Source organism: Colias eurytheme, chromosome 8 (genome assembly GCF_061535395.1).
Source record: "Colias eurytheme isolate Ceu_HAF_F1 chromosome 8, ilColEury1 Martin Lab GWU primary, whole genome shotgun sequence".
Classification (NCBI taxonomy): Eukaryota; Metazoa; Arthropoda; class Insecta; order Lepidoptera; family Pieridae; genus Colias; species Colias eurytheme.
The window spans coordinates 8631530-8919887 of NC_142987.1; the positions used below are offsets into that span (position 1 = coordinate 8631530).

The 288358-nt window shown below is 33.6% G+C and overlaps 10 protein-coding genes, 1 long non-coding RNA gene and 1 other non-coding gene across 18 annotated transcripts in view; 7 read left to right on the top strand and 5 right to left on the bottom strand.

The window, feature by feature from the left end:
• Nucleotides 1-4777: 4777 nt before the first annotated feature.
• On the top strand, nucleotides 4778-4857 carry TRNAL-UAG (transfer RNA leucine (anticodon UAG)). Its single transcript has one exon. It is a non-coding gene; the product is annotated as a tRNA-Leu (tRNA).
• Nucleotides 4858-17899: 13042 nt separating this feature from the next.
• On the top strand, nucleotides 17900-118368 carry LOC149906687 (uncharacterized). 4 transcript variants are annotated; one of them, XM_090104861.1, is made up of 11 exons: nucleotides 17900-18132; nucleotides 32333-32899; nucleotides 111829-112026; nucleotides 112449-112645; nucleotides 113028-113207; nucleotides 113669-113881; nucleotides 114472-114579; nucleotides 114971-115114; nucleotides 116202-116327; nucleotides 116769-117350; nucleotides 117681-118368. In XM_090104861.1, the coding sequence occupies exons 2-11, from the start codon at nucleotides 32362-32364 to the stop codon at nucleotides 117984-117986; spliced, it is 2592 nt and encodes an 863-aa protein (XP_089960987.1). In that variant the 5' UTR covers nucleotides 17900-18132; nucleotides 32333-32361; the 3' UTR covers nucleotides 117987-118368. The 4 variants fall into 4 exon arrangements, with proteins under 4 accessions (XP_089960987.1, XP_089960988.1, XP_089960989.1 ...); XM_090104862.1 differs by lacking the exon at nucleotides 116202-116327; XM_090104863.1 differs by lacking the exon at nucleotides 32333-32899 and having other exon boundaries at nucleotides 17901-18132.
• A 2799-nt stretch (nucleotides 118369-121167) lies between these two features.
• Syngr (synaptogyrin) lies at nucleotides 121168-127989 on the top strand. Its single transcript, XM_090104919.1, has 5 exons — nucleotides 121168-121406; nucleotides 122675-122912; nucleotides 126604-126740; nucleotides 127160-127334; nucleotides 127842-127989. Exons 1-5 carry the CDS (start codon nucleotides 121305-121307, stop codon nucleotides 127871-127873), a joined length of 684 nt encoding a protein of 227 aa, XP_089961045.1. The 5' UTR covers nucleotides 121168-121304; the 3' UTR covers nucleotides 127874-127989.
• Nucleotides 127990-137551: 9562 nt separating this feature from the next.
• Nucleotides 137552-139574, bottom strand: LOC149906689 (histone acetyltransferase KAT8-like). The gene has a single exon (XM_090104852.1). The coding sequence runs from the start codon at nucleotides 139503-139505 to the stop codon at nucleotides 138144-138146; it is 1362 nt and encodes a 453-aa protein (XP_089960978.1). The 5' UTR covers nucleotides 139506-139574; the 3' UTR covers nucleotides 137552-138143.
• A 1192-nt stretch (nucleotides 139575-140766) lies between these two features.
• Nucleotides 140767-181255, top strand: Rac1 (ras-related protein Rac1). The gene is made up of 6 exons (XM_090104873.1): nucleotides 140767-141089; nucleotides 169443-169514; nucleotides 174710-174890; nucleotides 175253-175387; nucleotides 175710-175876; nucleotides 178942-181255. The coding sequence occupies exons 1-5, from the start codon at nucleotides 141055-141057 to the stop codon at nucleotides 175863-175865; spliced, it is 579 nt and encodes a 192-aa protein (XP_089960999.1). The 5' UTR covers nucleotides 140767-141054; the 3' UTR covers nucleotides 175866-175876; nucleotides 178942-181255.
• A 1278-nt stretch (nucleotides 181256-182533) lies between these two features.
• On the top strand, nucleotides 182534-200340 carry su(r) (dihydropyrimidine dehydrogenase su(r)). The gene is made up of 22 exons (XM_090104855.1): nucleotides 182534-182671; nucleotides 183312-183425; nucleotides 183796-183966; nucleotides 184386-184547; nucleotides 184934-185121; nucleotides 186353-186479; nucleotides 190952-191102; nucleotides 191653-191822; nucleotides 192208-192285; nucleotides 192383-192515; nucleotides 192805-192992; nucleotides 193356-193562; nucleotides 194066-194230; nucleotides 194415-194567; nucleotides 194743-194863; nucleotides 194983-195066; nucleotides 195484-195662; nucleotides 196176-196352; nucleotides 196606-196839; nucleotides 198106-198170; nucleotides 198523-198615; nucleotides 200174-200340. The coding sequence occupies exons 1-22, from the start codon at nucleotides 182633-182635 to the stop codon at nucleotides 200262-200264; spliced, it is 3090 nt and encodes a 1029-aa protein (XP_089960981.1). The 5' UTR covers nucleotides 182534-182632; the 3' UTR covers nucleotides 200265-200340.
• On the bottom strand, nucleotides 200134-201623 carry FucTB (alpha-(1,3)-fucosyltransferase 10). The gene has a single exon (XM_090104857.1). It carries the CDS (start codon nucleotides 201609-201611, stop codon nucleotides 200331-200333), a length of 1281 nt encoding a protein of 426 aa, XP_089960983.1. The 5' UTR covers nucleotides 201612-201623; the 3' UTR covers nucleotides 200134-200330.
• Nucleotides 201624-202037: 414 nt separating this feature from the next.
• LOC149906693 (uncharacterized) lies at nucleotides 202038-203672 on the bottom strand. Of its 2 annotated transcripts, none has more exons than XM_090104957.1 (3): nucleotides 203504-203672; nucleotides 203318-203391; nucleotides 202038-202501 (listed from the first exon to the last, which is right to left on the bottom strand). In XM_090104957.1, the coding sequence occupies exons 1-3, from the start codon at nucleotides 203523-203525 to the stop codon at nucleotides 202187-202189; spliced, it is 411 nt and encodes a 136-aa protein (XP_089961083.1). In that variant the 5' UTR covers nucleotides 203526-203672; the 3' UTR covers nucleotides 202038-202186. The 2 variants fall into 2 exon arrangements, 1 of the variants encoding a protein (XP_089961083.1); XR_016457036.1 differs by lacking the exon at nucleotides 202038-202501 and adding an exon at nucleotides 202940-203219.
• Nucleotides 203673-203986: 314 nt separating this feature from the next.
• Nucleotides 203987-210480, top strand: Polr3E (RNA polymerase III subunit E). Its single transcript, XM_090104860.1, has 8 exons — nucleotides 203987-204123; nucleotides 204221-204439; nucleotides 204700-204856; nucleotides 205374-205489; nucleotides 205672-205812; nucleotides 206242-206410; nucleotides 206948-207138; nucleotides 209737-210480. The coding sequence occupies exons 1-8, from the start codon at nucleotides 204094-204096 to the stop codon at nucleotides 210163-210165; spliced, it is 1452 nt and encodes a 483-aa protein (XP_089960986.1). The 5' UTR covers nucleotides 203987-204093; the 3' UTR covers nucleotides 210166-210480.
• Nucleotides 210481-210823: 343 nt separating this feature from the next.
• Nucleotides 210824-234015, bottom strand: LOC149906695 (multiple inositol polyphosphate phosphatase 1-like). The gene is made up of 10 exons (XM_090104859.1): nucleotides 233857-234015; nucleotides 231270-231445; nucleotides 216633-216778; nucleotides 215519-215695; nucleotides 215054-215173; nucleotides 214588-214686; nucleotides 214357-214485; nucleotides 214007-214157; nucleotides 213046-213244; nucleotides 210824-212350 (listed from the first exon to the last, which is right to left on the bottom strand). Exons 2-10 carry the CDS (start codon nucleotides 231439-231441, stop codon nucleotides 212110-212112), a joined length of 1434 nt encoding a protein of 477 aa, XP_089960985.1. The 5' UTR covers nucleotides 231442-231445; nucleotides 233857-234015; the 3' UTR covers nucleotides 210824-212109.
• Nucleotides 234016-237446: 3431 nt separating this feature from the next.
• Nucleotides 237447-281148, bottom strand: Esp (Epidermal stripes and patches). Of its 3 annotated transcripts, none has more exons than XM_090104867.1 (9): nucleotides 280928-281148; nucleotides 252592-252674; nucleotides 246157-246259; nucleotides 245068-245590; nucleotides 244811-244991; nucleotides 244178-244507; nucleotides 243323-243463; nucleotides 241321-241466; nucleotides 237447-240999 (listed from the first exon to the last, which is right to left on the bottom strand). In XM_090104867.1, the coding sequence occupies exons 2-9, from the start codon at nucleotides 252671-252673 to the stop codon at nucleotides 240628-240630; spliced, it is 1878 nt and encodes a 625-aa protein (XP_089960993.1). In that variant the 5' UTR covers nucleotide 252674; nucleotides 280928-281148; the 3' UTR covers nucleotides 237447-240627. The 3 variants fall into 3 exon arrangements, with proteins under 3 accessions (XP_089960993.1, XP_089960991.1, XP_089960992.1); XM_090104865.1 differs by having other exon boundaries at nucleotides 280813-281148; XM_090104866.1 differs by having other exon boundaries at nucleotides 280809-281148.
• LOC149906697 (uncharacterized) overlaps nucleotides 267396-288358 on the top strand; it is a 32278-nt gene continuing 11315 nt past the window's right edge. Inside the window, exon 1 of the long non-coding RNA XR_016457023.1 lies at nucleotides 267396-267978. This is a non-coding gene — a long non-coding RNA (uncharacterized LOC149906697). The remainder of the gene's footprint in view (nucleotides 267979-288358) is intronic.

A 288358-nucleotide genomic window follows, 5' to 3' on the forward strand; every position in this document is an offset into this window, starting at 1 on the left:
AGAGGAAATTTGCGGAAAAAGCATTATTAATAGCCCATATTTAATTTAATGTTAGAAACTAGTAATTTTCAAAACTACCTCCGTGTTTACAATAATAACTATCTATTGCTTCAAAGTGACACTAATATGAAAACACCTCTAAGCTATAATAATTGACGGTTTTATGTCTGTAATTTTCTTCTGGAAATGATTTTTGTAAGAAAAACGACCGGTAATAGAATTATGTGGATAATTCTAGAAATTTCCACGATTTATGTCATAAATTATTTGAAATCGTGAGACAGTATTTAAATGCAATTCCAATAAACCAAGCTTGTAGTTGGTCTTTGAATATCGGAAACAGGTGTAATTGAATTTACAAATGTTAATATTGAAAAGTTGTATGGAATAAATAGTCGGGTTTGTACTAAAAAGTTATAGATTTCATTCCATCTGTAAATAGCGTAGTGAATATGGATTATGGATCCGGGCCAGAGGTGAAAGTTTTATGCAAATAACACAAAAAATATGTTACAAACCAGGAAAAATAGAAGATAAAAAAAATGTTGTGTGGTTTTATGAAACCACGGTAAAAGTGAAACTTAGGCACAAAATTATCGTATTTTTACGATAATTATCGTACGGTTCTGAACACTGCTTTATACCTACTCGGCAGCCGACCGTCACGCGACATGCGCTACACAGACCAAAAAGTTTGAGACGATGTAATAAAAGTTTCACTTTAATAATAGAGCACGACTGAGTATTCTTCATAAAAACCCGGGACGAAAGTTTATTGCACTTTTATGAAACTAATAATAGTTTCTCACACGGTTAAATAAAGTTTTCGACAAAGCCATTCTATGAATACTAATTGTTCTCCCTCGCTTTAAATTCAGTATCTACAAAACAGCAGAGACTATTCTTGTTTATAAAGAGAAGATTTCTCAGTTCCAACTTGATTCTTCTACGACATTGCCACTAGCTAACAAGCTAATGTCTAGGTCAACGATACCTTACCGAGGAAACTGCCAATTCAAAATTATTATGAAGGATCTCTAATTCCGAAGAAAGAGCCACGGGAATTTAATTCGTGGTCACTTCGAGATAAAACCCATATTCGTGTAACATGCGTCGCTTAGAAAGGTAGTGCAACCTATTGACATTATTCAGGGTCACGAACTCGCGACAATCGATCACGATTAGAGGCTGCTGTATTTTAAGCGACACAGCGCTGACAAAATAACTATTGTTTAGTCATGTTTGACGATAGATCGCCGCGGCCGCTGCGCTGACTGCAACGCTGGGAGCGTTCTAAAATCTTTGTTAAACGAAATATCCCATGTAATTTACTGGCTTGGATGGCATTTTCTGTTACCATTACCATACATATTACAAAAGGAACTTCTCAGCAGTATCTAATAGAATGTATTGAACATTTCCAATACTACTCTATCATGATATTTCAAATTTTGTCAATACAAAACTTTTACCTCGTAACTATCTCGTTAAAATCTTTAAAATTAAATAAATTTAAATTAAACTAAATTTAAGCTAAATTTTATAGCCTTATGAGCGCCATATTTTCTACACGTAGCAAAACCACGCTTTTCACAATAAGCAGTATCATTTAATTCCAAAAACATTATAACATAAACTGAAACGAACGTTTCAGAAGTAATATATTATATGACAGAGCTTTAAAAAATACCGTAATTACCTCAAAGGGATTCTCCGTTAAGCACACACGTGGCGGGGCGTGGGCCAGTCCCCATTAGGGGCCGCTCCCAAATCCGTACATTATTTTAATCACACTATACTGCCCGGCTTTTATCACGTAGCTGTGAGCACAAGCCAGTGAGAGCCTTAAAACCGACATTATTAGGTCCATGTTGTACTAAACTGCGTAATAAAAAAAGTTCAAAGTAATTGTGTGATGGAGAACAGTGCTTTTTCATTTCATAACAGTTTTTTGATTCACATTAAATCGACAAATTATCTTTTTGTTTTAGGGTTTTTGTCTTTATTATATTCTATGCATAAATGAATGTAACTTAATCATGCCAAAACTTCTGAAAGTATTAAATTGGGGATGATATTCTATGTCATTTCACCTTTTAGATTTTCAGCTTATAATGTACTTTCCTGATATTATGTTTTACAAAACCTATTACGAAGTAAAAACATAAAACACGGTAACTACATTTATGTTTATGTACGTTAACCTTTCATAAAACAACGTACAAGAGCAAGGGTGTCATAAATATGTGTGCCGCAAAAAAAGCCATGTAAAACTCCATGAATATGCAATATCCTTGCGAACTGAAAGTGGTGGCTAACCATTAGCCAGTCTAAATATTCGCCGCGGGTGGTAACGGCGTTTCTTTATGGGCTCCAAAACAAATGACCCACAAAAATCCACCCCTGCTGATTCAACTAATTTTTGTCCCTTGAAAGTTGCAGGGAATGTTTGTTTTAAAATTAGTCCTTTTTTCTCCATTTTTTCTACTGGACAAATTCCATAAGACTTGATCTTTTTTTGTTTTACATTCATAGCGATAAATGAGGCATTGTTTCTGCTTCGACTATCCACTACATTAATTAATAACAGATTGTGAGTTCGTTATAATCGTAATCCTTGGCAACTAAATTCGAGTCAGTCTCCGAAGCATTAAAAGTTTCGCAAATCTGAAATAAATCTTTAACAATGAGAGGGAAGGCGATATTTTTTCATAGCTCGAAGCGCCGAAGAGTAGGTAGTAATTTAAAACGTTGTCCTATAAATGCTGAACGTGCTGGTACCTGCATGTCAGTTATGCTGTTAACGAAACGGTGTAAAGGTTGCGATGATTGCACCTCTCGGCGTTATTCTTGTCCATCCTTACTCCAAAGCTCATATTATTCTTTCAGTGAAATAAGTTTGATGAGATTGCATGTTTATAGTGTCGTAAATCTGCTTACATGTAAGATTTATTGTTATAGGACGCAAGGGCCACAAATTATGTTCGACACAACTCCCTTTGTCTGATCGCCCGATTTTCTGTTTAATCTCGTGGATTTTCGGATGAATAGCTTTGGTTATATTATGTTCCTGTAAAACAATGGTGTCTGTGCTATTCTTGAAATTTGTTGCTTTAGGGATTATATTAATTTGAAGCTTATTAATAAAATTTATGGTAAACGCTTTTAAGCAGTTCTTGGAAGTTTCTGATTTATTAAAATTTTGTATATGAAACGTAATTCAAGTTAGCATTAGTTTAGTTGGTACCTAACTAAGTTTTAATCTACTTTATTCATATTAATTATTCTCCAATAGTACTATCCACTAAAATTTAAATTAGAAATATAGAGTTTGACTTTGTTAAATTCTTCAGAAAGGTAAAGACAGAAAACTTAATGTCTCTCAATATTACATATATCTATAAGAAACTACACCTCTTCGACACTATTGTCTATTTTTGCCTATGTTTTTTGTCAATAAACTCTATAGATCATTGCATCCAACTAATTAAATGCACAATCATTACCTCAAACTCGATCAGAGCCGTGGCCGTGGGCGTCCCTGTAATGTCGCCACTTTCACAGGACTGCAGCGTGTGGGCTCGCAATCAACTTGCTTGTGGGATGATTTGTTATTGCTATGACTCAGGCTGCAGTTGGATTTCTAATTCGATGAGATGGTTGCTATTTAATTGTATCATCATTATTGTTGCTTGGAATTACAATGGCTTTTTGATGTTCTAATGAGAATGTTACCTTACTGAATTCATATTGTATTTTTTGGACTCTGTCTATATGGAATTGCAAGAAGAAAATGTTATGTAGAATAGTTGATAGGCTTTTTTTGGAAAGAAAAGAAATGGACTCGGAATTCGTGTGACATGGCATTTTAAAAACAATTGACACAGTTAAATCGTAGATATTGATAACGTAAGTAAGTACTTTAGTAGCTATGAATATAACTTTATACCTTCATGGTACCTACATATCTTATTACTTTAATGATGATTTTATTGAGCAATATTAATTTGAACCAACAACTATAATCAGATACCCTCAATTTCGCAAACTTTTGTGCATTTCAGAACAGCATTAACAATTTCTCGGAAATGCAATGATGGAGTTATTGTAATAAGCGTTATTATAGGTTAGTTAGCGAGGTGGGTGTCACGTATCGAGCTATTATGGGGCATAAATCCCTGATTGCGTTGAGTACGCCAATCCTTGTAAGTGAGAAGGTTTTTGTAATCTCGTTTGCTTAATGGGTATGCTTCTTTTTTGTTTAGAGGCGCCAATCGCCAAGAAAAGACTTGCTTTTTGGCACATGATGTAGGATGATATTGATCTGTTGTGGTTACGTTAATTGGAAGCCTACAATTTATGAAATTTTTTTTGGTTTCAATATCAAAAGACAATTCATCAGATGTTTTTTGAATTATTAATTAATTTATTTTATTAAAAAATATTATTTCAATCAATTTCCTCTTAAAAATGATGTGTGGTTATTATTATTTATGTAGGTAGAAAATTTCCATAAATTTAACTATCCATTGGTGAAACCAGAGTGAAACTGTTGCAATAGTTTTTGAGTTTATTGCCAACAGACAAACAGACGCGACGAAAGAATTTGTATTATAATACTTATGTATAATAGTAATAGCGATAAATTGTCGAAGTATGCTGTGTATAAATGTATTGACTGAAAAAATGATGGAAAAAAAAAATTCTTTATGGAGGTATCCATTATATTGAATTGTTATAAAATGTATACGATTGATAATTTCAGCCTCATTGTACAGGCAGCGTGGCCGAGTGGTCTAAGGCGCTGGTTTTAGGCACCAGTCCGAAAGGGCGTGGGTTCGAATCCCACCGCTGTCAAATAATTTTTATACATTTTTTATTGTGACAATTTGTATTTATACTAAATATATTATTTTATTTTCAGGTAATTATCATCCCAGTGCACGCTGACTTCGAGTTTGGTAATTTTGGACTATTTCAACGCTTCGTATGTCTTTTTTTTACATTTACACGTTTTGTCAATTTGTAAGCAAAGTGCGAAGGAGTTCCTTTTGTGATTTTTTTTTAATTTACTCTACAATATTATAAATATATATGTTTTTCTTGTAACTTAAAGCTTTTTTATTAATATTGATTATAAAGCATCAGTTTCAAATTTAACTAGAGCAATCGCCTACATCAGTAATTTTGTTTACAGTGCCCATTACGAGTAAATGAAATTCTTGTAAGGAAACGCAATTCATTGCACTCTATATATAGAAGTGTTGTTCGTCTGTCGGTCACGTTCAGAGCCTATTAATACTTGTAAGCGAGAACGTGTTACCATACAATGAAACAAAAAGAAATTATGTATTCGTATTTTATAATGAAGGTTACAAACAAACATATGCCTAATTAGAATGTATTTTATTGTACTTAATTGTGTATTACTATTTATTTTTATGGACAACTAGCGGTACATGCTTACGTTTTCTCTCCATAAGAACCATCCTTGTACTTCAAGGAATATTATTAAAAAAAATTAACGAAATCGGTTAGGCCGTTCTCGAATTACGAACACATTTTGCGATTCATTTTTATAGTACAGGGTGTCCAGTGGCAGATTTCAATGTTTGAGGGCTTGTAAAAAAAGAAGTATTATTTCTAAACAAAATATTTTTATTAAAGTCAAAAGAAGACGAGTGCGGATTTTATCTCCTGAAAATTACATTTTCCAAATGCCGCCCTTCTACACTCACACACTCCTCAATCTATTCCGCATGTTGAGAAAAACTTGTTTGCAAAGGGAACTGGGAATTCTGTTTATTTCAGCCCGGATATTTTCCTTCAGTTGTCTTATGGTTGTTGGATTTGATTGGTAAACCACAGTTTTTAGATAGCCCTACAAGAAAAAGTCACATGGACTTAGGTCCGGTGACCTGGGTGGCCACGGGATGGTGCCGTTTCGGGATATGTGCTTTTCCGGAAATAACTGCCGCACTGAATTCATTGACACATTAGCAGTATGAGCCGTAGCAAATCTTGAATAATCTGAATTTAGTATGGATGGAGCTTAACCTTTTTTCACATAATGACCTGAAAAACGATTTAGGAATTCCCAATATCGACGAACGTGTGCGAAGTGATAAACGAGGATTTTCAATTACAGAATTCATAACAAGTTTAATGTTTTCTATCGTGGATACTGATGGTGCTGGTCCCGGCCTAGGGTTATTAATGACTGAACCTGTAGCCCTAAACCTTGCTAGCCACGACTGTATCAAATTTATCGAAGGTCCATCTCTTAAACGATGAATTTGATAATGGTTATTAAACCGACGGCGTGTTTTTGCCAGCGAAATCACCCGAAAAGTATGCCTCAATAGCATAAGCGCGATGCTCTGCGCTCCACTGCTCCATGGCGACTAAAAAATCCGCAGAACTCACGCGCTGAATGACACCCCCCGCGTCCCCCTCGCACGTCGCGTTTTAAAACTAGAAGCGTTCAAACATTGAAATCTGCTGCTGGACACCCTGTATTATGTATAAGATTATATTCATACTTATGCAAATGTTATAATAGTTATTAAAAAATACTATTAGTAATTTAATTAATAACCCACGATGATATATTTTGTGTTAGGAGCTAGTACCTTTATTAAGTACAGTACATTATAATATTTTGAAAGTTTTAGGAACGACTCTAGCGGCTTCTTTTAATTAATTTATGTTTGTTACATCTACGACATAGTTACATATTTTGGTTTTGTATTGATTAATTATTAACATGACGTTACCGTTACCTTATAATAATGTGTAAAATATCAACGAGTTAAACATAATTAATTAATGCAATAAATCAATTTTGTACATGAATTGTTTTTGGCGTCCATTGTCTAGCGATGCATTACATGAATATAATATCATTATGTATTTAAAATATAATTGTTGCTAGTTTTTCCATGTTAAATTCGTGTAAGTATGTACGTTTTAAAAATGAAATAGAGCGACGTTTACAAAATAACATAGAGCGACGATTGGTGAAGGTTGATGGCTTCTTTTACATCTTCTGGATCTGTCAATTAAAATAACAAATACAAGACAAATACATTGATATGTAAATACCATATGCAGATATATCTAATGCATCAAAGTTAACATGAAAATTCAAATTAGCTATCAGAGACAATATTATTAGCAGCTCTCTCTTCTCTTGTAATTTGTGCATACATTCGCTTTCAGTACATCTTTAATCTTGAAAACTGACCTTCATCCTATAGGACCTACCTACAAGGTATATCTATAGTACATACATGTGTTGTCGATCGTGTGAATTGTAATCAGAATCACGATATACACAGATGCGTCTCTGACCTTCGGGCACATGTGTTGATGTTATGTATTGATCGGATTTAGCCGTATACACTTTATATAACATGAATATTTATTACGCAGTCTCTAAACATTTTAGGATGATCACATGTCCGTGACATTGACATGTGTGAATGGGCCTTTATAGGGCAGTACGGAGGATGGATGTAGGGTCCTCTTAGTCCTTACTTGGGATAACTGCAAATGTTGACAATCTTCGACCCACACTTCAGACGAACAACAGCTTTTCAAGAACAAGGCAAAGCTTAGGACGATGTTCAATGATTATGAATGTTCCGCAAAATTATTCTTTTCTAACATACTACGTAATATATCTAACCACAATTGTGCCACAATACTACTTATGCAAATATTTTATGAGTTATATTATACAAAAGATTTTGGCCCAGTTTCGTATCTAAAAACTGGTAAATTCTTATATTTAATAGAATATCAAAAAAAGCGTAATTCTCAATAGTAGGTTAACCTCTCCAGAGGTCACGTAGACCATAACATTGACCACCGCATAAAACGCATGACGTTTATAATAAATTATTAACCGCGGTCACACCGTGTTTTCGGTTTTGCAATGAGCAATGATATTTGTGGTTTGTGGAATTAACTTGAATTTGGGTAAATATTTAAAAACTTTGGTTGGAGTGAAATCCGCATCAAGATTCCCGTTTCAGACTTGTTGCAGGTGAGATAGAGTTTCTCGAACATTGCAACTTATAAAGTTTAAATTTTAACGAACCTTATAACATCCTTATCCTTATATAGTCCTTTTCCACCAATGACAAATATTATATTTATGTATTTGTCATCATACAATGATACTAATAATAAAGCATGAAGAAAAAATCAAAATAATAATTTTCGACTCATGCTAGAGTTTTATCTGCAGTTCGGTAAAAGATTTTATGAAATATATAAAATGCTGTTTCTCGGATACTTCTATAACATCGGACGTCTTATCGAGTCTCGTTGAGTGTTAAATCCGGTTGACATAAAACCATTTCACAGAAAGGCACGACACGTGTGGCCGACACTAACCCAATTATATATAGCTAGCTGTGCCCCGCGGTTTCACCCGCATTGCTCCGCTCCTGTTGGTCTTAGGGTGATAATATATAGCCTATAACCTTCCTCGATAAGTGGGCTATCTAACACCGAAATAATTTTTCAAATCGGATCAGTAGTTCCTGAGATTAGCGCGTTCAAACAAACAAACAAACTTTTCAGCTTTATAATATTAGTATGCGTATTATTTTTACGACATATCCGACTATACTTCGAAATAGAAGTGGGAGTGACATTTTTCGTCGGATGACGTTGAATGAACGCAGCGGTAGTTAATTTACGAGTGTTACTCTAAATTAATAGTGATTGAACTATCCTGGATGTTGAAGAATAAATAATATCTAACACGCATCATTTGTTGTGAACTAAGGCAGGGTTGTGTTACGGAAACTGATAGTTGATACACATATATATTTTTTGTTTCTATCGTGATGGACTTGGCGCCTTATGATTGATTTTCTTCAGAAGTATGATGTTGCTTATGTGTTAGCTACATAGATTTGCCAGTAATTTGTGAATTAAAATGTTTTATATATTGAAGATAAATTTTATTTGTTTCATTCTTTGTGTTACCTTTTTTTTCGAAGTAGGTTTTTTTTTTGTTTTCATTAGTTTAGGTGCATTGTCAGGTTTACAAGTATAGACAGTTGTATTACAATATTCATATCAATTACAAAATCTTATCATCTACTACCACTTAGCTCGGTTCTTCACTCATATCTCCTTAATACGAAGAATTAAACTCTTAACAATTCAATGACACTGATAATAATTATTATTATCATTTTTTATAATGAATTCGACCGCCTCTTTCGTACACTGGTTAACGCGTAGGTACGCGTAGAACCGAAGGGTGCTGGGTTCGATTCCTGGTCGACGACGAAGAATGTCTCGGTCTGACCGTCTGGCAGCACACAGAAGGCTGATCATCTACTTGTCCTTAAGAAAATCGATCAGTGAAACACAGTGTATGAATAAAATATAAATACCTTTTCCCCATACCCCACTAGGGGACAGGGGACTTCTCGTAATAAATTAATATTAAAATTTAAAGTGTCACTTGTCCCGCTATCATATAGCTTATAGTATGATTATAATAAGTTCATGCGCATGCATTACATCAGGCCATTACCGAAATTGATCAGCCCCTATCAATCGAGCGTTAAAATATGTAAATAAAATTGACTAAAATACCCGTGCGATCGCGGTATGTCACGTAGCTGGGTGGCTATACGTTCAGATGTTGTGGGATATATGGGACCGTTTATATTTTCAAATGTAATGATCAAATTCAAAATTGAAGAGGGTTAAGTTTTTTGAAATTTTAAGTAATTTGTTATGATTTATAACAAGAAAAATTGTGAATTCTGAGTATAGGCATTGTTTCTAATACAAAGTTAACGTCGAACTCGATATAATATAAAAACTGCTAAAAACTGCCTATAGATTAAACTGCTCTTTAAATGAAAACCTATCTTAGCTGGAATTTTCTCAATTCCCCTTATTTAACTTTCAGTCAATAAAAATAGTACTTGTTCCATGTAAACAAACTGTTTACGTAAATAAACACTCAAGCCCGCACACGTCGACCGTTACCACTAATGCCGCGAACTGGAGTGACAGACGGAATATGCGTGCAAATCGTAAGCTGTCATCTTCTAAGCGATCCAAGTGATATGGAAAATAGCGCTGCATCACTGCTGTATGAAATATTATGAATGTTTGAATGGGAGTAACAAAACTGTTGGGTATTATTTTTATTCAAAGGCAGAGGAAACTTCTGAAGGAAGCCGTTAATTTGATATTATAATTTCATAAACGAAGACGAGAAGAAATCTCACAGTCTGGTAGGTCTTTAAAAGCTGGTCAAATCCTCGTTACGATCGGAGAATCCTTTACAATCCCGTAGCACCTTTTATAGCTTATGTATAATCACCTATGGGTCTATATTATTCTACCATAATATTTTTAAATCATGTATTGTTTTAGTTCAGGCACTGCTGTTATAGCCATAACAAATAATTAAAAGCACTTTCGTCAGTAATGTAACGTTCAATCCCAATTTAATTTCTCAATCTATATTCTACGCTGTAAACTAAGTAAACTACAAGTACTCTCGCAAACTTCCAACTAAGTTCCGTCCATAAGTGTTTGTGTATCCTAAATTATGTACCAATAAATTATTTGGACTTAGAAGTTGGAATTAATTACTTCTGAAATGACTTATTAATGACCATTAAATAGTGAAAAAAGGTAGCTTTTGTATTTTTATTCGTTAAGTTCTACATGATGCAGTTTTAATTCTCAAAGAGTGATAACCAAAGTTTTTAGATTAGGAAATCTGATGTTAAATCTTATATATAAAAATGAATCGCAAAATGTGTTGGTAAGCGCATAACTCGAGAACGGCTGAACCGATTTCGATAATTCTTTTTTTATTATATTCCTTGAAGTACGAGGATGGTTCTTATGTAGAGAAAACGTAAATTTTTTCCTGCATGAATAGATTATCAAAACCAAGACTAGTCTTATATATAAAAATGAATCGCAAAATGTGTTGGTAAGCGCATAACTCGAGAACGGCTGAACCGATTTCGATAATTCTTTTTTTATTATATTCCTTGAAGTACGAGGATGGTTTTTATGTAAAGAAAACGTAAATATGTACCACGGGCGAAGCCGGGGCGGACTGCTAGTGGCTAATATAATAAAGTAGCGGTTACTAACTGGCTAACTGTGGTCAAATATAAACTTATATTCATGGTCCGTTTACGCAGGCTTAGTACTACACTTAGTACTAAGCCTGCTTACACATAGCTTTTGCATATTATAAAACTGTACATTTTGTGTGAGTCACGCTAGAAAATAAAATAAATAAATTTCTCACATTAATAAATCGCTATTTCATCCGCTAGCTGCGAATAGCAAGACTAGAGCGGAAGGAAGGGAAAGGAAGTGGATGCGACGATTTCGATAAACGACAGGAGACGGGTTCTACTATATTTATATTTAATTTCCTACTGCGAGTCGAGTAAGTGTTGACGTGAATTGGGAATCGTTTGTAGTTAAGAGGACATCTTTATACTAGATGAGATTAAAGGTTAATAACAGTAACAGATATAGAGAAGTAACCATATTCTTGCATTTGAATCATTATTATAATTATATCTCTATAAATAATAAGAGATTGTTTCTGTTAATCTTTATCAAAAAATGTAGGTAAAGCTTTTATAGTCAAATGGTAAAAATCGAACAGCGCAGCGTTCAAAGTCTGGAAATGATACCTTAAAACTTTTTACAAGAAAAACTTCACTTCCTGAAACCAAACAATGAAAAGCAACACAATACATTTCCACGTTAAAACGTTACCATATTTCACATTAAAAAGAACGGTAAATATATCTCGTGACGTCTAAAAGCGTCGTCACCGCGTCGTAACCCTATCGGGGGAAGCGATGGCCAATTAGTTGTTAGCGCCGGGAAACGCTGGATCGAGTTACTCAGTTTTTGTATCAAACGGCTCAGTTAACTGGGATACTAATGTAGCTCGAGTTGTGCAGTTGTGCTAAACAATGGGCATCCGGATTTACGAAACTGGTACAATGTGCGTGGCGCATGTAGAAAATGCGAGAATGTGCTCGAAATGTCCACGCGGAAGATCGTTACGCTATCGGTGATGTCTTGCTTTCCGTAGTCATTTTTAGTGGTAGGTTATTTTTATTTTGCGTTCTATAAGCTCAAATCTGGCTACAGGTATCGTAGAAGTCAGAAAAGATGAAGGTAGTATTTTTTTCTTATCAGAAAAGTATTCTATACCTACTCGTGTACTACATACTACATAGTACATACATCGTCCTGTAGCAACATTTCTGTGTTTCTATGAATAAGGAATGTGACACCAGGGGTACTTATAAATTATAATTGAATATATAGTTTCCACAGAAGAGAAGCAACTTAACAATTAATTAAAATTTTACGATAAGAGAGACTTTTGAAACGCACTCAATAATATTTTGAAACTTAATAAAACAAAAGGATTCCGGACGGAGTCTAGACTGCGAAATATTTCAATATAACGTTTCAATTCACGGATCCCTTGTTTCAAAGTGTGCTTATATTAAATATGCATAGGAGTTACATAATATCATAGCTATAGCGGAAAAGAGATCTTTATGTATCGATATTGTTCAACATTTTATTAACACACATGTGAAACGATTTTTAATATAGGAGAAAAAGCGTTAGAATCAAATTCAAATAAATTAATTGTAAGCAAAGTTAATTAAACAATAAGAAAGATTTAATTGATAATGGTCTTTATTTGTTTAAATATAACTTTACTTAAATGAAGAATAAAATACGCTAAAAGAAACATATTAAAAAGTCTACCTGCTATTTGCTAATATCATCGATGAAGATGAATGTTAACATTTATATTAAAACTAGCTTTCCGCCCGCGGCTTCGCCCGCGTTTTCAAAGAAAAACCCGTTCTCGTGGGATTTCCGGGATAAAACCTATTCTATGTGTTAATCCAAGTTACCCTCTATATGTGTGCTTAATTTCATTGTAATCGGTTCAGTAGTATTTGCGTGAAAGAGTAACAAACATCCATACATACAAACTTTTGCCTTATATACATTACTTATATACATATTTTGTAAAGATTAGAACGTTTGCGGTCATAATAGAATTACAAGAAATAATCTAAATACATTTCTTCAATCTATATTTCAATTACGTATATTGCGAAATAGTAAATTAAATTCTTATCATGATAATATAATTTATACAAAACTAATTTTGTGAGGGTCTGAGGCATTTCGCATTTTCACTGTCTAACTTATTTTTCAGTCTCGTAGGCTCTGTACCCAGGGCATCTATATCGTCACATTATTTTAACTCCATTGGAGATAATCTACACGGGACATAATAGAATGCTTATAAATCGTGACAAATATGAAATATGTAACTAACTTCAAAATACATAGTAGGTAAGGGTGACTGGGTGAGTGCGAAGGTATTATAGCTTCACGAACCATTTCATAGTCGCTTGGGAACCATAACCAATGTCATATTATCTTTTTAAAGTCTTTTAAAATGGTCTAGATGCGCACTGAATGCAAATTGTCATCACACTCGCATAAATGTAACTTATCTAATTTCACACGTATTTAAAGAATCTATTGATTTTGTAATTTTGTAGAGGTATTATTTTTACCGATCAAGGAAATCATGACCGCAACCACAAAGCTAAAATTAAATTAGGGTTGACGGATTCTTAAACCTAAATTACCTAACCCTTAAAAGTGAGAGATAACGATCTAGCAAAAGAATATCGGACGAAGGTGACGTCACCGAACAACAATTTAAAAGAAGATGTAAAAAATTTGAGCTCCTGAATTTTATGCGACTATTTTCAGATGATGTTCAGCAGTGCAGGTGCAATTATTAAGAAATAATGTAAATACCGATTTATTCTTATAAATCTTAACATTATAATATGGGTAATAAATAAGCAGGAAAATACATAAAAAACCAGAAGTTTCGAATGATTACGTAATACTTATATTGTATGCGTATTTAATGATAAAATGCTTTGAAGATAACCTTTGATATTTTGGATATTAATTATTAAATAACGAATGTAGTTGAGATATGTCCACAGATATGTCGCTACTTAATATTTATTATTTTAAGATATTTGAGTAGAGTCATTTATGTTGGAATATTTATTAATAACTCAGGCCCCGGAATCACAGACACAATATAAAATCTATTGTGTCGTGGACCGATCGGGCCGTTCGGGGCTCAATGGGTTAATATGGAAAAAGTCTAAATTAGATGATAATTAAATTCATATTATAAGATTTTAAATAATTGTTGAGTTCTGTACGGACAAAGAAAACAAATAACCGTCCCTTACTAATTGCTTATTATTATAAACACCTCATTATTATAATATACGAAGTAAATAATAAATCATTTGTATTATTATCTGCATTCTTGAAGTGTGAATGTAATAAATTTCTGGATACAAATAAATAAATATAATCGATAATTTTGCCGCCACCATGTCTGCAAACGTTTTTGTTTAATATCGATATGGTTCCGTTAGTATCTTTCGTGTGATTGATCGTTTTCTTGGTATTTTGTTGATTATATCAAGGTGAATTCTTTTGGAGTAAACTGATACGCGATATGGAAACGTGTTTGATTAAAATTGTTTTTGCATTCGCTTCAAATGTTTTTATTATCTGACTTCGATACTTGTTTTTATTAATTTTACTTATCATTCTTTTTTTCAACCGTGTTTGGAGATAATAAATGAAATAAGTAATCATACTTACATATTTTTTTTCTTGACAATTTATCGTACATTCATTTTTAATTTGTATGGTGTAAAATGTACCTATGTTAATTAACATTGTTTAATTATTAAAGAGCATAAAATACAATCTCAATCACTAACTATTTAATAAAGTAAACTAATACGCTAAGCCCACGACCGAGTTCATTCATATCGCCAAATATGGTTCGGAGATTGCTTTACAGATTTACCTAACAGCAAATATCCTAGATTAGCATCTAAAACAATGTACCAAATGGTAAAGTTAATAAACGGTGCACCCAGCTGCATAATAAAGTTAGTCAGCAGATCGGAACGTAAACAAACGTACACAAACAGTGTTCGCTTACCAAAACCGCGCGAATGTGCACCAACTATGTTGTTAGAATTTGTGAGTACTTCATACATGTTAAGTTTTGTCTTTGCATACTGGATGTAATTTAAGTCTGTGTGGATTTTTGGATTCAGATTTTTTATTCTTGGTTATGTGCGTAGGATATGTGGCTCGGAGAATAACATGTACTGCGCGAGAGATACATCAGCTTATCCATCTTAAAGGATTGATTATTTAACTTAATGTTGGTCATAAATTACTCATTTTTCACCTCAATGATCCATCGCACACAAAGGACCAAAGAATTTTGTGGTCGACAAAAAAACTGTAAACATCATTATTCAGTTTTTGGTTTTATCGAAATGGGCCACCGAACGTAACTTTCTTTTTTGTTACCCACAAATTGAGATCTCGATAAGCGAACAATATGAGGCAAAACAAAAGTCGACAACCTTTAAATGTTGCAACAGCTAAGTACCTGCCATTAACTTCCTATCGGCTTAAATCAGTCCCTTAGGTAAAGTGTCCGTAGCTTACAGAAGATAAAGAGCACCATATGACGGAACAGGAATTATTTATAAGGGTAATATAGCCGCATCCTTGTGCAAGCGTTTTATTGGCTGTTCACAGAATATTTAAAACTCTGTGTATGTTTTTTTCTGCTCTCTCGGTGTTAGATATCACAAATTGGATTTTACTGAATTCACATCTCTGCAACTTAATAATTTTTACTATAAAGAGTCATGAATTGGAGATAAAAATAAATACATGAAAAAAGGAACCTTAGACCATAAAATGATCAGCGATCGATGATCATTTTAAGAATATTCTACCGCTAAATCTAATAACACGATGAAGCACACATAAACATGATAATATAGCACATGACAGATGTTAGGAAGTGTTCAGTGAATGTGTAGGCCCGACATGTGCGAGGCTCTCAACCGTGAACTGATAGTAGAGTCTAATCACTTTCCTCGAGTATTGGGATATGCGTAATATCGCACAGCCATAAAGATAAAACGTGTAAGGAAACAGTTGATAAGTCAGCTGAAGAATATGCCAAAAAATGCAGGTTTTGGTCCTTTTGTGGTTGGCGTGTGAAATGTAAAAAAATAGGATGTTTGTTTTTGTATTCTTTGTTAAATTATATCTGAAAAGCAAATATGTAGTTGAATTGTGATATTCATCAATCGGCCAGAGGTACTTATTATAATGTAAAAACTGCTATATCCATTAAATACCTGAATGTATGCTTCATATAATTCTGACATGAAGATAAAGACGATGCTAACTAGCTTGTTGATATAAATAATTAAAACTTTTAATAAGAAACAATTAGGATAATAACATGAAACTTTACTGAAGTCATAAAAAACTTGAAAGTGCTAATAAAATGAATTGAGCCTATTGATTTGCAGACGAAAGTTTTGATTATAAAACTTGAGTTTTATAACGAACATCGGTAATTCTTTCACTTGCCAAGTTAATGAGTGCATTGGACTCAATTGCTTGTTTTATTAACTTATAATTGCTTATCACGGGACAACTTTTAATTGTACACTAAAGAGGAAAACCGGTTCACTCGTTATAACTTCATTTGGATACTTACTTTTGAGCTACACGTTTACAAGTTTTACAGCTTTGCTGTATATTTATAATCAGCTTTTATTGAAAAACTTGATTAACTATGGTGTAATCTAGTTTAAACAATTTCTATTAAATTAATTTAACGCTAATGAATCATTTTCATCAACTAAACAGTACCTGTGACTACATCAATATAAAATTAAGTATAAATTATGAAATCATAAGAAGTAAAGACGCAGAAGTTACTCGCGTTTTGACCTGATTTAAATCGATAAAATTATCTCAATCCCGACTGGTCAGATGACCTTGCTTCCATCGAAAGACGACCTTCTTAGAACCTACACAAAAAATATAACCAAACCAAAATGGATGGGAATTCCGATTGGTTTGACACTTAATCATGCTGCGTTGGTTTTTGTTTTTATTATAAACCTCTTTAGCTGGCAACTTGCTAGGACCTTGAACAATAAAGTGTTAGAAATAAAAGTTATGGTCGAAGTGAATTATGTCCTTTTTTATTCGGAAATTTGTAGGCGTGAAGATGCCAGTTGAAATTACACGTCTATCAACCCGAAATTCATCTCTGGTAGGAGGAGATTCAGGACATCCGTTAAACACAGTAATTATTCAGATTTTTATAATATCTCCGTCCAACATCTTGATTGATTGTTAGGTGTCTGAATTGTGATTAATTATAAACTTCTCTCCAAATTTATTCTTCTGATGAATCGTATATGTAATGAATCCTGTAATACTTTAAAAGTAAATGCAGCACAAATTGATGTAGATATTCTAAATGTGTGGTTTTATAGCGATATCAAACCCTTGTCATTGTTGTCAATGCATTCGATGCGCTGAGAGCCGCACGCCAGATAACGGTGTCGCACCGTGGCGTAAATAAATTTTACAATCTCGGATTATTACATTATCGACCGGGCTATCGTAGGGTCGAGCTGCCAGCGCCCACACGAGCGTGTCGACGCGCCCGTCAAATCACGACCTGCTCAAACGAAACCTTCGCGTAAAAACGAGAAGAAATTTCATACAAAAGTGCCTTTAATCTATTGTCGAGTCACGACAATTCCATAGAGCCGTCGCGGTCGCCCCAATCTGTCGGATACAGCAGTGTGGAGGGGAGGGGTAGGCTACCGCGTCTCTCGGCAACGACGCCGCGGCCGGTCCCTCGCCCGTCGCCGGCTCTGCGCCCAAGCGCTCAGTCTGTTGTCATCGGGCAATCAGATCGCACGTGTATCGCGATTTGTTGTACAGTTGTGAACGAACTTTGTTGTGAAAAACTTGGTGTTTATCTTTGAGGATCGTGATATATGCAGTGTTTGTGACGTTCAATCATAACTCATGTGAATTGTTAGTGCTCATACATTGGGAAACAATATCTGATGGTTCTTTTCAATAATAACATGAAAATACATGGTAAAGATTTTTGCATGTGTTCAAGATTTGAATAAGTCCTGTCTTATTTGTATATCCTGATGATCTTGGCTTGCACGATGCACGACAGAAATCATACGTCTGACTATTAGAAATATAAAGTTTAAGAGGATTATAACTTCAGCGTGGGCTCATTTAAATATTCATAATATAAGCGTTGCATTTCATCCGGACCACCGAAATGGTCAAAACAATGGGAGACCTTGCGTCTCCGATGACATTGACTCTCCAAATGTTAATTCGAGTATGCGTGAACAATCGAACACGGTGGGCTTAGGAGAATAGAGGCTGTGTGTGACCCTGTTGCGCCTACGGGACCAGCCGCAGTGGGTGGACGGCATAGTTTTCGAACCGCCTAGAAAACGACAGTGGGTGTTTGAATGGAGCCAGTTAATAATAATGGTGAGATTTAATCACCACCATAGAGGTTACACAATAAAGCTACAAAAGCATGTCCGCGGTTCGAGTCGTAGAAATCCTTTGAATTAACCCATAAATAGTTACTAACATATTGCTTTTGAGCAATTCAATTTAGGTAGACTAGATACTAATCCTAATAATGACGATGCTTTATACTTTATAGTATTCGGAATGTTTTTACCTTGGCACGGTCTAGGAGCCGGAAAATGCCATGAATCCTTACAATCTCGTTCATCCTGTTAGTCAAATATTTTGCACATGTCGCTAGCAGACATCAGATGTCGCCTGACAAAAAACAGAACACTAGAGCGGCACATGTTGCGGATCAAATTCAGGGCAAAACTATCTCACAAGACACTCATAGGGCCGGTCAAGATCCACTCGACCGGGTTTAAAATAGACAAGACGCTACCCAAATGTTTACTTAAACTTCAAAGAAATGGACATAAAAATATAGGCCTAAATATAAATGAGCGTGGAATGGAATTTAATTAAATAATAATTACGTTAACCCTGTTATTACGGACGCATCTGGTGTGAATGATGAATGCGTTCGTCAAATAAAAAAGATTTATTCGAGAGATCTGCGCGGGCGCGGGCGGCACGTGGGTCGGCAGATGCGCATCGCACTGCAACAAAGGATGAACTTTTAATCTTACACAATCTCTTTTACCCGCAGCTGAATTTACAATTTCTTTACGCTACTTCAAGGAATTGGCAGCTGCGGATTTGAACATTGAGATAAAAACGCTTTGAACGTAATCAATAGTAAATATGAATTAGAATTTAAAATTCAATAGGTTTTTAGAAAACGTGGCACCCGTGCGTTGTAATATAAGAGGTCAAGTCCGGCATACGGAGTTTTTCTTAAGATTTTATCTCAAGAACCTGTAAATCGATACCTTTTAAGGTAGCTTGCTCCTGTACGGTATTGACTACTGCAGATTGCTTTACATCAATATATGTCTCCGATATCTATCCACTCTCTACAAGTTTTCCTTCAGTTTCTTAACTGCAACGGAATTCATTCATAAATTAAGTTAATTTATTTAAACTATATGTATAAGGTATATTAATGCAGATAAAAACAATACCCACGTTTTCAATAAAGTTGTTATTTCCTTATGCAGAACTTAAATATACTAAATAAGTTTCTTGACTTGAACATATTGACTAGTTTCATCATACCAGGAATTTTGCAACGAACAAAGAATCAATTTTCTAAATTATCGACAAACGCCTTTAGACACGTAGCTCATACAGTCTACCTTCTCGTTAATTTACGCGTGTACACTGCCCAATACATAGGAATAATTCAAAGTAAATAACTTATTTTATAAACTACAGTTATAAATACAGCTGCTTCGCAGAAGCAGTGAGCAATTTGATCATGTTTAATGATTGTAATAAGTCGATTTGTGAATAACAATGCACCAATTACGGGGAGAGATGTTTTAACAACCCCGTGATTATTTATAAAGCTCAAAAAATAACCCAATCACAAAGTGAGGCACGTTCCCGCCACCTGCCTGACAGCTGTGGGGATTTATAACTGACAGATACAAAATTTCCCCTCAAGGATACCATAAACGTGCAGCTGAGCTTAAGGAAATGGGTGGACAATTTGGGTAAACAACTCCGATTCGAGTGTAGATTGATTTTTTGCGACCGTGAACAATTTGTGTCGTATTGTTGTTCAGCTTGTTGAGGCGTTGAGCGGAAGTTTGAGAACTTTGTAGGTTTTATTATAGAATAGATAATTTATAACTAAATAACCGCTGACTACTGGTCTTAATTTATTTGTTTGAAGATAAGAATAAATAATCGTTTGTTGCATTTTTGTTGGAATGTCCATCATTTAAAATGATTATTATCGTGATAAATTTCTGAAATGGTATCTTATAGTAATAAAAAAACAAAAATAACATTTTCACACTGTTTGTAACGATATCGTATAATTTATTGTAATTCACGACCATTGGCTGTGATTTAACGGTCTCGACACAGCGTCTGAGAGGAAATATGGCTGAAAATATATCGCCCTTACTCTGAACTTGTACTAAAATAGTTAAGCTACGCCTTCCATTTCTCTAGGACCATTACGACATCCTGTGCGTACGGCGTTGGCTGAAATACGTGCCCATTATACTTTTTCGACGAAATAAATACATAATTTAAAAATTAACGTCGAAAATTAGGAATTATTAACACTTAAGGAAATAGCTTCAAAAACCCATGGATCTATTTAAAAGCTTTTGTGTAGTATTGACTAACGTATTGAAATTGTTTTAACTGCTTATCAATTATTACCAAATTGTTGGAATATGTATTTATTTTTAGCTTAGCTTTCGGGCTTACAAAACTTAGGATTATCATCGAGTACGTAACATCAACGTGTCTTATCTATCCGCCGTCATATCTGAAAGTTGTGCAATAATTGTATTTTGCCGCCAAAAGTAATTTAGTCCACAGATACAATATTGCTATTATATCGCATGACTCGCATTGTCGCTTGACGAGGGGCGCCCCTGGTGGCACTGCATCGTTAATCATTCTTTTCTTCACAAACAAATTTCCAATATTCAATTCCCGCGGCCACAATCATTAAAAAATCTGCCTGATAAATGGAACGGGTTAATTACCCCGTTCGTGACGTGACGTCCCGTGTTATATTGGAAACAGTTCAGCTTTACCTGTGATGTATCTCTCCTAATATCCTGCGAGCGGACGTGAAATATTTTTTTGCTTGAACTTCTCAACTTTCTCACCTATTTGCTGTTTTTGTTACACTATTTGTTAAGAGTTAATTAGCTTCTGGCGGAACATGTGGCGCAGATGTTGCGTTTTTTAATATCCGATTCTTCGTGTTTTATTTCTATGCTTTTTCCGCGCTTTGATCAAAAATAACTGTCCCACAAACACGTCACGTTTATCGTATGATGACAAGTTTTATCTCGTATCAGTTATCAATCTTGTAAGCAAATATAGTGTAAGCAAATAGATGTCCGTTACGCGCCACAAAATAACGATTTATTTTAAAAACATAACAGAAAGTTTGAGTTCAAATGTTATACAATCTTGGCTCAGGTTTCATTGCGTTGTTAGGTTTAATAGGTGTAAGATAACTTCTCGGGCATTATGCCAAATTCTATAACATCTTAAGCTCGGGTTACGTGAGCGAGATGCATGTGATACATGTCCTAGTGACTGCAAAGTATTACGCGAGCATTCATGTCAGCGAAGCATACGTTATGATAGTTTGTGTTCTATATAGTGTGTGTTGGAATTGTGATGCGCTAGACGGATATTGCAACAATGTGTCTATTATGGAATGCCGTATATTACTTATCTTAATCTTAATACATATTATAAAGGCGAAAGTTTGTTTGGATGTATGGATGTATGGATGTATGGATGTATGGATGTTTGTTACTCTTTCACGTAAAAACTACTGAACCGATTACAATGAAATTTAGCACACATATAGAGGGTAACTTGGATTAACACATAGGATAGGTTTTATCCCGGAAATCCCACGGGAACGGGAACTATGCGGGTTTTCCTTTGAAAACGCGGGCGAAGCCGCGGGCGGAAATCTAGTTATTCATAATGTCCTTTAACTTTTTGATGTGAAACTTCTTGAGGCGCGTTGGGAGTAATATTTCAAGGTCGTCCTGGCAATACCGTCACGTCATGGAGTAAGGCGACGATTTTGGTAACTTAGAATCTTGCCAAAGAAGATTCACTCTGACACGTGTGGTCGGCATACAGGCTGTTTTCACTGTGTAGAATCAAAATTGATTGAAAATTTACTCAAAATGGGTATCTGTCAGGTGGTGGTGTCCTTATTTAAAGATAAATTAATGTTGGAGATGATTGTAGGCTTCCTCGAAAGTTGGACGTTTTAGGTGAAGATAATGATCGGACTGTCAAATCACAACTCGATGTGTCACTGCCGCCATATTTATCAGGCGGATTCGTGTTGACAGTATTGACACATGTCAGAACGTTTCGGGCACGTGGATTTAACACGAATTATTTTGTATTTTTTGTATGGGTTTTAAACAGTTTTTCTATCACGTTAGTAATAATTAGGGAATCTGTTATAGCTGTTACTACAGCTATTACTTTAGTAGTTACGTAGTTAGGATGTAATAATTTTTATAAATTTAAATTCGAAATACCTTAAAAAGTAAAAAAATCATTTCAATGCTTTGTCACCTCAGTTGTAACTTATAACATTGTGCCGTGTGACTACAACATTATTGGAAGAATGTGTTAATTCTATACATGTTAAACTATCTTCTTATTTTGTTGCACGTATCAAGTTCGACCCATATAGCTAGACATTCGTCAAGGTTCCCATTTACGATAACTGGTACTCACTAATCTCGCCATATACGTTCACAATTAGCTGTCATACATTTTCTTTGTGCTGTGACTGTTTAATTGTACAGCTTTGCTTTCCTTTTGTTTGATAAACACATGGTCGTTGGACGCTTGACGGATTGAGGACTCGAGTTTTTGTTGCAAAGATGAATGCGGATGTGCTGAATGATTGTAATTATCTTGTTAAATGTTCGTGTTATCGTTAGTTTATTTCCTTATTCGTTAAATGATAGCGTAGAAGTACGCTACAAGGTTCAAAAGGCATCTTTATTAAGCCGGATTTGCGCTACATAATCTTAAGTAATAAAAAAAGAGAAAATTTCTAAAATACTCCCAACCCCTGAACCGCGAAATTGTTGATGCGCGTTATTTACGGTTTATTATGAAATTTAGATAAACTTCAGCCGTTTGTAAAGACCGCAGATTTCTGGGTATTTTAAAAAAAGCTTAGATGAAAGTATCCGATTGTCCTTAACTCGGACATTATCAGACAATAACTTCGCTCCAGGCTCGCCAAACCCGTTACACCAGGTGAGGCGAAATCCTCAGCGATTTGTCAGGCGAATAACAATAAATCAGAGGAATACTTAATTTAAATGAGAAAAACGTTTAAAAAAGTATCACCGGTAGGCACGGTAGCGATGCGCATCAGATAAAATATAAAATATTTTGTCATTAACGAGGATGTTTAAATGTGCATTAAGTTTCGTGAACGTCTTCGTCTTTGTAATTATGACGGTGGCGTTATTTATTTCATTAATTTATTATCGCGCTTATTTGAGTAACGGTTGCAAAAATTTTAATGGTTTTTATGGTAACCGTGTTCTGAAATCACCACGTTGAAATGTATTTTTGTTAAACGACCCACCGGTTCTTAATTTATATCACAAATTATGGTTTTGATCTAAATTCTTATATAGCCCACGCATGTAGACAAATAATAATAACCTATTTTTGAATAGTAATTACGCAATTAATTTATACGTCAGATAGTGTCAGGTTTGACCGCCGCTCACAGCAGCATGGTCACATCATGCTATCTATCATGCATGCCCCGATGCACGCGTTATTTCAATGAACGTATACACGTTACATGTTAAATTGAGATATTGTACACGAATATATCAGTTACCCGTGAATGATCAATCAATTAGCTATTAATAGTTCAATTAAGCTTTTATTCCATGGAATAAACGCTATCGGTTAGCTTGATGATAATTTACGCACAATGCATAATGAAACTTAGATACTATTTACAATAAATGAAATAGAAACGTGAATCACAACACTAAGTGATAGTATAATAAAGATAACAAATGCACAACATTAACATTACATTTTATTATAAGCCTTCGTTGTTACAATAAACATTTAGAAAGTAAATGTAAATAATATCACGTACCGCTAGCATAGAATATGAATTCTAGCAACTTTATTAATTCGAGTAGGCAATTTCGTATCCATAATTAGAAGTTATACGATCGCCGTATAATTTGTTTAAGAGAGGAAACCACATAATGACCGTTCACAAAATAAGAACGTCAAGAAAGATCGTTAAATGTTAACAAGAATATTAATTTAAACATGGCTATAATATTATTCACATAATAATCTATTTAAAATGGGATAGAAGTACAATAGAAGCCCGCCGCTGCCTATCCAATCAATCAAACGCGTGTACTATAGATACAGTTAACTAGCTGCCTCCGACCAATCAAGGTTTTTGTTTAATGTCAACGTCCGCTTGATAATCTGCTAAATCAGCTGATTGAATAGCCTCGCGCCGTAGACGCGCAATCAAAGCAAATAAAAATCATATTAATCACAACGTTGTACAATCGAATGTGTAAGCGAAAGTTTTTTGCCCGTCCGATCTTTTTGCATGATACGCAATTACGGCTAACGACTGTAATATGGGTCCAATACAATTTATACCAAGCGACTATTGAACATGGTCCGGATGTTAACGGTACAATAGTTTAGCTTTCTAAATCGATTCAACGTGAGATTTTTGGAGAATGCACACACGTTTTAATCGCTATCTGATCAAAGGAACAATAATGAATATAATGTTGCTAAAATCTGCAAATCATACCTACGTATAGAATTTCCAGACATCGACGCCCGAATGTTAAACAAACGAGTGCAAGTGGAATATGTACTATCTCGTGTAAAGTTTAAATTAGCGCTTCAATTTACTCGAAAGCGCTAACGAGTCAATATCGGAGGGAACGCGGACACGCAAAGATTGCCTCTTCGTTAGCGGAAAACACTCAGTCCGGGGCCTTTTTTTACTTTTTTTTAGGTTATAAAGATCTTGTCGAGTACGACCTCACGTACAACGCTCAATAAAACAAAGGAATCCTCGCCGAGAACAAGAGATTGTTTAAATAACTGTCAAAGCTATCATCCTTTTGTCAGTGAAAAATCTCGTTAAAATTGCGACGAATGCACAAAAAAGAATAACTGGCATTCATTTAAAACTGTCCGACTGAAGATAAAATAAAGGTTCTTTTCAACTCGCGCTCTCGAAATGCAAACGAGTCGGGTGAGATTGGCAAAATTCTGGCAACTGTGCCGCTCAATGTGCCCGATGAGTTGTTACAGAATTAAATCGAAAATATTCACGTATCGATTTCGCGCTGCGGCTTACAAGCCCGTGTGAACGGACCAGAATTTCAATCGTTCCAGTAATGTAATGTAAATTTTGAAACACTGATTAAGAAACAGAAGAAAACAAGTATCGATTTTTTATTTCAACTTTGTGTACTTGAAAGTGCATAATATTATGTCCTTTCGCGGCCTTCACTTAGTATGGCTATTCCAAAGAAAATGATGATATTTTGTAAAAGGCTGCCTATGAATATTGTATTGAGTAAACAATTTTTTACTACTGTGTCAATGTCAATTATTAAGACGGTCCAGGTCACTGGTAATTGTAACTGAATGGTTTGAATTTTCACATTCAGTTTGTTAATGAGCGTATATTTACAATTACGTCTACAACCTCAGGCTAAACTACTCAAAAGCTATCAGAAGTCCACGCTTTCACTGGTGATGAATGACCCTAGTTTCCATCCTTTGGCTCGTGACGTGACATCGACCCACACAAATCTTTTCCCTTTCATCACTCTCTCTGTCTTTATTTACATGAAATTTCATTTAAAACCCTCTCGTTAAGGTGTCAGAGTAATGGTGATCACGACGTGTCTGAATTTACGGCTCTCGGTTTTAACTCGGCAGAATCAATGTCAAGATTCATAGCCCGCAATTCTGGCGTCAGTTTATGATATAGCAGTTAAACAATTAGAGGCATTAGAATGATCTGTTATTATGGTTGGTATTTTACGAGCCTCGGGGATATGAAATTAATAAATCTTTTCATAGCCGCTTTCACTGGGGTCAGGCATTGTTTGGTCGTCAACATTGTGCTGCTGTTAATTTACGCTATCGACTGCAGATTTCTCAGTTGATATATGGCCGTCGATAGCGGTTGTCTCATTAGTGTTTGCCGATATCAGCTTTTTGTAATACATTTAATTGCTTGAACAAAAAGTTATCGTGTACCCTCGCAAGAACATGTTGTTTAAAGGTGACATTATCAGCTTACTTCGGTTTATTAATATTTTCTTGAGCTACGACGCTATACGCCTCTTTCTAGTCGATAATTTGTCTTTTTCATCCCATGTATTTAGTAAAGGCAGGCTGAATAATTTATTTACAACAGCAAACTAGGTAGAAATTTGTTACTACTCCCACAGATTGTAAATTAAAATTACTTAAATAATCAAGTACCTACTTTAAAAGCATGGAAAGTTGGTTTACTGTAAACAATAAAATTTTCAGTACACACATAAGTTTGTAACAATATTTTATATTTTATTTTACAACTAGCACATTCCTTATCTAAGTATTTTTGAGAGCTCATCTTTATCTTCAGATAGGGGTATTTGACCTGATTATCCAGCAATATCTTCTATTCATCTTGGTATCTAGAATATATTGAAAAATAAACGTTATTTTTATTTTTCTTGATGATAACTGAATTTGAACGCTTTAAACTGCCGTAGTATAATGTGTTATTTCATTTGTAAGCAAACTTTTAATTGGCTTTTAGATTCTCCACCGAGGCACGGTAATTAGCCGAGTGCATGAACTGTGACTTTTTGTTACTCTTTTTTTACCTTTTAGTCTGTCTACAATTATGTCCTTCAAAGCACTTTTAGTAGTATTGTTGAGAAATGCGTCTGCAATGACGGATGTACTGACACACTTATTTAGCAACCAAACCCACTTCGTTTCTTTAAAAAGTAACTATTTACCTAAAAATCATTTTATGACTAAACAAGCGAATGGACAGGCCTTTAAACTTAATGACACATCATGATTATTGGATTGCTAAACTCTATAGGATCCTATTTGAGTAGTCCTTATCTTTCAATCACTATCACTTGAATATTCCATATCACATTGCTTAAATTTTTAGGAATGCAGTTACAGGACAGTCGCTGTAGTAATTCTTAACTCGTATTCTAGAATTGTTTAATTTAAAATTAATGAGAATATTATATCATGTTTTAAACACACGTTCAGATTACATGTAATGATGCAAAATAATATGGTCAAGTGATGGTTGTTTCGATGATATTACGAGAACGGTACCTTATTTGGCTGCGTCGAGTTCAATGCATAACATATTTCTTCATTGCAACCATTACCACCGGACAACTTCGCAATTCGTCTTAATCATTTAAATCTTTTCTTTAAACTAAAAAAGCGTCACAATTTGTAAGAGTATAACTGTCTTGTTATTTAGATTTCTATGAGTATAACACATCCTCGCATATTATCGGTGGAAAAACACCATAAGCGGGACAACATTTCAGCTATTGCATATTTTTGACGTTAAACAATTCACCATTCCTTGATGTTCTAATTTTGATGTTTTAAAAATTTACCAAAATACGTTTAGTTATTTATTATCTTTATACATTAAATTAATACAATTGACTGCACCGTACACTAAACTAAAACAAACTCTGTTTTACTTTGTAATAACATAAAGTATATTTCTGTTATTGTTTTATTTAGCTTCAAGTTTAAACAGCATTACGATGATTGTTTGGTTTGATTGCTGTTTCTGTCGGCGTGTGAAAATAGTTTGTTCATTGGATTCAGTTTAACTGTTATTTGCTTAACTTGTTTGTGGCGCGGTGACGCGTATTGTTTGTTCTTTCATTTGACACGCGTTTACTAGGGTTGCCAAAAGTTTTTTTATTGGTTTTTTGTACTAAAAAAATTCTGCGTTGTAACTTGGCAGGTCAAAAATATATTTTTTTGAAATTTCTATCGGTATAGATTTATGTTTCTATTATTGTAAAATTTAGGTTTAATTTTTAGGTAGATAAATAGATTTTCACTTTTTTCAAATTGCAATGATCCCTACTGACGTATACGTTTTTTACATGCATTTTTATTGTTATAACTGTGTTTAAAAATAGTTTCAATAAACTGCATATACCTGACAGCCCTCATGTTTACACTAGAGCTAACGCATTCTGTATTCGATGTAAACATTCATAAAGATTTCCAAACCAATGCACTATGAATATGATTGGTAAAATAGCTTCCTGTTTCTTTAACTGTTGATCAAACAAGTCCTTCAATTTTGAATTGTTTAGTCTAGCCTCGAGTGCCACTCTCGTACTAATTTTAACTGCATGAGTGTTCTTTAAAATTTGGGATTTTGTGTACAAACCTTCGGCCATTATTAATGCAGTTAGTGTTATGAAATACCTTTGATTTATGGCACGATTTGTTTGTTTAGTGGAATGCGTTTTTGTTTTACAAAAGAGCACTTTGATTGCACTTATTAAGATTCTAAATTAATACACTATTTCAATATAGCGGTGTCATAATTTGCTTCACTGTAGGAATTATTTTAACATATTATGGTCTTGAACAAATCAGATAAGAATGTTGAGAAGATTACGTTATCGCCTTTAAAATATTACAATCAGTATCAAGAATACATATTATTATAAATTTTAAATTATTTCAAACCTTAAAACTTTATTTTATAGTAACTTCTATAGTAGACTATATGTCGTCAATTGTTTATTACCTAAGGGCAAAATAACGATACAACTATTACGATTTCCTGGTTAGTTTCTATGTATTATTGTTGCAATATTATTCACAATAATAGAAATACCAATGCATGGGTGTTATGTCAGCAAATCATCTGTTGAAATGCCACTTTCTTCATATTTTGTTTCTTGCCATTTACGTCGAAAATTGTTAAATATAAATAAGAAATCGTCGTATTATATACGCGAATTGCATTTAATATTTGTAAATGACGTATCCATTCGTATGAGTGACATGCAATTTAAGGGTAATTGTTTTCTTTAATTTCGTGTTGTCAATACATAATGCTGTGTAATTTAATGGCTATTAAATATTTCGTCTTTATCAAGCGAAAATCTTAACTAACAATATGCTCTAGCTTCTGTGCAATATATTATGCCAAATTATAATAAAAATTGAAGGAAGTATGCGGAAAAATACACATAAACCTATATCTAACTGTTACTTCCAAATTATTTTTGATTATATCCATAAAGGAATTGTTTTCAATACACTTTTACCGCTGACTCACAATTTAATATTCCAGAATACTAAAGGTAACACTAACAAGATATAAAATCTTTAACCCTGTTACGAGGTAGTTTGCTGTAAGTTGAGAAGGCTTTTATAGAAAATTAGCCCACAGCGGCAGGTGATTAGGGTCGCTCGGAAACATTACTCGAACAACGTATAACATATGGCCCGTAATCTTTTTATAATTAAAATGTACATGACGATCGTGCGGCTAAGTGATTTCACTCAGTTATTAAAATTATGAGTGAATAAATTAAGCATTTAACTTTGTAAGGAATTTCGCCGCGATACTGATTTTATGTTTTAAGTTTTGTGTTCATCTTTTCATATTTTTATATGTAGATGGGTATTATTGTAACGTTTGGTACAAAATTGCAATTCTAACAATTCAATTTTAAATGAAAACAAAATCCGAATCGACGGAAAAACGGATTGTGCTAATTGATTTGTCACGAATGGACAAAATTTTAAATTCAAATCAAGCTAACACACTAGTGTTAAATATGCAAAAAATATTCAAATTAGCGGGGTTATGTAATGTGTATATTTTAGTTTATGCTACGTAAAGGCTAATAGATTTTGACCAGGTTCGGTATTGCAGTTATTTTGTTTTGGTTTCCGTGAAATTTATCGTCACGAATTCTATTATAGTGGACCCATAAATTATCGTTAAGTGCAAATGGATAAATCATAACGTCACTAAATAGTGTTGTCGCAGTTATCTGACAAAGGTTTGGAAATGCTACAAATTTAGATTAATGATTTTATGGATATGAGGGTAATATTTCAAGAAATGTAACAACTTTGTGTGTTGGTGGCAAGTCATATATTTTACTTTGATGTGTTTTTTATCTGTGACTCGGCTTTAATTGATTCATTAGTGCCTTATAAGTCAGCTGAGTTGAGAAAAAATGTCAGAATGTATTGGAATTATGTATCTCAGATTTGGCTGTTTATTTTACTCTTAATGGAGTGTCAATTCTTAAAAAACTATCGTGTTTCCTTTGTTTTCTGTTAAATGTAAGAAATATATTTAAAAAAATTAGCCATGCTTTTTTATCTCGCAAGTTACGTCGAAGATATCAAGGAATTTAAAAAATACCAAATAAATTGTATTGTATAACAACTTAGTATCAGCTGAGGCAAATAATAACAAAATTTATTCACAAACACGTTAAAGGTCATCAATAAATAAATCGCGTTTTCACATTTCTCGTATATCGTAAGTGAAAATAACATGTAGTGTTTCTTGCACTTTGCACGTACCCTTTTCACTAAATTGAAGGTGGCATTTGGCACTTTTTATCGACAAAGTACGTACGTGGGGTCCGCAAAGTGATACGATTGTTATTCCAACGTTATCGGCTACTTATCAGTGAATACTGTTCCGTGTAGTTTCTTTCAATTGTTATCGGTAAGCGTTATATTTTTATTACCCAGAATTGTACCTAAATGAAAGTTAGTAGTAATTATGAAATGCAAATTGAATGGGTTTTGAAAAGTTGATTAAAATGTAGCGTAGAAATATTCTTGTCGATACACAATTTTATTCTTCCTGAATTCCTACTAAAAGTAAAAGTCTACACGTCTAGGTCTGTAAGTTCAATAGATATAATATGAACCTAATATTTATTACATTAGATTTTAGAAATTGAGAAATGTGCACAAAAACTGCACCACAATTAAGATGTAGATTGCGATATCCATTACAGGGATGTGCTTAAGCACCCCGTTGTAATTACCAACAGACAGACAGATGTGAATTAAGAATTACTCCCAAACGTACGAAATGTATTTCGGGGTTCACGGGTGAACCAACTTAATAGCTACTTTATTTGAGAACACTTTTAGGGTTTAGGTAATACAATGTTTTATCTAGTAGAACACATTGTTGGCAAGAGTGGTTAAAATGAACGTATGTTATATTATTAAATGTAACGGACGTGAAATGGTAAACGAGGAAAATGTATTTTGTGAAACTCGGCTCCCAATAGTAATAATAATCTATCAGCTATCCTATGGAAGGTATGTTTTCATAATACTTCAAGAATAATATTAATGTTCACCGTAAATCTTAGCCGTTATACAAACTAATACTTAGTAGAGAATTCTGTTTAACATTAATAACAGCGACGAAATGACTCTTGACCTTGTTTTCGTTTGCCAACCGCTTTGGACGATTTCCGATGGATAACTAAAAGCCAAACATCCAAACATTACTCGTTCGCTTTATACAAATACTCACTCGGTACCTAGCATCACTTGTTGTTTGTATAATCAACCGCAAGCAAAAGCAAACCGACAAAACACTCGTAGCACACCCTGCTTTGTTGCCTTGTTATTAAAATCCTTTAGTCAATCTTCGACAAACAATTATATCAGCAAATTCAAAACTTTGACAAGTCACGATACGGTTATGTTAAACGATCGTACTGCACGCAAATATAACAATAAGTTACAATAATAACTACTGTGCCGTCAAGGATAATCACCGATTGCCTTATAGGGAGACCGTAATTGGAACAAATTCTTAAGCACTCCCGTAAAAGACGTATTATAGCCAATGTTACAAACACATTTTCCTAATAAAGATTCTTTTAACAGCTTTATATTCAAACACACTTGCAATTAAACGATGCAAGCCAACACCATCAAGGGATATACAAACAAGGCAAGAAGAATTGTGCTAATATAATAATTTGTTCATCAGGTCGATGCTAAATCGGAAAGACATTAACAATGACGATTGACAGAGCTGGTCGGCCTCCAGCGCCGCGGCGGACATCTACGTATAGAAGCTACGATGAACTCGGCATAATCGATAGAGGGAAACCACTAAGGTACCGTCATGGAGGCATTGAAGACCTCTCTGGATTAGAATCGAATAGGGCCCATAGAACATATGACGTGCAAGATCTTGACGACATAACTGTTATTAGTTCTGAAGAAATACAAAGACCGAAAAGAAAAACAATGGAAGGACTTGCGATTGGGTTTAGAAGAACATTTTCAGTAAGGAGCAGAAGAGAAGAACCCGAAGGTATTCCAATGGATACATTCAAGGTTAACGGAGAAGAAAGTTTCGCAACTGTGAGAGGCGCACCATTTGGAAGGCGCAGATCTTTATCTAGAGATCGTGGATCGTCACTTTTAGGCAGAAGTTCTTCAGAAGGAGACGTAAGGGTGCCCTTGCCGCGAGCTCCACCAGCTAATCCTACTCCCCGACTGCATCGCTGCCTCCGCGCACTCGGCGGAAGCTGGAAAAATCTCCTACTATGTGAGTCTTCGAGACTTATCACTTTAGCTTATCTAATACGTAGCATCATTCATTGCTAGAGCACGATGATAGTGCGCTAATTAACAGCCTCTAAAAAAGTAACAAATGCGTAAACATAACACTTAACCTTTAGAAATCCGGTAACTCGTCTCATTATTCTCTAATTTAAACGGCTGTTAACCGTTTACCGCGGCGGTCTCGTCCGAGTTAATTATTATTAGTGCGACGGGTACAAATGACCAGAAGAGGTTGCTTTAATTCTGTGACTAACCGAGCAGCTTAAGTGAATTAAGCGTTTTCTTTCATTCAAATTATGCAATTGTTGGTATCTTAAATGTTGATTAATTAGTTTTTCTGATGCACGTGTTTGATTTATTACAAAGCTATAATTCCATCCGCTATAATGATAAAGTAATGGTGGTAAAGCTTCATTAATTTCTCCATAATTTGTTTTAAATTAGAAGTTATCTAGATCCATTAATGACGTTAACTAGTTTTGTTTCATAATTATGTATGCAAGTTCCTAAAGAAAACGCCATCTGTTTATATCAAGGCCGTGTCCACCTACAGGCTACAATAAAACTGTAAACTTGCAACCGTATCCTATCAACGCCAAGAGACCTTAGCCTTGATTATCTTAAATCATGTGTAGGTGTATCGTCGTGAAGGTATCATATTTTCCTTCGTATTACATAATTTGCCCGATTCGAATTACAGCTCTATTAAATGCCATAAATAGCGTGTAACACCTTCCTATATTAAATTTGTTCTCGAAACTTACATATTATTTTATCGTAGTGTTCTAGGCACGTATTTAGTTGTATCTATTTTATTACTTACAACGTTGTATGAACTTTATTGCAGTTCCCTCACAAAATTAGTAGATCGAACATAAACTGAGGGTGCAATACAAAGCTCATCTCCCGTGTGACGTGCGGAGTTTAACCCTGTACTGCGCTGGTCTCATTTAGAAAATTGCCTTTTTAATTTTCCGTTACAATGCTCTCAGCCTTCCAGCACAAAGCGGGACTCGTATAAAAGTTACCGGGTCTAGTTCCCGTGATGCAGCCTAAAGCGTCCTTTATGTTTTCATGTTCTCATGCTACGCGTAACATATTTGAAAATTGTTCCTATATTTCTAGTTACTACCCGTAATTGCTGTATGATCCACTTGTGTCAGATACTTTTCAAATAGTATTAACAAATAAAAAGTCATTCGTTACAATTCCTTTATTTTAGCTTTTAAAATTACGGTTGACAAAGTCAATACAAACCTAGAGTACAAGCATTGTATAAAATGGATATTAATTATTGATTATCGAATAAATCAACTCCATGGAGATTAAAGGCAAATGAACATGTGATCTAAAAATTATACTCCAGTAGTTACAGGACGATCTAATGAAATTCATTGAATTACTCCAGCTTTCTCTAATTCAATCCGTGTAGCTGACATAACACGTCCAATGTCCGAGGGTCGATGCGGTCTGTCAGCATTTATTCAACATTCGCCGACGATGGGATGACAACCGATCCTGTCTCTTAGCTAAATTGCTTTTGTTATTTAGATTTATTAAGCCTGACGTTATTCAGTTTTATTTTCAATTTGTCAGAGTAGATTGTGAGGTCTCATTCATTTTAGTTTGACCAACTCATCTAGATTAATACCTATATGTGATTGTTAATTAATCATGGAAAAGCGGTGAATCGCATTTCTTTAAAATTTTACACACACGAATGCTAAGTACCTAATACCTATATCAAAGATGTATTCAATAAAATAACCAAATACTAAAACGTTATAATAATAACATTGCCTAACATCTTAATGAAATCTTTGAATATAGAAAAACACGAAAAGCGATTAAGATGGACCTGCAGGGCACATTACATCAAAACATCAGCAAAAATGGCTGCGGTAGTTAGATATGATTATCGCTTAATAACAGGCACAGTTATAATGCTTATCAATTTTTGCACGAGTCGGGTCATTTCGGCCACCTCACGTAGACACGGGTTATCTAGCGGTTGCACGCATCACAAGAATATGAGGTATCAGACACATAGAAGGAATCTTAGAACCAGGCACGTTTGTATGTCCTAATGTTAGAAATTAGTCCCAATTTTTAGTTAACACTAATAACGGAGAGTATGATTGGTGCTGGATCTTTCTGTATATTGTTATCAAAATGTCGTCATTGTAACTGATGTAGTATTGTTGATACATTACAAAGTTTATTTGTCTGAATATAGATTCAAAGCGATGCACAAGGGCAACGTAGGTGAGAGTCTTGTTAAAATTAAAAGGTCTGTTACCAGTGAAAATACAATAATTATTATTAATCTTTTGTCGCTTTCCTCATATCCAATTTCAAAGTTTTGCCTTTTCCTTTCTCTTCTAAACTTATATAAAATTGACTTAAATCAAGCCCCTTTAAGTGTGGCAGAAAAAAATCACATCATCAAAAGTGTTCATATCACATACAATATTAACAATACATATTAAAGTCCTACCAAATATAATCCAATAACGCATAACTAATAGTGACAAAGCATCATTATAATGAACAGATTATACCCACAATCTGACAAAAGATAGCGAGACGCTAAGCCCGATCCAAATTAATTCTGCACAATAACAATTAAGGTGAACAATGGAGCCTTCAGAAGATCTCTGTAAGACCACTAATTCAGTATTAAGCTGGGATGATTATGTTCTGACGTATAATATATACCTATATATGTAGGTATCTGTGTTTTTATGGGATTCGTTGGGAACGTGATGGGACGTATTTTTCTTGTTTTTCGCTTTTCTGTAGCTGATAATGTTTATTCGTATTGATTTCTTGTTTCTTCAGGGGGTTTGTTTGCTGCCAATGATCCGTGAGTTTTTAAGGGTAAGAATCTTTCGTAAGATATAATTTAGTATGAAATTTCAAAGACTATAGGAGGTTTATATTAAAATTGCCTTGTTTCATAAATTACCATTTACAAGAAATGTGTTACCTTAGTAAATAATAGCATTTTCTAACGCGTAAAACGATTGTGGCTCTATTCATAATGATCTTTCCCATACCCCAAAAGAGTATACATTATATTACGGTTCAAACTCAGACTTCTCACATTAAACATCACAAATAAGTGATCAAAGCAGTAATATCAGAAGCAACTGCAAAATGTCAATGACACATAATTTACCGTAAAATGCAGGTAATCAAACATCATAGGCTTGTTAAAGTGTACTTAGTGAGAGCTCGTTGGATATCAGTGAAATAAACCCATATTTGTTTATATGAAAGCGCAAAAGTGGACTTTATGAAGGTTATTGAAGAAAGGCTATAAAATATGCCTTTTAAGCATTTGCATATGATATAACGATAGTCTGTAATATGTCGACACCATCCTTTTTTTAGCGATACCAAGCTAATATTAATTATTAAGGAAGGTAAAAAATATGAAGACTTTGGTTTGCATAAAGTATAATAATTTCAGAAATCGTTACCTATTTGTATGCCCTAGAACTTGTACAATATGCCCTAGAAGAAGTAAATCCCGTTGAGAACATAAATATTAGAACAAAAGAATTGTTACAACAAATTGTTGGAGGAACAGTCTAATATTTCTCTCGTATATTAGTAAAACGGACGGCCATTAACCGTCCACTTTTAACAAAATTCCCGTCTTTAAGTACGCATTGTTTCCGAAGATATTTATCGTGTTGTAAAATGGCACGTGTGACAAACACACGAATTTCAACCTTGACTTGCGCGAGTAAGGTTGCAAATTCGAAAATTACAACAGCTAAGTGCGGTATTGTCCGAAGTTATGTATAATTTTCAACTAATTGACACATACGCCTGTGAAAGTTAGTATAATGATATATAATGGGCATGAAAAGTGCTATCTACAGGGAATAAGAGAAGCGTGCGCATGGTTTTACGTATCAGCTTAAATCATGCATTTTGTTCGCATTATCGCATCATTATAATTAAGTATGTATTTTGGTCCTTATTCCTTACACCGTATGGCATCTTATTTTACTCTGTATTCTAATTAGAGTAAGCTAGATTTAAGATATTAACCTCCTTACGATGTTCATCAGCCTCCGCTTATTTTGCATGTTTCGCTATTTTGAAAATTTGTTAAAATTGTTGCAAAAAATATTTAAATATTTGACTGGAATTCTGTATATGTGACGCTTTAAAGAAGCCTGCACCTATAGAAATAAAATATTTTACATAGTAGAGCAGCCTTAGAGCAGTTATTTTGTATACAATTTTAAGCAATATTGAACATTTATTTGTTGTCCCTGTATAGTTAAAAATTTTAAGGAATGAAGAACAAAAAACTATGCACTTTCTGAAATACAGAAAAAATATATATCTAAGAAATGTTGACCCGTATGACAACGTACAAATTGTTATTGCAGTTGAAAATGATATTCTTTTGTTGCATAAGAAAAGCATTGTCTTTCTAAGATTACAAGGCTCGTCGCGAACACCTCAATTCAATGACGTCAGAAATCCTGTTTCATTCATCACAAAAACAATGGGACTAAATCTTAGTACATTACATACCTATACAATTATATTATACCGTATTATTCTGGAAGACATATTATTTACAGAATGTACTTATGACGAAAAGGTTTTGATATATACGTAATATGTATTAATTTGGAAGTATCTACAACTTTCTTTTATTCTCTGTAATTGATTACAATTTTCACGATACGCTTGGATAAATAATGAACCTTTAGGGCTTCTAATCTATCTTATTTCGGTGATAGCGTATTGCCATTTTTGAGAAAGGTGATTTATTGTAAGATGACATGAATATCTACAAACAATTCATCTTTTGTTTCTCATAATGCAAATAGTTGCCAGACGGTCGGTATTGGAAATTATAATTTATAATCTTTACTCATTACAAAGCCTGTATCGATGGTTTCTCTCTTTGTACTAACTTTCTAAACATGTAATAAATAGATCAAGTTTACATTTCCCTAACGAAGTACCAACAAAGTACATTCGAGTAGACACGGCGTCATATTATTCACTAGTTGTGCCCCGAGGTTTTACCCACAGTGCTACGCTCCTATTGATCTTAACCTGATGATATATAGCCTATAGCTTATCTCGATAAATTGGCTATCGAACACCGAAAAAAATTTTCAAATCGGACTAGTAGTTCCTGAGATTAGCGTGTTCAAACAAACAAACTCTTCAGCTTTATAATATTAAGTATAGATTTGAATTTTTATAAAGAAAAACGTCAGCTGTCGTCACGGATAGCGATCGGGTGCAATTCATAGCGAGGTCATATAATTGCGATCGTTCCCAGACAAATTGAAGACGACAAATAGCGTAAAAAGAGTCCCCCTCGAATTCTTGAGCTCAGGTTGGATCCTGTTGGCCATTATTGAAAGCACCATGTGCCCTTTGTGATACTTTCAATGCTGTATTGTTCGGGCCCGTACGGACCCATCTAGGGGTATAAAACATTTCGTCCGCCATTCTATCTAGACTTGGAAATTTCGTGAATCGAAATAGTTTAGCGGATGGCTTTGTACTGTAATTGGGGATTTGTTGTATTAGTTAGTTCGCTTGTTTGATTTGTGATAGAGTAGGTACTTTCTTTTGCAAGTTGCAGTTTTTTGTATGATTAATAACTTATATGTCTTGCGCTTGTAATATCTTGCACTTTATTTAATTTTAAACATGATCTATGCGTTCGAATTGACCAGTAACTCCTGTTAAATGGCCAAACTTCCGAATTTTCAACAACAATTGAATTTTTACTCAAATCATTACAATTTTCACATCAAAAACTTCACTCGGCTTAATAAATCATTGTAATATGACACGTTTTTGTATTCCACTGTATTAGCCAGCCCCCGAACACGTGTGCGGAGATTACAATGGATTAGGAAGTGCGTCGCTATTAATCAGTTTATATTGTTTGTATTGATTCGATGTATCCCCTCGGATCGGTCATTGTTTACGTTCTAAATATAGTGTTTGTTTTATATTCAGGTTTTAAATATTACGCAATGCAAAGAGCTATATTATGGTTATATGAGTCGTGTAAAGGTTAACAGTATTTTGTCCAAGTTTAATAATATGAGTCAAATATACAAAGATTAAAGGAATATGCAGTTCTTTTTTTGTAGGTACGCATTTGGAACATTCAGTATGTCGATTCAAAAGATCTACAGAGCTTTTGTGCAGAGATTCAATTACTTTAGACCGCCTATATATAAATAAGTTTACGAGAAAAAGTTTAAGACATGGCCTGGGTATGTCTTAAACGTTCTCATTGCTTTACCTAACACTATATTTTAATAACACTAAATGACTAAAAATAATATGCAAACCCTTCTCATAAGTGGATTTGCTGTTGCCGTATTATTATGAAATGTAGTAGGTACAAAATGCACATGCACAAAATAATTTCACATCAGCCATAGTTAAATATCACGTAGTCGTTAGTGATATCAATGACAATTATCAGTGGCGGTGCTATTCATTTATTGTATACACAGTACAAGTACATTAATAATAAAAAGCTGCTGCGTCCAGTTTTGAAAATAATCTCTAGACTAAAAAAGCTCTGAATGATCTGTATTTAATAATCTGTTAAATTAGTAAAACACACAGCATTCATAAAACGCGGCTGCATATGTACGCATGCATACAAACTGGTAGAGTTTTGAAAATTATCTCTACAATGAAAAAAAAACTCTAGAATTATCTCTATTTAACCTTTAATGTACTTAAAAAGCTCTATATGTTGATCTCTTTTTAATATTTATTGCATTGAGTGTAATATTGATATCTAATATTTATTTTTTTATTTGTTTCAGGTGAGTACCATTAACAAAATATTATCAGGATCGGAGTGAGTAATAGAGTAATTTATTGTTCTAACTACATAATATAATATTTTATGAGATATTTTAAGAATTAAGACGTTTATGACGAAAATAAATAAGTTACCATGAATAATTTCTATTTTTAATATTACAAGGTAGGTATTATGTAGGTATTTTACAAAAATTCACACAATATTTAAATATTGATCAAAATCAAAGAGTACTTGAAAGCTAAGCTAAGGTCCTATTACCATGCAAGCTTACATTCAGTCTAGGAATTGTAACATGGAATATATTATTAGAAGTAAATACACAATATTTGCTCCGACGAGACGTCGAGACGCTGCATCTCTGTTTGTTTTGTCTGATTGACATACAACATTGCGTACATGCATGTATTGTAAACACGAATTCAGCAAAATACATAGGAATGTACTAGTAAACTATTTTACCTAGAGCGCCATGTTTTTAAAACGCATATGAAGAAATATCATAATAAGGTAGGTTTTAAATGACAATTTATTTTAAACATTATATAGTTATTAATTTTTATTTGTGCTCTAGCCTTGAAATTACACTTTTTAGCAATGCGATAATGTTTTACCTTGAGACATTTTATAATTAAGTAATAAAATTACTTCTGCCAAAAAATAATTATTTGAACAATAAAAATATATTTAGCATAGTTATCATACCATTTTACATTATTTAAATACCAATTAACACAAAGTCTGCGTTTTTACGACCTTATATTATCTTCCCTTAATTGCTTCAATTTAAATTCAAAAGGAATTTGCAAAAGTAATTACAAGATAAACTCTTTCAAGTCAAACATGACAACGTTTTAATTAAAGTCGATATTAAGCTGTTACATGATGGCCGAAGATGGTAAATAACTAGTAAGAGAGAGTAAATTACAGCCTGTCATGGACCACACTGTGAAGGAGAGTTATGTCAATACGTGTTTTTGGTGTAATAAAACATTTTTGCCAAAAAATCTTAATTACAAGTGATTTTATTATTGTTTGTAATTCGAAATCGAAGTCGCGTAAATACTTTAATTTGAGACACTTTCGTGTGTGGGTTTTAAAAAACAATTGGGATAATACAAGAATTTTAGAATGTTATATTTTTCAATTCGTTTCTAGGCAACCAAAATAAAATGATTCAAGAGAAGATACGAAAACATCGTTCTTACAAATTTTATCCCAACAAAATATTTCGAATAATAGGCTGTTCACATGAATAGGGCAACCCAATTATATTCTGTACAATACAACAGTCAATACTAATTGACAATAATGCCAAATATATACCATAATAAAGGTTATATTATATATTTTTATTATATTATATTTATGTTATATTATATGTATTGTAATAAGTTCACAAATTGAAATGTCTCATTGAAATCTACCTACTTTAATATATCTATAGGTACTATATTTTTTAATATTATAAAGCTGAAGAGTTTGTTTCTTTGTTTGAACGCGCTAATCTCGGGAACTTCTGGTCTGATTTGAAAAATTCTTTCGGTGTTAGATAGCCCATTCATCGAGAAAGGGTATAAGCTATATGCTATCACGCCGAGACCAACAAGAGCGGAGCAATGCGGGTAAAACCGCGGGCACCGCTAGTTACGAAATATACGGCTCCATACAGTCTGCCAGAGTACGAAAACACTTATCTTTTGAATTACGATAATTTATACACACGTGAAACATATATCTATTATCTAATCAGTTAACAGCCGGATTTAATAAATGCTCTGATTAATAAAAATATCAGTGGCATTTTCAGGTGAAGGTGAGGAATTATGCTCGATTGTTATCTGTATGTACTAAGTACTTGTTAAATTCCATTTGAATCTGTAATACATTAGGTACATATCTGTTGACAATAAGCTATAATTGGAAGTACCTTGATAATTAATAATGTTTGTATTTCAGTAATTATTTCTCTATAAGGCCTTTTAATATTAGTAGAAGGTAGATGGGTCTATATCCCTACTAATATTATAAATGCGAAAGTAACTCTGTCTGTCTGTCTGTCTGTTACGCTTTCCCGCTTAAACCTCTCAACCGATTTTGATGAAATTTGGCACAGACAATCTTTAGACCCTGAGAAAAAACATAAGCTACCTTTTATCAAAACTGCACGTGGGCGAAGCCGCGGGCGGAAGCTAGTTATAATATAAATGATCAAGAATAAAATATTTATATGGTTACAAAGACAACAACTGCAGACATAATAAAAACACTCAGACATTTTAATAATGTATTTCATTCATCCTACAATATTTCAAGTTCAATTCGCTCCAACAGGATTGTGAGCTTTCAAAAAAGTAATATATTATTATATTACAAACCGTTGTCAATATTACATGTTACCAAGAAAACAGTCTTTGAATCAAATAAGGACGTAATATCTCGCCTGATATCTCATTAGAACGAGCCCTTTGTTATGTTTGCGGAGTATTAAATCCGTTCTCAGTCACGTATTTCGCTCATGACACACAAAATTTTCCCTTCACGTTCATATTACTCTAAAATCAAATAGGCAAATATCGAAGGCGAATGAACCGGCAGATGCCGATAAGGGTGCGGCCACATTAGCGTAATGCGTTTAAGCTGCGTTCACACTTACCGTCGTTGAGTGAGAATTCGTTTATAGTTATGGTTATTGTTATAGCAACGAATATGGGTCACCTGGAAACCGACTCATATGCAAATCAAGTAACAATTTGACAAATTTATTCCCATACTGAATAAAAGATATAGATTTATGGGGTATTTATATTCATTAGGTAATTAATAAATGGTTTATAAATCATTTTAAACAGACAATTAATGCGTGCATTTTTTTATCACGAAGCTTCAATGAACGCACCAATGTGTAAATACAATAACGCCATACGCACCCTTCCATATTATAATTTAATATCAGGGGATCCACAATGCTTATCGATTCCCGTGCCTTGGGGAAATCGCCTCTTTACCACCGTTTTTACACAGTTGCTGCAAAACAATTGCGTTGATACTGAATTCGAGTCGTTAAAAGCGCGATCATTCCAAACATTCGCCTTAATAGCTCAAACACGACTCTATTTGAATAACTATCGCTTTCAATTCCTTCGCTAATTGACTATATATGTAGATTTTATTTGCGATTTGATTGTTCCCATACAATGCAAGCCCAAATTCGGTCAGTAGGTACCATAGTCAGTACGCATTACGATTTAATAAATATACAAAGCATATTTATATAAGCAGATTTCAATTTGGATAACAACACAGTCCCTAGTTGATTACTCAAGGAAATACCGCGAAAATAAATCTAAGCAAAAGATTTGAATAAGAATTATCCTCAAAGAGTATTAGAAGGAGGATAATCAAAGAATTCCATAATTTTCATTCAATTCAGAAGGGACGGTGTCTCGAGGTTTGCTTTAACTGAAGATAGCCTCAGAATAAACAGGCCGGTGTAAATGTGCGACGTGCCTGAAATAAAAATTGAAATATTTCTTTTATTTTCTAAGGGATTTAAGAAATCTCTTCATTCTATATTGTAATACGTTAGTGTTGTTTATATCTAGCAAATGGATATCTTGAGCATATTACATTACTCTTATTGCACCCGATGCTAAGACAGTAATTGGTAAATTATATTATATTGAATAATAATTACTTACTTCACTTTTTACTTTACTTGTATTTATTTGACCTTTATAAGGTAAAAATAGCAAAGCAGTACTTTTAGAAATTAAAATCAAACACTAGAAAATACTAAAGCAGTATTTGCAAATATATTTAGTTAATAAATAACTCTGTAGTCGTTAGATAAATAATTTACTTGTTTTTAGGTGTGGGTTTTTCGAGCAGCAAACAAATACATGGTGTTCCTTCAATTAGTCTAATTGCCTGGAACCTGTATTTTTATGAGGATTATGTAGATTATTTTTAACTAATAACACTTGTAAAAATAGAACCCTACAAAAAAAATAATTAAATCCCCGTAAAACAATACAATTTCTTAAACAATATAAGTTATCTTTATATTATGTTAAAAGTTTTCTTACAAAACAAGGACGACGGCATTATGCTAATTAAATATTCGTGACAATGATCTCGCCATTATTTAGGAAATTCAAGAAAAATATTAAAATGAGAATTTCTGAGTCTTTTGTGCTTTCGTCGCTGGAAAATCGCTTATTTTATGCAAATCTGGCTCGCGAATATAAAAGGAGATTTCCCAATCAAGATTTTAAAATTGTTTTATAGGTTAATATTATCTATATTATTGTCTTAGATAATATAGATCCAAGCTGAAATGCTTCAATCATAGATAATTGTATTACGGTGTTCCGCAAGGTGCTCCTCTCGGTCCTTTGCTATTCATAATTCATATCGATGCAATTAAACTCGTATAAAACGTAGCTTTTAAAGGTAAAATGTATAATAGGAACAATAATGTATAATATGGACAAATGAACAAATTTCTTCACCAATGTCATGTTATTTCTCACATACGTAGAAGCACATCTCAGTCCAAATTTGAGGCATATTTGACCTACATATGTCACTAATGATTATATTGAATATCGCTCCCACGCCGAGTAATCGAATCCTCCGTACCTCAAAGATCTCCGCTGAATGGAGTTTTCGCTGTGGTGTGCATACAGTGAAATTTTTATAGAGGATCAAGTTACATCGGTTCAAATAATACCAGAAATGTATTGTTGCAGAACTATAAACGCCCACTCGTGATCACCGTGTATATGGCTTTATTGCGATTTCATTCACGAAATATTTTACTTTATGTGACACTTTTTATTGACACAAATATAGTTATTTATGTTAAAGGTGATAACAATGTTTGTGAATGTGCGAAATTTAAGTTTTATGAACACGAAAGTGGTATAATCCGGGTGGATGGGTTGTTAAAGGTACTTTCGTGAGATGATGCTAAAGCACAACGATTTTGTTGTGATATTGAGTTTATTGAGCGGTTAACACACTTTGAAGTTGTAAGAACTCGATGAAATATGTTTTTTACGGAAATCTTTCCTTTATTATCTTTCGTAAAAATCTATCGTTAAAATTTTCCAGTTTATGTTATCATCAAATTATAAATTTTAAACAATTTCTATTGCCAACATTAATATTAACAAAAATCTCGTATATTTTCTTCGAATTAAACGACAGTTTAAACATAAGTTATTTGTCTGCAAAATCTAATCTAAGTGCATACATTTACCGGCTAAAAGTTTAAAGCCGTGATTGCAGTATCGAATTATCGACGTTGATACGAATCGGTAAATTGAAAATCGATTTTCATTAATAGCTACAGAAGTGGTGATAACATCGATGTTTGTAATAAGAAGTTTGTAACACTTTTACGAGCGATTTACGCGTTTTATACTTCATTTAATAGTTTAATAATACTGTTAAATTGAAAATCTTAATAATACAACAGTTTCGTCTTATTAATAAATAGATAGAGACAAAAGCTCTCTTACCTATGTAGACACCAAGTACAAATTATACCTAGTTCCTATCGATCCTGAACATAAGTCTATTAGCGCAGGAATTCACATAATTCGCAAAAGAACAACGATTTACCGGAAAATCCACGGCCGTGTCGCGATAAAGATCCGCCTAATTGAATTACTACACAAAAACCATAGACACAATATAGTTTATACAGCGCTTTGTAGTTCGTGATTCTATCGAGCAATTCGTCATACATGAACTGCGAATTGTGACCAATCTATAGATAGGATTGGTGAAAAACTAAAGGTATGCGTATCGAATATTTCACGAACGTTTGGCGAAGGCCGGCCGTTGAACTTGTATGCGGATATCGCGTGATACTATAGTGTAGACGGATTGTAGACAAGATGCTACGCTGTTATGTGAGCCTGGTACTTTGGAAGGAATTTATAGGAAAATTTTAGTAAGGTTTTTTAATTCAAATAAAAGTAAATGTTAATTTTTTTTTTCATATTAAATTCCATGCAATTAAATACAAATAAATGTTCTGAAAGTTAATTAATTTATACCTTTCTACAATTTTTTATTCACTCGATTGGGATGGAAATAGAAGTTACATTTAAAATGATAAACAGTGCCATGTATATCAAAAACAAAATATTAACTACGAATTGAGAACCTCCGTATCCTTTAAGAAGTTCGGTAAAAAGTGTAATACATATAAACGCATTAAGCTTAAGTATTTCATGTTGTAAAAAATACATGTAGACAAAAAATACCAATCCAATTATTTTCTATATAAATCAATTTAACTTCAAAAGGATACTTTCACTTCCTTTGTTATATGAAGGTCACTCCCATTATGGTATTCAGACTTATTATTCATAATAATATAAAATAGTACATAAACTGCGGCGACGTCCGATTTAATAACTTCCTAGTTTTCAGTTAATATTGATAGTTGGACTAGAAACATATATACACATAAAAACAGATGAAAATATTCTGTACTAAATCGGGACTTACCCATTACTGTGAAAATTATTTTCAATTCTTTTTGTCTAATCGAAGAAAAGAAAAACCGACTAATCTTTAACATTTATTTGCATAACTAGCTGTTGCCCGCGACTTCGTCCGCGATTACGTCGTTTTAGGTCATTCGTCGTTTAAAAAAAATACGTGACACTTTATTTTTGAATGTTCTTAATTGTCTCTTATAAAATTTAACTACATTAAAATTGAACACTCTGAAAATCTTAAAATCGGAGAAAATTGAAAATCTGAGGAAAACATGAAGGAATGTGATTTAAATTCTACATTACTTAGTATTTCAAATAATAATCTAAATTAAATGTAGATTAACAGTTTGAGCGCACCGTTATAGAATATGTACCTAAGTATTAAATTACGTTAGTTTACATAGTAACAAAACAAAAACACGATGACTTTCTTTCGCGCTCGGTACCACAAACTAAGCATGTTAATGGTACGTGGCCCGCGTCACTTGACCCCCCGCGAGTTCCCCTCCTTTGCTATGCGAAAATACATTCGTCGCCCTGCTGTAGGAAAAATTGTAATACTGTGGCCTGGGCGTTATACACGCCCAGGGAGTTCCTGAGTGCCGATAGACATTTATAACAATCTTATATTAATATCACCATCTTGAGGAAAAGCTTCTAATGTCGATTTAAAACTGCATACATACGAATTAACCTGATGAAACATGTTCTAAAATTGTGAAATGAGTTCAGTTTTAAATTCGAGAAATATTGATAATTCTTGTATTCGACTATTCGTTGTAGTCGAATACAAAATATATTTAAAGAAACTTAGGTTGGCCTTCAGGCAAAAGGGATCCTATCAAATGGTAAACTTGACCTTGTATCTTAAAAGTAAGCATGAAAGGACCTTCTGATAATTGTTGAGCACCAAAGGATCATTTGAAACGCACTACTATAAGAGCGAATATTGTCTAAGAACTGTTTAGATTGCACGTCATGTTCCTCTAAAAGTAGTGATTTCAAAGGTTCCGGTGTATCTTCAAACGAAAGCCGACTCCTTACTCCACTTTAAAGCATTACAAAAATAACATACTACGTTAATATCGCCTATACAGAAGATGATCTGTAATCTATTGTGAGGTTATAAGAAAACCCACTTTTATATTTGTCGGACCCCACCACCGAATTCGTAGATTGATCTTCTATGTTTACCTCTAAGTCATTAAGACTATGCGAAATCTGTCTGCAGTAAGAGGGGCCTCTCGCTATTCGTCCGTTTCCAGAGACCGAATAGTTTCAATTCTTAATCTTTCATAATCGTTTTTGTCTCAATTAATTGTAATATTCGCGTCCCTACTCTAGTCATTGCTTATGCTCATGTTCATCTTCAAGAGATCGAATAATATTATGGTGCACCCTATCATTTGTCAAACGGTCTTCATATTGAGTAAAAGTTTCAGATTCTCGAGATAAAATGTGACGGCCGTGATCAGCTGTGAGACGTTATACCCTCTCAGTGAAGGTTTCGGTCTCACGGGATAGTACATGCCGTTCGCGGTCAGCTGTGAGCCGCAATTCTCGTTGTGAAGCGGTTTCAGGTTCTCGGCATAACACATGTTGTTTTCGGCCTAGAGCATACCTCTAACGATTCTTGAGAACTCTTATTTCTCATTTTCTTAGCTTTGCTCGAATTTCGAGATAAAGATTTTTTAGGTGGCACTGATGCATGAAAATAAAAATTGAGTTAAAACGGACTGAGAGTGTTATAGACAAATATAATCAGAAAGCTTCGAACTCCTAAGCTATCGGAAGTTACACGTGTTATTGTGAGTCAACCATAAAAGATAGACATTTATGATGTCGGGAGATATTTTTTATATAATAAGGAGAACATTTCTTTCTGAATACATGATTTCTGTGTAGCTTTAACCATTAAGGTTGCACACGCGACGAAAGCTTAAAAAATGGAGTTACTGCTCTGCTCAGGAATATGAAAAATAATTGTACCAAGTTTCGTTTAAATCCGTCGAGTAGTTTTTGTTTCTATACCGGTTATACGGACAAAAATTTTACTGTTTGCTTCTTTGGCATCAGTGTCGATCCCTAATCACCCCGTGATAGTTATTTAGGAAATATATTTCATGTACAGATTTAATATACCTAAGTATACATAATATATTTAGATTCCAATTTCCATGTAACGTTAAATTCGACTATACAATAACTAACAGACAACGCAGGTTACTCTCGTTTCCGTAAGTTGAGGCGGCTACATATTCGGTCCTCATAACATCACTTTTAGTGAACGAAACGACAGCGCGGTTTAATTCGATGCCAACACCATCAGAAAAAAGGAAATATTTTTAATTGTGAAAAAATATTATGATTTACACTATTTTAATATAAAATATATGGCTGTGAGTGTGTAAAAATAAATCCAGCTAGTTTCACATCACACTTATGTTTATAATTAGCTATACGACATGAAAATATACATATTAATTACCAAGCAATAATCATACAGGTAAATACTGAACAAAAGTATTAACAGTCAAAGTTTATTTTTACTAACATTTAACAACACCCATGTAAATGATGAAGAAATGATAATTATCAACGAACTAACCTTTTCTATAATACTTAACACAGCACATTTTTTAAATTATCTTGCTCAACTCTGCTCAAAAATTTGAGGGTTTTGTTGGAACTGTAATGTGTCAAAACTATGATATATCTAAACTACGATACAACTTGCATGCGGAAATGCTCATTACAATCAGTGAATTTAAAGAATAACTAACAACAACTATTCAATTTTATTGAGCTGATGAATATCTTTTGCCTGGAAGAGATCACCGCCGCCTAATAAATATACTGTGTTTTCTTATAAAATCGTAACATAATTTCTTTTATCTACTAAATTTTAATAAATAAGTTCTTTTTGTTATTTTTGTTAGTTACCTATTTTGGTAGGGTTGTCACACCCTACCAAAATAGGTAACAATTTTGCACGTTCTTAAGAAGCTTAGTCTCTGTTCCGTCTTTCTACTCATGTGGTCCCGCCTCGTGATTGAATTTTTTCTATTCTTTATAAATTTATAAAACACGAAGATTAAAAATGTAACCAATGAACACAATCAATATTAGATTAATTGTAATGGTGTCTAGTTTGACATTCCTCTGAGAGTTTGACTTAAAATAATAAACATCTACCCTCACTTTTAAAAATGTAGTATATTCACACGAAATATAAGCGCACCTTATAGGGAAGGGAAGATATGGGTTAAAGAGTTAAATAAATAACATGATTATATTTAAATTATTAATTTTCAACAGTTGTTCAGTAGTGATAACATGTAAATTGATTTGATTTTTACGAAATCTCATAGATGGCGCTGTTTCAAATTTGTCTTTATACTACTAAATTCATTAAACTGTTTCTCTGCCCAAATTACGTAAATGACATAGTTTTTATTTTGTAAAGCTAGATAATAGCATGGCTTACTCGAAACCAACATTTAAACATGAGTCTTTAGATTGTACGCTGTCGTAGTACACGGAATATGTAAGAAAAATAAAGGTTCACAGCTCCTCCCGCGAAGGTGATATCATGATAATATGTTTAAACTATCCTCACCCGACCTCTTAGGAATATTCATGCAAAATTTGAAGTAAATCTATGCAGTACTTTCTGAGATTAGCCCGGAAATACATACAGACAAACAGACAAACAGACAAACCGACAAACAGACAAAAATTCTAAAAACTATATTTTTGGCTTCTATATCGATTATAGATCATGGATCAAGTATTCTTTTAAAAAAATATTCAATGTACAGTTTTGACTTTCCTACGATTTTATTATATGTATAGATATAATATTGCAGGTATTCATTCGATCTAAAATGAGATAATATTACTAACTCTGACTTGGCATAATTTGTTAAGTTAAACGTCCATAAAAATATTCTATCACAGATTTTCCTATATGCAAGGAGTCCAGGTTCATTATGTCCTTTTTTTCTTATAATCAACAATCTATAGATATAGGATGCACAATCCGTTCACCAAATCTAATAGATGGGAAATATTACGCACTAAATTTATTTATACCTAGACTGTGAACTATAATGTGACTGTCTCTACTTTATTAAATACTAGTGGTCCGCCCCGGCTTCGCCCGTGGTACATATTTCGTAATAAAAGATAGCCTATGTTCTTTCTCAGGGTCTAAATATTATCTGTGCCAAATTTCATCAAAATCGGTCCAGTAGTTTATGTGTGAAAACCATACATACATACATACAAACCTTTCCTCTTTAAAATATTAATATAGATAACATATTAATTATTATCTAACATATACATATGCACTATATGCATACTAATTACACATTACAACAGTGATTTGAAACATGTCGCATCCCGCAATTTAATTACAATGAATATCATGAAGGTCTAAATACACCCATTTCACGATCAATTTTTATAGCCTCTAATAAATACAAGCGGGTTCCATTTATTGTTAAACAATTAAATTTTAATTTATTCCTAGTTTGCTTTCAAATCGTAATTGCAGCGCCTGAATGGCAGTTAATTATCGAATAGCAATGATTATTTTAGTATAATTAATAGTTTAATTTAAATATAATTTCAGGAAAGTCAGCAGGAATTGCCATAAATTGAAATGTAATGATTTTAAAACGTTGATTGCGTGTTACGCAGGGTTCTAGAAAATTGTAGAAAATGTTTGAATACATTTTAACGTTAAGGGTAAGATTACAGTTATAGAATATGCTGTAAAATGCCATCAATTTTATTCGTTTTATGGATAAATTACCTTGTCATACCGATCTACTTCTGAATAATATTGAATTACTTGCAATTTAAGGTATAAGATTATGATTTTGACCTTTTTTACATTCGATTTTTAAATCCTACTGTCCCGAAGCATTGTTAACACTTTCATTTTGTAACTTGTAAGTTGTAAATATACATTTTCCACATAATTCATACAAAGTTCAAAGGTTCTAAGGTCTTTGACTAGGTTGAATGCTTCACGTAACATATTTTAAAGTCAATTACTAATTTTTGGTTATACTGAACACGTAAAATATTATTAGCTGACGCGATAAACAATCGGCTGAGAAAAAGAGTTTTATGTTAAAGGTTGTTTAAAAAAAAGTCATACTTATTTTCAATCAAAACATGTTTAATTTTATCTGTGATATTAATCGTCCACATTTCACAGACTTATAAAAGTTTAAATTATTCGAAATATGAATTATTAATATCGTTAAAAAGTATCAAAGGAAATAAAGTAGCAACAATGCAACCAATTACATACAACATCGAATGATTCCCAAGCTTTCGTGGGATGTTCAACAATTTACGATCAACAGGTTTAATCTTATATATAAAATTCTCGTGTCACAATGTTAGTCTGCATACTCCTCCGAAACGGGTGGACCGATTCTCATGAAATTTTCTGTGCATATCGGGTAAGTCTGAGAATCGGCCAACATCTATTTTTCATATGTACCACGGGCGAAGCCGGGGCGGACCGCTAGTCTTATATATAAAATTCTCGTGTCACAATGTTAGTCTGCATACTCCTCCGAAACGGGTGGACCGATTCTCATGAAATTATCTGTGCATATCGGGTAAGTCTGAGAATCGGCCAACATCTATTTTTCATATGTACCACGGGCGAAGCCGGGGCGGACCGCTAGTATGTTGTATAAGAAAATTTCTTTCATTAAAATACTTCCCGCTTAAGGTAGCAACGTACATTGCTTCGAAATGGCACATTAATCATAGTGCATAGCCGATGACCAACCATCGTCGATAATTGTCCACCGAGGTTTTATAATTGACGCCTTTTTATGTAATAACATACTTCATAACGCTGTAACGACTGTACTGTCTCTTAATGAAGTTGACAGTAATCTGTGAATGGCAGCCATGATGGCAGCTTATTTGTTTGACAGATGATAATTTAATCTGTGGTAGCGTTAATGGCGCTCTTTATTTGGGAGAAATTCTTGTCTATGGTTCCGTAAACAAACTTAAGACCGTTAGATAATTACGTAAATTCAGTTAGATTGGTTTAAGTTATTCGTATTCATGTTTTGAAATACGCCTAGTAGATTCAATGTCTATTTGCAACATTACTTGAAAGAGTTTAACATTTTAATTACGAATGAAGTACGTACAATTGATTTTTGCGTAAATTTCTTCGATTCTACTGGCGAAAAATAATTATTATGAAAATGTCTCGTTCTTCTTCGAAATCTATAATTCTCATATACACATAAAATACAATGTACAGCTATCTACCACATGTATTATATCATGCCAGAACAGCCAAGGGCCGTAAATATAAAATGGACAGGAGTACAATAGGTATAATTTACACCGTTTTTATTTTACGAGTAACTATAAATATTTTCGTTGATGCAATAAAATAGTCGGTTTTTACGATACGCATGTGCTAGTGTTCCAAAGAAATTTACTAATAGTACATTAATTTTACAGATTGTAGGTAATTGAAAATTTACAGATTTCCTATCGAGATCTTTTTTATCGGTTTTAACAGTAAAATACAAGATTAAACTATTCATTATGTAATCTTTATAAGAATTTAAAATAAGAACTTGTAAACAATAAATGACAGATGTCATATGAAACCACAGACTCATGGCGACGGCTGAAGTGTCAAAGTAAATTTTAGAAACCGTAAAATAATAAAGTTCAAGAATTATTTTGCGCTAGAAGTCTAGAACGCTGCTTTTCTATCTTTGACGTATGCTTTGGCACTGGGCAGACGTGTACTTATAGTGCCACAAACTTATCTGACCCGGTGACAGTGTCACTGATGTCGCTTTCTTTTATATAAACAAAATATTTCGTATGAAAAGTCTGTGAAAATGTGACATTTCAAAATGGCGGCACGTAGTTCCAGTTTTTGCCACCGGGTCAGATAAGTTTGTGGCACTGTACTTATAAAATATTACCTTTTCATAATTTTGAATGTTGCCAAGTAAGTACGAGTGCTGTAAAAGTCGATGAAATTTCTCTATAATTCTATTATTCTAATATAGACTTTAAAAACTTTGATATCTTGTTGTAAAGTGTTACTGTTTTAAATAATTTCTCGTATTTTATAAACATATTTAAGATCACTAAATATGAAACAGATGAAGTATTTAATGGCTTAAGTATAAAAATTAAAAAATACATACGTATGATGTGGTCACATATTATGTAATTTATATCCAGAAAAACTTTTCAAGCTGTCATAAAACAATTCCAACATTAATATCTTAACACGTGCGTAAAAAACACGTACCAAATATCAAAGCATTCGAAATTTATATGACACAAATAAAACATTGTATCGGCGGTCATAAACACAGCGAGGCAGGTTCTATACAAGTCCCGGTATCACAATGACAATAGTCTCAAGATTGATGTTTGGAACATTGGCGTAGGTTGGATGACATTCCATTCTGTGTGGGCCAAACATTCGTGGAGTCGGCGTTAAAATGTACGGCGATACTTCCTTCAAGTGACGAAATTTGTGCTTTGGCGGTGTGACACTCGGTTGCAGATTGTCCGGTAGAATTAATGCAACTGTTGCGTAAAAGGTTCTTACGAGTGAGCGAAATTTAGGCGCAATGTAAGAAAATAGGGTTATAGAGAAAATAGAGCAATGTAAGAGAAAGTGTAGCATATGATGGGCTATGGTTATGCAGTTGATCGTTTGCAAATAAATCCTGTCAGTGAAATAAAACAAAGTGAAGTAGGAATATTGTAGATTGCTCTACGGTAGCCTCCACTTTTCGGGTGAAGACTTTTTAGTCGTAAGCGATTTTGATCGCTACAGTCTGGTGATTTTATCTCTGATTAAATAAAAAGTAAGAAAGATTTGTTAAATTTTCTTGTCTTTGAAGATTTAGATGTAGTATTTGCTATTGAGTATTCAGTAATACAATGGAATCAAATAAATGTCTCCATGTTACATTTGGCAAAGAAATGCTGGAAAAGATGATGATGCTGGAATCATAATAATTTAGTGTATTTATTGAAGGCTGAATACATTTTTGACATACATTGTTGACTCAATACATACATTGATCGCTGCCTAACGATAAAGAATTATCTATCTATCTATTGTTGACGTACTCTTCTTCTAACTGCTTGGTTAGAGAAGAAGAGTATGTCTTTGCCTACCAAAATAGAAGTCCATAGCAGAGAAACAACTTTCCTTGTAATTACTTCAGTACAAGATCCTCTTAGGCGCAACCAGGTCTCTATAGTCAGGATATATTAGAGGGAATACATGGCTCCTCAAACCGGCTATCTGCCGACATCACGGCGTCCGCGTCGGCTAAGCGATCATTGTATTCCAAACAAAGCCGCGCATTTTTGGTTTGCATTTTAGTCTGGATAATGGGATCGTCCCATTACAGATACAGTATAAATAGGGAAAGGTATTGTTTAATGATTGTTTGCTACATTGTAAGGATTAGCTAGGCAATGTTCTTATGGTAACTTGATGCGTGTTTCAGTTGGAACTTGGAAACTATTAAATAAACATTGCTCACAATGTATCTCATTAGGTATCTGCACTGGTAATACTGTGGTATCTGTTTGTAGTAGCTTTTGAGTTTCTCTGACTTATTACTTATTTATTATCTGCTATCTAGGAACAATTTAAATTGTTGCTTATTCTCTTTATATCGTTCATGAAAGTGAAGTTATATGTCATAATAAACCATTGATTTATAATAATTATAATATTGAATACTGACCATTTTCCTTTTTTGTTTCAGGTAAGTTTTGAAAGTCGACATCATCGGTAAAATTATCTATAAGATTCGACGTGTGTGTGAGTACTAAACAAAAAGGGGAAACTTTATTAATAAGCGTATCTAATTTCTCAATTTTACTACAATTACTTACGTAATTTGACCTTTTCTTACTGAAGTCTAGACTTAAAAGACATCAGGATGTCATGTAAAATTAAACACGTCTGCCACACGTTCACCATTTAATAGCTAATTTAAATTCAACCACAACACAACATTTCAGTAACGAGAACAAATTTCGCCCGTCTTCCCCGCGAGTCCATTCGCTGCGGTCCACTCGCGTCATATCTAATTGAAGTAAATTGTTCTGACATATTATCGCTTTGACCGGACCTGACCATGACGTGAAACATCTTTTATAATCACCAGTATATGTTGAACCGTGCTCTTGCAAGCTCTATGCCAATTTACTTACAATTTATAGGTATAAGGCACGTAGAGGTCTGTTTAAACTGGCCATGTGTCCTAGCTGAGTTGCACCAAGGTCGATGCTTGCTTACATCATTGAAAAATATACGAGTTGTGAATGGCATGTTTTTGTTCTATCATAGTAGTGTAACTGGTTTTTGTGCATACCTTGATCTTCTCATAGTAAATACTTCCTGCATTCGTATTTATTTTATTTTATTAACAACATTAAATTTTCTACAAACTTTTCTTATTATATTTTCTCATTGGTATGGACGATTGATTGTTCCACACAACACAATAAGTTCCAAAGAATAAGCGTCAAAAAACAAAACACTGTAAAAACTGCCAATTTAGCGGAATCATTAAAAATTTCACAGCATAAGTTAAAAATGACTGATATAAATTCACGCGAAGGCTGTGAGATCATTGCCATTACCGATTCCCCAACACGGCTGCATGGCTAATTTGTCTGCATAAAAATTTCATACACAACAAAGTGATCTCTATTTCCTATGCCATAAGGATTGGATTGAATTACAAGTTGAGTACATAACGGTGTCTGCATTCGTGCCAAAGAACATGACGGATACGTTGCCATATCTCGTTTTCATGGTGAAGGACATAATATTTTCGCCCATGTTCAGATTTTCAGATAACCTTTTTGAAACAAGCATCCAACATGGAGCACATATGGGGTATTAATATCGTTTAATACTTTATTTTAATAAGTTTTAATCAATTTTAGGGAGTTTAAAAAGTGTACATTCGCTTAAAAGAGCGTAAAATAATCCTGAAGCGAGAGCGAGCGAAATCGATCGTATTATAGGTTTATCCTTGTAAGCTCTCCTCTATTATAGGTTTATGCTGAACGAAGCCCGAAGGAACCTACAATACGATTAATGCAAGGAATGAAAGGAAATAGAAAGAAAAGAAACATATTCAATAATGGAGCACATCATAATAGTAATAATTGAAATTTGGATAGATAAATACAAAATGTAATTGCAGGAATTAGAAAAAAATGGAGTGCCCACGTTTTTCTTGAATTGTGTGAACTGCTATGTGCATGTGTACCATGTTGAATTTATATTTTTGGTTTTATGGCATTCAAATGCTTTATAAATATAAATTTATAAAGAATAGAAAAAATTCGATCACGAGACGGGACTCGAACCCGCATCGGAATGGTGCGAAAGGATGCGGGTTCGAGTCCCGCCTCGTGATCGAATTTTTTCTATTCTTTATAAATTTATATTTATAAAGCATTTGAATGCCATAAAACCAAAAATATCAATTTTTATTGAATTTTTTCTATTCTTTATAAATTTATATCATGTGTACCATGCTAATATTTATTTGATTAATATTAAAATTATATATAACTAGAGTGTTTCTATACGTTACACATGAGCAACATAAATGCAATATTTCTATTTTAGACACCGGTCATTGACTATCGACATTTTAAAAGATGAAGATTCTGCGCGGTCGTGGTGCACAGATATGGTGCTGCCTTTTAAAGAACCGACGCTTGTGGAAACCGGCTTGGGGTCTTCTTAGAAATGGTCTTGCTCGTTTTTGCATGCCTATTGCCATGTGAGGTGGAAGAAAAACGCGGACAATATGGACGGAGAGAGCACTAAAATGCTACCTGACCATGAGAGTACCAGAAATTGTTAGTAGAAAATGTTCTTGTGAAATGATGAATATGGTTTATAGGAAAAAGTAGAGAAAACTTTCATGACGTTTTCTTTTTTCCAAATATCAACGAGCTCAAAGTCTATATCTAGGTTTAAATGTAGAAACCACAGCTATTCCAAAAAAAATTTTGATACGAATTGATGAAGCTCATTTAATTTACCGACATCATATCAAATTCTAGTGTAGATTGTAAATTCAATTATATAGAAAATATATTCAGGAAACATACTTAAGTAGCGATTTAAATAATAATAGATGGACATAGTGTACCACAACGTTGTCCTTAAGTTGATATCAAAAAATCATATAAATAACAATTACACGTCTTCAACAAACATATTCTATCGCGATTCATTTCAACAAACGAAAAATGTTACGCAACCGCTCCATCGACCTTGTGAGCCTCGAAATTTTAATTGTCCAGAAATATTCTTCGCCGTAAAAACAATTACTAAATGCTCCAGCAGTATCATGCTTGTAGGTATTTAATTATACGATTATTTGTTTGCCGAGAATTTTAGACTGGTTTTTCGTGTATCTTTAAAGGAGAAAAAACTAAAATATATAGAATATTTCTGTTATAATACTGAAGATGTAGGCTGATTTCCCATCGTAAAGTTTTATATTACTGTGATTATTATACAGCATACGTTTATCACATAATAAGCAGGTCCAAGGCTATAAAACGATAAATAGGTTTATTAATTATTAATGTTTTTACTGTTTAGGACTTTCCTACGATAAATCTTGTAATGCATAAAATTATGCAGATATTAATAAAATATATTTTTTACAGCGCCAAAATACTCTCTCCTAATTATAAAGACAATGGCTTTAAACATAATATTCGATAAAACAAAAGAATAAAACATCTAGAACAAAGATTAAAAACTTCAATTAACGGTGTCGGTTGAATGTTATATTTAATTACAGAAAAATGGAGAGACATCAACCGGTTAATTGATTTGCTCTAAAATGCAAATTAAATGGCGGCATTTTTGCGTTTCATTCATTTAACGAAGCCATTCTAGTGCCGATCAATGGCCGATTATCAATCTAGACCGGAAAACTTACATCCATTATATAGAATAAGAAAAAAATGCAGTCATTTTAAATGTTCCGCCATTTTGTTATTGTTAATTTTGAACATAGAATTTGCAAATCGCTATTGTTATTGTTATACATATTTGAAAATGGAATCTGTCAATTAAAAAGAAAGAGTAAAAGGTAATTGGGTTCCTAACGGTTAACATATTATTTGCCGTTTAAAATACTTGTGCTTCGACACATCATTAATTATTCTAGTGAATGAAAAATGACATCGTTAATGTTAAGATTGGTTCATAAATAATAATATTTATACATGTCTGTGATTTATACTCTTCCATCTGACGTGTTAAAATATATTTAAACAAATATATTTGATTATCTGTGACCACTAGAAAACTATAGTGTATTAATTACAATTTTTTATCGTAAGATAAAAATGTCGTTTAGTGTTTGTTTTATAAGAACGTCCTGTAAATTTAAATTCCCAATTAGAAAACTTCTGTCTTTGACATCGAAGTGCACAGATAAAAAATTGTATCAATCGAGAATCGGAACACAAATCGATTTGAATCGAAAACGAATTAATTATCCGCACGGCTAAACGAAAAGCTTATATCTCTTTTCAATGCTCGTATTTAACATCGAGCATTGACATTGCAATTCAGATTTAGACGTTTGCGAGAATTATTGGTGTTAGCCGGCTTTGAATCGGCCGCGCTCTCGTGTACCACTGTATCGAGAATCGAGATGAATACAATTACCTAATCGATTGCTGTGTCGAATAGACAGAATTGTCTTTGAATGCCAACTAGATTGGCAGTGGCTTATTTAGTTGAGTGTAGTATTGTTCGCCTTTAACGTGTACGACTTTTCACTTGTTATGCAGGTTTTGAATACAACGCAATTTACATTTATATTTTCTATGGAACTGTCTGTATTTGACTAGGTTTTGCCTAATTCTCAGAAGATTTCAATGAGTCAATAGTCAATAAAAAGTATTGAGGAAAATTCAAGTCAAGATGATGCGTCATCTTGGAAATATGTCCGGTTGAAAGTTTGGGTGGTGTGACTGCAATGTACGAATAATATGCCTTCTTTGAGGATAGGGTAAATGAAGTGAATGTGATACATATAGATATAGTCAAGAATACATAAACGATAGACTTATTATATTTTTTATACATACGAACGATATATCAGATTAAATTAATTTACTTTTTTATAGAATTTATAGTTACAATATTTACAGAATTGTTGAATTATTTCCAGTTAGCTATTTGATTGGATTGGTTTTTTTTCTAACAAGCCTAACTGACATTGACTAATTTAACAACAATGGCCGATTTTCTACGCCCAGCAAAACAAATCATATTTCGTTTTACGATTAAAAGCTCTATTAAGTTTTAATAAGGTATACAAAAATCGACTTAGCTATAATTCAATTGATACAATACATAATAATAAAAGATTACATTGTACATCAACAACATTTTGAGTGCAAGTCGTTACTTTTCATATTTTATAATCCTGTTAACAATGTGAGCAGTACTTTGTCTTATGCTATAATAAAAACAATACAAATGTATCATAAGCCACAAACTCAATACACGAAGAACACGTTAATAAGTTTATTCATTTACCTACAAACAATATGAAGTTTGTATATTTGATAGCCAAGTTCAAATTGTACACTCAAACCAGAGCTCCCGAGTAACATTCATTGTGCTACAACAATTAGACAGCGCTCTTGACTTTACTATTGTATTTGTGTTTAATGTTCTTAACTCAACACAATTATTTCGTCGAGCACTCGCAACAAAGCGCGGTAATATTGAAGGAATAAGTGCGCGATGCTATCATTGAGAATGGGCGTAAGTTGTTACCTTTACCCGATATTATTTTCTACACATATATAGGTTATTTACTAATAGGTATGTTTGCCACTGTTTAAGATTCACTCATTTCGGTTACATTCTAGTTAAACCGAATAAAAACAAAGAAAATGCCGTACATATAAGTCAGAAATATTTAAATTTTCAATTGATGAAAGAATTTATCAAATAGGGTAAAGTCGGTCGGATCGATCATTAGTTTATCAGTCACAACTGAACTCTACATAATTAAAACTTGCGGCAAAGATGAAAAGTAACCCACACAACACTAAATCACTAAAGTTATCTATCACGGTTAAGTCCGCGACTCTGCAAGCCCATTTCGGTTAATTTATTTCGACAATTAGAACATTTATTCCCCATTGTGTTAGTTTAAGCGCGCAATTACTCCGCCATTGGTTTATGAAGTATTTGTATATTATTATATACATATTTGTCAGTAATGTAATATTCAGGTTATGCAGGAATTTTAAAATCTATTCCATTGTGGTTTTGGAATTATATCAATATTGCAATTCAAAGCCCAGTTAAAGTGGGAAAAATATAAAATTATGGTAAATGTTCCAGTTGTATGAACGAGACCTTTATTACCTAATTATCACAATATGCCATAAGTTTACAAGTAATACTAGTTAATTTTATTTATAAATATTATAAAGATGAATTTGTACACTCAATTTACAGTATCTATCGATACTCATATTTTAAATGCTAAAAAGTTTGTTTATGTAGGTAATACTGGAGACAAGTCATCAATCTTATTCAATTCTAAGAAACACTAAATTCACAATAAAACAAATCTTACACCACATATTTAATACTAAATCACGTTCAAAACTAGTTTGTACAATATCATTGGTTCAGAAGCCATCAAATGCGTACACAATGCTTCTATGATTGCAATAACAAACAAATCTCAAATATAGTTCAAGAAAACATAGTTTCCTTCGCCCACGTGATTTTGGAACAGTTTCAGGAAAGTGTAGGAGGGTATTCACAAACATTGGTATGCTAATCCGTATTTAACTTGTCTATAAAATTGTTGACGCGTATGTATGAGGCCATTTTGTGATTGAGATCTTGTGGAGTGGAGAACTTAAATTGTACTGCATGTTGTATATTGTGGTGATACTAGTCCTTTATTGAAGTTTTATTATCCCAGTATATAAGTGGTATCTAAACGTCATTTATATTTTGTACATAAATATATCTCTAAGGGCCGATTTTTCAATGCTTGGATAAAACTTATCCGTCCAATAAAGTATTACACGATAATATTAAAATGTCACGTAAACTGTCAAATACGGGCAATTAGAATACGTTTTTAAAATGGTAGTTTTATACATTATACGACGAATAAGTTTTATCCAAGCATTGAAAAATCGGCCCTAAAAGACATTCACTATTGTTAGCAGATCATGAAAACTTGAAAAGCTCCTTTACCTGCCAAATTAAACTTGCGATTATCTTCTTATTTGTTATTTATATTTTCTATATTTCATTTGAAGTATACATGCAAAGAAAATGAATGAATATAAAAGTTATCAGAAAATATTAATCGTATCTCAAATTTCATAAACCATTACAATTCGTATAAATGAAACACACATAAACATAACGTTAACACGGCTACTTTCTCTCTTTATTTCGATCCAATACATTTAAAGCAGTCGGTACTAAAGATTCCCATATGCGTTAAATATGAAATCATTCAGAAATATCATCACCCATGTATAAAAATATCGTTAACACGATAAAAATATCGTAAACACGATATATGTAACACCTACACGATCCGACAAAACGGTTCCCGCTGGCTTGGCCTATTATAAAACGGATTTAAAATGGAAATGTCAAATTAACTTAGGGTGCACTCACACACATCAGTCACCGTCACGGCACGTCACCGGACAGGATTAAAAAAAAATATGTATCAATAGTTCTAGTATGACTCTGTTCCCACACGACAGTCGCCGGCACGAAATCTATCAGTGACGTCACCGGTCAGGCACGTCAAATAATCTTTCCATACATGTATCATACTTTTATCCCCACTCACCCGGTGCCGTCACGTCTCAGTTCAGTCAGCGTCGTGCTACCGTCAATAATTGCTACATGTTCTCTAGCGTGACACACGTCTAATCACTGACTAACCTGATGTATGTGTTCAATGATTCAGTCAAACCGGCGACGTGACTGACGGACAACATGACGGTGACTGGTGTTTGTGGATACGTACACAAACCGTCACCGATCAGTCATCGGTGACTTGACGGTGACTGATGTGTGTGAGTGCACCCTTATGATCTTAATGTAATTTTCATGATTTTTAAAATATAGATTATAAATAATTTCTCTCGCTGGTAAGCATTTTTGAGAGGTGTAGATTTGATAACGCTTTTCAATTTGAAATTTTGTAATATTTTCTTTAAAATTCGAAAAGTATTGTAAGATGTATGTATGAGACTATAATTCTTTGTATACTAATGAGAATTTATTAAAATACCTAGTGAATCAAATAAAATTTAAATAACCAGTTGGAAGATAAGTGTGCATCATAAAATTGTTATGGTAATAATGAAATTCCGGTATTTGATGATCCATATTCAATTAGCCACTGCAGGGTTGCTATTTATAAAATTATTGCTTTAATTTTATAATTATAGCAACCCTATACTTTAATAACTAGCATCCTCTTATACGAGTAGTTAAATGCGCAAGTTTGTAAATATTAAAAGCATAAAAAACAAGTAAATACTTTTATTTCAAATTTTATAATTGCATTTGGTAAAGTAATATGTAATCAATGTTTTTGCGCACTAAAAACACATTATTAAGTATATTATCATGGATAAAATCTACACAACACCTATGTACAAATAAAGTTATTAAAATCCATACTAATATTATAAATGCGAAAGTAACTCTGTCTCTCTGTCTGTTACTCAATCACGCCTAAACTACTGAACCAATTTTCATGAAATTTGGTGTGGAGATATTTTGATACCCGAGAAAGGACATAGGCTACTTTTTATCCCGGGAAAATGACGCAATCCCGGAAATCCCACGGGAACCGGAACTATGCGGGTTTTTTCTTTGACTGCGCGGGCGAAGCCGCGGGCGGAAAGGTAGTAATTAATATAAAAATAAATAAAATAACATGGTACGAAGCAATATGCACTCCACATATCGGTACATTTTACAACCTGCCCAGTGCTCTCGGTATATTGTGATAAGATATGAAAATAATGCATGATCGTAAAAAGCGATCGTGCCCTTAAAAGTTCAGTAATTCTGATATATTTGCACCTTTTGGAATGCTGTTGTAAGGGAAAGTATGTATGTTTCATCGATTTAATATGATTAATTAAGTAGTTCTAAGGCTTCTGTACGACTGTTCTATACAACCATGTACAACTATTAAAGTGTTAAATAAATAAATAATAATAAAAAATAAAAATCAGTAGGTATATTGTAAAATTCTTTTATAAAAGTTCTTATATTATTTGTTTCAAAATTTCCATACCGATCCAATAATTACAAACTAGGTATATGCACGCCTCATAAGCGAAGCGTTGAGGTGGGATTTTTCAAACTTAAAATGTCTTTATGTATCATACATTGCACTTGTAAGATAATACATACACACACATATTAAGAAAAAACACTATTTTTAACGTTCATGATATTTTTGATGTCATTTTTGTTATTTAAACTAGTTAAAAAACAGTTTAAAAAAGTTCTGTCTTGGACGTCCGTGTGTCTGTATGTGCGGATCCTTTTTCTTGTTAACACGATAGCGACCGAAATACTTTACTAATCGAGTCTTTTTTTTTCTCTTACGCTTGAGTATGCTCAGGAATAGAACCCTTTCATTTTTCAGGGTCTGATTCGATGTGGTTTAATTGTTATTAAATAAACAAAAATAATAATTAATAAATATTTATTAAAAAAAAATTATGAGGCGTGCACTTTTGGATTTTCCAAATTATTTATAATTGCGCTTTTTTGAACGCTTTTGTTTGAAGCACAGATTGCGGTATTTTTTTAACCTGTGGAAGCTGTATTCTACAAATCATTAAATAATTAGGAGTTAGGAATAGGAATAATAATTCAAGTATTTAATGATATAAATGTTGTATTCATTTAATTTCTAAACTAATTTGTATTATAATGAAACTCTACCAACCAGAGAATTCTAATGCATTGTACATTTTAACAAAATTCTAACACATCTCTCGGTCACGGTCAGTTATGTTGAAATTATTGTTCAAAACCGTTACAACATGTATTTTTATCATAGGTGTAATTAAATATTTCTAATTATACTCAAAAACATAACTAGTACCTACAAGTAAGTTAGAGAAATAGCTGCTCGCAATTTGTATGAAAGAGAATGGCTCAAATATTTCTGGCCAACATGTATTGATCTTACATTTTGCAAGAGTAAATTATTTGCAACATAATAAGCAGTAACTATATTGTTATTATATATTATTGCATGTACGTGAAGACAGAAATGCATTTATTAAACAATATTTATCTTTACTTGCCCAAGAACTTAGTACGCAAGTTAAGAAATTTGTTTTGCTAAATACAAAGTATGTATATTTCTTGATACCTGGACTTCTGAGAAATACTAAAGCTCGTTATATTTGTACTATAATTATATATTGCTATATGCTATCTGTAATTTGTGAGTAAATAATAATTATACCACTGTGATGATGATTCTCTTTTTATTCATGTTTACATATGAAAACATATTGACATCGCGAATACATAGATAGCTTTTTAATTATTTTGTTCATTCGTGTGTAAATAAAACAATACATTTTTTTTGAATTTTCAAAAGCTTAGTAGATTTGAATAAGTTAAGAAATGTTTACCTGACGAATATATGAATCATATTTTAATGTACAAGATCTTTTTTGAAATCACAATTCTTCTACAGCCAGCGTAATTGACTTGATTGCTTTTGGCATCTCCCAATTACATCGATTATCCTATCACAGAGTTGTTTTTTAATGCAATACGACTTCAGCTATACATTTGTCTCAAAATAGCGTCACTATTATGTACCCAACGCTACCAAGCGGCAGTGTTAAAGAGAACCAGAGCAAACGGACCCTAAATCCATCGAGATAACACTATAGACCATAAACCCTGAAGATAACCGTCAGTTTCATAAGAACTATTCAAGTGGTACTTGATAACAGATAGCACTGAACTTTATCTTCCTTGGAATGATTTAAATCTCTCAATGAGGCTGGTCTAGACTGAATCAGTCTTAATTTTAATATGACGACAGAATTTTCTGCACATATTTCATTAGTCTTGAGAAATGAGAAATTAAAACACTTCATCCAAGTGATAAATAATGAAAAATGCAGCTGTATATGTACTGTTTTATGCAGATAAGCCGCCTTATCGTCAAATCTGGATAAATTTTAATAGGGACCAACTGAAATTTATTTACGGTACCTACTCGTTAAACAGTAAATAACTAAATGAACTAGATTTTAAACAAAAAAATAATGATCAAATCGTTATAAAAGACAATAATACTAAATAGAAAGCTTTTAGAAATAACATAAAATAAAAACATTAATAGCAAAGAAACCATTTCCTTTTATTCGTCTAACAGTAACATCCGCTTCCCCGCTGCGACGCACAGTTTTTATAATTTTACGATCCTTATGAATAATATTTATTGTTATTCGCCTAATTAAGTAATCGTGAATGGTGTTTTCTATGACTAGTAGGAATTTCTAACGATATTAATGGCATATGGTTTACTCGGTAGAGTCAAGTCATGCAGTGACATCGAAAGAATATAAAAAATAGTGTTGAGAAAGAAATACTCTTTATTTTTTTATTGGGAGATGGTATGTTTGTTAGGCGATAACACAAAACGATTTTCAATTAAATTTGGTAACATATTTGAAACTGAAAATAATGTAGTTATGTTTTTTTTGTTCTTCTGGTTCTTGTATGACTAGTTCTAAAAATATTTTTTATGAATCAAGAAGTCAAACAAAGTCAATTAGTGTTAATGGACCTGCAACAAAAATGCAACCCGATCATTTTGTTTCTTATACATTTGTAATACCTTTTTGATATAACATGATCGGTATAATAATTTTATATTATTTGTTTTGATATGATCTGATCAGTATTCCTGGTAACCTGGTGGTAAAAAATATCCACTTTGACATAGGTCCTTTTTTTATTATGTTTTAAAACTTGTATATTGATTTTTTGCACTGCATGATTTCAATATGTTATTTTATTAACATTTGATTGTATTCTTAGTACGTTATTAATAATATGTTTATCGCAAACTAAATCTTAGAAGTTATTTAAATAAACATTTGCTATCGGCTTCATATAAAGAGTTTTAATTATCAAAACAATTTCGCCTGATCAGCTTTTCTTTAACTGTACATACTGACATACGACGTGTCTTTAACTGGATCCTAATCTACGATAATTACACTGTACACAGTTCCCACATACAAACGTTGACCTTGCCCATATGTAACTTGCAACGGATGCGTCCACATACCTGGTTATTAGCAAAAGTATAAAAAACATGGAACCCGTTCGAACCCGCCTACGCTCTGCAATATATCATTACGGATTATGTTTCATAGTGTGAATATTGATAAAAAACCGGCCAAGTGCGAGTCGGGCTCGCGCACAAAGGGTTCCGTAGCAGCAAATATAATAAATTACAGTTAAATCAACCTATCTCAAAAACTATAAGAGATACTTTGATCAAACCAAAAATCGTTGAAAGAGTTAATTAGCATGCATCACCTCTATTTTTTTTAGAATTTTATACCCCGTAGTTATAAAAATAGAGGGGGGGGGACATACTTTTTACGACTTTGAGAGCTGATATCTCAAAAACCGTTCACTTTAAGAAAAATGTTTTTTAGAAAACTTTATATCATTTTAAAAGACCTTTCCATTGATACCCCACACGGGTATGTACATCGAAAAAAAAAATTTCATCCCTCAGTTACATGTATGGGGGGCCCCACCCCCAATTCTTTTTTTTACTATTTAGTGTCATATTTTTGTAGCGGTTCATACAACACATATTCCCATCAAATTTCATCACTGTAGTACTTATAGTTTCCGAGTAAATCGGCTGTGACAGACGGACAGACGGACAGACGGACAGACGGACATGACGAAACTATAAGGGTTCCGTTTTTGCCATTTTGGCTACGGAACCCTAAAAATACGCTACGAGAGCACTCAAGTAGTTTTAGAATAGGAAGCTTTTGTTAGTGTACGTAAATGACGATTAAATTTGAATTAGAAGCCTCTTTTGAGTAGTTTTACTAAGGGCTGAATAATCGGCCCTTAGATTAAGATAGATATTCAAGATATTAAATCGTGTGGTAGTTCAGTAAATGTAGAGATAGAAACTTAGTGTAATAACAAAACAATAGTTTAACAAATTGCTACTTCATATTACAGTAATATATTTAGTTTTAAACTTTTATTATAATTTATAACTGTATTATCTGATATCCAGCGGTGTGTACTGGCTTTATGAAGGGTCCTGCTGTGATCTAAGTAGTAAATATATCAACAGGTTTTAAAATACTATAGTCATCAAAATTCTACCGAATTGGAGCAATGTCAATTCGTATATATCTACCTCAATATATAGAGACATTTTTGGCTCTTGAATAAACATTTTAGTTCCTAAAGACTTATTTTCTGTTATTTAAATGGTATTTTATTATAGATTGCTGATGTTAAATTTATTTCTATATAACCTTTCTATGGCTGCATCTTCACTCATTTAATGATCGAATGTGATAAAAACTAAACCAGTTAAATACTGCAATCTGTAACTGTACATATATGGTCAAGAACTTGCTTTGATCAGCCGGCATAATTATAACATTAACAGTACTTATTTCACGCTTACAATTCAATTAAGGGACTACTAATTTATCGATGATAAAAAAAAGATAATAACTGTTACATCATCCTTGTAAATAATAAACTAGCTATGCCCCGCGGCTTTACCCTCATTGCTCCGTTCCTATTGGTCTTAGCCTGATGTTATATAGTCTATAGCTTTCCGCGATACATAAACTACCTATCTAATACATTGAGATTCTTTTCTAATCGGACCAGTGGTTCCTGAGATTAGCGTGAACAAGCAAACAAACTCTTCAGCTCTATAATATTACTACAGATTCATTTTAAATTTTAATATTGATTGGATTGAAATCAACTATCTCCTTCATATAGCCCTCATCGATGCTGACAACGGGAATATTAAATGGATATTTTACGATTGTTATGTAAGTGCTGGTAAGTGGTTTTATAACGTTAACCGGAATGATTAGCTCACATGTAAATATTTCTTATTGCATTGCGCGTTATCATGGCGTTCATTAGCAAGCGAAACGGGTACTACATGTTAACAATAAAAAATATTTATTTACCTTTAGATGAATAAGTTTAGTTGCAAAAGGTTTAAGATTATTATATCTCTCGATCAACTACGTGAGAAATTTTTACAAAACATAGAAGTCAATATCAAGTATAGTGTAGCGTGTACAGAATTTAGAATGCGTATTATGCGCCAAAATCGTCAACCATAGACACTCAAAGAACCACAGACAATAAAAAATAGAATTCAGAAGGCGAGTAAGGCGCCAAAATCGAAAGGTAACCATAGACACACGGAGAACCATAGACGATAAAAAATACAGATGTCATAACCGGCACCACAGATAATAATACATTATTTTATAGGAATATGGATAATTTCGCGATGCAACGTAACGCGGTGGCAGGCATACACACGACTGGATTATGTAAATGCTATGCAAATAGACTCATAGAGTATAGATGGACCCGGTGATAGCGACGGTGTTCTGATCACGATGTTAACTTTGTTTTGATTTTCAATAACTGTGTGATTCCATTTTACTACTTTAGTCTGATAAAAATACTTAGAAATTGTTGTAGTGATCGAAATTCTTCTTAGCATACAAATGGGGATATTACATTACAAACTGATAAATAAATGTTTTATCTGTTTCTCAGGGTTTTATAAATGTAAACAGATATTTAAAACTAGAATCTTAGCAATGTGAAAAATAATTACAGATGGTAAATATAAAATATAAACATTGAACGGTATGATTCGATCGATTACATCATACTCACGATGATGTTACGTTCTTATAATTCATGTCACATCCTTGTATGAATCCCTACATAAATAATGGATTTTTAATATTGTTTTTTTTTTTTTATAAAGGTATGAATGAATTCAAGCACGACTATGTCATATACGTATAAGTTAGATTTTTAAGGCTTTATTCACTTTGCTAATAACTTTATAAGTGATCCATATTAAAAGTAATCTCTTTTATAGCTTCAAATGCTACATAAGGAAATCTTTTCCCTTATTAATTTTGTGTGCCAAAGATTCGTTTTTTTTAAATTTCCTGATAACAATGACGACATCCACCTACATTTCATATTTGGGCGCGAAAGCCATGTCCACGACACCGTCGCAAACTCGCATGGTCATTAGTTCCGTTACACGTGGGTGGTCCGAAATGGACATAAGGCTTCCACAAACTGTCGCAGCTGTCAGTTTAGTGTCACCCGCGCCGTGTGTGTCTGGCTTAACTTCCTAGTTCTGTAAGACGTTTTGTCGGTGGTCTCACGCGTGACGACGGATTTGAGTGTTTGTACTAAAACTAGTACAAAATACTTAGATTGTAGGAGTAATGGAAGGTAGTAGTGTTTTCAAGGAAGGTTTTGTACCAATCAATTATTTGAGACAATAAATAAAGTGAAAATATATTGTTGTATTGCTATTATATAGCGAACTGTGATGTAAACATGCAATTCCTCATTTAATTTAATGAAGTTTCAACTAACTCTGACTCTGGGCTTCCCAAATGAAGCCATTCGCTCAACCAAACCCTTATTTTCCAAAATAGGAATGCAATAGTAAAAACGATCTCAAGAAAGCCATAGCTTTCCACATCCCAGTATGGTAACATCGCTATTCCTGCAAGCGTACATGGCAATTATGTGTGTTTGTCTGTCACACGCGCAGTCAGACGGCGACTTGCCGCTTCGGCCGCTCAGAGGTTTCTAGATGAATAAAACATAAGGCACAAGTTGTAAACTATAGCGAATTAGGAATACGGAAATGAGAGATTTTCAGAATGAGAGAAAGTATTCTCGTTTTATGCAACTACCCTACCATTTATAGAAGTGTTTGTTACAGCTACATAGGTATAGGTCCAGTTCTAGTCCATTGAAATTTGAAATGTAGTTCCCTTATATTGTTCCTTTACTTATTGAAAAATAATTTATCTATTTAATCTATACTAACGTTTATTTTAAAGTTTCTAAGTTCTACAACTTTCTACCCTACATCCTGAGTGAATGTACCTTAAAGTTCTAAAAGGGATTAAACTATAGTTCCAATATGTTCCATCAAATGATAATAGAACGGCATGTGTCGTATGAATGTGAGATGCTTTCATACCCATACCCTAGTTAATTACAGTCCCATAACAATTAAACGGCTTTAAGCTTAGTCTTGTATACGAAACGTTACGACATTGTAATGTTCCCACTTCCCACGTGATAGGAAACCTTTTTAATAATAAACTAGAGAACGTTTAGTCGCTATTGGGTATCTGTTAGCTATTTAGTCTGTGACGGTAAGAAATCTTTAGATTTCTTGTGATAAAGTTTGACTGTTGTAAAGCTGGATGTTTTTACTGTATTGTAAATTATTATTTTACTAAGCTTCTACAGCGCATAAAAAAACATCCATTTAATAATATCTAATATGATGTCTAAATATGTTAAAAATTGTTCTATACAAGTAAACAATTATAGTTTTTAATAATTATAAATAAATAGCAGTTGAACACAAAACCTAGTAAATAAAACGTAAATAAATTATACATATCTAACCTTTTATAAAATTAATGAGATACAACTCTAAATCACAAAAATCCTTCTCAACCGATGAAAGATCATGAATATGAACCCTCGTGACATAACTGTCGCATAGTTTAGTAATTTATTCCTTTGTTATTAATTCCCACACTATTTATTACGTAGATCAAATAGATTTCTAATATCAAATACCCTTCATATCACTAATCTACAGAGGATTATAACTTTAACAGATCATTTGAGTACATGCATGTTTAACTCGTTGATTCATAATTGTTTTATAATTTATGGTAAACATACAATCACATACTACACTCACATACTTATTTCTAATGTGTATAATTAACTCATTTATTATGTGACTATGCGACCTCTATGAACCTATTATGTTTTCATTCTTGTTATTTTCATTCTTAAACCATTATACGATATTTAATAGTTCAAAAAACAAAAAGCTTTCGAACTAGTGTCGAGCTTTTGCCATACAAAAGTATCTCATGATGAATAGTTTGTTGTAAGTACTTACCTTACTAATATTAATACTGGAAATACATTTTACATATTATATAATAGCTTAATTCGGTTCTAACTTCATCCCGAAGCTCTTCTTGCATACAACGACCTTTTGTACATATAAAATGTTTGCATGTATAAATGAAAATGAATGAAAATTATTTACACAATGCTATATTTTTCCCATCGATGATACATACTTTTATGTCAGTCTGTTATCAGTAAGATTTCAACCACGTGTATCAAGTATAAAAACCAAGATTGAATTGGTATGTCAGTGAACTAAAAGATCAAAGAGGAACTAATCACGGTGGATCATAAAAAGCTATCTATAGATTTTCATCTACTCACCATCTACGGTACGAATAAGATCACAGCATCTCAGATGCAGCGTTATGCATTATTCAATAGCGTCCATATAATTACGACGTCAAATATATTATATGAACCGTTGCTTGATAAATAATATATAAGTTCCTATGAGTGTTATTAGCGTGATCAAATGTATCATTGCGTCGTCATAGGTTGTCATTCGTTTTGTTCAAATGAAGCAAAAACGATGGCGTATAAGTGATGTACTTTTTACTTGATATATGTTTTTATGATTAGGTAAGCTTCGATATTATTTAAACAAAATACTATCTCGTTAAGTGTAGTGCAATGTTATCATAAATTGATCAAAATAATATTTGGTAAAGGTTTAATCGAAGTACAAGAAGTACGAGCACAAAAACAGGCAAAAAAATCACATTGAAAAATAATAACATTAAAGCATATCGAAAAGCATGTTTCCTTCGTTTATGCATACCCTTAATTTTCATGTATATCAGATCAAACTACTCATCACACAATTACCTATATTATTATAGGTTAGTCATGCCCCAACGTGACCTATTTAACTGACAAGTTTACCAACAATAGATCAATTACCTACAAAACTCATTAAAGTTCGCCTCAAATAAATTAAACCCCAAAGTATCGTACGCCTAGTTACGATCGTATGCTATGTTTGCAAATAAGTACATAATAACATATGCCGAATGACACGTTTATGCGATGTATATAAATTATTCATAGCATGTGTTAATGGTCGCTGAAATAGGCGCGGGACTATGTACAAATATATTTATGAGCTGAGCCGATATTTAAGCTTCGATTTTTGTGTAGCGCTCTATATTACTATATTTAGCGTAGGTGTTAGTTAGGGAAAAACATGGAATTTTTGCAGCGTTTATGGCCTTTGCAAAGATTGATATGGCATGCCATTATTAGCGAAATTACGTTGATGAAACTTGAAATGGACTTGTTCTTAACAATGGTGATTAATTTCGAACACATGTGTGCTTCATACATTACTTGTGTCTTTATTAAACTTAAATTTAATATTGTACTTTATTTAGTACACAAATGTCTGAAGTAATATAACTTAAATACATTATCGTATCATTTTGAAAGTTGCCGGGTTCCGATCTATATCCGAAGTGATTGTACTAGGATTCTAATTACTTATCTAATATCCAAAGGGTATAATTATGCATGACGTCACTCAGTGCAAAGTTCAGCCATTAATCTCTGGTTGTCCTTAGAAGGGCGGTGGCAGGTGAACGCTTTTCCGCAGATCCCTTCACTTACACCCACGGGATCGAACCGGCGCCAAGCTGGGCTGCATTCCGATGGTCAAGTATCGTTTAGACTTGAAGAAATAGGGTTAGGTAAATAGTAGAGATTGGTAATGTGGAACGTAGTTCTGTTCTTATTTTGGAGTTATTACTTTTTAAGTTTCAGGAGTTGTTTTTTGGCGCAATCTTTGGAAAGTTATAGAGAATCTGAAAAGTTGATATCCTACTTTTACATTTGTAAATGTGGGTTGATATCCTGATATGATAAATAAATATATTTTCTTATAAAGCTTTAATAATAAGTACAATCGACGTAACATAAAACTCGGTAAAAATTGCATTCGCGCAACAGTCATGTTTAGCTTATAACTTACTAGGTTTCCGCCCGCGGCTTCGCCCGCGCGAAAAACCCGCATTGTTCCCGTTCCTGTGGGATTTCCGGGCTTTCGTCATTTTCCCGGGATAAAAAATAGCCTATGTCCTTTCTCGGGTATCAAAATATCTCCATACCAAATTTCAAGAAAATTGGTTCAGTAGTGTAGGCGTGATTGAGTAACAGACAGACAGACAGAGTTACTTTCGCATTTATAATATTAGTATGGATAAGATAGATAAGTTTATTGGCATCAGACTGACTTACTGTCTGTAACCTTGAATAGATAATAGTTACATAAACTATCAATATGACAGTTATTAACGAATACATTGACGGGTCATGGCTTCCGCCTACGGTAGCGCGTGCGCTGTTGAACTGATAGAATACGAATTAATTCACATACCGAATTTGAAAATTTGTATGTTGGTTTGAGTTTTCGTTGCTAAAGGCTCCCGTTGCTACTTGCTAGTAAGATGGAAAAGGAAATATGAAATGTTTTAATAAATAAATAAATTTTGTGGAAAAAGCTCGAAAAACAAAAGTATATAATTAGAATACTGTTTCATTCATAAAAGAAATTGTAGAGACAATAGTTTATGTATTGTCAACCCAGCTTAGCCCAGCTGTTTGAATCTTACCTACTTCTTGTCCAAGCTCCATAAGTAATTTAACACGTTCAGTACGGCATCGGGTCGAAAACACCTGAAGTGAACTATTCGCGCGGGCCGGAGGGAGATTTCTATTGCTATCGCATGGGCCGGGGTAGTTTACTTTAGGATTTTTTGTAGTGAGAGTGTGACAGATATATTGACTGGTATTCTGCCACTAAATAGTACCCATAAAAGGAAAAATATTGTATCGGATCTTAAAGACCTGATACGGCCTGCAAAGAAATTTTGTCCTTGCAGGACGGATATCGGATCTAAAAGACCCGATGCCTGATAACCCGATAGCCGGCCCTTGGTGACAGGTCAGTTAATTAGTGATGTGCATAATAATTAGACGTTGCGATATTATATTGATATCTATTATTATATATCTAACAAAATTTTACGATTATGATGCGGCAATGGTAGCCGTGGTTGAGATTTTTGATAGTTAGAAAAAACATTTTTTACAAAGAGAAAAACAAATTTTGGAAAATAGATTTTACATTTTTATAGTGATTCCAAGAACTTTCTGATTCACCCTCGTATTGTCATAACTGTTATAATGAAGCGCATACTGTTTTTGAGGTAAAAATAAATTGATTTTTTTTAATTATATAGTCGATTCATTTGACATCACTAGCAATCATATTCACTAGTGCCGGGATCAGGTGTATAAGATCCTATAATTTTACTACTAATTTAACATCCTTTAATGATATTTTTTTCAAAAACGGGTCTAATGTTGTTATGCAGTGATTCAATAACAATACATTTCAAGAAAGAATATTCAAAAAAGTCTTCAACTGGATGACACATTTGATTTTAATGTCAAAAGGTGTAACAGGTCCTTTCCACCTGATGCCGGCCGTAAATGAAGTTCACCAACAGGTCTTGTAAGCCCTATGCCGGCCCAACGATAAGTAGCCAAAATCGGGCCCCGTCTTGAACGTGTTAAGACGAACGACCGTAATCTAATATGAAAATAGAATCAACTTTTGAAAGAACTGGTCCCGTCAAATTCGTCGAGAAGATGGCGTCCGTCGCATTCTGCAGCTTTACGGCCACTCACATGCAGGCTATTTCATTGGCAATTGCACTCGACTCCATATGGGACTGAACAATAGGCGGCGCTCAGATCATATCAGGTACGGAAAAGAGCAAAGGATCTGGTTTTATGTGGAGACGTGTGAGTGCGGATTAGCACCCAATAGCATCGTGATAAGATTGCTATTGCTACACATTTGGCTTTAAATTCTGTGCCACATAGGTTGTATACGCTATCGGTGCGACAAATGCGTTTCTTAAATGGTAGGTCTAACTATAATTTGTTGACAAGAATCAGTAGGTAGGAAGAGGACTAAGAAAACACTATGTAAAGATATCTGATTATAGGTATTTACATGCAAAGAAGCTTCAAGTACCTAAATAATTAAATCTCAAAGCACAAAGTACAGTACAGCAACCTACGTTGTAATTTTTAAGATTACACACTCTAATCTCATGTTAAATTATGATTGTAGATATGCTGAGCGCAATGTCCCTCAACAGTCAACTGTACAAACAAATTAGCGTTGCATGCTTTATTTTTCATAGAACCTGGGACCAGTTTATATCTCTTAGAATATGTTTAAAGCACATTATAGTAGTTTTATGCTATCGTAATGGGCTTCTCACTTACGTAACACCAGCATAACCATACAATTTATTTGAATTGCGTGCTTACAGAGAGTCAACTTTACTGCTGATTCCATTCCGCTAGAGACGGAAATTAGATATTTTACTTGCAGAGAAATACAGGTTTTACTTTAATGCTAAAGCTTCTAAAAGAACTGAGTTTTGTGTCCTTTAAATTACCTTAAAGATGTTGAAAAATATCGCGCACTATATACTTGAGGCTTCACATATATTTGATATTTCCACTAATATTCTACAAAATAAACTAAATAGGAACATATCGTATAAGTCCTAATAAATAGAAAATATTATGTTCGTCCTTATCGCAGTGAGATGGCAGTATCAGTGTCATAAAGACTAACTCTAAGGTAATAAGGGCTTTGCGGTAAACACCTGGGCTTCCAACTTCCAAGACATATAATTATCATTTAGTATTATATTGATAACAAAGTGGGATTTATCATATTAATATGGAATGTTTTTATCGTGTGATATGACCAAAGTCTGAAAGCACCGGCTACATACAGATGCAATTAATAAGTAGCAAAAATTGGGTGTGATTGTCCCGTCTTCGGATAAATACCTATACTAACTAGATGTTCTATATTAAAATCTGTAGACCCGTAATGAAGTAAGAAAATCAAACTTCTCTCATATATCAGCCTTACATAACACAAACTAAACAACCGATACGTTCATAACACATAAATAATGCAAAATTTATGTGTATACGACGCTCAAGTGGCGGGCCGGTCATCGAGTGTGTCAATTCTAGAGATAAGCTTATCTATGCAATTTATTTATCCAGCTTGATGTAAGACGTGTATTTATCGTCCTTTACGCACTGTTATAGAAACTGTTATAAATGTAGGACTATTTGAACAAAGACTCGTATATTAAATCGAAATTAAACGCAGCTATTGATTTCTTGAACTTCGATATGTTTATTGAAAAATTACAGAGAGATAGAGCTTTTTATCTATCATATAATTTTAAAGTAGTTAAATGCAATCCTTTAAAAATGTATATAATCTCAGCAGATTTTATTATGAGAACAAAACATGAATTGAGTAATCAAATGTGAAAATCTGAATATAAAACAGATTTTAACCCTGCTTCGCCCCAATTTTCACGCAAAAACCTACTAAAAATGAAATAAATTAAATTCCCACATTACAAAATGTACCAGGCGCACATAAACGATAAGTGCCTACCGCCTATCGTTCGTCAGTCGAATATCAAGCGCAAAACAGACACGCCGTGAAAATCAACCTGTCGCAACCCTGTCCTGAGGCTGTCCTGAACGCATTTAATGACCGTACAATATTATTATTGACAATCACTTATATTCACCTATAAATCGTGTGCCTTTTGTAACATTTGCTCACTAACTGTATTCAAATGTAGGTATACTTTGCTCTGGAATGTGAAGTTAGAAAACACTCAATTTGCAATTTCTAGTTATTAAATACCTGCAATGAATTTTAATGATTTAAAAGCGATTTGATAAGCAACGTCCCGTAGTTTGAATTTGAATAAGTATGTATTTATAAATTACATTGATTTGTTATAAAAGTACGACGTTAAAAATCAGGTGAAACATGTCAAGGAAAACACAATAAGTACTTCCTGTAGAAAAATATTATAAATCATAGCAATGATTGCACTTCAATAGTTTTTGCATGGTTTTGCGAAAAATTTTAATTACATCGATCTAGGATCGGTTGCGTGCAGCGCTTGCGCAAGAGCGTCTCACTGGCGCCATCTACCGTGATCTATAGGCGCCGGCACTCATTATAGCTAGGGCTGCCACTCGCGAGATGATGGGAAATTCATTTTTATCATAGACTCATATTATGATACAGATTAGATAGGTACATAAATAATACAACATACGTATGTTAGAAAGATTTAATCTCTCTTAAATATGCGTAAGTTATAAAAGTTTGATACATATTAATAGAAAAATATCACGAGTATTTAGCGCTATTAGAACACTGGTCAATAATTTTTACCTTTACATATTATGAACTTAACACCTTTAATATTGACAACATTTGAAAATCCGAAATCGAATGTACGTGTTAATAACGTATGTATTTAATTTCGAAATAAATGCACAAGAACTTTAACTAAATAATGGATGTCTGACGTGGATATATAACACTTGTTTGAGTGCCGCGTCCATCCATCATTATGTAAAGTTCAAATGCTCTCATCACCGCCAGGCGCCAGCCCTAACCGTCCAGAACTTATCGGCTCAATGCAAATCCAGCTGTTAATCTAAAAGTATGTTTTCGAGTAAATACTTCACTTGTTCTCGGGTAGGCGGTGTACCGATTGTGAAACCGAGCTTTTTACGCGTGGGACGGTAATTATAGGTCCAGCATTAGTCCACGTCGCTTTGATATAGACAAATAAACGAGCTTTGAATAGCTTGATGTGATTAATTATTGGTTATGTGGTAGCTGGATTTTTGAAAACATTTTGAGTGACGACGAAGTGTGGTGTTGATTTGTAACGATTGGAATTTGAAGGAGACTTTGATGTCTTTCTTAACTTGATGTTTGATAATGCTTTGACACACCATTATTCTAATATTTTGAGTATTCTCGTTCTGCCAGATTTCTGTCAAGTTCAAGGCAACAATTCGGAAGCCGTATTATGCAAATTGATCTCTATAAATATAGGTCGTGTTAATGATATGATAGGTGGATAATGAATTTAAAATTGTTGTTGTTTGCCCAACGTTTGCCCAACAATTAAAACTCTTCCAGAAGCATTTCGCATTATAAATGGCGTGCCATTATAAATTATAAGTTATAACTAATTACTGTATATAGTTGGTTTTATATCCTCGTCTACGTCGAATTGCGCCATCAGGCATGCGATCGAAACTACTATCTAACTGATAAGCACGCCAATGAAATTAATCTATTAAAATATAATATTTTATTAAACGCAACTGAAAGGGCCTCAGGCAAACGATATTACGCTCCTAATCCATATTGACACTCAACTAAATGGATATTTAGATTAATTTAAAACAGCTCGTTAATTAAATTTAATTAATAAGTAAGTACTAACTTGAAATGTCAATATGTGGGTAAAGTTAATTAGATTACATTAGATTGTACAATATTGTTCGACTTCTGAAACTTAACGCTAACGTCGCCTGGTTGGAATGATTTAATTATTAATGTTTTGTATTTAAGTTTGTATGTGTGTTCTCATTTGCCTATTGTAATTGTCTTTCGTATTGTTTTTATCCTTTTATATAAGTTTGTATGAGGCGTACACAATTTTACTTATAATTAAATTCTTTTGTTTCAGGTAAGTTCCAGACATTTCGAAAATCAACTATGTACATAAAAATAGGTAATAAAAGATTCGGATTGTTTTTTTTATGTTATAGTTACGCCCAAAATGGAAAATCAGGTAAATTCTTTTAGTTCTTTAAAATTACCTTTTTAAAAATTTAATATCTCTATTCAGATTACCTGACCCATAAAAAGTAAAACAATCAATTTGTATGCAATAATGCCGCAAAAACTCCGGTTATGTGTAGGCAGTATTAGATAATCTATTTGCTAATATTCTGAAATTTATAACTAAATCTGTCTGCGATGTTGCCAGCTCTACCTACTAGAATTAATTTCATCAATTCCGATGTAAAATTTAATAATTATCACACCTCAAACTTTACATCGTGGGAAAATGTACTCGAATGCAAAAGTAAAAGTTGTTATACTTTACGATAATTACAATATGCCAATTTATTTAATGTAATTCACGGACATAAAAAACAATATTCGCAAACGGCAACACTACCATAAAGGTTTTATTTGACATGCAACGATCAAAAATGCGTGGGCGTGCTAATAAGCGAAACGTTCGAGCTACAAGCTCGCTGTATTTTTTTTTCCTATTTAACAATATTTCATCTCGCGCCGGTACTTCTGAGAATAACGTGGGCTTAGGTTACAGGCGTTTTAAATTTTATGCCATTCTCGTAGAGCTAAGTGTGGATTGTGTAAGCTGTTACGTGGTATTAGCAAAAGTAGCAAGTTGTCAATAAGTCGCATAAATTTTAACATCGTATACATGTGAATTTACGCATACATCTGGAAGTTTTGAAGTAGGCAGTTGCTCTTGCAAATAATTTTTTATGAACTCGTAGTAACTATAGTTATAGCTAAATGCGGTAGAAATATCAGTTTTTTAGTACAATAATTGTTGCTTATTTTGCGACTCAAAGAGTAGGTCAATCTTACAATATCGCTTTAGCTTCCAGGCTGTCAAGTTTCAAAAATATTTTCTACCAGAGTCAGGGTAAAAACTAATAAATTTTAATTGAATATTGAATAACCGTTCTCGGATCGTGTGTAACATTCGCGACAAAATGTAATTTTTCGTTCACAAGCGACAAATAAATTATGAACATACCATACCAAATCTGGTACGATATTACGGCGTACCTCAGTTCATTGAAAATTGAAATCCTTTTCAATCCGGCCGCATTATATTACCGCCTTCCCGCTCATATATTATGTGTTGAAAAGGGAGGTGAATACCTTTCAGGCTCAATAAAAGCGTTTTGCGGAAAATCAACAAAACAGGCGCGGGTAATTCTTTTCGTTATATAAATTATGCAAAACCTCGGGCAGTTGTTTAGGGGCTAAACTCGTTTGGTGGCTTTCACGATTTTCTTCAAAATATTTCACCCGCCTTTAAGGGTAGGTACCGCGGCTAAGAATACTTTATGAAGTTGTGATGGATATCGAGGAAAGTTTGAATTGATAATGCCTATGTCAGAATCGTCTATAGTGGATTTGATAAATCGCAATGTTTGAGTAAGCGTTCGTTTATTGGGTATATGTACTTGAAATATGTACATCGTTGTTAAATATTATAAATCACCATCATGATCAAATTAGATACGTAAAATGTAATGTCAAAATCAAATGACATTATAAATAAATACGGAACCCACTGAAACTTGCTTTTTACCGATTTTTCTCCGTAACGAAAAACGTCCCGTGGGACTTCAGTAAAAATACCTAAATATTTATTTTTTGTTAACGGATTTTTATAAAATGTAAATCCCATCAACGTGCAATGTTATTTACTTGGAATGGATAAAATTCAATTTAAATTTAAAGCTTTGTAAATTTTATGTCAACATTAAAATAATAAAATCTCTTTTCGATAAATCATTTTATCCTGTTCATTGTTCATTGCTCATTGAACTCTATCGAGCTTTCAATATTATAACTTTTGGAAAACACGCTATTACTATACTAAATAAAAAGTAGTAAGTATTTAATTTTATGAAATTCGGCTAGTAAAAGTGTATTCGTGTTAGACCGGGAGATACTGACACAAAATTTCGAGTCATTTGTAACAGGATGGCGGTTCTACAGGGTTCTTAGTACGCAATGACAAAAAGAAAAACGATGGTGTGAACGCTGGTACCGGCGGCTTAGTCGCGTGGGCGTTAGTCGAACTCGTCGGAAAAATAGCGAAAGTCAAATGATTTGTAACACAAAAATTTTAGAATTTACCGATAGCCCATAAAAAAGAAGTAGGATGTAGTGTCATGCCATACTTTTCCGGTGTGACTTACAGCCCGCCATACCGACGCGAATGTGTTGATTTAAATAAAACAATTATTCAACCATTTGTATTAGGCTAACTTTTGCACAGGTAACCATCGTCGTGCAGCCATTGACGAAAATCGCCATGCCATACTTTTCGGACGATTCCAAATGGTCGCCATACCGCCGAAAATCTGCAAAAAATTTTTATTTCGCCAAACTTTTTGTACCAGTATTGCATTTGGATTTTTGGAGAGTATTTGATAAAATGTGACCATTATTATATTTGCCATACTTCTAGTAGGGGGAAAAAGTGCTGTCATACTTGAAAAATTAATTTAGTATTAATTTATATAAGTGAAGATTTCCAACACCTAGATCTTTGAAATTTTGTATTTATATTCGTTGATCCTCAAACTTACAGGAAAAATAAGTGCCATACTGTTACAAATCGTTTGACTTTCGCTATTTTCCGACGAGTTCGACTAACGCCCACGCGACTAAGCCGCCGGTACCAGCGTTCACACCATCATTTTTCTTTTTGTCATTGCGTACTAAGAACCCTGTAGAACCGCCATCCTGTTACAAATGACTCGAAATTTTGTGTCAGTATCTCCCGGTCTATGTAGTCCTTATTATTTAACAGGCTCAAATATAATATTTGCATCATTACATCTGCGCCAATTGAGGCGAAACGCCCGACCCGACTATTCAGTTTAAAAGACTCACATTAATTTACACAGAGTATTACATTTAAAATCTTATTAGAACATTCGAGAAAACGTTCCATTCGCCAGAGCATTTCTTAGCAATATCGTCTAAATTGCGAGAGGACGCCCCGGGAATAATCTCCTTCAACGTTGAATTGTTCTAAAACAATTTGTTTTTGTGATTGCGTTCCTATGACGACTTTATAGTCCCCAGAGAATATAAAGTCTACTATATATACTCACTCGTTTATTTCCTATTAACGAGGATAGGCGACTGTGCTTAATGACAATTAGAGCTTTGTAATTAAAGAGAATTGTTTAAACGTGAACTATAAATTATATCGATTCTGATAAGTAATTATTTGAAATTGATTACTCGTTTTATGTTACCTTGTTTTATATAATTTAAATGTTTGGTTTTGTTTCCTATACATAATTCATAATTAAGTAGGCAATCATTAAACATACGTGCTTCTCAATTCTCATCATTAAATAATGCAATAATTTTACACTAGTTTACTCGAAGTTATAGCAATAAGAAAACGCAATTGTACAAGATAACCACTGACGAAAGGAGTACTAATGCTCCCGCTATAAGTTAATTTCTTTAATTAAATTTCAACGCACCAAGGGTTAAAAACGTCAGGCACAAATCACGAATGCTCCACATTGGAATCCATAACGCCGCTTCGAGCCCCGGGAAAGTTAATTTAGCCGGAATGGTCGTCTCGATGGCTGTAACCCGGGCATTTTCTTCATCAAACGTCAAAAAATTCCCTGACAGAGTGGCTTTCATCAAGAATTCGCTCCAACGAAGTCAAACAGTGTATAACATTCATTTCGGAATGAACTTTTTCATGAAACTCTTTGTTCGTTCGTACCTAGAGGGCAGAAATGTAATCGTTATGAAACACTGGAATTTTTCCGTCTTTCTAGACGTTTCGACGGGTAAAAGGACGCTTGGAGATTGTCCGCGTGGTTACAGGTTGTTCGCTTGTAAGTGACATTTTTATCCTATTTTCTTATATAATAATAATAACATTTAATTGAATAAGGAAATATAAATAGACAATAATAATTATGCCAGTGGTCTATAGGTAATCAGAGTCCAGTTATCTGTTTCAAACTTAACATAAGCACGTGCTTATTGCTTATTAGAATTTTCTAACCACAGGAAATTGAAACAATAACTGTGAACTTTTATATACTAACCGCATGACTGAGCATTTATTATCCCATGACATTACGAAAAAATTTCATAGTTAATATCAATTAATTAAATACACCAAGCCTTAAAGAAGTACCAACACAAGTACTTCTAAATCACAGTGGTCATAATGGACATGATGTGTTCAGGCCCTCATTAGATCTCAATTAAGCTCAAATCGGAACTCATTTGAACGATAAAATATTTACGCATGTGTAGTAGTGACATGAAATTTAAAATTCCAATTTCAATAAAGTCTTAAATTTAATTTGTTGCTATAATAAAGTTATTAAATTTTGTGTATTTATACGTCATTAGCTAACTTATATTTTGGAGTTAAAGCGACATAAAATTAGTTATCCAAATTAGTTCTCAAAACATTAAAAAATGTAGGTTTTTAAATTTCGCGCTTTTACTACAAATGCTACCGCTATAGAACCTTTTATTATGGCGGACGATAATGACCAGAATACTCTAGAAGGTGTGAGAGAGAAAATATTTTTAAATTTTCTCGAATATTCTAGAGCCTAGCTCTCTGAAGTGTCTCTGAATATATATAAGAGCCCGGTGTCGCTCACCAGAGTTAGTTTAATTTGAACAGCGAAAAACTTCCCCACTGAATTTCTAAACGCTTTACAAGTACCAGGAATGCCATTACACTGCCTTCGTCTGAAAATTGGAACTCCAATCATACTACTCAGAAATCTCAACTCCCCAAAATTATGTAATGGAACTAGAATGATCGTAAAACAGCTATCGAATAATATCATTGAAGCTGAACTTATTTCTGGAAAGACCAAATGACAGACAGTATTTATACCTAGAATACCTACCTCTGATCTCTTCGGAATTGCCATTTCAATTTAAAAGACTGCAGTTTCCAATAAAATTAGCCTTTAGTTTTACAATTAACAAAGCGCAAGGACAAACTTTAAAATATTGTGGCATTAACCTCAAAGAATCCTGCTTCTCTCACGGTCAGCTAAATGTGTAGCTTACTCAAGAGTAGGAAATCCGAAAAATTTATGTCTACATATATACTCCGGACAATAAAATGAAAAATGTTGTTTATAAACAAGTATTGTAAATAATGAGAAAACGTTTTCAATAAACTTTTTTTTTACTTTTTACGTCATAGTTTATTTTTTTATTTCGACTCTACCACGTCATCTCATATCAACTTCCGGGCGAAGCCGGGTTTTTTAGCTAGTAATATAATATGTACTATATTATATGACACATTCGTCAAAGTTATGGGCCGATCAAGGGGCCGACGAAAAGGCGTAATTCTGCATTTTTATTACACTAATGGGACAGTTATGTTTGATTGTTATTATCTTGGTGGTTCATTTTGTGGTTGTTTAAATTATTCAGTTATGTTGTCTGTATCGTTTTTAACGCTTTTTCCTTATTTCTTGTTTTATGTTCTTGAAGAAAACTAATTTTTAAATCTGTATTTTGATGTTACAGTATTCTGAACATATTGAAATGTAACTAAAATAATACCGAGCGAAACTTCAACCTCTTACAAATATGTTCGTTAGACGTTTCTGTCTGAAAAGTAATCGGTCTGTAAAAATTGTATTAGTTATGATCGATGCATTAATTAGTTTTAATATTTCTCTTTTATTTACTACACAGCCAAAAGAAAGTACAAAACAACTTTAAATCAAACAAGTTTATATTGCTGAGATTCACGCAAGGATATCCGTGGGCGGTCGCTAGTACAATACTTGGGTATTAATAAGAGCGGGGGCGGCGGGTCAAGCCGGGTCGTGGGCCTTGTATTGTAAATTAGCACATGTTTATGCGTTTAAGTTACGGCTATGGTTCCGCTGATAGTTTTATTGGTGTTGCCGGACAATGCTTATGTTTTGATGATATTATGAGGCTTTTGTGTCTGTGTGTGCTTGAAGTATAAATGCGATATGACTAAATTTGTTTGACAGTTCTTGCGTCCGATTGTTGAGTGTTAAAATGTTGCCATTTTAATAAGGTTCCAAAGTCAATTTACCATGACAAAGGCGCGTATTTTAATCATATATTTCCTAAGACCTTATTGTTATTACCCGATTACTTGGATCATGAATCGACATTTTTTAAGTAATAATTATAGTTCTATAATAAATATTTTATTCAAAATATACAAGAAAGTCAATTAATATCGTAATAATAAATGAGAAATGAGTCGGAACGTTTGTATTTTATGTAGAGCTATTTCAATGTTTCGTTTTAATCAAGGCCTAATCAATTTAATATTTGCCGACGAAAATAATTATTCATACATATTTATAACCGATTCATAAGAATGCGTATTCGATTATTTAAAACGAGATTTACAAACATGTTTCTAAGATGTAGATATTTCGAATACGCATCAAAGGGCCGTAAGAAAATTTTCTTTTAGCCATCCGTAAGCCAAAACAAACATAAAAAGATCGTAACGGGCCGCGTTTATTTTTCGCGGTTACTTACCAACGGCCTAATTACCTATCTGGAACATCCATAAAACTACCATTTGACGTCCATCTAACCTTTATTATCTGGGACGCAGTGATTCCGTGTCAAAGTCATAACAGTTTAGTGTTATGATCGCAAATATTTGGCGTTACGTAAGAGATTTTTGCGTACGATTGAAACTGAGAATAGTTCGTGTTTTGTCGTATTTAATTACTCGTAAAATTGAAATGTCAATGTCTGTTTATCTTGGCTAGGTTTGAGGCAATAAATAGTGAATTAAAATAGTTAAAAACGAAAACTAACAATTTTCTGTATGTTTGTATGCTCATAAATAATTCGTAAACTTTATGCCTCCTTATTATACTGTTTTCGCTGTGCTTTACCTTTACCATCAGAACATTTCATTTCATTTTTTACCTGCGCATATTAGGAAAGTTGTACAATAAAACATTTATTTTAATTTAGCCAGCCATCGCTTGAATACGGTAAAAAATATCTAATCAAGTTTCCATCAACGTAATATTGTGTAACATCTGCCGGTAATCAGATCAGTATGAATTTCGTCGTCAAATTTATATTCAGTCATCGACCCCGCTGACCAGTGATATCTTATATCTTTGAAATAATAAAATTCACTTACACTCATATCTTGCGTGTGGTCTCACTTTTCGGAAATAGCCATGTACCTTCTTGTTTATCATAATTTATCATTTATATAACCTCAAAAGCCAAACGAAAATATTATACAATTTATAGCTTCCATTTAGACATGCCGCCACTGTTTTATGCCGTGATTTATTCGGTAATTTAGAATCTAATATAACTTAGGTGGTACGATAATACTCGGCATAATTTACAAACTATGAGTGTTTTGAAACTGTTGTACATTATCATTTCACTGTACGTTCATAAATTGCGTCGATATTCCGATACATTTTGACATCACGAATAGATTTATTGGTAAATGCACAGCTGACAACGAAATACCATTGTACGGGGTGATGGCTCAATCTATCAAAAGTAATGATTTCATTTTCAACACAATAAATGAAATATACAGAAATGAAAATGATATTTTTATTTACTGATAATTTGATATGATTTTACTCATGAACATTTATATCCTACTACATTTTTTTACTTTCATCGTTATCATCAGCATCATCATGTAAGTATAATTTTGTTTGATAGCTACGTGTCTCCTTATAAAACTTAATTTCTGTCCAAATTTACCTAATAAGTTACATATTTACAATTAAATTATGTATCTAAAGTGACAATATGGCATTAAAGGACAGTCCTTTCTCAGCCAAAACATAAACGATTCTTCATTATACTTTAATATAAAAATATTAACGTGTTGAAACAAATACAAAATGGGCTAATAAAATCCATCCTATATATTTTTGTATAATCGCCATAATAATTAGTAAGTGGTGTGTAAAGCTGTTAAGAAAGTTAATGTTGCTTCCAAAATAACGGTTTAACGTTAAAGGGAAGTCGTTTGAAACCGGTGACAAGTTTTATATAGCCGCTTAATTTGTCTAGCAGTTTTTAATTTAAATACTACTAAACACTTTTTGGTTTATTTTATTGTAGCGGAGTGAAAACTAGTTACCGTAGTTAATTGGTTAATGTTGAACATTAAAATCGTGGATAAGTTTCGTATGCCACTGTTTTTGAAGTGAAACTTCTTTATCGGGGTTGGAAAAAAATTTAGTGTAACATTTTTTCGTTACGCGTGACATTTTTGCGTTACGCGCCATCTTTTTCTTATCCCTACCACGCGTGATTTGACGTATGTTTCTGTAAAGTTGCTTAAAGTAAATTATTTTGTTGAAAAATAAGATCATTAAGAAGTTTCACTTCTTACGTGTGTACACTACGCACACATTTTTTTTAAAGGGAATAAAGGCATTCACGATATATTGCTATTCCTTGATAGGAAAAGAGTTTCTGACTATGCTATAAAATACATTTCTTTAAGCCTTTTCTGTAGCGTTTTCAATTACATATCATTCGATAGCTAAAAGGCTATATTTTGAAGATAATAAGACATCTCGTTTCAGATTCATATAATACTTGTACGATAAATCAATAATCACACGATCATGTCTCACAGAAAGTTCCAACAAAATAGTTTGCAAAGAGTTATAAAACTTGATTTAAACCTTCCTGCCGTCACCACAAAGTTTTTACATTCAAGCCAAGATTAGAGAACCCAAATCACGCAGCCCGAGCCATTCGTACATCGTGAAGATTAAAAAAATAAACATATCCAGCATCAGTTGGAAAGAATAAAACCTTACTGTATTTAAATCGTTTCGGTGCAAAGGTCCCGAAACAAAAAGGGACAAATGTAGAATATTGATGAGGATAAACAATGGTACAAAAATAACGTGAGGAAGACGCTTCCCCGTCGGCTTCTCTGTGTATTAACATTTTGTACGACGCTAAAAAGTTATTGACTGTTGAGCTTTATCTTACACGGGTACCTACGTGACGCTTTTAACTGTTTACAAAATTAATGATTACTTTCATAATTTTCACACAGAAACATATTTAGGAGCAGAAAAAATTTGTAGAATAATTGAGTGTTGAAATGTTTTACTACTTATTTTAAATAAAGGATAAATACATTGTGTTGTAGAGATGGCAGTTTTGTAGTCTTTTAGAAATTCGTCTAAGAACCCTGAAGTTTTTTATTTTTTATATGTTAACTACTAAATAGTAGTTACGTGTACAGTTCGAATATAAATTTTATACACTAGCCTCTATAAAATAGCTCACTGAAATAATTTAACATGTACAAACATAAATAATGATAAACTAAAAAGACAATAACCTTATCTCATATTTGGATGACATAATTATGTACATCATAAATATAAATGATACTTATACCATAAATAATGAATAGTCATCATTATATCGGAAAAAATCAATAATGCATCGAAATAATGCCTTATCTAAAATTCATAATTTTAAAACGACTAACGTTGGTTAATTTTATGACGTGTATAAATAAAAATGATGCCACGATAATTTTATATCGTTTAATATTCTACAGGAGAATTATATTCGTGTTTTGCGTCTCGTAATAAAAGTCACGATTAAGCAGAATCTGAACCTTTTGTATGATAATAAAGGGCGTATAATTTTTATATTGATAACGGGTCTTCATAACATTATTTATTTTAAAGTCGACAGTTTTTAAGGATAGATAACTGGATTGCGCAAATTTATAACGCTTTTAAATATATTGTACATTGGCATTGGTATAATCTATAAAAATAAAGTTTGGTTTCTATCGCGGAATCTTCATACCAATTCATTCATGCTTATAATGTATACCTAAAAGGATCGAGTAAATTCTGAGAATATGCAACCGAAACCTACCTAGTTGTGGCAGGCGTTGTTTTAAAATTTTATAAATGTTATGGTATAAGCAGTTGTATTCGTTTTGTTTTATTAAAATTTTACAGTTGTATATTTTTATTGGACCCCTTACAATACTATGTAAATGAATCTTATTCGTAAGGTATAGTTTCAGTCTAAATTCCAAATGATACATTATACCAGTCGCTATTAATACATTCCTCACTAATCATCAACGATGACATTGCCTAAAGCGATTTATCTTCTATTCACCTACATAATAGAGGCGTAGGTCGGAGTAATGGTTACCTTTTGTTTAATATATTCCCCAACTCATATACTTGGTCTTTTTATTTTTTTTGAAATTTACATCTATAGCAAAACATGTGTGAATTTAGAAAAAGATTACGTTCGACTATTGGGCGTAATTCTTTAAAAATTTACGACCCAGTGAATGCGTTCGGCTTAAAAATATAAACGTCAATGTAATATTTATGTAAAGACTCAATAAGATTGCATTACCGGCTTGTGGGGTCCGATTTATAACACTTTCCTTAAAGGGAGGTGAATACATTGAAGACGTAAAGATGCGTTTATGCCAAGGCAATTTTTAACGTGAGTTTCGTATATTAATGACGGGGAAGCACATAACGAATGCATTATGCGTATCGAATTTTGCCCCGTGTGCATGCATCATGCGCATGCATGTAAAATGTGTATAGAAATTTCGAGAGACATAAATTTGGAACGCCCACCGCAGGGTTGCCGGGTCTAAAAGGCGCGGCAGTATGGTTTATGCTTAGTATCATGAATATATTTAGTTGGTGATGGCAGGCGAACGATAATTTCGCTTATTAATACAGACGAACCCTTTACGCTTTTAAATGGTTATTTCTGTATAACTATAAATGGGTTGAAGATTTTAAGATTTCGTAATTTTATAGCCATGGCACGTGCCATGGAATATATCAAAGTTAATTGATCTTAAATTCATTACCGGTGTTCACATCTAACTTTTTCTATTGCTTTTAATAGTAAATGATTACCTACTATGTGATTTCGAGAAGATTTTCCTTCCAAGAATTGAACATATCAATCTCGTTCTTACGATCGCTTTTAGGTGAGTTTGGAATTGATGGCTATACTTCCAATGCATCAATATAACTTGGAGTTAAAATATCCCTTTATCGAAGGTTGTTAAAATATTTTCAAGGAATCCACATCTGCCCCGGGCTTTCTGACAACTTGATTTGCTCCCACCGTGATTTGTTACACTTTGTTATGGCTTTGTTCGCTTTTGGCAATTATTATATCCATAAATTGAAATTAAATAATGCTGTCGCGCCCAAGTTTTCCTTCAAATACGTCTTAAACACCATTTGTTTGAGCAATATCTGTATTAATTCCTATTGACTACAAAGCGATTAATATAGTTCAATTCAATGCCCAACTCCTAAGGAAAAACATGGACAAAGCAAATACATTTCTCTAACATTCAAAAGACGAAAGTCTACATGAAGACGATAGCTGTACAATGTAAACATTGACCAACCCTAGGGACAGAACTAAATGGCTGTGGTCCAATCAATTAAGATGCGTGGAACGTATCTGCATGTGCGCTCCGTAGCACCGGACTGCATTTGACATCACTATTAGAGCCCTGTTACTTATGTACCTCATATTTTGTCGATACTCAAATTGTTTATGGCTCGTTTAATAGTAGAGGTATATTGGTATATAGATTTAAAGTCTGTGGCTCTTTTTTAGGTCTATTTGCGAATAGCATTTGACGTTCGAATAGGTGGCGCATCCTCTAAATAACATACATACAAATTATTTTACAAATTTTTACAAATGTTATTAGCATTTACGTTGACACAAGATTTTGAATCGTATTTATGTTGTATTGGACCTTCTTTTTCATGTTTACATGTAATATATTATTACACGTACACATTGTCCAGTCAATTTGTACTCTGGATAATATATTTTCCTTCCGTATTCTCTGTTATTTTTCGTTCACTGTGCTAATTTCTTCTCAGTACATTTAAAATACTTAAATTATTATTCATTCGTTCTCCTTTATTGTTAAGTTTTCCGAAGACGAGTATAATGTGAAACTTTTATCAGCGATTACACTTGAATGCACCCTTTTATAGCTTTCAATGGTCACAGTTAATGTTACAATAGTTGCTGAACGTGAATTTAAAGTTTGTAAAGTAAATGATTTTCTTCTCTTTAGTTGTTCAGTGTTCTTGTGTTAATTGTTTCAATTGTTTCTGATTCATTTTTAAGCTGTTAGGAAGAAAACCTCCTTAAATAGATAGGATTCTTTGTATGTTTTATGCAGAATTCAGCATAGTTTTATAAATCATCTAGGTATGTATTGTTTTGAATCAACTAGAGCTAGGTACTTATTTATTTAGACATGTTCAACTCTTCTTTTCTTCATTTCTATTTTGTTTTAATATATCTAACGATATGAAATTTTATAAGCCCATAATCTCACCTATTTAAATCGCCCAAAAACCAACACTTTCAAATCCATCTTTAGGTGGAAACCGACATACAACTGGAAATTTGGAAAGTGGTATAAAGTTAGTAGTTAAACGGTCCCTCGTGGCGAGTTTACAGAATACCAAATGTTTTCGACAGTTCAGGTATAAAGCCGAACAACTCTTTATCCCTTTGAACCCGGTCATTACATCTGTAGCTATTCAACTTTCATATCCGCTTGTAATTTTCGTGTTTAATGATTCTATTCATAGCCTTTTTTTCTGAATAACTAATGACCCTTGTTATAGGGTGATTGGGAAATCGATTCATTGATAATTGTATAGTTAAATGGTGCGATTAAACGCGAATTTATTATCATTACAATGTTAGGGTTGAGATGTATTCTATGGTAAAAAATGTTGCGATTAATTCCTGTAATATTTTACTTTATGCCTTTTTATATTCATATTTGCATTCATGTTATTTAAACTTATGTTTTAAACACTTACAGTCTTTAATTTTATTGTTTTTCGCGTCAATATCTATCTGCAAACTAAATCACGATTTCCTTCCGCATCTGCTTGTTAGAACCTACACGAAGTCTATAAAACCAACATTTCTATACAACATTTGATTTGATTTCCTAGTATGATGTTTTATTTATCTTTCATACTCAATAAGCAGTGCAGCAGCGTACACTGCACTGATTGTAAATTATAGCTCCAATACTTTTGTTTTGTGTCCGAGGCTAATGGTTCGCTCGTATCTCGTCATAAGTGCTGAGAAATGTGCCCTTCGCTCGCTTTTTATTATTTTATTAAGGATTTATCGATGGTTCTAGAATTGTAATCGCGAAGTTGCTGGAAATACTTTCGAAATACTATTTTTTGATATTTTTTGTATTTTAAATTATAATTTGCTACGTTAACCTCATCTTTTAAAGGTATCTGCGGATGTACCTACATATTACGTACTCGTTCTTTTATATCTTTTTAATTTTAGTTATTATCTACCTATACCGGGAATTATTTAATTGTTACACTGTTATAAAGATCGTTGCTTATTTTTCCTGGAAGACTTATAATAATGATTCAATCGAAAACACTTTACTTTGAATTGGCAATTATAACAGCAATTGTATTTATATTTACATGGGTACACAATACACATCTATTGAATATTTCGATTATCTAGATATAAATCGAGATTTAATGAAGCGAAAATATTAATTATTAAGAATGATCACAGAAATGGAGCTCAATTTATTATTACTATTTGAGATAAGCCTAATTGTGCCGGTTTCATCTTTCTTCGTATTGTTATCTTCGCATCGTACTGAGATAATTGGATATCTGATACTGTAGCTTCTGTTGTTTTATTTTTTATATTATTTTTCGTGTGTAAGGGTTAATGATTAAGGTTGTAGCGGCTTATCATTAATAACAATGATTTTTCATAAACATTATATACATATTACGATCTCTTAAATAACTTTGTCATATCATTCATGTATCATTCAGACATTTTCAGTGTTAAAGAGATGCAAATCATTTGATTCTATTGTCCATAGTTTGTCTATATTTTACAATGCTATAATGATATGAAAGAAGTAATAGTTGATATGATTAAGATACTATATAAATATTATTTATCGGGGTGTATTTAAGGTATTTAGCGGACAAAATAAAAGTTCACGGTAACGAGATGTAGGTTAATCAATTCTAACACTATACACACAAGTGTTCTATCCTCTTTTGCATATTTTAATTAACAGGAGTAATTATAGAGATTTACTGATAGTGTCATATGGTACCGATTCGCGACATGTGATGTTTACATATACAGCGTTTCTCTTAATTATATTTCCCACATTTGGCTTGAAGTATTCAGAGATTCTAGTGCGTGCATGTGTTTAATTCTATAAAAAAATGCATACAATTATCACCATGTTATTTATCACCGAGTTGGTTTTATCGATAAAAAGTGAATGAATTCATTAAAGCATCAATGTAGGTATATTTATTTCAGACTTCAGTCGAATTTAATTGAATTCTTGCATAATCTGTGATACGCGCCCTTACTCCGATAAAGTGGGTATGATTGTACATATTTCATTTAGGGCCGATTTTTCAATGCTTGGATAAAACTTATCCGTCCAATAAAGTATTACACGATAATATTAAAATGTCACGTAAACTGTCAAATACGGGCAATTAGAATACGTTTTTAAAATGGTAGTTTTATAGATTATTCGACGAATAAGTTTTATCCAAGCATTGAAAAATCGGCCCTTAGTATATCTGTGACGTAATTACATTCCATTTTACTGCTTTGATGCTTTACTTTATTGTATTTTTTGTAAAGGGAAAGGATTTTATTTTATTAAAAATAAACACATTAATACTATTAGCCCGTTTATTTTTTTTGTGTGTGTTAACACATGTTTAAAATACATATTCAGAACATGCATATTTTTGTTGTTATTATTTTAATCTGCCTAGCGATCATTTTGAATTATAACTTAAAAATTTTAAACTAAACTTTTATATTCTTTAATATAAAAGTTAAAAATATTGCGTTAAATTCAAACGAATCCATCTTGAAATATAATACGACCAATCGTCGAGTCTGGTTCTAGTTAATTTTATTCGATTATCCGAAATAAAACTAAAACCTTATTTATAATGTCTATAAAGCTAAGTAACGAGATTCGAAGTGATCGTAAAAATCCTCTATCAGGTAAACGCATAGCGGTCAGCCTTATTCCTTCGATTAACTAATATCTTCATTCCAACACTATATATTCAAAACTCAATTAAACGTTCTCACGTAATAAAAGTTGTATAAATGCGTTCTGAGTAATTAGAGTCGAAGATCTCGTAATAGCAAGTATAAAGTATGGTAATAGTCACTATGGCTAATTAGTTGGCCGTCTTAAATATAGGAGGCGGGTCGCAGTCCAATTTGTACATTAAAGAGGTTAGGAAATGTCAAAAGGGCATTGAAAATAAATGCCTCGATTGACATTTTGTAGGTACGTGTCGGATTGGTAATAGTTTGCACTATTGCTGGACTAATTAAACGATTACATACACGTTTTATGTAGATTTTGCGATAATTCTAACATTACATTTGCATCTTGAAGTTTTTGTTGTATCTGTATATGTCTGACCACTTTTTCAACTTTGTAATATAATTAGCATGTAGGTAGGTATAACAGATTCTTTCGAAGAACAAACATTCCAATTTTGTCTTCTTTATCTAAATATCTAAGAGCTAATTTTTAATTCCAACCATATGTTGACTAAATTTATTTTCTACGCTTCATAATTATGAAAATTTATACATCGTTTAATTTAACGTGTACCTATAAAACCTTATAAACTTCACGTATACCAATTAAAAGAAATATATTAACATTCAGTGGTTCAAGTTTTATCTTCACACGCGCTCCTCTATATGGTGGTAATTGCCTAATAAATATGTCTTTAAAACAAGAGTTAAAAACAATAAATAAATAAGCTTAATAGTAAAGGCGGTGCCTATTATTCATTTGAGCAAAGCATTCGATTAACCTGTACAATGTACGAGTGAATGAAATTGAGGGCAAGTCGTAAATCGAGTCCATATTGGTTATTGAGTAGGTTGGCGCCAAAACATGGACGCCATTTTGTGAAAAGTGTAACGCATCGTTGATATTTTCTCTCGTTCGAACTATATTTTATTATTGTAATTAGGTGTTTAATGAGGTAGCTTTGTCAATTTATAGGTTTTTGATGGCAATTAAAATATAATAAACAAAAAAATATATTACGTCTTTAATTTATGCAAATAAGTAAAAGTACTGAATATGTACTTCAATTAGTAAATTGATAACGCATTGTAAGAGAAGAGCGTAATTATATTTCAAAAATATTATTTCCAAATACAACACTACCTACATTGAAGCTTCTTACAGCTTCCTGTATTATTTTTAAATCATAACGTTATTCCTTTTAATCCATGACTGACATTCAAGCTTCACAGATAAGATTACCAAAGATTACAAACTCTACCACAGAGCGGGAACTCACAAGTTTAGCATTAAATATAGTATATGTACTGTTTATTTATCTGTGCTATTATGCACTAAGAAGAAAATTGAAATTAGATTTCATTAGGATTTCTTGGTGTATTTCACGGTTCGTTAGCTCGGTTATGAATAGTACTTTGTATACGTGACAAATAGTTTAATTTGCATGAAATGTAAGCTAATCGCATTATAACGTTGTACTGTTATATCAAGTATACAATCAAATAATTTTTAGTTAACAACCGTTATAATGAACGGAATTTTGTGTTTTTATTTTATGGGTATTAATTTTTGAAAATGATTTTGGTAAGTGTTGTTTTGTAGCGATTTCTAACAGTAATAAAGATTATTCATAGACTGTTTATACCTTTATAAAAACTAATATTATTTTCGCCTTTTAATTGAGTATTTTATTCGTATATTTTTTGTTCGAATTACGCAGAATTTTCTAGACGGACTCTATCTAAATTAAAGTAATGTCATTAAGTGCGGTCTTGTCACAGCGACATTCTGTAACTTTAGTTAGTTACTGAGATCCAGTGACTGACTACTATTAGATTATTATCACATCTGGTAAAACTCATTAACGCTCTTGAAGTTATAATTATGTAGATTGTAGAGGACCGTTTTTCGGTGGAATCGCGGTGCACATAAAGCCCGTCATAAAACGAATATTAAATGGACAAAATATTAACTAATGAAAACTAAAAAGTGAGATAGTTTTAAATTGTTCGTATCAATCTAGTCAATGGGTAAGACACAAATTTAATTGTTGATATGCAGTTTTTTTTAAGCAAAGACTATTTACATTTGTAATTAAAAAATAAAATTTCTTAGTTGTTTAACTCACCTATAAATTATAATCGTTCGCATTTTCCAGACAATCAACACAATCGATACGCGAGTAATTGACCCGTGTTACGTGTAGTGTCGGAATCTAGATAGGTAATAGGTATAGGTAACAGTTACAGGTATAGTTTCAGGTATAGGTAATAGGACAATGCGGATGTTTTAAAATCGCGTGAACGATAATACGGCGGCGCGGCACGAACGGCGGATGAGTATCGCGTTACATTGTTGGTATTTAGCCTGCGATTGTTACGTGCTATTAGCCTGGGCTTGTACTTGTATGATTTGTTGTACATACTAGCTGTTTTCCCCGGCTCCACCCGCGCTTTTTGTAATATTTCATTAGAAGAATACTTCGAAGCACAAATCGTTACCTAATATCAAGTCAGTTAAGTTTTCGTTCACTTCTACCTTCTTCTAAGGCCTAAGCCAATCTAGACTTATAAGTAAGTAGTGCAAAGAGATTATCAGGACTCCGTAGATTATATTTTTCCATGGTTTTACATTTTGCATTTATCTCTACGTTAAGATTTTTCTCGATATTCCAATACATATTAAAAACGTCTAAAAAAATCCTTAAACCATTTGTTATAACAGCACGCACTTATAAGACGATAATGCAATTAAATGCTCTTTTATGGTTAGCTCCTAACGTCTAAATCACAAGAGATTTGTATGCTCGGCCACTTGGCACCGAGATCAAATAAATAGCTATTAGATTAACAAGCTCACTATTAAAGTCCTACAAAATATATCATTGGCTTATCGCAGCGTTTTCAATCCAATTAACGGTTTTATCGAGCCGGTCGCAGTATTCATACATCTAACTCGGGGTTCAGTGTAGTGTACAATAAGTTCTAATGTTACCAATTAGAAGGCTATTTCATTTCAGACGCACTTTTAATGAATTTCTTTTAGTAGGTGCAATAATATATGTCTTTGGAAATAAAACATTGAAAATCTCTGAAACTCAACTCTGTTTTTGAGGGTTTACAATCGTATCATGAATCATATGATGAATTAAAAATTCTTTATCAATTTCGAGAGAGTTTTAGTTACTTAGATACGATTAGAAATACATGAATGCCAATATAAAACAGAAAATTAAAATTTCCTACGTAAATATCACCAGTTCAACGTATTGACGTCATTAATTTAAATTAAGAACTTTGTCATTAAAAAAAATTGCATCTCCTTATAAACTGTTGCGAAAATGATATTAATAGTTTGTTATTACGCAATCTGATGAAAACTGATCTGCAAATAATCAGTATATTACAATGCATTTGTGGTGCAATAATATAAAGTTCAAATTTGAGCTGCAATCTCTCATCGAAGCGATCATTCAACGTCTACATTTCTAAGGATAACTAGGGTTGTAAATAGTTAATTAAAAATATTATAGCTTCTAGCATAGAATATAAATAGCTAGTGAGAGGTGTGCATAATTTTTATGTTATACTTCTTTACGATGATGATAGTTGATATGAGTATTTGCGATCTTATACGAAAACGGTTTCTTTTCTCCTTTAGGTATATATATAGGTATAAAAGATAATACGTATACTTTTAACAATTTACATACTTACATTACAATCTACATATTGAGAAAATATTAACAGTGATGGATATTGTTTCATGTAACGATTTAGTAAATATTTTGTGACACTCCAAGGTACCACATAAATTTTAGATTTAACCGTCAATAGAATGTTGAAGCTATACATATTATAATATTCAGTGGTCTAACCATTAATGGCAACCCTACAAATGCATTTAAGCGCCACATGGAGCCATCGTTTATTGGTAGGCATAAATAAATTATTAGCCTCTAAAGCCTGATATTGACTGTAAATCAAACCGATGGATTGATAGTGCTATGTCAAGCTATAACAATGGTTTCTATCATAAACTCGAAATAAACCTACCTCGTAGTAAATATGTTTATTAATTTTACTCTGAATAGCGTACCATCTTCAAAATATTTCAATTTGATAATGATCGAGTATAATCCAATATTTATGGTATTTTGTTTTTCGTATCGATAAAATATTTGTACAGAGAAACAATGATTTAAATTGCCAAGATTAAAATCTGCCACCAACAAATTGCCGCGATCAAAACCGTTTTAAAATGATATCTTATTACTATTGATTTATTTTACGATAAAATATTTATCTGCAGCATTTACTTTCTCGTATTATTATTCATTTTCGATGACAAACAAACGGAATTATTGTAATTGTAACTTGTTATAATAAATACGAAGAAGTAAAAACTGTGAGTAAAAATATGTATAAGAAAACTTTTTTATATTAATAGACGTCACTAAAGTATATTTTATTTGAAAAGTTCAACTGCCCAAAGTCAACATCCTTATTATACTAGATTAAGCAAAAGAGATGTCATGCCTATTTATTTGACGAGTATTGACACCAATCTCTAATGCCTCCGGCGATTAGATGGCACGCTTTCTCCATACATTAGGCGATAGACCACTGTTTGGCGCCAAAAATCCTAACCTATAATTTGACAGTTAAATAGCCTTTTCTCGTTATCTGTTGAAACTGGCACAGACTATACAACTTGGTACAGATTCGTAAATGTCGTTGGTAAATGTGCATTAAGTAGTGAATTTTCGTAAAATATAATTGTAATGGCTTGACACTTTGGATTTAGTGTTCTATTCATTCGTCTGTTCCGAACATGCATCAAAGACTTGTTAATCTCTTGATCTCCATGCTTCTTAGATTATTCAACAATCGTGTTAAGAACTTCAATAGTATTTAATAGGAACGTCTTGACCGACTTTGCTAGTCACGATTATTTGGCACTCATGCTTATCATATCTACATAACGAATCTTAATATGAGTTACATAGCCCTAGAGAGATATTTAAACGTAGGTAAGATATTTAATAAATTTTAGAGCAAATTGTAGACACTTGTAGATGTCATTTTAATCGACTGTGACATAATTGTATGTACTCTGTAAGAAGCCGTAAAAAGTTGAATTTTATGTGGTATAGCACCTACCTATAGTAGGTCCCTAAGTACGTTCCTATAAATATGGTAATCTTACATACTCACTTAGTAAATATTAAACTGTATTAAATATTATTTACAAGATAAATTATAGCGCGGCGCTTCACATGAATTTTAAAAGTCAAAATAAACATAATAAAATAATAAATGACCAAGTTTATTTGAATATTATACAATACTAGAGTATGCCTCCGCTATTTGTGTCAAGATTTGTGAGGCGCCATCTTTATGTAAATAACGTCTATGTAATTTTGCTCGGCTGTACCTATTTACTGTAATAAATGCGAACTCTGAATAGAAGAATGGATATAGCCTTCGCGTTCAATCAAATAATACTAAGCGATTTGTTTTTATTTAGGCTGTTATTGTTGATGATTTATTTATAATTTTTTTTTCTTTACAGGTAAGTTCCTGACTTAAAACATACTTCGATAAGACGAGAAAAGTACAGTAAGATACTAGAGGTTAAATTTTTATTTTTTTATGGCAGTGCAAAATTCAGAACTACATAATATGGATAATATTTTGTCATAACTACATAATCAAAATATTTTACGACACACCTTAATTATGCAAAATGCCTTATATGTAAAATATGTTTTTGAACCGCACACAATATTTGCTTAATAAAATGCTTGAAATTCATTCACGTCGGCGAAAGGACTGCGCGTCCCGGAACCGTTAAATAAACTCACTATAATACGGCAAAATTAAAAATGTAATTAACATCGGCCCGTGCCCGTGGGGCGATGCGACCTCATTAAACAGTCGGGTAATTAGCTACATATTTTGTAAGTGCCTTATTCATTAATTTACGGGAAATTAGCGGTGAAACAAAGGAGTGTTTTACATTCGGGTGTAGTTAGCACATAATTATTAATTCATGCCGCGAATTTGGTAACACTAATGAAATTACGATGAAATTGTGATTATTTTATGGGCTTATTTTACAGTTTGTCAAAATTTTCTGTTAGTATAAAGGTTATTTTTATTTAAAATATTTAGATTGTTTCCTTCCTGGACTATTCTATACGTACTAATTCTTTTACCATTCATTTATTGAAGGAAATTTAATAGGTATCAATGATAGAGTTCCATATTTCATAAAAAATTTTTTTAATCGACTGTCAACTTTATGCAGTAAGTGAAGCAAGTTAGAGTATCAAAGTCGACAAAAAATTAAACCGCAAGTTACATTACTGTAACAATGTTTTGATAAAAAGCGTTTACGAAAAAACCACGAAATTCAAAGAATACTTTCAAATACAAAGACTCAGGCGGCATACAAATTGCCCATAAGACTGTTCAGTTTTTATCTGTGGCCATCATTCGATTTCGCGCGTGAAAGTGACCAAAGAGCTTCATTACTTTTTTTTACGAAAGCAAAGGCCTCCACCATACTTACTGTCATTAGTGTAATTGTTTATTTGTTTTGCTCGTTTATAAATCATATTCGTAAAAAGAAGATTTATTTTATTAAAATTCGTTTGTATTCTGATTGGTTCGTTAGTAAGTTTACTTTAAAATAATTAGTTTGATCTAGATAGAAAATAAATAACAGTAAAAATTAGGGAATGAAAATAATTTATCGTTTAAACGTTACATACCAAAAATGTGGCCCTAATTCGAAATGGTATTAATACCTACTCCCTTGATATGAATTATCATGTCAGCGATTTAGAATATGAACATTGTACATTTGAATTAGTTTAATTAATTATTATACGGCTGACACACCCGAGCTGTACTTTAAAGGAAACTTGTTAATTTTACTGTTGAATGATCAAATAATTGTATTCAAACATCAATCAAATATTTTCATGAAGGTTTAATGAATAACTAGGTCTTTTTGGGACAATGTTTTTCCCTCCAACACCCTAAAATATTTCAATTAAGAGCGTTCTTCAAAAAAAATTTATGCGTGTACTAGTGTACACACGTAACAAGTGAAACTTCTTTAAGGCCTTATTTTTCAAAAAATAATTTACTATATGCAACTTTACAGAAATACGTCGAATCACGCGTGGTAGGGATAAGAAAAAGATGGCGCGTAACGGAAAAATGTCACGCGTAACGAAAAAATGTTACACTAAATTTTTTTCCAACCCCAATAAAGAAGTTTCACTTCAAAAACATAAACTCCGTTGATTACCCCATAATAACGTAGATTGATTGAAAATATATTTATGCCAGTTGTAGTCATTTTCTAAACGCTTAAATTTTTTTTTTCATACATTTTCTTATAGATCTTGAAAAGCTTTTAATCCATACTAATATTATAAATGCGAAAGTAACTCTGTCTGTCTGTCTGTTACTCAATCACGCCTGAACTACTGAACCAATTTGCATGAAATTTGGTATAGATATATTTTGATACCCGAGAAAGGACATAGGATAGGTTTTATCCCGGAAATCCTACGGGAACGGGTTTTTCTCTGAAAACGCGGGCGAAGCCGCGGGCGGAAAGCTAGTATAATATATGAACCACAGATAATATACAGTGCATCATTACACAAAACGTCACTGTCCCATTGTCTTCATTTGGCAAACGAAACCGCAACTTAAATTTACCTCCAATGTTTTGTTTCGAAGTTTCTAGAGAACAGTTAAAAAGTGTTTCGTCGTTAGCACGCTGAACGTGGATTTTTTATTTTATCATTGTTTTTTCGTAACAACAGAAACATGTAAATGATCAAAGTTGGATCGTTTCAATGTTTCTTTTTGATGTATGTTGTTTGTTAGTTATAATGCGAGCTTTTATGGGACAAATTATTATCTGACATGAAATTTTTTGTTTAACGGGTTACTTTTACTTTTACTGAATATTATGTACTTCTTTGAAATATTATTCAGTTTGATATGTATTTTGTGTGTATATCACGGAAGTAAAAGCTCCAGTAAAAGAGATGGAATTGCTAACTGTTATGACGCTTCAAAGTTCTTCTAGAAGAAGTCTAATTGAATAAATAAATGTTTACGTATGAGTAACATTCATAATATTTCAGTAGAGGCAAAACAGAAACTATAGAAAATACAAAAAAGCTTCCCAAAAACTCTATCAGAATGTTCTGAATTGATTTGGGTGGCTTCAAGAGGCGAGGATCTTTTCTATACAAAATTTACATATATACATATATTTATTATTTTCATTTATAGTATTATTTTCATATATAGTAGTTGATACTATGAAAAAAACAAAATCATAATGTTAACTAAATTTGTTTAGTAACAACTAATATTATTGTAGTTTGCTACAATAATATTTTTAAACCTAACATTATGTTCTACTTGCCTAATGATACGTTCATGATTAATTGTTTATCTTTATCCCAAATCGGATCAGCTAAAATACCATTATCAAATACCTCAACATAAACAAGGTTTAGTTATAAATTCGCATACTTAATGTATACAAAAACAATATTAGTTTAGGCATTCAACTATCAAGACCGTGCGAAAATTCCACTAACGATAAAATCTCTCCCAAATGGGATTTACAAAAATGTTAAACCTTTGTAGAAGGTGTAAATAACCTAAATTTTGTCCCGTAAGCGTTTAGATGTCATAAGAGATAAGGGAACTACTTTTATAACCATTTAATGAGCATGTTAGAGATTTTTATCGGACCTATCGTAACATCTCGCTATATTATAGTTCACTTTCGGATGGATATAGGAGCCGACTTATGTTTTTAGAAAGTAGGTGTCATATTTTATTGTATGTAAACTTTCAGATATCGTTCATGTTTTACAGATTCATCACTAAGATATTTTGTTGGTTGTTTATTCAAAAACAACCTTAGAAAGGTCAGTGAACGTATGCGTTTAATCACTATTAGGTAACTTCATTACATAATAAAAAAGTGTGTGCCAAGCACAAGTGTCAGAAATGAAACTTCTTTGGCAAGATTCAAAGATACCAAAATCATCGCTTTACTCCATGACGTGACGGTATTGCCATATGACGCGACCTAGAAATTTTACAAGGAAGTTTCATTACAAAAATATAAGTATCTATTTAAGTATTTAGCAATTCAAAATTATTGTGTTAAGTAAAATCAAAATGAGGCACTGAAACTAGTATTGAATAGCACAGTAAATTAAACATTCAACTACCTAGATTTATTTGTAAGTTTAAATTAGTCTAGACATTTGGATTTGCTAATAAAAGTTGTGATCTATTTTGCCAATAATTATTTTATATTAGAACTTTAACCTCATACCTACTTGTATAGACTTTGTAACCAGCCAATCATAAGCAAAACATAATTCATCTACACCAGTCTTTATCTATAGCTGATGAATTCTCTCAATACACAGAAATCGGCACGACGCGGACGGAACAAATCGAAGTTTAGTCTGTAGGGCATGGCTCTCTAGGCTGTAGGAGTACGACATAACTCAAAGCCCTTTCCTTTGTATGTGAATAAACTTATACCTTACTATAAAAAATTCCACAGTCTCTACCTCGTTAGCACATTTCAAATTCATATTTATGACAGTTACGCAAAGAGAAAGCAGTTAATATAATCCGAGTATCCTGCAAACTACGTGGGACTTCCTCCAGTTAGCTCCCACGGCTATCAGATCAGATAAACGTGTTGTGACTCGCGACATTACCCGTTAGAGGGCAACTTTCGATTGACCACACTCCAAACTAATAATTGTTCAAATCTCAATGTTTTGTTCAATTTAATTTCGCGATTTGATCAGCTTCGAGACTAGAGCTGGCTATTTTATTGGCCCGTAATCTAACATCGTTATTGCTAATTTTATGGATAACTAATTTAATAATGCCAATCCGTGTCATAATCTCTCTGTCTGCCAATAATTTATGAGCCAAAGGTTATAATTGCAAAGTTTAACTTCTGCTATTCGCATACCCACACAAACTAATAAAAATTATTTATTTCATAACGTATTTATAAGTAGGTATAAAACAAAGTGCACGTAACTTTCAGTCTGCTGAAAGCACAGGCTGAAAGTAAAATCGTTCATCATTCATTCAAAAGATGGCGCTGATGACAATAACCAGAATGTGTATTTATATTTCAAACTCGCTTCGAATGTACGCGTAGCACTGTTACAAGTATATTGGACTCAAAAGTCAAATTCGATACGACGTGGGTTCGAACCTCAGCGGTCTTACTCCCATTATATTCTGGTGTTGATGGCAACTAGTCACCTCACCCTGCATAGTGGGACAGAAAGAAAGGTGGTAGCAACAAGTCGTCCGTCATGTGATGTCTGCTTCTGTTAAGCCTCCGACATTTTTTTAACCATTTTTTTCTTATAAAATTAAGGGTAGTATCACAGATTGAATACTAGTATGTAATAGTAGTAGTAAGTTTAAATGTTTTTAGTTTTTTTTTTGCATTGTGATATATTAATAGTAGGATGAAAATCATTTTTAAGCTTGTTAATGAATAATTCTTAATTAAAATAAATGATTTATAAACAGCCGCTAAAGCATAAATTGTAAGCAAATAATGTCGAAGTTTTAAATTTCACTAAAGCGCTCTATAATGACGTAATCGGTACTCGCTACCATTATCGTTAATTTGACTCGTTCAGTAAATTTAATAACTTAATAAGTATAAATTACTAGTTAACGATGCTTGGTTTATGTATGGAATATTTTTTATTATAGCTTTTTCAAAACTACTTTAGTCATTACTCATTACCTAGTGGTTGTATTAACTTTGTATAAGGTACGTGAGAATTAAACTATGCAGTAAATTGGATGGTATTTAAATAATTATTGCTTGATGTAATTATTTGTTTAAATACATTAATCGGAATGTACGTATGTATGTGTATGTATGTGTATGTTTTTAGATAAAAATATTTCAGTTTTATTTATGTAAACTGTCTTCCTGCTTGCCAAGAAATTTTAATAATATTTATAATAATTTTATAAAATATTATTTTTAAAAGCCCAAGTAGGTTTGCGTGTGAAGAGCCGGTTTACCAGTAGGTCAAATGCTCTTTACAACTATCTATTACAATTTTATAATTTATAAAAGCTTCCTGACCTATTCTTTCTAGTTTTATGCAAAAGTTATAATAACAATGTATGTGTTTTAAATAGTTAATAGGTGACAAACAACGTTGAATATTTTGGCTGAAAATTTTATAATTAACTCTTAAATAGAAGAAAACATCGCTAGACAAAAAAATCTGTAGCTATTTTTAGTTTTAGCAAAACAAACAAATGTTTATCTTTTTTAATACTTACCTACTTATGTTTTAGTTCATAAATCGTAAGTTAAAACTCTATACCAACTCCATTCTATCCATTTAAACTTGTAAAACCTAAAAGTAACATCCGTTAGAAGCCCATGAAAAATTCTCACTCAACAAACTGCTAACATTAACAAGGTGAAAGCTATACTTCATAATCTACCCATTGTTACGAAGTTACAACAGTTCACCTGCAAATTTTCCTACCAAGAAACAGGCATAGGTACGGCCTTCGTAGAAAACGTCATTCGACTTCCATTTTAGTATTTCAGCGAACTGTAAATACTATTTTCTAAGCGGTTTCCTTGTTTGTCATTGGGTGAAATTTTAAACAATTGTTTTGTACTGCGAATATGGTGGGTACAGGGTACTGTTGCTTCGTATGTTTGTAATTGATATAAATTGCCTTTAAACAATTTGGAGTTTCGTTGAGTGACAGTTAAATGTATTAAATTTATTGCATATAAATTATTTCATTTCATTTCAGGAAGTTTTATTAACATTATTACATAAGTGTTTTTGGGCCTGTATGGAAAATTTTATGGTTTAATTGTGGGATATATTTCTTTAAAATTGTATTCTTATTCAAATTTGAAATGCTACCTACAGATTTTACACTGAATACTATCATATGAAATTGAATAAACTAAAGTATAATAATACTTATTAATAATATTTGATACACTAGATACGAATATTATGTAACTTAATTACCTACATAAAAAGAATATTAAAAAATCGCGTCGGTAACTAGGTACATCTTAGGGTTTCAAAATACTTTTAATAATTCCAATACCCAACCAGGATGTTTATTTTATCTTATCACAGCATAAATATACATATTTCTGTATACTATGTGAAGCAATAAACATTAATGTTTTATTACCTATATCTCTTTAACCTATATATAACCTAATGCAGATATTAAACAACGTGAAATAACGATTTGTCATATTTATCGATATAGTTTGTACCTGAATATTAATCTATTTATTATTTAGAATTTACATTCACTTGTGTTTTGACTTTTAGTAAAGTGACTGTATTAAATCAGAAGTGTAATTATCTGCTTTATCTACAATGTACATTATTTGTTTATGTTTTGGTATATTAAATATTTAAATCAATAACAATAGGTAGACATAGTTTAAGTATCATTCGAGGTTCTCTAGCGACTAGTCTTATATAAGAATACTAGCGACCCGCCCCGGCTTCGCACGGGTGCAATACTGATACTAAATACACTACAGAAAAACTGTGAACGTTGTATATTATATGTATAAAAATTAAAAACATAGCGGCCCGCTCCGACTTCGTACGGGTATATAAAATAGATAGCCGGGCGGCCGGCCGGTACCGCCGCAAACGCTACGTCCCGCAATTTTTAAATCTGTAATATCTTCGAAAATATTCACTTAAATCATACGGTGTAAAGGGCCATATAGATCTATATTAAATGAACAATGTATTCAAGGTATTTAATTGGTTAAGGATTAATGCTGTATTGGTTAAAATCGCATCGAAAATTAGCCATTATTTGTCGTAAAAAGTAAATGACAAAAAAAAGTTATTGTGGGTTATCCATAAGAGATAGACATATACCATCGCGGACTTTTCTGTAGACCTTTTCAATGTGTATAATACTTAGTACATTATTTTCATAAAACTCGTAGGGTTCAGCCTGCGTTTGCAATGTAAGCGGAAAAAATGTAATTTTTTACGACATCACATTAGAAACCTCAAAAATAACAGTACTTCTCCACTATTTAATTAATTTTATTATACATATAAACCTTCCTCTTGAATCACTCTACCTATTAAAAAAAACCGCATCAAAATCCGTTGCGTAGTTTCAAAGATTTAAGCGTACAAAGGGACATAGGGACAGGGAAAGTGACTTTGTTTTATACTATGTAGTGATGTAGTATAAAATAATGTATAAATAAATTATTAAATAATCATATACAGTATTATTGGATTAATTCACACATAGATTGTATTGACAAATTACTTACTAGTAGGTAGGTACCTAATATGCGGTACTCCGCATCCTCATAGACTAGGTATATTCAGGTACCTACTGTTTCTTAGTGTTCTTATATTAATTAGGTATAAATTATAATGTTAATATTAACCTATCTATCGGCAATAAAATTCGATTCTCAAGTTTATACAGTAAATTACTCAAATAATTTAACCAAGTAATTATAGGATATAAATGCAATATTTGACTAATGTACCTCATAACTTAGTTTAATATTGGATAATTAATATAACGTGTACTTTATGATTATTGTGTTTTATTTTGATATGTTCCCACGACATGCAGATATATTTTATTAATTTTAGTATCTTGTTCTCGAATAATTTACGCGCAAATTTTATTCAGTAAGGTAATATTTTTTTACCAAAATGACTAGCGTAAAGAATGTATTAAAAAATGAGGGGAAACTATATTGCTTACTAGTTTAAGGCCGTGTACGCGGTCCGTGCGCTGTTTGGCTCAAATATGTGATTTTTCAAACCAGATTGTCCATCAACCACTTATCTTACAAACATATGAATTACTAATAATTTTAGGAAATTTTATTGTCTATGTAGTTTGTTAAGAGTTTTTTTCAATTAATACAGTATTTGTGAAAACCATCAAGATAACTGTGCCGATGATTACTTGATTTCACTTTTAGTGTCAATTTCGAAGCTAAAAATATCTGAAATTGCTGACAGATCTCACACACAATTATTTTTAACTAACTGCAAAGATCCTTATTAAAATAGTTAGTTAAAAGATTTTTTTATTTTGGACTCCTAACTTACGAAATTAAAATCCGAACAATGTGAATTTTTTTATAAATTATAGTCGACAAAATGATTATTTTCACCAAGATATTTGACTTTATTGAATATAATTTATACATATTTCAATAAAAGAATGTCTTACTTATAAGATAAAATTTAAAAAATCTACTAAGGTACCTCTATTATTTTTCTACATGTTGCTCGGCGCTCTCCTGTGGACCTATGCTGTTCATAGTAAAAGGATAGCGCAAGCCGCGATCTATCGTAATAGATCGCGGAGATTTTGACTTGCGTTAAATTGAATATGCGCTCTTAAGGCCCAAACGGCAAACCTCAGAATATATAATAGTGCCCAAACATTTAAAATCTTGTAATCATCAGTCTTCTCACCAAAGTAGGTATAACTTGTATACGTAGTATATTATTATTAGTCTGTGGTATAACTTCGACACAGATAATCAAGCTTACATCAAAACAGCAAAAGCTTAGCATAACGACGTAGGACGTACAGAATGATAAAGATAAATTGTCCCCCGATAATAAATCGAGTTTGCAAATTAAGTAAGCACTAAAAATAACCGAGCAATAATGTTGGCGCCGCATAATTGTATTTTAATAAAGTCTGACGACGTAAAGAATGTGGTTAGATCTTACAGATTTATTTCTAATTGATTCACACAGCGGCGTCTAGTTGGCGCTAAACCTACAATTGTAATGCTGATTGAATTAATTACTGTGATTGTCATTTTTTTCTGTAAATAATTGTACCTTATTATGTCAATAACAAGGTTTGATACAATTCATATTATGTATCGTGTGGGAGGTTTTCCTATTGTGAAACAATTATGATTAATGATTTATTGAAATAAAAACGTTTAAAGACATGATTTTATGATATATGTATATGTTAGTCACGCTTCCTTATTTATATGTTTATACTATGTATTTAATTAAAATTCCATTGAAAATAAAAAATAAAAAATGCTTTAAAGTAGTGAAACGCATAATATCAACGAAATATTACACACATAAACAGTAAAAAATAACCACACAAAAACATAATTCGTTTCCCGCCACTTTCACATGCCACTGCTTACAAAAGTCTATCAATTGCGACAAACAAATCATGTTGAAAAGAAAATAAAAGAGCGACCAGCGTTGGTTAAAAAATAAATCAGGTTTAACAACGCCAGCGCGAAAGTATTCCGGATAAGTAACAAATTAATGTCATTATATCAACGGTAATCCTCCAAAATACCACTTTTATGGCTCCTTTCAAAGTCGTAAACCGTGCGAATGTAATGCCCGAGCTTGGAAGGAATCCATCAAACGTGGCCAATGAGGAACCTCGGATAATGAAGTTCGAAGTGGCCCGTTGTGGGTTTTAGGAGGTAAATGATAAATGAGCAAATTTTTAAGATCACTGATGGAATCTTTTGGAGTAGGTAAGCTTCTGTTGCAGAATTAGCTTAGATCATAGATGTGAGACGAAGTGATAAATCTTCAATGTTCAGTAGTCTTTCAGTAAACCGATAGCACTTGAAAAATGAATAGATCCACAAGGGGTGTATCTTAATATAGTCAGTAATAACATGGACCAATATAATCTCAAGGTTTAATCAACTTTTTATGACTAGTTAATGACTTTCCAAAATAATTTAATTTAATTCATCGCCAAATAATTTTATGAAAATCAACAAAGGCTTCTTTATTTTATTTTATATTTGTACAAGGAAAGTATAACCACTTACGAATATTAAAATCGATATAACTTGTAATAATTACCGTTTCTTAATGGCTGCAAATCGGCAATATCATAAATCTTCGATTTTACGAGAAATCGGTAAAGAATCTCGACAAAAACATCGATTTAGCGAGTATTGATGACTGTAATTATTGGCCTAAAATTTTAAGATAAAATGCACTTAAACATATTTTAAGCGTTCATAAACATACATAAACACATTATTTAAAATATTTGTTGATCTACATGGCATATAAATATGTTCAATGTTCTCAGGCATCATGCCTATACCTATGAACATTGAACATATTTATATTATATTTATTTAGTTTGAAATAGTTAGTTATACCTTATGCCATACATAATTGGTATCTTAAACTAATGACTACGCTTATAAATATATAGATCGAAGGAAACCTAAAAACAAACAACAAAAACGTTCCACAAAAATACTGCTACAAAATACCCATTAAAGAATCTTCATAAACACCGACCGTAATTAGCGCTCTATTCCAAGATTACTTTGTCAATTTTAACGGAGAAATTAGCGTCCTCCGTACACGATAGGATCTCCGTCGATCATGATTGATGATGGAGGGAGGATATACTATATAGCCGAATCTTTCGTTTATCAGCTGTAACTCATTTTGCTAATGCGGTCGACGCCCTTTGATAAGGTTTGACGGGATGACGTTAATGCCTTATTAGCTTTGTAAAAATATACGCTGAACCGTGATGAGGTTAAATGGTGAAGGGTTTGTTATCTTGGTGTAAATGTGGGAAGTAATTTGTTGGTGAGGTGGTGACCTATAACTTATCTTCAACAGATTCTTGTTACTGAATGTACGCATTACGTTTTCATTAAGTTTCTCTACTCTCTAGCTCTACATTTTATAAACTCGTAACTAGTAAACAAATGCAACACTAAAAACTGGTCATAACTAAGTTATTACTTATTATGTCTTCAGTTTTTAATAAATGCTGTTTATTCAACACATTGTTATAAAGCAAGATATACACTTATTCAAATAAACATTTGAAAAGAGCATTTTCATGAAAACAAAAAACTATTGTACTCATATTGGCTCCACTTGGTAAACATCACAATATAACATGCGTAACTGCAATTTTGACACTCCGAATTTTCCAAATAAGGAGCATATTCCAGTAACACCCCAGCCTATTACGACTGACATTTGGTTAACTTTTGTATGTTCTGTTTTTCCAGTGGGCGGAATGTCACGAGGTGGTGGCGGCGCCGGCAAGACGGCGACCGCGAAACGGGTGCCGCCCCCCGCGGTGCCCGGCGACGCGTTCGGGACCCCGCAGCACAGGCACTCGGGGTCCAGCTTCGGGTCGCAGGGGTACGCGTCGTGCGAGGAGCAGGCGTACCCCCAGCCGCCGGACACGCCGTCACATACGCGTGGTAAGTTTTAAATATATGAGGGATTTAAAGTTATATGATTTGTAAGAACAGCTGCAAGGCTCCTGTGTTTCCTGGCTTTGTTTGTAGAAACTAATACTTTACTCCCACAATATACTGTTCCGGTATTATGATAACTTCGTTCCCGCTGCTGGGACACGAGCCTCCTATGAGTGTATAATAAATGAAATGAAATGAAAATGAAAAAACGTTTATTTATACACACATTATAAATAGTTTCACAATAAAATATGTATAATAATTAAGCTTATTTTAGACTTCCGTTAGGTTTCATTTCAAATTGCTCGAAAATAATTTAAATATTCATTTTAATAACTCTACGTAATGTTAATTTCGCTTTACCAATCCATTTATTATTAAATATATCGAAGAGCCTATATCAACACCACTTCATAACATTCCAGATGACCACTCCGACTATGGGAGCACAGTATCAGGCGTGTCCGGGGTGTCCGGGGCGAGCGGGAGTCTCGGCAAGAGCCCTGCCGGAGGGGGCACGTTCACGTTCCCGCCCCCCTCGCAGCCGCTCACGCACAAGGCGGCGGTGTACTACCATCATCAACTCGCGCTGAGCGACGACCAGGGGATTGACATGACACAGGTATGATAAGTTCTTAGGTATATGAATGTAGTACAATATTGTGCCAAAGCGTTTGTAACGCTGGCTATGAAAGAAGAGTTACTAGCTTATAATTTGTACTAATTTTTAATTTAATAGCTTTTTGGTCATTAATCTTAACGCCATCTAGTTTCTTTCCTTGCAAACCTTGTACCATAGACACTAAAAAACAATGTTCACTGCAATTTATTTTGCAAATCGAATCTACAATAGTAATTGAATTGTTACGCTTATCAAGCAATTTACCTAGAATTTCTCAAGACTTTAAGTTGTCTTATTAGCCTCAACCTATTCACGCCACTCATCAGTTCCTTCATACACTAATTCTTTGGTTGAAAATAACACTTAATGTTCCTCTTTATAGAGCCCCGGGCGTGACAGTCCCGGCTCCTCATCCGGGTCAGCAGGATCAGGGTCGCGGCACTCGTCCGCTTCCCTGGACAGCGGACGTGCTTCTGGCCGCATGCCGCACCACCACCACGCGGCGTGCCACTGCGGTGACACTGTTGATAGAGTACGAGCTATGATCGCGCAGGGACTACCGGTGGGTACAGGGAGCTGTTAACTGAACCCGCTTATATTTTCGTTACTGTAATGATAGTGAGGATGTTAAGAGCAACAGATACTGGATGATATATGTTTACACAACTATGTAATACTAGTCACTTATACTAATACTAATAGATATTTTGTTACTAGCGTAATTAAAGTACACTATTGTATTGTTATTAGTAATTACTCTTCAATGTCACGCAATGTTTCCACGGTATCATTTTATTTGCAATAGAATTGTTGACTTACAGTTTATTCTGGAATCCGAAGAAATATGAAAAATAAAAGATAATCCCACCAACGCCATCTAGTTTCCTGTTAAGCAAATCTTATTGTTGGCTAGAGAACTTCCAACAGCACACATTCTTTTCATTTACATCACTCGTGCATTATCATAAAGTACAACTAAATACTGCCCTACAAAAAAAGCTAATAATAAATAATCCCCCACAGGACCCAGACATAATCCACGCATGGTTAGCTGATCTGCAAATGGAAGAATACGCCCGTCTCTTCATAGAAGCGGGCTATGACCTCGCTACAGTCACACGAATGACGCCAGAAGACCTAACGGCGGTGGGAATTAAGAAGCCCAACCATAGGAAGCGGTTAAAGGCGGAGTTGGCCAATCTGAACGTGCCAGATAATTTGCCAGATTATATACCGGTAAGGAACTTTTACTATTTTTAGTATAAAGTATTCTGAAAATTAAATAGATTGTAAATTTCCTATGTCTATTACTCTTCATTATGCACTTTTCTGATTAGTGCACTATTCAAAAGTCATTACAATTTTCAATAGTTTAATCAATATTTCTAAATCAATTAACTTCTTTTTGACAGCCTCATTAGCCTGCATTTAATAATAATTTAATGTATTATTGATGGTCTAGTCAAAAAGTCTCTGCAGCCGTGACGTGTGGCACTCGGGGACTGCCGCGGTAAAGCTATTGCATAGCATGCCTTCAAGCCACACCTCCGCGCCCGTCGGAGTGGGGAGCGTGAGGTTTTTTCGTTACGGGATTTCTCGATTCGGTCCCCGCGCTCAAGGCCCGCGATAGTATGCAATAGCTTAAAAATACTTCACTACAAATAACATGTACTACGTGTAAAGTCTCAATCTCATACCACCACTAGAACATCACCACATCCAAAACAATATACTTAACCGCAAAATTACAGGATCATATCCCACTAGAACACCACCAAAAAACTAAAAAATAAACTAACCAAACACTAATCATCCATTAATTCCAGGGCTCGCTCGAGGAATGGCTCCGTCTCCTCCGGCTGGAGGAGTACGGGCCGGCGCTCGTCGCGCAGGGGTACCGCACCGTGCATGACGTCACGCAACTCGCTTGGGAGGTTAGTATTTATAGTTACCAAGAAGCTTATATCTAATACACTGGAGATTTCAGTATGAACATTAACTTGTAACAAGAAAATATGACCTTGAATGACGCCTGTATGTTTTTTATCCCTTTCACACCTAACTTGGCAAATGGGTCCGACCGAGCTATAACTCTCAAGTCTCAACCTAAAACTTAACAAGTCGATGCTATTGCGCATGTTAAAATTCTAGTGATGTCAAACGGATACGATAGGATAAAACTCTGTTAATTTATTTTATGTTGATTATGAACATATTTCATAATAAGCACATCAACTAGCAACACTTTAACTTTTTTATAATAGTAATTTTCCCGTTTAATAGAAAAAAACCTTGATAAAAACATATAGTACAATCATTTTACAGGACTTAGAAGACATGGGTATAGTAAGGCTCGGCCACCAAAAGAAAATACTGTTGGCCATTAAAAGAGTTAAGGATATCAGAGCCGGCAAGCGAAGCATCAGCAGCCAAGGGTCATTGGACTTCACACGGCTACAGCCGGGACAGGTCAGTTTATAATATAGCAGTGTTGCCACTTAATGTGTTGTAGTCATGTCATAGGTCTAGCCATAGATTTAATTGTCTGTGATTTTTATGACGGCAACACTTTTTTGTATGGCAATAACAGTTTTCATATAGCATTGGAATTAAATAATTGTTTTAATCTATGCTTGCTGTTATAAAAGTTTGCAGTAATAAATAATAGTGATTAGAGTTTTATCTACTCTCAAGTTAAAAATAGTTCTCCAAAGCCTATCTTTCAAAATATATTAAATTCTACAAGATTTTATTTTATAATTTTATTTTATTTTTATAAGTTCACTCATTAACACCGATCATTTTTCATGTTCATTTTAGAATAGCAAATCTATTATCATTTATTTTGCCTTAACATTTCTAAAACTAAATAGAACTTTTAAATAATGTTTTCTTTCTTATATTCTTATATTTACCCAAATATTTACCTACTAAACTAACTACGCTTAATTAACTAAAGCGTTTTAGTACAGCTTCTGTTAACCAATAGCAAAGTAATCAAAATATAACATTATATACCTATTAATAATCGTCTATATAATGTGCAGCACATAATTATTTGCAAAAGATGTCGACACGTTATGGGAAAATGCGGTCCGTTTTTGGACGAATTGGTTTTGACAGTTTGGTGTTACCAGATGCGAAATTTCAAATTTTCCCGCTGCGTTCTTCGTTTTCATTTCGCTTAGACCTATAGACGTCTAAATGTCCATCGCCATTATCGATGCTGTTTCTACAGCCTTGCGACACTAAAAATAAATTTTATATTTTGTTATTGTTCCTTCAATTTATTATAACTACATTAAATCGTAAATGTCTCGAATTTTTAAACGAGATTTATAGAAATATGAAATACAAATAGACAGTGCTTCTAAAAGAAGTCCTTTTTAACTTAAAAATTATTGAGTTTCTGCTCAAACTCTATTGAGTCGCAAGGTTGTATCCCACATCACCAGTCGTTCGCTGCATCCACCTCATACCACTAGCCCGAAGCAGCATGTGAATGTTTTGTTTTCTTTTCTTTTTCCAAACACAAACCGCACATTGGACCTAAAAGGATTTATATCCGAGGGAGCAATACCAGCATTGGGAGAGACACGCAAGGAGTTACCATAAACCCCCCGATCTAAACTTTGACGCTCTGCAAACGCCCCTATGTGGCACTGACTTGGTCCCCATCCAGGTATGAGTCTTCCTTTGGCACAAGTCGTCAGTATGAACGCACCCTAAGCACCCGGCTTTTATGTGCACCAGTCTTGTATTGCAATGTTTTCGATGTGTGTGTGTGAAGTTTTACTCTTGACCTAGGTTAAGCCTGCACGGTAGTTATTAGATAGTCTAGTCATATCTATGTATTTATATGAACTTTCAATTAACACGTAACAAATTAGCATGGATTGATTCTTTAACAATTTTTAATTTTACCTAAAACTTTAACGAGTTAAAATGATTCACTGTCGTATTAATATTTTTTCGTATTCAGTATAATATGTAAATTTTGAAGAATAGCATGGTTTAAGTAATGTAAATAATACAGCTGCAATTTGTGTAATTTGATAACGATTGACTCGATAGCCACTCTAGAGCCTATCAAGCATTATTCTTACATATAAACCATTAACAGATACGCCATCCGCGCGGGAAATCGTTGGAAAGCTTAGAAGACCCGTCCGAGCGGACGTCGCATACAACATTCTCGCCAGAAGCGGGCTTCTACTACGGCGGGCAGTGGCGACGTTCATACGACGACGGGGACATAACACCGACAAACGACAGTTCTTACGAAGGTGGAGGAACATTACCCCGACCTAGAGGTTTAGTCAGACCTCGTCCTGTCGCCAAGATTCAAGCGACACCCGCATACAGAGACAAATCTCCAGACTACACATATGACGAGATTGCGTATTCTGCTCGGCTACAGCGTGTCGCGTATGGAGCAAGCCCGCACGTGGCCCGCAAGCCCCCACCAGAACCTCCAAAGCGGCAGAGCTCCCAGTACGCGCCGTTCACTCGCTTCGGCCAGACCACGGTGGAGATACACCCGGAGAAGAGTCTCCCGCTGAGTCTCCCCGCGTACCCGAGCTCGGACTCTCTCAGCGTATCTCTGGACAGTACGGGGTTATTACCACCGCCACCTGCACCGTCTTCGCCGCCGAGGCGGTATGAAGATGACAAGATGAGGACCGGCTCGGATGCTAGCTTTAAGGTAATTTTGTAATTAAATTATGTATCTTTTTTATGCAATGTCAATATAATTGTTAACTATGTTAGATTAAAGATTTCTGATAAAACTAGAATCTGTAGAAATTTTAAACAGTGTGTTCATATTCTATCATTTACATAATATAATCAATATCGCCAAAACTTTAATTCAGTTTACTTTACTGTTAAATCCGTATACTTATTACTTATGTCTTTATAAAAAATAAAAATATTGCATATCATCAATTATAGTTGTCCCAAAGAATAATTACTTACAAATTATAATAAGTTCTAAAATATTCAACTCTAACTAAAACTAAATATTCATTTCCAGTCGAGTTCCAGCACGGAGTCAGACAGCATTCCATTCGCGAACGAAAACGCGGGGACGATAAAGCAGAACCGCGGGCAAATCGCCGGTCGACCGCACACAGACTACGGCAGAACTACCATCGGACTCGCCAGTCTCCCTCCCAGACCGCCCACAGACAAACCAACACATTTACCAGAACATAAAGATGAAAAAAGCACAGAACCCGTAGATGTCCTAAACGACATCGGCAACATGCTAGCGAACCTCACAGACGAACTAGACGCCATGCTGGAAGAAGAGAAACGCCAAGGCCTGACTGATTCCTAAAATTTAGTGCGCTATAGTGAAACGTACTCGAATAAATTACTTATAAATTCCAAAGAGCTCTATGATCGGTACTCGTTTCGTTTGGCAGTAGTTGATGTTATCTTTTTTCGTGACAATGTTGCCAGTTACAATTCAAGTGAATTAAAAGCAATAAAAGTTAATTTCAAATCGCGCCGGGCTTATATGCTTTGTCATTTGCATTCAGCTTGCGTTTGGTTTGAAAGGTTGCGTAAACTATTTTGCGATCACTGCCTCCATCGCATGCTCTTTAAATAAGACTTAAATACCTTCAAGAGGTATAAAATATTTGTCTATGGACAAACTGTTTTATCATATCATGTTACATGCGCCATAAAACTTCCAACATTCAATTTATGTAATATTGTATTGTAACTATGTACACGTAGATTTGTGTATTTTTGTCAAAACGTTATTGCGTATTTATGTTTTGAATCGGTGTCTTATGTAATTAACATTAATGTGTTTTATTTATAAATGTTATGTAGTTCCTTATTTAAGCATTATCTGTGGTTTTCTTTTGTGTTTGGTGGAATAAAAATAATTGTAGTCGGGTTCAGAAGCAGATAAATGGCTATTTTTGTAAATAATTTTACTTAAATTATGTCATAGATAAAATATATCCAGTAGCTAGTTTTCCATGTACAATAAAATTGTAGAATACTTGATATAACGTACCTAGGTGATTAGTTAGAATTTATACAAAATGGTAGCTCTAGATTAGTGTGAAATGTAGAATTTCATCAGTGAATGTAAAATAGGACCTTCATCTGTACTACGTTATTATATTATATCATTGTATGTTATATAAATTCGTTTAAACAATCATTTAATTGGATATCTAACCGTATCCTTTGCTAATTAATGATAATCTGTGTGGGCACAGATAACGTACAAATATTAAAATGCTAAGAAAATAATTCACTGCTTTCGCGGTATTTTCGCTTGCTACAATTGATATTACCAATTACCATACCTAACATTTAATAAACAAAATTATTTTCTGTTATAATTATCATTTTTACATTCTGAATAATAATCATGATCTCTTATGTATAACAGATAATGGCTTAGCGTGATACTGAGATGCCATAAAATATTCTGTATGTACATTTGTGACTGTATTTCTAACCCTTTATAATGTAACGATAACCTAGATGTATATAATTCAAAGAATGTTTAGTTCAAAGATAAAAAAACAATATTTGTAATTTTATACGCATAGATGCCGGAAACAGAAAGAATGATCTACAGTTTATGGTATACATTGAGGCAGTGTTCATTTAATAATAATAATTATACACACATTAAATATTGACCTGTTTATTTGTTCATTGTCTCAGTGTATTGCCAGTTTTATAATTTAGCAATCGAATGTAGCGCATATTTTTATTAGCTTTGTACTGTAAATAATAGAATCAGTGTTTCTACATCCTTTGATACCTAACAATTCGTATTTAGAAATTTTGTATACCTATCTGTAATGAGCCGTCACTCATATTCATAGAAAGGTGCTAGACTTTTGGCAAATTTGAAATAAATTTAGGATCCCATGTATTTTTATTTAATGTTCATTGAACTTCCTAGTCAAAATTTACTGAGTGGCGGCCATATTATTTCATGTATAATAATTTACATTTTAGTTTTATATGATAATTAATTATTTGTTTACTGAACAGCTGTCTCTTATTTTATAATTCAATTATTAATTGAATAAATATTTGTAATATTCAAAGTTTGTTTTATTCAACATCGCATTCCCAAATTATTATTAAGCTGACAACAGCTAGCCGAAATAGCCGAAATTAGAAGTTGTAAGTATGTACCATTTAATTAAAGACTGAAAGTTGATCCTTCCATCCCGGAAGATTAGGTAATATTAGAGAATTTTCTTTAATCTACTCTATACTTTTGCTCTCTCGTTTATTAGATCTTGTCAGATTAATTACGGATTCCATGGTAAATTATATAAAAAAGAATATTTTAAATAATTGAGTGAGTACTTAAGAACCTACTTTTTACTATTGCACGCCTCATAAGCGAAGCGTTGAGGTGGGTACTACTGTCACTTCGCGCAAAACATCTGATTTTTCAAACTTAAAATGTCTTTATGTATCATACATTGCACTTGTAAGATAATACATACACACACATATTAAGAAAAAACACTATTTTTAACGTTCATGATTTTTTTGATGTCATTTTTGTTATTTAAACTAGTTAAAAAACAATTTAAAAAAGTTCTGTCTATGTGCGGATCCTTTTTCTTGTTAACACGATAGCGACCGAAATACTTTACTAATCGAGTCTTTTTTTTTCTCTTACGCTTGAGTATGCTCAGGAATAGAACCCTTTCATTTTTCAGGGTCTGATTCGATGTGGTTTAATTGTTATTAAATAAACAAAAATAATAATTAATAAATATTTATTAAAAAAAAATTATGAGGCGTGCACTTTTGGATTTTCCAAATTATTTCGGTATCTAATGCAATGATCACTGAACGAAAGAGCATGACGACCAAAAAAAGACGATGTAATATTCGATAAATGTGTGAAAATGTATGGTAAAAAGACAGTCGTGATAGAGGAAACAATTTCCTTACAAAAAATATTCCATTAAACCAATACCAACCGATAAAACTAATACTTGTATAGTAATAAATTATCTGTGATACCTAACTAATATTTTTTTTATTACACCTAGGATTATTAAGAATTAGGTACCTACTGAAAAACATTATTTCATGACCTCAAGTAATGGCAACTTTCGGAAGAAAATTGCCAAATACGTGATTTTAATTTCGCACTTGACATAATTTTAAGCCACTAGCGACATCTATTATTCTATGCAATAAAATGTTCATCTTGAAACATCTATATTATGAACTCATTATCATTTTGATAGTTTTACATTCCATCATTATATAATTAAAATCAATGAAATCAAATCAAATTTACTTTGAATTAACAACAACAGGTAATTGACCACTGGTGCCATTACCCTACTTTTAGTATAGTAAATCCAGTTAGTAAATCTATGACACAAGGAGATACAACTTACAAAAAAAGCTGCAATTTTAGTACACCGGCTATAACAACAGATGGCGCTGGCATATTTCCCCAGTCCATCGAAAATGAAGTCTCAAGTTTCCCCTGTTTATCGTGCGGCTCTGAGTCTGCGGCCTGCGCTGCGCGATCGATAACAATTCGTAGATAAAGATTCAGTTTGCGAGGTCATAGACGTTGATGAGCCGCAAGGTTGGAAAGTGCGCTTTGTAAAATTATTTTAAATTTGTAAAAATGGATACTTCGGGCGCTTATGGTGGTGGAAAGGCTGGAGGCGCCTTCGACCCTCAAGCTTTTGTCCAAAAGCCCACTGTAATCGTCAGGGCGGTGTGTTGGGTAAGAGATTACTCTCAATGTTACCGTAAATCCATACTATATCTAGTAGATGAACAATGATGTAGAGCTTAGAGATATTGAAACTGTTACAATTAATGCTAGCTGAAACAAGAATCTCTACATAAAATTGTAATTTTAAATTTTCTGCAAATATTTATTTTTACGGAAAAACGCATTTTAAATGTGTACTGTTTTATTATATTTATGTTGTAGCTAAATTTAAAGACATCGTTAAAACCTTATATCATGACATGCGAAGGTAATTAATTTGTGACATTGAAAATTCAATGCATAAAATAAACTAGGTAGATGATATAATTTAAATACACATTTGCTTAAAAAACAAATAAAATTTATTGAATGTCGAGTCTGAAAATTAAAGTTTGACCTGAGATAATTCTTGGCTTAAAATATTGATGCACCTGAAAGCTCTACATACCTACTACCTACTTAATTATTGTATCTTGTCTCCCAAAATCTAAATCATTTAAATATTTTTCTAGTAGTATGTATTTGTGTTCTAGTAATAGTTAATTCTGGGAAATGAATATTTTGAAATCAACATATATGAGATGTAAAAATTTAAGTGTGAATAATCTATGGTTTCAGTTAAAAGTTTACAGTTTCTTATAATAAAAGCATATGAGTAGTTTTTCAGTGGGTCCCAAGATGCAGTAATGCAATCTTGTTCACCATTAATAAACTTGATCCTATGTTAAGATACAAAAATACTTTCTTGCAACAAGGTCATTTCAAATTAAATTGTTATTGAGAAAGAATTTGAATGTTTTTCTACTGATAGAGTGCTCTTTAGTTTAGTGATTAAATGTTGAGATTTGGTTCTGAATTGATTTTTGTGGATATAAACGAAGAGAATTAGGTGTTGTAGACCAACTACAATAAAATGAATCAATGAAACAGAAGTTAAATGCAGCTGTTATAACCATTTCCATGTAGAGTCCTTGCTCTATCAATTGAAATTGTAGTATAATTTAACAACAATTATGACACTTTTATGCTATGCAAAGATATTCATAGAGATAGATTAATATGCTCTTAATATTTTTTATATAGCACTTTTAGGAGCATAATATTATAATGCATATAATGCATTTTCTAAAGGATAAAAGTGATTGTTAAATTTAATACTGGCATTTATAAAACAATTGAAGAAGTGTTTCTTCAGATTCTATTGTTTTTCCTGCAAGGAGTATCCAAGAAAATTTCTATTTAGACACTATAATAGTTGATATATTTCCTTCCTACAGCTATTCAGTGTGATTGTGATGGGCTGTATATCAGCCAAAGGCTGGTATGTCAGCAAAGCAGACAATCTGGAGTACTGTGTCTACAACAATGACACGAATGCTTGCAACTATGGAGTTGGAATCTCTGTGATTGCATTTATTGCATCTGTATTTTTCATAGCTGGAGAATATCTGTTTGAGCAGATGTCCTCCGTGAAAACCAGGAAGCATTATGTACTGGCTGATATGGGCTTCTCAGGTATGTATTTTGTCCGTTTTTCTTATTTTTTTATGTTGGTTATGCAATTTTTGAAGTGAAAATTCTTTAGGTGCGTCGAGAGTAAAATTTCAAGGTCGCGTCATGGAAAAACCGTCACCTCATGGAGTAGGGCGATGATCTTTAAATCTTGCCAAAGAAATTTCACTTCTGAGTTCTGATGCGTGTACTCGGCACACATGCTCTTTTTTATTGTATGTTGTAATCTTGAAGAAAATAGAGTTATTTTTATCTTTTGTATGGTCAGAGTTACGTATTTCTTGAATTAGGAACAATATTAAGCATTTACATTTGCTGGGTTATTAACACGAACAATGTTTTTATTTGGAACCATATAAGTCAGGAAATGATGTCACTTTTTATTTGCTCTACATTGCATTTATTTACATATTATACGAATATAATACAACTTATTTTTTTTATTTTATCATGGTGTTTTTAAAAGCTTAACTATTCATTAAGCTGTTATTAAAAGGATCCTCAAGTTTTAATTTATTCACTCTGCAATATAGAGAAACTTATGCTTACCAATAAATTTCTCTATATGATTATCAGTTGGAACCTTGTAACCATTAAACATTAAAGTAATATTAGTTTGTAATGTAATGATTATGTTTGTAATCACAAAATAACTCCTGACATCACACATACATAATTTAAGTTAAGTTAGTATAAGTCAAACCTCCTTCAATTACAGAAAGGGCAAATGTGAGGATATGTTGCTGGGCTTTAATTTATGTGGTCGTGTAGGACAGTCGTATTTTATTTACTTCGAACTTTATTTACTTTAGCACTCGACATTTATATAAGACTAGACATTTATAAAATACGCAACTTCGGTTGCTCTCAAAATTAATATTCTTTTATTGCTACTCCGCTCCTATTGGTCGTAGCGCCTAAGAACAATCCAAGACAAAAATAATATTTCAATTCTGCCTGTATTTCTTGAGTTGAATGAAGCGCGTTCAATGAAACACCTTTGTAATATGTATTAGTTACAGTTATAGGCTATAGGTACCTGAAGGAACAAAAGACCATACATATTTTGAAAACGTAATTTAATCTGTAAACGAATTTATGATAAAGTTAGGGTCATATCTCGTTTTGAATATTCTGCTATTCCATGCTGATTTGACCTGTCTTTTGACTTGGATCCAATATTAAATCAGGTCCCCCATTTCTGTGTCATGGTTCGCCAAGTCTGTATTTCCAACAGTTTGCCAAAATTGATAAGACTTTTTTTTAAATACAACTATTAAATTAAATCATGACACGGTAAAAAATTTCGAACTGCCAATGAATTCCTTGTAGCACCCAATGCTATGCCAACTTCCAGCCTCCAGGGATCTTCCATCTTCTAGACACTACAGATACTTTTGCTACTTATTTTTTCATTTCATTTCATTGAGTCATTTTTAATTTATGAGTTCATTAAAAAGCCATCAATTTGATTGCACCTGTATAGCTTTTTAGAGTTTAACATTTGGGTCATACAAGTGATAGTTCACATATGAGCTGGTTTCCTAAAACTCAATATTCACTGACCTTAATTCAATCATTGACGGCAGGTAATAAGACGCAATAGGGTCACGCCATTCATAAAAATAAATTGACAATCACGCATTATTTGTCCCCATTAGAGGTGTGATTATTGGTTTAGTTTTACATGGATTTTACATTATTATATGAAACGGAAAATCAATAGAATCCAACTATTTTTATGAACTTGTAGGTACAAATAAAATTCAGTTGAATTGGTACACTAGCCAAACTAGAGATAGACGTAGTTGTATCGTCATTAAATATTATTACCTTAGATTACAAATTATTACTTTGCCGGTGCTATTTCTATAATCTTATAATTTAAGACTTGGATATTTAAAATATAAATCTCGAACTGTGAACAGTTTCTCCCGAAATATTTTAATGGTGGAAGCTATTTTTATATATAAGCTATGTGTAAACTGAATATGTTTTTAAGATAAATGGAAATCTAATAGTCCAAGCAAGATGTACCTACATTATTTTAAATTAAAATGAAGCAAATACATGTAACGATACCTGATTGGCTGTTAAAATTATATTTCAATAATAGAAAATATGTATGTAAATCACGTAAGCGCATATTTCAAATCGTGATAACACATAATTAAGATTGTAATTTAAAACGAAATATTAAACCATTATATATGTATGTACAGTTCTCTGTAATTAGCATTTATTCAGACTAAATAAATTATAGTGGCTCTATATCTAATAATGCTACACATATAAAGAATACGACGAGCTAAATGTTTTTCTGTAGTAGGTAGGTATGTGAATACTGAAGCATGCTGCATGACATCATCAAACATTATGAATATCAATTAGATTAATTGATTTACTTAACTATGATACGTTGCTTTGAAATTGTATTGTCCTGTTATAGAGACATGTGTAGGTACTGAATTTAGTAAAAGAAGAACATCGAAGTTTAGAATCGTTAAATCACAGCTTATAAGCTAAACTTCTAATTGTATACAATTTCCGAACAATATCGCCTCGTTACGTTGGTTCAATTTTTCAGTATCTTTCGTGTTTTAATATTTAACGTCGTCGTTTTTATGTATATATTGTAGTTATAGGTGTAAGACAAACTGACAGGTTTATGTTCGTGTTCATCATTTGTAAAAATATCGTCATAAATAATAAAAATATTGACTTTGATTGGGTAACATTAATCATTTAGGTACTACAGTTACATATATTTTACCGATTCAATAAATCAAGTAAGCTTGATTGATCGAATTTGTAGACCTAATTGTACCCACAGGCCCAGTAAATACTAAGTATTTTATAGATCTAATGAAAAGAAAGTTATTCGTTATTCTCTAATACATGAACAAGGTGACATTTTCACAAAAATTCACCTTGACCCACTTCCGGCGTTATCGGTCTTAAAAACCATACGATAACGTTCTGAAACGATCGTTAAACAACTAGGTATAATATTAACTTCCTGAACGTTTACTTAGTTTACGATGTTGAATTTATATACCGTTTTATGTAACACGCATCGTAGTTTATTATGAATATAGATGCCACGGTTAATATACACCTATATCGATAGATACATATAGATAAAAGTTTTATCTGAAGAAAGCTCAACACACTATAGGCAAAAATGCAAAACAAACACAACAAAAGGTGTTTATTTAATTTTCAAAATTCTTATCGCCTACTACCTATGGAACAACGTAAAAATTAATCAAAATTTATTGATTCTAGAGTTCATGGTTTCACACCAATAACTTATATCAAGATTTTACCTAAGTAATTTTATTATTATTATTTTTTTCTCTCAGGCAAATATACTATAACTTGTATGTTCGAAGGTAGGTTTTTCCGCTCTACCGCGTATGCTTAACAAGATTTACACGTACTACACAATGTCAATAGTGTAAAATGTGTAGTAAAATGCAATAATATGTACTCTACGTAAAATGCAATATGTTCAAATCAATGTTTTTTGTCATAGAGCATCATTTTACACTTTCCTAGAGTAGAAACTTTCTATGAAAAATCATACAACATTTTTGTTTTGAACAGTTCCTTCTGCTACGATTGTAAATAATGATAAGACAATGAAAAGTAAAATTAGATAAAAATTGTAATGCTATTTATTATATTCCAGCGTTCTGGGCATTCCTGTACTTCGTTGGCTTCTGCTATCTATCCAACGCTTGGGGAAAGACCGAAAGCCCGCCAGTAGGAACCGCCAACAACATGCAGGGTGCTATCGCCTTTTGCTTCTTCTCTATTTTCGCCTGGGTAAGTTAACGTGATAAAATTGTGACTTTCTAGTGATTGTCCTTACTAATTTCTCTTAAATTCAAGGCTCCAAATGCTGCTAAAACACCAGATTCCAGAGTTCTTGGAACCGACTGAAAAAACGTGCATACAATATTGTCATATTTAACACTACTTATAATCTCTTAACATCTTAACTCTACTTCTTAAATTTGTATTTCCTACAGAAAAAAATACAACAATTTATATTACACCTCTGCTTCAGCATTCAATTCGGAATTAGGTGTTCGAGGGGTTATGCACACGTACACATCTAGACTCTAGTTGCAAATCATAACATTGCAGTGCAGTGTTATATGTTACCAGTTTATTAGTTATAAGTTACAGTTGCTAACTTACAAGTTGCTAACTTACGCAAACTATTACTAATTCTATTCCAGGTGGCCTGTGCATTCTTCGCGTTCCAGCGGTTCCGTATGGGCGCGGACGCGGCGTTCGCTCCCGCGTACGAGGTGGAGGGCGCGGTGGGCAGCCCGGGCTCGTTCCCCACATACCCGGGCGCGCCCGACCCGCAGCCCGCCTACAGCGACCCGCCGTTCTCGCACCAGCAGACCGGTGAGTGACACTTCTAGAACATTGTATGCAGTGTCCTTATTCTAGATCTTTCTATTAGGTACAGTGGCCCGCGCTTCGTACACAAGCAGACCGGTGAGTGACACTTCTAGAACATTCTATGCAGTATCCTTATTCTAGGTATTTCTATTGGGTACAGCGACCCGCTGTTCGCGCACCAAAAGACCGGTGAGTGGCACTATTCTAGAACTTTCTTTGCAGCTGATATGCAACGAACTGCGCTTTGTGCACTTGCTATTGATTTATCACACGCCCTTAGCACATCAACTGACAGGTGAGTGGCCTTATTCTGGATCATTCTGCAGTTAAAATTTCGTGCAGCAGCAGACAGGTGAGTAGTGCCCCTATTCTGGATCTTTATAAAGAGGGTTACATTAAAATCCTATGCAGTTGTCATACAGTGACCAGCAGACCGATGAGTGTCCGTATACAAGATCTTTGCAACTAGAAAAAAAAATAACTTCTAACATACTATTAAATCTGTTACAGGTAACGTCGACTACACAGCCCCAACCTACTAAAGAGAATTGCAAGTCGTATGATTCATCCGATTCGCCATCTTCTTTTATGTATATTTTTTGTCATTTTAAAATCAGTATTGAAACACACTGTTACTACATAGTTAGTTTAATTAGATCTCGAACAGTCAAATTGATATCTTTATTTTTATAATGTTGTGTTGAATTTAAGTGATTTTAAATATAGATCTTTATTTTTGTTATTTTGTGGTTGTTCTATTAATTATTTTTCATATTATGTTTAAAATTTTAATTAATTAAGAATTAAGTATAATTATAATATCAAGAATGGTTATTTTTTCTCCGAGTTTTCAGTTATTAATAAAGTCGTTTAGTTCATTAGGTGGTTTGTTAAAAAAAATAGCAAAAAACAATTTATAGGTATACCTACCGGTGGTTTATTTGCGATGTTTATATTTTATAATTATTTAACAATCTTTATTATATGGTAAATTAGTAATAATATAATAGACACCATTTTAATTTTATACGAAAAGAAACACTAGATCTCATGCTTTCTGTGTCTTTATCTTCGAGATAGACAGAGAAAGCATTAAATTGGTTTAGCATAACTATGTTTTAAATTAAAGATTGTTAAATTTATTATTTGACTATAATATAAGTGAGGGGTCATAACTAAATTACGTTATGTAAGTAATTACATGCACAGAAGGGGTCAGTCACATATTATGAAAAGGGGTTGATCACATTATTTGAGTGTTTATGACCCCTATAGTGTCAAACATACTACGTGACTTCGCGGTAAGTCAAAGTCATGAGACGTAATTTATTTTGGGCCCCTAATAGTTACCTTGTATGGCTTCATAGTACCTGCTTTAGGTAAATGTATATTCGACAATATCCCCCTATAAAGTGTTGTATTATAAATCCTATAAATGTAAATAAGAACATGGATGTTTTCAATGTTATATTTAGATACGGATGTCGGGAATATATTTGAGATATTCGTTTGAGTTATTGTTGTAAAATATCAAACGGTGTTCCTGAAATTTTACATTGACAGAATTGTCTTGGATGGGAATGAAATAATTCTTGGAATATAGTTTATTTCAACTTAAAAAGACAGTTTCTGTAGTATGTATAGTTTCTGTCATCTCTAAATCTAATAAGTTTTGCAAATTAACTACTTAATATCTCAAAATATTCTCGAATTGTCTAGCAAATTGTGTAATCGGAGAACCAACGAATAGCTGGAAAATATTGTATTAAATGTACCTAGTTATTCACAAATATATTTAATATATAATTTATATATCACTTATTAAATAATAGAGAAATAATTTCAAAAAGTTAATAAATCTGTCTCGAGTGTTTATAATAAAAGTTACCGACAATAGAGACATTTAACAATGGTAAAATGTTGCAATATAAATAATTATTAATACTGGTCTTTTAAATTAAGAATATTTTTATTTGTTTTTTTTTTTTTTTCTCATCGTGCCATTGTCACACTATTAAAGATGTACACGATCACTGTTGCCATACCTCATATTTAAATAAGATAGATATAAGAATACATCTCGATTAAATTGTTGTTGCTAAAATATTAATTTTCGCAGTATTTATCCTATGGCTATATGGAGAATTCAACCTAGTCATTTTAAGGCCAATGTTTCAAAGTTCATGTAAAAGTTATACAAAGAACATTTATCTTCTGTCATTCAAAACATAATGGAAGGTATAGAATGTGCCTTGTTTGTAACATTGCGTGAAAATTGAAAAATTGGTATGCTAATAGTCGTAAATTTAAATAAAATTAAATTTTATAGTAATCGTTGAATGGCATATCGAATAAGCTTAAATATATCTACTCGAATTTGAAGTTGTCTTTCGAAATAATATCAAGGAAAAATTGTAAAACATGTTTTATTATTTTGTTTTAAATATATTAAATTACAACATCTGATGTATGTATTAAAATGTGCATTTCAAACGTTAAATTTGTATTATTACGATCTGAATTTAATATAAATTTTCCCGTTTCATATATTGATTTTATATCCTGAAAACAGTGTTAGTTTACGACTTAAAATATTTAACTTGTATCCTAAGAAATGTAGTGTAAAAGGTTTATTCTAGCGAAGTAAGTATAATGTTGCAAGGTCTAAAATTTAAGTACAAAGCTTAAATCGTTGTGGTGATGTGCGTAATAGACAATGTTGGTGTTGCCAGCTTATATCGATGTTAACTTGGATTATCTGTAAATCTCCTGTGAAAAATATTTTTTAACTGGCCTATAGAACGTCTTTTTATTTTATTAACACTAAAAGGTTCTATAGCTATTTGTTATATTTTTATAATTAGACGGTAGTTGTTTTCACTTCCATAGCTTGCACTGTTATTCGTAAAAACTTTAGCAATAAAGTATTTATTATATTGGTTAGGAAATAACCAAAGATGAAGGATTTGATGCAATACGAATTCAAGTTTGGCTCTGTACTAGCAAATACATTTTTCGTATCGTAATCATTTCTCACTCTGTAGGAAAGAATCTTGTTAATATTATTGTTATTATTTAAATTTGAGTAGTATATCATATCAGTCGTGTATTTAGAGTGTAACCAGCTTCTAGGTGTAAAATAACAGTATTAATAATATTATTTATTTATATTTAGTGTAATTTTAGTGAAATTTGACATGAAACATATTATGCAATATGGCCATATTATATTTTTAATATATTATTTTTTCAATTCGCAGAGTTAAGTACCTACATAGACGTATATTATGGTAGTACCTAGCTCTAATATTTTAGAAACTGTTCTGGTGATAAAGAAAAAATACAAAAAAATAAATGTTGAATTTAATGCTAACAGTGTTTAGTGAAAGGGTTGTGCAGGTACAAATACGATGAAAATTTTCACATACAATATGTACGAAGAAGTGCTATTCTTGATTGGGTTTGATGCATTTTGTGGAAAAACTGTCGGAAAAACTAACGCGCATTGTATTCTATACCATATTATGTTCATGCATGTGATTTTTATCACTCGTATTTATCGTATCTGTATACACCCTTATATTTATGGCGTAAATCTTAGTAACGAGCTGTTAATAATTGTACTTAAATATCCGATTGTTCACTCGTGTGTGTATGGCTTAAAACTATTATCATGTTTAGGTATGGAGAGATTTCAAGTTGTACATCCTCTTGTATGTTACAAATGTAACCAAAGACAGTTATTTTTATTAGTAGAAATTGTAACTTGCGAAATATAATTATTACTTTGGAATGAGGCAATAAACGTCTAGAATTATTATAGAAACCATTCATGCATGAAATACGGAATAATGTGCTTTATTTTTTGAGTTCATTATTGAATTTAATTTTAAGACGCACAATAAGTATGATTCTAAAGAGAAGTAATAATTATATTCCGGAGCTTATGAATCTGTTGTATATCGCATTCCGTTATATTATGTAAATGTAAATGGAATAATGGAAATAAATTCAGTATAGGTATTGTCATATTGGTGTTTTATTTTTTAACAATCCTTATTATTTATACGAAACACGTAGTTACAGTTAGTAAAAAGTATATATATAAAGCAGTTTTTTTAATTACTTATACTATATCTAATATGTACTAGCACAGTACTAGTTTTGCTCCTGCCGCCTGACTCGTGTGGTCAAAGAAAATAATAATCATTAGTAATTCATTACCCTCCATGCGCCATATAGAAGTCGTATACATTGTAGATATAACATTTTTAATATTGCGCCATCTGTCGAGAATGTGATGTTTAGTGCTGTAAAGAGAAGCCTATTTAGCGATTTCACGCTTTTTACAGGCAATGAAAAATATTTTTGCTCTTGCAGCAAAAATATTTTTAATTGCCTGTACTTCATAAGCAACAGTGTTTCTTATGAAGTACAAGGCTCTGTTATAGCTGTACTATTATAGCGCCGCGTCGCGACAACTCCCCGGGAATTTATTCCGCCACGCGCCCCTCCGCTGCCACAGCCCACAACGCGCCTCTCCGCTACAGTGCCGCTATAGTGGGATTCCACCTGACTTTCGATTTACCGATTTGCCTGTTTTCCCCTGTAAACTCCACATAACGTAGTATTTATGCACATATATAGTTATTCACTAATCTGTGGTAGGTACTGTACTCTCAATGGAGTTTGAAACCAAAAATCGATTAGGGCTTGTCCAGAAAGGGCGAATTCGTCGCGATACTCTCATGCGAATCACGCAAGATTGCTGAGCATTTGGGGACGAATTCATTCCAGTTGCGCGCTTAACTGGACGCAACAAGTTACGCGCGTATTTTGAATTCGCGCGTTGCTTGTGGACGCCGTGCCTAATGTCTCACTAGCGCGCTGCGCGGGAATTTATTCTTGCGAAAAATTTTCGACGAATCAGCTTCTTCTGGACAAGGTCTTAGGCCCTTTAAATAAAGATTTAAAAAGGAGACTAATAAAATAACAATAAATATTATTTTCAACAGGGTTTATTCCACATTAACACATTATTCTTAAGCTAGGTTATCACAAAATCAATGATTCACAGAATCTAAAAAAAAAACATGAAAGATTTTTCACAACAATCTGACACATACAGTGACAAATTTAGAATAAGATTATAAAAATACACTTATTGAGAACTTAAAAATATAATTGTTCTTATTACATAATATGGAGGCATCTACATAAGCTTAGCTTGAACTGAATATTAATGTTTAAAACATTACAAAATATTTATAAGCCTAGTATTGATACTAAATCTAGGCATTAAATAATATCACTAATAACACAGGAACTGAATTGAATTTAAGTGAACTGATCTGAGTACGTACTTTAAAATAAACATGCAACAAATTTTAACCACATTCAGAAATCGAGTAGGTAAATAATAAAATATTACAGATTTAGTTAGGGTTGTTAGGTACTACAAGTTTTATTAATGTTAAATCTTATATATTTTTTATTATCTTAAGAGTAGTCTTGTTTTCTTATGTCTAGGTATAGTTTATTCATAGTTACAATAACAAATTAGCATGGATAGGAAAACACGATAGGTTTTATGGGAAATTTACACCGAAAAACACTTAAAATGTTTAAACTGACAATAAGGCCGGGACTCCACCAAAGCAGAGATGTGTGCGGTGTGCTGTGTGCTGTGCGAGAAGAGATGTTTTTCAGCTCGCGGGACTCCACCAAAGCGGAGATGTGTGCGGTGTGCTGTGTGCTGTGCTGTGTGGCCGGCCGGCGCGCGCGCGGGGTTCTGCGGGTTGCTAGCGGGCGAGAGGGGGGAGGGTGACATCGCTCACTGCACGCCGCTCACATCTCTCGTCTTCTCGTATAGGAGCTACCAACGTTGACAAGTGAGCATTTTAGTATAGTTGGTTCTTTGATATACTGTTCCTCTTGCTATTTCGGTTAGAGTCCGGGCTGTCTGGCTGGTCGCAGTGGTTGCGTTTTTTAGTGCGCATCTCATCTGCACAGGATAATTTCCTTAATTTAAAGTCATTTTTTAACGCGTAATTTTTAATATTTTACCTTTAGATAGATCCATTAGACATAATTTTTTTATTGCAAGACGTTTTTTTCGTTGTTAAATAGGTGCCAGACGCAATTTTTTATTTCGTTTTTATAAAAAATTAAAATTATTTTAGAATGTCTGTAAATTACATATTATGTTCTTCAAACATAATATAATCTAAAATTAATTAGCCAGACGCTAATTCGATTGTTAAGTATTAAATAATGTGTATAAATAAAAAAAAGTAATGAAGCATGCAGCTCATCAGCTAGTGTATTTTAACTATGCGACAGGAAATAATTGCAAGAATACAATATTATTTACACTTGTTCTTATAAATAAAAGCTAAAATGAAAATAGTTTGGAAAATCCAAAAGTGCACGCCTCATAATTTTTTTTTAATAATTATTTATTAATTATTATTTTTGTTTATTTAATAACAATTAAACCACATCGAATCAGACCCTGAAAAATGAAAGGGAACTATTCCTGAGCATACTCAAGCGTAAGAGAAAAAAGATGTAAAATTTTCGTCGGCGCCATATTGAATTTTAGTTTTGACCTCATATTGGTTAATAGATACCCCAATAACCATGAAAATGACACCCATGACGAAAATATGTAAAATTTTCGTCGGCGCCATCTTGGATTTTAGTTTTGACCTCATATTGGTTAATAGCTACCCCAATAACCATGAAAATGACACCCATGACGAAAAGATGTAAAATTTTCGTCGGCGCCATCTTGAATTTTAATTTTGACCTCATATTGTTTAATAGCTACCCCAAAAACCATGAAAATGACACCCATGACGAAAAGATGTAAATTTTTTGTCGGCGCCATCTTGGATTTTAGTTTTGACCTCATATTCGTTAATAGCTACCCCAAAAACCATGAAAATGACACCCATCACGAAAAAAAGTCAAATTTTCATCAGCGCCATCTTGGATTATAGTTTTGACCTCATATTCGTTAATAGCTACCCCAAAAACCATGAAATTGACACCCATGACGAAAAGATTTCAAATTTTCGTCGGCGCCATCTTGGATTTTAGTTTTGACCTCATATTGGTTAATAGCTACCCCAAAAACCACCCACATTTGCAAATGTGTTTGCTACTTAGGAAAAGTTCAGATTTAAAGATATAAGTAGGTAATGTGACGAATTTAATTTATTTCATTCCGACTGTTTCTCGGAATAACATACATTTACTAAGAATTGCATACAATGCCGGTTTTAATATATTGCCGGTAACATAATATTATGTATGATAATAATTCTTAAAAAAGTATTTTATACATTTCTTAAAAAGCTTCGATATTGTATACAATAATACAATTCATATTCAAATTGTTGTAAAATAGTCACACTTTTTTAAGTTGGTTGAATACACTAAAATACTTATAAGGATCGTACCTACTAATAAAAGTAACAAAATGAATTTTTAAAGTTCCCAGTAATCTTCTGGAATCAATTTCAATAAAAATATAAAAATTCACTTCAAAAAAAAAAAAAAAAAAAACAGCCGAGTTTTTTTTTGTTTATTTAATAACAATTAAACCACATCGAATCAGACCCTGAAAAATGAAAGGGTTCTATTCCTGAGCATACTCAAGCGTAAGAGAAAAAAAAAGATTCGATTAGTAAAGTATTTCGGTCGCTATCGTGTTAACAAGAAAAAGGATCCGCACATACAGACACACGGACGTCCAAGACAGAACTTTTTTAAACTGTTTTTTAACTAGTTTAAATAACAAAAATGACATCAAAAATATCATGAACGTTAAAAATAGTGTTTTTTCTTAATATGTGTGTGTATGTATTATCTTACAAGTGCAATGTATGATACATAAAGACATTTTAAGTTTGAAAAATCAGATGTTTTGCGCGAAGCGACAGTAGTACCCACCTCAACGCTTCGCTTATGAGGCGTGCAAAAAATAAACATAAAAGTGAAAAATAAATTAAAGTTACCATACATTGAAAAGAATGGAATAAAAACTTTATCAATGAAGGTTAAACAATTACATTGTTAAATTTAAAAAGCCATCTTCATAATCATCATCATCATCATCTTTCCTCACACTGTCAGAATTATTTATGAATATTTAGAAATATTTATGTTATCGTCTAAGGAATTGTTATTGTTTTCCAATATTCCATCATCTGTAAACAACTAGAAAGTTTGTTTCAATATTGATGTACACACATACACACACACAACACACACACACCACACCACACACGACACACACACGTGAACACACACACACTCGCATGTTTAAGTTTGTATTGAATTTAACTAAAGTAGTTAGCATGAATTTATATAGGTATACTAGCGGTCCGCCCCGGCTTCGCCCGTATGGTACCTACATGTATAAACTATCCTATCTCTCAAGTTGGATCGAACTGCACATGGTGTGCGAATTTTATTATAATCGGTTAAGTGGTTTAGGAGTCCATTGAGGACAAACATTATGACACGAGATTTATGTATATATATATTAAGAATTAAGATTAATGAATTAATATTGTTATCATCATCACTACATAGTATAAAACAAAGTCGCTTTCTCTGTCCCTATGTCTCTTTAAATCTTTGAAACTACGCAACGGATTTTGATGTGGTTTTTTTAAATAGATAGAGTGATTCAAGTGGGGGGTTTATATGTATAATAACATCCATTAAATAGTGGAGAAGTACTGTTATTTTTGAGGTTTCTAATGTGATTTCGTAAATAATTACATTTTTTCCACTTACAGTGCAAACGCAGGCACCCTACGAGTTTTATCAAAATAATGTACTAACTATAGTACACATTGAAAAGGTCTACAGAAAAGTCCGTGATGGTATATGTCTATCTCTTATGGATAACCCACAATAACTTTTTTGTCATTTACTTTTTACGACAAATAATGGCTAATTTTCGAAGCGATTTTAACCAATACAGCATTAATCCTTAACCAATTAAAGACCTTGAATACATTGTTCATTTAATATAGATCTATATGGCCTTTTACACCGTATGATTTAAGTGAATATTTTCGAAGATATTACAGATTTAAAAATTGCGGGACGTAGCGTTTGCGGCGGTACCAGCCGGCCGCCCGGCTATATATTTTATACCCGTGCGAAGCCGGAGCGGGCCGCTATGTTTTTATATTCAACGTTCACAGTTTTTCTGTAGTGTATTTAGCGATTATTGCACCCGTACGAAGCCAGGGCCGGGCGGGTCGCTAGTTAATATTAGATATATATTAGAAAATTTAACTTGTATTGGCAACACTGTATTTTGTTTGTGGTTCTTTTTCTTCTTGTACGCGGTGTGTAATGTGTGGTATTAGACAATGTGCTATTGGAAACAATATACATAAGTTTATGTACGTAATCGCTGTTTTCATTTAAACCCATAACTTAATAGATAAGTAATAAAAAAATTGTTTTGTATAGAAGATTGTTGATGTACCCTAATAGTTTATTTTTTAGCCTAAGGAATAAAATGTACCAATGGAAGGTACTTGTTCCCACAACACAGGGAATCCTAGAGCTGTAGGAACAATTCAATTTCTATGCATCTTAGGTATATTTTCGAAAAAAAGAAGTTATTTTTTATTGTTATTTAATTTTCGCGGCCGACCCTTTCTATCTCTCTTGCACTTTAAACTATCTCTCCATATACACAATCATCAAATTGTTATACTTACCTACTTTCACTACGTTTTTATTTGTACATATTTAATACTTAACAATCGAATTAGCGTCTGGCTAATTAATTTTAGATTATATTATGTTTGAAGAACATAATATGAAATTTACAGACATTCTAAAATAATTTGAATTTTTTATAAAAACGAAATTAAAAATTGCGTCTGGCACCTATTTAACAACGAAAAAAACGTCTTGCAATAAAAAAATTATGATTGATGGATCTATCTAAAGGCAAAAGTTTAAAAATTACGCGTTAAAAAATGACTTTAAATTAAGGATAATTTCCTGTGCAGATAAGATGCGCACTACTGAACGCAACCACTCCGGCCAGCCAGACTGCGCGGACTCTAACCGAAATAGCTAGAGGAACAATATATAAAAAAACCAGCTATACTAAAATGACTTCTTTTTCAACGTTAATAGCTCCCGTACCATTCACTGCGCGTCGTCCGCGCACAGCTCACATCTCCGCTTCCATCGCGACATACAAATATTACACATCTCCGCACAGCGATCTCCACTGAAGCTGAGCGGAGAGGAGACGTGTCAATAACTCAATTCTATTGGTTGTTTAAAAAACATCTCCTCTCCGCTCGTCTCGTCTCCGCTTTGGTGGAGTCCCGGCCTTAATGTTACCTAAAACACATCTGTGACACACTTCTTCATAAACTACTATGAAACACTTAGCCACGTAATTGAAGATTTTAACTTTTAAGTTATCATGTATAATGATGGACAATAACTACTTTCATTGATTATGTAGCCGCCTAAATCAATTTAAATTTAGATTCTGTGTTAAGACTTCTATGAAATATAACATCGACACATGTACCAGAAACAATTGCTTATTTAATAGTGTTATTCCTAATGTATTGAAGATAAAACAGAGAATTGCCTACTAATGTTCACTAAAATGTATAATACTTTTAATTAATCACACAAATGTTGAAAACACTATAGAGACAAAAGACGATGGTCTTCCGTTCTTTGTCAACTACTATTGATGATTGATTTCTTTTATTCTTAACATTAAAAATATGATATTGAGTATAATTACTTCTTAGACTTAGCAGCTGGACCTTGTTTGCTCGGTGGCGTCCAACGAATGGCTGTGGGATCCACCGTCAAACGAGGCTTCTTAAAATATGAACTGGCAAGTTGTTCGGTCACCATCTTTGGGGTAACGCAGACCACATGCTGACCTTTCCAATATTTCACCATATTCATAACCTGCAGAGTCGTTATAATGTCGGTAGGCGCAATACCAGTCATTTGGCTGAGGTCTTTTATACTCAAAATGCCTCTTGTTACACTCAAGACTTCCAAAATAACATAGGACCAATAGGACCTGTAGCTCAGCCTACCCAAATCCGATAAAGGCTTTTCCGGACTGCCCACCACTTTCTCTAATCTTGATAGCTCATAACTAAAAGCAATGAGTAGTTTCCCATATCCTTGGCGTTGGAACGGTGGCAGTGTCAATATACAGGCAACATTGTTTCCTTCTGGAGAATCCTTTTCCTTTGAGAAATAACCAACCAAGTGTGCCCCGTGTTTGTCAACCTCACAAAGAGTGTAGAACATAAACTGTTCAATGTCAAAGTACAGTGTCTTGTGGTCCAGAAACAGTTTTGCCAATAAACATAAGTTTTGACAATAGAGTTTGTGCTCTTTGCCATCTGCTTCAAATATGGCTAAAGTTCCCTTTCTGTATATCTCAGTCCCCTGTGGCTGCCGCTGCGGACAATCGCCTATATGATATCTGAATGTTTTCTCCAACCTCATATATTTCAAACAAAACTCGCAGATAAACAACTTTGACTGTTTACCATACTCCTCTGGGTAAGGACTAAAATACCAGGTATCGATCTCATATTTACCGAATTGAATCCTATCAATATACTTTACTTTAGTAATAGCTTCGTGCTCCTTCTCAAGCGCCGCTGTTGTCGGGTCCATTTCCGCATAGGTTTTCTGAACATGATTAATTTCATCATGTTTGCGTTTTTGATTGCGCGTTATTTTGCGCCCAGATTTGTCGGTCAATAAAAGATCAGCGTTATTACTCGATTGTTCACACCCATCAAATCTATCTGACATAATCCTGTGGCGAGGAACCCATTCATCCAATCTTCTATCACATCCGACATAATGCACATAATATTCGTAGCACGATTCCGAAGCATTGTAGCGCGTCTGAATTATCTCAGCCGGCCGCCATGAGTCATCGACACGCCTCACTAAATAGTGTTCACCGATATCGAGAAGTTGTTCCTGGTTAGATTCCCCATCCTCATTATCTGTACTTCTGGATTCAGGATTTGGTAAATCACCCCTTTCGATACTTTCTTTTTGACCTTTGGCCATTGCTTCAATAAATGAGTATGGGATCACGCTATACCGCGAATAGAACATCTGTACCCTATACCGCGCTATAAATACACAATAACGCCATGCGAGTCTCGCACAGACTAGCAATTTTTCAATAAATTATAGAGTAGCCAGTAAGTACAAAAAGAAAATACAAATATTGCCATAGAACAAAATTAAAGAAAATAGTTATACTTGGTTATATTTAATAAAATGCCTGAAATTATTGAAAAAAAAACTACTAGTTAGCATTTAAATTTTAATACGACTATTTTTACAAAATTTGCTTTTCGAATAACAGGTCTGACCATAAAAACAAAAAAAAGCGCTAAATTCACTACTGATCTAAGACTAATTATAATCACACATGAGAATTGGCTAGTGAACAAATGCGTCTTAGACATAATTAATTAAAAATTATAAAACTTTTAATTATAAAAATTATAAAAAAAAAAACACTAATTTGTGATTTAGTTTTTATATTATTAGGTTTTTAATGATTATCAAACTCGACATACCCGACCACTATCCGACAAATTACCCGTCATTTTATGATCTCCTTAATTAAATAATTATTGTACTTGTTAAATTTCAAATTGTGGCTCTGAAGCCACAAATCATAAATGCCACAGAGCAAGTAATGATAAATGCCAAAATGACACCACAAGGTTGTATGTTGAGTTGTGGTCCACAACAAAGACCTTGATGTTACTCAGAAGAATTATTTAGAAGAAAATAATAATCTATTCCTTCAGGCTTTCTTTCGGAAATATTTTTTGTTTTTCAGCATTATATTGAACAAACAAGTCACAGTATCCAAGAAAAAGTTATCGTACCCTTCGAGAGACAGTTGAATTCGAACAGCATCTATTGATTGTTGCCAGTTGAAGAAAATATTACCTAGTTTGAATAATTTTCCACGCAAATGGCACGGAAATATAGACATGCAAATGGTCAAATGGTCAGTCAATTTGTGGTTATTCTTTATATGTTTAAAATATATATTCTAGTCAGTGGGTTTCCATAATTTTATTTTAATTGCTATTTAATTTACTAAGTTTTTGGCGTATTGATTAAATAAAATTATTGTTTTTGAACTCAAAGACATTACGTAACAATATTGAAATAAACAATTTTAAATAAAGTCGTGCATCGTGTATGACCTTGGCGGGACGTACAGCAAGATAGACCGTGAATAAGGCGCTTTATTTTAGTGTTCACCAAAGAGAATATCAAACGTTTTTCTTTGTTCTACTGTCTGTGGTACTTAGTTGCCTACTCTGCGGACGTAACGTAATCGGTAATCGGCAAATGGCAATCGCCATCGGCGAATCTGTTGCTGTGTAGTGAACTTCAGTAATCATTTGTGAATTGTGTTTTAATTTGTTAACAGGATATATTATGAAAATTGAGTTGTTGTATAAGAACAGTTTTGTATCAAATAAGTGCTGATGATCAATGTTATGTATTTACATAGCTATTAAGACGTGATTGTGTAGTGAGTAACGATTTGAGATTGCTTCGAAGCCTTCTGTGTGATAATCGTGTTGTTTTATTATTGCTACGGATATACGATACGGATTTTTGAACAGAAATGCAGGCGATCAAGTGTGTCGTCGTTGGCGATGGGTATGTATAAAGAATAGTTTTTTATATTATGTTCTCGTTATTGTAACTGACGTCATGTTTATTGAAATCATCATATTAACCCTGTGCGACTATGGAGTTCAAGCAATTTATCACGTTGTATTTAAGCTGCCTCCAATATTTTAAAGCTGTTGAGAAGCGTGAGTGGTACGGCTCATAAATAACCTTGTTTTTGTTACGCTTTTTTCTTCAGATAAATTACGATATGAAATCTCTGACGATGACGAGTTGTAAAGAAAATATGTTTAAAACTCAGTATAATGTAGACTGTATTATAATTTGTTAAAGCTTATCAGTGATTGCGCTTATCTTACAGATAAGATTTGCTATGCTTTCATATGATAATCGACAAGACTTACAACATAACACATTAACCTGTTTTATAATAATTATAATAGTTACCTGTACGATTACACTTGTTAAGAATATAATTTATTTATGTTGTGAACAAACACAAATAATAATTTATATCTGGTAAAACTTATACAGTCTCCATTGCCAGCATTCTCTCTTAAATTAGATTATAATATTTACACAACATTAGATCTTGATATTTAGGAAATCAATATAAAAACTAGTCAGTAAAATTGTTGTGTCATGATAGAAAGCCATAAAGTATTTAAATTATTGAAAATGACCAATTATTGCAAATGTTGTTTGAGAAAATTTAATTAATTTTGCAGTTTCAAACATTTTTATTGTTTTAGTAACTAATTAGTCTTTTACAACCCACAATAATCATGTAGATTTGCATAAAATAACCTTCTTCATGAATAATTAAGAATAATATTTATAAATGCACTAGCTATCTTCCTTGACCTCATATCTGCAGGTAAACTGTTTTATTAAAGCTCCGTTTGTTAGTTATTAGATGATGTCATGCAACTTTGAACAATCTGTGTTTATTAGAACCCTTTATGCTTGAGAAATACAGAATTTAAAGTCTTCTCCAAGTTGATTTTTCATCACGGTTTAGTCTTTGCTCATGCAGAGTTAAATGGAGATTTATCTTAGTGAGGGACATAAAGTTATCAAGTATGCATTAATAATGATTTTGGAAATTCAACAAGTACCTAAATACCAATGTTTTAAATATCTAACATTTTTGTTGAGGCAGCAGTTTTTAGCGGTTTTTATGGAGATAAAACACGAAAACGGGGTAATAGGGCAGAACAACATCTACTGGGGGTTAAATACTGATAACTACATAACAAAAATCTGAAGTTAAAAATATGAGATCACCTGTATCCTTATTGCAAATAAAGCCCTATGTTTACACCATCATTGTTTTAGTCATAATTTCTAAATATTCTGTTGTAATTCATAATAGCCATGTGTTTAAATGGCGGGCAATAAAAATAATTGATTTGGTATGCTCCGCAACGCGAGTTAGAAAATACAAATAAAAGTTATTTTTGTGAGTCACAGACACTATCGTTTCTAGTGCAAGGTCTTCTATAAATATTTGTTTTGAATTAGGACAAACATTGTTTTCGATTACTCCTGCAAATATAAGGTTTCTTGTAATAGAAATCTTATGTTGATTATAGATATTGCTAATGTACAATTATCAAGCTGGTAAGTTTATTTGTTTATTTATTTGATGGAGCTAAACTTTTGGTATTTAGTTTGAATTGAAAAATTATTTTTATGTTAGACAGTGTATTTATCAAAGATAACTTTACTCTTTATACATAAACCTTTAACAATGTTATTTTGATACATACTTTCAAGATTTAGGTTTGTATCAGCTAAAACCGGTTGTATGATTTTTCTTTCGTGAAACTATCGCATTTGTTGAAAACAAAGAGCATACAAAAACTTATGCAATTGGCTTCAGCTTTGTTTTAACTAATTTAAATGTGCAATCTCCATTGAGATTATATTACTGCGTATGGAGGAGACACCACAAACAAAGTCTGTGCGCCATTTTTTTGCTCTAACTAAGTTTTAAAAATTATTATCTAGTTAGGTACTTGCCGATGAAAGTTATTCCTTTGCACTTTTCCGTATTATTTGTATTATTTGTGCAATATCGTAACACACACGAAGGCATATTTGATGCGTTTCACTTTAAAACCATTAAAAAAAACCAACAACGCCATATGGCGTATGTTGAGCGGAACATAAGTGATGTAGGCGGTATCGTCTCCATATGTATATCTCAATGGCAATCTCAAGTATTCTTAAATGGTAATTTACTTAAATTTCTGATATATGAATTGATTTCTGGTTGTAATGATGGATGGCGATGATGAACTTTTTATGATTAAATTTTTGTTTCTAGTTTTTAATTAAATATTTTTTTTCAACTCTTTAACACTACTTTCTCGTGTATTAAATTAAATTTTTATTTTTATTTTGTATCAACTTTGTGTTATACAGTTGGAGAGATTTTATAAGAAATTTCTAGTTAATTGAGTTATTAATGGTCACCAAATAGAGACTGGTCATGTCGATCGACATCAATCTTTGCACATAGAAAGTAATGTTTGGACGTGAGGAAAAGTGTCCTATAAGGGACAGGCTTAATTAGTTGTACTGGCGATAAGAGAAGCGATTATTAGTTTGAAAACTACGCAATTTTTTTAAAGCAGCGGTATTATACAATAATTATTTGATTTACAATAAGGGCAGGCGCATTTAAAATAATACATAAATGTAAAATAAAAAATTATTACAGACACTCCAACACAGTTTTCGTTTAGTTCATTTAACATAATGTTTAGTTCAAGTAACGTTGTAGGTATTCTTACGATATTCATGACGTAGAAACATTTGTATTCAGTTATCTTCAGTATTCTTATTCTAGATAGGAATCTCTTTTTCTCAAAACTTTCGTAAACCTCAACAAAATCCAATTCGTCTGTTTTTCTAGATGGTTCTATTGAATTAGAAATTGCTCAACGCTTATGTTTATGTGCTGTATAAATTAGCGGGTATCGGCTCTGAGCTTTTTATCACTGTCTGAGTGAAAGCGACTTGCTTGTTTAGTTTAGAACAAGATTGATAATGTGATAGATTACTTTGAAGTTATATTTGATTGTATAAGCCCATTGTTAAAAAACTATTATTCATTAAGATCAATAGACCTTTTTTTAGTATTGAATGCAAGAAATTTCGAAACTAAAAATGTAATACAAATTAAAGAGATTTTTTTTTTATAAGTATTATTATATTCACTGAAAAAAATTGAATTAACCCAAGAATAATCGTCAATTCATCATATATTTAGTTGTATGAAGCATTTAACACAAATTTCACTAGTGATAAGCTGCCAATGGTTACTCATTAAATAAAATGTCGATACTATTATCACGAATGGTTTATGGCTTCCGATAGCAATGTTCTTTCCGATCGTGTATATTTTTAATGTCATCTACACCAGACGTAATAATAGCAAACATATCTTTATAAGCAAAATGTTAAATATGTACGATTTTAACCAAAAATTTCTGACTATCTGTGAGCAGTTTTATAACTTCGGTTGTTTGGTAATGAAAGTTTATCTATCGGTGTAAAAGTAAATCAATTTCAATGAACTGATGGTACCCCATGTGTCAGATAAGGAGTGCAACGATTTCGCCACCCAGGAGATAGTTTACACTGGTCATTAGCATTCAATCACGCGCCCGCATCGGACCCGTATCGTCGAGTCGTGACGCTAAATGAGAGTAACGATTTCCCACGTACATGTAATTGTAAATATGTATATCGTAACACCAAAGTCAGCAAATTGGATAACGTTCAAAGTACGCTATTCAGACGAAGCAATTATAATATGGGCATGTTTATGTTGGCATTTCGTGTTGCCTACTGATCTTCGAGATCCAGATAAAGTGGCCAATTTACTTTTATACCTTATTGAAATACATTCCAAACGACAACCTACCCCTATCTGTATACGCTGTATTACTGAGCAAATTATGAAATTAATCTTTCATAAGTAAATTACGTATGTTCATTAGTATTATTGAAATCCAACAATATGTTTAAAAACCTTTATAGGATATAATAGCGTTGGTATTCTGCAAACGCATGGTCTACGAGGTAAAAAAACTTGGATAGCAATAATGCTAGTAGACACGCCCGCTTGTCTGAAAGCCGCTTTTATGGGTAATCACATTACTTGTTGTAATGCTAAACGAATTAGTGGGCTTATTGTGCCGATATCTTTCAATACACGGTGACGCTAGTGCCGAATATATTCTGATATTTATTATTTTAACAACCTGTTTATCATATTCAAGTACAATATTTAAAAGCGACACTTTAAATTCAGTTGCTACTCATAGAAACAGGACTCTTAAATTGGGTACGTTTCTATATTCTAAACTCAGCGGCCCCATTCTCAATTAAATAAAGTAGTCAGAAATATCTAGTATGGTTCACTATTTAGAATCATGAACAGCTTCTTCGAAACTAAATAATGTTCCAAATCCGTTTATATTATAAATGTTATTTAAACCTCTGACGTAGTCATATCTTTGATCTGATTAAGCAACGCATGCTGTTCCCCTTTTGGCTTGGCGGTAGTTATTAATTGATGCAACTGAATACTATGATTAAGTGGCTAACTTGTTATTCCAATTTATTTTTCCCTCTTACATGCCGATTATTATTATTCTAGTAAAATGTAGAAATAACTATACCACCTATATTTATTAGAATAGTCTTTACAGGCTTCAGATAGAATACTCAGATTTTGCATCTCTATTCAGTCAGTCATTATTTCATATTTAAATGAATGGAACTATACGCTTTGAACACTGATCCAAATTTCAAGGGCAAAGGCCACCCCGGTCCATACACACTGGTTGGATTGTCGCATTACAAAAAGGGTTTCTCGTTTTGCAGTCTTTTGAAATATCTCAAGACGTGGTCCTTTATTTTAGGTCTATTGTCGTAAATACGATATGGAATCGGAGTTTACAGAGAACTGGTAAGTCGTTTGCGTACATTCCGGTATGTTCTGGAACGACCGGTTCCGAGGGGAGCCCGGCAAGGTCATAACTTTACTGTGTGACAATAGAAATGGAATTTCTATGGTAAAGTGGTGAATTCAATACCAATTATAAGAAATACTCAACGGTTGTGATGCTTTTCTTGGATAATTACGTCAGACGTGCTTGAATTTATTATTCTTGGAACTTCTATCGTATTTTATTTTTGGTAAAACATGTAAGACGATTAATTAGCCCGAATACTTTAAACGCAAGTGCTGACTAACGTCCTTTGAGAATTCCTTAAGGATCGATTGTAAAAGCCGAAGGGCTCTTAAATTTCATTTGAACTCAAAGTTAAGAGTAATGTGGCTCTCTCAAAGGGTGATTTCCTGTGATGGAACGAGTACGTATGTACATACTGCCGGTTCTAATTCATTACTTGTGAATGGAATCTTTTTTGCCTCAGCCTTATCAGATAAACTTCGAATCACTTTGTACGGATGTTCGAATTTTATCATTATCGACATTTTCATCCCGGACATATTAATTAAGATATAATTAATTCGATTTCCGTTCACAATTATTTTAATTTACACTTGCACCTATTTGAATGGCGGGATTAATTTTTGCAGTCAACAGTATTTTATAATTACAGCGTCCTTATAAATTAAAACTGTAGTTGCAATTAAGAATCATCCAATTAGGAGGTAGGCCACAAAGCGTGGATCGCTGAGCGTAAAAGGGGGTTTCGGGAACAAGCGGTTTCAACCTGAATGGGAACATTTGCTGGGGACATTTAGCCGAGCGGTACATTTTCCGGTATTTCTTTTTCCCGGCTGCTTCGTTTCCGACCGTTTTGCATGTCATTACGATGCTCCATTATGACGAGTGACGGTCTCAGTTGAATTTGGGTCAACGTTTATGAAGTTTCATATCAGTTGGATCGTATGCATGTTGTGCTGATTTGTTTTAAACAACGGTAGCTCTGCAAGGTATTGTATCAATAGTATTTTCAATCAATTGTCCTCGACACCTTTGTCCTACCCAAAAAGTAAAATTCAAATTCAAATTCAAATTCAAATTCAAAAAAGTAGTTAATACGTGTAGTTGTAGCCTGTAGGTAATCCCACAGGCTACAACTACACGTAAATCCTAATAAAAGATCTAATAATAACCTCTATAAAATTTCTGCATAACCTTGCCAGCGCAACGCGGTGTTGAAACATTTTTAAAAATAAAAATAGACGAAGGACCCTTGCCACAATCCAGCGAGTAATAACTATTCTGCCCTAGTTCCTGGATACTCTGATGTCGACTACTCATCTGACCTGTTTGTGTCGCTCACAATGCGTCGAGGACCGCGAAGATGCAACTTGCGGATGTAGGCAGTTGATTCTTAGTCTGACACGTCCATTGTGTTCATGCTATCCTGGTATCTTGTTACTATTTACGTATTTGTTCACGTTGCACTGCAAGTTTGTTAATATTGCGAAAAGATGTGGTTTATCAAAATTTTATAATACTGCCAAATGACTATCTAATCTGATGTACAAATCTCGCCTTTTCATGCTTTGTTTGCTATTCTTACAATGGGGCCATGGATTGCGATCTTCAGCGGTCCTCAGTGTGACACTTCTATTGTGTTCGTGATATCCTGATACCGAGATACTATTCCCATCTCCATATCATTAAGTTTGTTCATAATAAAGTTTCTACGGAAAGTAAAGTTGGTGTTTTAGTTCGTAACTTGTTCTCTTTTAAACGTCTTGACCTAAAAACTATAAGGAACTTTACTAACTAGTTATTTGTTCATTGTGTGATAGGCATTCTTAATTTTATGTCATTTTGTTGTTTTGATTCAAAAAGTAAGTAATGTCATTAATAAAACCTGTTCAGCAGTGAACAGATGAATGCTGCTAATGATAAGATTTTATCTGCATTTAAAATGTTAGAGGAATATTGAATGATATTGATGCCGTATTTCTTCTCGTGATTTTCACTACAGCCACAATTCTCTATAACGGGCCTAACCACAGTAGGTATATATTATTTTCAATTTCCTGAAGCTACGTTGTTGCAAAAATGTTGCTTTACTTTACTCAGAGTGCTTATTTGATTCCGTTAGTACTGGTTAGGGTCTAATATTATCATACACTTTATATTATATTGGTCCGGGAGCCAGCAGCAGATTTTATGACCAAGTTCCTCTCAAGCGGTAATTAGTAAAATGCATCTAAGTATAGTATTATGAAGCCTCGTGAACGTCAGCTGGAGCTCGGTTGGGGGGAAGAGCGGTTGTAGCCTCCCGTATCAGCTGACGGTTTTTCCACCAAGATACAGCCAGCTGACATATATATTTATCCACAGTTACATATAAGCTATCATCAGGTAAATTTTTGTTTGAGAGGAAATAACGGAAAATAAATTTTTCTTTAAATTTAACTTTCATGTTCGAGACACCAGCTGACGTATAATACACCATGTTGTAACCAGCTGACTATTTTTTTTCGTTGAGATATTGGGTTAGCTACAATTTGACAAATTTTTAGCTGAGAGGAAATGAATGAATGAATGTATTTTTTTTCCTATGTGCGTGGGAGGCTACAACCGCTCACCCCCCCAACCGAGCGCCAGCTGACGTTCACGAGGCTTTATAATACTATACTCTCATGCGTCTGACGAATTATCTCTTGAGAGGAAATAGTTAACCAAATTTGCACCTGGCTCCCTAACCATAAATATTATATAAACTAGATCTTTGCAAATACATAGGTACTTACGTAAGTTATAGATCGTTGGCATGTCGGCCAATTATTTATTTATTTAACTATAATAATTATGATATGTACAATGTAAATGTAAATGTGTGTTTGGTACGATTTAAAATCAATATTACGAGTTGTTTATTTTTTTTATTAATACCTTCAGTTTATTAATACTATTATATTTTTTTAACAAAGTATACATAACGTTTCCTCCTTTCGAGACAATATAATAATGCGAATAAAACCGCATCTGACCTTCAAGCGATTCAAGTGTGAATGAATATAAATTCAGAAATGTAAGAAGTGTAGGAAAATTGTGTTTCACCTACGCGTGACCTTTTCTCAATTCGGCAGAACGTAATACACGGTTTGCATTCATAGGATAATTTGTGCAAATTCTCTGTGGCAAATTCACAAAAGGACAAGCATACCTTAAAGCCGGCGCCACACATGGGGATCAAAGTTTGAGCACACATTTTCAAAACTTCGATCAAACTTTATATGCACAAATGTATCCGGCTAGACTTGTATTTCAAATGATTTACGGGCACAGTTACCGCAAAGATGGCTCACAGAATAGACGACGATTTTGATGACTCCGTCAGACTGTTTTATTTGAGTGTCTTTAATTTTTTTGTTTGAAGTAGCTCAATAAATAATTCTATTACTGCGTCATTACCCCACTCCATTATTGACGCTCAAAATACCACTCACAGATTAACTAATTGCATACAACTGCTCCGTTCAGAGCGCACATGCAACAAGTGTGGCAGGGCGCACAAACTTTGAAGCAACTTTGAAGTTTGATTACTTTGATGTTCGCAGAAAAACCGACTCGACTCGGCAAACTTCAAATATGTGTTCAAACTTTGAACAAATAGGCAAATGTCAGTGCCACACTTCGCGACTTTGTAGGTATTTGCGTATTTGATCACATGTCTAGCGCCTGCATTACTGCCCACCATACACTAAAGTGCAGTAACAGCAAAATCACGATTTCGAGTAAAACGCATTTAAAGTTAAGAATTGATTTTAAAAAATCAACAGAATGATAAGCAAAAAAATTTGAATGCAGAAAGGTTGTAAAGGCATAGGTTCACACGTTAAAGCAATAAAAAAAAATATATCTTAATAACTGAATTTATTATGGCCATTTATTCTTTTTGGTGCCTATTACTGCATAGCCTTTTTTGTAAAAAATACCATTTTAAACTTAGTAAAATGCAGCAAAAAGCCCTATTACTGCGTTTGGATCAGTTATTTTGTCAAGAAACCCAACTAACATGCAGTAAGGTCAAAAAAATACTGCATTTTAGTTAGTTTTTTAAGAAAAAAGTGTTCAATTTACTAGTGCAGTAAGAAAAATAGCTAGTTCACAGTTGCAGTATTTAAAACATTAACTGCACTTTAGCTAGGAATAATCATATCTGTGTCATTATGCTATCCAAACTAATCTGCAGTAATGCTGTATTTTACTGCGTGTTAGTCAGTTTATAATGATAAAAGAATGTTAAGTATTCACAACTAAAATGCGACAAGCTTTGATTTTACTGCATTTTAGTTGGGAGTTCGTGACAATAAATTGTATTTTCTTAATTTGCAGTAAAAATAGCTTGTATGGCGGTAAATTTTACTGCGTATTAATTTTTTTTTAATTTTTTTCCAGAAATATAAAACTATCTAAAGAACTGTAAAATTATATTGCTTACTGCATTTTAGTTATGAAACCTTAATCCTTTAATCTGCAGTATAATTTATACTGTATTTTAGTTGGGAAATCACGCCAAATTGTTAATTTTTTTCGTTTGCAGTAAGTGAAAACTGTTAAATAAAAACCATTCTTATAGTCTTAGAAATAAGTAAGTTAATTCAATAGAAAGCTTAAGAAACCCGCTTTCAGAATCACTAATAAAACGAAAAATCACAAAAGGGCTGTTACTGCTCTTTAGTCTCTGGTGGGCAGATTAGGCGATGAACACACGGTGCCGCGTGCCGCCGCGGTTGGCGGTGAAGCGGTTCTCAAGTTGCATTGGCTTCTATTAAATCCGTTGATACCAAACACACATACACCGCCCGACCGCGCGGTCGAACGGTCCGTTCCTCGTAGGGCTTCACTGCCAACCGCCGCGGTGCGCGGTGCCGTGTGTTAATCGCCTAATATGTAAAGAAAAACTGTTTTTTTTTTTTTATTATAAAACATTCCTATGTTAAGGATTTAAAGTCTATATAAATTATATCTTTACTGGTAACGGTTTTCTTAAAATATGTAAGTAATGAAAAGTGCGCTTAAATCTAGTTTACATGCATACTTTAAAGCGTTAAAATTATGATAAAATATTCATTTTTTCGTAATCGTATCGTTTTAAATATACGAATTATACTTTTTATAGGAAATCGATAACATGTACATATATTTTGTAATGTGTATAATTTTAACAATGATGCCTTCAGCAATGTAAACTTGAAAACTTCGGAAATATCTAATTTATAAGTAAAATCTCGTCGGTTTTGGTGTACTTACCTATCGTGTTAAAAATTCTCAGCAAGGTAATTGAGTTAGCAACGGAATTGCTTGATTATTATCGTACTGAAGAGGAACCTTCTAGAGAATTTCGCTTTTTTACAATTTTTTTAGAGAATCGTTGATGCGTGGGTTATGAAATAATTTCGTATCAGCATATAACATCATGGGGGTTCAAATAATTAATCTTTTTAAATTGTATAAAAATTTCTAATTACTGAAAGCAATTACCAAATTACCACAGTCATAGTCGACTGGAAATGTTGGAGTAAACTTAAAATGTACATATTTAAAGACTTCGTTGATAAATGCGGGTGTCTGATAATTTAACAAAATAAAATAAATTAGACTGAACACACAGAACAATATTATTCTGTTGTTATGTAAATAGTTACTAAACGTAGGACTTTTATTTACATTTGTCTACGAGCTTACACCCGTAATGAGCTTCATTTGTTTTACTCCTACCATTTATCCTGCTAAGGAATCCCATGACCCATATTATAATTGTTCATAGACACTGAGTTTATTTTTGTATTCGATATAAAGATTAAAAAGAACATTCATTACATGCTGTTTAATATTACATTCTAATAATAGTAAATTTTAAGTGAATATCAATGTTTAATTCAAAGTTGTTTAAGACAGTCTAGATAAATTACCATTTCCTCCTTTATCGACAGTAGTATTATAAATGAAAGAGTGTGTTTATTTATTGCAATAGAACCTCCGGTTTACATACTTTTTTGTTCCTACTAGATATATTCATAGTAATAATAAGACCACGAAAGGTCGTGAGTAGTTAGTTAACTATTTAAATAGTAATTACTATCAACTTCAAGATTTATGAACTATATAATTATGTATATTTTAAACTAGCGTCAAGCTGCATACTATGTGTTAAAGTAAAAAGGATTAAGTTACAAGATAATTGTGTTTAATGTTACACTAAGTTATCACAAGTTAACTGGAGACGAGGGCTGATAATTGGCTTATCGTGTTGCACTCTCTGTGCTTATCTCCACTTAATATTCTAAAGTAACTTTAAATGTAAGTTGATGATGCTGCGATAAATTAAATGAACATTTGTTGGGGTTTCGAGAAATGTTTCTATCTAGCACTAAAAAAATGGGATTACTTTCCAGAGTTTCCACTATAATAGACTAGATTTCCGCCTTCCGCTTCACGCGCGTTTACAAAGGAAAACCCGCGTAGTTCCTGTTCCTGTGGGATTTCTGAGATAATATCCTATGTCTTATTCTGGGTCTTCAGCTACCTACATACCTAATTTCATTGTAATCGGTTCTATAGTTTTTACGTGAAAGAATAACAAACAATCATCCTCACAAACTTTCGCATTTATTATTTTTTTCGCATTAAGGGGGATGTTTACACATTGATTTAAATAAGGGTCACCTATTAAAAAGGTTGTAATAGTCTCTTACCTTATACGTTTATATCGTAACCTCATAGAAATATCTGAGTGAATCTCTATACCAGTATGTTTTCAACAGAAATGTTGCTCCTCGTAAAATAAACAAAGGGACCTGATGAGATGTTTTGGGCTCATTGGGGCGGTGTGTATACAACTTTATTTTATTTTACATGTTTATTTATTTCAGGCAAAGTATACATAAGATATCTTTATTACGTAAACTGTAATTTATTGGGTTGTTGTCTGGGATAATGAATAGGTAAATTAATGTTTTATAAGAATAAGAACGTCATTACAGAAAACTTTATATAATGTTATGTACCTAGTGATGAAGACATCCAATCGTAATCGTTTTCAAATAATTGTTAACGATGTGCTTACAATCTGGTGACTCATCTCATTTAAATCTCATCAGATTACACAAAAAAAAAACAAATTTGTTAACTCAGTTTTCATTTGATTATTATTTTATTGAGGATATGAATACGAATGTGTTTTATGAGGCGTAAAATGCGACAAAATTAGAGATATTATTAATAGAATGTTAAAATACATAATTATAAACAAATATCTTTATTATTACGTGAGTTAACAACATGTTAACAACCTTTTATCACTTAAGAATTTTATATGTTCTCATGTTCTAATATTTGCCTAAGTGTGCACAACGAAGAAAAGCCAAAATGAACAAGGGATTAAGGATTATTACTGTATATTCAAAAGCTTAATATATTATAATTTAAGCTTTTAATAATTTTCGCATAAGCATACCTCAAACCAATGAATTCCTGCGAGAAAAAATAGGTTACCCATTACACGTAAGTACTGAAGCTCATAGTTGATGATTTAATAGGCTATTTTACAGTTTTTGAAAAGAAATATAAAGTGGTATGCATTTTTTGTAAGTATCAGACTTACAGAGATCGTTTGAATGGCTAATTCGTATTAATTATGAACAGTTTGTGGTTGGTTGTTTCGTTCATAATGAATATCCAAGATATTATTGACATATCGTTTTCGCAATTGGAAATAAGAGTAGGTCCATTTACTTTCATATAGAAATCTATAAATTGAATGCAATATAGCACACTGTTGGGGATAAAAACAAATTAAATGTTAAGCACATTTATACAACGTTTTAAAAAACGTGTGCAAATTATATGCATGCATATAATTGTATGCATCTTAATTGTTTGCAAGTGTAACTCTCAAGTTTATTGATTGCAGCTAATTCGTTTTGTACAGTTTACAAGACAAAGGTAAATTAAAACTTCTATTCTCAAGTACAAATTGTAAAGTCACTTGATTGGTCATTAATATTAAAGTGCACTACAGCAATGAATTATGTACGACTAGCTTTCGCCCGCGTCTTCGCCCGCTTTGTCTAAAACCTAGTAAATTCAAAATTGTATACTAAAACTTTTCTCGATAATCTATGAAAAAAAAAAACGAATCAAAATACGTAGCATACTTTGAAAGATCTAAGCGTACAGAGTACAGACGCATAGACGGAAAACGACTTTTTTGAACTAACTATGTAGATTGTAGTGACTCACATAATTATCAAAATAATTATTCACAGAATCACAAATACTTTCCACTGAAACGTATACTTACGTTTTCGTGGTAACAATAGTGTTTATCTCAAACAATTGTATTCCATTCCAATCAATCACTACTATCAAGTGCGTCGGTTCTTTCCACACCGCGTTTCATAACACTACTGTCTAATAATAGTGCTACAGTGGTGCATTTACATCAAGCGAATTCTCATTCTAACCCCACTATGTCTAATTCTTTTGGTGTAAACAGGCGTAGAGAATTCTTTCGTTGATCTTAGTGCGTTCGAAAAGATTCTATGCAATGTTCTAATACTGAAAATCATTCAATACTAATTTTCGTTTACACTAAAAGACCGCGATAGATTGCTCTTGCTCTAGCTAGCTCTATGTTCGTTTAATGTAAATGCAGCATAAGATAGAAATATGCTTATCCCTCATCGCTGCAATGCGTTGGAATCTCTCCCACGTGAAGTTAACTGAAATATTAATAATGAGTGCGGTTGTACGCAGTTCCTAAATGTTACACAATGTGTCACCATATGGAGGATACAAATTATGAGGATAATTTGGTTGTTTACAACTGTAAATATAATAATAGCGGCAAACTCGAGTGTCGAATTTAGTTTATATAAAATTATAGTATGAAGAATGTATAGACGAACTAATTATTTTTTAAATTATAATATGGCGATGTAGAATTGCATTTTGCATCTATCGTATCAACCTGTCCTGATGTTTAATGCCTTCGTATACATGATAAAGTAAAATGAAACATATTTACCCAATACTTGTTTTAAATTATTGTAGACTACCTACAATAATTTTGCAATTGATGCTCCAAAGTTAACTATTGGAAACTTATCTCATCTTTATTGCAGGCCTGAAAACGTTAATGCGTTACCGTTAACTTTAACCGGCTCTAAACCATCACCCAACCAGCACGTCAAGGTAGTAAATTTTAATGAGAAAAGAGCTGAATTTTAATGTAAGCTACCCTCGTGAAACAATTGACCGTTTAATATTGTCGTGATAAATAATTTTATGGCGGAATAAAAGGTAAATTAAAATTAACTTAATAATCGAGATAAAGTTGTTTGTTTAGGATGATATTCAACTCTGTTATCTTCCTTTCTAGTGGTTTCAAGTTGTTGAAATCTATGGGTAGCAAGGTTTTCTACGAAAAGTTGACTAACTTTCCCTAAATAAAAATATGTACATAACAACAATAAAGCCCCATAAAAGATAAAGCGATGACTGACTAGGCAAAAGATATCGTGGCTTGTCTTAAGTGCTATCTAAACAATCGTGATTCTTATTTGTTCCTTATCAACTGCTGCATTTCGTGAACTGTATATAACCATCTGACTTGAACAAAATCAGCACACGTGGAAAATAGCTTTTATTATTAAAATTATGTGGTGTAAAATACACCACATAATTTTTTGGGCAAAATAAAACTTATGAACGCTCTTGACTCTCGAGGCAACGAAGGTGTAGCAAATTTCTGGGGGTAAAAGGGTGAACTAAAGTAAGCTATATTTCGTAATATGGCCAGACCTATATCTATGTGTTATATTGAAAGCAAATATATTCAGAACGTACCAAACTAAAAGTGAGCGTGACATAATAAAATTATGCCTACCTAAATGGAGTAAAACTTTTAGCGATGAAAGGTTCATTAATTATGTAATTTAAATGTAATTAATTTAAAAGACTTCTTTAACTATACTATTGAAATATAATGTTAACACCAATTTAATCGAGGACCTACAACGGTTGCAAGACAAATCGTTAGTAATTATTTATACCTGTCTCGTTTCGATGGCTTGTGACTAAATATTGATCTTAGTACGTTGTTAAAATGAATAAAAATTATATTTAATGAGGGAATAGTGCACCGTAGCCCGTAGGCCGTAGCCTCGCGATGTCATTAACGTACTGGGTAGAGATTCATTGAATTGCATATCATTATGCTGCGTCATGGCTGCATCAATTAAAACAACGCTTCCTATAACTATGACATAAATTGTATAAAGCAATTAATGCTTGGGTTTTGTACATATAAAATAATATGGATAGTAATTAGGTCGCTCTGTGGAAACGTGTGTGACAGATGTTTTGATAGTTTGGGAACGGTAATTTAATGCGACCTACCAGATTACAAATTTACTAGCGGTTTCGATTCCATGAATATTTTCAACCATATGAATTAAGCAAAATAGCCAACTCTCTTTAAGGTTTGTTAAATTCTTCTTTACGTATGTGGATTATTATATTCTTTAATAATGGAAATATCTCACGTTTCAAATGTCCTACATGTCTGAGAGTCACGTACATATAAATTAGAAGGCTCAACTTTAAAGATTTAGATCTACAAAGCATTTGTGGTCAAAGAAGATGGCAATGGTAACGGGAATGGTACGTTTAAGATCGCCAATATACCGCAAAGTTGCCCGTTCCTTTATGTTGTTAATCAGTCTACTCTATTATTTCGTTATAGTTCTTTCAATATTGACATAAAAGTTTTGAAATCAAAGACCTTGACTTTACATTTTGCTGAAAAACGATGACTCACAAAGATGAGCTTTTCATGAAATGTAAAACATAAACTATGCAGATTATTTCTAAGGAAACAGATTTCTAAACAATAAAACTGTATTAGAGCCTATACGCACTATGCGGGTAGCCGCATTGCGGGTAGCCGTCCGGCTGACCGCAAGCACAATTATGTACGTAACCGCAGACCGCACAGTGCGCATAGAAATGAATATTACGTACATAATTGTGCTTGCGGTCAGCCGGACGGCTACCCGCAATGCGGCTACCCGCATGGTGCGTATACGCTCTTAGTTATGTATGCGGCTAGAACTGTAAGGTTTAATGGTACAATTGTTCATTATGACCGATTCGGAACAATGGACACCAAAGATTGTTTCCAATAGCAACAATGAGTTAGAAATCGATTGTTAAACGATACCAACCAAATTTTGCTAATCAACTTTTAATTGTGGTACTTGCGCCGTCTTGGCCAATACCAGAAATATGTAATGCCGATGTTTTCATTAATGTTATATCATTTACATCTTATTGTAACAAGTTTATTATTTTTTCATCATTTTGATAGATAGAAAAGTTTAAATTTTATCACTGAATCATATTGTAAACAAACCTTCAAACACTTGTGATTGAATTAAAATGATTAACTTTTATTTATTTACGCTATCTTGCTGGTTTTCCCGACAAATATGTATACACGATACAAATTTAGAGCGAGCAAGTTTATAGTACATAATAATATTATGTTTTCTTGAAATGATATGAAATATACGTAATATTATGCGTAAATTAACCGCATTTCCTCATAATAGGCGCACGAGAAGTTCATGGGAATCGTCCGCATGACGTATTCGTTACTCACACACTTGACTGACATGAGACATCGTAATTATATGTGGCTATAGGAAGACATTCCTCATGGCGAGCTACAATGGATTCATTGCGATAACTGGGAATTCTTTCGTCTGTAACGTTATTTATAGCGTGAGGATGGTATGATGGATTCCATGTGAGATTTTGTTGAGCGCGAAAGTTCCTATCGCTCGGATATACTATAGAATGTCGAACAAATTCCTGAAGGTAGTTCCGTAGGTGTTTCAATCTGTGGAAATGAATCATTAGACATTGGATTTTAACCTACCTTAGTTATTATTCTATTATAAGGTAAAAATAACAACACAATGTTTATTTATACATTTTACGTGTGGAATGATTCACCAAGCAACGCGGTATGAATATGTTTTTTTTTATATTGCGTGTAAGTATTAAATCTAATTTTCTTCTCATTTGCGAAGAGAATAGAGATACTTGTTTATCTTACCTATGTGCACTAGGATAAACACTAATTAATGGCATTGTTTCCACCTGGCATCAATTACGTTCGACAAACAATGGAACAAGGGATTACGAATGCACATGCATACGGCCCATTCAGAGTCTGGCTTTATTTCGTACTCGCTGCAGCCAATAGCCATACGTCGGTCTTCAAGTCCAATTCAATCGATCTGTCTACTGGTGTAATTTTGTACAATGGATGTACCTATAGATACCGAAAATGTATGAGAACATGATATGTTGTTTGTAATAATTTATATGTGTATTTTTCTTTCTGGCATACATTTTTCGGGTAGAATTTCTAGAGGATGACGCAAATAGATATGCCTGGCTACGTCAGTGTAAGTACTGATATTATGGTTGATAAAAGCATGACACCCATTTCGTACAAATTCCACTTATTGAGATAAAGACAAGTAGGTGATGATAACATTCTGAGAAAGGGTCGGTGAGTGTTTTCTCTAAAATCAGTTTTTCGTCTCCGCAATATTGCAAAGAATTTCTTCTACTAGGGCTTACGAAATGTATGTAAAATATATAACTTTTTACTTTCATTTTTATAAATATCAACAGTTCACTAAGACATGTTCAACAAAGCATCAAGCTTTGTATTTAAATTATATAAATCTTGTTTAAAACTCAATTTTACCCTAAGCCCTAACGTATGCGGAGAAAGGTCGCATATATACCTCAATTTTATCCTGATAAATAAATATTAAAATATTAAATACATTTAAATTAATAGTGGAATATTTTTCCGTATAGATAACGTTCATGACAAAAGCTACAAGCATTATTGGGGTCATCGAACGCTTAACGCTTTAAACTAATTCATCCGATTAGTCCTTTTAAACTCTTAATTCCAATTTACAGTGACTTTAAGAACTTTGTCATTTGTTATTGGGGCATAAAGTAACTAATTTTTGTACTCCTAATAGTTCATTTACATATATCATGAATTCATTAGATAGTTTTACTTTTAATGAAAATAGTATTGTTATTATATTATATGGAGATAGTTTTAAATTAAAAAAACATGACATAGATATAGGATTTCAAAAAATGTTAAAAATTAGTAGTGAGACAAAATGCAAATTTATGTTGTGTACATTACCATATTTGCCTGGTTTGACACAAAATCAATATAAATTTATCTATAATATTAATAGTCCAGTCTGTGGGGAAATGTAAAAGCCTCTGCTCTACAAAAGGTGGCGTAGAAAATGTTTTGAAACAATATTGTTTAGGTATGAAAGGTTAATAAAAATCCAAGTTTTCGACCTTGACGGACCCAGGCGCTAGCCGCCATCTTGAATTAAAGGTGCTAAAATTAGGTATATTTTAAATAACTTCTCAATTGTTTACTAAATCACAAAAGTGTCTATGAGGGGTTCAAAGAAGACAAAATTACCTACATTTTTTTCATACATGATTATTCTGTAAGTCTTAAAGGTAAAAAGTTACAAGCGACGGAAATAATAATATTTACAGAAATCATATAATTTTAATTTTGTTTAAAAATTGTGCAGCAATCTTTTTTTATTCTTTTTGATGGCCCGGGCTGGTTAATGGTGGCTTCTTCATTATCTTCGCTGAAATTTTCTGTTTCATTGTCTGTATTTTTAGTTTCCAACCATGAAATTTCGTCGATTAAATTTACTTTTTATTGATAACTTTATGAATCGTTCATATCGGATATCTTCTAAGGATTCCTTATCCATGTCCCCTCCGTAAAAAGTTACTAGAAAGCGTGCTCCAGCGTCTTCGATTTCTTCTGGTCATGATGACGAAATTTCATGGTTGGAAACTAAAAATACAGACAATGAAACAGAAAATTTCAGCGACGATAATGAAGAAGCCACCATTAACCAGCCCGGGCCATCAAAGAGAATTAAAAAATGATAGCTGTACAATTTTTAAACAAAATTAAAATTATATGATTTCTGTAAATATTATTATTTCCGTCGCTTGTAACTTTTTACCTTTAAGACTTACAGAATAATCATGTATGAAAAAAATGTAGGTAATTTTGTCTTCTTTGAACCCCTCATAGACACTTTTGTGATTTAGTAAACAATTGAGAAGTTATTTAAAATATACCTAATTTTAGCACCTTTAATTCAAGATGGCGGCTAGCGCCTGGGTCCGTCAAGGTCGAAAACTTGGATTTTGATTAACCTTTCATACCTTAACAATATCGTTTCAAAACATTTTCTACGCCACCTTTTGTAGAGCATAAATACCTACAGACTGGATTATAACTTGAAATTATATAATTTAACAAATCATCATAGTGATGCATTTATATATTTTGACATAAATTCTTGTATTAAATCTTTTTGTTTGACAAAGAATACAGTGTATCTGCCATTTAGATATAAGAGAGAACTTGCTATGTTAATAGCATATAAAATTATTAACCAGTCTGGTACATGTTTAGTATCAGACCCTGGATCTACTATAATTTTATGTAGTAGTAATTATATACATCAACCTAGTTTAAGTGTTGACAGACAATCTAGCCCTAAGCTAGATTTAAACTAGTTTATAAGACAACAGCTAAGCAGTCTTTTTCTATTGTGCATCAAAATATTCAAGGCTTGGCTAGCAAATTATTAGAAATAGAATTATTTTTAAATCATAATAGAATTAAAATATTTTGTGTAACAGAACATTGGCTTAAACAATGTCAGTTGTTAATAAATATTGATAATTATAAATTAAAAAGTATATACTTTAGAACAAACGCTATTCATGGAGGTTCTCTTATTTTTGTACACAATAGTTTAAAATGCAAGGAACGAACTGACATTGTTAGCCTTTCTGTAGAACGGACCATTGAACTGTCCTGTGTGGAGCTGGAGCGTTATATTATTGTTTGCGTTTATAGACCCCCTTCCAGTGACTATAATATGTTTGAGACAGTCATGGAAGAAATATTAAAGCATTTAAGTAGGAGTAAAAAAAAAGTTATAGTATGTGGTGATTTTAATATTGATATACTTTTACAAACACAAACGGCAACACGAATTGTTAATTTGTTTCAGTCATTTAATCTGTATAAACTTTTTAATGAACCCACACGAATTACACCTACTTCTGCAACCTGTATTGATAATATATACTGCGACTGCAACTGTTTAGAGAAAAATATTCTCAATACACTCACTTCGGATCACTGTGGCCAGAAAGTAGTTTTTGAATGGGATTGTTTACCTGAATTTAAAAGAATTAATGTTAGGCCTATAACTAAAAAAGGCATTAATAAATTTAGAGATAATATTAATAAAAGCCTGCCCGTACTGAATGATCAATCCTGTCATAATAATCCTTGTGAAATGTTTAAAAATCTTTTTAATTTAGTGCATAATGAAATTTGAAAAAATATTTAAAGTTAAATCTTTAAATATTACCAAGGTTTTACCATTTAGTAAATGGGCGACACCTAGCATACATAGGTGTAGGATCGTTCTTTATGAGTTATATGGTATGAAGCAATATAATAAAGACCCATCTTTTCTTAGTTATGTTAGAAATTACTCAAAAACTTTTAAAATTGTTTGTTTTACTGCGAAGCGTTTGTATATCAGAGATAAAATACGCGACTCCGATAATAAAGTTAAAACAGTTTGGTCTATTATTAATGGTGAAATGGGTAAAAGCAAATCAAGTAATACCATAAAACTTGTTAATAATGGCATGGTTATTGACAAAAATGCTGATGTTGCGCTTGCATTTGAAGATTTCTTTAGTAGTGTCCCTGCTAGCATTACTAATAATTTAAATTCGTCTTCAGCACTTGCAGAGACCTTTTTGAGGGACCATGTTGCGGGGTGCAGCACATTATTTGAATTGCGACACGTAACTGCTAATGATATTGTTACAGCCTTTAAGACACTAAATTTAAAAAATACTTGTGATCTTTGGGGAATGTCCGTAAATTTAGTTAATAATATAATAGAAAATATTGCGAACAATTTAGCTTTTATATTTAATAAGTGTTGTGACTATGGTACATTTCCTAATTTATTAAAGCTTAGTAAAGTTATACCTCTATTTAAGAAAGGCGATCAAGAAGACTGTAACAACTATAGACCTATCTCGATTTTACCAACATTAAGTAAGGTATTCGAAAAGTTAATATTAAACCAATTGACTAGTCACTTTGCATCTAATAATTTGCTGCACACCAAACAGTTTGGTTTCACAAAGGGGCGCTCAACCACAGATGCTGGAGTTGCACTACTAACACATATATATAAGGCATGGGAAAACTCAAAAAATGCTTTGGGGATATTTTGTGACCTCTCCAAGGCATTTGACTGTGTTGAACATTGTACCTTATTGCGTAAACTTAATCACTATGGGATTAAAGGACAAGCTCAGAACCTCATAGCCTCATACCTGCATGATAGGATACAAACTGTAGTTGTTAATGGAGAACGTTCTAGCGGTGCGTCAATTAACATTGGTGTTCCACAGGGATCTATTTTAGGACCCTTCTTGTTCTTGGTATATATCAATGATCTACCTTATTATTTACAGGATAGGTGTGAAATAGTTCTGTTTGCAGATGATACCTCATTAATATTTAATGTGGATAGGCATGACCCAAATGTTGACGAAGTAAACAGTGCTCTTTTACACATATCCGACTGGTTTACTGCTAATAATTTATTATTAAATGCCAAAAAAACAACTTGTGTTGAATTTTTACTACCAAACGTTAAAAAGTTAAGCAGAAATATTACCTTGAACGGGGAGGTATTACACCCTACAGAAACGGCTGTATTTCTTGGGTTAACATTGGACGAGAAACTACAGTGGGGAGCCCATGTCAACACCGCTGCAGGTAAGCTCAGTTCAGCAGCATATGCAGTCCGAAAGGTAAGGCATCTCACCGATGAAGATACAGCTAGATTGGTTTATTTCAGCTACTTTCATAGTATTATGTCCTATGGAATTCTACTATGGGGCAGGGCAGCAGATATAGAAACTATATTTATCTTACAGAAAAGAGCCATTCGTTCTATATATAATTTACGTGCTCGGGACTCACTAAGAGATCTCTTTAAGAATACTGGTATCCTTACTGTACCATCACAGTATATATTTAATAATATTTTGCATGTACACAAAAACGCCGACTTACACACAAGAGTGGGAGATAGACACTGTTATGGCACAAGGAACAGAAATAGAATTGAAATGCCATTTTTCCGATTAGCTAAAGTTAAAAATTCATTTATGGGTCAAGGTATACGCTTTTACAATAGAATTCCTCATAATATTAAAGAGTTTAGTAGTTCTAAATTTAAAACTTATATAAAAAATGTACTAGTTCAGAGAGCGTACTACAGTATTCAGGAATATATGGACGATAAAAACCCATGGAGGGTTGTCGCGTAAAAACCACAGGACAGTTCTTTGGCATGTTATTACAATACTTATATGTTGTTACATATGTATTTTGTAAAATTGTAAAACTGACATGATTTAAAAGAGCAACTATGGAGTTTCTTGCCGGTTCTTCTCCGTAGATACTGCTTTCCGAATCGGTGGTAAATTTTAAAATATGTAATGACGTTTCAAAAGTGCTTCTTTAAGAAGTCTAATTGAATAAATAAATGTTTGAGTTTGAGTTTGAGTTTGAGTTATTCTTCTGAATTATTATTGTGTATTGCAGATTAACTACATATAACGTTTTCAAGGATCTAAGTCTGATTGCTACCTTTAAATAATTAAGAAGTATTCATTTTATTATCGTATTGACTCCTTTTAGCGAACACCTAAAGATAACAATAAAATATATTAGTAACTAATACTTCACCATCATAATTTTTTTATTATTTAAAATTTTCAAAAGACAATAATTTCATTATAATTACAATCATTGAGGTAAAAAGAATTCGACAAACGACTTGTTCCTAAAAGGGGCTACGACTGTGTGACATCACTACTGTATACCTACTAAGAACTTACGTGCATCGCGATTGTAGTTTGAAAGTACTTAAGTTCTCACTATAAACATTCAGAACGTGAAAAGACAACTAAAACATTTAGAATAAAATACGATTTTATAGGTAATGTATTGTAATTTGTAACTAACTATACTGGCTCTCATGAAATTTCTAGTAAAATATACACCAACTAAAGATAGTTAATGTAGTTTAGAAACTTACAAAACTACATGTCAAGAATATCTATAGGCGTCCAATAGTTCTGAGAACTTCCAATCGAAATATTTCCAGCCCAATAAATCAGCTACATAAGTTCCATCCAGAGGAAAAGCCTTTTCACTTATCACTGGCGAAACTTTGCCGAAAACAAGTTGTTAATAAACTAGTACACGCGGCCCTTTTGTGTCCGTTTATACGAAACAAAAACAAGAGTTCCAGTTAAATAGTTGACTATTGTGGATTCATAAAAGCCTCTCTGGCAACTGGAAGTACAATACCTGAAGTGTGTCAAGTTACCGGACGGTTTCTTTGTCAGATGACGGCTCTTGGCATACGTAATCTTGATCACGGAGTTTGGGAAGACTAGATACGGCTATGGCATACTATACCAAACCGCATTTTCCAGTTTATGCAAATATAGATAAGGGTCAATAGTCATTACTCATTAGGCTGTCATGTGAACCAAACTACGACGATCCTATTTTTAAGACAAGTACGACCAGGAGACCACTTCTTACATCGCAAAATTCGAGTATCAAAAAAAATCGTAAAGATGCCATGCCTTTGTAACATTAAAAATAGAAATACTTGGTATTTTCGACCTCGTTTTATGGAAATAATGTAAAAACAAGAACAAGCGTCATCCAGCATGATCCGCATCCACGATCTTGACGATGAATCACAATAACAAGTCGTTACAACGTTGATGGTATCAGGCAGTTGCCTAAGCACGTTTTCAGCTATGTGTACAGTTGGAGATGATTAGATAGGGAACATCGCAGATGTTGCAATTGCATTCCAGAAACAACGGGCATCATGAGTTGGGTTCTGAGTAGTTGCAGATTGTTTGAATGCAGTCAGAGGATAGCGGTAAACTATACATATATATATTTGGTATAGTTAGCAGTTATGAAGAAACAGACCTTGTTATTTTACTGGAACTAGAACATTAGACCATCAAAATATATCTCGATTCGTGGAAACTTTGATGTGGAAATGTTCATCGTTAAAAGTCTACATAGACGAAGATTTATCTTTTAGATTTATTACATTTACTACCAGAAAAAACTGCTCTGCACTTTTGCAAGAATATTTTTGCCAATTGGCAATTGTTTCGCACTTGAAGTATCGGAGTAAAAACGAACAAAACGCACTGGCCCACGGTTACGATGAATGACTGCACAATGTTACGAGTTACGAGTCGCGTTATTTATAACCGGGTCTCCCGCGACGTTGTGATTTCGCGACGGGCTTGCTTCTCTGTCTTTGCTTACAAATATTATGGAATATCGGTAGCAAACGATATACTTTTATCATCAGATAATGGATTTTAAGTTCTAGAGATATAATTATGATAAAATTTTGCCGATAGACAAAATTCCAGGAACTCTATTGGTCTAATCTGATATTACATTGTACTATTAAAAACAATTGATATAGATAATTGAAATAAATTTGAAACTTGTCAGAATAGTACGATTGCTATTGAAATTGAATTTGAATAAAGTTCGGAAAGAGTAAAACAGACTAAAACAATACGGGATTTCGTCGCATTGGAATAGTGAAATAACAGTTCAAAAAAATAGAACATATACATATACATCGAAAGTCCAAATAGGAGGGTTGCATTTTATAATTCAATAACCCGACTGCGCCGTACCAAATCGATATCTATTTCAACGCTGCTCATCAAATTAGAGAGAATACTACGTTAATTCGAGAAAAACAAGAGTTAATCGTTTTTAGCGGTGACGCTACTGAACAACCTTGAGTGCCGAGAAGCATGCCCACGCTGAACGATTTACTCGAAGATTTGTATTTAGGTCTCCGATCAATTGTTACGTAGACAGTTTGCGCAATGAATGTTGCGATGCTGGTGTCAAATTGACTGCCTTCAGTCATGCTATAACCCAGTTTGCTTCATTTCTTCATTAGATAATGTAGAACGGGTATGCACGTATTGTTTATCGTGTGGTCGTTAGTCTGTTGTTTCCGATGCTTCTATATTTTACAGTACAAGTTAAAATTGTATGGACAAAAAACAAAACTGTTCAAACTTATAGTATGACAAATAAATAGCCTTCAAGAGACGATGGGCAATATAAACTAAATAACTAGCGAATAAAACGAATGCTATTGAAGTTCTTGCTACGAAAAGTGCATTATTTTACAAAGCAAAATGCATTTTATGAGGTAAAATAGATCGCAGACGCGCTAAAACAATAGAGAAATAACGAGCGGCGAAGTCATATTCATAAATAGTCACGTCTCGTTTCAAGTCAAATAACTCATTGACCCCTCGCGCCGATATCTTCAACGAGTACAAATGAGATTGTAATGAAAATATGACAAAATAACGTTTGTTTTCAGTCCGTGAGTCAGAGATGTCAATGGTAGCGGTTCCGATTTTACACGATAAGCGATGAGTCAGCAATACTGATTGCTGATTGAACAATTGCGGGGTTATCGTGATGTTTGTCGAAGATCTCATTCATTTGGAAGAACGACTTAGCTGAGGCGCGGAAAATTCTTTGTGCGAAATGAAAATTGCGAACAGTTGATCGTAGACGAAGTTGTAAGCTTTGAAAGAATGTTGATAGTTGATTGGATGATTCATGACATACCAGTGGATGTATGAATAAACTATTGTACGGAAGGTATTGATTTTACTCATGGCATTAGTGATGTGATTCTAAATAAAAGTTAATGGTTATTTGATTGAATATGACACACATTTAATTCATATATTCGTTATGCTAATGCCTTCTAAAAAACCGGATAGTTAAATAAATGGTCACATAAAAATCTAACCTTCATAAGTATGAAATTACTTTTTCGTCCTAAAAAATTATAAGCATGGTATTCCCGATTAAGCTGCAAGTTTGTGAATCAATCAATCAGTCAACATTAGTTTCATTAATTGGGTAGAAAAGATACGCCGAAGTTTAGATTTAAACGAGGAGCACTAGAAGAATCTATTGCCATTAATATTCAAATACATAACGGAAACGTTGCTCATACGCCATTCTTAAATGGATAACAGGATGTTGTATTAATACGAGGGTAGAATTACGAACTTGGTAATATCTGACCACTCTTCGACCTCTAGACGCGCACATTTGTGTATCTATGATTGCTGTAAGGGCGCGGTCACAACGGAGCCCTTGTGAGTCATAAATACAACAATGTTACATGAGGGTGTTGATCGTGGGTTTAGGGTTTAGTTTAAAGTAACAAAAATATTAACCTGAACCTTTACTATGTATGCGATCTATAGACTTTAAATGAAATAAATTTATTTGTCCATTTATGTTTTACAATTAATGTAAGACAGTGGTTCCCAAACTAAGTGAAATACTTGTGTCTTGGGACCCTGATCCTGAAATTATAGACTATTATTATTTTTTATAAGTAGAGTTAGTAGACGGATGTATAATTAGATATGTTCAAAAAGAAAGAAAGACTGGTCGTAAAATTTTATAAAAATGGCTTGAGGTCTTTGAAATAGTAATAGTCAAATTATAAAATTATGTATAAGGACTCGTGAATACTGAATACTGCACGTGCTTTAATGTTTCTAGGAAGCGATTTTACGATGCCTTGAAATTCTCGTCTAATAATGTTTTAGCTATAATTTTACGAGTGTGTTTATTCAGCATTTTTCGAAAGACAAAGATCTATCCATTTCATGATATTGCATTCTTCGTAAGTGCATGGTAAAGTGTAAACTCTGTCTCGTATACTTATAAGTAAATACTATTATAACTATTAATAACATCTTCAATATGAAGTCCAAATGATATACTGAGAATGAGCTGGATTAAAATGAAAGAAGGTTATAAGATTATTTCGCATTTATCAAACCACTTTTACCTTCATATGTAAATCTTTACTAATGTGCCAATCCCAGGAACCACGGGTCCGATTTGAAAAAATATATTACATTTAAATAATCCGATTATTTTCAAGGAAAGCTATTGGCTATATATCATAACGCTGCCAATAGGAGCGGAATAATGTGGATAAAAAAAACGGGGCACAGCTAGTACTAAACAAGCACAAGCACATACTATGTATTACCGATACACCAAAATGAGTAAAATTGGAAAGCAGTCACGAGAGGCATATTATAGAAATTCAAAGAGCATTAATGCGGTATCGAGGATGCCTAAAGCTTATTTATTGCGTATAATAAACTTCACGTTCGCGTATCTCTACAATTTATGTGTTAACTTGAATAATATCCTTCGCCTTTGCTAGAACGTGCTCGAGTGTGGTTTTTTTGTAGGTCAAAAAAAAGTTTTGGCTTTGAAGAGCTCGACTTATGTATTTTTTTACGTGCCGGCCTTTAGCCTAAGGATATAACGCACGCGTCTAACAAGGCACTCTCGACTTTTTGTCCGCTGGTCTTTGTAAGATATGAGACAACAAATTGTCTCGCGATAAAGATAAGAACGGCCCGAAGCACTCAGGGATAATGCGGCTTCCTGGTGCCGAAAGAGTTCTTCAAAATCGAATGGGCTTTTATTAAGGAGATTCTTTCATAAATGAACTTGTAAATTTATCAACCGAGCACTCAATGTTACAACTTCTAAAGCAGCGAATAAGAATTCAATAAAAATCAATGTTTGAAATTTTTAGGAGTAAAAATTCAATTTATTCCATCTTGTATGCTATGCATCTATGCCAATGAAAGTGTGTTTATTCAATTTTGTTTGCTACATTGCTGATAGAAATGCTTATTAGTAGAATAATGATAATGGACACAGTATGAATAGAACATTTTAGTGTGTTATAGAAAGTTGTTTTCTCTCGGATTAGTAGCTGCATTAATATGTGTTTAAATAGGTGTTAAACTGTTACTTTCAAAATCATTAAGTTTGTATTTTAATTTAGTGTTTGAACTGTTCAATTTGCACTATACAACCCGTTATTTTTTCTTGTATCATGTGTAGGGTTTTAAAGTGATTTTTATTCCAATGTATATTCAACTTCTGACATTCTCTAGTGTTAAATGATTTTTTCTTTGTCCACAGTGCCGTTGGTAAAACATGTCTGCTCATCAGTTACACAACAAATGCCTTCCCCGGCGAGTACATACCTACAGTGTGAGTACAATTATGTTTTACTTTACCTCAACTCTATCATATCCATCCAGGATCTTAATGATTATAAACATTTTGGCAATCTTAGCAGATACAACGCCGAACATGTAAAAATGTTGGTCTTGCGAAAGCAAGGGATTTCATTCACTTGTGATTTGTCAGAACTTCCATAATATTCGACTAGGATAATTTGGACACACTTGTGTGAAAATTCCTTAGCGGTTGATCTCTGTCAGGGTTGGCCGCAACCGTAAAACACAGGGAAAACAAATGGAGAGAACTCCCACAAATTTTTATATAAAGTACAGAGTTAACTCAAGTATTCACTGAAGCAATTGAAGATAGCGTAATTGCTCGATTTAAATATGTTAATTTAACAGTACCGTTTTATACAATAATTTGTAGTTTCACTTTACATATTTTATACTGAAACAACAGGACCTCGAGTCGAATTAGTTTGTCTTTCTACATGGAAACAATCAAATATGTAAATTGATACAGAATTAAGCAACAGATATGGTAAACTATTAAAATGATGATAGAATTGTTAAAGACCAACTGGTCCGTCCCACGTAGGTACGAAATAAGTTCGTGAGAAATTATTTGTGTATCAGATTGTCTCAACTGGTTTCTGTGTGAACATATAAGGTAATGGACAAAAACTTTACTATTCTAATCATTATGTAATTTGCGTTGTAGATTTTTTAAGGCGGGCAATCATTGGATGCCTTAGCTTAATGCAATAATATTTTTAAATTGTTATCTATTGATTGTCTTTAGTATTTATTATGAACTAGATTTCCGCCCGCGGCTTCGCCCGCGTTTGCAAAGGAAAACCCGCATAGTTCCCGTTCCCGTGGGATTTTCGGGATAAAAACTATCCTATGTATTAATCCAAGTTACCCTCTATATGTGTACTAAATTTCATTGTAATCGGTTCAGTAGTTTTTACGTGAAAGAGTAACAAACATCCATACATCCATACATCCATACATCCATACATCTATACATCCTTACAAACTTTCGCCTTTATAATATATATTAGAATATATATTAGATTAGATTAAAGTTTCTACATTTTATTCGATTTGTTGACTCTACTATCTACTATTGAATAATAACTCCAAGCTCATGAAAGATATAGCTTTTAAGAAATGTATTTTAAATGAACAGCCGTAAGAAAGTAATTGTTTGTCGTTAAAAGCACCATTACAGAGGTTTTTCATTCCATTCATAATATTTCAAATTGTATTTTCTGTCTAGACTTAAAATCGTTAACGATACTTCTTTAAATATTTTTCTTTAGCTCTTTTTCATACAATATTAAACGTCCATAATTTCACCTATATAGGAATAACTGAATTAATGAAATTGCCTACGTATAATGTTCTTTATCACACTTGTAATGTGATCATGTAAGAAATATCTCGAAAACATTCGTCGAGCAAAATTAAATCGGTCCAGTTTCGTAGAATAGATAGTCGTCTTCTTTAAAATAGAAATTTGATCTGTGTCGATTGCAAGTCAGTAGTCTGGTTGCATCAATTTACGATTAAAGCCGAATCATTTACTGAAATGGTGTTATGTTGTGTATTGCATGAATATAAACTAAAAATATAAACAGTAAACGATGTTGACATAAATAAATTCTGAATCACAAGTTTCAATGTGTCTATGAAAGTAAATTGAACTGAAAGAAATGTGAAGAGGATGATAAAAAATACTTCAGTTTTAAATTAACCTCTTATTGAATGTGGAGTAAGACGTCGACTCTATATTTAAATTTAAAATACAAGTGCATAAAGATGAGTAATGTGTATTAATGTTGGAGTTTTACAAACAACTCGTATGTAACCAGTTAAATTAAATATTATGAATGTAGATTAACTGTCGCATGACAAATGCAGGTCTTTATAACATTTTAAACCAATCTTTGAATATATTATAATAACTTCGTTATCAATAAACGCAGTAGAGATAGTGACTTAAACAATTACTCATTGAAGCGAAAGTTTTATCTATTTCAGATAAGATGCAGTTCAGAATTTTCCGTTCAGGTTAACTTTTGAATATTTCTAATACGTATTGCTTCCGCGTAATTTCACTTTATATTACTCGTGAACTTTGCTCTGCTGAAACTGAATCTAAAGTTATGTTAGAATTTTGCATCCGTTTAAATTTCGTCTAAAACTTTTGGAAATTTTTAACATTTTGATCCTTAATTTTCGCAATGGTCAAACGTCAGCAGTGTTTAATATCATAGTTAATGTAGGTAGTAGTGATGACACTTGATTGTATAGCAGATTTCATTTCTACCCACATTATAGTCAATTGTAAGATTAAATACAGGGTGTACCAAAAAGTAGTGATGAACGGAAGCTGAGAGATAAAGGACCTAGAGGGCTATCCGAATCACCCCCATGTATGTTATGCGATTTTTCGTATTTTCGGAGTTATGACGTTTTTTTCAATTTTTCACCTATCGCCGAGTACGATGATATTTTCACTCATGCTGACGTCAATGATTGCGGAAGATGCTTGATTTTTTTTGTATGCTAAGCTGAAAGATAGGCCAATTCAGTTTGGTAACATTTACTATCGTTAGATCTTTGAATGGAATAAAAAAAAGAATTAAATGGCAAGAAAGGTAAAATTTCCCGGTATGTTCACCACTTCAAGGGCCCGTAAAAAAATAAAATCACATAAAAAAAGTTTTCCGTTTGACTTTTAAAAACTTGCTCTATCTATCAGATAGCTACCCTGAAAATTTCATTTAATTATTCAGAAGGCTTCAATCGAAAAATTTAAATCTAAATGTGGTAAGTGCAAAAATTGAATTAACATGATGATCATTAAAACCAATAAATAGGTGTTTAATTACCAGAAATTTTTAAAATAACCCCGCTGTTGCTCAATGCAAGTGCGACATCACCGTAAAAAGTTGTCTTTTAAATGTCTGAATACCCTTTTATCATTTTTAATGGTTTCTTCTGCTACTATGAATTTCCGGGTTATTTCGTCCAAATTGTGGCAGTCTCTCGTCTTTGTAGTATCCCCACGGAAAAAATTCAATAGGGTTTAGGTCGAGGGACCCTGGAGGCCAGGCTTTAAGGCAGCCGTCACCGGCGCATGCGCAGGCTGCAACGACCAATCCATCTTTCAGGGTATCTTTGCCCTTTAGCCTGGCCTGCACGGTCCCCGGACATAAACCCTATTGATTTTTTTTCGTGGGGATACTACAAAGACGAGAGACTGCCACAATTTGGACGAAATAACCCGGAAATTCATAGTAGCAGAAGAAACCATTAAAAATGATAAAAGGGTATTCAGACATTTAAAAGACAACTTTTTACGGTGATGTCGCACTTGCATTGAGCAACAGCGGGGTTATTTTAAAAATTTCTGGTAATTAAACACCTATTTATTGGTTTTAATGATCATCATGTTAATTCAATTTTTGCACTTACCACATTTAGATTTAAATTTTTCGATTGAAGCCTTCTGAATAATTAAATGAAATTTTCAGGGTAGCTATCTGATAGATAGAGCAAGTTTTTAAAAGTCAAACGGAAAACTTTTTTTATGTGATTTTATTTTTTTACGGGCCCTTGAAGTGGTGAACATACCGGGAAATTTTACCTTTCTTGCCATTTAATTCTTTTTTTTATTCCATTCAAAGATCTAACGATAGTAAATGTTACCATACTGAATTGGCCTATCTTTCAGCTTAGCACACAAAAAAAATCAAGCATCTTCCGCAATCATTGACGTCAGCATGAGTGAAAATATCATCGTACTCGGCGATAGGTGAAAAATTGAAAAAAACGTCATAACTCCGAAAATACGAAAAATCGCATAACATACATGGGGGTGATTCGGATAGCCCTTTAGGTCCTCTACCTCTCAGCTTCCGTTCATCACTACTTTTTGGTACACCCTGTATAATAATTGGTCTTACCACAAAACAATTTAAACACAGTCTATCTTTAAACAGGGATTTGTTGATTTAATAGTGGTCTATGTGATACACGACAAAACCAGATTAAAGAGAACCCGCGCTTAAAGTTAAACCCTGTCTAAAGTTTTTTGTGGTCAGGCAGAATATGTCTACGATTATGGCCAGTGAACATATTGCTAATTTTATTATGATTAAACAATAAAGCTCGGATGTCGATTACTAAGAAATGCGCCACCTGCCGCTCTGAGAAAGAGTTAGTCACGTCCGCTACAACGTGGGTTATCGAAAAGTAGCAGATGTATGGCACTTTAGTTGATTCAATTATATACAATATGTTTTAAAATTGATAAATGGCTTTGTTCGCCGTAACTACGTATTGATACAACGTACTACGTATAAAGTATACGTGGTAAAAATCTGGGTTGGATTAGTCCAATGAAGCAGTGTTTTAACCTCTTAGCTTTTCAAAAGGCAGAAGTCTCAGATGATTTCCAATAGCCCTTTGTATTCTGACATTGTACCTAATTTCTGTGTAGAATCTGATTCAGGAGCTATCACAATAATGCAAGTCGTTCTTAAAAGCGGGTTGAATTGAATTGAACTGTGAAAAAACCTCAATACACTTAGCCAGATTCAGAAAAACTATACCAAAACCATTAATTTTATTAAAACATTCCAACTCAAGGGTTTTCGCTTAATTAATACGATGTCCACTTGTAGATAGTGCATCTAGCACGACGACACGAACACTGCTCATTTGGATACGTGGTTTCGAGAATAAGGTCACGATTTTAATGTTAGACGCTAATTTGTACATGGAGTGACATACTGACATTGGTGAACCACACGTTGAATATCTAGTTAGATATATTTATCATTAAAATAAGTAAGAGCTTAGAGAAATCTAGCATTAAAAATGGCTAGTAGAGGATTTCTATGAAATGAATAGTTATGTAAATAGACATAAATCGATACCATCTTTGATGCATTGCCTTACATAATAAAATGTCTTTAGAAGCTTAGCGAACTCAAACACGAAATGAAATTAACAATAAACCTATCTTACCTGTCCCCCTACAATGGCCCATATATATTGACTTCTCCTAAAATTAAAGAAGCTTAGCAAATTCGAAATGAATTTATAATAAACCTATCCATCTATCTTTCCCTTTCTCCCCACAATGGTCCATCTATAACTTCTCAAGATAAATTCCCGCTAATCAACCCTTATATCTCGCAGATTCGACAACTACTCAGCGAATGTGATGGTAGACGGCAAGCCGATCAACCTCGGCCTCTGGGATACGGCCGGGCAGGAGGACTACGACAGGCTCCGTCCGCTCTCCTACCCGCAAACGGACGTGTTCCTAATATGCTTCTCGCTCGTCAACCCGGCTTCCTTCGAGAACGTTCGGGCTAAGGTATGAAGGAGGATTTAGAATTAATAGTATATAATATAACAAACGATATAAACGAACAAACGATATATATAAACGAGAAAATAGAAAATAATTATATCGTATATTGTGTCAAACATTTTACAATACATAGTTGTAAAGCTATGTAGGTATTTTTTAAGTTAAAATATGGAAAATTTTATCAACAGAGAAATAGACTAAAATCGGACAACTGTGTCTAGGAAGTATATGATAATTTATTTACGTGTGTTCGAGTGATTCGAGCTTAAATTTTTAAATGTACTCGCGCAAACTTAAAAATACATTTTACAGCACTATACTATTTTCACACTAAAATTAAGCAAAACAAAACTTCCAAATTTCAGTGGTACCCCGAAGTGCGGCATCACTGTCCGTCGACGCCGATCATCCTCGTGGGGACGAAGCTCGACCTGCGCGAAGACAAGGACACCATCGAAAAGCTGAAGGACAAGAAACTAGCTCCCATCACCTACCCACAGGTATTTTATACTTGAATTAAGTGAATTAGTGACTAATTAGTAATTATTAATAAAGAAGACTTCTTAAATGGAAACAGTTTTGATTTTCGGCATTTTTCTTGCGAGTGTTACGTAAAATTTGTTATCATCCTGTGATTGTCAATGTCAGTATTAAACAGTTATTTAAAAATGTGTGAAAGGACTATTCAAAGCTTATTCATACCTAAAAATTTTACTATACGTACATAGCAACAGACATCTTTCTACACGAATCCGTAGCATCAAGTTCTTATAAACTTACTCGAATAAAACTTAAAACCTCTACCTTGTTCTTACGTTCCAGGGCCTAAGTATGGCGAAGGAGATCGGCGCGGTGCGGTATCTAGAATGTTCCGCGCTCACGCAGAAGGGCCTCAAGACGGTGTTCGACGAGGCGATCCGCGCGGTGCTGTGCCCCGTGCAGCCCGTCAAGGTCAAACGGAAGTGCGTGCTGCTGTAAGGGCTGCATAGGTGAGCTTCTAGAACATTCCCCAACTTTATAGAATTGGTTATATGAAAATTGTAATTGTAATCTATAAAGGTAAAACGGACGTTTGCGTTCCTGTAAGGGCTGCATAGCCCATAGGTGAGCAGTGATCTTCTAGAACATTGTCCAACTGATTCTTCTAGAATGAATACAGGCTAATACTGGTCATTTACATTCGCACGAATCCGTGAACCCACATAGGCAAATGGTTTTGCCATATTATATGAAAGAAAACATTAGTATATTGTATGAATGTTTTCAAGTTTTCACCCGAGTAAGGTGCGGTTGCGCCGCGAGTTACCCCTCAAGATGAAACGAAGATTTTCTGTATCTTAAGAAACGAAGTTTCTGTGTGCTAGTGCATTCTCTCATCACGACCTTATTTTCCTCTGTTACAATTTGCGTTCTCCCAAACCTAAACCCAAACTCGTGATGCGACGCAATTTTGCTGGGATAGACATCGAAAGTCTTCACCGTGATGCCGGTAAGATTGACTGGTCTGTTATATTGTCTGCCGATACCATTGACTCCAAAGTTGATGTGTTTACTTCACTTCTGACTCAGCTATACGACCAACACGCACCCCTCAGACCAGTCAAACTTAAGCATTTACCTGCTCCCTGGCTCACGGATGACCTCAAGTCACTGTTAAATTTAAAAGCGAAAGCTAAAGCCAAACTTAAGTCGAATAACAGTGATTTGAACAGGGAAAAGTATGTCAGGATTCGGAATCGTTGCAATACATGTTGTAGAGACGCACAACGACGCCACATTCACTCATCTGTCGAGAACGGCGACTCCAGTAAAATCTGGAAATTCTTAAAATCCATAGGAATTGGTAATAAAAGTAGTAACTCTCTTCCTGATAACTTAAATATAGAACTTTTAAATCAACATTTCTCCGATTCTCCACCCACTTTAGATAATAATACAAAATTAAACACACTTCATAATCTTTCTTCTTTATCAATTCCTGATTTTCCACCGTTTCATCTCAGCCAATTCGCTGATGGAGATGTTAAGAAGAGCGTATTGTCAGTGTCGTCTAATGCAGTCGGTAGTGATGGCATCAGTCGTAACATGATCATCCCTATCCTTGACCTTATTATTCCAATCTTATCTCATATTTTAAACTGCTCCATTTCCTCGGGTTCTTTTCCCTCCGCCTGGAAAAGTGCTCAGGTTATTCCTTTACCAAAAAAGCCCAAACCCTCTTCCTACAGTGATTTCCGACCAATTTCTATTTTACCTTTCCTCTCCAAAGTCCTTGAAAAATTAGTCCATCAACAACTCAGTAGTTTCCTTAATAGACATAATTTATTGAATCCTTTCCAATCCGGTTTCCGTCCTGGTCATGGGACGACTACTGCGCTCACCAAAATCACTGATGATATTAGACTCGGCATGGACAACAAGCAACTCACAGTGCTCACGTTACTTGATTTCAGCAACGCCTTTAGCTCTGTAGACTTCGACTTACTGCTGGGTTTGCTACGCTCGCTTAACCTATCTCCATCTGCGTGCGATTGGTTTCATAGTTATTTACATGGACGCCGGCAGCGAATTTTGCTTGATGATATTTTCTCGTCTTGGCGCAATATCAATGCCGGCGTGCCACAAGGTTGCGTCTTGTCACCCCTCCTTTTTGCAATTTTTATTAATACTTTAACTCAATCTTTAACTTCTCTCTACCACATGTATGCTGACGATGTCCAAATCTACACCCAAGCGACTCTGGAAGACTTGCCCAATGCAATCAGCAAGGTTAACAATGATTTGTCTACCATTGTAAACTGGAGCAGGAATTTTGGACTATTACTTAATCCATCTAAAACACAGACAATTATCATTGGGAGTACATCATACGTGTCAAGGATTGATTGGGCAACTCTTCCGGATGTTTTGTTGGATGGCATACAGATCGGTTACAGTACCCACGTTAAAAACTTGGGTATTTTAATGGATCAGACCCTGTCGTGGGATGTTCATCTGAAGGAGGTTAGTAGGAGGGTGTTTGCTTCCGCTAGCTCACTTCGGCGCCTGCGCAACTTTCTGCCTATCCCAACAAAAATAATGCTAGCTCATTCCCTTCTCCTTTCCCACCTTGATTATGCTGATTCCTCCTACCTTGATCTTTCCGAAGTCCAGTTGAGTCGACTTGAACGCCTTCAGAATTTTTGCATTCGCTTTATCTTTGGCTTGCGTAAGTTTGACCACGTGTCAGACTATCGCAAAAAACTCAACTGGCTTCCCATCCGCTTCCGCCGTAACTCCCACATCCTTCATCTTCTTTTCTCTGTCCTGTTTGATCCTAAAGCTCCTCACTATCTCAAAGATAAATTTGATTTCTTTACCTCTCCTTTCCCTCGTCCTTCCAAAACTTTACTTTTGCGTGTCCCTGTCACGAACACCAAATTTTATGGTCATTCCTTTGCTGTTCGTGCTGCCAAACTCTGGAATGAACTTCCACTAGAAGTACGTCAAGCGCAATCCTTAAGGAGTTTTAAACACCTTCTTAAATCACACTATCTTTCTCTTGCTTAGCTTCTTCCTCTATTTCCTTACTGTTATCTTATTTTCTTCTTTGTTATATATATACTACTATATACTTGTTCTATATGTTATATTTATTTAATAGTTATAATTATATTTTCTCTTATTATATACTTCTATGTATTTGTTGTATGTGATATATATTATATACATTGAATATTTATAATTATTCTTTCTTTCTCCCTAACGCCTTATTTTTTTGCTCACCCACCTCCTTTTAACGTCTCTCCTTACATATTACTTACGGTGGCCTGGAAGAGATCGCTACCTAGCGATAAGGCCACCGTTTGTACACTTTGTTTTCCTCTTACCTGTACTTTATGTGTCTCTACTTCCTTTGTGTGTGCAATAAATAATTAAATAAATAAATAAATAAGTTTCTAGAACGATATTAAGTGGCAAGTTACGATAATTTGTACTTTACCAAATGTTTTCAATATCAAAATCATTTCCCCATAAATATTTACTTTATTTGTGAAACCTTTGTTGTCCACAGATAGTGTAGTAAAGCTGAAGCCAGTGCAAACAGCATTGCTAGCAACAAGCCGCACCACCATCCGTCGAATGCGACACCAAAGTGCGCTGACACAAACAATGGACTGCAAATGCATACATAGATGTTAATTTTTAACGTTAATAATCATTAATGTAACGTGGATGTGAGTGAGGTCCGTATATGTAAACGCTTTTGTATTATCTGTGAAATGACATTGACACTTGTCACTTGTCTATGGTTACAATATGGCAGTCGTTTTATACAATTTTAAACGTAATATTTCGTATTTTTTGGGTGCTTTCTCTGACGCTGGAAATAGAATTAATACATTCCTACATTAATTAAAAGTTATTTGCCCACCACTTGTTTTTTATTGTCGTACATTTGGCTCTGACCACACGGATCAGTGGTCATTAGTTTGATGTGGAATTGTTAAATTTTATGTTAGGCAGAGATTATATTTTTCGATTATTGCTTATTTTTGTTTCCATTGTTGTATTTCATGGTAGTTTTCGATAAGTACATATTCAGTATTCGCTAAGAGTTTACATGTGTATGTATATTGTAAGATTTAACAGCATTGATTACAGTGAAATAAATATACATTATTATTGGCGAATGTCCTACAGCGATCGAGAGCGAGGTACAAGAATATTAAAAGGTGAATTTTATAAGTATTATTGTTTAAGTTTGATACAAAATTGTTTCTAAAATTCTTTCGGAGGCACCCGCATTGTCGATGCGGTAATACATATCGTCAAAAGCTAAATAAGCTATAACAGTAGATTACAATGATATCTTCATTTATACCTGACCTTTAAAAGGTTTAAAATTAAATTCCAAATAAAATAAATCAAAGTTTAAATTGCACAGCAATATTATGTTAAGAACAGATAAAATAATATAATAAAAATCTCAACGTTTTTAAAACCCACAGCCAAGCCAAGCAAAATTATTATCTTAGTGTTACGTCACAATACCCCGTCTAAAATAAAGCCAGTTTAAATTTGTTCAATATTTTTAATAAATAGATGTATGATGAAGATATCATATTATATCGTATTAACTACTGCATTACACCGCACAATTAAACATAGCATTAACCGACCGAATTTAAGAGGACAACAATTATATCGTTCTCTGCTATTGTCATTCTCCTTCTAAATTCGATCGCATAGATTAGTTCAAGGAGGCATTTTCGCTAAATGTGATACCGGGTTTAGGCTATAATTGACTAGATTCGATTTACGGCCTCTAGCTATTTTATTCCTGTACGCTATCGACATGTTATGTATTCGTTTTTATTGTGTAGTGGCGAGTTAATTATTGTCTAAATCCACTCCTAAGGTTATAAGGTTAAATAGTTATTACACGTATGGAATATGGACGCGTCTAAGGTGTGTGCAATTGTTACTGCTTGTTGTCACCCTCATTTCGACGTTACGATTACGATGCCATAGACTATATTCGTTAATTTTAAAATTTGAAAATAGAACTATGTAGTAGTTGCTTAACTTTTTAAAAGCATCAACAATTGCACAAAATAGGTTCATAGGAATAAGGTTTTAATGTATGTATTGTTCAGATGCAAATATTTAGAAGAATGAGCATGTAAATAAATGTAATTTAGTTTTTAATAAAATATGTAATCGTACGCACCATTTGATTTGGTGTTGCATTTTTTATATTTAGAAAGAATCATTTCATAGTGGGCTTTGAACGCATTTTATATTAGTTCAAATGTATTCGGTTAGAAATAAATAAATATGTTATATAAACAATTTTAATATTTTTATTCGTGTACGCGCTAACTTGAATATCGATAAATATTGTCAAGCATTAGTAAATTGTCAAAAATAAGTACTATTCAAAATGCAATTTTTATTATTTGGTATAAAGTATTTTTAATTTTCATTTCATATATTTAAACAATGTTTTGATGTTTTATGTAACTCACTAAATGGTAGCACATAACCTCTATATTTTAGTCCAAATTTATCAATTTTGTAACCTATGTATAAATCGGTGTTAGCTTATAAATTTGTTATGTAAGGCTTACCATACTGTTTGTTAATGTCCATTTAACTGAAAATACACAAGTATCAATCTTGTCAGTTTTTATACTTTTACTTTAGTTTTTGATATATTTTTTTTGTAAGTTGAAGATTATTTCATACAAATTTCTTCATTTAAATGTTTTGCATGAATAAAGAATATCGAATCACCTAAATTTTTCAATATAATGTTACAAATAAAATGATAATTTCAATTACAGCCACGATTACGTTATAAGTTAGAAAAAGATCAAAAACTTCGTTAACTTTAAATTAAAAGAAGGAGAAAGAACTTAAAAATTGTATGTTGCCAGTTTTTAGAAATTCATTAAAAGTCGGGAGTTTTACCCGTGTAACGTAATAAATTCTGGTAATATGTATTCATAAACTATCTGAAATATGTAAACATTAATAATGTAATTAATTAAATATTCAGATTTAAATAATAATTATGATTTAAACTTTAAACAAATGGTAAGCCTAATTGTTATTAATAATTGTGTATTCGAAGTAAGTGTCCCCGCTTTTAGTAACAGCTTGTATTATATTATTTTTCTACAATAAAACGTATATATAAGGTACGCCGTATGCAACTGAAGTGTCGAGTAATTCTTCCAAATATTGTGAAGCCTCTGAATAATTCAAAATATATTTATATTAACTGTTCAAGTGTGTGTTTTATTTGCAATCGCCTTTTCCGTTCACTTAGAAAGACAATTATCATGTAATTTTTTCTCAAGGGCCTATTATTATCTATTGTGTGATAAGCAAGCTACTCAATATCCAATTTAACATTTAATTTAAAAAGTAACCCTTTTCATTATGTTCATAATTCTCGGGGATTCCCAACTATGTTATCATAATATTATATCGTAGGTCATACAAATATGATTATTTCCTATTTGTTATACCTAGTGAGCAAAATTTTTGTTCAGTGATTATATTGATAAAATATTTTAATATCATGTCAAATAATCATTTTATAATTTAATCTTGTTAAAAAGACAACCAAATAAAATACGAATGAGGATAAATAATGATACTCTATATAAACATATTATGATACAAGCTTATCAACAACACGAGCCGATAGCACAATCTATCTATCTATTGCGTAATGTGTTAACATGGCAACAATTATATAGGTAAGTACAAGCAGTCTATTCAAATAAATCAAAGGAAAAAAGAAAACTTCAAATTTTATCAGGTCGAATAATTTAAGTTGGTAAGATAATTTATGAAGACTTTTCTATGGTCTAGGTACTTAATGTTGAAGTAGCGCATCTAGTAGCACTTTTTTAAATGTAAATAAGACGAATAAAAGTCAGAATATTTTTATAAATTCAATCTCTTACAAAATCTCGCTCCTTTTAATTATAAAAATTCATACCAAATAGTAAGTGTAAATTTCAAAAGTTTCCGTTCATATCCTAAAAGTAATCTAGATGTACTTTTGTTCGTAACAGCGATAGTACAAAGATAAACACGTTTAATACGTCGAATAAGAACTTGAAATAATGTTTAGTCGTATGTGACGCACTGCCAGTGAGCAGTCCACTACGCCGCGAAATTATCTACGTAAATAAAATAGCTTTCCGAAATTCATCTCTATTTCAAAGACGTTAAAGTTCAGTGAAATGGCGAAATTGTTGAGCCAAGAGCTGCCGGATATTGAGGTCAGTATTAAATGAAAATATAAACAATTTTATCTTAAAGTGATCGTCGATTAATGAAACGCAATAGTGTCAATGGAACGATATTCACTTCAAGGATTTTCGATAACTAGTTTATATTAATAATAATTATTTAACTTACACAAAGATTTACTTAGGTACTTTATGAAACTTGCGTTTCTTGGTAACTTAGGTAAATCCATAATATAAACAGTTACAAGTTAATCAATCATGATCATTAATTAATGAAAAATAAGTTTTAAAATTAAAAAATATTTTCAAATACACTTTTATAATAATTACTTGGCTTATTATGTTCATGTTTTGAATGTAACGCTCATAGTACAAGACAATAATAATATTATCTTGGTTTGTCTCATGCTATTATTAAAAAATCCCACGTATTGAGAAACCATGACTAATAATTTATTGTTCCCGACTCCGTACATGTACAGTACATTTTAATTATGTGGTACATTGAATAACTAAAGTTATAACAATTTAATTAGATAATCTATCGTACCAATAGCACAGAATAATGAATAGTAGGTATCTACTTAACAATTGTAAACGACTGCTACATTTAATAAATCTCAATTTACTAATCAATTATTTTATTCATCAAAACTATCTCCTATTTCAGAATTTACTCAAATTAAATCCCAAGGTCAAGCCATTCAGTAACTTGGTGCCATCAGTAGAGACCAAGAAGAATAAACAGCATTGGAAGCGCAACTCTGACAGAAAATGTACCTCCGTAAGTTAATAATATTTTGATAATTACCAATTGATTTACTACTCGTATCTTAATCACTTTTCTATCAAATGCGATAAGGCCCTGTGTATTGTTTTGAGAGCTGCTCCTCTCCTCATAATATAAAAGTAATTATCACATTTATTATTATCCAAGTTATACCTTGTTACCTATTAAATAGAACTAAAAATAATCATTATCATAATTTATGTAAGTAATCGAAAAGCTACATTAACTGTTATCAATATATATTTTTTTCAAATGTTTACCTAACTACCGCCATGCTGGATTTTTCATTTTATACTAGTTAACTATATTTGAAAGTGAATGCTCCATACAAAACGATAAAATAAACATTATATCATTTTTACAGGCCTGTCCATCACTTACGAAAAACTTCGACGACATCAAACATACCACGCTCTCTGAAAGAGGCGCGCTCAAGGAGGCAGCGAGGTGCCTTAAATGTGCTGATGCCCCTTGCCAGAAGTCCTGTCCCACGCAAATTGATGTCAAGAGCTTTATCACTAGCATCGCTAATCGGGTAATAATAATCAGTATTGTATTGAGGATACTTTAGTATTTCTATTGTTGCTAGGGTGAAAATATGATGCTAGAATATTCTACGATTCAATGTACTTCGCCGATGTAAATAACGGCTTTAATTTGAAATTGTAGCTACCTTCATCGGTGATTTGACACTTCGTTATTAGATAGTTATTTTTGCACAGTGTATCTAAAAATAAAATTATGGAAGATAATCGGTTATTATTATTAGTGCAGGAATTTGATGTAAGTTAGGATTTTATTCTAGTTTTGAGATTAATGAACGTACCTTAATAATTTAAAATCGCATTACTTATTGTTTCTTTATATATGTACTGCATTTAACAATTTATCACAAAAAACTATAAATCGAGTATTTTTATGCTTGCTACCATACACAGACACTTTTACTTACAGAACTACTATGGCGCCGCAAAAGCGATTCTCTCTGACAACCCGTTGGGCCTCACATGCGGCATGGTGTGTCCCACTAGCGACCTCTGTGTGGGCGGCTGCAACCTCCACGCGAGCGAGGAGGGGGCCATTAATATAGGGGGACTACAGCATTTCGCTGTTGATGTATGTATACTTTTAAATATTGAAATAGTTGTTAAATGATTAATGTTTTTTTTAAAGCTGTAATACAAAACCATCTTGTATATGTATATTTGCAAAATTCTCTATTAAGTTAATAAATATTATATTAAATCCTCCAGATATAAAGATGTAGGTACAGATATAAACACTGCTTGCTGTTCCTGATAATCTGACATATTTTATACAATAACTATTTCATAAATGAACGAATTAGTTTACAACTTGCATCGGTTATTTTGAAAATTTATAGTCTTGATCGAATCTAGAACTACTTCTATCTATCAACTGCTCACAATATCTAAAAAATTATATTATGATAATCACTTGACCGTAGCATCAATAGCATTAACAAAACACTTATTTCATAGGTATTCATGAAGATGGGTATACCCCAAACTCTCGACCCCAAAACGAAGCCGCTCCCCAAAGGCGGTGACCAAAAGATCGCGCTCGTAGGCGGTGGTCCGGCCAGCATTAGTTGCGCATGCTTTCTGGCTAGACTTGGTTATAAGAACATTACTGTGTATGAAAAGGAGAAATATCTTGGTGGCTTGAGGTAAGAAGGAATTCTTGTTATTTATTATCAATAAACTTGCTCACAAATATGTGAGTTAAAGGAGATAAAATAAACAATGACAAATCATAATTATTAAAGTCGTATCGTATTGATATCATTATTTTCTATTTATTGCTTCCTTTTAGGAATTCATCTTAGGATGAAAGTTTTTAAACACACTTTTTGGCAAAAAGACGCGGGTCTGATTCCCGTCCATGTTCGATTTTTTTCTAATATTTTAAAACTTTTCAAACTTATTAAAACTATCAAATTCATCAAAACTATGTTTTGTAAATAATTATCTTATTAACAAAGCACACATTACTTGATAATGAATAACAATTTTAAAATGTATTACAAAACAATAATATGTATGAATGAGTAATCATAAGTTCATAACATACTAAGTCATAGGTCGTTTTATAATGTAATAGATACTCTCATATTGTGAAGCTGATATAATAAATAATAAGATGTCTATATTATTTAAATGTTGCCATAGTTCTGACTTTAATTATGTTGTGCATATTGTTATATCGTTATCGATACTGGAAAGCGTAACTATTACAAAATAGACCATAGATATACGCCGTAATTGACAACCATTTGTACATAATTTATTATTAAAAGTTAACTGTTATTGATAAGGATAGAATAGCCTGGAATTAAATACGTACCTATCTCAGTATCTCTCTTGTAATGCCTATATGCTATCTAACATGTTTTTACTAACATGTACAATTTCGATGAAATTTGGCCTTAAAAATATTCTTATCAAAGGACTTAGTAGTAGGCAAGTATAGCTGTGTAGTAGTAGTCCTTATAGTTATATAAATATTTTCGGGACAATTTTTACACACGGCACGATCTGATCCCATACTACGCTTTCGCTTTCGCTTGTGTTATGGAAACCAGATGGCTGATAAACATATATATAATTTTAAATAAATACTTATATAGATAATTAACACCCAGACACAGTGCAAACATCTATGTTCATCACACAAATATTTGCCCCGGGTGGGAATCGAACCCACGACCAGTGGCTTGAAAGGCAGGGTCACTACCAACCAATCAATAAGAATATTTTAAAGGCCACATTTCAATATAAAAAGGCATAGCTAATAATATGAGTACTTAGAACCATCTAAAAACAAGTGAAGTATCCAATATATTAGTTTCTTTCTACTATTGAAACTTGGAATATTGCTTTATTTAAAGTATTTTTCAGCTCCTCTGAAATACCGCAGTACCGTTTGCCATATGACGTGGTCCAGTATGAAGTTGATCTCGTCAAAAATTTGGGAGTGAAGTTTGCCACTAATAGATCTCTCTCCACTAAGGATTTAACTGTTGAGGTAGTATTAAATAAAAAAAAATAAAATAAAATATCCTTTATTGAATTATTATGTACATTAATGGACGACTAAGATCCGTTAGGCAAAAATAAAAATACAAGAGTTACATTACATTACACAGATTGAAATAACACAAAAAAGTATCAATTTAGAAGTTATTTAAATATTAACGCAGAAGCCGGGCATAAAATGCCAAGATGCTGCTACCAAAATTCGTTAAAGCATTTATAATCGAGTTACTAGAAGTAAAAAGAATATTCCTAAATCTAGCAACGCGATGCCTGATCAATGCATCGAGAACCGGCACGCGGGCTTCCGCGAACATGCTAGACGCACTACACCAACGCGGTAGTTTGAATAAAATTCGGAACGAATCATTGTATTGCACCCTAAAAATTCGATAATTTTCTTTTTTATACCTTGTCCACAGTTGTGGAGTATATAGAGCGGTGCAATAAGCTTTGAATAGTAATATTTTTGCATTTCTTTCGCACTTATTAAACTTTCTTCCGATCATGTTCGCGCGCGCAGCCAGAGAACGCCTTTCTCTGTCTATATCGAGGTCATCTGTCAGATCATACGAAACTATATGTCCCAGGTAGCGGAAAGAATTAACAAATTTGAGCGGCTGGTTATACAGGTAAACAGGCAAATGGATATCCTTAGAGGTTGCGCCAAAAAGCATAGCAACCGATTTATCTACGTTATAGACAAGGTGATGCCTTTCAGCATAATTTTCACAGATGGCGAGGAGCTTACGGAGCGCGCCGACCGAGGGGCTCAGCAAGACCATGTCGTCAGCATAGCTGAGGTTATTCATACAAATACCATCGATGTAGCAGCCGACACCGGTCTCGCTGAGCTCCTCGATCAGCTGATTAACATACATATTAAATAAGAGAGGAGAGGTCAGACCTCCCTGTCTTAGCCCACATGACAGTACAAACTCATCTGAGCAAGTGTTTCCCCAGCGAACGACATTTTTTTGTGTAGTGTACCACGTTTTAAGCAAGCCAATGATGGCAGGTGGCACTCGCGCTTCTTCCAGCTTCCTCCATAGGATATCATAATTTACACGGTCGAAAGCACGACTAAGGTCCAAAAAACAAGCATAAACCTTAGTCCGTCGCGTAACGTAATAATTTACAGTCTGTTTCAAGGAGTAAATAGCTAAATCAGTTGAACTTTGTTTTTTAAATCCAAATTGAGCATCGTTTATCGAAGTGTATTTAGAAATAATATTTAGAACAATCGAATCCACTAGTTTAGCGCAAGTCGTCGCGATAGAAATCGGCCTATAATTCGAACTCGACATTGCGCTCATAGTTTTACTTTTAATCACGGGCGTTACAACACATTTTATTAAAGCAGAAGGCAAATAAGCGTGTTTTATACAAGCATTTATGAAAACTGATAAAAAGACTACCACCCATGGACCACCGAAACGTAAATGTTCTACGGCAATGTGATCATGACCACAAGATTTACCTAAATGCATTTTTCTAAGCGTGTCGTAAACTGTTTTTTCATCTATATGAATAGAAGATAGGTCAGATAAATAAGAGAAGGAATCGTCAATACTATTGCTATTCCTATTCGCATTGAGAAGCGTGTGACTAGTAGAACCAAGCATAAATTTACTTTTAAAAATATCCGTAATTTTTTGTTTATCTGATTCACCATCAATTGAAAATGGTGTTCCAATCTTGGTATTTGTTAATTTACCCGCTTGCTCCCAGAACTTACAAAACTGTTTTTCTCTACAAGTACTACTTATTTTATCTAATAAAATCTTTTCTTTATTGTTCTGGCACCATTTTAACCGTCCTTTAAAAACCGACCTACTCTTTTTCATGCTATCATAAAGCGCACCAGAATGAGGAGATCCAGCCTCAAACCAATTCATCAAACAGCGTCTTGCATCCTCGTGAGCCGATTTTACAAATTGATTCCATCCAGGTGTTTTCTTAGGACACCCATTATTCCCCTTATACCTGTGTCGAGGACGCGCCTCCACAGCGGCCGATTGCAACAACGTTATGAATTCATTGTAAATAAGTTCCAAACTATCCTTATGCACAGGACACGAACATGGATTACACCTAGCGAGCGAACGCAAACGATCCCAGTCAAGAGCAGACAAATACTTATTACATAATGATCTATAGGTCTCAACCTCGTAGCTGCCTCTCCTACCCCAAACAACCCGGTTCAAAGACCCGTTCGTGAGAACAGAGCACCTCTTTACAGCAATTATATCGAAGTCTAATTCTAGTACTAAGGGCCTGTGATCCGACCAAAATACATCATTAATTATGTAAACATTAGTTAAAGCCGTCCACGCGAGCGGGGTGACGATGCAATGATCAAGCCAACTATAAGAACCGTGTGAGTAACTAACATAAGTAAAAACATTATCCAAATTCTTTAGAAAACACATATCTGCACATATAAGATTGTGATCAGCACAAAAATCAATTAATTCATTGTTAAATAAAGTATTTAAATTCGCATTGTAATCTCCCAATACAACAGCCACATTAACAGAGTTACTTTCAATTAAACTATGTATTGAGCCTAAAATATCAGTAAAATAAGGCAAATTTACAATATTATTTTGAGGCATATAAACAGAAAAATACATATGACAATAACCATTATGTTGAAACTTAATGGCGCATACTCGTGAGTCATTACATGTAAAAACATTAACATTATAAAACAAAGAGGCTCTCCAAAGCAAGGCTACGCCCCCATAAGGTCTACCGATTAAAATCCCCGCAGACGTATCTACTGCAGAGGTACCGTGCGCTGAAAAATCAGGATGTATGTTAGATAACAAAGGCAGCTCGTGGGGCAGTAGCCAGGTTTCTTGTAACGCTATTACATCATATTCATCGCATAATGATCTTACTTGATCAATGCTCCTTTTAACGGATTGACAATTAAAACTAACAAATTTCATTTTGATTTTAATAACGTTTTATGTAGCTTAATAATGATATTGTAATTATGTACTATTATTCTTAAGCCAATAAGGTCTAAAAACAATGCCAATCGGCCAAAAGTCGGAATTTAAAAACGTATTCTTTTTATGAGACAATATTGTTACCTTAAAGGAAGCAAAAGAGGTTTCTTTATACGGTTCAATACGTTCTATAGACACCGCGCTCTCACCTTTTGATTTAATGTAGTCTGCGAGCTTATCTTTAGTTGACGATATATCTAAGCGAGAAACGTACAAACAGAAGGTTCTCGGTGCGGCTTGGATAATAGAATCTTGTTCCTGAACTACGGCACGACCCTCCCTGTTCCTATTTTTTTTCTTTTTATATGTGACCGGCACAAAATCCCTATCAGAGCTTTCTTTAATTAAAACCTCTTGCTTATTAGTAGCACAGTTAGGCACGCGTAGCGAATCAGCTGTTTGTCCCGCCAAGCGCTTCCTAGTCATACACACGTCGTTACTCGTAGCACTCCTTATCTGACTGAGTGGAGCGGGCACGGCTGCGGCGGCCGCGGCGCGCTGCGCCTGCGCCACCGGCAAGTGATGCACCTCGTCCCCCTCAGGCCGCTCCCCGCTCACGTTGGTAGTTGGAAGTTTCGAGCGTTCAATGTGTTGATTTATTTCTTTACGTAGTGAATCGACGTCTGATTGTTTCGCACAGTCACTTTTGATGTGAATGATCTCCTTTTTTAGGAGGACTATGTCCTTTAGGAGGCTGGTTACATCCACGTGATCAAATGTTACGGGTGGAAGTCTATTAATGTTGCGGGCAACGAATACGGGCAGAGTCGCTGGATCAGTTTCTTTGAGGATTTTTACAATATCTTGCAGGTTTCTTTTATTTTTGTTGTCACCTTTTCGTACTCCACGACGAGTGAGCGAATTATCTGTTAAAATCGCCCTTGCACTGTCAATTTCCTCTTCGGTAAACTGGCCCTCACAAATTTGAAGCAAACTGACTTCGTCAATTACATCAATCTTACACTGAATATAGCATAAGAGTTCACTTATTACCACACGGCAACTACAATCGTTAGGCATTTTAGCCTAGGAAAATAGACTTTAAACACATAAATTATACTTAATACTTTAAATTTAAGACAGCTTAGTGTAAACACGACCGTTCGTTGAGAATCCTCTCGCTACCCTCAATTATTTTATAGTATATATATTATTTTTTAGTATTATTTGTATTTTATTTGAATTATTGAGTCTTAGTAAAAAGTCGTAGTAAGTTTCATTATTATAAACCAGGCGAAATTACCAATAGTAATAGATTTTTCTTTTTCTATTATTGTTAATGATACCTTTGATATGGTGGTTTTAATAAAACATTACATATAGAACTTTATTAAGTTGATAACATATAACCGTCGAATATACATATTTCCAATATTCTATTGCGTTATTTTCTTGATTTCATTGAATTATTGGTATGGCAATTAAAACATTATGATAATTACAGGGTCTCCTAAAAGATGGACATGCGGCTGTATTCTTGGGAATAGGTCTTCCCGAGCCTAAGAGTATTCCGATCTTTAAAAATCTTAATCAAGAAATGGGTTTCTATACCAGCAAGGACTTTCTACCATTGGTAGCGAAAGGAAGTAAAAGAGGTATGTTTTTTTACGATAAATTGGCTAACATTTCAATCTTCTATTACTTATATTAGTCAAACGAAAAAAGCTGTTATTAGGAGACAATTAAACGTCGCTATTTTAGTATTAGTTTAATGCGACATATACATAAATTACGTACAAAATATGTTAAATAAATGTAACAGCAAGCCGTTTCATAATATGCTGTGACAATTTAAGTACCATCCATCTTTACACCTTAGATTTCCAGCAAAAAAAAATTTGTTGTCTGCAAAGTCGGTTTACTGACGATAGTTGAACGTGACAACGGCCTATTGTGCTTCTTTGTCGCTCGTTCCGCGCTCTCGCTTGCACTTCAAGCCTACATGGAACGCCTCAGAGCGAGGTAACGCCGCATGAGTCATGTTTTTTCGTGCGTGCAGCCGGCTATCGAATTATAAGACGTTGTCACGTCAAAAAAAAGAGTATATAACCTATATCCCGTTACACGCAGATAACATTTTACTTGTATACGTAGTAAATTATTGTTAGTCTGTGATTTTACTAAAGATTAAACAATGTTTCACAGGACTATGTTCTTGCAAGTCCTCCCTACCAGAGCTACACGGCAACGTGATAGTGTTAGGAGCTGGGGACACCGCGTTCGATTGCGCGACGTCAGCCCTCCGGTGCGGTGCTAGGCGCGTATATGTTGTGTTTAGGAAGGGATTCACTAATATACGCGCTGTGCCTGAAGAGGTTTGTATTAATATTAATATAATATGTACTAGTGTATTAGTAGAAATATGTGTTTAAAAATAAACTGTTATATGCATGATAAAATATCACGTAAATGGTTAAAATCTAATTGTTTCACTACGTTTTTGGTTCGGATATTTTTATACATATTATAAAAAAGACGTGAGGCACTCGGGGACTGCCGCGGTAAAGCTATTGCATGCTATGCCTTCAAGCCACACCTCCGAGCCCGTCGGAGTGGGGAGCGTGAGGTTTTTTCGTTACGGAATTTCTCGATTCGGTCTCCGCGCTCAAGGCCCGCGATAGAAGCTATGCAATAGCTTAAAATATATATTTAAAAGGTAAAATTAACATTAAAATTACGGATATATGTTAAAATTTTCAGGTCGATTTGGCAAAAGAAGAAAAATGCGAATTCGTTCCATTCATGTCGCCTCGAGAAGTCATCGTTAAGAATGGAAAGGTAACCTACAAATTCGATGTTAATTTCCAACTGCAATTTTATATTCATTCAGTATTTACTTATTACAATTAATAACTTAACTCACTATATTATGCAGATTGCTGCATTAAAAATGTGTCGCACAGAGCAGTTAGACGATGGAGAATGGATAGAAGACGAAGATCAAATCATGCAACTGAAAGCTAACTTCATTATTTCTGCTTTTGGTTCTGGACTGTATGATACAGATGGTGAGTGATATTTGAGCTATATTTAAAATATAAGTGCAGTTTGGTGTAAGCCAGTTCGCCAGAATAACAAATATCAATAGAAGTAATATAACAAACTTCATCAAAACACACACATGTGAAATAGATTCAGAAGATAGGTTTATTATAAAATAGTTAAAAACTTTTTCATATTTATATTTAACCACGTGTCATCGAGGATAAAACTATGAGCACTGGCTACTAAGGTACGTCCCGAAACTTAATCCCTGTGCGATAATTATCCATATTAATACCTTAAAAATATTCACAGTCAAAGAAGCGATGTCAGGTGTAAAACTGAACCGTTGGGGGTTGCCAGAAATAGACAGCTTGACGATGCAGAGCGTTAGCAAACCACAAGTATTCGTGGGTGGAGATCTCGCGGGAGTCGCTGAAACTACCGTCGAATCTGTGAACGATGGCAAAACAGCAGCATGGCATATGCACTGTTATTTACAGGTAAAGATTATGGATTGCTATAAAAATTACCAATATTATTTTAAAATGTTATTGTTTGCGTCACCCAGGCCAGTAATAAGTTAAACCTTATTTAATTACTAGCAGCAACTAATTAATTCGTTTTTCCGTTAAATTCTTTAGCAGAAGTGCCTACCAAAGAATTTTAATTGTTAATCTATTAAATTTCGTACTTCCACTAACTTTTCAGAACGCCCAAGTGTTCATGAAATTGTGTCAATTCATAACATTCATGTCAGTCATTCCATCATACTTTTAAAACATCCTATGTAATAAGCCCCTAAGTCAGTTCTCTGCTTTGGATCATATTTCGCGTCTCGCATTATTTACATATTCTCCTTCTAGAACATTCCGCGCACCGCACCCGTCGAACTACCCAAGTTCCATACCGCGATAGACGAGGTGGACCTCTCAGTAGAAGTGTGCGGGTTTCGCTTCGAGAACCCGTTCGGGCTGGCGAGTGCCCCGCCCACCACCAGCTCAGCGATGATCCGTCGCGCCTTCGAGCAGGGCTGGGGATTCGCTGTCACCAAGACTTTTGGCTTGGATAAGGTATGCAAAGTTGTATTGAGTTGTTGAAAATAATCTTCTTTTGTTTGTGAAGTCAAGTTTTATGTTAAAAAACGGTTGATGTTTTTAGATCAGCCGCTTAACTTGCATGGTGCCAGGCTACGTGTAATAAATCAGTATGTAATTAAATTGTCTGTTTTTGAAAGAATAACAAACAACCATGCGCACTAGTTAAGTAAATAGACGCTATTGAATCCTCAGTCTGAGATAAATAGGTCACGGACGAATTCTACCTATACCCGTGGCCTTGTCGTTGATGCGGCTTGACGGAACACAGTGGGGTTTTGGTCGGTAGAGATCCGACATAACTCACGGCCTCTTCCCCGGAGTCCGTGGGTACCTATGCAAGATTTCCCCACTTACAAAAAAAGAAAGTCTGAGATAAATAAATTACAGAACTACAAATACTAATATTATAAAAAGTGATAAAACACGATTAACTTAATCTTCAGTCATTATAAGTTTTTAAACTTTATATTCTTCAGGATTTGGTCACCAACGTATCACCACGAATTGTGCGTGGAGCGACGTCTGGTGAGAACTACGGACCTGGTCAAGGATCCTTCTTGAACATCGAGCTGATTTCCGAGAAATGCGAAGCCTACTGGTGCCAGAGTATTCGAGAGTTGAAGAAAGACTTTCCTACTAAAGTGAGTAAGAGAAATAGGTACATATCGAATACGTAAAAAATAATGCCTACTCTTTACCAACCTTATAAATCAGAAAACAAAATTCTCTTTTGAGTAGATTTAACAAAGGATTGAATTAGTCTAGAAAACAATAAATAATCGTTTATCTTATCCTTCATTTAAACATATTATTTTTATATTACAGGTAATAATAGCATCAATAATGTGTTCATTCAACGAAGCCGATTGGACAGAACTCGCAGTCAAGGCAGAAGCGTCTGGCGCAGACGCTTTAGAACTTAATCTGTCGTGTCCGCACGGCATGGGAGAGTCTGGCATGGGTCTGGCTTGCGGACAGGTGAATAATATCATCCTTATAATGACATATATAAAATAACAAAGGCATATAGATTGGACTTTAAATAGTTGTAATTCTCAGCATTTGTCGTTTAAATAAAAATAAAAAAATTCTAATAATAATGATGGCAACATTTTGAACTAACTAATAAACTGTTTTGCCAATATTTTAACAGGATCCCAAGCTTGTTAAAGCCATATCGCAGTGGGTGCGGAAAGCGATAAAAATTCCATTCTTCGTGAAATTGACACCTAACATAACAGAAATCGTCACAATCGCTAAAGCTGCTTATGAAGGTAAAACTTAAGCCTACCTCATCTATTATTATAGTCCTTTCACTCTTAGAATTGATATTGAATGTACCTACTTAAGAAATAATAATAATATTTGAATTTCCAATTATTTTTATTTATAGGCGGAGCGAGTGGAGTTTCAGCTATCAATACGGTTTCTGGCTTAATGTCTGTCAGAGCTGATGCAACACCTTGGCCTGGAGTAGGTAAGAATGCGATATGTATTAATTTAACTGGTACTCACTTCCCATTATCCGATTCATTAACACTTAAAAATACATAATTAATTGAGTAATTATCATAGAACTATACTCTTTCATATACTTACCTAAGCGTTTGGAAAGGCAGCTTCTACTCTGAATAAGATTAGTTCTTATACCAATTGCTTTTCAATTATTCCCGAGCATAATAAAGCATGATTCACGCAACGGGCCATGCCAGAGACGGGAAACAAATGAAACCCTATCCATACACATTTCAATGTCGTGCTTGGTCACGCCACGTTCAAGCATGAATCATTTCATACAAAAATTGTACAATGTTTGATCGTGCCCCGACACAATGTTAGGGTAAATCAGCCTCTAATCATTGGGAGTGAAATAAAATCTATTACCACATTACAGGTATAGAAAAGCGCACAACATACGGCGGTGTATCCGGCAATGCCACCCGCCCCATGGGCCTGCGAGCGGTCTCCGCGATCGCCAACAAACTGCCCGGCTTCCCCATACTCGGTATCGGCGGTATAGACTCAGCTGATTCAGCGCTACAGTTCATTTTGTGTGGCGCACCCGTTGTTCAAGTACGTGATATACAAATATGTATTAGTGTATTTTTGGTTTTAAAGCGCTAGGTAAAACTACTCGCTCTATTGGTCTGTGAGCGGTAGGTATGCGCAATCGTAAACAAGCTGCTCGGCTTCCCCATACTCGGCATCGGCAGTATTGACTCCGCTGACTCAGCGCTGCAGTTCATTTTGTGTGGCGTTGTTCAAGTACGTGATATACAATGTTTTTGATAGATTCTGTTTTTTTTTTTATATACATATATAATACTTTGATACGAATGACTGATTAGGAAAGTAATATTGTATAGGCTCGTATAGGTACCTACCCTCAAAATTTCTGATGCGTTCGTTGTTATTTTCAGATCTCGATATTTTTTTTTACTAAATTCAGTTGTTTAAATATTTAGTTAACTACAATGAAAAAAGACTATGAGAAAATATATTAACTATTTATTTCCGAATTTAAATGTACATATAATGAAGTAGGTTGTTCATCAATTTGGAAAGATAAACTCTTTAATATTACAGATATGCAGTGCAGTACAAAACCAAGATTTCACAGTGGTTGAAGATTACATAACAGGTCTAAAGGCCCTTCTGTACTTGAGGTCTAAAGGTCTAGATGGATGGATTGGCCAGTCACCACCTACATTCAAACATCAGAAAGGAAAACCGGTTCAAACTTTATACGACGAAAATGGCAAGGTACTAATTTATGTCATTTTATAGGTAGTCAATCTCCAAACTTCACTTTTTAAAAAATCCTAGCTTTTTTCCTTTGTAACCTAAAGATAAACTAGTTGTCATTCTAGAGCATTTTCCATACATATAATTACTTACTTAATTACTTAGGTAATTTTTAAGGGTCATAAAATATAATCTTATTTTAAGAAGAAACAAGAAAAATTGACAATGCGTTGAAACATCCAAAGCTAACATTTTACACTTTATTTTGCAGGTGCTCGCCCATTTCGGACCCTACAATCAAAAGCGGGAAGAAATGCTTCACGCGATCCGTGAAAAATCAGACTTACTAGATGGCAATACGGTTCAATCTCCGTTGGCAAATGGAACAGCTAATGGTGCCATAGAAGTGCCTAAAATCAAAGATGTCTTGGGCCTGGCACTTCCACGCATTGGTGCTTACAAACAGTTGGACAATACGAAACAAGTTGTAGCTTTGATTGATGATGTAAGTACGACTAATTAATTTGTAAGCGAGGATGTTTTTCATTTTGTATCTCTATATTTTATTGTTAAGGGTGCTTTTCCACCAATAATTTACGAGGATGTGTAGCGAGGAATGTGTTTGTAAATATCCAATAGTATCGCTTCAAACTTTAAACTAAATGAAGCGATATGATTGGTTCTTTTCAAAAAATGAGTGAGAGATTTAAACGGAACAGGGACGTAGCTTTCTAGAATGTGCAAAGGTCTTGCCTATTTTGGTAGGGTTGTCACAAATTAAACAAAACATTTTTTCAATAGGTATTTTTATTTTCTAGTATTATAAAAAACTTACTCTAATAATTATAGAAAGTGTATGCATTGCCAAAAAAGTACTTACCTTTATAAGCATGTAACTTATTACTTAATTGTCATAAAATACTAATACCATAGCATAGATTCTGCTTAACTATTATAGTTTAGGAATATGGTGCTTTGTGATCGAAGTAGCATTAATAATTAAAATAGGTATACATATTTAAAGATTATAGAAGTACATAGAGACCCAATATATTATAAGTTTAACATGCACCGCATCTCGGCAGTCGAGTTAAAAGTAATAAATTATCAAATATTCAGTATCCTATTCTAATCTTTGGGATTAACGTCATTGATTCGTGCTGTAGATGGTCAAGCTGCGAAAATTCCTTGCGCAGTTACTTTGCGGCGGCGCATCTTCATAGCACATCTTACTCGTACCGATACATAGCTTAGTATAAGTGGAAACGGTCACATAGTTTAACAGCATAGCTATTACATTTTCGCAGCATAGCTGCATAGCACATCACTGTTGGAAAGCATCCTTAATACATAATAAAATACCGCGTATTTCATTTTACATTTTCAACTGCGGTTTTTTTTTTCAAATCTAGCCGTTTATAGGACAAGCAATGACATACGCCCAGTGGTCACGAACACCTGTGTCGTGTCCTTGTAGTGCAACCGATTTGCGCGGTTGACGGTTGTTGTTGTTTATGTGCTTTGCCTCTGTTCCATAATCACAGAATACTTAATAGTTATAGCTAACGCTAACGCTGTCGTATCGATCAGTATCAAGATTTATATTCCATATTTATGTACTAGCTATGATATTACTTACTAGCTACCTATTTAATAATTGGAATATTATTTTGTCATTAGACAGGACAAATTCGATAAATGTGCTTGTTAATTATCTAAATCTAAACGTCACACCTAGGGTAATCAAAGTTCTTATACGCTTTTTTTTCAGGACATGTGCATCAACTGCGGAAAATGCTACATGGCTTGCGCAGATTCAGGATATCAGGCAATCGAGTAAGTTTCGTAAAATACATTTAATTTCATACATTGTTTTTTCCTTATTATTTTTTGTATCGTAAAAGTTCAACAATCACATAAGTTAGGTAGGTAAGTATATTATTTATCTATTTTTTTTTGCTAATCTACATTATTAGAAGAATTAGTAAGATACCTGCTTCGTATGATGCAAAATCAGGCCCTGGATTTTATTTTTGACTTTATTCCTACAAAACTTTGTGCCAATTAATGTATATCTCCTACAGATATGCTAAGTACCTATAACTAACAACAGTTTGAAACGAAAAGCGCAAAGCGCGAAATACAAAAAAGAAAGAAATTATTATTATAGATTTATTTCTCTCCTCAGCTTTGATCCAGAAACACACATTCCACATGTAACCGATGATTGTACAGGTTGTACACTGTGCCTATCTGTGTGCCCCATCATAGACTGCATTTCGTAAGTAACATTTGAAACTTTAGAATACTTAACCGGAAAAAGAAAATTCTTTCGTTAGCTTGTTTGGCTACAACTGTTGTACCAATTAAGTATTTTAAACATATAATTAAGTAAAAAAGCTATAAGTATCTATTTTTGCGTCGTCATTTTTGACGTGACAACGTCTTATAATTCGATAGAGCCGGCTGCACGCACGAAAAAACATGACTCATGCGGCGTTACCTCGCTCTGAGGCGTTCCATGTAAGGCTTGAAGTGCAAGCGAGAGCGCGGAACGAGCGACAAAGAAGCACAATCGGCCTTAAGACGTTGTCACGTTCAACTATCGTCAGTAAACCGACTTTACAGACAACCATTTTTTTTTCTATGTTGTCGATATGTGAATAGTGTTAGTATCTACTTCGTAATGATGTGTGATAACTGATAACTAATAACTGATAAGTTAAACTTAGTTATCAAATTCTACAAGCGTTTGTCGTAAATTGTCAAAAAAACCTAACATGTACTTTGTATTTGCCAGCATAGTGTTATGTTAACTTAAAAGCTAGATATCACTCTTAGTTTTTAGTAAATGTTTTTAATCTTTAGGTGAACTTTTAAGTAGGGATGTAACGATACCGATACCGATACCGATATATCGGCCGATATATCGGCAAGCCGATATATCGGTATCGCCGATAATAAATCAACCGATACCGATATTTTTTTATTAAATTCTTTCTTTTCTTTTATGTTTTTGCATTGTATTCATTCATATTGTTTTATTTCTGTTTCTGTAATAGTGTTAAGGAAGAGCGGAATCTCCTGACACAAGCATTTTATTTGCTTACTAGGAGTGTTCCAATCACAAATTTGTTTATGTAAAGGGAAGAAATAAATAATTTTGAATTTTTTTAATTTTTAACGTGATAACGTTTTTAAAATCGTTTTAGTCGGGTGACATGTTCATAAACTTGTGTCACACCAAAACCTCACGAGCGCGATCGCAGGTATAACGAGAGAGAGACGGACCGATCTCCCGTTTCATCTCAAGCGCTGCCACTGCATTATGTTATCACGTAAACATCTCGATCGTAAACCTACTTTACAAACAACCAATTTTTTTGATATCAAATAATTCAAAAATCCGCGCCCAATGAACGATGCGGGAGGCCGCCCGTGCGTGCGCACTTTGTTTTCTGAAAAAACTCTACCAATTATTAGTAAACTTTTATTAGGTACTGATTGTATGTGTATTACTTATTAAAGTTTAACTGACTTCGTAAAATAATAATACTAAAATAAATGGTTTTGTTGTTTTTTGATTTGGCATTTTTATTTAAAAGAATACGATTAACAGTTGTCTCTGTTAAATGTTGGTAACTTTTATGCATAATTCACTATTTATTTTTCTACCAAGCCATCGATATCGGTATCGGTATCGGTATCGCCGATACATTACTACAAATATCGGTATCGGTATCGTATCGGCAAAATCATGTATCGTTACATCCCTACTTTTAAGTATAAACAGAAAATACATATTTACGATTAATTTATTAAACGTTTACTTTTCACAGAATGGTGCCAAAGAAAATCCCGCACATAATCAAGAGAGGTACCAAGTATCAAGTTCATCCCGTATCTCCGCTCGACGCAGTTTGTCAATAAGAACATAAAAAATGTACAATATAAAAATATATTAGCAAACAATACAAAAATTCTCTTTAAATTCGTTTAAACGCTACCTAATACTCTTTTTTCGATTTCCTTGGCTCTCCTTCCCGCTTTTTCCCAAGAAAACACCCAATTATTGTAAGGATTAACACTTAATGTCAAAGCAGATATAGGTTTTGGGCAGTGGTAATGCCATTTATTGACGACACTTTCCGTAATTACACCCGCTCTTATGTCGTAAATCTTTTGACATATAAAGCACTCGAAATTCACAACTATATGTAGTGCATCTGTTTGATATGGTCTAAATTTCAATTCCTTTCTTAATTTTATATTCGTAATAAGTCCCTTTGTTTTATGCTCTAAGTGTTCTTCGTATAGGTTGTCATCTTCCAATAGTTTCCTTATGTAGTCACCCATTAATTCAGGAGTGGGGTGATCTTCTAATAAAATAGCAGACTTTCTATTCGGTAACCAGTCTTTTATGCTCGGCGAACCGAAATAAATAGGAACCGTACCAATTTTAATTGCGCGCCAAAATTTTTCGGTAACATAATCATCACAAACACCATTTTCCAATGCCAATACAAACTTGTATTTGGCAACAAAGTTCAGGAAGTCATCATCATTGAGGTGTTCAAGATAGTCTCGTTGGAACTGAGAAGGCATTTCTATATTCTGAAGGCATGAGCCATATGAATCTATCTGTATGTGTTTCATTAATTCTTGAACATATACATCTCTCTCTGATGCTGTTTCACAATCTGTTTGCAAGTACATGATAGGAGCATTGTCAGTATAGCTAGCTTTTTCCTTGGTGGGTACAAAATATTTCGTACTTGTTATATCGTCAATGGAGTCCAAAAATTGCAAAGGGTACGGCACATCACTATATCTACTGAATGTGGAGGAATAATTAAAAATCCTCAGTGCCTCTTCATGTGATAATTCCTCCACATTTCTTGGAGATTCTTCATGATACAGCCCCCAAATAACTTTCTGTGGTTGCCTAGGTAATGGAAGGTTGTCAAACTTTATGTTGCTCGCATAAAATAGATATGCATCAATATTTTGTTTCATTGATTTGTGATCACTGAAGATATTACATTTAATATCACCTGGACATACCCGTAGATCTTCTGTTCCTGGGAAACCATCAGTCCACCACATTATTACAGGATAATCATTACCTTTAATTTCCTCTACGTCACCATCATTGTTTTTTAATACCAAATAAACTAGCAATATACTCAACACTAAAATAACCCATATAAATTCGGACAGAGCCAATTTTAAAACCCTTCTCAGCACTTTCAATATATACTTCATAAGAAAGTTCATTGTAGTTTATGTTTTATCGAGTTTCTACTAAATTTAAATGACCATTTATCAGTATAACATCATGTCAACATCCTTTTATTATCAGTTAATTTAAAAAAGTTATTACAATGTCAACCCTCGTTCTGAGTACATATAATATGCATCCATAGTAAAAGCAATAATTAAATCTACATAGAATAATCCATAGATTGCTCCAACAATTTTTCCCACTAAGAAAAGGTTTATAAATGCTACAATCGTGAGTATCAGCTCTATTATAACATAGTAAAACTCCGCCTCATACTGAACTTGGTCAACAACATATAGCACCATAATTTGTAAGGAGATCATGAGAGTTGGCGCGGCGACCAAGCAGTGACATACATCCACAGGCTCCACAATGTGGGGTATTATATTGAGGAGGAGGGCCACTACCTAAAAGTAAGATATACTTGCTTGTAACATTCCATGCAACAATCGTATAGTACTTAAAAGTAAGAGAATAATATAAGTGGAATATTGTTTTAAAATATGTTAAGTATAGAAATACAATAATACGAGTTGTATTAAAAATTAAATTTATTACGTAAATCATATCAAAATATTGAACAACCGCGTTCTTTGACAACATAATACTGATCTATACAAAGTGCTATCAAAAGGTGGCAGTAAAATAAACCGTACAATGCGCCAGATGGTTCGTTTTGTAGGAGCACTACAACAAATGCGGCAATGTTAAGGGCAATTTGTATAGTCAGATATAACTGTTCGGCTAAGTCGTGCACTTGGTCCACTAAGTAAAGCACGATGAACATAACAGATATGATGAGGGTTGGGGCGACAGCCAGGCAGTGCATGATACCAGCATCACTCAAGACAAATGGTATTATCATGAGGATTAAGGATATAACCTAGAAGTAAACACGATACTTACATTTCGTATTTACGGTGGGTGGACATTTATTTAAACGAATTATCATCATGTGTTGATTGTTTAATAAATTACGTAGATAAGGTCTTATTTGAAAATTTACAAAAAGAGTTATCTATGTACAAAAAATATTAATTATTTACATATTTATTTACGAAGTGTTATTGATTGATATTCAAATTTCAATTTGTCAAAATTCAGAATGTCAAAAAACGACATAAAAAAAGAGACAAGAAGCATGTTCCGTTTTACGATCTAGGGACAATGTTTAAAATGATCTTTAAAAATAATTAAAACCATTTAAAATTAAAATTTTATTTTGATAGTAATAGGTTCAAGATATTTACAATAAAGGTTTATATCAATTATGCACAACTAAAAGTACATCCCCTTTCATTCGCAATGAGATAAAGATCCAGTGATAATGCGGTCAAAAGTGCAAAATAAAATATTCCGTATATTAACCATAACCATACTCTTACCAGATTTAATAAAAAGCATTGTATAAATGCTCCAAATGTAAACAGTATTTGAAAAAACAAATACATTTTTTCCATAAAAAGGGGTACTTTTTTTCGGAAATATAATATTATAAATAAAAATGATATGACTAATGTAGGTCCTGTTGATATGCAGTACATATGACCTTGTGGCTTTGGAATAACCATTGGTAATAACGTTATTACAAGGGATATTACCTATAAAAAATATATTCTGTTGTACAACCACCAAATCAGGCGGCAAAGAATTGCCAATGATATATTTTATTAATAAAATAAGTGTAAAGGACACTTACAAATTCCACAAGTTTCATAATAAATATATTATATCTTATTAGTTCACTCCATTTTTTGTCTACAGGTACAGAATCTGGAATTAATAATAAAATTTTACTGTAGGAATCCATTCAAAACAAAAAAGTTTAAATCATTACATTTTAGCTATTAATACGGCTCCAAACAATTATTTAAATTATTATTACCATTTATTATCATATCAGACATTCTGCTTAGTGTAGTACAAACACTCTAGTATAATGTCGATTCAGTATATTAAATAAATTGTTGCATTTTTAAATATTCGCTAGATTCGATAGATTAATGTAATTATAGAAATTGGAAGTAGTAACGGCGCCTATTATCAAAATAAAAATATCGGAATAACATTCAAAGAGTCATTCATGTTTGACGTACAATCATCAAAAAAATAAATTACATATAATTGGCCGATTTATTTAGTATACAATTTTTCTTTTCGTACCTATATAATTTACTATAAAATATTTATATGTATAATATAGGGGAGGAAAAAAAGCGAGTAATTTATTTTTCTAATTTTAGGATACTATGAAGGCTTAAAAAAAAAAAAACAAGAAATCATATTTTTTTTCTGTGGCACAATAGGAAATTGTCAGTGTCATATTTCGACATTATTCTCTCAAATTTGAAAGATAGAAGCTCAAAATATATCAAGATACAATATTGGCGACTGGCGTGTACATAATTAATTATTAAAGTTTATACTCTGAGAGTTAAAACATGCTTTAAATATATTAAGTAGAAATACATCAAAATGGAGGAGGACGATCCAATAGTGCAAGAGGTAAAACCCAATAGTAAAACAAAAAACCGTCACACATTAATGAGGTTATGTTGTGGTTTATAAATTATTACATATTTCGCGATTTTTTATATTGTAGATACCAGTTTTTTTATCTCAAGCTCTTGCACAAAATCTACATATTTACCAGTATCCGGTGAGGCCAGCTAATCGGGACTGGAAAGAAGTTAAAGTAGTAAATGCATCCATAAAACCAAAAAATAAATTAGTTCGAATGGAGGTCGGTTTGGATGTATATAGTGATAAATATTGCGCTTCTAAAGGAGAGCAAATAGCAGTGAATACAGATGGGCTTCAGGTAAGCTTAGGTTACAAAAATGTATGGTCCCTATTATGTTATTTATTCTGGTAGTAAAACACATTTTCTAAAATGATAGCAATAATTTAATTAAGATCAGTTTCTTATATATGATAGTATTAACATCTGCATTGTTTTAAAATTAAATAAACTGCAATTTCTTATTGTATCAAAAATTACATACACACAATACTATTTTAATTTTTATTCAACACACTGTAAATTATGTCCGTCTTCAGTTTTCAAAATGTTCTTCACAGGGATTTATAAAAGAAAAGTCAGCTGAAAAAGCTAGGTATTTTAAAAGTGATGTAATGGATAAAATAGTATATGAAAGTAGTAGTACATGCATTGACACTAAACACTATGCTGTAGGCTTGCTGCAGGACAAGGAACTGCATTGTACACCAATACAAGGTATATTAAAATTTAGTTAATTTATATTCATCTCTGATAGAATTGACCGCCTCCTTGGTACTGTGGTTGACGCATGAGTGTAGAACTGAGGGGGTCCTGGGTTCAATTCCCAGTGGAGACAAAGAAAAAAAATGTCTCTGTCTGGCAGGACACCGAAGGCTGATCACCTACTTGTCCCTATATTGTAAGAAAATCGACCAGTGAAACAGATGTATGGCTAATGCATCTGCCCCTTACCCCACTAGGGGACACTTTTCTGATAGAATTGATAAATTGTTTTTCTATAATACCTATGACCCAAATTTAATTCTTTAACTTAAGCCACTCAAAGAATGTTATAAGAACTTCTTGTGTTTACTTAAATACAACCACATTTTATGCCAATATAGTTCTTGTTTTTATATTATTAGTGGGATTTACATTCAATGGGTCTTATTGTTTATTATTTTTTTTAGAGAATAAACATGCTAATTATCTTTTAACACAATTATTTTTGAATCATGCTTATTTGGTTTAGGTATTGTTCAACTTAGGCCGTCATATTCATATTGTGATAAACAAGATAAACGGAAACAAGAGAAGAAAGAATTAGATATTTCTGACGATGAGGAAAAGGAACCTGAACCACAGCAGGTAATAAACGACTGAATTTTTTACAAAAATTTATTTAATGTCCTATTAGTGAATAATTAATTGATTGGTTTGATTCAACTTTTTCTATTCTAGGCATTTGTTAGATTCAAAATAAATTGATTTTAAATTTTATTCCAGTATTAAAACAATTATATAAATAAAATATTTTTAACCATTTTCAGGTGACAGTGAAGTTTGCAAGAGTAGAAACGGAGGTAGCCAAAAAGGCGCGAGAGAAATCCTTCCACACAATCAGTCAGAAAGTTGCAGAAGAACCTTGGTATGATGCTTTGTGGAAAGGTGCTCAGAGTGATACAGCTGAGGTAAGATTACCTACAAATTACAATAGATTTCCCCACTTGAAAAAAAAAAGAATACCTAAAATTTATTTATTTACTCTTTATTGTACAACAGTCTTTGGAATTTATGCGTATAGCTAGCTGTGCCGCGTGGTTGCACTCGCAGACGAACTCACATACAAAATCAAGTTTCTTCAATTTTTATTCTTATGAATCCTTCATCGAAGTTTCATCCATCCATCATTTCATAGTTTTTACGTGAAAGAGTAACTAAAATCCATACATCTATCTAGATGTATGGATTTTTGTTACTTTACTTTGGATAGATATCCATAAGATAAGACATACTTTGCGTTTATAAAATTAAAATGAAACACATAAATCATATCATTTCCGTAAAAAGCTTTTAATATATATTTTTTTTATTTCTCATAAAAATATATCATATTTTAGCTCGAAAGGCTGAAACTATTTAGTTCTACAACGTCAGATGGTTCGGCGCTGACGTTAAGTGCGCGGGATTATATTCGAGAGTTGGTCCCTAAAGCGGTGGAGGACATTGAAGATGTTCCCGAGAAGAAACTCTCGCTACAAGATCAGATTAAGGAGATACTTATTGATGGTATGCTTTTTGATAAGATTTGTTTTGGGTTTTTTTTTAACATTTGAAGGATGGAAAAACATTTTTTGTTGAAATTTGTGATCATGTTAGGTATAACTTTGTAATGGGGTTGGTATTATCTATACTAATATTATAAAGAGCAAACCTTTGCATTTTTGTATGTTTGTATTGAATAGGCTCAAAAACTGCTGGACCAATTTCAAAATTTCTTTTACCATTACTTAGACGGATTCTTCCGAATCCGTGTAGCTATATTTTATCCCGGAAAACGTAAATATGTACCATGGGCGAAGTCGAACTGGAATAGTCTTTTGTGATTTTTTGAATTTTGTACTTAAGTATTAGATTTGAATGTCTTGATGTGTTTAAAAAAGTAAATTATTATTTTTTTCTGGAAAAGTATTTATCCTTGTACCCATTGAGCCCCGAACGGCCCGATCGGGCCACGATACAAAATCTATTGTGTCTGTGATTCCGGGCCCTGATGGATTATTTACTTTTTCATTAATTCTAAGTGATTATTATATCGAATTGCAGCCAAGTTGATGACGTTCGCGGAGCTGCGCAGCGCGCTGAGCGATAGCGGCGCGAGTGAAGCGGCGCTGCTGACCGCACTGGGCGCCGCCGCGTGCTGCGTGCGCGGGCTGTGGGCCGCGCGCAGCGCCGACGTGTTCCCGCGCGCCGCGCCCGCGCCGCCGCGCCTGCTGTGCGCCGCGCGCGACCACGTGGTGAGCGAGCCCTCCCTCTAGCTAGTGTGGGCGCCGCCGCGTGCTGCGTGCGCGGGCTGTGGGCCGCGCGCAGCGCCGACGTGTTCCCGCGCGCCGCGCCCGCGCCGCCGCGCCTGCTGTGCGCCGCGCGCGACCACGTGGTGAGCGAGCCCTCCCTCTAGCTAGTGTGGGCGCCGCCGCGTGCTGCGTGCGCGGGCTGTGGGCCGCGCGCAGCGCCGACGTGTTCCCGCGCGCCGCGCCCGCGCCGCCGCGCCTGCTGTGCGCCGCGCGCGACCACGTGGTGAGCGAGCCCTCCCTCTAGCTAGTGTGGGCGCCGCCGCGTGCTGCGTGCGCGGGCTGTGGGCCGCGCGCAGCGCCGACGTGTTCCCGCGCGCCGCGCCCGCGCCGCCGCGCCTGCTGTGCGCCGCGCGCGACCACGTGGTGAGCGAGCCCTCCCTCTAGCTAGTGTGGGCGCCGCCGCGTGCTGCGTGCGCGGGCTGTGGGCCGCGCGCAGAGCCGACGTGTTCCCGCGCGCCGCGCCCGCGCCGCCGCGCCTGCTGTGCGCCGCGCGCGACCACGTGGTGAGCGAGCCCTCCCTCTAGCTAGTGTGGGCGCCGCCGCGTGCTGCGTGCGCGGGCTGTGGGCCGCGCGCAGCGCCGACGTGTTCCCGCGCGCCGCGCCCGCGCCGCCGCGCCTGCTGTGCGCCGCGCGCGACCACGTGGTGAGCGAGCCCTCCCTCTAGCTAGTGTGGGCGCCGCCGCGTGCTGCGTGCGCGGGCTGTGGGCCGCGCGCAGCGCCGACGTGTTCCCGCGCGCCGCGCCCGCGCCGCCGCGCCTGCTGTGCGCCGCGCGCGACCACGTGGTGAGCGAGCCCTCCCTCTAGCTAGTGTGGGCGCCGCCGCGTGCTGCGTGCGCGGGCTGTGGGCCGCGCGCAGCGCCGACGTGTTCCCGCGCGCCGCGCCCGCGCCGCCGCGCCTGCTGTGCGCCGCGCGCGACCACGTGGTGAGCGAGCCCTCCCTCTAGCTAGTGTGGGCGCCGCCGCGTGCTGCGTGCGCGGGCTGTGGGCCGCGCGCAGCGCCGACGTGTTCCCGCGCGCCGCGCCCGCGCCGCCGCGCCTGCTGTGCGCCGCGCGCGACCACGTGGTGAGCGAGCCCTCCCTCTAGCTAGTGTGGGCGCCGCCGCGTGCTGCGTGCGCGGGCTGTGGGCCGCGCGCAGCGCCGACGTGTTCCCGCGCGCCGCGCCCGCGCCGCCGCGCCTGCTGTGCGCCGCGCGCGACCACGTGGTGAGCGAACCCGAGCTGTAGCTAGTGGCCACCGAATTTGCACCTTATTCTCTGCATATACGACTTGTTTTAGTTAGGGCCGATTTTGCGACCACGTGGTGAGCCTGTGGAGGAAGGAAGATGGAATTCCTCCATCGAAAAAGGGAGGATCCTCGACCAGTCTGCTCGACTGGCCGGCCGTGAAGGCCCCGATAGATGATGTTTCGCTTGCGTGATTCAGAGCGAGGTGTCGCTACAAGCCCCAGCCCGAGCCCTCCCTGTAGCTAGTGTCCACCGAATTTGAAAGAAAGAAAGATAATTTATTTGACTCCACAATAATAACAAACACAATTAACACAGAATACAATAATTAAAATTAAAACAACACAACATGAAACAAAACAATACAAGAACAATAAATGAAAGAGTAAAATAAAATAAAATGAAGCCGAAAAGTGGAGCCAGGTCAGGTAGCCACTCAGCATAAATTTGCACCTTATTCTGTGCATATACGATTTGTTTTAGTTAGGGCCGATTTTTCAATGCTTGGATAAAACATATCCGTCCAATAAAGTATTAGAGCGTATACGCACTATGCGGGTAGCCGTCCGGCTGACCGCAATCACAATTATGTACGTAATATTCATTTCTATGCGCACTGCGATGCGGCTACCGCAGACCGCACAGTGCGCATAGAAATGAATATTACGTACATAATTGTGCTTGCGGTCAGCCGGACGGCTACCCGCAATGCGGCTACCCGCATAGTGCGTATACGCTCTTACACGATGTCTAAACCGTTGGTTTAATAGTATAAGTTTTTAATATTGTCTAGTTCCATCATTCAATAATAGATGACGCTAGTTGTAGAAGCTGTGTTTTTAAATCGCGCTTATGTTATTTTTTTGTAACTAGATATAAGCAAAATGATGTTGTAGTTCCGCGACCCTTGGAAATATACGGTCAGAGCGTTTTTGTGTGTTTTATTTCCGCCTCTGACCTAGTGTGTACTACATTGCTGGTGGTACATAACACACGATAATATTGAAATGTCACGTAAACTGTCAAATACGGGCAATTAGAATACGTTTTTAAAATGGTATTTTATACATTATTTGACAAAAAAGTTTTAACCAAGGATTGAAAAATCAGCCCTGTCTGTCCAAGTCTGTCAAACGCGTCCTCACGAGCCACTCTACTGTACACCACCGGAGATCTTAAGGTTTTTAAGGAATTTTCCGTAGGTAGTTTAATAAAAGGACCGAATAATACAGTGTCCAGCTAATTAAAAACTACATGTAATTGTGATATAAGCATTTATGTAATTTTTACAAATATTAACATATAATTTGTTTACAGTTATATCTCTTCACGCAACACGCCTACGTTGACCGGAGAAAAATCACTGCCGCCGTCCGCTTGCCGCCAGACGAAGTGCTGGCAATTCTTCAATCCGTTGCAAAACTAAACCCTAACACTGGTTGGGAACTGATCCTACCACCAGATGTCGCTTTCGAAGCGAAATACCCCGAAATAGTGCAACGACAAAACCTTTACTGGGAAGCGAGACAGAGACAGTTCAACGAAATGCTTATGGGCGAATGTGTTCCAAAACGACAAAGGAAGAAATCTCAAAGGGATTCTATAAGTTCGGACACAATGCTCAGCCCGAAACCGAGGTGTAATAGTGTTAGTGAAGAGGAAAGTGATAGGAAACGACATAAAAATAAATCTAGTACAGGGATCGGTAAACGGACTAGAAATGTGAGCGGGGGGCAGGATACGTGACTCTAATGTTAAGTAGGTTATCAATTAATGTGAAATTTCGCTGTGTGGTTTAAAATCACGAGGAAATCAAATTATAAATTGGTGTTGAAGTATAGAAGTGAAATGGATTGCATAATTTTATATTAAATTTGAATGGACTCATAGTTTATCCTATCCGTTGAATATTCTTGTTATCTTCCCAGTGGCGAAATTACGTTAATATTTATAAGTGAAAATGTGATTTCTGTACTGTATATACTGTCTGTTTTTATTGTGTATGCATGTCCGGTAGCTGGATATTGTTATTTTATACGAATAAACGATTAAGAATTATAATACGTTTTTATTTTTTACTTATCCAAATATTTTCTAACATCATGCATACTCCTCCGGTTTCGTAGACCTAATTTTTGGGTTTTAATTCCTCAATATTGAAACAATTTTTACTTAAATTATACGCTTTTGATATAGACATGCTTACACAGTATTTGCGATATTAATTGATAGTTTAAAAATTAAATAGGTACAAGGTACAGACTTTAGAATATTAGAGTTTAGGGTACCATAAACATACTTTTCTCATAACTTTTCTTCATCAAGGAGATGATTAAAAATTAGCAAACTGAAACTATCAACAGTAATTAATCAATGAAGGTTGAAAAGGAGTAAATGAAACACAATTTTAAAACAATTTATTTATTCTAACACATAAAGCTCTAGTGCGAAACAACAATTAATTTGTGTTAATAATTAATCAAATACATAGGTACTTATAGGATACCTACTAACATTGTTATTTGTGTTCTGACAGACATTAAAATAACATTTTATATAAAAAAATACATACTTATATTAAAGCTATTTTGGCGAATAGCAATAATCTTGAATCTTGGTATATTTTGCCAAATACTACGTTGCTCGTACATAAGTAATTATTGCATTTTTAATTCATAAAAAATAAAAAAATGGGTCGCAAATACTTAATATTTTTTATTTCCATTCGCCAAAAAAACGTTCATAATGCATAATATGTAGGTATAAGATTATTCATAAGTGAGATTTTGTATTTGTGCTAACTATTAAAGTAATTAGTTATTTCGGTTATTTTATATAACCTTTATCATTCACGAATCTTCATATTGTGTGCACATTTATAGCCCAGTAAAAATGATGGTTCATTATTAAGTACTACAATATTTTTTAAAATCAAAATTACAGTTATTACTTAGGTAAGTAAAGATAAATCATAGACAACAATATAGGTAGGTAAATCTGTAACATTCTACTGAAAAAATATACCTAATAACTATGTTAATCTAGATTAATAACAACAAATAGTGAAATAATCTTTTCAATCGGTCCTGTCTTATAATCTACTAAAATAAAAAAATAAAAATAACCAAATAAAATATTTACAAACTTACTCGATCTGCACTAGGAAATTAAAACTTGATAGTGAAGATCAAAATAAAATAAAAAATACAAAAAGGTACATACATCGTATGATAAAAAAATACAAATTAACACGATTAAGTACATGTAGATTAAAAATATAAAAATAATAAAATAGATATGTAACTATGTACTTATTTCTAAAAAAAAAATATTGAAAAAAATCAAAATCTGTCCATAGAACTAATTAACTACATTTGGTATATTTAATAAATAGAACAATCACATTAAGAAGTAACATTCAGATAATAATTTAAATTTTAAAGTATACTGATAAAAATACTAATGAATTATATTTATATTAATTATATTTTCACAGTGCCGTATTTTAAGCGGGGCCTCTATTTAAAGGCAACAATAGCTGTCTAACTTTAATCATAGATAAAACTTAGTTGATTTGTAATACATAGGTAGTTATAACATTTTAATATAAATAAACCCTTTAGTTTTAGGTAGCAGATATTTTATAACAAGATTTTTTTATATCTTAGGTGGTATTTTGAACATGATGTTTTACAACAGCCGGTAACAAAAAGCCATGATAGCGACAAAAACTCCAACGAAGCCGTTTATTTTTCCCGCACTATTACAGAAGTTTAATTCGCAGTTATCAGCTACCAAGCCAAGACGTGTTTTAACTAAACTCCAGTCGCACAGACCAACATTACAACCTTCTATGTATAGAGGGCGCTCATTCGTCAAGAATAACACTTGATACGGCTCTCTGATTTTCAAATTGTTGTTCGGGATGCATCTGGAAAAGCACATACAATTTTCTTAATACATACATTACATATTATTTTTTGTCAATAATGATGCAAATAAGTTAAAAGCATTCAATGGTCAAGTTCTATACGTATTTGACTTAGGTACCTATTTGATTATCTAGGTAAATAAAGTTACTTTAAATACTGTTATATAAGTTTCTTGCAAGTCAAAATAGTAGAAATTTATTAATGAATAAATCACTTTCAAAATTTGTTAAAAATAATTAAACTTTTTAATTTATCCATTTTTATCTCTATTTTCCATGATAATGTTTTAAGCTATTGCATAGCTTCTATCGCGGGCCTTGAGCGCGGGGACCGAATCCAGAAATTCCGTAACGAAAAAACCTCACGCTCCCCACTCCGGCGGGCGCGGAGGTGTGGCTTGAAGGCATAGCATGCAATAGCTTTACCGCGGCAGTCCCCGAGTGCCACACGTCTTTTTTTACACGCTTTATATTAGCTTCACCTGTATGTTTGTTTGTAACCGACTTCTTTGGGCGCGATTTTGACCCACTTTAAACGGCCAGATTTCGTTCAAACTTTGTAGATTTATTGAGGACCGATGACAATACAATTTGATAAAATTTTCTATTTTTTAGTTCGGTTTTCTATAAAAAGCGTGTTTTTTTTAGTTTTTTTTTTAAACTATTAATATTTATTTCTATTAAAAAATACTTACTTATACAACACAGCCGCTATATTAGCATTGAAAGGCGACATGATAGACGTGCCCCATTTGCGATCCCTCGCAGTCTGTGTATGGTAGTTGTCACCAGTTATGGGAGCTGTGTCTCTATAGCCTCCTAGGGCTGATAGAGTGAAGAGTATCATCTCCGCTTCCGTGAAGTGGATCGTGGCTTTTGGCTGTTGGGGTGTTTCTGAAATATTAAATTAATAAACAAAAAAAATTGGTTGTTTGTAAAGTAGGTTTACGATCGAGATGTTTACGTGATAACGTCTTATTGGTGGCAGCGCTCGAGATGAGACGGGAGATCGGTCCGTCTCTCTCTCGTTATACCTGCGATCGCGCTCGTGAGGTTTTGGTGTGACACAAGTTTCTGAACATGTCACCCGACTAAAACGATTTTGAAAACGTTATCACGTCAAAATGGAGTTAATATTTTATTAACTACTAGCTTTTCACCCGCGGCTTCGCCCGCGCAGTCAAAGAAAATCCCGCATAGTTCCCGTTCCCGTGGGATTTCCGGGATAAAAACCTATCCTATGTCCCGGGGTAAAAAGTAGCCTATGTCCTTTCTCGGGTATCAAAATATCTCTATACCAAATTTCATGCAAATTGGTTCAGTAGTTAAGGCGTGATGTAACAGACAGACAGACAGAGTTAGTTACTTTCGCATTTATAATATTAGTATGGATGAAGGAAGTTTTACTCATGTGAATAAACATAGAAAATACAATTTTTTATCATGCAGCTCTAACATGTTTTTAATCGTTTACTCTTTTACGATTGTTGCGATCACAGTAAATTCTGCTTTTGTAGACCATTAAAAAAAATTAAAAGCGTTAAAACAGTTCTCAATAACAAACGAGATACTCTGCAACGATTAACGGATGGAGTCATTGAGCAATAAACAAGATTTTTTTACTTTTTAAATTATTAACTGCTTAAAAATTTTTACCGTGGTCCAAGTGGATTTTAAAGAAATCCATCATATCCTTAACCGCTGTGCAACCAAGTTTTTGGTTCATCGGTGTTCCGTAGCCGTATTTATAGTATGTTTCTAAATCTTCCGCGTATTCCAAACGCATCAAGTCTTCTTTTGTGAAAACCTAAAATACAATAAAAAATTGTTTTAGAAACTTTAAGATTCCCTGTAGTCTTTAGTTTGACGTCGTCGTTGTGGCGTATGAATGAATTGAAACTCGGACTATTAATTACTTATTTATACTTAATAGATTTTCCTTAAAGATAATCTGAGGCAATATTAATATAATTTTTTATAATTTTTAATATTACGAAAAGACTTACAGCACACCACGGTGAGATCTGAACATTATCCCAAGCCTTGTTGTATCGGCACATCTCGTACATGCTCAGAACAGTTTCATAATTGATATCGTAACTGAAGCCAAGGCGGAGAGAAATATTTGTTATCATCTGATAAACAAAGGAATAAATATCAATTATTGTAGTTTTTTTTAATGAATACTCTATATTATCTATAAATTACCATACATGATACGGTATAGAATTATTTACCTCTTTGAACTCCTGTTTAGATGAAAAAGTCTTGAGCTGCGTCAGTGTGTCGTTGTTTTCTTCTACATCTCTCGTCCAAGCTGGGCAGAATTTATAAGGCTGGAAAGATAATAAATAATAAAACTAAATTTGCATAGCAGTTAGCACGCTATATTTATTTTTATTTTGGGGCCCTATAATGAGTAGGTATCACTAGGATTTATTGAGGAAGCCATCTTAAATTATTTCTGCTCACGGTTATAGGTACATACATAGTTTTATAGTTATTGTTTGTTTCCTTTCACCTATTATTATTTACCATCGAAAGGTCGTTAGCAAAATTTATTATTGAATAATGTGTTGTATAATTTTAAATGCTTGTTTTGGTGCGAAAATATGTCTCAAATATTAAGAAGACATTTTGAATAAATTTTACATCGTATAGAGGTATAATATTTACAATTTATAGTAGTTTAACTATATTTACCCTCAATAATTTCTCATCGCTCTCTTTGGGAACATCCATGCTTTCCGCTTGGTCTCTGAAGAGTCCTTCAGTGAATGCTCTGAAGGTAGTGCTGGAACGTTGGTCGTTCACATATTTGAACTGGAAATACATATGAAAATCAATTTTCTTATAAATTGTGTTTGTTCATTCAATAAATGTATTTTTTTCTTATAGGTTTTTGTGTTTTATTCTTGTTTGCGATTGAAGAAGGCTGAGTGGTTTTGTTTTCAGAATAACACAATATTATTATGACACGTTAGAGCTATGAATATTGAGCTTTAACATTAACAAATATGATAATAGGATAGTTGGATATTTGTTATCCAATCACTAAAAATGTAGGTATAACATGGAGTCTTAATATTTATATCAATCACGATTCAGATAGATATTTATATTGCAACTTCCTGTGGTTACCTACTTCACGATTAGAGAAATACTTACCAAATAATCGTACTTATTATCTGTCAACAGTCCGGAGAACTTGGAGCGCCAGGCCTGCGCCAGCTGCTGTGTTGATATATAGCCATCCGTGGTCAGGTCACCCGCAAACGTCATGTTCTGTCGAGGATTCCATTCCCATCGCTCTAGGAGGTTCACGTCTGATGGGCACATGCGTTGCTATGGAAGTAAAAAAAATATGTTACAGAAAAAAAATCGCACTCCTTGTTTCGTTATTATTTGAAACCGTTAGGATCCGCTTCGTATTGGAAAAGGAGTATTTTATAAAAAGCTTACAAACTCAGGCTAATCCATATACACTATACAAGTCTATAGTGTCTATAGTGTCTATAATAAAATAATCTTATGTACTAAGATTATTTTATTTATTTTAAACACTTTATTGTGATGCCAACATAACAAGAGTAGGTACAATAAAACTTAAACTAGTACAAACAACACAGAAGGCGGCCTTATTACTAACAAGTAATCTCTTCCAGGCAACCAACAGATTGTGTGAATAACAATATTACTACAGCGGAGGTAGGTAAAAAGTTAAACCTAAATATAATTATCTACCAAACTGATCTTGAAAATACTTTTATTATTAAAAGCTTCACCTTTACATAGTTACATAGGCTATATTTTTTGACCTCGAATTTAAAGCCCTAAATAAAAACACCTTGGACACATAAGGGTGATAAACTGATTAATAATCTACAGCTAATGTTGTTGTTAAGCTAATCAAGCGAACTGTGTATCTCTTTATATGTTACGTTTCATTGACTTGGCGTTAATTTGAGTTACATCATACGTTCACCGCAAGGCTTCGATTGGGTTTCATGTCTTTAAGTATCAATATATTAACACGCAGTGGGTCGTCTTCTACCTACGTAGTATACCTATTCTTTAGTAGAGCAATGAAATATTTATCGTTCGTTTCGTATTTCAGTGGTTTTGTCGATGTGTTTGTTTATATGCGCTGAAAAAACAGCAAAAAAGAAAATCCGTCCAGGGCCTCAAAATTTTAAGACCCTCCCTGGAAATGGCAAAGATTTTATAAGGACTCATATTTTCAATGTCGACAACCAAATCTATGTTAAATTTATCAACTTACATTAGTATTTCTGAAGTTCCCGTTCCTATAATTAGAGAGGATATTCGCCTTGAAGTCACTGAGTCTCTGCAATTCGGAGATTTCGTCAGATTCAGGGTTGTGAGAGCCGTGGCGGTTGAGCAACCAAATTGCTATTGGTTGACATCCTGCAAATAAGAATAGAAGAATTTTAGCAGGGGTAGAGACAGCAACATTGTCAAATTTGGATACGGGATCAAAATATTTTCATGAAATGTACAAAGATGAAAATCGAGACACCTATAATCGATTTCTTTTCTAACCCTATATTTAAATTATTGTATTATAATTTTTTACTTTACGATACACAATAAGACAGAAGTAAGTAGTTAAAATAATTAAAATTAAAATATAAATTATAATATAAACGGATTAAAGCATCTAGGTATATAGTACATATCTACCTATTTAGGTATGCAATACTAAGAAAGAGTAGTTGGGATTCGTACTTTCTGCCTACTAATACATTGTGTCGATTTGACGCTTTCAATCAAAAGATTATCAACCCTTTCGAATCTTAAAAGTCGTTTCAGTAAACCTTCAAATTTACATTCACGTCATTGGATATTATCAAATCCTGTATTGACCTCGCACAGCTGAATAATGTTTCTAAGTTGCATTAACTTGTAGCCTAAGCATACATTATAGTTCTATCGCCCTGGCAATTTTCCAAATGCTAATGTGAAAAATAAATACACAGCCTTACATATGACTCATTTGACCTTTAAGAAAATACAAATTTCACGCTAAATATTGAAGGAAATTATTATGAAAAAATTAAGCGAAGAAACATTTTAATTGCTGGAAGCACACAACAATGCATTTACCGTTTAAAAACAATGTTATTTTCATGGGACCTTTGTACGGTGATTTTCCGCTTCAATCGTTATATCTTGAACTTGACTTTCAGACATGCAACTTAGATTAAACATTATTTAATTTATTTCAATATTGTATTGTTCATTCTGTGGAAGTTCATGGGCATATAAATATTAAATGGGTATATAGGCTTCGCTTAAACTTTCCACTTGTAGACTGTAGTCACCTGATTTCTATAATTATTAAATATATTTCAATGGCATTTTGAATATATAAATCTAAAATTAGAAATTAAAATACGAAAAATACTTCCTTTTCATATTCTAAGCATTAAAAAAGATATTACCTTTATCACGAAATGAATTTTATATTGCTTGCTGAAGAATATGAAATGATGCCCGTCGTGGTAGGGCGGAAAAGAATTAAGCTGTGAGATATTAGTAGGATTTTAGACTTAAGTGCAGTATCAGTGAACACATAGATTAAACTAAAATCTTGGCCATCTAATTTCAACTCTTTAGATGAAATTTCGTTATTTTATACATTGCCAAATTAAACACACAATTCATCGGATAACAATCAGCTTACTATCCTCACAATGCGTTAATAATCAGTATAAAGGTATGAACTAACCTCAATCCTCAAACCAAACAGTGAGTTATAGTAAATTAGCAAATTGAAGCTAATTAGGGCGAAATAATTCGCTTACGCCATAAATAAGAACATCAGTGACCTCATGAGTCAGCCGACCTTGTTCAGATCATTTGTCAAGAACCACATCAAGAACATTAATTATGTTACGGATGCACACCCGTGTTTGCAACACCTGAATGTTCTAGAAATTATTGACTAGGATTGTATGTTTAAATATAATTAATTATTTAGCAAAACAAACTACTTACAGATTACTAAATAGTTTAATTATTGACTAGGACTGTATGTTTATACTTTAAATGTAATTAATTTAGTAAAATTCACCAGAGATTATTTCATTATTAAATACCTAGTTAGTTATGGTACGTTATGGTGTAACGTCGCAGGATTGACTTCGGTTTGTAGAAAATAAATGTGTTTAATAAAATATTTTTTATGTCATTGCTCTTCTTATTCAAACGGAATATCATATATATATAAAGCTACACTACCACTGACTCACTGACATCGCTTTTCTCGGAAACTATGCGGAAAGTTGGGGGGATTTAGACGTGATCGTGTAGAGGTGCGCCGATCGACCAGAGGAAAAATATAGCGATCTCGGTCACCTTCGAAAACCAAGTGGACCCCTGGAGGTGCGCAAAAACGGTGATACCTGGAGGGGGGGTGTCTGAACAAAAAATGCTCGGAACTGGTGGCGATTACCAGGGGTGGTGGAAAAATGGGGATTTTCGCGAAAACAAGATGGCCGCCGTACTTTGCCAAAATCGCCGTTTATGAATCCTTACGTCTCAAATTTGGCACACGTGCTCTGTTCGAGCCGGCGAATCGATCGGTGCCCCGTTCGAGTGGCTCCGGGCCCCCGTTTCCAACTTCCATACAACGTAAAATCCAACGGCCCGCGGAAACGGTGCGAGTTGAGTGGGGGGTCCCGGAACTAAAAATGAACACCACCCTGGGACGCTACCAGGGAGCCATAGTGGGTCGCTCGATTTTGGAATTTTTCCATTTTTGGCGCAAACATAAAAACGTAAATTTAGACGAGGTGGCGCAACGGAGAAATACACCAATGATGCATTCGTACTCGCCCAGCTCTCAGGATATCCAGAAAAATACGAAATCTTAAACTTTCCCTCATCTCGCGAAGACGGTCAACGGCCCGCGCAAACGGTAGCAGGTACATCTGGGGTGCTCGAACTAAACTTGGAGTAGACCTCGAGCAATTACCACAGATAGTGAAAAAAATTCAAAATGGCGGAAAAAATGGCCGCCGCCATACAATTTCTAAAACGGCCATTTCTGGGCCGATCGCGCTGAAACTTGGCACAGAGGCTTTAATCGAGCCGCACATTAAGGTGTGATACTCATAATCGAGTTTCCACCGCTGGTTTCCGAGTTTCATACAACGCAAAATTCGACGGCCCTCCGAAACGGCGCCAGATAGCCGGGGGGTGTAGAACTAAAAAATGATCAGGAAGATGGGGTGCTACCAGGGCAATGGAGAAATTTCAATTTTGACGCAATTTTTTTTTCAAAAATGGCCGATTTTTTGAGGCAAGATGGTGGCGACGGTTACTTTACGATCGGTCTGAAAATTGACTTTTGTGCTCTTATCGGCCATATTTACAAAACTGCATACTCAGAATCTCTCTCCGACCCCTGGTTTCCATTTTCCATACATCACGAAATTCAACGGCTCTCTGAACCGGTGACACTTAGGTCGGGGTCGCAGAAGTAAAAAATGCTTCAAAACCTGGTCCGCTTCCAGGGATGTAAAAAGTTTCTGTAAAATGCGAAATTTTTTTTTTTCGAAAATTTTGTATGGAAATTTCCATAGTAGGAAGGATGATTGAATAGCAACGGCAAAAGGTGGTACCGCGGGCTGCTTGCTGCCCGCGCACCGCGCAACCTCGAAGGTCGACAGCCTCCCGGAGTAGAAAATATTTATTAACTTTTGAACTACCGCACGAGCCAAGCGAGCGAAGCGAGCGAATCACGGCAGCGGCTGGCGTAAATATTCAAATAGGTTGCGAGGAGCGAAGCGACGAGCGAGTTAGGTTAACTTTTGAACTACCGCACTAGCCAAGCGAGCGAAGCGAGCAAGTCACGTCAGCGGCCGGCGTAAATATTCAAAGTAGTAGCGAGGAGCGAAGCGACGAGCGAGTTAGGTTAACTTTTGAACTACTGCACTAGCCAAGCGAGCGAAGCGAGCAAGTCACCTCAGCGGCCGGCGTAAATATTCAAAGAAGTAGCGAGGAGCGAAGCGACGAGCGAGTTAGGTTAACTTTTGAACTACCGCACTAGCCAAGCGAGCGAAGCGAGCAAGTCACGTCAGCGGCCGGCGTAAATATTCAAAGAAGTAGCGAGGAGCGAAGCGACGAGCCAGTTAGGTTAACTTTTGAACTACCGCACTAGCCAAGCGAGCGAAGCGAGCAAGTCACGTCAGCGGCCGGCGTAAATATTCAAAGAAGTAGCGAGGAGCGAAGCGACGAGCGTGTTAAGTAAACTCTTGAACAGAAGCGACTTTAGAGCGATTCCCAGTCAAACAAAAAAACTACGTAGGTTAAAAACTATTAAGACTACATTAAAAAAACCGACTTCAAAAACGGAAAAGTAGGTTCTTATTTTTAGTGCCGAAAGCATACTGAATTTGATTTTAAACGAAGCTACTAATGAAGTTTTCAATACGTAATAATATACACATCTTCACACATTTATTGAGTGAATGAGATGATTTATAAGCGTAGGACTTACACCAAGAGTAGTGTAGTTTTTATATCGAAAATAGCCAATGTTGCGAATAATGTAATTGAATTGCAAGTAGGTAGTTCTTGTATCGAAATAATCGTAGTTCTTGTATCAAGAAATAGCGTAGTTTAATAAGTGCTTAGTGCTTGGCACCGACTTCAAACCTATATAGTGAATAACACAACTAAATAATATTATGTAGTAATTAATTATTTTTTACTTTTCCGTTTTTGAAGTCGGTTTTTCTAAAGTAGTTATTTTTATAGTGTAACGATATCTTATTCGATACACCCTTTGACTGTAGTCCTATGGCCTTGCATTTAGATATTTTTAGTGCCGAAAGCATAATGAATTTGATTTTGAACGACGCTACTAAAAAGACTTGAAGTTTTCAATATGTTTTATACATCTTCACACATTTATTGTCTTGAACAGTTTATTATGAAAAGTCACCGCTATTGATAAGACACCTCAAATAAATGAAATTCGGGATCACTTTTCAAAAATTTAACCAATATTTGAATAAGTAATTTATAAGCAGTTTCGACTGACTGTAGAATCGCTGTTAGCAGATGTAACAAATGGACAGGAAATTCGAATGCATTTTCAAATGACTGAAGATTTCTGCCCTTGGATGAGCCGCGAGCTGCTTGCAGCTCGCGCACCACGCACCCTTGAAGGTGGACAGCCCCCCGGAATAGAAAATATTTGAATAGGAAATTTATAAGCACTTCCTATTGACTGTGGAATCGCTGTTAGCAGATAATAACAAATTAACGGGGAATTTTAATGCATTTTCAAATGACTGAAGATTTCTGCCCTGGGATGCTTCCGCACCACGCTCCCTCGAAGGTGGACAGCCTCCCGGAGTTGAAAATACTTGAATGGGGAATTTATAAGCATTACCGACTGACTGTAGATTCGCTGTTAGCAGATGTAACAAATGGACAGAAAATTCGAATGCATTTTCAAATGACTGCCCTATTGCTTCAACCCAGGGGCAAAAGGGCTCGCGGGCTGCTTGCAGCCCGCGCACAACGCGCCAGCTAGTATCTATATAAAGTGGGAAGAAATTTTAAATATCGTCCACTGAAAATGCTATTTATTTAATAGGCATATTTGAGCGGACTACAAACGACTCTATGTGACTCTAATAAACATTGTTCTAATTTAGTTTGTGTTAAATGAAATATTTGATCGTTATGTAGCTATTCAAGCTGAAGAAATATCACATACATTTTATGTTACAGAGAAAGACAATGGTATCATGACAACATAAGTCACACCAATTCTTTAATATTCCTAACTTCTTCATACACTACATTTTCATAGAATCCTCATGACTTCAAATATTTGCTCAATAGGTATGTACATATTTTATTAGTCTCAATTTGTACATGTGATGATGTGACATAGGCTGGCGCTACACATTGGCTTCAAAGTTTGAGCAAACATTTGACCAAAGTTTGAAGTGAAAACTTTGACGCAAACACGATTACAAATATGCCTGCTAGACATGTTTTCAAATGTTTTACGGCACAGTTATTGCAAAGATGGCTGATAGATCGGAAGACGATTTTTGTTGTCTCTTTAATTTTTTTTAAATTATCCCTATACTGGGTTAGAAGGCTTTTTCTTTTTAGTTCATCTACCGTAAACGGTAGTGATAAATTATTTTTTATTCGGACCCATGCGTCGTTTACAACGTTACGGTTTTTGTGGTCTTTGTTTTTTGGATCCCATATGGAGGGTTCCGCTTCAAGTAGCTGAAGAAATTCGATAACTACATCATTACTCCACTCCATTATGACACTCAAAATATACACACACAACTGCTCCGGTCAGCGGCGCGCACGTTACTAAGCATTGCAACAAGTGTGGCAGGGCGCACAAACTTTGAAGCAACTTTGAAGTTTGATTACTTTGATGTTCGCAGAAAAACCGACTCGACTCGGCAAACTTCAAATATGTGTTCAATCTTTGAACAAATAGGCAAATGTCAGTGCCACACTTCGCGACTTTGTAGGTATTTGCGTATTTGATCACATGTCTAGCGCCTGCCATACACACATCATTTTGCGTACCTTATAAGTTTAAATGTGTGCAGATTTTATTAATAAAATAAACCCCACAGTCACAATCACAGTTGTTTCTCTTTATCATGTTACCTTGTGTTTCCAAGAACAATTATTCGGAGATGCTATTGTTTATCATAAAGTTGTTTAATACCACGTACATTTAGGAAAATGGCTACCTTGAATCCGACTATACGGAGACGCTATAAAAGTTTTGTTTATCATTAACCGTCTTTAATGAAAGGAGCTTCTAAATTCGTTCTAGAATCTACTGCAAATATATTTATATTATTGTTAATGCCTATGGACTAGACTATTTTCTCATCAGCAATATCATATACAAGACATCGTTTTATGGAAAGCAAAAAGGTAAATGTTGACCCTTGAATTTCAGCCACTCCCTCTGAAAGAATTTTGTAAACTGGACCAGTAGTTGCTGAGATATTATATAGTATAAAGCTTTAAAGTTTCTAATGAAATACACGAATTTGTGCCATTTTTCTCGACCCGATTTTTACTTCCTTTGCTTAGCAAAGCCATTGCATTAAATTTGTTTAAAAGACACCAAATAAATAAATGCTGATTAAATTAGTTTCACCAACATGTCCGTGTCCACATAATACCCCATATACGTCTATTATAACGAGATTAAATAAACACAAAGAGGGTGGGCGACCATGTGTGCTCCAGAATATAGGTCAGCCTTATTGGGACCTATTGCTAATGCATTTTAACCGTCTACCCTTCATGAAAGTGCTATTCCAGCTTAGCTGTCGCCTGTGATTACTGGAATCGATCTCTTTGTCTTTGATGTTGCATTTGGACTTTGCAAGGGAAGATTTTAATAATGTGTTTTTTGTATTGAAGGGAGGTGGTGTTGAGAATGTTACATGATTCAGTTTCATTTATCATTTAATTTTCACTTTTGATTAGTTAGGTACCTACTTCCCCTACTTACTAAAGCTTATTTACTTCATATATTTATGTATGTGTATATGTTTTGTAAATACGGCGATATAAAGAAAAAAAATCTGTAATGCCATTTTATAAGGTATAAACCAGAATGAGATAACAGCCTTCTTAAGTAGGTTTGTAAAAGTGACTTGTAATAATCTAGGTGAATCTACTAGTCACTAGATGAAATCATAATGTCGTAATCAAATGCTAAATATTTACCATGCCTCATTTAGTTGAATCATGAACTAGAAGTCAGTTAAAACTAATGTGTATATCCTACAATATAGAACAACACTCCGTATATAACAGTTCTTATATAATATGGTAGAGTTACCACGTTGTTTTATCCGCACTGCTCCGCTCCCGTTGATCTTAGCGTCATGATATAAATCTTCCTCGATAAACGGGCTCTAACACCTAATATTTTTCAAGTCGGACCAGTAGTTCCTCAGATTGGCACGTTCAAATAAACAAACAAACTTTTCAGATTTGTATTTGATAAAATCAAATATTAAACTATGCGATGTAGTATAAAGATCCCAAGTCACAGTGGTTTCATATGCACAGAATTGAACACGTCAAGCCCTTAAAAGTTATCGAGGTCTCAGAGGATTATAAAGTTAATATCGATAGCAACTTTGTCAATTCGCTATTGTATTTTGATCAGCTTATACTCGCACAATGCCATCGTGTAGGTTATGTATTATAGCGATAATTCTATTGTTTCATTCGTTAAATTGTGTTTGCAACACTTCCAATTAAAGAAATGGCATATCCGTGTTGGAAATATATATTTGTATTTGTACGTCACTATAGGTATTATTTAGACTTTTTTCTAAGTTATAAGAAAATTAGTTAACAATTAACATCTGTACTTTTTATAATACATTTGTTCTTTTAAATACGTCACTATTGCCTAGGCTTATTTCTAAGTAAGAAGAAAATTAGTTAACATCTGTACTTTTTATAATACATGTTCTTTTAAATGGTGAATAATGAATTGCCTGAACTATATTCATTCCAGCTCTATCGGTTACAAATAATATAATATACTAGCGGTCCGCCCCGGCTTCGCCCGTGGTACATATTTCGCAATAAAAGGTAGCCTATGTTCTTTCTCAGGGTCTAAAGATTATCTGTGCCAAATTTCATCAAAAACGGTCCAGTAGTTTATGAGCCTATTCATTGCAATCAAACAAACAAACAAAGTTTTCCTCTTTATAATATTAGTGTAGATACAGAACATTGAAATAAATTTCATACATACCTATATCAATTACTACATAACGAATGGTATACCTATCTATCTTCTTAACCAGTGTTTCGGACTACCAAGTTAAATCGCAGCCAATGAAGAAAATGCAGACATAGATTTCATAATGTGTGTCACAAGTCACAACTCACACGTTACATATATAGAAAGTATTCGTTTTTCATCAAATAATTGTGTAATGAGATTAAATTATTTATCTCTGTGTGAGTATGTACATTTGGTTCATGTACAGGAGTTATAAATAAGAGATTAAATTTATTTTGGGGCTATTTAGTAACTTAATAAAAACACTTCGAATGGTAACTAATGATCAATACTGTTTTTAAATTCGAGTTGAAGTTTAAAAATATTAATTTCAATTGGACAAAACATGGACAAAACGTATCGAATACAAAATATAAAATCTCAAGAAATTAAGTGGATAGAGACGATAGAGTATTATCTAAATATAGAGACACAAAAGATAAAGCTGAAATATAAGTGGGTACTAAATAAGAAAATAATAATTTCATATTAAAAAGAATAACTAATAAAATAAAAAGAATAACTATATAATTTCTTCCAATATAACGAAAGACACGCTATTAAATAATATAACCATGACCGTAACTCACGATATTAGAAAAATGCCTATCAAAACGTGTTAGACCGGGAGATACTGACACAAAATTTCGAGTCATTTGTAACAGGATGGCGGTTCTACGGGGGTCTTAGTACGCAATGACAAAAAGAAAAACGATGGTGTGAACGCTGGTACCGGCGGCTTAGTCGCGTGGGCGTTAGTCGAACTCGTCGGAAAAATAGCGAAGTCAAACGATTTGTAACACAAAAATTTTAGAATTTACCGATAGCCCATAAAAAAGAAGTAGGCGGTAGTGTCATGCCATACTTTTCCGGTGTGACTTACAGCCCGCCATACCGACGCAAATGTGTTGATTTAAAAAAAACAATCCAACCATTTGTACCAGGCTATCTTTTGCACAGGTAACCATCGTCGTGCAGCCATTTACGAAAATCGCCATGCCATACTTTTCGGACGATTCCAAATGGTCGCCATACCGCCGAAAATCTGCAAATTTTTTTTTTTCGCCGAACCATTTGTAACACCCTAAATTTTTTTTTCAAGAACTTCTGAATGATTATAAATAGAAGTGTGATAATGCCATACCTGTGGGAGGTGGCGAATGTGTATAAGATTTTTTTTTATTGTATGATTTTATTCGAATTTTGAACGATTTGTAACAGTATGGCATTAATCTTTCCTATAAGTTTGAGGTTCAACAAATATAAATACAAAATTTCAAAGATCTAGGTGGTAGAAATCTTCACTTCTATAAATTAATAATAAATTTATTTATGAAGTATGGCAGCACTTTTTCCCCCTACTAGAAGTATGGCAAATATAATAATGGTCACATTTTATCAAATACTCTCCAAAAATCCAAATGCAATACTGGTACAAAAAGTTTGGCGAAAAAAAAATTTTTTGCAGATTTTCGGCGGTATGGCGACCATTTGGAATCGTCCGAAAAGTATGGTATGGTGATTTTCGTAAATGGCTACACGACGATGGTTACCTGTGCAAAAGTTAGACTGGTACAAATGGTTGAATTGTTTTTTTTAAAATCAACACATTTGCGTCGGTATGGCGGGCTGTAAGTCACACCGGAAAAGTATGGCATGACACTACCGCCTTCTTCTTTTTTATGGGCTATCGGTAAATTCTAAAATTTTTGTGTTACAAATCGTTTGACTTTCGCTATTTTTACGACGAGTTCGACTAACGCCCACGCGACTAAGCCGCCGGTACCAGTACTCACACCATCGTTTTTCTTTTTGTCATTGCGTACTAAGACCCCTGTAGAACCGCCATCCTGTTACAAATGACTCGAAATTTTGTGTCAGTATCTCCCGGTCTATGTCCCGTATGCCAAACAAAACGTGTTTGAAATAAAGATGACACGTCACATATCCGGCCTCTTGGTGTCTGGTGGCTACGTTACTGCTTCCATGAATTAGTAATATTTGAAACTTGATAGTGATAGTGGGAGTTCATTGATAACTAACCGTTTTACCGCTCGCTCGGATTAGAGAACTAATTTATGTAGGTATAATCATATTATTTATTATTATTCTTCGAAGCCTTAAAACAACTGTAATCCATACTAATATTATAAATGCGAAAGTAACTCTGTCTGTCTGTCTGTTACTCAATCACGCCTTAATTACTGAACCAATTTGCATGAAATTTGTTATAGAGATATTTTGATACCCGAGAAAGGACATAAGCTACTTTTTACCCCGGGACATAGGATAGGTTTTATCACGGAAATCCCACGGGAACGGGAACTATGCGGGTTTTTCTTTGAATGCGCGGGCGAAGCTGCGGGCGGAAAGCTAGTGTTACATAAAGTAAATTTTGGTGTTATTATTTAAATTTAACATTTATTTTGCCATTACTGGATGCTTGTCCAAGACTGGTGCCGTTACGTTAGTAACCTATACAACTCCTAAGTAAGTCTAACATCTTTCAGTCGTGCGATCATAGGAAAACGTTTTCCCGGAGAATCCTCCGGGAAAACGTAGGAAAACGACTAATCAGTCGTTTTCCTACCATAATAAAAATAAATAAAATAAAACATGACATACATACATACATGACGACAATCTTATTAAGGCCGATTCAGATAAACGGCTCAAATATATCCAGATCTGGCGCATGAGGTTGTCGAGATGTGGGGTGGTGCCTCTGCCGAAATAATCCCTATAGTTGTGTCCACCAATGGGCTGGTTCCTGCCTCCTTAAAACAATATTTAAGGAGGTTGGATTTACCGGTGAAGCCCATGACAGTGGGGATACAGCGGGCAGTCCTGCTGGACAACGCTCGGATAGTCCGTAGGTTCCTCACTCAGTCGCCCTAGGCTCCGGCCGTCTGGCCACTCAGCCGGAGTTGTTAACAACACCGCCGCAAGGCGAGATACTTGCCCCCCCAATAAAATAAAAATCGTTTATTTGGAAACAATACATAAATACAAAACAATAATTTAGACACGACGATCGCCTGAACTATATTCCAGCACAGGTGTGCTAGAGACGAATAAATGATAACTTGATCATTCACATTATGCTTAAAGAGATAAATACCAATAAATTACGTCACTTGTTGCGAATACCAATAAAAACCGGTCTAGAAAATCTTAAGTTACTGTTCATAAATTGTACCTATACAACCTTGTCCAAGACTGGTGCCGTTACGTTAGTAACCTATACAACTCCTAAGTAAGTCTAACATCTTTCAGTCGTGCGATCATAGGAAAACGTTTTCCCGGAGGATTAGTCGTTTTCCTACCATAATAAAAATAAATAAAATAAAACATGACATACATACATACATACATGACGACAATCTTATTAAGGCCGATTCAGATAAACGGCTCAAATATCTGGATCTGGCGCATGAGGTTGTCGAGATGTGGGGTGGTGCCTCTGCCGAAATAATCCCTATAGTTGTGTCCACCAATGGGCTGGTTCCTGCCTCCTTAAAACAATATTTAAGGAGGTTGGATTTACCGGTGAAGCCCATGACAGTGGGGATACAGCGGGCAGTCCTGCTGGACAACGCTCGGATAGTCCGTAGGTTCCTCACTCAGTCGCCCTAGGCTCCGGCCGTCTGGCCACTCAGCCGGAGTTGTTAACAACACCGCCGCAAGGCGAGATTGCCCCCCCAATAAAATAAAAATCGTTTATTTGGAAAACAATACATAAATACAAAACAATAATTTAGACACGACGATCGCCTGAACTAGGAATATTCCAGCACAGGTGTGCTAGAGACGAATAAATGATAACTTGATCATTCACATTATGCTTAAAGAGATAAATACCAATAAATTACGTCACTTGTTGCGAATACCAATAAAAACCGGTCTAGAAAATCTTAAGTTACTGTTCATAAATTGTAACATTTTCCCAAATTAATAATTTGCCCGGAAGCTTATTCATGTGCTGTTATTTTTACTGCGTTGTTATAAATTTTGGAGCTGGTCCAGATTAATAATCAATTAAACCTTTCCGTCTATACTATGGTGTGAACAGTGGAAATAAACGTAATGAATTTGCGTAGGTATTGAACCTACAGAGCCATGTCGTGGGTATTTAATTTTCTCGTCTCTTTATATACTGATATTCTCGCTTAAAAGAAAAAGTAAAGAGCTTAAAAATCATGCTACTCATTTAATATGACCATTCTCCTAACGAACTTCGGCTACGGCAGCAATCTTTATAAGAGATTACAGAGGATATGGGTAAAAGCATCTGTTTAAATGACTTCTTTACCTGACCAATGACCATCCTGTGCCCTAACCGAAACTTTATCCATACAATAATCTAACTCAGGACAGGTCCGTTGTTGATGAACGACAAAATAGCGATAAAAAACTTGTAACATTACGCTTCTATTACAAACTTGTACGATTACATCACTGAAACCATAATACCACTGACACGTTTTACGCCTTTTATTTATGTCCCGTGTAGTTAACGAACATCTACAATTAGATAGAACGGCATAGTTAAGAAATATACAGATAGATTACTGCAACGAATTTTCTGACTGCTTTCTGTTCATTGAGAACGTACAAAAGTTTTAAAAAATGTTTGAATTTCACGCGATTTCTGAATCGTTACTCCTGTACAATCCATTACTGTTTAAATACATCCTTACTAATTAAAAAGTTTAAAAATCCTCTCATGCTCTTTCTCTTCGTCTTTAACTCCTCCTGCCATGATTTTTAACTATAACATTACAATAATTATTTACCTAAATACATGTAGGTATGTATTCTAATGCTAATGCAATATTGGAAATAAATAATACCAAATTGACTAGCGTTTAATATGTATCAGGCAAATGTACTACTTTTAATGGAAATTATAGCATTGTCGTCGTATTTTATAGCTAACACATGGCGGATACCGCAGGTGATTCAACTTACTCAGTTTTACTGCTTTTAAATTTGAGGTTATAAATGTTTAGTAAATGGATATGTGGTAGTTTGTCGATAAGTAAGATCAATTGTTCTATATTAGTTTGTGTTTGTTTTCCATAACTGTTTTAAGCTGTTGTTGGGATATAATTTAGCTTTTAGACTTTTTTATATACGTATACTAAACTAGATTTCTGCACGCGGCTTCGCCCGCTTTGTTTAAAACCTTTTGAATTATACACCAAAACCGCCCTCAAGAATCACTTTATCTATTAAAAAACCGCATCAAAATCCGTTGCATAGTTTTAAAGGTTTAAATATAGGGACGGACAGTCGGCGACAGAGACTGTTTTAATTAATAGAGCAACCAACTGCTCTAAGTTTTATACTATATAGTGATTATGAAGATTATATCCCTTAAAATACCATTATAACATTATAAATTCTTACCCGAAATTCCGTACGTGATTTCCAAATAAATAGAAGATGCATTGTGAACATTTTGTATGCAGAGTCTACCTTGACCGAAGAGTTACGCAACCGTTTTCCGCTACATTCTAAGGCATTTAGGTCGCGTTTTGATTGACATAACAGACATATTTATGTGTACTTTTTAGTGAAAAAAGAGTAAGAATTTTATGCTAATGAATGTTTAGAACGAAAAAAATTGAAAAAGTAATTAATTAATTTTCTTTATGTAAATATACTTAAATCAGCATATTATTTGCATATGCAATCACTTGGATTGATCTATATGATATAGGTAGTACTTACCTAAATTAAATAATAATTAGAATATTACAAGAACATTTTTAGGAACGTAGACACAAAGAAGCATAGAAGAAGAACTAAAGGGAAGATATGAATAGTTTATGGAACGGCGATTTATTTTCAAAGTTATAAATTTATTATAAAGTATTATATACATTTCAGCATTGGTATTTTAATAGATTTAATAAGAAATGCAACTTATACCAGCACGATAAAACGGCCTAAATCTTACTTACGAGTAGAATACACGTTCTGATTTCTCTCAATTTAAACGGTGTGGACCGCAAATCTCGGTCATACTCATACTATTCGAAAACTCTTGTATGTTCTACATACCTGGTACCTCATGGGACCTCATCACCGGTATGCCCTTGTGCGAGAAGGTATACGCAGTCTTGGTGCCAAACAATAAGTATGGCTCTTCATCACCAGAGAGACAGGTTTCTCTTACATCTTGGCCTTGTACTAGGCTAATCAGTGCTAGTGCACTGAATAGATACCACCGCATTTTACTGTAAAAGAAGTAGAAGATGAAATACATAATTTGAAGGGAAGAGGAAGGTTTAGAGTGTTGTCTTTAACTCGCTTACGTTACGATGAATGCGCTACATACCGTTTTATTAAACGGTATGTAGTAAACATATTTTTTTTAACCTTAAGAAAGCCAGACTCAATGTTACTCTAACTATGTAATTTCTTACTCTAACAGGCACGGTTTATCCATGCTTATCATCTATATTTTATCAAATGTGTCTATCGGTAAAGATGGAGATACTTTTCCACCATTCATTCACCAGAAAGTATGCCCGAAAAAATGTAGAGATAATTAATTATACTGTGGCACAAAAATTGGTTATACGAGTAATAACTATCTATTGTTTTTGAATATTTTCTTGCAATAGTAAAGGAATTATGGAGGTCAGGAGCTAACCAACGGTTGGCCTAAGAAAAATATAGATTGACGATATCTCTCTCAGTTCTCATCATGTAGACTACATAGAGCTAGGAAAATGGTACCATTAATAATAGCGTATTTAAAACAATACTGTTATGTTTTTGCAGATTTTCTAATAGCTAAAGATGTCAGTCGTTCGTTGAGTTATGAATGAGAACTGTAACAATCACGTCTGCCTATTGTACTAAGTACCATATTTTTTCTGCCTACGTATCTAATTGTTAATAAACCATTTGCATATTATGTGATGCAATTATTAAAAGTACAAGAAGCAAATGTGATGTATATAATCAAGAGTATTTGGGTTTTGTATAATAAAATTCTTAAAGTGCAATGTAAATTAGTGAATACGAAATCAATTGCAATAGTTACTTAGTTGCAACATTTACAATTAGTATTTACAAAAGTAGAGACGTGAAAGAAAGACAAACTATCAAACAAGAAAACACACTTTCGCATTTAGATGTAATGTGTAAGCAGTAAGAACACATACCAAGCAAGACAAGAGAAGTTAAAGCTGAAAGCAAAGCTTTTAAATAACTGATGTGTACAGATCATATTTCATTTCTTAGTGACATTTAATTGGCATAATTTAGTTTGTGCCTTGGTTCCTGACTTCGCTTTCGTTCCGATAAAAGTTAGAAAATGATTATTTCCACATTATCTACTCTCTACATCTGTATCAAATTTCTTTCAGATCCATCAAGTTTTTCTGGCGTTATTGACAAACAAACAAACATGCATCGGCTTTTTCACATTTACACACACTAGTCTATAAACATAGAATCAGGGTATTTAATAGTTAACGTGTATGTAGGTATTCTATTTAAAAACATTTTAGTTTTCAAATAAAAATATAGTCAAGTACTTATTTTAAAAATATATGTCTATATGTATAACTGAATAATACCAATATAAAGAGAAAATTTATAGTTCAATTGGCTACGCATCTGGCACTTAAATAATAGAAAAATAAAAACAAGTACACAATATTATACCTAATATGTAAAACTTGGTAAATAAAGTTTCCAAGGAATGACTAATGTACTACGTAATATGAATACAAGTGTTACATTAAAATGCACTAAGGTATTAACTACAGAACATGGCAACTTATTTCCAATTGAAGTTAATTAGTTAGTGTAATTGTTCTTCCTTATAGAGTAATTTTATTATCCAGATAGCTGCTTGCTATTTACAAATACCAAATGTAACGATGAAGCTATCTACTTACTGTAAGTAGTAAGTATAAAAAGCTTAAGTATAAAGTATTTTAATTTTAAATTCCATAGAGCAATTTTCAGTTTATTCGTTACCTGCAAGAATACTAATCTTTCTATTTATAATATTTGTATAATCGCACTACATATAGTATAAAACAAAGTCGCTTTCTCTGTCCCTATGTCCCTATGTATGCTTAAATCTTTAAAACTACAAATCGGATTTTGATGCGGTTTTTTTAATAGATAGAGTGATTCAAGAAGGCAAGGAAAATATATAATTTATTAGGTTTTTGACAAAGAGGGCGAAGCCGCGGGCCGAAAGCTAGTTTTGTATATAATGGACATTTTGTTTCTAGATTAAACGTGTATCTAATTTATTACAAAAAAACAAGACAAGGAAAAAAAAACAAGCTTAGTAGTTATGTTCGTGCTTTATAAAAGTAGTTAAGTTTTAAATTCTTATGATTAATGAAACTACATTTTTAAAGAGTTACTTAAAATACCTAAAACCTCATTTATTATTACTATGGCAGTACCGGTAAATCGTGAATTTAGTTTTTTTATAGCTTGAAATAATCATGTCTATTTTTTATATCGAAATTTTACTAACTAGCACGATTGTCATATAAACCAACAATAAAACATTCTCAACTATAGGTATCCGATACAGAATGAATAAAAAATCGTGTACAAAACAAATTAGATAAAAATATGTACATAGGAAATAATTATAAAAGCAATTCACCTTTATGTATAGTACACTAATCACATAAAATAACACAGCACTAAACTTTCATAAGCGCGGGAAATCAGGATTATATTTTTTTATCTGTGAAAATGCGCGGGAAGCGGTGCGTTCCTCAGAGTTATGTCGGACGTACTGGCAAGAAACAGGCTTGACTACGTGCGCGTATTGCCTATGAGAACCGATGATAGCCATGAACCGCAAAAATGTCTCATTGTACAAAATAACATAACGGTGCCCCTTTTTGTCGATGTACTCGTTATATAATAAAGCAATGAAAACAATGATTTGTCAGTTTCCTAGAAATGCATGTGTGAAACATGATTAACATTCACGCTATTGTAAAATTACTTGCAACGATTTTTATCTGTAAATGGCGTATAAATTGATTCGCTAATGGTAACAAAAGCACAGAATATATAATAGTACTACACAAAAGTGTTATATTTAGTACCCAAGTATGCGAAATAACTACTTTTGTTCAGATCAACTGATAGAGCCAAGATAGAGCTATCCAAAATCAATAATTTGCAACATTGAATTAACTCTATCGTTTTCCCTATTTTATTAAAATAATCATTTTTTAGTATATGTAAGTAGGTATAAATCATTACATTAGGGAAAAATATATAGACCCAGTTCAGCATAGATATTTAGATAGGTACAACTTACTTATATTTTTTTTAACATTTCCGTAAGTTACAGCATAATATATTCGCTAGGCGTTGTATTTTTCCCATTTATAAAACCTATACAAAATTAGTAACATCTAAGCAACATACATAATTTGTTTCCAGTAAAAAATCATTTTCATACATTTTCCGTGGCCGTAGTTATCCCAGTTTCACAATAACGTCATAACGTGTAGATGACGTCAGCCTATTTTCCAACCAACTTCATTTCTGCACTATCTAATGAGAGATATTTTACTTGCATTTATTTCTGAACGAATTTTTTATAAAACTTTCATACAGAATGAATAGATTTTTATTCATTACTTGCTATTCTCCTGTGACTGCATTAGCTTATATTGTGTATTAAAAGCAATTTTCTATAATTCTCTTCCCATATATTACAATTTATTTTTGTATTGCCTTAAATAAAATGAAACAACAGAAAAGAAGAAGCGTTTATTTCACATTTATTATTCTGAAAAGTTCAATAATATATATGTATATAACTCAACTCATATATAAAAAGTAACCTGTAAATATTTAAAAAGTAACCTGTAACTCACTTCCACAATTTCTCAAAGCACAAAGAGTTACCATTGAATCAAATCAAAAGTAAGACAAACAAACACAATTTCGCATTTCAATGTAGAGTAAGAGTTTAAAATCAATAATTCAAATACAGCTAATGTAATACTATATTCAAGAGCAAAACGACTGCAATTATAATACTACTAGCTGTGCTCCGCGGTTTTACCCGCAGTGCTCCGCTCCTGTTGGGCTTAGCGCGATGATATAATATAGCCTAAAGCCTTCCTCGATGAATGGGCTATCTAACACCGAAAGAATTTTTCAAATCGGATCAGTAGTGCCAGAGATTAGCGCATTCAAACAAACACACACACTCTTCCGCTTTATAATATTAGTAGGTATAGATGTAAAACATTATCATTCACGCTGACCTACAGATGAAAAATTACGTATCACCTGTACGCAACTGCATCCATCGGTCAATGAACCATCTATGACGAAAGAGTATGCACTGTTCAAACACTATGACCTTAATACTGCGTAGAAAGTTGCTGGCTTATTGTTTTACTCTGCAAGCTTTAATTACGCCGATAAAGCCTGATAACGTGTTCTGGATTCTCGTGATAAAAGGAAAGTCGCTTTTGTGCAATGTTTTTTCCACTCTTTTAAATAGAGTAATGTGATACCACAGACTAATAATACCTAATAGGTATACCTACTAGCTAGGTATACAAGTGATACATATAATATTTCCAGCTGACGTGTAACATTTTTTTTAATTATATACCGTGAATTGTCTAAGAAATCACTTTATACAGGGTGTCCCACTATTGGTATACTAAGCGCGAAGGGACTTGTAGTTTAGCATACACTCATACCGTAAAAAATACTTAAACAACAAGATTATATCAAAAAAAATTTGATAAATTTTTCCTGAAAATCCATGTTTTCTTCTCTAGCTTCGCGCAGCCGGCATATACCGCTTCGCTAATGTGAGCATTCTGTCTATGAAAACATAATCTTAAACGATAGGTCACGTGCTGGTAGGAAAGCTGGGCGGGTTGCTTGTTATGGGTGTAGACATAGAGTTTTAAGAATTCATCTATTTGAAAAAAAAACTGCATCTGGAATTTTATTAGTATTTTTAGCGTATGCAAAACTATAACCTCCTTTGAGCTTAGTATACCAACAGTGGGACACCCTGTATAGTGATAATACCGCATCAAAGCTTAAAAAATAAAAGCTTGCTATATGCTCTAAGCATAAAGAGCAAATAAATAAATATTTTTCAATACCCCAATTTCGTTTGCAAGACTCCTACAATATAATATAGCTGTTGCAATTGAATAAACTTAAATCAAATAGAAATAGATTCTAAGTTTCTAATGTATTTTTAGCCTGCCTAAATTATATTTTTTCGAAGAAACTATGCTATAGTCATAGACAATTCAGAATATTGCCCTATATTCAAAACTTTTTCAAAAGTAATTTTACTCCCAATCAATCATTTCGCAAATTCAATCCATCGTTACATTTCCGCTGATCCAGCAAATTCAAATTCAAATCAAATTCGCAATCCCATTTTGCCGTAAGTGCAACGTCAGTGAACAATGAAGGCTCAATTTCCATGTGCATTGACCTGTTACTATATGAAAGCACTCAAAGGTACCATCTATACTATACTAATATTATAAAGCTGAAGTTTGTTTGTTTGTTTGAACGCGCTTATCTCGGGAACTACTGGTCCGATTTGAAAAATTTTTTCGGTGAGATAGCCCATTAATCGTGGAAGGCTATAGGCTATATAACGCTAAGACCAACAGGAGCGGAGCTAGTATAACGTACAGGTCAGTTTGTTTTGTTAACTGGCAAAGGGCAAAGGGGGTCGGCTGCCGAGTAGGTATACCTACTCGGCAGCCGCGATACACGCGACATGCGCTACACAGACCAAACAGTTTGAGACGATGTAATAAAAGTTTCACTTTAATATATATTTGAACAAATTCAAGTTTCAATTCTAATCGGTTCAGTGGTTGAGGCGTGAAGAAGAACCAGACACACAGATAGAATTACTTTTTACATACATTTGATAATTAAAAACTGAATGAAATAATATGCAGGCGTCGCGTCGTTTCAGTTTCGTGACGTCATTTGCTTTTATTTCAGTTTTTATTCAACTTCGTCTTTGTTTTTACGTGTAGTAGTTACTAGGAATTCAGATGAACTAGATAAAACTTATCATATACCACATTGGTACAAACTTGTTAAAAATTAACACTGAAAAAACTTGTCTGGTACGTTTCAGTAATTTTTATTTGATAGTATTGACTTTCATTCAATTTACGTAACAACTTACTTATCTAAAGGGGTGTAAATAAAACAACCAAGTCATCTAACTCTCAAAGAGTTTAATTAGAATTATTTTGTTCTTGGAACTGGGAAAACATTAGTTAATTTTTATTTAACCGCACCACAATTTTAAATATTTAAATATATTTTTTTAATCTAAAGCATTTGTTTAAAATATCAATTTTATTAACTTCCATTTGTTAAACATACATATATTATGGATCACAAGATGCATATATATAATGGAGTCTCAGAAGAGGTTTGTGCGTCGTTATACCACTCACACTAAGAACCAATCAAGACATGCAAATGTATTTGTCATGTTTGTATAAGTATACATATTTCTATAAATAGGTACAATTATATCGAGATATGATTTGTTCAATATAAATCTATGTTTTGTACTATGAAAATACGTTTTGTTATACTTTATAATCATCTTAAAGATATTCTGGTTACAAAGTAGAATTTAATTAATTTTCTTTAATTTTCCTCACAGGGTCTGGTGCTTTATAAACAACTAAATATTACACTAAAGTTTCCCGAAGAGACCACAGAACAGTATATCAAATTTGAATTTAACTTGAGCATCTGTCCCCATTTTTGTGAACTACCGACTCTTTGACGTAGAACTCTTCCAAAAATCGAACTGCGTTATAAAAATTATAATACGTATATAAATAACTCCAAGGCTTACACTCACACAAGAATGCATTTGCATTTATCACAAATCACACGACGCACTGGACCCCTAGTCTCTAAAGTAGAATGATATTAAATTCCTCTACAAACTAACTTGTACTCTAAACACCTATTCATAAATAAACTACTACTTAAACAATTCTTTAAGTATCACGATTATAGTCATATTAAGGACATGGCGTAATAATTCATGGCATAAGTACATAAGAATAATTAAATTTATTTTAAAATCTACAATCACAACATGGCGAGAGACGCCTAGGGTCCTCTTAAATCATTATTAAAAAAATAACGCTATGCGGAAACTTAGGGGTTAATCGACAGTTCAGCTTAAATCTTGCAGAACCTAATTGAGTCAATATAATGTCTATTAATACTAGAATTAAGTACATATTCATTTGCATCAAAAATATTAAATACACTTATCTACGGATATCGTAATTGAAATTGTGCGAATACATTGATGACGTTCGAATGATAAGCGTCTACTTAGCAGCAATGTATCGTGTTGCATGATTTTCAAAATTCCAAGAAGTGAATAGAAAGTAATATATCGTTTTCTCAACAATAATTATTCGTCACAAAATCTGCTTAAAGCTAAAGAGTCGACGCGACGCAGAAGATTGAAGTAGACACACATTTATAATCTACGTTTATCATTAATTATTTCTGAACAACAACATCGAGATTTGCATCAAAATACACCAATTCACTTCTATTTTCTATGCTACTGAACGACACATTATTGTTTTAACTCTACTGAGAAATCGTTAATTTGAAATGCGTCGCGTCGATATACAATATATTCATATATTCATGATACACATACAAATAAATAAAAATAATTATTAGTCAATAAGATTAACATCATACCGTTCCGTAAACACAGTTACCCTACGCAAGATTTGAGCTGAAAACACACTTTTACCTAACTTTTAGGGTGTTTATCCACGAATAATGAGAGAGGATGTGTAGCGACGAATGTGTTTATAAATAACCAATAGTATCGCTTCAAACTTTATACTAAACTAGATTTCCGCCCGCGGCTTCGCCCGCGTTTGCAAAGGAAAACCCGCATAGTTCCCGTTCCCGTGGGATTTCCGGGATAAAAACTATCCTATGTGTTAATCCACTTGTATAACTTTACCCTCTATATGTGTGCTAAATTTCATTGTAATCGGTTCAGTAGTTTTTACGTGAAAGAGTAACAAACATATTAGATATTAGATGAAGCGATATGATTGGTTCTTTTCAAACACATTGCTCGCTTTAATCCTCGTACACTATTGATGGAAAAACACCTTTACGGGGTTAAACCTCAACAACAAGCTCAGTAAATACGATCCGATGCGAGGATAAGTTCAGTAGAAAAATAGTCAATATATACGTCATATTATTTGTAAAAAAAGAACTACTCAATACTCATATAAAGATTGTTTTGTAGTAAAAGAATCAGATCAGTAATAATTAATTAGAAGGTAGAAATCATGTCCGCTTTTTCGGATCGTTTTTTACTTGGCCAACAAGACCACGACACAAAATACATATCTTTAAAATTATTGCTAAATAAAAGGTCTATTTATAAAATAGTATCGCATTGTTGAATTCAAAATAACTCCATTTAATTATTTAAAAAAAATCGTGCAACTTTGATGTTTGTGTCGTAGTCTTACCATCACGAATCATTCTTTCTCATGCTAACAATATACGCGAGAGAATTGTTCTGGCTCTGTTCATGAATATTGATTTTGTTAAGCTTTTTTCGGAATAATTAACAAAATAGCAAATATGAAAACAATGTATCTCTGTTCCTCTTTAGTATCTGTTTGAAGAGGAACAGAGAAAGTATTATGGAAAAAGCATAATAAGTTTAATCATTATCATATAATTCTAATTGAATGGAAAACAACAAATGGAAAAATGGAAACTACAGATTCTACAACTCTGAAGAATCTAACAATATGTGTTGTAGAAACAATTTTGAGCATAAGTTACACATTTAACAGCTTTACAAGTCTGTTCAAATGTGGTAAGATCTCAAAGATTGGTTAACTATTTAAGTCAATATATTCTCAAAATCGACTACATCCGGAAAATTAAGCAGAACAATTGTTTCGAGTACAGTTCACACACGGTTGCATATAATACTGATGGTTGCGGACGTCCAGCTGCACAGCCATACACCTCCCGACCCTTACATTACTAAAATAGAGCATCTACAGTTTATGCGACTAAAATGACCAACAAAAATGACCACCAGTTTTGACTTCGAAAAATTTCTGGAACAATTTGTATAGTTTAGCCCGAAAACTACTGCTTTTTAATTTAAAACGGTATAGTTTACCAAAAATAGAACATTGGTACAAAATCTATTTCATTTTGTCAACCGGCGGCCACTTAGTCATCCAATCACAAAGTTTTACATCGATACACGATAAATTCGAGGTTCACTCGGCGAACTATTTACACGACGGCACAATAACCGTCAAATTCGTTCCAAAAATATAGTCTTATATCACTAAGCATTCAAGGGGAGGGCGGGTTTTGTTGGAGCAATTCTGTCGTCCGCTGTAAAGAGTCGGTCAAGTTCGTCATCTTCATAGAAGACGACGAAGTGTTCCGGCTTAGCGACGGCTTCGAAGATTGAGCAAACCGAAGGTTTTACGTTATAGAAGTATAGGGGTTGTTGTCTCGCGTGGAAGTCAGCTGTTAGCTGTTCAATGGATTTGGCAGCTGTATAATCCGCGCTGTAAATGTGAGTGCACTCAATGACGACGGGCACAGAGTTGCCGCTCGCGCACTTGGTGACGAGACGCCGCACGTAGTCCACTGACGGGAACATGAGACAGCGGTCCGGGGTTATCATTAGGTATTCCACGCCTTGGTCGGTCTGAAAATAAACATTTGGATATAAATTTAATTTTCATATGGATAATTCATAATTATTATATGCAACTAAATTCTAATATTAATATTTGCTGTAAGCACTGTATAATATAATTATTAGAATTTAATTTAATTAACTTCGATAAAAGGGCATTGGCATGAGGAAATTTATTAGTTATTTGAATTTATCAACAGCAACATTGCATTGGTTACAATGTTAAGGAAGATTATGGATGTATATTTTACTCTATTCTGAGCGACAAAATAATCCTTCATACTCACTGTTATTTGCTATCTGAAGTTATTAATGTGTAAAATTGCTTACTTTTAGCATTTCCACGGAGAATTTGGGTCTAGCAGCGTGGTACAGGATAAACACAATGTTGACAACAACTCCAGTAAGGATGCCCATCTCTATCGGTAAAGCCAAGCAAAGAACGAAGGTCGTTAGTCCAGGAATGAGGTCCAATTCTGAAATAATGAAAAACAGAATTAATAATTTCTGCTTAGTAGAAAATATTAAAGAGCTTAGACGATTCAGTGGTTCAAGCCGGATTAAAAAATTTAAATATTTTATATTTATCATAAAATCAATGACTAAATTAATCCTTAACCCTCAGACAGGAAACCCAGTAACTAATAGATATAAATATAGACTGATGAAGACAGTCAAGTTTTATCTTGAATTAAAGAAATATATTTACATGCGTTAAAAATTATGATTCAAAAAATATATATAAAATAATAATAATAATATGACGATAATACAGAGTTGAGAAGGTGTACTGTTCTTTCTTTTAAAAGGATCTAAGCTACTTGTAACTTGAGTACTAACTCTAAGCTTACGGCTTTATGCAAAGCCTCAAGACATATCATTATAAGTTTTCTCATTGTTATCCTACAGGCTACAACGCCTTCTTAGCTCGAAATAATGTCTTTAATCGAGGTTTATTCAGCTAAATAAAAATAATTCAAATGTATGCGAAATTTATTTTTCTCCATAAATTTAACTATTGAATGCAAAATAGCCACTTGAAGTGTTAGTAGAGAGATAAGAAAATGAGCGCGACTGCATAAATTTTCCTCTATAGTTCACGGGAAATTATTGAAAAAGTATAGCCTATAGGTAGCCTAACTTTCAACTGTTTACTAGATTATTTTACGCCGAGATCTTGAAAGTACTGAAACATTACTAATGCGGTTTTTTCCCTCATGGAAAACCGCAACTAAAGTATTGTTACGGAGAATTATGGCACATTGTGTGTTGTGAGATGCATAACTTTAGATAGTCGTCATTGGTACATGATGAAAGATCACGTTGATAAAACATATAGTTCCAGTTATGTTATTCACACACACACACACACACACACACACACACACACGCCGACACTTAAACACACACGCTGACACACACAGGCACACACCCATACAAACTTACATATACACGCGCACAAATACATACAAACACACACACGCAGACATTCACTAACACATTGGTCACGCATAGGTCTATATTTTAAGAGCCTTTTTAAGTATAAGTATTAGTATTAAGTTCTGTTCTTTTTTGTTTTTCTCTTCCCATTATACTTTATTATTTAGTTCTTGAAACTATTAGTGTATTTAGTAGTGCTATCCGCGAGGGGGGCTAGTGATCTATACTACAGGTCTTTCACAGACCTATTTCAGACACTAGTCCTTCACAACGAAAATGCTACATAATTACATATTTAGTTCGTTTGTAATAGCTTTAAGTTGTGAAGGCAAATAAATGAACTTTTTATTTTATTTTTTTATTTTATGTTTATAAAAGAGCGGAAATGATCAAAAGTACTACTTATCCTTATATGCTAAAGACATCATTACAATCTCCAGAAAAACATTTTCAAAGGAAATTAACGTCAGCGTCTGTGTTCTCTTACTGAATCTGGTTTCATTTGCAGTCAAATTTAATATCACTACATAGTATAAAACAAAGTCGCTTTCTCTATCCCTATGTCCCTTTGTATGCTTAAATCTTTAAAACTACGCAACGAATTTTGATGCGGTTTTTTTAATAGATAGAGTGATTCAAGAGGAAGGTTTTAGTATATAATTTATTAGGTTTTTTGATAAAGCGGGCGAAGCCGCGGGTGGTAAGCTAGTTGTTCATAAAATGCAGTTCGTGGCAATATCACAAAATACTATAAAACGATAACAAAGGCGAGAACACTACTTTGTTATACATATTTTATCAGGACCTATTGTTCTGCAACATTTTCATGGGAATTAGGGTATTGTTACTGACATTAATTAATAATAATCTATAGAATAGTATTATGACTTACTTTTGGCTCGCCACATTGGCTTGACGACATCATATTCTACCATAAACAGAATAGCAGAGATGATGACAGCAGCCAATGCCGCCTTTGGAATGAATTCGAAGTACTGCGTGAAGAACTGCAAGGCCAAGATCACCATCAGACCTGAAAAGATAAAAATAATCGTTTATTAGAGAAATGAATTTTTGTGAATCTTTGTTTTTGGAGCAGAGGAAATTGTAATTTAATATGTAAACGGGTAAAGCGCGTCACACACGGTGAAGATACTATACCCGAAATTTTGTGTCAGTGTTTCGGGTCATTTGTAACAGGATGGCGGTTCTACAGGGGTCTTAGTACGCAATGACAAAAAGAAAAATGATGGTCAAAACGCTGATACCGGATACCTTAAGATACTGTAATATTTTATATTAGAAAATCTTAACATAAAATATTATAATATAGTATCTTCACCGTGTGTGACGCGGTTAGAACGTTATTTTTAATAAAAGTTATAATGAAACTTATTGTCACATGTGATACGTAAAGTTTAAAATTTTAGTAGCAACAGTGTGAACTTATTGTGCGTTTATATTGAACTAGCTTTCCACCCGCAGCTTCGCCCGCGCAGTCAAAGAAAAACCCGTATAGTTTCCGTTCCTGTGGGATTTCCGGGATAAACCCTATCCTATTTCCCGGGATAAAACCTATCCTATTTCCCGGGATAAAAAGTAGCCTATGTCCTTTCTCGGGTATCAAAATATCTCTATACCAAATTTCATGCAAATTTGTTAAGTAGTTAATGCGTGATTGAGTAACAGACAGACAGACAGAGTTACTTTCGCATTTATAATATTAGTATGGATAATCGAAACTTACCAGTGTAAAGTCCGTTGAACGTAGTCTTCACTCCCGATCCGTTAGAAACTACAGAACGTGCAAGCGACCCTCCTCCGGGGTACGCCTGCATGAACGAGTTGCCGACATTCATCAGTCCTAGAGCGATCATCTCCTGAGTCGCATCAATCGTTTTCCCGCCAGAAAACGCCTTGCAAATCGCAATGTCTTCAAGCAGCACTATCAAAGGGATCACCAGTAAACCCGATCCCATTTCTGAGACCATATCGACGAAATCTACCGTGGTGTTATCTGATTTCACGTAGCTGAATGGTGGTACCATCGGTGTTGGGACTCCAGAGGGTATGGCACCTACAAGAACATTGCCATTAGTCTAGCGAAATGATAAAAGAACAGTGACATAATGTATAATTAATGCAATGTAATGAGAGGCAACAATGAAGAATACCAGCGTGCATGGTTGATCGACTCCTACAGATGGAAAAAATAACAATACAGATCAAAATAATATAGATATTGATGTGATGAAGAGTTCGTGTGTTACATTACTAACCGCCCGGTACACCTTCACCTGGCGAACGCATTGAAAAACAAAAGACAATGTTATTACTTTATTCATACGAATTCGGAAGAGAAGTAGTAAATCTTACGTACCCATAAGTCGGAAAGGTGCGCCACCCTTTGCAGTAACGAACCAGAAGCCGAGGACTCCAGTGAGGACCACCACGATGGCGTTACGGCAGGTTCCGAGTAACCACATACATTTAGTCAACACTTTCTGCCGAGTGCTTGGTCCATCTGAAGACTTCTCTCCAAGTTTGATCATACCGATTTTCTGAAAATAACAACGTGTTTATAACATATGGACGAGAGCATTGAAAGTACTATATTTTCGTAATTTTTCAACTTACCCTCATAGAAAGTAGAAGCGCAATGCAACTGAATCCAAGAATTGGATCCCATAAGGACGCACTGTGAATATTCTTGAATACTGATATCCATTGTTGCAAGAACGTCGTACCCTTCACGTTTATAGCGAACAAGTCTTTGACTTGCGACGTGGCAATCATCAATGCAACTGCAGATGTAAATCCAGAAGACACAGGTCCTGATACGAAGTTGATCAGGAATCCAAGTCCAAGCACTCCCATCAGTAGTTCAATTAGTCCAGTGAGGAAATTCAGTAGGATTGCTTTTTCTATGACGCCTCCAGCGACTTGCCATGTTAGAAGAGAGGCGATAGCGGTGGGTCCGGCGGGAACAGCTCGGCATCCGCCCAAGAAGATGTAGATGAAGCAACCCAAGAATGAACCGTAGAGACCATATTGTGGAGGCAAGCCAGCGATGTTCGAGTAGGCAAGAGACTGTGGGATTACAGTCAAACCCACTGTGATACCCGCTATGAGATCGCCTATTGCTTTTTCCAAATTGTAACTGGAATATAGACATTTCTTTTGTAATACCAGAAACAAATTAGTTATATGTGACTTTATTGATCAACTGTGAAATTGAAATACTAATACGAGTAGAAACATTATCTATCTACCTTCAATAATAATCATAACTGATCTTTATCGGTCTGTTAACCGATATTTGTGCTTTCAATACCCTTAACTACTGGAAACCAATTTCCTTTAATTTCTACACCAGATTAACTTTCGATTAAGATTAAAAGATAACGATACAAGGTTTAACGACATAAAGGTTTGACTTATTATTTTACTCAAGATATTAATAAGTATTCTATAAATTATAAAAATATATGGAATTAAAGAGGCGATCACCAATTGAGCGAAAAGTATTAACAGTAAATTCACAACTTAATAATGAAACAGAATACCTAACTAACATAACGAATATACATATTATCAAAACAAGTCACGGAAGCTAATCAAATTAGGAGCATAATGGGCGCAGATCACGCAGTACCAATCTGAATACTTCAGGATAATTAGCTAATATGCCGTGAATGGAAATTGATCTATTTTCCGGGTACTTACTGAGGTAACCAGGCGGTGATCGGTATTCTCTTGTGGAGCGTCTTGCGGTTGAGCCGTCGCTTTATGTGTGACCGCCACCCTTCACCCGCTCCGCTGTCGGACACTGAAAAATATTGATGAGTAGTGATAGGAATGTTGGCAAACTGATAAACAATACATGTTCATTTTAGGACAAAGACAAAGATTCGAATTTTAATTTTCTCGCTGAATTTGATGATTGTTCTCGAAAGACCAAATGTAAGCTTACAGTTCGATGAGCCACGTTACAGAAAATACATATGTTTGAGCGTCTATTTAATATTTGCGGATAAAAAAATATTTGTTCATTTCGCTACTAAGGTTTGAATAGCTGACTTCAAATAAGGGAAATATTTATGTTGTTTTATTCATATTGCGTTTAACATAATTCGATAAACACAAAAAAGTATGAGGGCCACTTTAATTTTATTAATAGATCGAAGGGTCACCGAAAATTACATGTCAATAAGTCATGCATGCATGTACCAAGGTCTCAAGAGATAAACAACGTTACATAACTCGTTTATTATAAACGTAACGTTGAAAAAATCTAGAAAGTACGAGAAATAAGGAGTAATTCTCTCAATCGTCACACGTTCAAGTTCAATATTCTATCTGTAGTGATTTAACTCGGCTAAATGAAGATGGAAATGTAGTTCAGAATTACTTGTGGTACAGGACTTAGGAGTTCTCTAAGAACTTTTCCAATAACGTAGATTATTGCTGTCTCGATAAATGCGCTTCGACGCTTTTCTAAACGTGTCATTCAATATTGCGTAATAAATTTTTATTTCTTCCTTTATGAGACATTTCCTATCCACTTACTGCGTATGGTTATGAAGGTATTAGCTTTCCGCCGGCGGCTTTGCTCAAACATGATAACACACAAGTTTTTCCCCTTACAAATTTCCTCCCTCTGTTTACCTCTCTCAAAGTTTGATTTCGCAAAAAGAGTATGTTCTTCTCTAGGGTCTAATCTATCCATATGCCAAAATTCATTAAAATTGGAGCAGAGATTGTCGCAAAAAGAATCAACATCCAACTTTTAAATATGTATTAGTTTTCATCATTTCGGCTTGGTCTTTGACTGTTCCTAGAATAATGCTAATTAATTCCAGGTATTATCCAGAAATTGGATACTGTGCTTTGATTATATTCATCACTGTATATGACTTTAACTATTAAAGTCTCAAATTGCAATATTAATTTTTAGGTACGTAAGCAAATTTGCGCATCCCGTCTTGGAAATATTGCTTAGTTGTCGGTTTTATTTTATTAATACTGGACAGTGGACAATGTATAGGTACTTTTTTTAGATAAACGGAAATAAAGTCATATATTGTGACATGTCTGAAGGTCCTACGCTCTGAGTTGACATTCAAAATCTAGTTTATTTTGAACTAGTTTTTTTTTTCTTTTGTATTTCATCGATTTAAAAGGTCTACTATTAATACTGCATTTGAAATAGCACAAAATTATTTGGTCAATAATAGTTAAATTTAATTTCGATTAATGTTTATTAAAATCATATTATAAAGTAGTTTATGAAGGTTTATTTATAGGGATGTAACGATACATGATTTTGCCGATACGATACCGATACCGATATTTGTAGTAATGTATCGGCGATACCGATACCGATACCGATATCGATGGCTTGGTAGAAAAATAAATAGTGAATTATGCATAAAAAGTTACCAACATTTAACAGAGGCAACTGTTAATCGTATTCTTTTAAATAAAAATGCCAAATCAAAAAACAACAAAACCATTTATTTTAGTATTATTATTTTACGAAGTCAGTTAAACTTTAAGTAATACACATACAATCAGTACCTAATAAAAGTTTACTATTCTGCCGTCCTTTAACTAGAAAGGAAGTGAGTTTCGAGTAAATGGCAAAAAACACGGAAATCGTTATTTCTTAAAAATTATGACACAATAATTATTGTGAGATACATCGATCGACATTTAATTATATTATACATTATACAGACATATAATTATGAAATACATCTTAATATTTTATCCTATTCCCACATATAAATATTAGTTTTTACCCAGAAACTGTTATAATTTATTTTTAAATTCACTTTTTCTCGTTTAGTTCAGCATATAATCTGAAAATTTTAACTATTTACTGGAAAAGACGGCCGTTCACATACCATAGCGACTTTTTAGCTAAGTAATTTAGTATTTTTATTTTCATTTTGTGATTTTTTTTTATTAAGTAATAAAATGCTTACCTAAAACGTCGTTAAGCTACTATAACTACTTTTAAGCTTATATGACTTTCGTTTTAATTGAAATTTCAAAAACTTTATAATCAGCGTTTAAGGGCTTTTGGATGCTTTTGTACTATGATTCTATATAGTTGTACTAAATTTTAATCTTACTAATGTTAAAAATTTGCTGCTGTCTGAGGCTTTGCTCTCGGGAATTACATCCTCTAGGTCAACCAATGGAAAGGAAAAGGATCAAAAGCTTTTAGGTTTAAGTATTAAGGATTTAAACACTATCTAAATTAATGGTTTTAGCGTCTTATTGTGAGTAACAAGTATTTTAAACTCTTTTACTAAATGACTCTTTTAAGTTTTCGATAAAATTAACCTTTTTTTTCTTGTCATGTTCACGTTTATTTCATTAAGGGGTTAAGATTGAGATAAATCTTCTCGCTTTTCTTTTTTAGAACCGTATATTCATTTGGAATTGCAATTTTAACGTTATTTTATAAATATTCTTCTGCGAAGCCATCATACGAGTCACGGATATGTGAGTACATATAGAACCACAAACAATGTAAACATAAATCGTTTCCTGAAAAAAAAATTAAGACTTGTGCACAAGGTTTTTGAAAAAATACACCCTGGTTTCAATAGGGCTTCAAGCTCTTACATGTGGGATGCTCTTAATAAATAATGTAGAACCGCTTATCAAATGATTAGAAGACTCTTTCATCCACATTCAGAAAATATAATATACTTACCAGAATATGTGGAAAATAGCAGGAGGTAGAAAACTTTTTATTTGCTACAATGTAAAAAATACAAATCTTAATAATCTAATACATATAAAGATAAGAAAAAATAGCAATAGTTGCAAAATGGACTCCCCGTCAGCGGGTCAAAGGTAGTGTACTCCTAACAATTTTTGTATCACCATCTCTAGTACATTGCTTGACAGTCGATTACTAATTCCACCCAAGGGGTAAATTACATAATTAATAAATAGTTTTAAAAATTAAATAGTACAGACTGTCTTTCTTCTCTTTCTTGGTTACAGAGACAAATCAGAGTCTAAACAGAGAAGTACGATTGAAAGTTTGCATTGTCGTAACCATTACCTACCAAATTTTCGTAACTTTGACTTGTTATATTTTCCGTAATTTAGCTGCTAGATTGTTTAAAACTTAGTAAACCTGATCAGAAACAATACGTCTTGTAAAAGAGAATCAAAAACAATCGGTACTCTGCTTGGGAGCGACATTATTTCATCATCACTCTCATCCTCAAAACTGATGCATCACCAGAATCGGATAACTGCCTTTTAGATAAAAAATGAGGGTTAGCTACTTTGTAGCTAAGCAAAAAAGTGTTATTAGAATTTTTCCTAAATAAAATTACTTAACTAAAAAAGCGTTAAGGGCGAGTAACTGCAAATAAGGTAAGGATTTCCATTGGAATCGTTATATGAAAGCATATCATAAAGCAGTTATAGTCCTTTTGCGTCCCTATAGTCAAGTATAATCTGATAACGTACTTTTAGTCAAGTAAAAAGCTAAAAAATAATTATTAAATCTGGCGATTAAGGTACTCGAGATGAAACGGGAGATCGGTCCGTCTCTCTCTCGTTATACCTGCGATCGCGCTCGTGAGGTTTTGGTGTGACACAAGTTTATGAACATGTCACCCGACTAAAACGATTTTAAAAACGTTATCACGTTAAAAAATAAAAAAAATCAAAATTATTTATTTCTTTCCTTTACATAAACAAATTTGTGATTGGAACACTCCTAGTAAGCAAATAAAATGCTTGTGTCAGGAGCTTCCGCTCTTCCTTAACACTATTACAGAAACAGAAATAAAACAATATGAATGAATACAATGCAAAAACATAAAAGAAAAGAAAGAATTTAATAAAAAAATATCGGTATCGGTTGATTTATTATCGGCGATACCGATATATCGGCTTGCCGATATATCGGCCGATATATCGGTATCTGTATCGGTATCGTTACATCCCTAGTTTATTTATTTATTTATAACACTTTATTGTACAAAACAATGTAGGAAATGTAGTACAAACTAATGAGGTACAAAAATTTTGCAAAATAGGCGGCCTTATTGCTACACAGCAATCTCTGCCAGGCAATCTGGTAGGAAAGGAAATGTGAGAAGAATATGGATAGCGCAAAAATTAAATAATATAAAAACAAATTTAATTAGAAACGTCATATAAAAATAGAATAAAACTCCACCAAATGTATTCAAAACACGGAAATAAACAACAGTTATAACAAACATTTTTAGGAGTCATCAACTGTACGTACGTCTGAATTTTTAATTGTTAGGTAAGCCGTAAACCATCTAAATATAGAAATCCCGTTATTCTTCTAGGAATAATTAAACAATGAACATTTTAGCGTAAATGTCAAGTAAATACAAATACACAGAAAGGTGTATAATTAACACCTACCTAATTATCTTTTAATCCTGTTTCTCTTAGTAATTAAATATTTACGAGTCAGCAATTAACTTTGAAAGGATTTGAAAGGTAAATATTTTAGAATTTAGGCGCATGTCATTTATCTTTCGTCCCTTTTTGTGTACTCAAGTAAATAAATGTTACAATGGATTAATATTTTGTACAAATTAAAACAAGTCATCCTTCTTTAGCTACTGTGAATCAAAAGATAACTATGAATATATCGTTTTTACCTGCTTTATGAACTTAAATCAAATTGAAATCTCATGAACTAAAATATTATAAAACTTCGCTTAAAAAAAAATAAAGAGATCCTTAGGCGCATACAACTAACATGTGTTTCAAATACCACTGAAATGTAATACATTTTACTTTCACAAGTGGATAAACAAATAAAACAAGGGTAATTTAAAAGATTGCTCCCAATGAATAACGAATTACAATTCGAATCGCAAGGACATGTAAGTATAAGGTATGTAAAATCATCCCGACCTCTAACAACATTCTCAGATTTTATTATGCCGTAAACTGAAGTCCAATCCTTACTGGATTTCAACAATTTATGTATCCCAAATAAGGGTAATAAAATGCGAGATTTTGGCGAGAAGTAAATAAATATTTTTAACCGTAAACCGTAATTGTCAGACAGTATGGAAATGGAATAATATATACATATAATATAATATGTATATATAATAATAGGATATTATCCTTAATCATTTTTTGTCGCCTAGCCAGTATGTTGCAACGAATAGTTCATGGAACTTCTATTTTATAAAAAGACTTAATTAACTAGTTTAGCAATCTCCAGAAATGACAAATCACTACTCATATTTCATTTAAAATAAAAAGTAGGTACGCCAAAAGGGTTAGATAGTTCATAAGTGCGGAACGGATGTTTGCAAAAATAGACAAATTCCCAGATGTCATCTTATTACTTATATAATATTTGTTTAATAAAATTATGTAGGTCTTATGAAATTGCCGTAATCCGATATCACAACAACATCATAATGGGGCGCAGAAGGCGTGAGATATAAGCCAATTTAGAGGCCAATCAAGATCCAATTAATTTCTCGATAAACTACGATTATCCTCACCTCTCTTGAAGATGAGAAAAATACCGATTTTCTTATTTATCGCTTACATAAACGATGAAGTTTCTTTTAATTATATACGCGAAAAGATTTATTTTAGGAGTTTGTTTATCGTTTCTAAAATATAAACAAATTAAATTAGTACCTACCTACAACAACGCAATACGACAGACAGAAGACAGAATTTGAAAAACTCAATTATGAAGTACCTACATGAGAAGTTAAAAGTTTTACATATAACTTTTAGCTTTTCACGTATCCATAGAAGCATGCATCACATTCACTCATCATGAACATCAATTCAAAAGTTTTTTGTTGTGTCTACACACAAACTGCAGTACATAAAAATCTCTACGTATTCGTTATCATTCGTTGTTCATTTACTATATTAGATAACATCTATACTAATATTATAAAGCTGAAGAGTTCGTTTGTTTGTTTGATTTCTCGCTAATCTCAAGAACTACTGGTCCGATTTGAAAAATTCTTTCCTTGTTAGATAGCCCATTCATCGAGGAAGGCCATAGGCTACATAATATCATCACGTAACAGGAGCGGAGCCACGCGGGTGAAACCGCGGAGCGCAGCTAGTATTGTATAAAATAATAAAACTTACGTATATAATCATTGCTGGCATGCTTATCGTCGGGGGGTGGTAGCGATCCAGACGACGCGTTGTGTTTCCGCCGAGGTATCATTCTGAAAAATATATTTCGTCAATAATATGTTTAACATAAAATAATAATAAATATAGTTCAAAAACACGCTGTATTATGATGAAATTAATGTATTGTCACCGACCATTGATAAGTGTACAAAGTTTTAATTGAATTTGTCCGTTTAAAAGGGGTCAAAATCGAGTCTAAATGTTTTTAGGTTTAGGTTAGGTTTCATACAAACATAGTATATATTTACACAATTAATAACACGTAAAAGTATTTTCGTTAATGACTTAATTTAATATTGATAAAAATGAGCCGGTTTTGCTACTATCAATAAGTGCGAAATTAAATTAACATTTAATTAAATTATGTTATCGGCATAATGAACTTTTGCTTTTGAACAATCATGTATTTTGATATGAGTAATGAGGAAATGTGTATAATAATATTGTTTCATTAGCGCTATTTTTCTGAAAAGGTTCATAGCTCTAACTTTTCTATTCAATAATAATTAGTTATATCAATAATATATTAGAACTTATAATTCGTAATAATAATTAGTAATAGTTCATGAATGAAAAAGTGACGACGTTCTCCATAACATTATCATGTAACTGTTATTAGTACATATGTAATTATTTATTATAGTTTGATTTGCGTTATAATGTCGTATTACCTATATCTTGTAACCGTCTAATTTCAATTATATTATTAGCATAATTACAAAGTGATAGCGTATTTTATAATGAACTAGCTGCTCCGCGCGGTTTCACCCCCGTGGCTCCACCCCTGTTGGTCGTAGCGTGATGATATATAGCCTATAACCTTCCTCGATAAATGGGCTATCTAACACCGAAAGAATTTTTCAAATCGGACCAGTAGTTCCCGAGATTAGCTCGTTCAAACAAACAAACAAACAAACTCTTCAGCTTTATAATATTAGTATGTATATAGATATGGATATAAACAGGTCAATAAAAATGAGTAATCATAAATTCCCCAACATAAACTACTTTATCAGTAACTACAAGCTCGTATCACCATTCATTTAAATATTTTAGTTAATATTATTACAGGACGCGAATATTCGTTATTGTAATTGAAATTGTAAACTGTATGTATTTAGAATTTAAATTAGCGTTAGCGATATCTGTCTAATAATCCTCTTTTAGGGAAGTAGGTACTACAATTAAGAAGAAAGGATAAAGAATTTCGCAAAAATAATATTGCTTATCAATTAGTTATTCGTGGTTATACCAAATGCAAATTAAATAGTGATACATGTAAAAAGGGGACATGTTACGAAGATAAATCGATGCATTTTCAAAAGTTTAGTATTTAGTCTGCGATATCCCTAAAAAATACGACGTAGACTAGGTATAGTAAAAAAATATTGTAGTTTAACCATACATAGAAATATGTATGGTACAAAGTACTAAAAAGCGTTTATCGTTATAAATATTATCACTTGTGGTCAATGTTATTTACATAACGGAAGGTGGGAGATATGTATCTCACGATTCGTCATGCCCATGCTAAATGCTGCTTATAAATCACGAATATTATGTAATATACAGTAGATATATTTCAAGTAAGAATTGTTAAGTACAATCAATACTGGAAAAATGTATACATATGATTTACGGATAAGTACATAATTTTTTCTTCTATTAATTATGCTCAAAATAACGAAAAAACTTAGAAAAATAACTCACTGAGTCAAACCATACTACATATTGTGTGTGAAAAAACGTTTAAAGTCGTGATTTTTTTATTTACAAAACAAATTAAATAAAAATGGTAGTGTAGTAGTGGTATATAGTATCATGTATATGTATAATCATGGACTAATAGAATCTAAAGGTATTAGTCTATGGTATAATATATATAAAAATGAATCGCAAAATGTGTTGGTAAGCGCATAACTCGAGAACGGCTGAACCGATTTCGATAATTCTTTTTTTATAATATTCCTTGAAGTACGAGGATGGTTTTTATGTAGAGAAAATGTAAATATGTACCACGGGCGAAGCCGGGGCGGACCGCTAGTGTATAATATTAATAGCAATTATTTTGATAAACGTTATTAATTTGAAATCACAGAAAGACTCTTAAAATTTTATTCATACGCTTTATATGTATTACCTCCGTATAATATTACATAATAACTATACGCATTATTGAGCGCTATTTTGCTAACCGTACACTTGTTTGTCAATCATTTCACATAGGGCTGATATTTGTACTTGTAGGTATTCCGTATTAAATATCCGTAATCCGTACGTACTAAGTACTATTATAATGTACTGGTTACTTGGTAATGTGCTAACAGTTTAAATAAATATAAATGATTGTGTTGACTCTATTTTGTTTGTAATGAAGACTTGTGAATTAAACTAGATTTTTTAAAATTATTGAAACATAGATACGGTAGTAAAATGTTTTTTTTAATACTTATACCGTAGTAGGTATATTATTATTAGTCTGTGCTTATACCTGTATATTTTGTAATTTTTTGAAGGTAAATTATTAATAAACGATTTCAACAAACAGCTGAACGCGTATTTTACAAATATATTTTTCCTTATACTTTACTAAGAAATAAATGCGAGAATATGACAATAAATCAATTACAATGTGAGAAATGAGAATAATACTGTACCTCCTTATTTTTTAAGTCGTCTATATGTGAAAATATCGCAGTTTTTGAAGTCGGTTAACAATCGAAGAGGATAGTCCCTTATCTGTACTTACTAAGCCTTTAGCACCATTCGGCAAGTCGTTAAATTTATGCATGTGTTAAATATAACTAATTAACAATACATAACAAATGCAATAAGAATTTACATAGTAATTTTAAACGTAAAATATTTAAATTCGCAGTAAAACAACTACTTATTGTAACAACCATTGTTAATATTTTATAACTGTTATACTAATTGGTTTATATTTTATGAAAGTTTTACAAAAAAGGATGAGCAATATAAAAATAAAGTTTTTAGTAGTTAAGTAAATTAAACGCGCGAAAATATTTTTTTTTTTTCATTTCTGTCATTTCTTTTTTTGGAGTAACTACCGACTAAACTCCACTGTGTTGAGTCGCTGAAAGCACCTACTTTCAGTCGCATAGATTGAAAACGATTATTAAATAACTTATAAAAACTTAAGATTACTGTTATATAACTCAAACTCAATTGCGAACATAATTATTTATAGTGCAATTAGCACATGCTAAGTTTTGTGTCATCTTACGTTATATTGTTTACGTGTAAGTACTTAACGAGTGGAAAATATAGTATGTGAAGTAGTATTAATTGTTTAATTACTAATTACTTCCTTAGTAGTGTGTGGTACTGATTTATTAAGACACAAACAAGATTTCGCAGTTTAAAACTAGTACTAGATTATTTTAGAAACAATTAGACACTACTTATTTATTTAGTAATGGTTTTTGTAATTATAAATGATTCAATAATCCATACTATAATACATATTATAAATGCGAAAGTAACTCTGTCTGTCTGTCTGTTACTCAATCACGCCTAAACTACTGAACCAATTTTCATGAAATTTGGTATGGAGATATTTTGATACCCGAGAAAGGACATAGGCTAATTTTTATCCCGGGAAAATGACGCAATCCCGGAAATCCCACGGGAACGGGAACTATGCGGGTTTTTCTATGACTGCGCGGGCGAAGCCGCGGGCGGAAACCTAGTGCAATATATTGCGGGGAGAGAAAAAAATATAAACGAATTTATACATACTAATATTATAAATGCGAAAGTAACTCTGTCTGTCTGTCTGTTACTCAATCACGCCTAAACTACTGAACCAATTTTCATGAAATTTGGTATGGAGATATTTTGATACCCGAGAAAGGACATAGGCTAATTTTTATCCTGGGAAAATGACGCAATCCCGGAAATCCCACGGGAACGAGAACTATGCGGGTTTTTCTTTGACTGCGCGGGCGAAGCCGCGGGCGGAAACCTAGTGTAATATATTGCGGGGAGAGAAAAAAATAAAAACGAATTTATATTCTACTAGCTTACCGCCCGCGGCTTCGCCCGCTTTGTCTATAACCTAATAAATTATACACTAAAACCTTCCTCTTCAATCATTCTATCTATTAAAAAAAACCGCATCAAAATCGGTTGCGAAGTTTTAAAGATTTAAGCATACAAAGGGATATAGGGAAATAGGGACAGAGAAAGCGACTTTGTTTTATACTATGTAGTGATAGCGTAACGAGGGAATCTCGACGATTCAAAGTTCAGTCAATTGGCTGGCCAAGACCAAGAAGACATTCCCAAAGGGAATTAAGAAGATTGTTTTTAATATACTAGCTGTCAAAATAAACTTTATCTGTTTAACGAAGAAATTTGCAAAATATTTCTTTTGTATTGCAATACATAATATATTTAACATTATGTATTCTTATATTATTTATTCAGTTCCCGCTACAAGGAGAATGAACTCGTTTATAAAGGTTCATAATTTTTAATATCAATATAGGTGCATAAGTAATAATATAGACCGGGAGATACTGACACAAAATTTCGAGTCATTTGTAACAAGGATGGCGGTTCTACAGGGGTCTTAGTACGCAATGACAAAAAGAAAAATGATGGTGTGAACGCTGGTACCGGTGGCTTAGTCGCGTGGGCGTTTGTCGAACTCGTCGGAAAAATAGAGAAAGTCAAACGATTTGTAACACAAAAATTTTAGAATTTACCGATAGCCCATAAAAAAGTAGTAGGCGGTAGTGTCATGCCATACTTTTCCGGTGTGACTTACAGCCCGCCATACCGATGCGAATGTGTTGATTTAAATAAAACAATCATTCAACCATTTGTACCAGGCTAACTTTTGCACAGGTAACTATCGTCGTGCAGCCATTTACGAAAATCGCCATGCCATACTTTTCGGACGATTCCAAATGGTCGCCATACCGCCGAAAATCTGCAAAAAAATTTTATTTCGCCAAACTTTTTGTACCAGTATTGCATTTGGATTTTTGGAGAGTTTTTGATAAAATGTGACCATTATTATATTTGCCATACTTCTAGTAGGGGGAAAAAGTGCTGTCATACTTGAAAACTTAATTTATTATTAATTTATATAAGTGAAGATTTCCAACACATAGATCTTTGAAATTTTGTATTTATATTTGTTGATCCTCAAACTTACAGGAAAAATAAGTGCCATACTGTTACAAATCGTTTGACTTTCGCTATTTTCCGACGAGTTCGACTAACGCCCACGCGACTAAGCCGCCGGTACCAGCGTTCACGCCATCGTTTTTCTTTTTGTCATTGCGTACTAAGACCCCTGTAGAACCGCCATCCTGTTACAAATGACTCGAAATTTTGTGTCAGTATCTCCCGGTCTAATAGTATCAATTGAAATAAACATTTACGCAGATGGCGATCACGTGTAGGAAAAATAAATATCGAAGCGTATAAATTAGCAATAGCCGCGTCCAGACCGACCGAGCGCGGCTCGCGAGTCCCGCTCGCGAGCCAATAGCTCGGCCGGTGTGGACGGCGCTCGGGCTTCCTCGGGCGCACGTTGGCTCGGCCGAGCGCCGCTCGACCCCGAGCCATGCGTTGTCGGTTTTTGGCGATGCTCAAAGGCGGCTCAGTCCGAGCGGCTCGCCCGGTGTGGACGGACATAACGACGCTCGCGAGCCAGAATCAAAAATGGATAAAGAAGACAGTATTCGCTTAATACAACTTTATGGAAGCTTCAAAATGTTATGGGATTCGAAAGATCCAGATCATTTAAATAAAAACAAGCGAGTTCCTGTTCCTTTAACAAACTGTTACCGTATTGGTTTCGGTTTTGGTACAATTTTTTAATCCAGATTTTTTGTTTCTTTTTTCTTTTTTTTATGATATATCCAGACAACACAAGCGCCGCAGCAGCTAATAAAACGTAGTTTTCCATCGTTGTACGGAGATAAACTGAATGCTCAAACCGGCTCACCTTGGCTCGCGAGCGCGGCTCGGAACTTTTCACAAATAGCTCTGGTGCCACGGCTCGCGAGCAGGAAGTCTGAGCGCGGCTCGCGAGCCGCGCTCAGCCGGTCTGGACGCGGCTAATAACCGAGCTATCATAAACATAAGGATGTTGATTGAAACCTAACAATTAATTTTTGGGTATAGATTTATTAAGGAAATATTTTGTCGTGACCATTTATTTAAACGATGCTATTTTAACTTATTTAAAAGTAACAAATAACACTTACCAAATAAATATTATATTAAGGTAGAAATACTGTATGGAAAACAGGTACGTAAGTACCTTACTGGTTTTGATTATACATGATTTCCTACAATTAATTCTTGTATGACTTCTGAAAACGATGATAAAAACTACAAAACTATTTAAATATTTTAACGTTTAACTGTTTCAGTGTAGGTTGCTCAAATGCAAACATGCGAAGACATTCGAATTTAGAATTTAGAATACCTACTAATTTTTTTTTAATTATTTTGACTAGAATTTAGAACACTAATTTTTTTTTTGACTCGAGATATTTTTAAACAAATCCTGTGTTATTGTAAAACACACAAAATTGATAAGAGATACGCTTTAATAATGATACAATAAGAAATATAATTGGACACAGAGTATTTTAATTAAATTTTATAAGAACGAGTTTCGTAAGTACGCAAATAGGTTTGATGTTTGCAATACTGATTGCAACTGTGTTTAAATTGATTATTAAATTTTATACAGAGCAATTCCAAGTACTTATAACATTTTAATTCGTTTATTGCTCGAACTCTCAATTCTATTAGTGTTCTCTGTGTAACTTATCACACATACAAATAGGACGGCTCACGGCATATAAGAAATTATTAAAATATCAATCATTTTTATAATAAAGAGAGAATTATTTTTTTTATACATAGGTACATACGAATTTATGTATAAAAGATTAAATTGTAAAGCGAATCATAATTTTAAATACACGTGCAAGGTCAGAGAAAAAACATGTTTGTTTGTAACACATGTTATCGTTCTAACTTCTAATAGCTAGGGACGTTTTTGTACAATCTGGAGCTGTGACAGCGGAATTCCCGCCACGTCACTTTGAATAGCACACTGCACAGACTACACAAAAAAAAACACAAAGCATATAGGGTCTGAGCTCTTCAGGTAAAGGACCTAAACCACCCGCTGGCAGCTAATAACAAAAAAGTTTCTTTGCCTCGGTACTACAAAACAAAACTTTTTGTCTATGCCAGGTGGAAGTATTAGTTGTATCCAGTCACTTTTTTATTTTATAAAAAATATAATGGGTATTCACCAGGGAATTACGTAATAAAATATCTGTGGTTTTTGTTATTTTCCTTATTCTCGGTTTAATTTAAGATAAATTTGACTTTAAATAGTGTTGTTGCCTTTGGCGTGGCGAATTTCATTGGACACGCATAAATGATATGATATATACAATTACAATGCCTAATAATTTTATATTTAACACCAGAAAAGGATGCATTGACGTAGGACATAATACGTTATAGTCCGGGATACATCGCCCATTTTTGCAAGTGATTACTATCAAGCAAATTTTTCGTGAGTAGCTTTATTTTGATGAGATGCCATCGAGATATATGTACTACTAGAGGGGTTATTCCAAACAAAAACATTGCGCGCGGCCGATGTGGTGGGGTACGTGTGGAACGAGCGAGGCGTGGCTTCAAGTTCAAAGATTAAGCAATGCGTGCAGATGCGACACATTGTGCAATCTGTTTACTCGGTACTATCTGGTGGTACTGATACTAGGGAATTAATAAAACGAGGATTTTATATTAAACTATGTATTTTAATTTCCTTTAAATAATATCAATTTAGTAAGCTTTTGTCGTATAAGAAACTCACATTTTGAAAAATCTCACGTGAGATTCGAGGATGGGGGAGGGGTTGAATAAATTCTCACGAAATCTCACCAGGGGGGGAGGGAGGTACAGAAAATTTTAAAAAACACCTCACGTAATTTATGGACGCCCCCTTACTCGATCACAATTTTTGTAACTTTACTATAAACGGAACTACATTTAAAAATATACTTTATTTATTGAGTTATAAGGTTGCTTCCATTCTGTTTATTTACATTCTCAAAAACATCAATCGCCGCAGAGGTAGCTTGCGACAAAGGCGGCTTGTGTCAAAGGCCTCGGCGATATCATTTAAGAACATAATAATATTATGTACTTTAGGCAAACTTGTAATAAGATCTATTTTACTTTCTTTTTAGTCCATTTGACAAGGATATTGGGTAAGATACCTATTGGAATAATTTTATTATTATGTATGTACTTATTAAATCCGCGAATAAAAAAAATTTTTAGTCGTGAATATAGAAATTGGGTCGCATTTTTATAATCCGCGAATAGTGAAAACACGAATAAAGGAAGCGCGATTAAGGAACTTTTACTGTATTAGTTTCTGTGAATGTTGTGTTTATTTGTAATTGTTGTGCATAATAATTTATAAATCCTATTGGAACAACTGTTGATTAACCTTTTTTTAATAAATAAAAATAGGTAAATAAATAAATATTACTTAATATAACCTACCGTTTTACTTTGCGTAGTCGGGTAAAAGTACATATAAATATTTAGGTACTACACCACGGTAATCTTTCCTAGTAGATATTGTATATACATAGTTAAAAAAATCCAGTTACATTTTTTTAACAGACTCATCGATAGTGTCACGTCTGTGCTGTTAGTCTATGAAAAATGGCGCGAAACGCAGAACGCGTGGTGATTTTTCGCAAAATGATAACAATATTAGTAAAATGCATGACTTAGGGCGTTTGTCCACTACAAGGAATTTTACGGTCCGGCATTCCGATTTTTTACGGTCCGGTATGGCACGCCATTAATCTATATACTAGCTTGTGCACTAGACGTAATTTTACTGTCCGACATTTTACTTTTCCCTATTCCGGATGGTTTTTTGTGTCTACGAGTCGCTGTAGGTATAATTGTTTTCGAATGCCCACTTGCTTGGATTTTACTGTTTTTACTGCATATGCCAATTGAAAGTAAGCTCTTGTTTTACTTTCTTTTAGTTGGCAATGAGATTTGAGAAGTCGGTATTGTTATTTTATATACATTGACCAAGCAGTGACCTATAATTATTATCTAAGTAAGTGTTGGTAAGTTAAAGTTCAAGTGGGAATAGCTTTAGCTCCTCGTCACCGATTAAAATAAATAAGTGAAACACGCATTTTAAATCTCTTACGGAACTTTACTTTTTATTATAACGAAATAATATAATATATTTTCACCTTCTATATTTTTTACTCGTTTCTTGTAAAATGCAAAAACAATCATTTATGATAGCATTATACCGCCAAACTTCCTTGAACTGTACCGCACTGATCCGAGTAAAGACGGACAGGTGCACAAGCAATTCATCGGTTTTTTCATGCCACACCGGACCGTAAAAAATCGGAATGCCGGACAGTAAAATTCCTTGTAGTGCACAAGCGCCCTTACTCATAATAAGGAAACTTACTGGTGAAAAGTCACTCCTCGGGCTTTGTTTGTATTATGGGAACTGTTAAAACAATATCTAAGCAAACACGAAGGCATTTTGAACAGAGCAATAACACGTGTTGACGCGGCAAGCGGGGGGCACAGTCCGACACAGACTAAAGAGACTTGTGATTCTTACCTCTAGCTCGTGTTAAAGAGAGTGTAGTAGCGATCGCCTCTCTAGTACGTAGTACATTCTATCTCGATGTGAGATGCCCAATAATTTCATGTACGAAACTCTCGATTGTGGTAGCTTACAGAGGTAACAAGGATGAAAATTTTTGATTTGTGAATACCTGTGAATGATAATATTAAACCAATACCAATTATAAAAACAACAACAAAAACTTTCAGATCCATTACCAATATTATGATTAAGTTCTCAATTAACTTCTTTGACCCATCTCAAGTTATCTATACCAATTAAAATAAATATTTTCATAATCTTTAATGGATGAATTTGCATGGAATCATGGTAGAGCTGCTTTTTTATAAATACAGTCTATAATCCTTCGCGTCATTATTTGAGTATTGATTGATGTATCAAAATCATACGCAATTCCATAAAACTATCCAATTTAATTTGAAAAACATCGGAAAAAGAAGACCTTATTTTCTTACATAATTTGCCAAATTGCAAAAAAGTTCTTTTATCCAAATTGCAAAATTATTTCAGTGTTAGATAGCCCATTTATCGAGGAAGGCTATACTATATCATCACGCTAAGACCAACAGGAGCGGAGCAATGCGGGTAAAACCGCGGTGCACCGCTAGCGTACAAATAATTTCCACCAGTTTTGTTTAAATGTTTGCTATTAAAATCAAAACAAAACCGAAAGATTTGCATTGCCTTTATTACACTTCTCTTTTTATTAACACTCTATTTGATTTATGAACTCTAAAGCAATAATCACAGCTAATAAATTTTTTATAACTCACTATTGTATTAAATTCACATCACTATGTTTTGATAGCACAATTGGCTGAGTTATGTCACATAACTGTATTTGAACAAATTTCATCACGTTTGTTTCAATATTATTGAGAAATTCTTTTGAAAACGGGACGATTAACACCTTTTTCGATGGAAAGTAATTTATTTTTGTCGATGTAAACACTACCTAAAATATCTGCTAAAATGTCAAGGTATTTTTTAAATTGATGAACTGTGTCGAGACAAGGCTGAAAATCATTTTGAGCTACAATTATTATCCTTAATACGTATATATTGTAATTAAATATGTTTGTTTGTAAGATATTCTCTTCGTCCATTAGAGACGACAAAGGATTGGCGGCTCCCTAAATCCTCAAAAGGGATAAACCCTTTTGTCAATTGTTTAATTAAAACGATCGTGGAAATTTATAAGATTAAATATTTACCTCAAAAGTCGAAACATCAGCGTTATTTACGTTGGGAAAAAGAAAAGTCCCGCGAAGCAGGAAAGTCTTAAATATATAGGTATTAATGGTATTATATCAAACAAAAGCATTAACTATTTTATCAATTACATTCTGACTAAGTTAGGAAATGACCAATAAATTCGAACTAGAAAATATAAGAAAGAAGAACCTTTGTTTTTTAGAAGTCGGTAAAAAATAAGTCAGTACAATAATTATTCAAATTAGTTGATTGTGTGAAATATTAAATTGACGTTGAATTCTATAAGTACATCATGCAGTAAAAAGTTAATGTTAAGTTTCAATAGCCGTCTATAATCACAACGATTGTTTAAACGCTTAACGTTTAGAAATTTACTTTTTGTTTAGAAGCTTACACGTAATGAGTAGAAATTTTTGCAACAACACAATACGGATGTATCAACTATCTTCAAAAGGATTCGTAAACAATATTTTTTTAACAACTTCAACTTTTTCGCTCGGTTTTTTGCAACTAAAGCCGGCTACTCACGTACCTACCCCAGGGGCAATATTGGAACAATCTCGGTCGGAGCAATTTCAGCTGTTCTCTAAATTGCCTTTGCTTGCCTATACAGATCACAATAATTAAGAAGCCAATTGGGTGGAATCCCAATATTGCCCCTGCGGAAAGACTGCAACAACAATATTCTTGTTTACAATCTTTCAGATTAATAATAAGCGTGTACATCAGTCTACTTTTTGTATTATATTTATCTGTTCTGCTAAAAACGTTTAACCTCTACTGAAAGAACTTTATTTTATAGAAATGCGCGACTTTGAAGGACAGAATACCTATGTTTTATGACAAAGATAAAAGTTGAAGAGGATAAAATAAGGATGAAAGCTGCACGGGAAATGACAGGCTATTACGAGAAGTCTGCGACAAAGTAGCGAGCGGAAACCTAGTTACTAATTGATATTATATTAACTTAGCTCTCTAGATCATTTATTGCATTTTGTATGTTGGTTATATTTAAATAGTTATAACCAAACAAAAACATTCGCTTCTAAGAATATTTTCATCAATAGGTTTGAATGTGGTCTTAATTGACTTGTTGACATAGACAACAACAAGTAAAATAGATAGAGGAAGAACATCATAACAAGACCTATTTTTTACAATTTGACTCGCACGGCGCACCTCACACTCAATTATATTTCATACCACAGATTTTCTTACAATTCAATAGATATACCGAATGCATTAGCACCTCACCTTAAATGGAAGTGCGTGGAAGTTCAACAATTAATTCCTTTATATTTATTATGTAGATGTGATCTAGAAGATTCCGTAGCACGCTGTGCATCAATGATACGTCTCAATTTGACTTGATAATCGCATTATATAAATGTTGTTGTATAATACGAGAATATTACGACTTATGGCAACATAAAGTAGTCCCTAGACGATGTTGCATGACATGCGTTTACCTGAATTGTCATGCTGCATGAGCGGCCAAAAAAAGTTGAATTATTCTGATATCCAAGATACAGGCAATAAATAGCCTAATTTGGATCTCACTGTACTCTGTAAACTAAGCCTACTGTTATAATCACATTATCAATGAAAAACTAAGTTTTTGCATGACATGCACCGATCTACACAATCGTGCGTGCATGTAAGGCATACCTACTTACTTGCATAATTTAAAAAAAGACATGTGGCACTCGGGGACTGCCGCGGTAAAGATATTGCATAGCATGCCTTCAAGCCACTCCTCCGAGCCCGTCGGAGTGGGGAGCGTGAGGTTTTTTCGTTACGGAATTTCTCGATTCGGTCCCCGCGCTCAAGGCCCGCGATAGAAGCTATGCAATTGCTTAATAAAAGGGCTTTATAATGAAGGGATTGATGTAATCGGCTACCAGCAAGGAGTATGCATGTTATTCAATCATTAAATTAAATGAACATTAATGCATTGTCATGCATTAATGGTGTCCCATGTAACGCATGTCATGCTGTATTACCGTCTAGGTACAACTTTATCTCAGTAAAGTGCACTGTGGAGGCTCTATTTGCTTGGTTCTCTGGAATCCAATTGTTTTAATGTCAGTTCATTTGCCTTTGCTGATATGTGGATGAAACTTGGTAAATATTTGAGACAGTTATACAGTGCTAATACGTTCAGTATGTTATATTGTGCGCATTATGCAAAATATGCTAATAGTCACAACAAATATGATTCATCTCATGTTTAAAATCAAGTATTGATAATGTTTGTTAATTTTGCATAGGTATAGGTTATTTGCGATATTAATAATAATATATTTGAGATACAATCAATAAAGATAAAGAACATTTATGTAAAAAGCTTTATGTAAAAATTATTGCTAGATACATTTTTATGGAGTTTCATTGGCTATTTAATTTGGTTCATGGACTTTCGCTGTTAAATCCTTTATCTACGGAAAGTTTCTGAATAAAAATTAACCTCCTATTTTAAGTTATGCTTGCGAAATGGCATCTTTTGAGTTTTGTGCCGATTGTAGAACACAAGCTTTCTCGTTTCCAATTTAGAGGGACCAAGATACATAAATGAAAATTCATTATTTCATTCATTTCAAAGACAAAAGGTTTTTTTTATTTCATTTACATGTTAATTAATTCTCTTATTGTTTGAAATTTGAATGTAATAAAAAAGTTAATCTACGAATGATTGACACGGAGGCTGGTATTTGCGTTAAATTTCATGCATTTGTCAAAATTTATCAGTTATTACATTTCGACACATTATGAAGTACTTTGATAATGTATCGCGACTCTTAAGTAGTCTATTTACTTAGTCTACATACAGTTGAATAGGATAATCTGATAGCTTTATCTCGATAACAATAATACACTTTATTCGATTATATTGCACATACTTTCCTTCTTTTTTTCAGAATGGATACAGATCAAATATTAGTTATATACATTTTATGGATCTGTCAAATAGGTGTCAAAACTCAAAGCGTAGAGCTACTGCCGCCAATTTTTTTTTCTTCGTGGCAAGTTGGCACTTCATGGCATGACTTTGGCATGACTACACAATTGACAGAGTGATGACTATTTGCTAAAGCCGCCAATTCTTTGACAGTGTTCTCTATTCAAATATGTTTAAACTTTAAGGAATTGTAAAATTATGTGTATTCTAAGTTCAAATGTTGTTATAAAATCCTTGTAAACGGTAATGTACCTACTAAAATAAAACTGCACAATTTTTATTGGAAGCGTTTATAAATAGAACTAAAACTCAATACCTTGGAAATAGCTCATCCCGTATAAATTCTAGGAACACAAATAATCCGTAGGTAAAAGAAAATAACTCTTTTGCGAATGAAATTCTAGTAAAATAGTTTATCCGTTTTCAAGAAACGGAATATTATTATAAATATGATAAAATAAAAACACCGGTTTCCCGGAAGGCAGTATTATATTTATTCATGAGAACACTTCGATCCACACGTCGTCATACATTATTCAAATATTAAAGAATACTAAATTATAATAGATATTATGTTCTTAAAATAGTATTTATTCGTAAAACATACGGTTTTATAGAAACGGAATTTATTAGTTAATTTGCTAATTTGAATATAGAACCCATTCAATAACAATGACAGATGAAAAATATTAATATTTCCACAGATACAAAAAAAAAAAAACAAGTAGGTACCTAATCGAGAACGCGAAATATATGCCTTTATTGTCCAAGATGAACTTATATTTTATTCAAATTGTAAAAGCCTAATAAAATATATAGATTTTATATATAACTCAACAGTCGAGAGGGTAAACTAATATTATTAAGGACGCTGTCACAAATCTGCGTTACTCAAATTTAGGTATCTAACGACGTAACTTTGTTCGCGGCAATATCACGCTCACGTAAACATAGCGCATTCCATTTTATAGACCATCTTCATACTTGATATTATTTTTAATTTTTGATATTATGTATTTTTATTGAAATTGATTCCAGAAGATTACTAGGAACTTTAAAAATTCATTTTGTTACTTTTATTAGTAGGTACGATCGTAATAAGTATGTTAGTATATTCAAACAACTTAAAAAAGTGTGACTATTTTACATCATTATTTCATTGAATAATAATCTATGAATTGTATACAATATCAAAGCTTTTTAAGAAATGTAGAATTATTATCATACATATGATGTTACCGGCACTGTATTAAATCCGGCATTGTATACAATTCTTAGTAAATGTATGTTATTCCGAAAAATAGTCGGAATGAAATAAATTATAGGTATTCGTCACATAACACATTACCTAGGAAACTCTTAAATCTGAACTTTTCCTACGTAGCAAACACATTTGCAAGTGTGGGTAGTTTTTGGGGTAGCTATTAACCAATATGAGGTCAAAACTAAAATCCAAGATGGCGCCGACGAAAATTTTACATCTTTTCGTCATGGGTGTCATTTTCAAGGTTTTGGAGTAGCTCTTAACAAATATGAGGTCAAAACTAAAATCCAAGATGGCGCCGACGAAAATTTGACTTTTTTCGTGATGGGTGTCATTTTCATGGTTTGTGGGGTAGCTATTAACGAATATGAGGTTAAAACCAAAATCCAAGATGGCGCCGACAAAAATTTTACATCTTTTCGTCATAGGTGTAATTTTCTTAATAATAAAGAAGTAAACTAAAATAAAATAACAAAGATTTTCGTCGGCGCCATCTTGGATTTTATTTTTGACCTCATATTGGTTAATAGCTACCCCAAAAACCATGAAAATGACACCCATGACGAAAATATGTCAAATTTTCACCGGCGCCATCTTGGATTTTATTTTTGACCTCATATTGGTTAATAGCTACCCCAAAAACCATGAAAATGACACCCATGACGAAAAGATGTAAAATTTTCGTCGGCGCCATCTTGGATTTTAGTTTTGACCTCATATTAGTTAATAGCTACCCCAAAAACCATGAAAATGACACCCATGACGAAAAGATGTAAAATTTTCGTCGGCGCCATCTTGGATTTTAGTTTTGACCTCATATTAGTTAATAGCTACCCCAAAAACCATGAAAATGACACCCATGATGAAAAGATGTAAAATTTTCGTCGGCGCCATCTTGGATTTTATTTTTGACCTCATATTGGTTAATAGCTACCCCAAAAACCATGAAAATGACACCCATGACGAAAAGATGGCAAATTTTCGTCGGCGCCATTTTGGATTTAAGTTTTGTCAAATTGCTTTACCCCACCAATCCGTTCAACAACCCATAAAAAAAGAGGATCTCAGTCAACATAATTTTTAAAACATAATTTTAAATTACAAATAATTGGAATATGAAACTTATACAGTTTACTCTTATAAAGTATCAAATATTTCAAATCACGAAAACGACAGTATACGCACAATAATCTTTTTCTTATTCGTTTTTATTTTTGGGACGAGGAGCGATACACCCGTCCTTCCAAGAGCGCTTCTGAGCGCGGTCTGACGACCCGCGAGAGCAAAATGTATGAAGAAATCGACAAGTATTTTTAATTTAGCTTATAATTGAAATAAAATTTTGATTTAGATACAAAAAAATTATCACAATCTATAAAGGACTATATATCCCTCAATAATTTATAGGTAAGAAGATAGATTAGGCTTTTAATTTTCTTAAAAGTGTACCGGTTTAGACCCCATTTTTTTGCATTTTATGCGATCATTGTGCTGGGAAAATCGTATTTCAGTGACAATTTTGTATGACGTCGTACAATTTTTATAAGATGATCGTAGAACTGAATATATTATCTTTAAATTAAGATATTACTTTGTTCTCACGTGTAAGTGCTTTGAGTTAAAATTGTACCGTAAAATAGCGGTTTTTGTTCAAAATCTGTTATAGCACCCTTAAACTAAATGAAATTCAAATGACTTTGACTTCGTATGTAATATCTAGTTACAAGCGGGTACCTAACCCTGGAGCACGAATGAATTTTTAATATAACCCTGAATCGATCGGAAGAACGTTATAGAATACGTTGGAAAATAATATTGTGTTATTCGCTAGCTATTTATAAATAAAAATCAATTGACACCTACATGAAAGAACATTTGAGGGCGCGAACGAATAATATTATGTTGTGTTTGTAATAATAAAGTAAAGAGAATGTATTTTTTGGAAATTCAAGTGAATCGATAAAAATAACAAGAAATCATATGTTGCGGTTGTACAAGCGATCTATATTTTAAAAAATATTGACTGCCTTCGCCTTGGTGATGCTAAAAAGTATGATGAAATAAATTAGATTCTTATGATCATAGTTATCAATATTTATACAATATGCAAGTCGTTAAATATTGATAAGTACTAGAAACCTGTCAACGTCATAGAAAAACAAACATCTGTTAACTGATAGACTGTACGAAACTTTTGGCCCAATATAAATAAATATGAGTATCGATTGATGCCAAATTTGTGAAACAACAAATATATATTATGAACTTTAGCACTTAATCTTAAATATTCCATGCGTGTTAGTGAGGGTTACTTCAACCCAACCTTGAAAGTTTTCCCAAATCCAGCTTAGTATACTTAGGCTGAAAGCCCACGAAGGGATCGGAATACGCCCTTGAAAAATAAACTCGTAAAACAAGCAACAAAAATAGTTTCAGAACTGATTGAAGAGAGTAGGTATATAAACCACAGATAATAATATATGCTATGATATAAAATCGATATGTCAACACTTTTTCTTTTAATTAAAACGTCGCATCGCTTCACAATTTCGCATATAAAGAGGACATAGGAAAAACAATTTATACATGACCTTACACAAGAAATTTCATAATGCACCCGCGACTAAAAGAATAGTAGACTACCTGAAGCCCTTATTTCGAGATAAGTTTTAATGCTAGTTTTTTTTCTAATATAAAAGAAGTTACCAAGCATTTATAATTTATATAACAGCGAAATCGAGGAAGAGAAAGAGGATTAAAAACTTTTCAAACAGACACAATTTCATTTATCACTATTACAATAATTGCCTTATTTTTGTTCAGCTATCAGATGGTTTTATTGCATTTTATTGTTAGAATTGTTTATTTTTATGAATTGTTTGTAACGCAAACCAAAATTTGGAAACAATTTGGAAACATTCACTACTAACAAACGATGAAGTCCAAATACACGCAAATGTAACATAAAATGTACCTGAAGTTTATACTATTAAAACCAGGTGCTATTTTAGCACTGTGCTAAAAGAATTGTGTCCTTTAACCCATTTATCGATCTCTAGGAATTGGAGCAGCGGATATTGGAAAAAGGGAATTCAATCAGGTTTTCGCAGAGATTTTAAAATTGACAAGCTCGTACAGCGTTGCATCATTCAAAACCATTTACCATCTATTTATAGCATTCTCTTTAACAACGTTTTCAGTAGATTTATCATCAACTCATTTTACGCCAGTTTATAAGGATGAAGAAAAGATACAATAAAGATAAATTTGTGTGTGTGTTTACTGTTTGTATAGATTTGTTTGTGAGATGTGTCGTTGTTACTGTGTTAATCGTTCACCAAATTGTCTTTGTTGGAATTTGGAAAAGTAGATATAGGTCTTAATCAACAAGCCTACTAAGCCTACTATATGCAAGTTGACAATATTAAAACAATCTTGCTGTAAACCTACGTCATAATTATTTAGAAAATATATTAAAAAGCTTTCGCGATACAATTAAACTTGAAGCTTTATTATAACTCCAGAATGTTGTTCCAATCGAGACAATAATAACGATCTCGTTACGTTAGATTAATAAGTTTAAATTAACAATTAAAATGTAAAATAAGAATTTTAATATCTATAGGTACTGTATAATATGTAATTATACAGTTAGGTCCTTAGAATTCATTTGTATAAACATGAGATCTATTAACATCGTATAATTAATTACGTAATATACTGATTCTAATTATCATCAATTCATTTAAAGGCTTTTATTTAGGAACTTTTGCAAAAGTTACAACAAAACTAGGAATCCATACTAATATTATAAATGCGAAAGTAACTCTGTCTGTCTGTTACTCAATCACGCCTAAACTACTGAACCAATTTGCATGAAATTTGGTATGGAGATATTTTGATACCCGAGAAAGGACATAGGCTACCTTTTATTGCGAAATATGTACCACGGGCGAAGCCGGGGCGGACCACTAGTACAGAATAAAGATGTTATACGGCAATAGCAGCAGCTGTGCCCCACGGTTTTACCCACATTGCTCCTCTATAGCACTTAATCTGTGACTATGGTCATAGTGATATACAGCCACTATCCAACAGTGAAATACTTAATTTTTCAAATCGGTCTCGTTCCTGCGATTAAAAAAAAGTTTTTGTTTCTAAAACTAAACAAATGAATATTTTATACCTACATATGTAGTACATAGTGTGGTAATATACATTCTGAAATTATTTATTGTTATGATTGTGAATTCAAGTAGGTACATTAGGTAAAGTCATAGTACATTAGGTCTTTTAACGATATCAATTATTCATAGATGTTATTACATTTTTATGTGTTTTTCTCATTATTTGTTTGTAGTTTATGATATTGTTATTTCTTACACGAATAAGATTTTAAATACAGTAGCACCTCGTTAAGTCGAACCTCGATAAGTCAAAAACCTCCAAATCTCGAAAAAATGTCTTGTTCCCTTCCCTTCAAACCCGAAAACCTCTATTACTTGAAATTTTGTCCCTCTGTTAGTCGAAATAATCACCGAGTCCCTCCAAGCCATTTTGGTACATATTTTCACTCTATAACTCGAAAAATCAAATTTGACCTCTGTATCTCGAACATAGCAACGTTTTATTTTACAACCTTTATAACTTGATGATTTGGAATTTATTACCCACGGACATATATCAAGATAGACTAAGCGAGTGTATGTACTTCCCGTGTCCAAACTACGATTATGAAACTTACTTGACGCTGGCCTACACTCAGTCCGCGCTTGCAGTTCGCCAAGGAAAGACGTGAAGCTGAATAAAGTAAAATGCCGAATTACGCCGTTATAAACTGTAGAAACTCCACAGCTGTGAGTGGCCGAGTTAGCAGAGATGTTTCCTTCCACCGGTAAGTAATTTTCTAATCAGAATATGCACTATTTATTTTAAAATCAAATAAAGAATATCTGTGGAAAACGATCGTGACAAACACGGATACCAAATCATACGAAATGATTCGGAATACATTGCGGCTTTTACTTGGCACGGTAAAGATCGCGTCGTATGATAACAAGCAATGAATAGCGTCTTCTCATTTTTCTGTTCTCATTTTTCTGTCCAATTTTGTGGTTAGTGATGTTCATTTGATGCAACAGTTCTCGATTCTAATCGATTTTATAATCGAACAGATAAATGATAATTTGAAGGAGCAATTTTTCAGAAAAAAAGGCATAGATTTTTTTTGTCATTTAATACGACTTGACCTAGAACTTTTAAGTATTTTAATACAAAGGTACTAAAAATAAATATTATGACATGGACGCCATTAGTTAAAGTGTCATCTTGGGAGTTTTTTAAGAAAACTCCTTATTGCTTAGACTATGTTTGTTTTTTCAGTTTTCCAAGTAACCCGAACATAAAAGGAAAATGGATCGATGCAACGGGACATAAAGATTGATTGATTGACAGTTTCATTACTTTCTTTCGATGGCCTCTCTAGTACGTAGTACATGGTAACTCAATGGGCATATGTAAGAAAAAGCTAAAACACATTAGTTTACTTGTTAGAATATTAAAAGGTTTATAACTTTATTTTATCATCCCTCTGTCTATGGTAATTATCATTTTTCTGTCTTGAATCGATTTAGTAATCGATTACGATTCATTTATTTGACTACCTCTTAGACATAGATCTAGTTTGATCTGATTTCTTTCGATTTACTTCGATGGGATAGGACGATACTAGAATCGCCGCGCGAGTGGCGGCCTAATCGATTTAGCGTAAAATGAAATTAACATCACTAAAAAGCGCTCGTGACGTCATAACGCGTCAAGGTCAGTACAAAAAATATGACACGCTTGGTTTTCATACAGATCGCGGTACTTGCGTTGTCTACTTATATATACATGTCTGTGTTATTACCTCTATTGTTCGAACAAAAATAAGTTACCGACTTTAAGAATTTGCCGACAGTGCAAGTACACTATTGTTTCTTAGAAAACATTTTAGGAGTATACGATAATTAATTTATGACTCACGAAACACGTGTTTGCGTTAAGTATCTGATGACGAAATTATCGATTCAGTAGCTCAGAAAACCGATACTAATGATTAAAATGACATAGAAGACGTGAATAGTAGGTACATGCGCTCCATGGGTTTCCATCAAAGAGGCAAGAACCGCATTGAATACCTTACGAAATTTTATAAAGCAAACCAGTATCTTTGAAAAAGAAGAATTTTCTGCTCTTTATAGTTTATAAAATGCTAGAGAACAACCAAATTATCTAAAGCAAAAAACATACTGACTTTTTAATGCCATATTTTTTATTTTAAAATGATTTGAAATAATGTTGATTTATAATAAATAAAAACATGTTTGTGACCTCTGCAAGTTGAATTTTAATTTATTTTACCTCTCTAACTCAAAATTTATAAGAATAAACCTCAAACTCTTTATGTCGAATCAAAATCCGCCTAAGTCGAAATCCTCCATAAGTTGAAAACTCTATAACTCGAATTTTTTGGCGTCTCCCTTACAGGATTAACATTATTATGTAAGCGTGTAGGGATTACGAGAAGTTTTACGTACACGAAATTATGTTTTTGAATAATAACAATACTATAACAGCTATGTTTGGTGGTTTTACTTTCATCAAAGAGGAAGCTCTCAATAGAATTATTCATAGAATCTCAGCCAATATTACAGCTTGAATTCAAACTATTCGTTTTATTATGTAAGTTTCAGTAGGTATTTCTATACAATTCGCCTTCGTTATATTGAAATGTAATTAAAAGTGTAATAAATTATATTTTCTTGTATTTGATATAACGCGTATTTAATGCTATTTATACAGAAGTTACTAATAATTTTTTACCGGATTTACCAGACTTTAAAAAATATTAATTTGTTATATTGTTTATAGAATAATTAACAGAATTAAATATTATATTTTCTAGGCAGTAAATACTTAAGTAATTACAATTGTAAGACGAATTTCCTTGTTTTACGAATACATACATTTTTATCCATTTAGGCGTAAATATGCAGTCTTATCTAAAAGACCAAATTAAAACCGTCTAATTGATGGCACATGGTATTTCAAATGGATTAGAAAAGACATTGGGATTTCAAGGTTTACTATTTTATTGTAGTTTAACCTTTTTAAGGATACTTTAGTGGCGTAAATAGATAAATGAAGATTAGCCTTAGCAAGGTTTAGCTATAAGTTGCGCCCACGGTTCGCTTTGGCTTAATAGATAATAATAATAGTTTAACAAAACTAAAAAACACGCTTTTAGTTCGGTTTTCTATAAAACGCGTGTTTTTAATTTTTTTTAACTAATATTTATTTTATCAAATTAGTGTATTGTCATCGGTCCTAAATAAATCTACAAAGTTTGAACGAAATCTGGCCGTTTAAAAGTGGGTCAAAATCGCGCCCAAAGAAGTCGGTTACAAACATACAGGTGAAGCTAGTATAAAGCGTGTAATAAAAATAGTACAAGTTTCAGAGAATTTTGTTCACTCGTATAAGGCTTTTATGAAAATACTATTTTAAAACAGCACCAACACCTGTACTGCATAGTTGTAGGTATACTGTATACGTTCCAGCCTAACCCCTCGTTTTCACCAAGAAACAAGTTAAATACTAGTTTGATACAAAACTTGTAGAATACTTTTCAAAACATAATTATTTGTTTTATACGTGTATTGAGACTGTCTCAAACATTCTTTCGTTCACACTTTGTAGCCAATAAGTATTTATACAAGTATAAAACACATTTGCGTTTACACTGAAGTCTGTGACATGTTAGAACTTGTCTGATCCATTGATAGCGTTCTCACCTACAAAATACAGTCGTGGTTTAGATAAGTATTGTTTATTTTATTGCAATTTCTGTATAAAACTAGTAACAAACAAGTTTTAAACTTTATCCATGTTTGTTGGATAAAGTTTTCAACAGACATACATCTCACAAAAGTTTTTTTTATTTACGACTGAATTTGTCTCGAATTCTACAAGTATTGCTACAACAAAAACAAGAGATCATAAACATGTAGGCAACTAGAAGTTTTCAACCAACAAGTTTCATATAAGTTATCCTACATGCATCAAATTTTGTATACAACATATTTTACACATGTCTATGAGAAACGAAAACATTGCATCAAATTTGTAAAATACATGTATTATACTTTGGTGAAAACGAGGGGCAGGAGGCAACGTTTTTCAGTTTCAATTTGCCATTTATTAAGTACTTACCTACATACTACTTAGGTTACATATATGAGTTTCTTTATCCTTTACTATAACAAAATTCTACCAATTAGAAAATTTTATTCGTGGAACATTTTGTGAGGCATTCTTGTTAAGGTTGTTCCATTTTACAGACGATTAAAATAAGAAGGTATATAATAATGTACTTATAGGTAGTTATAATATAACGCAAATGGGTGTTTATGAATAACAGTATTGACAACAGCAAATATATTTATGATAAGGCAAGGGCGGATCCAGCTTTAGTGCCAGGGGGGGGTCACATAGACGTGGTCAATTTTCAAAAGCTATATTTTGGTAATTAATTGATACGTAGATTTAAAAAAAATGGTCAAGTGCGAGTCGGATTGGCGAACCAAGAGTTCCGTACAAACATTTTTATATGTTCTAATATTAAATTTATGCTTTTTGCGATTTTTCCTTTATCTGTGCTATAAGAAGTAAGTTTCTATTAGATAAAGATTAAATATCAAGATTCTGTGTTCACGGGAAGTACCCTGTAGGTTTTGATTCCTTGCAACACTTGCGAATGTTGATAGCATGAAATTTATGTTTTAGCAATTTTTCCTCCATCTGTGCTGACATTGCTTTTAACCAAATTTTAGAACTCTGTGTTCACAGGAAGTAGTACAATACCTATAGATTTTGATTCCCTTGCGATAATGTCGAAATTTGCGATAATTTACGGCATAAATGGCTGTATCTTTTGATTGCGTTGGCTTATAAGTTTGATTTTTTCACAGCTATAAGGAACCGTAGATTTGAGTATTCGGTATGAATTTCAGATTGATACCTCTACGCGTTCCTGATTAAATGGGTCTTCACAGGCAGACAAACTTGAAAAGTATATATTTTTTGCAATTATTCCTGTATCTGTACTATAAGATGTTGCTTTGTATTGAATTTCAAGATTCTGACTTTACGGAAAGTACCCTAGCTGTAGGTTTTGAGTTTTGATTCCCTTGCGAATGTCGAAATTTGCGAAACTTTTCGGCATTTACGGCTGTATCTTCTGATTCGTTGACATAGAAGTTTGATTTTATTATAGCGTAAAGGTGACTTGAGTTTTTGGTATGAATATCAAGTTAATACATGTCAGCGTTTATGAGTAACAGGGTTGTAAGTTAAAATTTTTTTTTAATATTTTTTTATATTATAATCTAAGGAAAAATTCATGCTTTTGGCAATTAGTAAACAAAGTCGTAGTCTCTGTGCCTATGTCCCTATGTATGATTAAATCTTTAAAACACGCAACGAATTTCGATGCAGTTTTTTTAAAGATAGAGTGATTCAAGAGGAATAGTATATAATTTATAAGGTTTTAGAGAAAGCGGGCGAAGCCGCGGGCGGTAAGCTAGTCTGCGTTATAAGACGTTTGATTGTACTAAATTTCATGACTCTGTGTACTCGGGAACTACCCTGTAGGTTTTGATTTCTTAGGGAGTGTCGAAAAATTTCAGCAATTACAGCTGCATCTTTTGATTGCGTTGGCTAAAACGTTTGAATTTTTCACAGCGTCAACCTAGACCGTAGGATTTCGACAATAGCAAGGGACTCAATACCTGCAGGGAGCACCCTGTCCCTTAAACACAGTCTTGAAATTGAGTAAAAAGTATCGTGTTATAGCACAGATGTAGTAATAACTGCGAAAACCCTAATTATTTAATTAAATTAAATAAAAATATATTTTTAAATAATTTTAAACTTACAATCCCTTTACTCATGAACGTCTTCATGTATTTAATTGATATTCACATCAGAACTCAGGTCTATAATAACTTAAATCTGTTATTTAATTCAAATTCTATGTCAACGCAATCTGAAGAAAAAGCAATTAGAGACACATATTCTGTAATTCGCAACTACTTGCAAGGGAATCATCAATCAAAACCTACAAGGTACTTCCCGTGAACACAGTCTTGTAATTTGGTTAAAAGCAACGACTTAAGCACTTACAAGCACAGATAAAGAAAAAAATCCTTTAAACAAAATTGTAAGATACAACATAATGAAAAAATATGTTTGCTCGGAGTCCTCGGTGCGCGAGTCCGACGAGCACTTGGCCGATTTTTTGTTGTAATTTGACTGTATTTTATAGTGTTCATTTGAAAAAAAAATTGCTATTTTATGTCTTATCCACGAACAGGGATATTTCGATATTTGAGGTTTTGTGTGAAAAGTGTAAGAGCAAAAGTTGTAGAAAAAAAATAATTACATACAACTTTACCATTACACTTTATTCCGCAGTTATAGTTTTTGTTTTAAATCGAAAAACCTGTTATTTGTCCTTAAATTACGACCACAGGTCGACCCTAATAAACTTTTTCTATAATTTTTGTTATATTCTCTTCCGTTACCGTTTGTAATTGATTTCATTGTTCTATATTACTTTTATGTCTCAAAATTCAATAAAAACATCATATTGAACAGTATTAATTTGTTAATTTAAAAAAGTTAATATTAAATTAGTGGTCCACTTAGGTCGTGGACCTAGCCCAGGGGGGGGTCATGACCCCGTGACCCCCCCCCTGGATCCGCGCTTGTGATAAGGATAAACTGAAAGTGACAGTATTTTTTTAGGCCTGCATGTGACAGATGTCAAGTAACAAGTATATATATTTTATAATTTTAGGATTCCAAAGGATTTGTACATTTTAGTTCGAATCATTTTTATCTGTACTTTTTGTGTGTGCGCTGATGACAGATGTATAGTCTGTTATATTTTTTATCTGTTTCAATTCCAAGGCTAATTAATAGCGTTCGATTTCGGTTTTTAAATGTAATTATGAATAATAGGTATCGTGATTTTGTACCAATTTTAATGTTTCCTTTGATTTATTTTGTACTTAACTAGCTTTCCGCCCGCGGCTTCGCTCGCGTTTTCAGAGAAAAACCCGTTCCCGTAGGATTTCCGGGATAAAACCTATCCTATGTCCTTTCTCGGGTATCAAAATATATCTATACCAAATTTCATGCAAATTGGTTCAGTAGTTCAGGCGTGATTGAGTAACAGACAGACAGACAGAGTTACTTTCGCATTAATTATAATATTAGTATGGATTCGATACAGAGGTAGGTACCTACATGTTAACAATCTTTTATGTATTACTGTTTAATTGATTAAATAGTAATTGATTTTCTTTTAAGCTATATATTGAAATCAACCTTTACACATTATGCGACAAATATTTATCAGAGCCTCCGATCATAACCAAATAAATATATTGTAATAAATTTAATGTACCTTGTGTGGTTTTTACAATATTGTAGCATCAATAACTTTTCACTTGAAGTAAAATTACCTCGTGGTACATTTACAAACCAAAAGATTAAAGACGTTGTCAAATCGCTACCACGTTATTATTAACAAGGGATTTGCAAGGGTTGAACCCCTATAAAGGTGATCTCAACACGAAATTGACCTTTTCTCACACTTTTACACCCTTTGAAATTAAGCGAAGCAAACAAATTAAATCCTTATGTGTATCTAATAGCGTATGTAATGGATTGGCTTCTGGTAAGTCAACCCTAATCTAGGGTTCAGTGGTTAATCAACAAAAGGAACTATGGAGTTAATCATGTCCGGGAATTTCTATTAAGTAGCATTCTGTCAGGTAATGTAAAAAGAAATAAGTTTGAGGTTGGATATGAACAGTATTTAATGATGTGTGTAAAAAAATGTATAAAAGCCAAATTCATTATTATGTAACAATGATAAGTATGAACAATTAAAATTTCTGATGCCAATGCGTCTATCGTATAAAATTTTATACTCTGTAACACACACGGACGTCTGAATATTATTTATTATATTTCAATGTAAGAACTTGACCATGCGTTACTGTAATATGTGTAAATTACTATTTAATTTCCTCCCGCATACACATGTGTTATGTGTATCATTGAACTGTTTTCATTTCATTATAAATTTATTTTTATCTCAATCAGTTGCGGAATTCAAATAATTCTATTTCCTTTGTCTGTTTACATTAAATCGATATTAATATTCATTATTCATTGATCATATTATTTTTATCTATGTTTCCCAAACTTTATTTTAACATCTCCATGTTAAAATTAACATATTGTTATTAATTTGAAACTTCGGACTCACATTTTTTTTATTATAGGGAAATAGATTGGATATCAACTTAATAACTCAAATACATGATTATTGATTACTCATTTTAATTCGTCTTTTTGTCAATAAATTTCAACCTTTATATAGAATCGATCGAATGCTAACGCTTCGAAACTATTTTTATACAAGTTATTAAAAGTTTAAATGTTAATTTTTTAAATAAGTTAGCTATAATTCTATACAATGTTCTCATCGCTTATTTTTTCTACGAATATTTCAGGGGTGTTGGACCAAAACAGAACCGGTGTCGGCACATGTTTTAGTAGAATGTTAATTTTAATTCTTATTTTATAGTCATTGCTTGTGTGAGATATTAACAACATTCGAACCTAGTTATCGTAAACTAATTTACATAATTGGAGCATTTAAGTTTCACCGCACTTCAAGTTAACGTGTTAGGTGTGTACTCGTCTAGATTCTGGTGAAATTAAGGGTCGTGGTCGCATGTTAAGTACTAACTTAAATTTTAAAATAAAATATACAAAACCAAAAAGAGTGACAGGACGGAAGAAGGAAATAATTCTTAACATAAAAAATAATTAAAAATAAAACAATGAATGAAACAAAAAATTAACAAACAACACAAAAAAAATACGCACTTGTGATGTGATGGTGTGTAGGGTACCGCTGAAGAATCGTTGTAATTTTCACGTAAGGGGTTTCACGAAAAAAACTTTCACAAATAATTGACAATCCTGAAGGATCCTCACTCACTTGTGCTTGTTATGGGGGTCGTATTGGAGCCGGTATCGCGACTGGGGTCAGGTGCACATGCCGCGCTGGGAGGATTTCAACTGTGCCGGTGGCGACGACGTGTTGATGGAGCGTGCGGACCGTCAAAGACCGATTTGTTGCACGCACACGTGCTCACTTTTTCGCGGTTGAAGCGCGACTGACGGATGGGAGCGATCGCCGCTAGTATCAGCGTTCAGCACCAGGGAGATGCGCTATGGAGGCTGCGCCATGCGTCCCTCCGCGCCCGCGCCCCGCGAACACGCGTCATTCCAGCCCGCACCCCTCCCTAGCTCTCACCCCAGGAGATCACTCCGCCCCGTCCTGATGAATACAAGGATTATTATTTCCATTTCGGTACGGCTATAGAATTAATAAGCTTAATTTTACACACAATAGCATAAACGTTTTTCTACAGGGCAAATAATTAAAAAGTGCTTACAGAGAGCTTTGCATAAACCGTGTTTATATTTAATTTTAAGTAATGTTTACACATTTGAGATAAATCCAGAAAGTTTTTTTTGTATGATTTTTAATTAAACAAAGTAGATACTATATAGACAATAAAGGATTACTTAAATCGCATATGACACAGTTACATAATTTGTATTCTGTTGTATGATCCCAGGCGAGTGGCGACACGCAGCCTGCGCTTACAAGCTAAGTAACCGTTAACTTTATGGTCCCTCGAGAAACTTGCCAAAATTATGTAGACACTGACATATGATATTGTTTCTCATATTTATGTCTAAGTTAACATTATTCTGGTTATAGGATAAAGTATATTATTATTTAGATTTGGTTCATATTCTTGAAACAATTTTGTATTTCTTTAATATACTTTATAAAAAAACTGCGTTTAATAATTTGGTATAAGTTTGTTTTGATTCTCACTGGAAAAAAATATTAGGTATACAATTACGTTATCAGAAAACCCGTTGTCAGAAAATCTTCCTCAATTCATTGATTTATATTATTGGGGATCAATTACCGCACTTTGAGAATCCTTGACATATATTTTTAGTCTGTTTTGTCTGAATAACAAGCGCCAATTAAAAGTTAAACAATTTGTTATTAGTTTCATAATCTTGATTAACTTCCTTGAGGGTAGTTTTTAATGACGCCAATTTACTTGAGAATTTAACAAACGATTAAAATTAGTTTGGTATTATCATTGAGGTATTATTACTACGCGACGTAGTACATAGTAACTCAATGGGTATTATCATACAATTAATATATTTAATAATTCATTTCCGAATTCAGAATTTACCTTTCTGGAAATAATTTGTACGTTGTTTTCACTGTTATTATGATTCACTAACTAACACTGCAAGTATCAACAACGTCTTTCAAAATTGGAATCATCTTGGAATCATCCATAACGTAAACAGATTATACACAAATATCATTTTGTAAGCGTGGTCTCAATTACCGGTTATTCTAAAAATATTTTTAATCTATGTCAGTAGGGAACCTAGTGCAATGACTTGCTTTGATTATATTATCACCAAATTATCACTCTGAATTTTAACGAAAATGATGTGTCTTAATAATTGTCATCGATTACAAAAAATATAAATATAATGTATTTAATTAATACATTTAGTTAAAAATAATTTAATTAATATTGATGGAGTCTTTCTGAAATCTTTTTATTTTTCTTTGTGTAAATATTTTTTTTTTGTGATTGCAACTGCAACTCGAACTGCAACGTTGATATTAATTATTAACTGTCGACATTTTATTTTTCATTGTTTTCGTTTCTTTTTCAAATACCTACGACTAATAATTTATTAAGAATTTAAGAAGTATTAGCTAGTTCAATAAAGAAACGAATCTTCAATGGCGGCCAAAGCTGACTTTGACAGATGGTAGGATCAGCAAAAAAGAAAAAAAAAATAACGTAAATTGATAATTATTTTATTTATTATTTTGTTAAGTAATTATTTTAATTTGTTTGTTGACAAACTGTTTTGTTATGATATTTGTGTATTTATATGAACTATCAAATGACATATACAGAACGCAACAAAATCCCCATTAATACTCGTAGACTCGTAATTAGCCCATAAACTGAACAACTTTCCCCAAAGAATATATTATTAAAGAAAATATTATTTACTATAGCAAATACATAATTGTCATTCTAAATATAAATGGCGAAAATGTTACAAACTAAAAAAAAAATTAGGCTCGCCGGTACAATAATTACCCACGATTTGGAACTTGGTGATATTTCTGTGAAAAGTTCATATTATTTCTTGTCCATATTTTTTTTTTGCAATTTCAAGGCAATTCTCAAAACTTTAAACTCCAATATCTCAGAAGTAAGAACTAAGTGACTCCTCACCCCCCCCTTTGGAGGAGGGATTCCCACCACTCCCCCCTCGCTTCCCCCCCCCACAAAAACCTTAAATTCGAGGGTTGTATTTGTACACTTCTTCCAAAAATTATAACAGGGAAAATTAAATACATTTTACTTTACCCTATTTTTTTTTGCATACCGTACGGCCGTGTGTGAGCGAGAGGGAATGATAAGCGCCGCCATTGAAGATTCGTTTCTTTAAAGAACTGACTAATAACAAGTATTTTTAGGATTTAAATAATGACATATGGGTGAGTTATTGCACAATTCATTTCAATTATTAAGATATCGAGGAAGATTCTATTCCATACCGATTGATTAGTTGTTGAACTCAGATATGCAATTAAATTCAATTGAAATCATGTCTTTTGTTTACAATATTACGTCATATTGCATTTAATAAAAAATAATGAAACATATGGTACCTAAAAATAAAACAAAATAGGAACAGATCATGAAACTTTTAGAGAATTTATTCAATCCGATCTTGTTTACATAAAAACCTGTTGCATGCGCGTCAATCCGGGGACAGATTTATTTTCAATTCGAAGTATTATAATAAAGTATAAACCAATCCATATCTCTTTGATACGTAAACATTTGATGACGTAGGTAATAAACGGAAAATATTTAAGCTACGTAGTTCTTCATACCGTGAATGTCAGAGTATTGCAAATGTGTATCGGATTGTGATTGGTCGGCAGTCCATGTCAAGGATACAGATAAATCAATATGTGCAGGTACATCGCTCGGGGGTTGAATATGATTATATAATGCAAGCTTTGACGTCATAAGGGTTACTGACCGAATGTACCATCCATTGCGTTTTACGTTGAAGGTAAGGAATAGGACTCTCTTGTAAAAGTGGTAATGGGTATGCAAAGTTTTCGAGTATCGTTGGAGGGTAAGATGTTGCTTTAAATAAAAATCGTATTAAAATTCCAAAGAACAACATGAATAGACTTTATAATATCTGATATATACACATATTATCAAATATCAATTATCATATACAAGTTTAATATTCGTATTGTAAATGGTGATATTTTCGTGATATAGTTTGATGAATAAAATATGACAAAGTTGGTAATTTTACTTTTTAATAGTTTTTTATATCCCTGTACCCAGAACCTACCTACTTAAAATTGAAATTATTCTGGAATACTACCTATGCAAGATCTTTTATTTATATTTGCCCGCTTTATCTAAAACATAATAAATTATATACTAAAACCTTCCTCTTGAATCACTCGTTCTATGTATTAAAAAAAACCGCATTAAAATCCGTTGCGTAGTTTCAAAGATTTAAGCATACATAGGGATATAGGGATATAGGGACAGAGAAAGCGACTTTGTTTTATACTATGTAGTGATAGTGATAATGCTAATATGTATTTAGTTTAATTTGGGGCTTAGTCTAAGCCCCCAGGTAAATATCTACTAAATATCATATCGCGTTGAACTCTTTCGACTAGCAACCAATGCTCAATAATAGTGTACATAATATTATTATGTTCAATAATTATTACAAATTAAACATTGTGAATTAAAAATAAATAATTATGTAAAAAAAAACAGTTTTAATAATAATGACGTAACTCCGATTGCTGTTATTTGATTTTATGATATTTCGTATTCATGAAGTATATAAAAATAGTTTTCGATTTATGTATAATATTATCATTACCTATATAATAAAATTAAATATTAATATAGATTCGCGAGATATAAGTTATAACTACAGAATACAATACATACTATATAACGGAGTCTTTGTCCCATCGAGAACGTTATAACCCAATGAATTATTTATTGATATGGCATTGACATTTATATTGAATGATTGCTGAATCTATACAAATTTTCATTCAGCGGCTGTTATAAATAACACAATGTCCATATATTATATTATAAAACAAGAAAATTGCTTATTATTGTAAGGAAAATCTTTCGTATATTCCTTTACTTTCTTTTATAAATAGACTGCTTTTTTATTTTTGTCATATGTATTTTTTATATACAAATTAATTATTCTTACATAATATAGTCTTTGATATAGTTTCCTGAAAAATATAACTTTAGATTTCCGCACCTCTGTCACACTGTATCCCTTATTAGTTTATACTCTCGTTAGTTTCAAATAAGTTAATTATCTGCTGACTGCTGTTCATATTTCAATATACCTATTTTTTTGTCTATAACTTAGAGATTGCATTTTGCCTTCTCAAAGACGAATCTATTGTTTTTGTCTACTGCGAATTTTAAGTACAATTTATACGCAAAAGGCGTTTTGCATTACATATTCGGGCCATCATTGTATAACAAAGGGACATTGGTAGTTTTAGTTTGATTTAATAAACGTAAGCTTGAGGCCAAGTTCGCATTTAAATCTCCTAATCTATGTTATTCTCCCGTAATTATATTACAGCATAAAAAATCAATGACAATGTTTTGATACTACTTTGTAGCAAAGAATACGTAATATTATTTCATTGATATTGAAGTAACGGGAAACCAACAAACCAATAAAAACCTCGCTAATTGTAACTCTTGTAACATCTTATTAATTGTTACATTCATAATTGACATCAGTGTATGACATAATTATCTACTTTCAAGTTCAAATACAAAATACAACCGCAAAGGCTTCGCATAATCTAACACAGAGTAAATAAATCAGTAGAGAAAGGATCATTATATTTTCATGTAAACAACATAAGTAGAATCACGTGGTTTTTGCATGTGTGCGTGCGGAATGCACTATAATCGCGCATGTGTGCTGTGGCCGCCATGAAACTTGTTTTTACTCACACACGATCACTCATTTATGTTGACATGGAGTTAATATGTTGATAAGCAATTGGCATATTGTAATAAATAGTTCGCTGAAAAAATACTACGTACATACCTGAATTTTAAAGAGCTCATTGATGGTAGTGTACTTATAGTTTGTGGTATCGTCGTTTAGATACTTAAGTAGATAGGTATAATGTTTTGGCAGACTTTTTCCTTGAAGCTACGCAAACTACGGAGAGCTTCATTTTTTCTCTGCAAGGAGAATAAACTAAAAAGAAACATCCCTGTTGTTGATGTATTTTTAATTAATTCTATTTTTCAGTAGTTGTCTAAACTCTTATTGTTATTTCTATAAGTACATATTTGACTCTACTATTAGCACAGATTATATAACACTAAACTGGTAGTATGATGCGTCGCAGTTGCGTTATTATTGACATTCTTACGGACGATTGTCTCATAAATATATATCAAAATTCAATCACCCTTAATGAAAATGTATGTAAACAATCAACAGATTGTAGCTCATATTATATTGAAATTATTGAAACTAACAACACAACTGATCACGGGCCGTCTTATGACCTCTTATTTCCCAAATACAACTGATCACGAGCCGTCTTATGACCTCTTATTTCCAGACAGTTTTCGCAGTGAATTGAACTAACTGGCAAATTCATATTATAAGTAACATAATTAACCGTGACTAGTTATTGCGATCATAAATCATAATAATATGAATTTGCCAGTCAGCTCAAACCTCAGCTCATCTAATGAGTACTCAGTGCAACAAAATGTATCAATGAGTACAAAGTTTATTATCGCATAGCTTAGTTATGATAGTTTACACATAATGTTTAATTAATACATTTAATTAGATTAATATGTTCAAGTTAATATTTGTCATGGGATGTAGTATGAATTATCACGGGTTAGCAGGACCAGTTTTCACCTGCGATGGAGACTCGTTGACCTCGACATTTGTGTCGAAAAGTGTCAAGTGCGAAAGGGACTTCAACGGTATATTGGTTTTTTCAAGATGTATTGTTTGTGGGCTTTCTTTTAAGCAATTTTACATTTTTATATGATATCGTAACTTATAGGTATCGTACAAGAGCATCAGCAACTTCCACAGATAGATAAAAACTCAAAATAGAATTAAAAAGACTTTAAGTATTTAAAATAACGTTTATTATTTATACATATAGAATATTGCTATGCCAACTCTTAACAAGAAACTCAAAATTCTAAAAGCTATTTAGTTTTTGCGAGACCTTTTGAGGTAGATACAAGTCTTATTTTTTGTTTATTTTCAAAACTAACAGTTAGATGATAATTCCGCGAACTAAATATTTATACCTAAGTACCTGCTCTTATTTCGTGATTGAGATTAAAAAAGTTTATATAGGTAGTAAATGATGAAATATCACTGACGATTGTAATGTTTGAGTTAAAAAAATGTACCGGTATTTTCTTATATTCGAAGTATATATCCTATTCCTAATTCCTAGCCATATTCTGATTCCTATTATGTACGTCGTAGGTCTGATTTTAAAAACATCTTTCTGTATAAACAAGTAAAGGTGAATATTCTGAACAATACCTATGCCAAACGGAATAATGGGTCAATGCAATTCTTGTCAAGACATTGATAAAATCACGGATGCACAAAACAAAGAATCTTCACAGTCAAAACATTACGATTGAATGTTGATTGATGATAAAATGGAGGTCAACGACCGATTAACGTTCTTAAATAAGATGTAACCTCTGTAAGAATAATAACTGTACGCAGTTTTTGTACTAACAATTTATGCAAAACTACAAGTCTCTTCGCGCTTAGTATACCAATAGTGGGACACCCTGTATATCTATTTACTATAAAATTAACAGACAAATGCTAAAATTGCAAAAATTCCAATGTATATTTTTTTGCTCAATTCTATCGACATTAAGATCCAATTTGCATAATATTATGCCTACGCTAAAAGGAATTTAACGCGCGCGAAAATGTTGATAAATTGGTCATAATCATCTTATATATAAAAATGAATCGCAAAATGTGTTGGTAAGCGCATAACTCGAGAACGGCTGAACCGATTTCGATAATTCTTTTTTTATTATATTCCTTGAAGTACGAGGATGGTTTTTATGTAGAGAAAACGTAAATATGTACCACGGGCGAAGCCGGGGCGGACCGCTAGTTGTCAATAAAATGTATTACTTACCTATAATATTATGATGTATAT

What these genes read in the sequence shown, in the direction of transcription:
- LOC149906687 (XM_090104861.1), top strand. Translation starts at nt 32,362, where the DNA reads ATGACGATTGACAGAGCTGGTCGGCCTCCAGCGCCGCGGCGGACATCT. An exon ending in TGATCGCGCAGGGACTACCG is followed by an intron (nt 113,208 to 113,668) that starts GTGGGTACAGGG and finishes AATCCCCCACAG; the next exon opens with GACCCAGACATAATCCACGC. An exon ending in TCACGCAACTCGCTTGGGAG is followed by an intron (nt 114,580 to 114,970) that starts GTTAGTATTTAT and finishes ATCATTTTACAG; the next exon opens with GACTTAGAAGACATGGGTAT.
- Syngr (XM_090104919.1), top strand. Translation starts at nt 121,305, where the DNA reads ATGGATACTTCGGGCGCTTATGGTGGTGGAAAGGCTGGAGGCGCCTTC. An exon ending in TCTTCTCTATTTTCGCCTGG is followed by an intron (nt 126,741 to 127,159) that starts GTAAGTTAACGT and finishes ATTCTATTCCAG; the next exon opens with GTGGCCTGTGCATTCTTCGC. An exon ending in GTTCTCGCACCAGCAGACCG is followed by an intron (nt 127,335 to 127,841) that starts GTGAGTGACACT and finishes AATCTGTTACAG; the next exon opens with GTAACGTCGACTACACAGCC.
- LOC149906689 (XM_090104852.1), bottom strand. Translation starts at nt 139,505, where the DNA reads ATGTTCTATTCGCGGTATAGCGTGATCCCATACTCATTTATTGAAGCA.
- Rac1 (XM_090104873.1), top strand. Translation starts at nt 141,055, where the DNA reads ATGCAGGCGATCAAGTGTGTCGTCGTTGGCGATGG. An exon ending in GGCGAGTACATACCTACAGT is followed by an intron (nt 169,515 to 174,709) that starts GTGAGTACAATT and finishes TATATCTCGCAG; the next exon opens with ATTCGACAACTACTCAGCGA. An exon ending in TCGAGAACGTTCGGGCTAAG is followed by an intron (nt 174,891 to 175,252) that starts GTATGAAGGAGG and finishes TCCAAATTTCAG; the next exon opens with TGGTACCCCGAAGTGCGGCA.
- FucTB (XM_090104857.1), bottom strand. Translation starts at nt 201,611, where the DNA reads ATGAACTTTCTTATGAAGTATATATTGAAAGTGCTGAGAAGGGTTTTA.
- LOC149906693 (XM_090104957.1), bottom strand. Translation starts at nt 203,525, where the DNA reads ATGTCTGATATGATAATAAATG. An exon ending in GTCTGATATGATAATAAATG is followed by an intron (nt 203,392 to 203,503) that starts GTAATAATAATT and finishes TATTAATTCCAG; the next exon opens with ATTCTGTACCTGTAGACAAA. An exon ending in TTATGAAACTTGTGGAATTT is followed by an intron (nt 202,502 to 203,317) that starts GTAAGTGTCCTT and finishes GTTTACTTCTAG; the next exon opens with GTTATATCCTTAATCCTCAT.
- Polr3E (XM_090104860.1), top strand. Translation starts at nt 204,094, where the DNA reads ATGGAGGAGGACGATCCAATAGTGCAAGAG. An exon ending in TAAGGAGATACTTATTGATG is followed by an intron (nt 206,411 to 206,947) that starts GTATGCTTTTTG and finishes ATCGAATTGCAG; the next exon opens with CCAAGTTGATGACGTTCGCG. An exon ending in GCGCCGCGCGCGACCACGTG is followed by an intron (nt 207,139 to 209,736) that starts GTGAGCGAGCCC and finishes ATTTGTTTACAG; the next exon opens with TTATATCTCTTCACGCAACA.
- LOC149906695 (XM_090104859.1), bottom strand. Translation starts at nt 231,441, where the DNA reads ATGCGGTGGTATCTATTCAGTGCACTAGCACTGATTAGCCTAGTACAA. An exon ending in ATAATAAGTACGATTATTTG is followed by an intron (nt 215,174 to 215,518) that starts GTAAGTATTTCT and finishes ATGTATTTCCAG; the next exon opens with TTCAAATATGTGAACGACCA. An exon ending in ATAGCGGCTGTGTTGTATAA is followed by an intron (nt 212,351 to 213,045) that starts GTAAGTATTTTT and finishes GTGCTTTTCCAG; the next exon opens with ATGCATCCCGAACAACAATT.
- Esp (XM_090104867.1), bottom strand. Translation starts at nt 252,673, where the DNA reads ATGATACCTCGGCGGAAACACAACGCGTCGTCTGGATCGCTACCACCC. An exon ending in ATCACCGCCTGGTTACCTCA is followed by an intron (nt 245,591 to 246,156) that starts GTAAGTACCCGG and finishes TCTATATTCCAG; the next exon opens with TTACAATTTGGAAAAAGCAA. An exon ending in CGCTTCTACTTTCTATGAGG is followed by an intron (nt 244,992 to 245,067) that starts GTAAGTTGAAAA and finishes TGTTATTTTCAG; the next exon opens with AAAATCGGTATGATCAAACT.